At 40.3% G+C, this 281,672-nt stretch overlaps 45 protein-coding genes across 45 annotated transcripts; 21 read left to right on the plus strand and 24 right to left on the minus strand.

Moving 5' to 3' along the window:
* Positions 1-6,842: 6,842 nt before the first annotated feature.
* Positions 6,843-9,285, minus strand: K441DRAFT_723812 (uncharacterized protein; the record flags this gene model as incomplete). Its single annotated transcript, XM_067654100.1, has 8 exons — positions 9,004-9,285; positions 8,882-8,942; positions 8,407-8,830; positions 8,213-8,355; positions 8,068-8,158; positions 7,932-8,015; positions 7,646-7,876; positions 6,843-7,282 (listed from the first exon to the last, which is right to left on the minus strand). Exons 1-8 carry the CDS (start codon positions 9,207-9,209, stop codon positions 6,843-6,845), a joined length of 1,680 nt encoding a protein of 559 aa, XP_067502612.1. The 5' UTR covers positions 9,210-9,285.
* Positions 9,286-10,458: 1,173 nt separating this feature from the next.
* K441DRAFT_613289 (uncharacterized protein) lies at positions 10,459-13,217 on the plus strand. The gene is made up of 8 exons (XM_067645636.1): positions 10,459-11,027; positions 11,128-11,215; positions 11,272-11,489; positions 11,543-11,844; positions 11,899-12,219; positions 12,274-12,468; positions 12,518-12,714; positions 12,811-13,217. The coding sequence occupies exons 1-8, from the start codon at positions 10,841-10,843 to the stop codon at positions 12,824-12,826; spliced, it is 1,524 nt and encodes a 507-aa protein (XP_067502613.1). The 5' UTR covers positions 10,459-10,840; the 3' UTR covers positions 12,827-13,217.
* On the minus strand, positions 13,148-16,706 carry K441DRAFT_661875 (kinase-like protein). The gene is made up of 9 exons (XM_067648951.1): positions 16,502-16,706; positions 15,695-16,400; positions 14,735-15,645; positions 14,537-14,673; positions 14,340-14,483; positions 14,241-14,289; positions 13,977-14,179; positions 13,747-13,920; positions 13,148-13,639 (listed from the first exon to the last, which is right to left on the minus strand). The coding sequence occupies exons 2-9, from the start codon at positions 16,322-16,324 to the stop codon at positions 13,545-13,547; spliced, it is 2,343 nt and encodes a 780-aa protein (XP_067502614.1). The 5' UTR covers positions 16,325-16,400; positions 16,502-16,706; the 3' UTR covers positions 13,148-13,544.
* A 2,203-nt stretch (positions 16,707-18,909) lies between these two features.
* K441DRAFT_661877 (uncharacterized protein) lies at positions 18,910-19,565 on the plus strand. The gene is made up of 3 exons (XM_067648952.1): positions 18,910-18,963; positions 19,032-19,140; positions 19,205-19,565. The coding sequence occupies exons 2-3, from the start codon at positions 19,059-19,061 to the stop codon at positions 19,360-19,362; spliced, it is 240 nt and encodes a 79-aa protein (XP_067502615.1). The 5' UTR covers positions 18,910-18,963; positions 19,032-19,058; the 3' UTR covers positions 19,363-19,565.
* Positions 19,566-20,092: 527 nt separating this feature from the next.
* Positions 20,093-21,133, minus strand: K441DRAFT_697302 (thioredoxin-like protein; the record flags this gene model as incomplete). Its single annotated transcript, XM_067652963.1, has 3 exons — positions 20,450-21,133; positions 20,166-20,395; positions 20,093-20,111 (listed from the first exon to the last, which is right to left on the minus strand). Exons 1-3 carry the CDS (start codon positions 21,005-21,007, stop codon positions 20,093-20,095), a joined length of 807 nt encoding a protein of 268 aa, XP_067502616.1. The 5' UTR covers positions 21,008-21,133.
* Positions 21,134-22,573: 1,440 nt separating this feature from the next.
* Positions 22,574-23,898, minus strand: K441DRAFT_678371 (guanine nucleotide-binding protein-like protein subunit beta 1; the record flags this gene model as incomplete). The annotated part of the gene is made up of 5 exons (XM_067651148.1): positions 22,574-22,591; positions 22,642-22,761; positions 22,816-22,905; positions 22,981-23,693; positions 23,784-23,898. The coding sequence occupies 5 exons, from the start codon at positions 23,896-23,898 to the stop codon at positions 22,574-22,576; spliced, it is 1,056 nt and encodes a 351-aa protein (XP_067502617.1).
* Positions 23,899-24,341: 443 nt separating this feature from the next.
* On the plus strand, positions 24,342-25,964 carry K441DRAFT_566726 (Metallo-dependent hydrolase; the record flags this gene model as incomplete). The annotated part of the gene is made up of 5 exons (XM_067643761.1): positions 24,342-24,398; positions 24,504-24,646; positions 24,980-25,039; positions 25,101-25,707; positions 25,767-25,964. The coding sequence occupies 5 exons, from the start codon at positions 24,342-24,344 to the stop codon at positions 25,962-25,964; spliced, it is 1,065 nt and encodes a 354-aa protein (XP_067502618.1).
* A 316-nt stretch (positions 25,965-26,280) lies between these two features.
* K441DRAFT_678373 (uncharacterized protein) lies at positions 26,281-27,455 on the minus strand (the record flags this gene model as incomplete). Its single annotated transcript, XM_067651149.1, has 5 exons — positions 26,281-26,421; positions 26,481-26,895; positions 26,956-27,197; positions 27,262-27,382; positions 27,427-27,455. The coding sequence occupies 5 exons, from the start codon at positions 27,453-27,455 to the stop codon at positions 26,281-26,283; spliced, it is 948 nt and encodes a 315-aa protein (XP_067502619.1).
* A 1,747-nt stretch (positions 27,456-29,202) lies between these two features.
* On the plus strand, positions 29,203-32,396 carry K441DRAFT_661884 (uncharacterized protein). Its single transcript, XM_067648953.1, has 3 exons — positions 29,203-31,506; positions 31,675-31,927; positions 31,979-32,396. The coding sequence occupies exons 1-3, from the start codon at positions 29,462-29,464 to the stop codon at positions 32,003-32,005; spliced, it is 2,325 nt and encodes a 774-aa protein (XP_067502620.1). The 5' UTR covers positions 29,203-29,461; the 3' UTR covers positions 32,006-32,396.
* A 565-nt stretch (positions 32,397-32,961) lies between these two features.
* On the minus strand, positions 32,962-33,355 carry K441DRAFT_678375 (Apc13p-domain-containing protein; the record flags this gene model as incomplete). Its single annotated transcript, XM_067651150.1, has 2 exons — positions 32,962-33,291; positions 33,353-33,355. The coding sequence occupies 2 exons, from the start codon at positions 33,353-33,355 to the stop codon at positions 32,962-32,964; spliced, it is 333 nt and encodes a 110-aa protein (XP_067502621.1).
* Positions 33,356-33,701: 346 nt separating this feature from the next.
* Positions 33,702-34,052, plus strand: K441DRAFT_567174 (40S ribosomal protein uS14; the record flags this gene model as incomplete). The annotated part of the gene is made up of 2 exons (XM_067643784.1): positions 33,702-33,763; positions 33,893-34,052. The coding sequence occupies 2 exons, from the start codon at positions 33,702-33,704 to the stop codon at positions 34,050-34,052; spliced, it is 222 nt and encodes a 73-aa protein (XP_067502622.1).
* A 624-nt stretch (positions 34,053-34,676) lies between these two features.
* On the minus strand, positions 34,677-36,909 carry K441DRAFT_566837 (DNA polymerase alpha 70 kDa subunit; the record flags this gene model as incomplete). Its single annotated transcript, XM_067643770.1, has 4 exons — positions 34,677-34,865; positions 34,921-36,289; positions 36,344-36,523; positions 36,578-36,909. 4 exons carry the CDS (start codon positions 36,907-36,909, stop codon positions 34,677-34,679), a joined length of 2,070 nt encoding a protein of 689 aa, XP_067502623.1.
* Positions 36,910-37,083: 174 nt separating this feature from the next.
* Positions 37,084-38,627, plus strand: K441DRAFT_638624 (CRAL/TRIO domain protein). The gene is made up of 2 exons (XM_067646546.1): positions 37,084-37,976; positions 38,095-38,627. Exons 1-2 carry the CDS (start codon positions 37,190-37,192, stop codon positions 38,424-38,426), a joined length of 1,119 nt encoding a protein of 372 aa, XP_067502624.1. The 5' UTR covers positions 37,084-37,189; the 3' UTR covers positions 38,427-38,627.
* A 570-nt stretch (positions 38,628-39,197) lies between these two features.
* Positions 39,198-40,676, plus strand: K441DRAFT_661889 (ras-related protein rab-like protein-7a). Its single transcript, XM_067648954.1, has 7 exons — positions 39,198-39,474; positions 39,532-39,585; positions 39,677-39,772; positions 39,821-40,000; positions 40,056-40,100; positions 40,153-40,255; positions 40,305-40,676. The coding sequence occupies exons 1-7, from the start codon at positions 39,445-39,447 to the stop codon at positions 40,412-40,414; spliced, it is 618 nt and encodes a 205-aa protein (XP_067502625.1). The 5' UTR covers positions 39,198-39,444; the 3' UTR covers positions 40,415-40,676.
* A 1,917-nt stretch (positions 40,677-42,593) lies between these two features.
* K441DRAFT_613317 (uncharacterized protein) lies at positions 42,594-44,490 on the plus strand (the record flags this gene model as incomplete). Its single annotated transcript, XM_067645637.1, has 6 exons — positions 42,594-42,975; positions 43,093-43,476; positions 43,526-43,531; positions 43,583-43,655; positions 43,704-44,104; positions 44,242-44,490. Exons 1-6 carry the CDS (start codon positions 42,811-42,813, stop codon positions 44,488-44,490), a joined length of 1,278 nt encoding a protein of 425 aa, XP_067502626.1. The 5' UTR covers positions 42,594-42,810.
* A 354-nt stretch (positions 44,491-44,844) lies between these two features.
* Positions 44,845-46,242, minus strand: K441DRAFT_678380 (pseudouridine synthase; the record flags this gene model as incomplete). Its single annotated transcript, XM_067651151.1, has 2 exons — positions 44,845-46,145; positions 46,197-46,242. The coding sequence occupies 2 exons, from the start codon at positions 46,240-46,242 to the stop codon at positions 44,845-44,847; spliced, it is 1,347 nt and encodes a 448-aa protein (XP_067502627.1).
* A 1,301-nt stretch (positions 46,243-47,543) lies between these two features.
* Positions 47,544-48,718, minus strand: K441DRAFT_613323 (putative extracellular guanyl-specific ribonuclease T1). Its single transcript, XM_067645638.1, has 2 exons — positions 48,000-48,718; positions 47,544-47,908 (listed from the first exon to the last, which is right to left on the minus strand). Exons 1-2 carry the CDS (start codon positions 48,292-48,294, stop codon positions 47,796-47,798), a joined length of 408 nt encoding a protein of 135 aa, XP_067502628.1. The 5' UTR covers positions 48,295-48,718; the 3' UTR covers positions 47,544-47,795.
* A 41,469-nt stretch (positions 48,719-90,187) lies between these two features.
* K441DRAFT_678382 (uncharacterized protein) lies at positions 90,188-92,413 on the plus strand (the record flags this gene model as incomplete). The annotated part of the gene is made up of 1 exon (XM_067651152.1): positions 90,188-92,413. One exon carries the CDS (start codon positions 90,188-90,190, stop codon positions 92,411-92,413), a length of 2,226 nt encoding a protein of 741 aa, XP_067502629.1.
* Positions 92,414-93,197: 784 nt separating this feature from the next.
* On the minus strand, positions 93,198-94,001 carry K441DRAFT_661894 (uncharacterized protein). Its single transcript, XM_067648955.1, has 2 exons — positions 93,426-94,001; positions 93,198-93,248 (listed from the first exon to the last, which is right to left on the minus strand). The coding sequence occupies exons 1-2, from the start codon at positions 93,651-93,653 to the stop codon at positions 93,231-93,233; spliced, it is 246 nt and encodes an 81-aa protein (XP_067502630.1). The 5' UTR covers positions 93,654-94,001; the 3' UTR covers positions 93,198-93,230.
* A 22,903-nt stretch (positions 94,002-116,904) lies between these two features.
* On the minus strand, positions 116,905-117,645 carry K441DRAFT_723837 (uncharacterized protein). Its single transcript, XM_067654101.1, has one exon. It carries the CDS (start codon positions 117,450-117,452, stop codon positions 117,234-117,236), a length of 219 nt encoding a protein of 72 aa, XP_067502631.1. The 5' UTR covers positions 117,453-117,645; the 3' UTR covers positions 116,905-117,233.
* Positions 117,646-118,873: 1,228 nt separating this feature from the next.
* Positions 118,874-120,626, minus strand: K441DRAFT_661897 (uncharacterized protein). The gene has a single exon (XM_067648956.1). It carries the CDS (start codon positions 120,417-120,419, stop codon positions 119,004-119,006), a length of 1,416 nt encoding a protein of 471 aa, XP_067502632.1. The 5' UTR covers positions 120,420-120,626; the 3' UTR covers positions 118,874-119,003.
* A 755-nt stretch (positions 120,627-121,381) lies between these two features.
* K441DRAFT_706283 (uncharacterized protein) lies at positions 121,382-123,732 on the minus strand. Its single transcript, XM_067653648.1, has 2 exons — positions 123,396-123,732; positions 121,382-123,332 (listed from the first exon to the last, which is right to left on the minus strand). Exons 1-2 carry the CDS (start codon positions 123,519-123,521, stop codon positions 121,704-121,706), a joined length of 1,755 nt encoding a protein of 584 aa, XP_067502633.1. The 5' UTR covers positions 123,522-123,732; the 3' UTR covers positions 121,382-121,703.
* Positions 123,733-124,587: 855 nt separating this feature from the next.
* K441DRAFT_567346 (uncharacterized protein) lies at positions 124,588-126,158 on the plus strand (the record flags this gene model as incomplete). The annotated part of the gene is made up of 3 exons (XM_067643795.1): positions 124,588-125,162; positions 125,211-125,316; positions 125,373-126,158. 3 exons carry the CDS (start codon positions 124,588-124,590, stop codon positions 126,156-126,158), a joined length of 1,467 nt encoding a protein of 488 aa, XP_067502634.1.
* Positions 126,159-126,466: 308 nt separating this feature from the next.
* K441DRAFT_638647 (UPF0187-domain-containing protein) lies at positions 126,467-128,085 on the minus strand. Its single transcript, XM_067646547.1, has 2 exons — positions 127,040-128,085; positions 126,467-126,983 (listed from the first exon to the last, which is right to left on the minus strand). The coding sequence occupies exons 1-2, from the start codon at positions 127,804-127,806 to the stop codon at positions 126,701-126,703; spliced, it is 1,050 nt and encodes a 349-aa protein (XP_067502635.1). The 5' UTR covers positions 127,807-128,085; the 3' UTR covers positions 126,467-126,700.
* Positions 128,086-132,722: 4,637 nt separating this feature from the next.
* K441DRAFT_661902 (uncharacterized protein) lies at positions 132,723-134,987 on the plus strand. The gene has a single exon (XM_067648957.1). The coding sequence runs from the start codon at positions 132,953-132,955 to the stop codon at positions 134,660-134,662; it is 1,710 nt and encodes a 569-aa protein (XP_067502636.1). The 5' UTR covers positions 132,723-132,952; the 3' UTR covers positions 134,663-134,987.
* Positions 134,988-135,444: 457 nt separating this feature from the next.
* On the plus strand, positions 135,445-136,349 carry K441DRAFT_687914 (uncharacterized protein; the record flags this gene model as incomplete). The annotated part of the gene is made up of 7 exons (XM_067652135.1): positions 135,445-135,504; positions 135,587-135,659; positions 135,785-135,851; positions 135,898-136,012; positions 136,049-136,081; positions 136,116-136,272; positions 136,324-136,349. 7 exons carry the CDS (start codon positions 135,445-135,447, stop codon positions 136,347-136,349), a joined length of 531 nt encoding a protein of 176 aa, XP_067502637.1.
* A 234-nt stretch (positions 136,350-136,583) lies between these two features.
* On the minus strand, positions 136,584-137,395 carry K441DRAFT_687915 (uncharacterized protein; the record flags this gene model as incomplete). Its single annotated transcript, XM_067652136.1, has 2 exons — positions 136,584-136,769; positions 136,844-137,395. 2 exons carry the CDS (start codon positions 137,393-137,395, stop codon positions 136,584-136,586), a joined length of 738 nt encoding a protein of 245 aa, XP_067502638.1.
* Positions 137,396-138,462: 1,067 nt separating this feature from the next.
* K441DRAFT_661904 (translation initiation factor eIF4e) lies at positions 138,463-139,679 on the plus strand (the record flags this gene model as incomplete). The annotated part of the gene is made up of 2 exons (XM_067648958.1): positions 138,463-138,959; positions 139,097-139,679. Coding segments are annotated over 2 exons (754 nt in total), but the record flags the coding sequence as incomplete, so codon positions are not given.
* Positions 139,680-140,098: 419 nt separating this feature from the next.
* Positions 140,099-141,283, minus strand: K441DRAFT_687917 (uncharacterized protein; the record flags this gene model as incomplete). The annotated part of the gene is made up of 3 exons (XM_067652137.1): positions 140,099-140,507; positions 140,601-140,800; positions 141,281-141,283. The coding sequence occupies 3 exons, from the start codon at positions 141,281-141,283 to the stop codon at positions 140,099-140,101; spliced, it is 612 nt and encodes a 203-aa protein (XP_067502640.1).
* An 828-nt stretch (positions 141,284-142,111) lies between these two features.
* On the minus strand, positions 142,112-144,305 carry K441DRAFT_706289 (guanosine-diphosphatase). The gene is made up of 4 exons (XM_067653649.1): positions 144,242-144,305; positions 143,833-144,186; positions 142,393-143,764; positions 142,112-142,334 (listed from the first exon to the last, which is right to left on the minus strand). Exons 2-4 carry the CDS (start codon positions 144,128-144,130, stop codon positions 142,274-142,276), a joined length of 1,731 nt encoding a protein of 576 aa, XP_067502641.1. The 5' UTR covers positions 144,131-144,186; positions 144,242-144,305; the 3' UTR covers positions 142,112-142,273.
* Positions 144,306-145,721: 1,416 nt separating this feature from the next.
* K441DRAFT_661906 (DUF862-domain-containing protein) lies at positions 145,722-148,108 on the plus strand. Its single transcript, XM_067648959.1, has 6 exons — positions 145,722-145,876; positions 145,934-145,948; positions 146,001-146,031; positions 146,085-146,275; positions 146,331-146,365; positions 146,416-148,108. The coding sequence occupies exons 1-6, from the start codon at positions 145,841-145,843 to the stop codon at positions 147,902-147,904; spliced, it is 1,797 nt and encodes a 598-aa protein (XP_067502642.1). The 5' UTR covers positions 145,722-145,840; the 3' UTR covers positions 147,905-148,108.
* A 245-nt stretch (positions 148,109-148,353) lies between these two features.
* K441DRAFT_426863 (uncharacterized protein) lies at positions 148,354-150,466 on the minus strand (the record flags this gene model as incomplete). The annotated part of the gene is made up of 4 exons (XM_067641588.1): positions 148,354-148,793; positions 148,879-148,974; positions 149,079-149,714; positions 150,052-150,466. Coding segments are annotated over 4 exons (1,587 nt in total), but the record flags the coding sequence as incomplete, so codon positions are not given.
* A 1,308-nt stretch (positions 150,467-151,774) lies between these two features.
* Positions 151,775-153,610, plus strand: K441DRAFT_566945 (MYND-type zinc finger protein MUB1; the record flags this gene model as incomplete). The annotated part of the gene is made up of 1 exon (XM_067643773.1): positions 151,775-153,610. One exon carries the CDS (start codon positions 151,775-151,777, stop codon positions 153,608-153,610), a length of 1,836 nt encoding a protein of 611 aa, XP_067502644.1.
* A 969-nt stretch (positions 153,611-154,579) lies between these two features.
* K441DRAFT_661909 (phospholipid-translocating P-type ATPase) lies at positions 154,580-160,521 on the plus strand. The gene is made up of 7 exons (XM_067648960.1): positions 154,580-154,723; positions 154,803-156,947; positions 156,997-159,025; positions 159,076-159,168; positions 159,220-159,506; positions 159,587-160,147; positions 160,205-160,521. The coding sequence occupies exons 2-6, from the start codon at positions 154,834-154,836 to the stop codon at positions 160,119-160,121; spliced, it is 5,058 nt and encodes a 1,685-aa protein (XP_067502645.1). The 5' UTR covers positions 154,580-154,723; positions 154,803-154,833; the 3' UTR covers positions 160,122-160,147; positions 160,205-160,521.
* K441DRAFT_148096 (uncharacterized protein) lies at positions 160,184-160,651 on the minus strand. Its single transcript, XM_067640172.1, has one exon. The coding sequence runs from the start codon at positions 160,594-160,596 to the stop codon at positions 160,246-160,248; it is 351 nt and encodes a 116-aa protein (XP_067502646.1). The 5' UTR covers positions 160,597-160,651; the 3' UTR covers positions 160,184-160,245.
* Positions 160,652-160,939: 288 nt separating this feature from the next.
* K441DRAFT_687923 (GMC oxidoreductase) lies at positions 160,940-162,885 on the minus strand (the record flags this gene model as incomplete). The annotated part of the gene is made up of 6 exons (XM_067652138.1): positions 160,940-161,179; positions 161,218-161,789; positions 161,930-162,011; positions 162,085-162,276; positions 162,316-162,426; positions 162,490-162,885. The coding sequence occupies 6 exons, from the start codon at positions 162,883-162,885 to the stop codon at positions 160,940-160,942; spliced, it is 1,593 nt and encodes a 530-aa protein (XP_067502647.1).
* Positions 162,886-163,332: 447 nt separating this feature from the next.
* Positions 163,333-165,829, plus strand: K441DRAFT_661911 (uncharacterized protein). The gene is made up of 6 exons (XM_067648961.1): positions 163,333-163,845; positions 163,897-163,969; positions 164,215-164,423; positions 164,484-164,626; positions 164,686-164,849; positions 164,971-165,829. Exons 1-6 carry the CDS (start codon positions 163,766-163,768, stop codon positions 165,496-165,498), a joined length of 1,197 nt encoding a protein of 398 aa, XP_067502648.1. The 5' UTR covers positions 163,333-163,765; the 3' UTR covers positions 165,499-165,829.
* Positions 165,830-165,879: 50 nt separating this feature from the next.
* On the minus strand, positions 165,880-175,451 carry K441DRAFT_638677 (uncharacterized protein). Its single transcript, XM_067646548.1, has 9 exons — positions 175,264-175,451; positions 175,094-175,212; positions 173,691-175,039; positions 173,294-173,634; positions 168,716-173,240; positions 168,278-168,668; positions 167,171-168,232; positions 166,134-167,121; positions 165,880-166,081 (listed from the first exon to the last, which is right to left on the minus strand). The coding sequence occupies exons 1-9, from the start codon at positions 175,292-175,294 to the stop codon at positions 166,062-166,064; spliced, it is 8,826 nt and encodes a 2,941-aa protein (XP_067502649.1). The 5' UTR covers positions 175,295-175,451; the 3' UTR covers positions 165,880-166,061.
* Positions 175,452-175,631: 180 nt separating this feature from the next.
* On the plus strand, positions 175,632-180,851 carry K441DRAFT_678399 (uncharacterized protein; the record flags this gene model as incomplete). The annotated part of the gene is made up of 5 exons (XM_067651153.1): positions 175,632-175,815; positions 175,876-180,195; positions 180,247-180,402; positions 180,484-180,749; positions 180,801-180,851. The coding sequence occupies 5 exons, from the start codon at positions 175,632-175,634 to the stop codon at positions 180,849-180,851; spliced, it is 4,977 nt and encodes a 1,658-aa protein (XP_067502650.1).
* Positions 180,852-181,224: 373 nt separating this feature from the next.
* K441DRAFT_638682 (mitochondrial 37S ribosomal protein bS6m) lies at positions 181,225-181,960 on the minus strand (the record flags this gene model as incomplete). Its single annotated transcript, XM_067646549.1, has 3 exons — positions 181,225-181,736; positions 181,845-181,876; positions 181,937-181,960. The coding sequence occupies 3 exons, from the start codon at positions 181,958-181,960 to the stop codon at positions 181,454-181,456; spliced, it is 339 nt and encodes a 112-aa protein (XP_067502651.1). The 3' UTR covers positions 181,225-181,453.
* Positions 181,961-182,095: 135 nt separating this feature from the next.
* Positions 182,096-183,062, plus strand: K441DRAFT_661914 (glycine cleavage system H protein-like protein). Its single transcript, XM_067648962.1, has 3 exons — positions 182,096-182,261; positions 182,346-182,408; positions 182,473-183,062. The coding sequence occupies exons 1-3, from the start codon at positions 182,114-182,116 to the stop codon at positions 182,781-182,783; spliced, it is 522 nt and encodes a 173-aa protein (XP_067502652.1). The 5' UTR covers positions 182,096-182,113; the 3' UTR covers positions 182,784-183,062.
* On the minus strand, positions 182,921-184,630 carry K441DRAFT_661916 (putative NAD binding Rossmann fold oxidoreductase). The gene is made up of 3 exons (XM_067648963.1): positions 183,719-184,630; positions 183,554-183,650; positions 182,921-183,365 (listed from the first exon to the last, which is right to left on the minus strand). Exons 1-3 carry the CDS (start codon positions 184,496-184,498, stop codon positions 183,154-183,156), a joined length of 1,089 nt encoding a protein of 362 aa, XP_067502653.1. The 5' UTR covers positions 184,499-184,630; the 3' UTR covers positions 182,921-183,153.
* A 10,244-nt stretch (positions 184,631-194,874) lies between these two features.
* On the minus strand, positions 194,875-199,598 carry K441DRAFT_697330 (uncharacterized protein; the record flags this gene model as incomplete). Its single annotated transcript, XM_067652964.1, has 7 exons — positions 194,875-194,955; positions 195,002-197,946; positions 198,010-198,042; positions 198,090-198,333; positions 198,390-198,677; positions 198,731-199,043; positions 199,090-199,598. 7 exons carry the CDS (start codon positions 199,596-199,598, stop codon positions 194,875-194,877), a joined length of 4,413 nt encoding a protein of 1,470 aa, XP_067502654.1.
* A 44,918-nt stretch (positions 199,599-244,516) lies between these two features.
* On the plus strand, positions 244,517-244,768 carry K441DRAFT_417519 (uncharacterized protein; the record flags this gene model as incomplete). Its single annotated transcript, XM_067641528.1, has 2 exons — positions 244,517-244,612; positions 244,655-244,768. Coding segments are annotated over 2 exons (210 nt in total), but the record flags the coding sequence as incomplete, so codon positions are not given.
* A 34,210-nt stretch (positions 244,769-278,978) lies between these two features.
* K441DRAFT_148344 (uncharacterized protein) lies at positions 278,979-279,750 on the plus strand. The gene is made up of 3 exons (XM_067640173.1): positions 278,979-279,078; positions 279,158-279,195; positions 279,594-279,750. Exons 1-3 carry the CDS (start codon positions 279,042-279,044, stop codon positions 279,687-279,689), a joined length of 171 nt encoding a protein of 56 aa, XP_067502656.1. The 5' UTR covers positions 278,979-279,041; the 3' UTR covers positions 279,690-279,750.
* Positions 279,751-281,672: the final 1,922 nt, after the last annotated feature.

The raw sequence follows: 281,672 nt of genomic DNA on the forward strand, positions 1-281,672 counted from the left end.
ATATTAATTAAAAGTGTTTTCCTTTTTAAAAAAATTATAAGAAGTTTAATTGAGTAATTAAGGGTAGATATTATCCCTATAATAAATACCTATTTATAATTATTTAGTAACTATATAAAGGCTTTCTCTTTAAAGGTATCTTTGGTAGTAATTTAGTTTATATATACACTTAATATAACTTTAAATTCATTTATATATTAGGTGTTTTCTACTTATATATTAACCTTCCTTTATACTTTTTTATAAAGGTTATATCATTTTTAAATTTACTTTAGTTGTGACCTATTAACTTATATACTTTCTATTAACTAGGGGGGAAATTTTATATAAAATTTTTATTTAAAATACCTAATTACCTATATTTTACTTAGGGGCTTTATATCGCTATTTTAATTAAACATTTAGACTACTATTCTTTTATAATTATATATATAAGGGAATAAATATTTACAAATTATATTTAAGTACCCAATTAATAAGCAAGGCCACCTATATAGAAGTTAATTACTATTTATATTAGTGTATAAATTGCCCTAGTAGCATATCACTTAATTAATCGCTTAAAACCAACAAAGGGACACTGTATGCAAGTATAGCTTTTCGCGCATACTTATAAACACCAGATTTAAAATCTACAATAGCTATTTATAAGTTCTACTTATTTTGGTCCATATTGATTAATTCGTTGTGGAGAAAATAAGTTAACAAATTGGTGGTTTGATTTTGGTTCGGTGGCCGACTTCTAAAGGTGGCCGAGTTCTAGGGGTCCGAGCTTAGTAGATATTACCGTAATTAGCGCTATAGCGTTTTACTTTAATATATACTAAAAGGATAATAAGGTCTTTACAATAAGCCTATATAAGATTAACCAAATTATTAATAATAGAGAGGAAAAGCTAGCTAAGGAAACCGATAAGGAACTAGTTAAACGCTTCCTTTTTACTATTTATATAGATTATAAAAAATACATTCTTAAAAGTAGCCTTAGATAAGTTACCCCCTTATTAAACGTATAATTATAAGATTTAGTTAGAAGCTAATAACTTACTAGGTTATAGCCCCCTCTACTAATAATTAATGGATAAGCTAAAAGTAATAAAGTAGTACTTAATTAATAACCTAGATAAAGGGTTTATTAAGCTAAGTTAAGCTCCTTTTACTTCCCCTATCCTATTTATAAAAAAGCCTAATAGAGGCCTTTATTTTTGTATTAACTATTAAAAGCTAAACGCTATTACTTAAAAGGACTAGTATCCTATTTCTTTAATTAATAAGACCCTTATATATTTAAGCTAGGTAAAGATTTTTACTAAACTTAATATCCGCTAAGCTTTCTACTAAATTAGGATAGACCTTATATCTAAAGATTTAATAATATTTTATACCCGTTATAGTTTCTATAAATATAAAGTTTTTTTTAAACTAATAAACAGACTGGCTACGTACTAAAGGTATATAAATAACGTTCTTTTTAATTACCTTAATAAATTCTGTACGGCATACCTAGATAATATTCTTATATACTTAGATAACGAACTTAAGTATTAAGTTTATATTAAGAAGGTCCTAGAAAGACTATAAAACGCGGGCTTATAAGTTAATATTAAGAAATACAAGTTTAGGGTAAAATGTATAAAATATTTTAGGATTATCGTAACTATAAAAGAAATTAAGGTTAACCCTAAAAAGGTAGAGGTAATCTATAACTAGAAGCCCCTTTATATAGTAAAAGGAATCTAATCCTTTCTTAATTTTTATAACTTCTACTACTAGTTTATCCGTAACTATAGAATTATAGTAAAACCCCTTATATGACTAACTAGGAAGGATACGCCTTTTATCTTTAATAATAACTATATAGAATCCTTTAAAGAGATAAAGGATTAGCTTATCTCTTCCTTAATTCTTTATTACTATAACCCGGACCTTAAATTAATGCTAGAAATAGACGCTTCTAATAGGGTTATAGTAGGAATCCTATTACAGTTACATCTAAATAGTAAATAGTACCCTATTACCTTCTTCTTAAAAATAATAAACCTAGCTAAGTATAACTATAAAGTACATAATAAAGAAATACTAGCTATTATTTAATTACTCTTCTAATAGCGCGTAGAGCTTAAAGGTATAAACTCTTAGATTAAGATATATACAGATTATAAAGCCCTAAAGTACTTTATAACTATAAAGCAGCTTACTAAATAATAAGCCTAGTAGGCTAAAATACTTTTCTAATTCTTTTTTATAATTATATATTGTTCTAGTAAGTAAAACTTTAAGGCTAATATCTTAACCTAAAGAGAATAAGATATAGGACCCTAGGATAAGCTAAAGTCCTAATATCGGACTCGCGCCCTCCTCTATTTAGAATAGCTTAACCTATAGATTCTTAAGGAGCTAGACTCCTAGTAAAACAAGCTAGCACTAATAGAGGAGTCCTTAAATAAGCTAATAGGGCTAGTTAACCGCCTCCTAACTATAAACCGCACGGCTGACGCCCTAAGGGCCCTCCGTAATTAAGCCGCGAAAAAAAAACCCTAATTTTAAAATGGAGGAAGAATTGCTTCTATACTAGGAGCGGCTTATAGTCCCTAATATTAATAATCTATAGATGGAACTAATCTATAAAGCTTATTACTAAGGCTCTATAGTATACCCCGGTAAGAATAAAACCCATAAAATTATTAACTGCCGCTACTACTAGCTAAGAATAGTTGTGGATATTAATTAATATATATAGAACTGCGAGGACTACTAAAGAGCTATAACCCTACGAGATAAAACCCTAGGACTACTTAAGCCACTTCTAATACTAGAGCGCCCTTAGTAGTATATCTTTATAGACTTTTATAAACTACCTATAGACCGTAACAGATATAATATAGTTATAGTTATAGTTAACCGCTTTAGCAAACGCCCGTTTTTAATTCCCTATTACAAAAACATTAATACTAAAAATGTAGCCTAGCTATACGTTTATTACGTCTACTAAATTTACGGACTACTAAATACTATTATATCTAATTATAGGCCATAGTTTATATTAGCCTTTTAGAATAAGTTTACCTAAATCCTAGGCATTAAGCTAAAGCTTTTTATAGCTTACTACCCCTAAATAGGCGGTTAGACGGAGATTATAAATTAGTACCTAGACTAGAGGCTTAGGCCCTTTATTAACTACTTCTAAAATAACTGGTCTAAACTACTACCCTTAATAGACTACGCCTAAGTAACCCTACCCTATAACTCTATAGGGTTTGCCCTAATTTAGCTAAAAATAGGATACTTACCCCGTATAAGCTTTAACTAAAAAAGGTTAGAAGAACCCTAGATTATATAAGAAAAGCTATCCTATAGCGAGGCCTAATAGTACGCTAAACGCTTAGAGGAAGTTTAGATAGTAGCCTATAAGAACCTAGGAAAAGCCTAGAGATTAATAGAATAGTAGGTAAATAAACACTGTTAAAAGCCTAACTTTGCCCCTAGTAATATAATCTAGGTTATAATAAGGAATTGGAAGACTAAATAACCTAGCTATAAGCTAGACTACTAAATAGTAGGGCCGTATAAGGTCCTTAAGAAGATAGGCAACTTATACAAGGTAAAGCTCCCGGATTTAATTAAGGTGCATCCTATCTTCTCGCTAGATAATCTACGGAAAGCTATAAACAACCTATTACCTAGATAAAAGAATAAGCCTCTCCTACTAATTTAAGTAAATGGTAATAATAAATAGAAAGTTATTAAAATATTAGCCTATAAAATAGTATAGGGAATATTAAAATACTATATTTAATAAAAGGGCTATAACCTAAACCTAACCTAGTACCTTATATAGAACTTTATAGGCTACCCCTAGAAGCTTAAAGAGTTTTATAACTAATACCCTAATATACCTAGACCCCTAAAGTACCTAAATAAGTAAATAAAATACTAGTATAATAAAGATAATAAGTTACTAGAGGAGTATAGGAATAAGAACGCCCTAAAGCCCTAATATAGCTGTCTACCAAATTCTGCTATATTCTGCCGTTTTCTGCTAGTACCGTAAAGTTTTAAATATCTAGTAACTTTGACCGCCGGTTAAAGTTATCTAATTAGTTAGATCTATACTAAAACTTTTAGCGGCTACTCTTTCTAACCTAGTACTTTTACTTAACCTATAATTGCCTTTTATACTTAGTCCGGACGCACTTATATCCCCTTTTTCTCCTTATCTTATATTTTATAATCTTATATTTTATAAGCCTAGTGCTATCCTATTTCTAACTAAGCCTAAGGGCAGGCTTTCTTTTAAAGAGGGGGGTAATATAATGGCGCTATTGCACATTACCTGCCAAATTCTACTATATTCTACTAACCTACGATTAGCTTGCCCAAAGCTAGCGCCTTAGCGGCTTACCCTATATATTTGTTTATATCGGTCCTAGCGACCCCTTTTCCTTCTCCTTAGCTTAGTATCTTTGTAATACAGCATTCTACAAGCTTTAGTTTAGAGGCATTTGTATAAGCCGTAACACTATCTACGTTTAAAGCCATTATTAGCCATATATATATAAGTAGTAGAGGTATATACGGTAATACTAGGGAAAACTGTCTTGGAATTGACAGCGTAAAAGTCGTATATAAAATTATATAGAAACGTCTTATACCTAGCTATAAAAATTTTTTATATAAGATTGGCTAGAGACTTGAAATAGGATAGGGAAGGGAGCCTAAGAGGCGCTGCTATTCTTATTGTTGGGGTAGCGTTAGCTATTATTAGGATTGTATTAATTCTTTAAAACCTTAAAGTAGCACCCTTTTTATTAGCGGTCTGTTTATATATAGGCATTTTGTTATAAAAAGTAAGTCTTAAACACCCTGGTACTAGTATATTCTAATTCCAAATTTAAACAGTATTTCTTAGGATAGACTACTTATATTCTTATATATATATTAACATTTAATAGTTAAAGACTAAGCTATTATAGAATAACGTATAAGTTATATTAAAAGAGCCTTAATTATAACTTTAAGGGATTTAAAGAAATAACTAGCATATCTTAGTTCTAGTAAATAACTTTATAACGTTTAGATTACCAAGGATAAAGGTTTAAACTTAAGGAAAAAGATAGACCTTAAGTTAATCTAAAGTACCTGGCGTATTATATATTATTATATATTATATAACGTAGGTAATAGGGTTATAACAGTCGGCATAGTTATGACGGTCGGCTACTACCGCCTTCCTAATTAGGTTTACTGTGAGAATGGTTTGGAATATCAAAATACTGCCCCCCTTTTGAGATAACGGGTAGCTCCTTTTCAATGACCATCTTACCTGTATTTTTACACCCACATACTTGCTATCAGTGATGTCACTGGTTAGGTTACTTTATTGGATCGGTTCGGTTATACCAAAATTCAAAGCCTAACCGGTTAGACAATTTTATTGGCTTAATCTGGATCGGTTCTGAAGCTTTAGCGATAACCAGGTAACCAGGAACCAGTAAGGCCTTAGTGGTAAGGATTTGGGTAAGGGCGAACGTCACCTAAGGGAGCCAAGCCTCGTCTATTGGCTTAAAATTGCCGTGTAGCAACGCCCGAGTTAATCCGTTTGAGGCTTTGTAGATAATCAGATCAATTAGATATAGTTAATTTAATGGAGTTAATAAAGTTAAGGTAGTTATTCCTAACCGCGTTATCCCTATCGCGTCGCCTATATCACGTCGCCCATAACGCGTCACCTTTATTATTACTACCCTTACTACTACCCTTATCGCGTTACCCTTATTACTGCCCATATACTGCCCTCATTGTTTTATAATTAATGACTAATCGTTGTTTAACACCGTGCCAAGACTCGCGATAGTAAGTACGACGTTCTAATTTGCTTATTGATCGCTAATATCACTGCTGACGTCCTGCAAGCTTTATAGGATCTCTATATACTATTTCATTACTTTATACAACTCCTCCGTACCTTCCTTAAGCACCTTTACCGCTTTATACACTATATTACTCCAAAATCTATATATTTTATCCGGTTGATCTGGTTTAACCGGTTACATAACCGGTTAGTAGCCTAAATCCGAATTTTGGATCGGTTTTGGCCTCATTTTTGTAACCTAACCTAACCGCTGACATCACTGCTTGCTATGCCTTCCTTACGACATACACGGTGAGCAATTAGGAAGCAAATGAGACAGTAGATGGATGAGAGAATTAAGTAGTAAATGCGACTCTTAGAACCTGTCTCAAGCTAAGATCGATCTAGGAAATTGTTGAAATAGACGATTAAGGGGAGTCAAAAATAGGAGCAAACTTAATGCTTGATAGAGTAAGAAGCATATATATATATACAAATAATCAGGTGGCTAGTAAAAGCCACCCTATATTAGGCCCAGCCACCCGATTTTCAACAGAAATCAGTACATTACTAGAATAATCAATGCAATCAATCAGAATTAGATGGTGCGATTTCAAAATGCGCACAACACTGGAGAGCAATAACTGTCGCCCGACATGTGAGAAATGTAGGACGCGATTTTGTCGTTGTTTTGACTAACTTGGTGGGAGAAGTCTAACCTCTTAATTGAATGCGAGTTCCACGTCGCGGTTAATGTCTCATGTTGGGCCCGCTATATGCTACACATATTAGGAATTACGCTGCCCTCTGGTTCTCCCCACCGTCAGTGAAGTCTGTCTTAAGTTTCAGTCTACCCCAAAGAGTCCTCCAACTCTGCTGGTTAAGCAAACCAGGAAACTCTCTCCGATTTGCACACCGGACCAGATCCGGCAAGAGTTCTTGTGCTGGTGGCGCGGCTTCCGGATCATTGGTAGTCGGCTTCTAGGACAAGTCAGCCACGCCTATTAGAAGCGGAAATGAAAAATACCATTGGATACTTAAATTTCCATCCTTGTCGGTGCTTTGTAACGCGCCCTTCTAAGTTGTTGGGGTTTATGGGGTTTTCAAAGTGGAAGTCCCAGCTAACCAGAAGTATGTATATCCCATATAGAAGGCCTAAGCTGCATACTAATAATACTATGATTGGGAGAAATTCGATTCGAGTTCTTCGAGGCGTGCCATCTGGAGTTTTGGTGCAGAAGCACAGCATTATGACGATGAATAAGTGGGAGCTAGTGAATAACACCACTGCGAACCAAGTCCACAAGAGCCGTAGGAAGTTCCATGGGGATATTTGAGGCTGGACACAAGGCCGGATGCTGGCATGTCCCGAGAATTCACAGATTAACGGCTGCTCCTCAGAATTACCAGGCCTCGGGAGGCCGCTAGATTCTCCATTTTCTCTAGAGTCTTCGTGTGTTGAATGCCCACTCAATTCTGCAAATTGTTGAGTTTCCGTGGCTTCGGTGGCTCCTGTTGGTCCTTCAGGTTGATCTGGCTCTGCTGGCTGTCTAGAATTCGATGGAGCTTCAGTCACTCTTTGCTCATCCAACTCCAGGTTCCTAGTAGTTCGAGCTTCTACAATGCCTTGGCCGTCGGCGTTGCCAATGAATTGATGCGTTGTAGCTATTGACTGATTTGCGTGTTCGGACTTGGGGATGGACCAAAATGTAATTCCGAGAAGGACTGTTCCAAGGTTAATCAAACCGAGACGCTGCTTTGTATAGTGTGTTGCACGGCCCAGCTAAAACTTACTGCATAGCATGGAATGGCCAAAGAAGAATAGACATGTTGTGAAGAAAAGACCCTCCGGAAAGCCAGGGCGGATAGGGGTGAGTAATATCGCTACACAAGTTAAAGCTCCGTGGAGAAAGAGCGCCCCGCTTGGTGTCCCGTTTCCGTCCCATGCTGAGATACCGTACTCTGAACTCCCTTGAAAAATATCGTACTTAGGGAGTAATTTTTCCTTGGCAATTTGTCTTATGACTTCAACACGTTAGTTCAATTGATATGAATTACTAGTCTGCTTAGTCTCAATTACCTCTACTGTTAGTGAAGGTAACGCCGATGACGCTACCCATTGCAGATAATGCGATAAATATGGATATTGCGAACGAGACCCAACCTGGTATATCCACGCCAAAGCACTAAAAAATGTGTCAGTATAGTGCTCGGACTGCAGGTCGGCGGAAGGAGCCCTGTTGGCAGAGACTTTACCGCCATGAGGCGTTCTTTATCAGAAATCGACTCAATTTCCAATATTGCTAGCTTCAATCCACCTCGTTAGACTATCCCAACCCCATCAAAGCAACAGTACTTTACCATGAAGAGATTGAGGCAACAATAGGCCAGAGAAACCACACTGACTCCCAACAAAGCCCCCTTCCTCAGATTCCTTATGCGAAGCTCGGAAAATTCATTCGTGTGAGTATCGCGGCCCCCATATATCTCCGAAGCCACATAGTCTACCTGTTTTTAGTGGATACATCATCCAAGGCAGTCTTAATGTAGCTTACTTGCATTCTCCCACCCCGAGTAACAGTAAAGCACAAGTAAGATTGCTAGGGCGATGTCTAGAGTAGAACCTTCCTTCTCGAACGTTTTGGGTAACTCCGGGAACTCAGGTACTACATATCTCTGAAATGTGTATCCTACAGCACCTACAAATACCAAGAGCACTATAAGTAAAACCTTTGCTGTGCCTAAGATTCTATTTGCCCATATGATAAAAGCAGGGCACCGATAAGAAATGAAACTGATCACCACAATTAGAAGAGTGGCAATATACCTCACGAACCATGGATCTGGATGCTCGGCTTTCGCGGGAACAATAAATTGTGCAAAAGCCAATGAAGTACCAGCAGGTGGTGAGAAGGCAACGAAAAACCAGGCAAACAAGCACATAGAGATGATTGGTGGACGCGTTAGTGTCCTTGCAACCTTTAGAAAATGTTAGTTGGGGAAAGGATAGCCTAACTTTCAGAAACTGACGTAAATAAGTTCACCACCATTGAATGGCCAAACATCGCCATATCCAAGGTAGATGTAAATACTGGCACCTAGTCAGCCGGCTGGGAATAAGTGTGTTTAGGCGTATTTTAGAGAAAGTCTACCTGCAAAATGGGTATAAACTGCCAAAAATCCAGATCATCATGGCCACCATTTTATTTCCGACGAGTCGTGCCACGAGAGGCGGGAAAATGAATATACCACAACCTATCATCTTATTGATGATAAGGCAGGTAACGTCCCACGTGTTGATCGTTGAATTGTCAAGTGCGAGGCCCTGTTGCCCTGTTGGTTGACGTCTTCGGCACATTTTTCACGAGGCCGTACGGAAAGCTGCACAATCGTGGAATTCGAAGCGGCAAAGGGCACCACTATCTACAAAATCCAAACGTTAAGCGGACGAAAGACTAAGAAAACCGAGAGCTAACAGCGAGAGAGGGTAGAAAATATCCAGCTTAACACACTAAGATGGGGTGGGCTGAGGCTCTTCGAAAAAGACATGGCAGGACCAGCCCTTCCACACCATGGCTGTTGACGGCGGGGCAACAGCTGGAATCTGCTATCATGCAGCTCAAAGCCGCAGCTTTGGTCACATGGGTATAATCATGGCAGTGCATAAAGTCTTCAAGTCTCGCAGAGCGATGATGGAGAATAATAGAACGGGAAGTGTGCCTTGCCTCCCTTGTCTTGATACTCACCGAAGGCCTCACACAGGCATATCGAGGCGATCATTCATCTCTAAAATACCAAAGCAATATTCGATACATTGGATAATCGGAAACAGATACATTACGACTTCCCAACCACTTCTCATATTACGGGATGGCACGGGTAGTTCAAACAATATCCAGCCGATACATAACCGATAGGAAAATACTATTCGACTGTCTTAAAGAATTGTTTCCGAACAATTTTGAAATCAAAGTTCGTTCATCATCATCTGTGCTCCGTTTACAATACTAATTAAAAAGGAATGCAAGGACGATGAAGGATGGAGAGTTTCGGTGCCGCGAAAGTTATACAAAGTAAGGCTATGGTCTCGGGCCATTCTGCGTCGAAGGCTGACAAAAAACGTATTAAAACGAAGGATGAAATTGCGGAAATACAGGTTCGCTGCGAAAATGCACTCGGGGAACCAGGCTGAGCTGAGCTCGGAGGTGTGGATTAGTTTGAATGGTTTTGGCGAGCTTCTGCGGGCGCTTCTTCATATGGGCGGTTTGAGCGATGCAATGCAGAGAGAGGATGCTTTTTCAGTGATCTTGCCATCCCATATTTTGTTTCGGCACAGCGTAAAGGTGGGGGGCCAGACGGCCTCATTTGTCAGGTGAAACGCTCACCGTTCAGAATAGACTGGGATGTCATAGATATCACACGGACGGAAGCTCGGGTAGATTCAAGAGAAGGGTAGTATGAACAGCATGCACAGTGTGAACAGTATTGCCAGTGGGTTGAGGTCGCGTTTGGGTTGTAGCTTGAGTCTGGGCCGAAAGTTGAGCTTGGCTTTGCTAACCTATCCCAAAGAGGGCTGCACTTCAATAAGATAAAACGAAAACAGTGAGCATGAAACGAACATGCAACAAGGGCTGCGATATGGAATCCGAAAACAACCCACCTGCCCAATCATTCCTGAAATAAAGCGCTAGGTGCCCTGCGGACACGCCGCAAGGACTCCGTTACGGCTGAGCCAGGTCATCGTCGGGCGCCCTCTACGCCGCCAACGAGAACTCCATCCTGGGGCAATCACTTAGTGAAAGACAGCTCATCGGCCTCCTCTCTTTACGCCTAACTTCGCCCTGCTACGTCTTTACCGGTGTGTTGATTCTGCCTCAGACTCACAACATTTGCCTTTATGTTTTTGCCCGTCGCCTTGAAGGCAGGTATAAGCATAACCGTCCGCTCGTAGACCATCCTGGTAATACAGGGCATTCACATTACGCGAGTATGGGAAAACTAGATCCAGAGGCGATTGACGACTTAGCAAAATACCCATTTAACTTAAACCTTCCTTCTTTTTACGTTGATGCCAATCGGTGCGGCGCCCGGCTGTCTGCTGATGCAGAGCGACTGTTTGCTCCAAAGAAGGATAGCCAGTTATGGGCTCTCAAATTTGACCCTATCATAGGAAAAGGTCCTCTTATCTCTTCATCGTTCTCCTCACGGCTTACTAATTTCCGCTCTACTTCATATATTTGTGTGCCAAAATAACCGACAAGCTCATATTGCAATAGGCGAACCGCAAAACGTGCAGCTCATTAGGCTGAAGGGGTCCACTCAGCTTACCACTTTCCTAAACACAATTGGCCCAACAGCTGTTTTGTATGAAGATACCTAAAATGCGTCTTTTATTAGAGGTACTGACCAGCAGTGTTCAGTTCTATTCGCCAAAGTTTTTCTTGGAGTCGTCTTCAAATTTCTGAAGAAGACCTTCGACAGCTGTTTGCAAATCAGGAGGTTCATCCAAACTTTCTTGATATTGTTCACATATTTGGGGAGAAAACAGAGCCAATAGATGAGAGCTTTTCCACGTTCTTCTGTCATCCTATCTCTCGAACAGTAAATTTAGATAGCTTTTCTGCCAATGATGGCTATGGTATGCTGCTTCCGGTATTGTCGTGGCTTTTCACGCAGCTTAATATCCTTCAGAAATTGGCTACAATATCAAATACGTGGCAGGGCATGGCAGAGCATTCCTCAAAGATCCTTATTCAATCAGAGATACCGGGGTTTACCATAAGTACCGCCGTGACAGCACGACAGGGGAGTGTTGCAGCTGGATTCTCATTCATGCATCAGACGCTCTAGAGGAACGATTCAGAAATTCCTTTCAGATCTCAAAAGAGACGAGGTGCGTGCTCCAGTTCCAGATTCATGCCATGGTGCTTCTGAGTGTCTCCGAGAATTGGAGAGGTTACATCAATTATCTAGAAGAGTCCTTTAGAAAACTTGTAAGTTGATTTTCTTCCATCCGACTTACTTCTCTGACTGATGGCTCCGACAAGCGCGAACGAGGGTTCCTCACAAACATTAAGGGTCCGACAGGTGAAGGGGATATTGAAACAGACTTCTCCGATATCCGAAATCTGCAAATGCTCGCTGACAAGCTTCACCAACTCTGTCACATATTAGGACTTAATGTTCAAGTAGGAGTCCACCTGAAGGAATGTATACATCGTATAAGGCAGAGGACCAAGCCCGATTCTTCATTGGCCACGTCTTTCGACATGTTTGATTCTCAAGTTGAGCTGTTCCTGTTCCAACAACGGACTCACTCGGCGAGAATCACATGCTTAATTTCAAGAGCACATGGCGTCTCATCTTTAGTAAATGCTGCTGTTCACCCAATTTGTGCCCCATCTGGTAACAGACCACACCAGGTTCAGAATATTCACGAGGTGCGACAAGCTGATAATAGCAATCGATTAAACCACGCCGTCCGCGACATAACAGAACAGAGCATCCAAGAAAATAAACTTATCAAACAGCTCACGCATCAGTCAACTCTTGACACCAGATCAACAATGGTGATAGCTTTGATATCCGCAATCTTTCTCCCAGCAACTTTCGCTGCAGTATGCGCTCTCCAATAGTAATAAGTTATCCTAATCCTAACATAATCAGACGCTTTTCGGTTCGAATTTCTTCGGATTCGTATCGAGAGGCGACCATTACATGTTGCTAGTAGCTGAAAATATATGGATCTATCTTGTGACGGCTGTTGGGCTTTCGAGTCTGACAATATTTTCTTGGTTCTGGTGGTGGAAAAGCACTCGATTTGCGAACAAGGGCTTGAGAGAGTTTGATAGCGAAGTATTACTGTGAGGCTCTCCATGCACAGGGGAGATGTAGGCTGGGAATTTGTCCTGGTACTCGTCTCGCCGAATTTTATACCTGTTTTGGCTAACATTTTATAGGTATAAACAAGAATGAGTGAGCCAGTTGAGTACAGTGATCTTTTTGGACTGGGTTAAAGTTGGTGTGGAGTGGACTGCTAGCCTTAATAGGCAAGCGTTAGTCCCGTTTAGGAATAAGCTAAACTGCAAGTAATTTGGACTTGAGCTCAAATCCACTCTACTCCAGTCCAAAAAGATCACTGGTTGAGTAAAGTCCCGGGCCTCGTGCAATAGTTTAGTTTAGCGACAGATCTCCCATAAGAAATCGGCAATAAAGCAAGATGTTAGGACATGGGACTATTTTAAATCATTTCATTGACCGTCAATGTTTCTTTCACTCGCCATAATACCTTCTAACCGTGGAATTTTCTCTATATTTTGACTGTATTGGTGGCACGGTAGTTAACAGTCAGCTAGCTATATAATCCCTAACGCTTCGGCAGTATACTCTTATACTTTGCGAATGCAGGGTTAAATTTTATGTACAATGACAATTTGGAAACAAGTAGCCCCAGAATCCGATCTGCCGTATCAGTTAGGAAATCTAAACCATAACTTTGGATTCTCATTCTCCTACCTAAATTAAAACATTAATCTAATGATGATATCCTAGACTAGGTGCGGAAATGCCATTGACCTTGTCAACATTAAGGAGCTGCAGAGGGTGCACCAGCTGTGGCTCGGAGTCTCGATAGAGGTGCTTCTCATCACTTAAGAGTCTTCGTGAAATAAGGAAACTTCCTCTCAGCCTCAGCTCAATCGTCGCCACGATTCCAGCGTTGCGCCTCACGTTTTAGCTCGATCAGTTTATTGTCGAGTATTTTCAGCTCGTTCAAGACATTATTTCGCCCTGTAACCCGTTAGTCATTTCATGTGTCGAGTTAAAGTTCTAGTCAGTTTAGAACGGGTTTCCATGAGAGCACATATCACCAGTTGATAAAGAGATACGAAACTCACCATTAGCATCGGGAAAGTGGATAGAAATATCGTGGTCCATTTCATTGAGATCCGAAATAATATTATGCGACATGCCCTTTTCGAAATCCCTTTCAAGAACCGAAGCTTCTAAGGACAGCTCTGTAGGGCTTGGTCCTTCCACGCTCAGTTTGTATGTTTTTGTGTTACCGGGGACTTGAGTCCGTTAGCACTCATCTACATTGACTTAATGGGGCCGAAAACTTGTCTACCTGCGAGGAGGAATACTGAAGTAGTGATAATGGCTATCTTCATATTGAATGAGGATTGAATTTGCGAAATTTCTTCACTAGTCCAAAGCTGAATTTGGCCTTCGTGTGTTTTGGGTTCATAGTGGCTACGAATAAATAGGCTGAATATCCAGTTTCCCAGCGTAGGCTTTCTCTTGAACTTAAATGATGCTTGATATGAGAGACTTCAGATAACGTAGTCAGACAACAACAAATTAGAATACTTTAGCGCCTAAGCTGACTGACCTCTCATGAACATGGTAGTGGGTAAACTTTCTCTGAAACCGGAATGCGTCTATAACACCATGAGTACATAATAAACGTATCAAACAACAGTCCGTTCACCTTCGTTAGATCTGAACTGATAACTTTCAGTGGAGTTGTCATGGTACAAGAGCTTGATCAGCTTAGGGTCAGTACTACATGGTATAATTCCCATGATCTGTCGTGTAGGTTGACTAGTGTCCACACGGGGGGCTTTGCCGCAAACTATGTTTGTTATCGGTCTTGCAAACGCTGTTAAATTTACTATCAACACTCACATAGGGCTGAATGACTGTCTGGAATGCTCGTGTTGCCTTCTAGATAATAACAGAATGTAATCCGAAGGGCCTGATGGGTACCTCTCTGGTAGATGAAGATTCTGCATCTGACACGCTTTTCACGGTAAGAGGCACACCTAAAAGCATGATCAGTGAAAAAAATATTTATGACATTAGTACGAAAGATGTTCTACTTACAGATCGAGATGTGGGTCTCCTGAGGCTATCAACTGGTCTCTATTTTCATACCATATGTTCTTGTTCAACTTTGGTTGGGAGCTTGATGCCTGTTCGTCAGGATGACCCGATGCTTGGTGTATGAATTTTTCCAGCGTCTGGTGAACTTTCTTTGCTGAAGGCCTTTCTTCCGACTTTCCTGCGAGCATGTTTTCTATGAGGTTGAAAAGGTCTCTTGTGTAAAATCCGCGTTGCCAAAGACTTAATTCGTCAGGCAGCGCTAGAAGCTTTACATGCCTGTCCCTAACTGCAGTCTTCAATTCTCCGGATTTGTGGAGATAGAAGCACTTAGACTTTGGAATAAGCGACTCGTCGTCCTCCGACGATCGAGTATTCCGATAATCAATCAGACCGTCACGTCCCTGGATATCGGCAGCGGCAAGTTCGGAGAGCATGGCTCCCAAAGAGTAAACATCGTAGGCAGACTCTCCTTCATGTTTTCGAGGTGAATATATCCGTGCAGCAAGCAAAATCCTGGCTTCTTCAACATTCTCCGTCTCCTCGGTGTCTTGAGCTGATCCAAAGTCCGAAATTTTTATTTGTCCGTCTTGAATGAGGAGATTCTGAGGCTTCAGGTCGGAGTGGTATATCTTTGCCTCATGCAGGCAGGCAAGCGCCTTCGTGACCTCAGTCATTTGCTCCCATCTTGCTCTTGAAGTGAGCTCTGGCTCGTCGCTCTTAAGAAGTGTTTCAAACGTACTATCAGCACGCAAAAAAATAATAGAGAAACATTCACCATGAGAGAATGCACTTAGTGCTTGCATGAGATGAGAATTGCATACGGGATTGACAACGCGGACATAAATATCCCATTCAGCCTTCCCTGCATCGACCTTCTTGCCAGAGAATATTTTACGGACGAACCGGGGCCGCTTAATAATGTCAGATAAGAGATGCTGGAGTAGGTAGGGTAGAGCTTACAATCCCCTTTTTAAACTCCTTAAAACCGGTACCCTCGTAATCCCTGTGCGGGAACTCAAACCCTATCACCGTGCCAAACTGTCCCTTGCCCTCGATGGTATCATTGTCATGAATGGGAACAATTTCCTTCTTATCATACTCTAAGATTTCGGTTGAGACATTCAATTCTCTGATCTGGAACTTGAACTGATCCTGGAGAATCTTGCGTTGGAGGAAATCGGCTTCATTGGGTATGACGCCTTTCAGTTTATGCAAGAAACATAGATGCTCAGCGTCTAAAAACCCAGATCCATCTAACTTGACATTTCGGTTAATAAACTCGGTGATTAGCCCTGGTTTCGTATGAAGTATGAGCAGAGCAAATATCAACAGGAATTCCCCCAGAAGCTTCGTCTCAATCTCTTCAATGCAACTGGCTCGGTTGTCCGGCTTGTCCTCATTACCAGAAAGTCGTTTACATCTTTCGCAGTCGCATAGATAGATCTTTCTGGCCGATAACATTAACTCCTCGACGACCTTTTCTCTCGGAAAAAAATCCGTCGGACATTCCTGAGGCCGGTTTTGGTAACATTGAGTTACCATTTTCGTCTCGAGCTTTAACGCCGCCTCTTCACAGACTGATGGCGCCATGAGAAGAGACTGGAGATTGACCTAGCAGAAACAGCATGCTTTGGGTTTCAGAAAGGCTTTACTGGAGTAACGTTTACTAAATGAGTTATTATGAATTAGTGGGGGTGATTCTAGATGTTGGACGGTGGAGTTGGCTGTTTTGCCCTAGAAATGAGTATCGTGAACACAAAAATTTACCTCTTTGTAATCAAGGCTGTGGTTGTGTAGTATGATTGGATAAGCGCCTGTAAGCTTGATCGACCGAGGTCCTCTGCCTGTGGTCGCGAGGTCTGCGCCTTTCACCACAAAAGCGGTTGCGTCTACGCAGCAGGGAGATTTGCTGGGGAAAAGGTCGGAGAGATGCTACTTCCTTCACTTGCCCTTGAGGACTCCCCGAGAGCGGCTAGCCGCTCGGGAATCAGCCAACAAAGTGCGTTTTGATTAACGGGATATCATTTTAGACCCCTGCTCGGGAGGAGAATAGAGAACAAAGATACCCTTTTTATTGCAGAGATTCTCGGTATTTTCCCCCTTAGATATGTGCTTTGCGATTCGTGCGGGGGCCTTGACTGGCAAGGTCTCCGCTTATCAAGTAAAAATGTGCAACGTGGTAACCAAAGCACTGAGTTTGGGCGCCTGCATTAGCCGTACGTTGTTGGATTCATAACTCACGAAGCTTGCGTGTCATCCAAAAACCTTTTTTTTGGGAGGGAATACACTAAATCTTGGTAAATGTGTCGGACCAGCATTGCTGTGCCTGAGGATGTTCGTCGGGAGCATGCCATATGCTTAAGGCCCGACGGGTCGGGAAGCCTCCCAACTGGCGGCATATTTTACATTTGACCCATAAAAGACGGGAAGTACTGAGGGAAAGAGCATCAATAGTCGTGTTGCCGTTGGGCAGCTGTCGATGCTTTTCCGAGGCTACTGTCATGATTTCTTGGCACGCCACAATCCTCTGCTGTGGAACTCATACCTGTCACGTCTTACATTTCACATATCGCCATCGATTTTGTTCAAGACTGAGGGAGGCGATTGCGGAAATTTCCTACCTGGCAGTGTATATAAGCTGCGCATTACACACACTGCTTTGATAGAATACCTAGCTTTTAAATGTAAAGACTACGTGCTTGCCGATGTAGAACGCCCAAGTGCGGCCGACTAGTCTCCTGCATCTCTACAAAGTTCATGCTGAAGGACGAAGGATCGAAAACCTGGTATCGTCAAACCAATCACTAGGACGGGAGGCTTCTCGAGCATAACGCTTAACCTAGGTAAGCTTGGTGGCGTTCCGGTGAAGACTCAAAGTTGCCATCCTACCAAACGTTGAACCGACTGGCACATACCCCAAAGGGTTGTAGATGGTCAGACCAGGTACATCATCAGCTCATCTAAGATTTTCTGCTTTGAATCTGCATAACTGTACTTCCTAGACCATTTGCAAACCTATCTCTCTTCCTCACATCCCGCCCCTCGTCTCTATTATCTGAGATCTCGGATCTATATCGGAACGTTTTAGTTAACGCCACCGCGGGAAGGCTGGGATTCGTCTCTGAAATTATCTCTAGGGGACGCACCTTGATGGTCTCCGCTAATCTATTCATACCGTGTATACCTCTAGCAGTTTTCTTTCTGAAACACACCTCCCACACTGCACTTATCCTCCAACCGTCACAGCTGCATATCTGAGAGCGTCAGTAATACAAGGGGATCCAGAACGTACTAACAGGCCTATACTTTCCGTACACAAAACGAACCACAGCTCCCCATTCTGAAACCTCCATTCCACTCGCGGGCTAATGTACGCCAATCGACTGCGGACAAGAGCCGGGAGTCTTCACTGTTGATAGTTTGGATATTAGGTACTACATCCTATGCTCTGCTTGCATATTGCATTGTGCATCGAACCCACAATATGGTTTTACCAGCCTTGTTTATGGTCCCGGCGTATATCATACGTAAAGAAGTACCTTTCCTTTGAAGATTATAGATAGCTTGATATATAGTATATCTCTACTCTATATTTACACATGGCTCCTAGAACATTGATGATGCTAAAACTGAATAAGACGATTGAGAAACCTCATTAAATATAAGACATCAGCTTACCTAGCCGGTAGTGAGCGTATGGTTCTTCTATTTGATCGTTGCCTTGTGATATGGGTTAAAGCTCATCAATGTGTGGATCGGATTATGATCCTGAGTGTGAAAACTTCAGTTAGGCTTACTTCAGTTGTGTATGTATACCCTAATTTCCTTGTCTCTGTGCCAATCTTTCAAATTAGCCCTTTTGGATATTGAATTAAGCCCAAAATACATGGGGGCGAAGTTCCTGCACTAGCTCAAAATCGTGGGACATTTCGATTTTCCGTAATGCACGGGCCCAAGAAGATCAATACCGGAAATGCGCAAGGCGGTATTCCCATGGGTTTTCAAGCCGCTCCGCAATACGTCATCAGCTGCCTTCCCCACCCAAAATCCCGCCGCTTCCCCAATCCTAGCATGGGTTTTCAAGCCGCTCCGCAATACGTCATCAGCTGCCTTCCCCACCCAAAATCCCGCCGCTTCCCCAATCCTTGAAGACGAGCTACTGTCATTGTGAAAGACTGCTTTCACTACTGTCTAAGTCGAAGCTGTCAAAGCAATCCAATCTTACCGAAGTACGCCTAGATTCGCTCCGCATTTACAGACCTTTTAGATATATGAAGCACTAACGTTTCCCAACTAGGCATTTGGTTCGTTCAACGTCGTCAGAATGTCCAGCCAACAGCCCAAGAAACCATACGTTCCACCTCCCTCCGTAGGCCATGAAATAGGTGTTATATTTGGCTTTATCAGTACTTCCCCAATTGCCTTCAAGGCCTCCCTGAATTCCGGAAATTTTATGCTGACTATTGGTAGCATTTATGCTGCTCTGCATGATCGCCTACGGCTTCATCTGGCAAATTGGGAATAAGCGCAGCCAGAATAAGGAGGCAGAGCGCATCGAGGCGCTGCGCGCAAGCGGATTATTGGGGAAAAATGGCGTTGGGGAGTCGGGGCGAAGGGAGAAAGCATAAGGGTTAGGTGAAGGTAATTGATGTTGGCAGATGTGAGGGTTGGAGAGAAGCCGGAGGGAGCGGATGAAATACTGAGTTGACATACGATGGGAAATCCAAGAGAAGAACGAAGGATATCCTGTTTCATAGAATTGTATCCTTAGCTCTAAGTTTTGTAGGATAATAAGTTATAGTCTATTTCCCATGCAATGCCATCTTTTGCCTGATGATGATTTATTGAGTGTATTTACCATGTTTGAAAATATTTGCGCAGAAATGATATGAATATCCCACGTAAGTAAAAGTTTAAGTCAGTACGTGCCACAGCGAAAGCACATAAAATTGATTGGCCACCAAAGCTGGCCTCTGCATGGGAAAAATGAGTAAAAATGACAAAAGGGGTATGAAACTAGAGAAGATACTCGATTCAGACCCGTAATCTATATTCAACGCCGACCCAATCTATGAAGGAAACTTCTGAGCTATTCCAAACGGCCGTAAAAGTGATACGACAGTTATGTTATGCCATCTTAGCCTGGTCGGGGACCGGCATAAAGCCCGAGATAAAGCAATGAGCCAAGGAACAGGTGTCCTGAACGAGTGTGTATGGATGTCATGTACGCTAAAGATATTCGCCAGGTTTTAGCGGGACGGATCAACGTCTGGAGGCTAAATGAATCGCGGAGGTGATCCTCTTTAAGCGTTCGTGTGAAAAGGATTCAGGAAAAGGATGTGTTTGAGGCAGCTGCGATTAGAAGAGCACTTGGTATCTGTAAGAATCGATTAGTGAATGCCTGCATTCGGAGCTATTTTTAACAACTTACCTCTTCAGCGCAACCCCTAAGGTTGACGGGCTCAGTTCAGCATCGTCAGGAATCTCATCCATTACGGGTACCAGCCCAGCAAACTTGTCTCCTCCCTTGTAGGCTAGTATCGCTGGGACACCAGCAGCCTCCATCTCAGCGTCTTCATAATGGAGCTTGACGAACCGTGTTGCAGGATGTTGTTTTGCGAGTTTCTTCACACAATCCTCTACCATGCCGCTAATATCCGACTATCGCGACGTTAGCCGGGGTCATGAGAGGTAGATAGTTTCGCAAGAACATACCATGTCGTCGTATATGAAAACGACAACTACCGTTTCAGCTGGTACCTTCTCAATGGCGTCTAGGTAGCCATCACCATCCACCGTGATCAAGCTGCCGTAAAGCCTCTTGTTAGGGCTCAAAGTCCTAGACCTGATCCGTCGCCCTGTCCTTTGCAGCTCCTTTAGTCGAGACTGCCTCCACCGCTGCAAGAAACTCTCTTCGCCCTCCTCTTCTGAACTCTTTTCATCATTGTAAGAAGTAGCTCTGTAGTTGCTGGGGGCTGCATCCTTTGATCGCATGGTGAACCTCTGATCCCGCTTAGCCTGCTCGAAAGCATGTGCATCCGCAATAACACCTTTGGGGCCGGTATTTGCCTGTGACCGTATCGATGGAAGATAGTAATTTGACCGCATGTTGTCCACGCAAAGCTCGTCGTCCTCAGAGTCTTTCTCGGGGTAGGTGTCGGCAGGAGGTTCGGGTTCTGAGTCTTCAGACAGGGTAGTAGCGTCTTCAGGATGTCGGGATACTCTATATTTGTCTCGGAAAAGGTTGTCGTATTCGTCTTGAGCGGCGGACATTATGCAGAAGGGAAGCTTTCTTAGAAGGGAGGTCTGCGTGGTTATTTGTACACTGCCTGGCAACGGTCCGAACCAAACGATGATTGACAGCTGCAGGCGCTTCAGCCAGGTGGAATGGCAGGGATTGAGGTTTCAGGGCCTGATTGGGTGCCGCGCTGGTGGAAGGCTTACAAAAAGGAATACAATTGTGATGAGAGTGTGCTAATTCGCGGAAGTGGGATAATGTTTTGGATGAGCCAGGGACCAACAGGGAACTCCACCTGCAAATCCCCTGGAATAGCGCTAATTATTTTCTTCTAGGGCTGAGGTGAGGGTGCGTTCGACGAGGGGCCTGAAGGATATCCAAGGGTAGATAGGCGAACAGTCAGATGAGGTGAAACGAGAGTGCAAACAGGAGCATGGCATCGTGGTCGACGGGATGCGGCAAGATGCTGTCTTCACGCGTCCATGCTTTCACCGTCATAATTCTCTCCATCGTGATTCGTTTTAGATTGCGGTGGCCAAAACGACGGCACTTTCCTGCGCTGATCGCGGTGATCCCCCATGTTCGCTGCTGCGCTGGAAGGCCGAGTGAGCCTTGCATCCAGCACTGCCTTCGACTGAAACAAATCCGCAACACTTGGGACGCACGAGAGCCAACCTCGACTGAGCCGCCAAGCTCTCCATCCCATCATCATGCGGCGCCATCACGGCTCGCCCGCGTGCTCGAGTTCTCAATGTCACAATCACGGCAAGTTTGCTGCAAAGGTACAGTAAAAATTACTACATGGACACCTGCATAACCCCCACCATGCGTTATGGAATTCACGTGCAAGATCACTCGCATCCTTACACTCTCCACCGTGATGACTAACAAACTGCATGCGATGGCCACGACGTGTTAAAATGAGCTTTATTACGGTCTAGCCAACAATACGACCGTCACGTCGAAACACCGCATGAGCTTAAGAACTACGCAAATAATGAAGAAGCGAGTCTCTCCGTCGCCCATCCAGCGAGCGAAGTCGTACACCAAAAAAAAAGCCATCGAATAAAGGCTCGAAGGGAAGAGCTGTCGAAGCTCGAAGGATCCATAAATGCATGATAGAGGAAAACCAGGTATCGAGCCATCCTCACAAACGCTTTCCGGGTTTGGGAAAAGATACAGGAAAGGGCGCCGTGCGGAGGACGCAAAATTTGCAGCTTTTTAATCGAAGAATTTGGGGTTAAGTGCACACTACGGGGAATTGCAACCACAACACATATACGCAGAACAGCCGGCCCAGACATAGCAAGACATATGGGAAGAAAAGTAGAGGAATTAGAATAGGAATTTGAGTAATCCGAGCGCCCTGCAAAAGCTGTATGATGGCGCCGCCCCATCCGTTCCAATAGTCGTTGCTTGCTATATGTGACAATCGGAATGAGACATGACGCTTCGACGAAGGCCAGATATTTTTGGCGTCGATAGGTAGGGTATGAAGGAAAAGCATACACGGGGGATATTCTTCGTATTTTGGCCAGAGATTAGGGGGTGTGCCGGCACAAAGTCATCCTTGGTCTTGCAACATCACAGAACAACAGCTATCATGCCCAGATGCGTAACTAGTTCTTTGCGTTAGTAGAGCCATTTTGCTAGGAATGCCAATACAAACCATAGAGTCCCATGATCCAGTGCAGAGACTCATTGCGTCCATGCTAACGCCGAGACAGCTGACTCGGTTGTCATGACCCTGAAGCGTGCCAACGCGTTCGCCACGGAGAACGTCCCAAACCTGTGCACATGCTTAATATCAACTAGCTAGATTTCCAGGGGTTGGAAAACTCACTTTGCACTCAAAGTCATCGTAGCCTGCGAAAAGAAGTCTGCCAGAGACTGAGAAAGCGACAGAAGTTATGCCACAGACAGGCTCGCCAATCTAGACAGTAACAAAAATTAGCATTGAAGCGATATACTCAACATGGACCCAGTAGATAAGGAAGATCTGACTTACGGTGTAACTCTGGAGCTCACGGTCTGCTCGGATATCGAAGAGGCGGCAAGATGCATCATCGGAACCAGTACCAAAGGCATTGCCGTTAGGGAAGAATTGAATGGCGTTAATGTCCGAATCATGTGCAGCAAAAGTCTGCACACATTTCTGCTGTCGAATATCCCAGAGCTTTGCAAACGCATCACAAGCGCCAGACACGAACTGATTGGCATCAAGCGGGTTTATGCTCAAACTCATGACATCTCCTAGATGGTCGGCAAATTCGTGTACCTTGGATCCTGTCTCAAGATCCCAGAGGACGCAAGTCATGTCGCCCGAGGAAGTTAAAATACGCCGGTCACTGATAAATCTGCAGCAGCTGAGATACCCGGAGTGACCTGAAAGCTCCCTGGCGACGCGGGTTGGTCCTTCTCGCGCAGAAAGATTGTAAATTGAGCAGATGTTGTCAAGGCCACCGCAAGCTACATAATTGCCGCTCGGCGAATAAGCGCAGGTCATGACCCATGATGATCGCAACGGAATCGCGTGAACTTTGTTTGTTGTATATGCGTCCCAGATAATTAGCTTGCCATCCTGGGATGCTGAGACCAGATGTCGTCGATCGGTTGACCAATGCATCGCATAAATTTTCGCAAGATGTCCCTTCAACGTCCGCTTGGTTTTCATGGTCAGTCGCGGCAAGGCATCGACCCGTTGTCGTGCAACATCACGGACTATGCTCAAGAAATCAGCCAGAGAGGCTCTTGTAAATTTGAAAGAACCAAGTGAAAGGGAAAGGTTATGGGCAAGTCAGCGGCACTTACGGGTTGTGTCAGCCAACTCATCCTTCTTGCGTTTTATCCTGTCCTTGAGCGCCTCCGCATCGCGTCTCGCAATCTGAATCTTCTGCTGGATTGATTCGGCACTCATATCTGCCATCCTAATTGATCGGTGTTGAGAATGGATGTAGAGATTCGTCGCGCAGGAGGTCCGGACAAGGCGAGGCTAAATAGATCCAGGGGTGTGCCTCACACAAATGCGGAGAGACCGGACAAAAAAGGCTCGCGAGGCCGAGTCAGTCGCACAGAGAGTGAGGCAATCGCGACGATGCGCGGATCGAGGACAATTGCTGGGTTGGATGGGTGAGCTTTGCCGGAGTTGAAGGCCAGAGGAAGGGTGGGTGTTGTGAGAGGTTAGGACGAAGCTTAAATGGGGTCTTAGTAATCAGGATCCTCTCCTGAAAAAGTATCTCCCCGCGAATTCAAACATTCGAGAAGCTTTAGAAGCGAGTTGCAGGCCCGTCCACAACGCCATGACAGAACCGTGAGAGCCGACAGAGCTGCGCAATCGAAGAGCTCCGTACTACGAAGCAATTGGCCACCATGGCGACTCGTGGAGCTATTAACGCCGAATTTACAAGGAAGCTGCCCAAGATTGAGGTATAATTAATTCCGAGCACGCCTGACTCCGGCTGAGGACGAGAACTGTCAAGGGAAAACTCTCCCTAGTGACTTTCTCGGTTGCTAATCTGATGGCTCTGACAGCTTCATGCTCACCTCAGCGGTAGCATCAGTCGAAAATGTCTCCATGAGATTTGGGAGCAGAAGAAGGCAACAACCCCGAGCCTCGAGTTGGAGGATCCTTTTTCTGCTATCCCACCGGGCAAGGTGGACTATGACCTAAAAACGTATGCCTAATCTCTATGTGAGGTCCTTTGGTTAAATTGAATCCCTTAGTTTTTTTGCTTAAAACTTGGTGCCCTTTACGTCTGTCTATGCACATGAGGCGGTGACATTCCTGTGGTGCTATTGATGAATAATAAAAGTTCTCTCCATAACCATATACAATTTTGGTGTTATCCTTTCCTAGAGTTGCTGTTTCGAGCTAGATGCTTGCAACTTGTTTCACAAGCAGGGTCCACTGTTTTACGTCATGAAGCTGTCAGGCTCGGTGTTTCTTGGCTTAACGCTGAATGCCCTGGCAAGACATCTGTACGCACAGTACGCTGACCCTGATACAGATTCTTCCCACTCTTTTCGTCCTACATCTACAAGCTCTGCAGTGACCTCTCTAGTATCAGGTATGCCCTCGATCTGCTTCTAGGGAGGAACTTAAAGCAAATGCTGACACGTCTATGCTAGATACTCGACGAATTCCGTTCTGAATGACTTTCAGTCAGATGGAGTAGCCTACCTAGAACTGCGCACTACGCCGCGAACATATCCTGAGCATAATATATCTAAAGATATCTACATCAGGACGGTTCTTTCTTCTATTACATCCCATAATGAAAATTTGAACAACCAAATGCACACAAATCTTATTCTCTCTATTGACCGTTGCAATACCCTTCCCGAAGCGGAGGAAGTTGTCGATTTGGCAGTGAAATATCAATCTAAAGGCGTAGTCGGAGTCGATTTGTGCGGGAATCCTTTCAAGGGTGAAATTCGCATTTTCGGTCCAGCCTTCGCGCGAGCCAAAGAGTCAGGCCTGAAATTAACCCTTCACTTTGCAGAAATACCACTATCTGCGACAGACGACGAGTTGGATACCATGCTGAACTGGAAGCCAGATAGACTTGGGCATGTAATTCATGTTAACCAGGAGATTAGAGAAAGGGTCACTAGGCAGAAAATTGGCGTTGAGCTATGCTTGAGTTGCAATGTCCACGCTAAAATGATCACTGGAAGCTATCAGAATCACCATTTTGGATGGTGGATGCATAGCGGAGTCGGTGTTGTTCTTGGGGTAAGCTGAAATGCTTTATCGATCAAAGAGTTCGTCGCTAATTGCTACTCTCACAAAAGACAGATGATGTAGGCGTCTTCTGCAGTCCTCTATCCCAGGAGTACTATCTTGCCGCAACACATTTCAACCTCACCCTGTCACAGCTTAAAAAGCTGTGTGAAGAAGCCGTTGAGATTATCTTCGGGGGGCTAGAAGAGAAAGAGAGGCTAAGGGCACTCTATCGTCAGTGGGATGGTTGGGTGGTCAGAGAAATTTAGGGATTAATTTCAGGTATTCATTCCTCCAATTCGGGGTCTCCAACATAAGAGGATCAGCAGATAAGAAGAGCTGAACTTATATCCTTTTAGTTCAATTATCATCTCGATTAAGAGTGGAAAGGCCGCATCTCTGTACAAGATGCCAAGATGCATTTCTGACGGCTAGCTATTGATGTGAAGCACTTTGACGGATACTCAACCTGCTAGAATAACAAGACTGTGGCCTGCCTTCTAGCAGGTCGTGGGAGTGTGTGCATTTGGTGCCTGAGTGAAGATCTTGAGGTTCCCCGATGCGACGGAGCTAAAAGTTGTGTTCTTAGGGATCCTGGAAAATCCGCTTGAAGTTAGGCCAGTACTCGGTCAATATCCACTTCGCCAATGTTTCAACTACCCGGTGTAGGATGAAAGCTTGGAAGATACCTTTGGGGCCCCCGCTGTCATAAGGCCCAAGTATCGTCTATGAGCGACGTAATGTTAGTCCCCAATGCACAAATACAATAAGCAAGGTGTACTAACCACACCACCACCCTCCTCATTATATGCGAAGTGCAATTTCCAATCCGTCCCCACCGCTGCAAAACCAAACAGAAGAGTGTCTCCGGAATTACCAATCGATCCCGACTGAGACTGCAATTCCTCTAGTTTCTTCAGGCCAGCATAGCACCACACTCCAAGTTGAAGCGCGGCTTCGAGGTATGATTTTCCTGGCTCACCCACTTCCACACATCCGGGCAGCGTAAGACGAGAGACGCTGGTCTCGCTCATTTGACTCAACTGGATTGTGGGTTCTTTGGTGCGGATCTTGTGGTAGAGAGCCCGAACGTCCTGGTTAGTATTGGAAAGAGCGATGGCGAGATCTGCCTTTTTCGCGGGAATGGCGGTGTCGTTTACTTGAGGCAGTAATCTTTTGGAATTGATGTCGGAGTGTTGCCTAAGAGGGAGCATTTAGAGAATGGTCGTGGGTTGGATGCTATATGGAGAAAATACTCACACGTCTTTTACGCTTAGCATTCCTTTAAGCGCCGGCTGTGCGAAAACATGCTCAAGGACGTTGGTGTCAAGAGCAACCCAAGGAGCTTCAGGCTCATTCTCACGGAAGTGTTCCCGAGCCTTCTCTACTCGTGATATAATAAGATTAAATATTTCCTCGTCGGAGTCTGTAACGTCCGTTGCGGTTGCGTCAAAAGCGTGTTCCGGCACGTTCTCCAAAGGATATTTCGATTGGATGCGTTGCTATTAGAATTGCACAACAGTCAGTGATCGAGATGATAATTCAAAGCAGATATGGTATAGATACCTTAAGCCCAACAGGAATTACGCTGACGCCATTCAGTGGTAGGCTTTTGATCAAGTCCAGAACAAACTTTGGCGTGGTGTCATCGGGTGACGGACTGAACTTGAGCGGTGGAGTCGCGAACCTGTAGATTTCTCGAAGCTCACGGGAAGGACTGCCTGCACGCACTTTGGCCGGCAGATAGGGTGTTCAGACATCACTTAACTGCGAGGTTGAGCCGACATCGCTAAATGCTGACGTTTTCGAGGAGAATGCGACCCCGTGTGTTCAGCGCTGTCGAGAGAAGGGTTTAGAGCGGCTCGTTTATGCGTTTCAAATTGGGCTTTGCGCAAACTTGGTGGCTGCTGTTCACAGACTGATGGGGGAGAAAGCAGGTTCGGAGTGTCGGGGGTAAACGGTAACAAGCTTGAAATATTTTGCCCTGGGGAAACCTCAGAAGCTTGCCCATGGTTTGAAGAGGTCAACGACGAGGCAGGGAGACGTTGTAACCAAAGCTCTGTATAGAATGAATTCCCTGGCATAGAACGGACGTGTAGAATTTTATGGGGAAGATAGCCTCATGAAACCACGTTGTGTCTGGAAACAATCGAGATATACTATGTGAGGACTAGGACGTTGCTTGGTCAACTGATAACGCTAAATCAACACCAAACAACCCCACATTCGAATATCTAACCAGGCTCAGGCGCATCACGCGGAATGGGGGGACTCTACGCACGGAAACTAGACGCCCACATCCACGCGACGCGACGTGTCGCGAATATATTGATTAACGTTAGCTTGCGCCCGGGGCGAACAAAAATTTATCTCTAAATTAGACCCTTCACGGGCACGGACAAACTGCTCCTTATTAACCAACGAATTTTCCACGAAGGGTCAAGGAGCTTATGGTGGCGATTTTGGGGTAATTAACCACTAGATTCTTACCACCTTCTTCTCGTCTGATTACTTTAAAAACAATATAAGGTAAAGCTCTCTATTTTCTCTTTCTACTCTATTATAGCTAAATTATATAAAAAGTTAGATATAGGCAATTTATTATAAAATTATAAAGATATATATATATATATAATTGTAAGGTGCAAGCTCTACGTCATTTGGCTTGACTTTTAATCCTACGGTTATCGATAAGAGCCAGCCAATAGAATCAATGTATTCCGGTGTTCGCGCACGGTCCAACTCTCGTAGGACCGAAGGGATATTAAAAAGGTAAGCGAGTATCTAGCATACTTGCTAGATACGCTGCGTAGAACAATACATAAGGCTAATACAGGTCACCAGCAGGTTATAGACCCTGGTTATAGACCTGTTATATACTATAACCTATCTCTTAATAATACTTTTATATGTAAAGAGGCCAGTAAGGCTTCCGACTGGAACGTATGGATATCTGATCGGCAGCACCGAATGAGTCATAGGTGGTTCGAATGCAGGGCGCACGTTGCGTGTTCAAAGGACAATTGCTTTCGAACCTCTTCTATTCAGAGACTAATCGGTGGTTCTTCTCTAGAGGAGAACCAGCTTCTTTTATGATCCTTCCGAGACACTAATAAAACCCCTCGCCCCTTATCCGCCTGACCATGTCCCCTCTAGGATATCCATCTGCCTAACCGTGCCTCAGCTGATGTACCTTTTAGGGAGAGCCCGTTACATTATAGAGCTATAATATATATATAGAGGATAATAATCACTTAAAGAACCTAATATATTTATTATGGTTAGGCAGTAATTTATAAAAAGGATTATTTTTTAAAAAAAACTTTTAGTTACTACCATAAGCTCTTAGACGCTCCGTTATAAAGTTTAAGGTGTAGGGGGCAGGCATGAGCGTATCCTGCCCCGTAACCGGGCGCGTGCTGGTCTAACTGGGTTCGGCTATGAGGTAAACTGCTTCCGCGACGAATATTTTCGTGCCGACGACGCCATCTACAATCTTATTAACCTATCTGAGTATCACAGCATTGCGTTTTCTCTATCTACATTCTTCATTACAATTGCTGAGTCTACTGCAGCTGATTATTGATGTATGACAGCCTTGGAAATTGAAAGACTATTCACCTAATTGCGAGCTTGATACGTCGGTTAGCTCTTGCTCCTAGGCAACTTTGCTATGATCCTGACGTGGATACCCTCCGATGCTTTCGCTTACAAGTCACCTTAGTTGCTAATAAAAATATTTGCGCAAACGGGGTTGTGCTCTATCATGAGATCCACAGCTCCATCGTCGCGTCGAAAGCGCCAAACACGACTAAATTTCACTCCCCTCCCATCGTCATCTCCCGCTGTAACGCACCATTCCCCACAATATCGAGATCACGCTGCTGCAAATACATATGACGGACATCCTAGCCCTTTGAAAAGACAGAGATTAAGAGAAACGAACACCCAGGACCCTATACCTGATATTGATAATGACACGGCGCTGGGGAAAGGTAGTTCACTAACAGACTTGGCGGATATATTCAGTGACAGGAGCAATAAAGTTGACGGCGCATTAGGCGATCTTCAAGCGCTGCCAACACCAGAACCCTCCTCCCAACTCAATACAACCGAGCTCGCTCGTAGCTTTGGATCAGGACGTACAGCACAGAGAGCCTTAGATTTTGTTGACAATGACGAGGACAAATTTGCCCAAGGAAAGACTGGATTGAACGATGCTCCTCCTATCCGGCCAAAGACTCGCCAGAGGTCCCCTATGTTTGGGAGCTCTGATCCTGAAATGGTTGAGTTTTCTAGTAGTTCCAGTAGTTCAGAGGATCTCCCTTCCCGCGCGCCAGTTCGCCGATCATCGAGGATGATACGAAATTCTATGGTTAAGGCTGGTGTGATTGACCAGACACTAGGAGACATCTCAGAGGCAGAAACTCAAACACGAATCAGCTCACGTCTACGATCTGCCCGAACGGTCACAGATATTGAACTAACGGCCGGAAATAACCAGAACTTTGCTGAGTCTTCTATTGCAGCAAGCTCAAAGAGAAAGGTTACACGTAGGCATCCTATCGCAATATCAAGCGACGAAACCCCTATTTCCGAGGACAGCGACGTGCAGGCAGAAGAGGAATATTCCCGGTTAACAAATAGCTTCCCCAACTCCAAGAAAAGCGAATCTGAAACGAGCAGTGACGAAATGCCAACTTCATCCCCAACGAAAAGGCGGCGTCGATATCCGACCAAGATCATTCGCAAGCATTCAAATTCTTTTGAAGGAGGTGATGATGAGGTCGAAGACACGGAAGAAGACGACTTCGTAAGCCCTCGCAAAATGATTAAACGCCCACTGAGGGAAAAGCCTCCAAATTTTGAGGATGAGGATGAGGATGAGATTGTGACTACGCAACGAAGACGAAGGCCCCAAGTACCAGATCGGCGTCTTAGCTGTCAGGAGAAGGAAGATCTGGATAAAGACCTCCAGTTCTTAGGGTCACCCGAACGCTTACCAACGAAAACACGTGGCAAGTCGGGGACACCAAAACAGAACGCCAGACAAAAGGCGCTCGAAGTTCTTAAGCGGCGTCGTGCCGGAGAGAAGGCAGAGCTTCCTGTTCCTGATGATCAAAGTAGAAAAGCACCTACGCGTGGCCTTTATGATACCGAGTCTAATACTGACGAAGACGACGAAACGGAAGTTGAAGAAGATAATGGCGATGATTACGATCGACCTCGTGTGTCAATTCGTAGTGCTGATGCGCTGGATATGTTCCAAGAAGATGATGAGGACGAAGGTTTTGTCGTTGAAGAGGGAGAGGAGGAAGAGGATACTTTAGGCGCGCCAGTCCAACTTCCTCTTCAGTTCAGCAATGTCAGTCGAATGAAAGGCCAAGATCTATTCAAATACGCTATTGAGTGGATGGTCCAGAAGAAAATTAATCCCGCTTTCGCCATTAACGATGAAATATATGACCTTGCGTTCCGCAAGCTAGATGACGAAGTGAAAGGTTTGGCTGGCTCTAAATTTACGTCCTCCATTTGGACTTCTAGCTTCACAAAAGCCTTGAAAGCTAGACCGAATATTGTTCTTCTGGAACTCTCAAAGGAATTTAGGGCTGTCGTGAGTCCACACTGCGAAGCCTGTAACCGTCGCACGCATCCTGCTACTTGGAGCATTCAATTCACAGGGAAACCATATCACCATTCAAATTTGGAAGAACTCTCTGATGATGAAGATGACGAGGAAGGTAATGAAGTGGCATACGATAGCGATGGGCGCTCGCTACCCGACGAAGATGTTACGTATGCCGTTGGACAGTAAGTATTCCCCTAGTTTTAGTCTTCGAAATGTTGGCCTGCGAAAATTCCTAGTCTATTGATAAGCAATTGTAGAGTAAACTCGATGCCGAAACCGTTTGATCTACTTGAGCGCAATAGAATTCACAACCAGATTGTCGTTGGAACAACCTCGCTAATTGTTAACAGGTTCTGTATGCGTAATGCACAAATGGCACACACCCTCAATCATTGGCGCTATCACCTTAACGAGCGTGTGGTGGACCACCTTGCCTTAGAAGGTTACTGTGCTCCCCACAAAATTGTCGAGAGGGATAATTGGAGTATTAGGAAGAGAAGAGATTATGCAAACAAGGTGGTTGATGAGATGGAGGAGAGGGGCGAGATCCGAAGATTGCACCGTGACTACCGTACTCAAATTGACTACGCTTTAGAGGCTAAGGTAGAGCTTGCCTTTGATTGATGTGCTCAATTTGCTGACATTGAGCCACAGGGACAGAAATTTAGGGGTCGTCGATAGGTTGATTGGGTACAATTTTTTGATGCGGTCAAAAGTTCTCCTAAGTAACGGAATCTGCCGCCTACTTTATCATGACTTACAGGAATAAATATGCTTTCTTGGCAGGCTCATTTTCTTAACTCCTCGGAACCTAGAAGAGGTATCGTGGTTCAGAGGTTTTAGGACTCGGCTGTATCAGTACTGGTCGCCTAATGGGTTGGGCCGGTATTTCTACAGTTGGGTATTTTGGCAACTTTTCATTAGGGATGGGCATTCTTGCACTTAGCTTTCTAAACGAAAGTGACTAATTGGGTGAATGGATAACGAAACTCCAAGTCTGGATGAGTGAATCAATGAATTCTCAGCGTTTTCAGATCTCTACAGTTTTAATAGAGGATGTTTGATCGTCAACCCAATATTCTTACGTTATGCGTTTGTGGCTAAAGCTGATCTATGGTCTAACCAAAAGCTGAGTGTGAACTCTATTCACCTTCTTTCCATGGCGAATCTAAGCTCAAATAACACCAATTATATTCGATCAAAAGATCTACTCAGAGTTGATCAATAGTAGCAACAGTTCTGCCTTGCCTCAACTCGATTCGTCTAATGCTGCATAATGCGTACATACTATTCCTACAGAACGGATTATCTGGTCCTGTGTGCTCGAAAGCTGATGCTTTACAACTTCAGTTGTAGGGGTTGCGATTCCCCTGTTGTGTTTTGCAAAAGTCAGCGCAAAAATAGATCCGATGGGTAAGAGCAGTCCTTTCAGACATGGAATTTGATGTGCAGGTGAGGACGCTTCCTGATGACGTTATTATCGAAAGCTCCAGGCTGGCCTCCAGACTTGGCTATTTAGCCCTTTCCTGAGCACTGGCAATATGAACCGCCCCATGGTTACCGCCGTGATGTTTCCCACGGTTGTCATAATTTCCACGATTGCTCTCCTGTTAATTTGAAAACCTGGTTCTCCCAAATCATCTGGGCAACCGGCCAACTCCACTCACTCCAACACCCCCTTTCAGCCTCAGCGCTATCTTCACTGGCTCTGTCGGCCCCTTTCGCATCAGCTCGTCGAGGCCCAAGTCTCGCCAGGCCGGCTCGCGCTGCTTCTGAGTGGCACGTTGGATGCCAAATGCCGCATGCTGGTCCGGTACGACATCATCTTCATCTTCGGGATTTAAAGGCTGGTGGTGCAGTGGCACGTAGATTTCTTCTGGGGAAAGGTGGGATCGGTTGAATTCTTCGAAAAGGTCGGCAATACGTGGGGAAGGAAGATGGAGGTAAGTGCGAGAGGAGTCGCGGGACTGGGAGAGCAGTAAGCTTAGGTTTTCTGGGGAAGAATAGAAGCCTCATTAGTAGATTTACCATTCTGGTCACCGTGCTTTAGAATTTTTTATTGCTCTTTGACGTTAACTAGGCTAATGTTGTTTACTTTACAACTACCTCGCGTGTCTTGTTCACCGTCGCGCCAAGAAATACCCTCGCTAAGCTCTGTTCCGACGATCTTCCGAGCCACACCGAAATTTGTCACCTCCACGATTTTCCTGGCGACGACGTTCAATAATCGCGCCAGCCTTCGCCTCAAGATATCGTCCGCCTGAAACGAGCACACTCTCCAAAGTCAGTGGCTTCCTTGGGTTCTAAAATTTTGCGTATCAAAGAACTGACAATAGGCATGAAGCAGCTCTATCTTCAAGCTTAACAACTCGCAACCATGTCTCACGAATCCGTGTGGTACTCGCGTCCCAGAACCTACGGAAAGGGCTCTAGGCAATGGTGCGTTCTAGACATCAATTAAGTCAAAGCCTACAAGTTCGAAAGATTTGGGAGAGACATGAGATTGAGACTTTGTTGACGAGGAATGGAAAGGAGGACAATGGACGGTTACTGACATTTTGGCTACAGTCGAGTCTGCACCCACAAAGCCGGTCTCATCCGGAAGTATGGTTTGAACATCTGCCGTCAGTGCTTCAGGGAGAAGAGTGCGGATATTGGTTTCGTTAAGGTGAGACTGGCTCATACCTACAGATCCTTCGTCTATCTACTAGGGGCACTGCTTGTATAAGGAGGAGCATCATGGAATTGAATTCTTCTAGTGGCGAAATTTACTGACACGTATGATATAGCACCGATAAATGGCATCTGTTCCGGGGATGTATGATTTGCGGTTGAAACTAAGGGTTACTCTTTGCATGCATAGGAAAGGTTCTCAAGACCGATTGAACAATAAAGAGTGGCCATTTGCGAGGCGGTGCTAGGTTCATTTCTTACTCGGGACTCTACTGGCGATGGAACAATTCAGGGCATGCTAGGTTAACGAATTTATCCTGAATGCTCAGATCTACACAACCACTCCCTAAAGCCTTGGGAATAACATTGAAATGCTGACCTTAGCCTACGGTCGCTCACCTTCGACCAACTTTATCATTCGTTAAGTTTCTATCCTGTAATATTATACACATGTTAAATCTTCAACCGCGCAGCCCCTATCGAATGCTGCGATTTAAGGCTATAACGCGCTGTCCACGTAGGCTAACCTCTAAATATGACATTTCGATCGCCGCTTAAATTCAATTTCATTCAAAACGCATGCCATTTATTCAAGGCTTATATAAAGTACAATGCCAGGCTCATCGCGAAAGAGCAATATTGAATCCCATGAATTCCACCCTCATGGTCACATCGTTATTCATATCTTTACAATATCTACCCTGGTCCTCTCAAATATCTTGTGTGTAATCAGATCCTTGTTCTTCTTAAAGGCTTCTCTACCTTCATCTGTAACGCTTGCTGGTAATATTGTCATGCGTGCAAACGTACCTGCCGCTTTGCGTTTCGACAATGTGCCTGGATTAATGACAAGGACGGACTCCACCACCTGTGTAGCAACTTATTAGCAAACCCATAATATAAACTGGCTTCAGAAGACTGACTTTAGCAAACGGATTCAAAATGGACGGCGAGATTAATACATCAGGCCGCACATTCAACCACTCTCCCAGTTTTAAGTAACTCGTATCAACCATTGTTCCGAGCGGCAAAAAGGAGCTCGGCGCCACGTTTTCTCCCCCATCACTTCCGTTTATATAATTCCCACCATCATTGGCCGCGCCAACGGCCGGTAAGCTTTCTCGGGCTGTTGGCGGAAATAGAGGTAAGAAACTTCTTTGCTCAATCACTGCCCTAGCACCTCGCTCGAGAAGGTTCTGCGTTTTTGCTTTGCCGCCGACACACTCTTCACGGCGCAGCATGTCCAAAATGTCGAGACTGCTCATACCTATTACGAACTCGTTCATCGTGAGCGTCATCGGGTTTGTCACAACAGAGACTTGACGGAGTCCGAGCTCTTTCTTCGGCAGCTTATCTTGGGGGAAGGCAGCGTGCCGTGATATAGCATCACGAAGCGAGGGGACAAGTATGATGGAGCAGGTGGGTAGGTGTGCAGTGAGGCTCTGGAGAGAGTTACTGATATAGTGCCGGAATACATCTGTGAGTGTGGCTTGGTCGGGTTTTGTGGCGCTCGGCGGCAGGTCGAAGTCGCCGGTGCGAATAAGGGGATGTTCGGCATCTAGGAAAGGACCAATGAGTATGAGGGCATCAGCAACACTAGAGACGGCAGTGTCAAGGAGGGCGTGTAATGGGGAGAAGTCGAGGCTGTTATCGGTTGTATACGGGCCGGAGGCGATAAGTATCGTGAGTGGACGGGGAGAGGATGGGTCAGAAGACGGCGTGTCGAGCAGACGGGCGTTGCACGCATCAAGTTCTGAGGGCTGAGATGCAGGTTGCGAAAGTAGAGGAATTGGCAGGACTTCCTTAACAGTAAAAAAGTCCCCGGAAGCATTAGTACCGCGTACAGCAACCATTTGGCCCGGGAAGAAAGAATAGGATTGTAAAGAGTCGATGCCGAGGGGAACGCGGAGCCCAGCGCCTGTGCGTCTTGATGTCTCAAGGACAAGGGAGGCAGTATTGAGACGACCTTCGTTAGAGTCCAAGGCGATACGGCCTACGACCATGATCTCACTTGTGCTTTGGCTCGCTGGGTTGCCAAACGCACCGTTTTCGATATTATAGTAGGCCTGTACTAGCTCTAGGAATTCATCTATGCGATCGTCGAGGACTTCTGAGGCCTCTGATAGTTTCATAGCCATTGTCTTATAAGAGAACTTGGCCATATCTGTGTTTGCTTTTAATTTGATCCTAGGCTCCGCCGGAGGTTCGTCGGGTGCTTCAGAGAGCTCAATGTGCCCATTTAATTGCTCGGCAATATCTCCTGCGTTTTCGCGGTTCGCGAAGACGAATGCCCTGAAGAAAGAAATGATCAGAATGTGTGCGTGAAAGCTGGTTTGACATACGTACTTTGTACTAGCCGCCTCCTCGTTTGAAAATGGTGTTTGAGAGCCGCTTGGAGAGCTCATTGCATGATTCTTGCTTGCTTTCGCAGCTGGAGTCTCAAAGTCCGATCTCCTCTTCGTGCTACTGCCATTTACCCCGTTCAGGATACTCGTTCTAGGAGTGCTCGGAACCATGCCATCAAGCCTTCAATAAATTCAGCATTCAATAGTAGAATTCGCATAAATAACATGATCTTACATGCCAAAGACATCAGCATTCTTCACTCCAGCACGGGGTGTTGGAGCAACAGGTCTCTTTTCGTTGCGGGCATAGGCCTTGCCTCTACTCTCTCGTTTCAATACATCTTGTATATCTTTCCTAAAGTCTCTTGTAGTCTTAAGATCGAGCTTCACTTCATCCCCACCTATCTTCATGCTGTAAGCCTCCCATTTAAAAAAAAGCTCTTCTGGAGACACAGAGCAAATGCGGAGGATCGATTGAAGCTCTCCAAGAATCTCAGGTCGCAATCCTGAGGATGAAGCAGCGTAGCGTTCGAAGCGCTTGTTGAGCTCAATCTCGATATCGTCCATTGTCGTGGGTGTTGTAGGTGATATAGAAGCTGTTCGCCTGATAGTTGCAGATGAAAGATTTACGCGACTGCCAGGAAACGCGACGCGCTTCTAGTGTAAAGCGGCCGGCAGATACTCGGGTAAACCTTGACAAGGACCAGGAACACGGAAACTGACATCTTAGCTAAGCTCGGAGTCCGATTGTAAATGTTTATAAGTACCAGATCAAGCGATTGAGAAGAGTTTTGCTAGTTTCTAGATTTTTGAAATACAATTCTATCTATTTCATATATTTCGAATCATGTCTACGGAAGTTGCAGAACCTGCTCCAGCACCGGTCGACAACCGGGAGCAAATCCTCAACGAAAAATCTTCCGTGGCAGAGACTACAGCTCCAGAAAATACAATCGATTCAAAGACAGCAGGAGGAGAAGACGGTATTCCCGCGCTAGACGAATCTACTGGACCTGTTAAGAAACCTCTTGCCCGGTCCGCGCCGAACTGCAAGCCGGCTCCTCGAGCAGAGCTCACGGCAGAGCAGCAAACCAAATACAACGAACTCCTTTCCGCTGTTAGCTCCTGGACGGATATTCCAGACACATCCGCACGCAATGCCCCGACCTCTCCCATCATAGACCGGGAACGCCTCTGGCTCACCCGTGAATGCCTCCTCCGCTACCTTCGTGCCACTAAATGGAATACGCCTGCAGCTGTCAAACGTCTCCTTGAAACTGCGGTCTGGCGGCGGGAGTATGGCGTTTACGGCTTGACAGCCGACTACATAGCACCAGAAAACGGAACGGGCAAACAGGTAATCTTTGGTTTCGATAACGAAGGACGTCCCTGTCTATATCTCAATCCAAACAAGCAAAACACGAAGCAAAGCGAGCGCCAAGTCCAGCATTTAGTGTTCATGCTAGAGCGGGTGATTGACCTCATGGCACCAGGTCAGGAGACCTTGGCGTTGTTAATCAACTTCAAAGATAGCAGCGCTTCAAGTAATCCAAGTGTGGGAACTGGGAAGCAAGTCTTGAATATTTTGCAGAATCATTATCCAGAAAGGCTAGGGAGGGCGCTCATATCGCACCGTAAGTTTACAAGTCTTTGTCCGCCCCTGTCGTGGTCTCTTTGAATTTCGTCGATTCTCAGCTGCAGCCGGACTCTTGGATCAATTTGTTTTCAACCCTTTGCTAACTCTGACCGCAGTCCCTTGGTATGTAACTACATTCTTCAAACTCATTTCGCCTTTTATCGACCCTATTACAAAGTCTAAAATGAAATTCAACGAACCCCTTACCGACCACGTTCCCGCGTCCCAACTCCTCAAGACCTCTGGTGGCGATATCGACTTTATTTACGATCACGATGTCTACTGGCCAGCTCTTAACGCCCTCTGCGAACAAAAGCAGAAAGAGTATCGCGAGCGATGGGAGAGAGCGGGCAAGAAAATCGGAGAGAGCGAAATCTACTTAAAAGGAGGTGATGAGGGCAGTGTTGAGACTGGTGGGAATGATGGGGATGCAGCAGTTCAGAAGTAGATGAGGAGAGGAGAAGGGAAGGTTTTCCGACATTTGGCTGAGGAGCATCGGCGTTGAGATTATGTTCAAAGAGTCTGTCTTAGAGCACAACGTTAAATCCATAGCATCATTGTAATACCAAACGCTTCAACGCTAACAGCGTCATATCCAATTGGGATATTTTATTTAGAAAATAATCCATTGAATCTAACGCTCAATCCGAAGCTCCTAAACCTCTCTTGCAAAAACCAAGGGATGAATATGCTCATGTGTATATGGGTACTAAATATCTCGTATTTACATTTCAGCTTACTTATACTAAACACTCTCCCCACCTTGAAATGAATCCACGAGCTAGGTGCATGTTTATCAACAACCCAAGTAACCTCATGCAGTTGACACAGATCGAGTTTGTGTTTTGCCATTCAGTCATTTTCAGGACTGCAACACATCTGCACAGGACTGTGGCTAGCGGACTCACACAATTACATTAGGTTTCTTTGCCTTTGAGCTTGAGAGGAATACGATACACGGTATTTGCACGAGCGCGATATCGGAGTTCCTCTCAATAATTAAATGGCATCCCGTATTTCCCATGGGAGAGCTAACAAGGGATGCAGACACGCAGAGTGCACACAATCGAATGCTCAAAGTAATACCTCAATTTAGATAGTTTAGGAGTTTAGTGATTAAAGGAAGAGTACAGTGTGAAAACCTGCCTTAAGGATTTCTAGTTCAGATCTCGATCTTGGCGTCGCTAAAGCTTAAGCTCTCTATCAAGACCTCATCATACTGCATTTCAACCTTCATAAACCGTGCCGTCGATACTACCACGCTGTACCCTTTCTCCCGACATACCACCTATAACCCTACCGCTTGAGTAGGTCGTGTCATATTGTCTTCCTACAGACACTATTTTTCACTCGTTGCCTATCATCGCGGTTGGAGCCTTCTTAGCATAGCTCACGAGGACAAACAGCTTAGGTATAATCAACCGTGCCGACCCTCACCCTTGTTTAGAACAATAAACGTTGGAGTCATGTCTTCTAGGAAGAAAGTTCTTCTAAAGGTACGCTACCCGATCTCTAAGACGAATGCTTTGCTCTGGTCTAACAACCTGCTCAAGGTTATCATATTGGGTGACAGCGGAGTAGGGAAAACGAGCTTAATGAATCAATATGTACGCAATCGCCATTCTTCGCAACTTCCTACGGGATCCGAAATCGTCTAGACTCCAACTAGATTATAAAAGCTTATCCAGCCATACACAGGTCAACAAGAAATTTAGCGCAAGCTACAAGGCAACTATAGGCGCGGACTTTTTGACAAAAGAAGTCTTGGTAGATGACAGGCTGGTGACAATGCAGGTGGGTATAGATATGTTACAAGTGGGATAAATTGCTAAGATTTGCCAGCTTTGGGATACCGCAGGACAAGAGCGCTTCCAGTCATTAGGCGTCGCATTCTATCGAGGTGCTGATTGCTGCGTGTTGGTCTACGATGTGAATAATTCTAAGAGTTTCGACACTCTCGATAGCTGGCGGGATGAATTCTTAGTCCAAGCTAGCCCAATGGATCCGGAGAGCTTTCCATTCGTACGTAGGATTTATTTGGGTGTACCTGAGTGCCTAGTTTACTCATGAATTTTAGGTCGTCATCGGAAATAAGATTGACGTGGAGGAGAGTAAGCGCATGGTATGAAATATCCTACCAACGTATGGATGTTCCTCACTCATCAGTGTAACAGATATCTTCGAAGCGGGCTATGACATTCTGCCAGTCGAAAGGCGGGATCCCGTATTTTGAGACCAGTGCAAAAGAAGCGATAAACGTCGAAGGAGCATTTGAGGGTAAGAGCAGGAATCGTCGAATATATCATTAACATCTAATCAATTTTAGTAATTGCACGGCAAGCGTTAGCCCAAGAAGAAGCGGGTGATTTCAATTCGGACTTCCCAGAAACCATCCCCATCGATTTGAAGAGTGATCAAGAAGGCTGCGCTTGTTAATTCGGCTAGGATACCCGCAATTTTTTGCTCTAGCATTGCAGTTCCTTTCATGAAGATGGATGGTACATATCAGTGCCTGCTAACATGGATCTGGAGTTTGGAGGTTTAAGGTTTCCGATTGCTGTTTTGCTCTCATTGTCTTTCCCCAGCGCCTAAATCATTTACTTTTCATGCTTCTCTTATGTTGGAGACTTTGATGGCAATGTAGATAAGGCCTACAATTTAAGCACACGAGATATCAAGAATCTTCTGAGAATGCGCGCTATAAAGGATATTCCGAGAGGGTGTTCTCTGCCCCGGCGGTGCTTCGAGCCCAACCCACCTGAGACCCCCGGTGGACCGTTGGTACGTGCGGGAATACTGCTCCTTATCACCAACGAAATCTCCCCGAGGGTCTGAGAGCTTATGGACGCAGCTTTGGTGGCAATGGAGCATCAAAATATACCAAGAATCCCCTTTTTCACTGCCGTATCTCGACACTTTTATAACGTTTAGTTATTATAAAAATACTACAAGATGGGGGCTCTTTAGCTTCTCTATCTATGGCATTAAATATCGAAGTCGTGGCTATATTATATAAAATATTAGATATAGGCAGTCGGTCGCATTTTGTCCAAAACTCGTCGATTAGTTTTAGTCTAGTTTATCACAAATTTTTGTCGCAATCTTGCCTCACTACTATACCTCATATACTTCTCTACGTCTAATTATCTCTAAAATACTATAAGCTAAAAGCCCTTTATCTTCTCTATCGCTGTAAGGGGTATTTTACCCCTTAGTCGGGTGCATCGCCCGAGGGCTGCTTAGGGGTAGCCAGGGCCTAGCCGAAGGCTAGGCTTGGCACCTCCTTATCCTTAACACGATGATTCGGGTCCTCAGGTTATTCGATAAGAACCAACCAATTAAATTAGCTAAATTCGATGTCCGTACTCAGGAATCTGGGCAACGGCCAGGGCTTAAGGCGGGGTTTTTTTGCACTTTAATTCGGCCTAACGTTATACTAAGTAGGCTGAACAAGGTCTATATCGATTCTGGTACGACTGGAAGGCATAGTAGTGGTGTAATCGCGTTATTGTGATTCTGGTGTTCGCACACGGACCACCTACTCCGAGGACCCAATCGTGTCAAGGGATAAGCAGCCCTCCTGCTCTCCCTATCGGTTTATCTCTCTCTCTCTGTACGAGGCTATTGCCATACTCTTTACCATATCGTCCTCTCTTCCATCGACTCTCCTGTGACTCATGCTCGGCTTGCCTGCTCTCTACCGTACACCTGGGCAATATGCCTTACAATCGCTTCTACGTTATCCCCGTCAAATTTTGTACTACGTTATCGATAAGAATCTGGCCAATCACGTAGCTTAGATATTTGGTCGTGCTGAGATATTTAAAGCCATTGATATTTGATCCTCTTTTAGCAGAAGCTCTATATAGGTCTAATCCTTGGTATTAAGTTAATTAAGATGAGGCTGCTAGCACATCATCTTTGCGCAGAACGGAATCCTGTAAATGTTGCAACCGTAAAGAGCCTTTGCCGCCCTCGCCCTGAGCACGATGCTTTGTTGTTCTATGCACGGATCATATTCTTATCGATAACGTAGGACGCTGACGGGTTAAGGGATAGCGATATCGTAGCTCTATTCTATAAGAAGTTAGATATAGGTAGTCGGTCGGTTTTAGTTCAAAATCTACAAAGATGCGTTTTAAAATCTAACTTACATTCTATAATAATATATCTCGCCCCTTAGTATTCTAGATATAGGGCTATCCCTTAACCCACTGACGTCCCATGGAGTAAGTGGTCCGTGCAGAACGCCCGAATCCAAACAATGCGTACGGTTGATTACGTTGATCTAATTGGCTAATTCTTATCGATAACGAATTGACGTATTTCAGCGGGTTAAGGGATAATATATATTTATAAAGATACAATTACCTAAAGAATTTAATACATTAATAAAATATATAATAATTCTCGTGGTCAGGACGTCGCTCGTAGAAATATACAAAATTCGATTTTTAAAACATTCAGTTTGTACCCATAGCTCTCAGACTCTCTGGGGAGAATTCGTTGGTTAATAAGGAGCAGTATGCCCGCCCGTAGTGCACGTACCAACGGTCCCAGGGGGTGATTTATCAGATAACCTGAGACAGCCGTCTGACAAACAGAGAATAATAATAGACACCAAATCACAATTCCATAACACTCACAACAATCACCAGAACCGCCACTTCCGCCGCCATGCTCGCGAGAGCATCTTTGCTCTTTATTCGCTCTCTAATGCCCTAAGTCCTTTCCCCGTGTGACAACCGGTATCAACTCTTTCAGTCACGGAAGGATCTTCAAACCGCCTGAACACCTCTCCTATACTACACCGCGAGAATAGCATCGAGGCTATGTCTTCAAGAGATCCGGGCTCGCCGGTAATGTCCCCAGCAAGTATAGTGAGCCTTTGGTCAGAGGGCAAGAAATCGCAACATAGCAAGTGGAGGCATACTCTGGGAATTATTCTCTTACTAGCGACAGTAGTGCTATGGACAGCGTCAAATTTCCTTTCAAGCGTGAGTCGCCTGAATACTCTCTTCATGGCTGCACCGAGGTTCTAGATAGACCGTAAAAGTGCTGGAGAGACTATCACCGAAGTGAATTGTGCCGCAAATATCCTAACAGCGTTCTAGACTATTTTCGCAGACAACGAATACTCCAAACCGTACTTCGTCACTTATATAGACACTTCTTTCTTTATGATACCACTTGTTCCCATGCTTTTGAAGCATCTATACGACGATCGGTCGAAGTTAAACAATCTACGAGGCCTTTTACAGAGAATGGTGGGGAAATACAAACTACTTCGTGATCAGGAGGAGGAAGAGGATGATGATCTGCCAGAGCCGGATAATACTAGTCAACATTCCTCACGGAGCAGATCCCCCGCTGCGCAGATGCTATTGGAAGATAATATGGGCAGTTCTCAGCGGCTAAGTGTCAGCGCGAGTAGGGGTCACGACGGATTAACCCTGGTAGAGACGGCAAGGCTAAGCTTCGAGTTTTGCATATTATGGGTGAGTTCTCCTAATTGTAAATTATATGTCTTACTAACAAAAAACCCAGTTTCTGGTGCGCTGGAGCAGTCCTATCTTTTGATCAGTCTCCTAAAGTAGAATACAGGCCAATTACTTTGCTGTCGCATGCCTTGAATATACCACAGTAGCTAGTTCAACAATCCTAGCGTCAACAAGTAGTAAGCAGCTCGAAAGGCCCCTGGTGTTCATGATCTGACGCAAACAAGGCATTTGGACTCTTCTCAGTGGTTCAGTAATCGGTGTAGAACGCTTTACGCTTAGAAAGCTCTTCGGTGTTCTTGCCTCTCTTGCTGGGGTTGTCTTGATTTCTACCGTTGACATATCTGGCGAGAATGACGAGAACCGCGGATCATTTCCTCACAAGACTCCACGAGAGCTTGCCACGGGCGACTCGATGGCTTTTTTGAGTGCAATCTTGTACGGATTTTACGCCGTGTTAATGAAGAAAAGAATAGGAGACGAAAGCAAGGTTAGCATGCCTTTGTTCTTCGGACTGGTAGGTTTGTTCAATGTGATTTTGTTGTGGCCGGGACTTGTTATTCTACATCTCACGGGCGTGGAAACATTTCAACTCCCACCAACAAAGCGGATTCTTACTATTGTTTTAGTAAGTCTAATCTCATACCTCCAATAATATCTGATGTGGTATTTAGAGCTTTCGTTCACGAATCCGAAGCTTGGCCGTAAATGAAGGGGGAGCTAACCAAACTTTCACCCGGTCCCCGACAAACTAACCGCGAACAGGTCAACGCCGCATTCTCTCTAATTTCAGACTTCTGCTGGGCCTATGCCATGCTTCTCACCTCCCCTCTCATTGTTACTGTGGGACTCAGCTTGACAATCCCACTCTCCCTTATCGGCCAGATGATCATCGATGCCCAGTACTCTAGCGCTGTGTACTGGGTCGGTGCGGTTATCATGTTTGTCTCCTTTATCTTCGTTAATCATGAAGAGAGCAAAGACGAGGATAGCCTAGTGCTAGCAAGTTTATGATAGCATTAGATAAGGATCCTAGAATTTCTAGTATTTCGGCAAGCTTTACGTTTTAAATCAATGTGTCAATAAGATGTAAGCTACTATGATCAGTACGCTTTTGACGCGAATTCTTGATGGTGGATTGATTGAGCGTTTGTAGGGCGTTCTGGAGTATAGTGGGGACAATATTTTGAGGGAGTCTTTAATTATGTCCAACTATCAGCTAGATCAAGGAAGGACTTTGAGGTTTAGTTAACTTCAGTTTTCCATTTTGGAATATAGTGTGCCGCGAGGGTAGCTTGGGCAAGATCTGTCCAAACTTAATGGTGCGGATAGTGTCCGAAGCAATTGATTTCCTGAGCAAAACTCTTTCTAAATTTCCGCTGCCTTATCCCCTTTTCGGTCATGTTTCCTCTCACAATGCTCATTATCCCTTCTTCGATTCTTATTCCAGTTCTTGACACGCGCTTGACCACGGCCCTCCAGCTCTAGTTCTTCATCTTCAGCCGAGGCATTTTCAGCTTCCCATCCCTCACTTGTCATAAAATCTTCTAGCGCACCCTTGACTTTCGGCCCCCAGACATTCTCACCTTTCTCTAAGTCCTCGTACTCAAGCACATTTCTTCCTAGCTCGTAGTCTCCTTGACGGTATCGTATTAGGGAACTCATTAGTCCAAGAGAGTCGACTGCAAGGCCGAGGTCATGGCACAGACTCCGGACATAGAAACCGGATGTTACGGTCATGCGGAGACAGGCTGCAGGCGGCTTGGCTTGGCTTTGAAGAAGGTGTGAGTCTGAGGATGCCGGGACGTTTCCTTTTATTGGGAGAGACTTTTCTGCTTGGGTAGTCCGTGGGTTTATTGGATCTTCCTGTAGGGCATTCGACTTTATCAAAGCTTCTTCAAGGGGTAATGCACCAGACATGACCGGCTCCGGTTCCATCTTCGGCCTTTTTAACTCAGAAGCCGTTTCAGAAACACACTCATCCATACCCTCTCTCCTCCTTTTTACCCCCTTTCCCCCCTTGGTGTTTCCATCCTTCACATCCCGTATGCCAACATCATTTTCTTCTCCTACTTCTTCCACACATCCCACTTCCTCTTTAGGCCACTGGAAGCCATGGCAACCGCCCTCCATCCAGTCCACCATTTCCAATTCCTTAACCTCAACCTCCCTCGCCTTGATTTCTGGCATCTTCACACCCGCTCTAGCTAACTCATACGACCTCTTACCACCAACCCTCAGCGCGCTAAAAACCGGGGGTTTCTGCATGATCTTGCCCCTAAATTTTTCCAATGCTTCCTCAACCTTTCCCCGCGTGATATGCGCATACTCGGCTCGTGAAACTACTTTGCCTACAGCATCGCAAGTGTCTGTGGCAGCGCCAAAGAGCACGACACATTCATATGTTTTCGTGCACTCAAGGAAGCGCTTCAGGCATTTTGTACCGCGGCCGACACCCACAATAAGCACACCGGTAGCTAGAGGGTCAAGTGTACCTCCATGTCCCAATTTCACTTGCAGTTGGTTGATCTTGTGACGCGAGGCACTGGCACCTTTGAGGCGCGCACGCTCGGAACGTAACCATGGGGAGAATATTACAGAAGGATTGAAGTGGGTTTGCAGGTTACGGAGGACATCGGCGGAGGTTAGGGTGGGAGGCTTATGAATTGCTATAGTATGTCAGTGGACATCAAAAAGCGCCGTTAGGAAATAAAGAATACCGAAGATGCCCTCAACAATCTTTTGTGGTTCTTTCCTTGTCATCATGATGTACGAACCACGGTTAGTGGGGCAGACACTAGAGCTGTCATGGACGGTCGAAGAAACTACGGAACAAGATGGGCCGGGTTTACCTCACGTGATGTCGTTGGTGCGGATTTTCAATCGGTCCGCAAGCTGACTAACTACATTTGTGCTGCAATGCCGGAATCATGTCAAAGATACTTTTCTAAGGGCGTGTTCGGTTGCAATCTGGAGCTTTTTCAATCTGACGTTGATCCATGCTTTCACCGGCGCCAATTAGGAGATAATTAGTGGCGCTTAATCTGGTGGTCGTACTCAATCTGAAATAAAGCCAACTCTTCGGTTGATTGTTCTAATAAAAAAGGCCTCGGATGGGGCTCCGGGATTAGCGACGTCTTCTACCTAGTCGGATCTGAACGGCGACAGTAATAATTAATTAAGAAGAGGACATCGCATAGGTCCTGCAGCTGCAGTAGTAATACTGTCGTCGGTAAGGGTGGTGGCGGTGGGGGCCTAGTGGGCAAACGCACGAGCAGAGCTCCAGATTTGACTTGACGATTGATATGGAGAAAAAAGCTCCAGATTGATCTGACGCCAAGAGCTCAAGTTCAACTACTATATACGGTAAAGCGTGCGAATTTGACGCGGTTGCCGATCTGGAGGAGCTCCAGATCAGAAAGTCGCCAGATTGACCGAACAGACACCTCCAGATCAGATTGAGGCTCCAGATCAACTCGGTTCTGAAGCCTCCAGATTCAATCTGGAGCTGCAACCGAACACCCCCTTTAGGCTGCGTTCGGTTGTAAAACCGTCAGATTGAATCTGAACTGAAAGTCCGGCAGAAAGGGCGTGTTCCTTCCTAATTTGTCACGCGCTCGTGGCTTTACGAATTGTACGGGCGTTTGCAATCTGAAGGCTTCAGATTGAATCTGGAGTTTCAAGCAGATTAAACTAACGCCAACGGAGGAAGAATGCTTTGCCTTAGCGCAATGGGCGAAAGTTTAATTGAAACGGGTAACAACCCGCAGCTTTTTGTTGGCGCCAACACCTAACCAAATTCATGGAGACAAACGCCAATATGAGGATTCGAAAGCAATATGTATGGGAGACGCAAGCAGTGATTTAGGATATGCTCCTGATTATATCAAAACAAATATTGTAATCCATTGGAGAATACGGCTCTATTCGCAGCAAACAAGGCCCGCCAAATGTAAGGGACTACTCGGTTGCAAGTTTTTGTTTCAGATTAGGTTGATTCTAATTCTGACGCGATCAATTGGTTAAACTCCTTAGAATTGGAACTTAGGCACAAAAATTTTAATGTCCCTTTTACTGCCAAAAAAACATGCTATAACTTCGCACCCTTAACTATATTAGGTAGTTAAAATAGAGCTTAAAGCTCCGTATTTAAATTCCATTTTAATCTAAAGCCTCCATATTGCATACGGCCGTGCCATAGGCGCGTGCCAAATTAGGAAGGAACGCGTTCTTTCTGCTGGACTTAAGTTTGGATTCAATCTGACGCCTTTGCAACCGAATGAGCCCTGAGCCTGTTGAGCCTCTTATGAAACGCTCGTCTAACTCGTTCCCGAACAGCCAACAAAATCATTACCACTGGCTCCCGTATGCGTAATCTCACCCGCTAGTTCACAATTTGTATTGAAAACAATACGATCTGCGCCTGGCGAGCCTATCGCACAAAAAATGCATTAGAATTTTCTTGCTTCCCATTATATTTCTCCCTCCCCCAAATATTTTTAAAAGGAAATAAAAGAGCTTACCTCCGCTATACACTCCACTCTCCAGAATCGGGAACTCCAAATATGGTCCACTAACACCGCCAAAGGAAAAACCTTCGTAGTCATTATAGTTTTCTGGATACTTTGAGTCACCCGCCGTCGTGCCATCTTGGTAGTACGAGCAACCCGCGTCTAAGGCCGCGCTGACTTGGTCGCTAGAATAGCAGTTGGAGCCGCAGGTTGTAGTGCAATCGCGAGCCTCGAGCATGGTAGGAAGAGAGAGTACTGGTGTGGCGAGGAGAAGGAAGATACCTGTAAGTGGCTTGAGCGAAGGCATTGCGACAGTCCGGACACAAAATTGAGACGAAGAGATTGATGTGCTGAGACGGTGAACGAGCGTATCTGTGGCGTTGCTGCTCTGGAAATGGTACCATTGAGGCGGACAGCTGAAGGAATTTATACTTTCTCCTCCAGTTATTTCCACTCTCCAGAAGAGGATGCAACACCCGGCGCAATAGCATCGTAGTCCAAGTTATCTCTTCGCCTGGATGTCTGACTTAGTCATTCAGTGTAACATGAAGCTCAGCAGCTGCAACTACTAAGCTCTTTCATTGGTCTCCTCCAACTGACGCTGATAGTACTTCGGCATGGAAATGGAAGGTCCCCAGTGATCGACATGGGCTTCGCTGGAGACTTGAGTGAGCTTATTAGAAAGGGAAGGTAAATTAGGCTTGTCGCAGCTACAGAACCGATCGATTTTGTTTCGTGTTCATAGGCTGGGGTATAAGAAGCGCTGCTTCAATAATCGAATGGGGTCGACAGAGTTACCATTGGTGGATGGTGATCACGGATCTGGCGTTAATTAAGTTAAGGGTCTTCATGTGTGGGGGAAGGGATATTTGCCAGGTAAGAGGGCGGTGGCTATGCCGGATTCGGCAGGTCAGTGTTTGTGGGTGGGGTCCAGTGCTTTTGGACGGTGATCTTGTTGGAGCGGGGTCTATTTGGAGCTCCGGGTGGATTGGGGCTTGATGTAGATTTGGAGTCGGGCTTCTGATTGGTGGATTGGAGTGGATCTAAGGTTGATTTGGCTCTTGGAGCTCTAGATCTATACCTAATTTAGAGTAAGGCTAAGGAGGAATAGAGCGCTAAGGAGTTAGTGCACGATATAAAGCTAATCGGCAGCTCTGACGGGTTTCCCGTTGACTTACAGTTGGGTGTCATAAGTGTCCGTGCTAAGCGAATTTTCAAGACAACCCACCCTATTAAATTATATATAACAACCATATAATTAATTTTAAAGCTTTAAAAAATAGCTGAAGTTTATATTATATATTAAATCTAGCTATTACAGCTTTTTTTTTTAGTTTAAAACCTATAACTCTTTTAGAAATCCTATTAGTTCCCTAATAAGATCTATAATATTTAATATATATTTTCTACTACTAGATATTAANTTTTTTTNNAANNNNTTTAATATCGCATAAAGATTTATATTTATTATAACTTAGTATATTTAGAATATTATTTTAAAAGTATAAAAGTTTATTATAACGTTATAAAGTTGAAAATTTTTAATTTGTATGGGGAATTTCATTTTTTTCTAATTTTTTGACTTTATAACCCTACAATAATTTTATATATATTTTAAACAAAATTTTAAATATAAAGAGTCTTAGTAAAAGCAAATCTCTATAAAATATTAAAATTTTAAGAAATATTTTTAATCCCTAGTAGTAGAAAATATATGCTAAATATAGTAAGTTTAGTAAAAAATTATTAAAACATCGAGACTTTTAATAAAGGACTGTAAAATATAAGACTTTTAATAAAGGACTGTAAAATATAAGACTTTTAATAAAGGACTGTAAAATATAAGACTTTTAAAAAAGTTATAATAGCTAGATTTTATATAGTAATAGGCCTTATAACTATTTTAAAGCTCTAGAATTAATTTTGTGGCTGCTATATAGTAATTTAGCAAAAAAAATTACATTTAGTGTGGTCTGGGCACGGACACTTATAACACCCCACTGTATTGTCTGGTAAGTAGTGTTTTAGCTATCCATTACATAGAATCTAGGACCCCTGCTTACTCTCCTTCTGCTACTATCGCTTTTACTATTATTTATCTATATCTATACTTACTATTATAGTGTTATATTTATACTCTAATAATAAGAGAAAGTTAAAAGGGCTTTTTAGAGTTTATATTTTAGGGCGCTTTTATATATAATAGGAAAGGCCCCTACTATTTAGGACCTAGAAACGAAAAAGGAGTACACTATTACCACTATAAAACCTATTAAATTTAACGCTAAGATAGAGGCTACCGCGAAGGAAGAGTAGGAGCTTATTATAGCTATAAGACGCATAGGATTTAAAAACCTTAGAGGAGTTAAACCTATATAGAAATAGGATAAAAAGCACAGTAAGCTTATAAGAGGTAATAGTAAAGGAATTAATTAGTATCGATATATAACCTTCGTTCTTAAGCTAAAGCTTATGCCCCTTACTTTAGCTTATAAAAAGATAAGACTTTGCCGTACGTCTCTCTTTATTATAACCTTTTTATAAATCTCTTAAACATTTAACAGCTCCTTTAATGCCCTAATTCGCCTAATATAAACATAATAGAGCTAATATAGCTTTACCTTATAAGAGCTACTACTAAGAAGGGCGCCCTTATAAATTTAGCGGTAGATTAAGAGGATCCCTTAGTATATTTAAGAGATAATAAGGCTTAAAGGAGCTAAAAAGTATTTTAAGGGCTTATTGCATATACCTTGGCGCGCAGGGCCTTTAGAACACTATATTTCGCAGAATAATTAGGAGGATATATTAGATAAAAATAAGGAGAATTTATAGCTAAAGCTAAAGCCAAAGGCTAAGCTAAGAAATAAGGTAGTAAAAAGCGCTACTAAAGCTGCTCTAGTTGCTATTTTTACTATATAAGAAGCTTAAGAAACGCCTTAAGATCTACCTTAAGCACCACGACAAAATTTACAACGTTGCCTTCTAAATAAGGTCCTTAGTAAGACGTTTATTAAGTCTAAGGAGCTATAGCAGCAGAAGCCGCAGTAGGCTAAGTTATTAAAGAGGCTATAGCGATGGGGTAGTAGGCGGAAGTAGTAACACCTTAATATCTAATATAACGTTATCTATCTACACTTCTCGTTGTAGAGAGCTAAAATCTATCTTCTACTCTAGCCTCCTTCCTAATTTGGAACGCTAAGAGCTAATAACGTGGCGTTCTGGTGGCTTTTTGGTGGCGTAGATATGGCCCGTCACTTTTAAACGCTGCCTCCGTACAGTAACGTAGTTTATAAGCAAGCGGGCCACCTAAGCATGTGGGCCACCTCACCAAAACACGACGCGTCACCTAACTACTACCCCAATGGCCATACCACAACAACGAGAAGCCCTCTATTAAGAGGGTAGAATTAATCTAGCTATTAATGCGCATAAGTAAGGCTAAATTATAAGCTTTTAAGCCGCTATTAATATATATAACGTGCCTAGAAGTATAGCCTAGCGACGCGTAAAAGGCATTAAACTAAAACGCAATTCTATCGCACTAAATCGCCATTTTACGCTAGTATAAGAAGAGAGCATTAAGCTGTGGATTCTATTATTAGATCGACGCGGTATACTACTACAAATTAAGACCGTATAGTAGATAGCTAGTATTCTAGCTACCTAGCGCGCTAGATCTGCTACTATATATATTACGGCGCTAGTAGGAGCTGGTAGAAACTAGTGGATTATAGCTAGTAAATATTAGTAGATTGTAGTGGACAATCGCAGACAATCGCAGATAGTTTTAGATAATTGCCGTTATATAACTAGAGGATTGTATATAACGTTAAGCGGCGCCACCCTTTATCTCCTTTCCTTTCTCTAGCTTTAGATTCTTGTTTATAGACTAACAATTATATAACCAACTACCGGTACTATGCCAAAACACCTGCGTATCACCTGCGTATCGACTACGTATCGCCTATATATCACTTACGTATCACGCTGTTTTAGTTACGTAGTAGTCTCCCCTTTCATCTTATTACCTGTGCCTTCCTCATGTATATAGAGAGGCTCTAGAGCTACATCTTACAATTAAGTCGCTTGTTTAATTCCTATACACTACAAAAGCTTACAGTTATAAGCTTAGATCGCACTACCTACTAACTAATTAATCAGATTAATCTACCTGTTGCACAATCTATTAAGCAGTCAATTTGCTACCTTATTTAAAAAGTTACTACTTCTACTACCTTTATAAGTGTCTTAAGCTTCTTTATCTACTAAACAAACGGACGATTAACCTCAAATAATAACCGTACCTAACTAACGAACGAACTAACGAATCAAATTAAAAGTTTGGAACGTTAAAATAAGGGTTTTGCTAAGACACCAATTAGACCCTACCTAACCCTATAAATTCTAAAATAACAACCATAAACGAATTAAAAGTCAACCTTATCCTTAACTAGCCATCTAACTAGATTTAATGGTTCTTTATTATCTAAGATATAGCCAAAACTAATAAGGTATGGGAGAATATTAACCTATTTAAGAAGAAAGATAAACTTCCAAATCTAGAACCACCGCATTAACCTATACTAGCGGACGTACTTCTTAATGCTATATTAATAGCTTAGCTAGACCAAATTAAGCTTATAGCCTATAATTAGCTCTACGCCGAATACAAAGATAACTTACGCGTATATTAAAAGCGAGAATAGGCTATAGACGATATTAGCAACTCTATCGTTTGCTTAATATCGGTAGCCTACCTCCCTCTTATTAACGGCCTAGATATGGTATACAAACGGCTATAGGCACTAAAGACTGTTCTTACCCCTACTACCTTAGGTTAAAAGCATAACGTCTTTAATTAATATACGGCTTTAAAAGACTATAATAAAAAGCAGAGTATTAATAAATAGTTAAATGGCTGGCGGAACGTCTATAAACTTATAGAATAATTAGAGCTACCAGATGTATAGGGATTTAGACTACACTACGATTTCGTTTAAGCTATTAAGCCTATCTCTTCTAGCTTTGTAGGAGCCCTAAAAGTAGACCTTATTTATAAGGAACGGAAGGGCGAAGATATACCATCTATTATTGAACCAATTGAGGATTTTAAGGAGCACTACCGTATACAGCAAGTAGCATCCTCTGCTACCACTGCTAATAGCTTTGCATTTGCAACCCTATAAGGCAATTCTAATTCTAATTCTAAGTGGAATAAGACATGCGTATACGGCCTCGTATATCGATTTAGCGACTATTACTACATTGCTAAGTATAAGCGCCCTTAAGGATAGAAACCAAACCTAGATATTTAAAAGGAAGTAGATAAAAAGATCTTATTTACACTTTAGATTAAACGCATTGTTAAACAGATTAAAAAATAAGGGGTGAAGAAGGATAATTAAAAGAGTATAGAATCTACAATTGATTTTAATTCTAAAACCTTACCTTCTAAAATACTAACTAGCTATACTGCCGTGTTTAGTACTGGTTAAATTTTATTTAAACTCTAGAATACCTAGATACTTAACCCTAGCGCAGATATATATGTCTACAATAATAAAGAAGACTTTACCTTCTTATACCTAGTAGCAGAAGATAACTACCTAATTGCTAGTGGAAATTTTGAAAAGATTTAAGCTTATAGAATAGTAACTATTACTATTAATACACCTACTAGGAGCTTAAAGATAAAGCTATCCTATATAGCATTAGTACCCACTATATTTATAAATATTATAGCACTCTTAAGAGCTACTAATAACGATATCCATTTCGACTTAGGATGAAACTTACTATACCGTCCAGTAACTAGCGAAATAGTATACTATGCGAAACGACTAGGGGGCCACTGGGCGCTAATATATAGAGATCCTACGCCTACGGATACCCTAGATTTAATAACTTAATTAACCTTCTTAATAAGAAGACATTAACTAAGTAGAATGGCCCGTAAACTAGTTAGAGCTATAGCTATAAAATGGCACAAAATACTTGGCTATATAGGACCTAATGCTATTAAGTAGCTTCCTAAGTATATTAATGGCGCAAAGCTTAAAGAGCTAATTAACGAACAAGTACCGCTTAAAGTCGAATATAAAGTTTGCTTATTAGCAAAGCACACGTAGTAGATCTCTTAAAGACGAGAATACGAATTTCCAGCCACTTAACTATTTAAACGGCTCGCATTTAATATTATTAGCCTTGGAGAACTAGGCTATAACAGCAATAGATATATTATATATTTCTACTACACGTATTCCAAATTAAATTTTATATATACCGCTAAGAATAAGGATAAAGCTACTGTCCTACCTACTATTCGTAAAACATATCGATTAATTAAATTACGATTTTACTAAGACGTCGTCTTCTTCTAGAGCGATAATAAACGAGCTTTTAGATAGATAGGAGATACTATCGGAATGTTAATCACGTGACGTGGTTATGAGACCACGAAGCGAGACTAGCTAATCTGACCTTGGAGCAACCCCTTACTTCTAGACATTAACAATCAATCAACTACCAACTTCAACACCGTATACGTATTATACAGTGATATTCGTGCCCGTTAATAAAGTGAGTATACCAACACTAATTAGTAGACGTATAGATTAGGAAATATGTAATAAGCTAGAGCTTAAGAACCGTACTGGTAACAGTACACGGATCACCTGGCCTTATCTATTTTAGTTATAGGAGAAAGCTATATTACCCTTAAAGCTCGAGACCACATATTAGCTTAACTGCTAACGCGTCAGATCGCCTAGAGAATTGTATCTTTACTTAGAGAAGATTACGACCTCCCTTAAGCTTAAGAGAATTTATACTGGCCTTATAGCTAATATAACAGATCGCTAAGAGAATAGCAATCTTACTAAGAATACTTTATAGGCCCAACGGCTATAGAGGACGTATATACTAAAGAGAGCTATACTACCCTTAAAGCTCAAGATAAACGTATCAGCTTAACTACTAACGCGTTAAATCGCCTAGAGGATTATATCTTTGCTAAGAATTATCTTTAGTCTTTAAAAATTGTAGATTTGTTAAGGGGACACGCACACACCCTTATATTCTTACCTTAACACCCTCACCTTAACACCCTTAACCTCGACCTTAACCACGACCTTAACCTTAACCCTAACCTTAACCTTAACCTTGACCTTACCCTTAACCTCTGTTTAAGCCTTAACCTTTAAACTCTTAGACTAAGGACACTCTATAGGCCCTAGGGCTGCAAAGAATACCTTAAACCTTAAACTTGAACCTCTAGAACCTCCACTTAACCTTAAACTATAACACACAAATATACCTTTTTTACGGCTTTCTACAGCCGTGGAGAACACACACATACACACAAAGACACGACAATATGGAAATTAATTGGAAGGAGAGAATTGCTAAGTATGGCTATGGAATTAATGTAGATGAGGCTACAAAGGACAAACTAGTAGAGTTCGTAGAAACGATGATATATAAGACACAAGACTTTACGGACAACGACTTATGGGCTATCTTTTAAAAGCTGTTTGAGGGGTTTATAGTTAAGAGCTTTAAGAAGATACGCATAGATATTAGATCCCAGCTACGAAGACATCTCCTTAAAAGAGGTGTTTATATAGGCAGACATAATAGCAGAGTTACTATATCTGAGCTGCTATTTAAAGTTGTATAATAAGAAGAGCTGCATTAGTAGACAGATAGGGAGATCGTAGCAACTATTAAGGAGTTAGCAGAACCACTGGCTACGAGAGCACTACGAGACAGGTTAAACTACACTCGTGACGGTCTATCAGGTCAGCCTATAGCTATAGCTGTAATACTACCTAGGTCCGCTGCCCCCGCTGCCCCTACTACCCCACCTAGTACTCCTTCTGCCCAGCATCTTCACCCTAGTACTGCCAATACCGACCCTACTATGCACCTGCCTATGTATAGTAAAGAGGCAGCGACTATTGCGAAGATCTATATAGATAACTAGAAGGCTTGTTAGGGAGTTCCTGCCTGCAGAACTGCCGTCTTAAACCCTAGAGAAGACTTGTCTCGGCAGCAGTATAACCCTCAGCAACCTACCTAACAGCAGTATACTGTACCGCAATCTACCGTACCGCAACCTACCCTATTACTAGCTGCTCCAGCCCTATCACCAGCTGCTCCGCCAACCCTACTACTAGCTACTCCGCTAATTCTACCACCAGCTACTCCGCCAATTCCACCAGCTATTCTAACTACTGCACTACTAGTTATCCCAATCGCTGCTCCGCCAGCTACCTCAATCGCTACCCCCGCTGCTCCCGCTAGTACTCCTACCCTACCTAGTGCTCCTCTTGCCTAGTATCTTTACCCTAGTACTGCCAATACCAACCTAGCTATAACACCGCCTGGAACGCAGATACCTACCCCTATAACACCTTAACTACCTATTACATTTATACCCTAGTAATCTGCCCAGCAATAGTATAACCCTTAGCAACCTGGCCAATAGCAATATCCCCTACCGCAGCCTACCCTACCGCAACCTACCCTATAGCAGTAATTAGACCTAGGGGTAGAAGGAACAGCTTTATACAATAAGGAAGCTATTACTATAGCAAAAATATATACAGACAGCCAGGGAGTTCCTGCCCGTAGAATTACCGTCTTAAACCCTAGTTAAGGAGCGTATACTACCTTTATAGACCGTAACTACTACAACCTAAATAAGGCAGAGGTCGCCTACGCAAATACCCTAAACCTACGGCCATAGCGGACACAGTAGATATTTCAGCATACCTGCAAGAGGACGTTCCCTTGCCTTAATTAGGCCGTAGGAGTGGGTTAAATAAATAAACTATTAGGTATTGCCTGGGTGTATAATAGGGGGTAGGCATTACCTAGGTGTATAGTAGGGAGTAGGCAATACCCTTATATAGGAGAAAGAGAGAGATAAACTAATAGGGGAGGAAGGAGACTATAAGCCTAAAGAGCTTATAGGGGGTGGCTAAGGCCTAGCTAAAGGCTACCCTTAGCAGCCCTAAGAGCTCCTAGGATATAGCTAAGATGGTATTATAGGACTACCCTATAACACCTTATATATACCTACCTATTTGTGACGATAGTGCTAGAAGAGTCCTCCACGTTCGTTGCCTGCTTATATAAGCAGATTCCCTTTGGTTCCTTTTTGGACGACGTCCGTAAGCAACCACTTATAACTCCGTAGGTATAGGCCTATATAAAGGCCTATATTCGTCGTAGATAGATTTAATAGATTTATTTATTCTTTTATCCTTAGATTTAGTTTATTAGGTTATGAGCGCCGGGTCGCTACTAAGCGCCACGGTTTAGCTGTTTAGAAGATTAACGCCTTACTATAGGTTGCATAAAGGGTTACCACACCCGTGCTAAGTTATTTCTTACTGTTCTGCATTAAAGGTTGCATTAAGGGTTACCACACCCGTGCAAAATCCTTTTTTTATTATTTTTTTATCAAATTTATTTATCCACGCACTACTATAGTATTCGCTACGCAGGCTATTGGGCTAGCTGCTATAGCTTTAGAAACAAATATTAAGGACTCCTGGATAGCCGATATATGCTCGAATATTTATATATGCAACGACATTAGGGACTTCGTGTAGTATAAGGAAATTAAACCTCTCCAGATCTATACGGGAGGTAACCTAATAAAGGCCATTGGTGTTGGATTAGTTAAGCTTATAGTTACCCGAACTAATTACTTGGCCTATATAATTATATTTACCGAAGTATATTACTGCCCTGGCTTCCTTACGAATATTATCTTGCTTAGAGTTCTATGGGGGAAGGGCGCCTTCTTTAACGATATCCGCAATATAATTAACTTCATCAAAAATTAGGCAGAAGTAGCCTATGTTCTATACATTAACGGTCTTAATTTATTTATCCTATTAGACGAACCCGCACGACCGCGCCTTATTAAGGAACTTCCTACTAAGGACACTGTACTAGAGGTCTCTCGGGCCCTGCAAGAAGACGAGGTCTCTTAGGCCTCGCAGTTGGGGGGTGCCTCTAGCGATCACGATATTGTATAGTAGCCCGATCGACCTTTACTTACTAACAACAAACTAAGTAGCGAGCCAGTTATAGACATCATTAAAAGATCGCAGGAGATAGAAGAGGTCTCTTGGTTACTATAGGAAGGATATAAGGCTTCTTGGTTACTGTAGGAAGAATATAAGGCTTCTTAGGCCTTGTAGGAAGAAGACAAGATCTCTTAGGCCTCGCAGTCAGGGGGTAACTCTTAGTCGGGGGGTGTTGCAAGCGATTACGATATCGCACCGCAGCCTAATTAACCTCCCCTTACCGACAACAAACTGAGCTATAAGCCAGTTGTAGACAATATTAAAAGATTTTAAGAGGCAGATGAGGTCTCTAGGGCCTTACTGTCGGGGGGTAACTCTTAGTTGGGGGGTGCTTTAGGCGATTATGATATCGCACCGCAGCCTAATTAACCTCCTCTCCCTGATGAAGAACAGGTAGGCCTTAACTAGCAAGAGCTACCTAATCTAGGAGACTATGTCTATTAGGAAGGGACTCCCCTAAGGGATATTTATTAAAAGGATTTGGAACAGATTTTAGCTAAGGAAGAGCCTAAGCCTAAACTAACCTAAACCTCTCGCGATATAAGCAGAAGAGTTAATATACGTGATATGGCGAACACGCGTACGCGATTAAAGCCACGGCTTAATTATACCATACTCTATAGGATAAGAAGGAAAAAGCTAGCCGCAAAAGCTATTTACCTTACCCCTACGTTCGACCACGTATTCGTAAATACTTTATTACAGTATTAGTAGATAAGAATAATTAAGGGACTACCTCCGGAGCTATGTGGATAAGAACAATGTAGAGCTTAAGACGGGTAATTAATTATAGCTTAGGGAGAGGTCAAATAGGACCTATAATATACTCAGAGGATTACAAGGTGTTTCTTTTATATATTATTAAGTTCAATACTAATTTAGGAAGGATCTGCTTCTGTTTTAGTAAAGTACTAGGGGGTGTAACAATGGTGCTAGAAGAGTCCTCTACGTTTGTTGCCTGCTTATATAAGCAGATTCCCTTTAGTTCCTTTTTAGACGACGTCCATAAGCAACTACTTATAACTCCGTAGGTATAGGCCTATATAAAGGCCTATATTCGTTATAGATAGATTTAATAGATTTATTTATTCTTTTATCCTTAGATCTAGTTTATTAATTTGCACCGCCAAGACACCAGTGTCTAATATCCATAATATCCGACATTCGCAATATCCGCAATATCCGTAATATTCGCAATATTCGACATCCGCAAGATCTGCAATATTCATAATATCCGCAATTCTCTACCAAGTCAGCTAAATTCTGCCATACTCTGCGGACCCTAAATTCAACCAGCTAATTAGGATTTTCCATCCCTAGGATGGAAAATCACTATTGACTTGCTTACCACTAGCGCCTTAGCGGCCCTCGCGACATATCGACCTACTACCCCTAACAATTCTTCTTCTTCTTCTTTTTCTCTTTCCTTTTCCTCTTTTTCCTAGCTTATTTTTAGCTTATTTTTACTAGATAGCAATTTATAAGCTATTGCGTATTATAGATAGAAGAGCTAGCTATTGCGTATATACTACAAATAGTCTAGAAGTAGACTTAACTTTGGAGTGTAGATTAGCCTTCCTTTTAGAGTTGCTCTAGTGTCGGAATGTTAATCACGTAACGTAGTTATAAGACCATGAAGCGAGACTAGCTAATCTAACCTTAGAGTAACCCCTTACTTCTAGACATTAACAATTAATTAACTACTAACTTTAACACCGCATACGTATTATATAGTGATATTCGTGCCTGTTAATAAAGTGAGTATACTAACAGATACCTTATAAACGTAGTGTGCAGATAAAGGTATTACCTTTAAATACTAAGCACTATATACTAAGGAATAAAATAGTAGAGCTAAATAATCTGGACGAACCCTTATAGAACAATTAAGGGCTATATAGCTGGAAGTATTCTTACCCCTATTTTTAGGACCAGAAGCCTTCCTTACTACTAGCTACGCACTTAATTAAACCCCAAATAAGCAACTAGGGTGGAAAACTCCGTACGAGATTGCCTATAGTAAGCCGCTATTACTTACCTATATACTAAACAAACGAGTTAAAAGGGGAGATAAGCTAGCTCCTTGTCACGGCACTGACCTAACGCATACTGTTTTATACTGTCTCGTACTATTCCCTACTGTTAGCTAGCCCACCACTAGCGACTTGGCGGCCGGCCCTACTATTTATATACAATACCCCCTTTCCACCTTCTTCCCCTCTTTATACCACAACGTAGTTATTCAGTCTACTTTATTGCAGCACTATGACAGTTTGTGGTATCTTCAATTTGCGCCCTATCGCGATCACTAATTCCCTATACCCTAGCCAATTAACCTCTGCCCTAGAGCAATCGCGACCTGTACGCGCCTCTGCTGAAACTGATATGTCCCTAGCATAGTCCTAAAATAATCCTTAGTTTTTACCTAGCGCCTAGATGGGCGACACTAATGATGCCGAAATGGCCGAAACCTAGAACCCCCGCGACGTTTTCGTAGACCTATTTATAGAGATATACCCTAATATTGCGTGGATAATCCGCCGCTCCCTACCGTACCCTAAGACCTTTGAGCCCAGTAAAGCTTACCTTACCCTTATTAACTATACTAATGAGTTCCTTAATAATATTAAAGTAGGACTACAGTGTATATATAACATAAATACCGCTAATAAAAAAGCTAATGAAAACCTTAGTACCCTTATCGCTTCCTAGACAGGAACTATTAACTCCTAGGTAGAGACTATTACCGTTCTAAAATAATTAACCCCTATAATAATAGTAGTAACCTAGCAGAAAAAACGGAGATCTAAAGACCCGCTAATATTTAGCGGAAAAGGTACCCCGCTAAAATAATAAGCTAATTTTAAGACCTAGCATATTAAGATTAAGGGAGTCTTCGACCGGGACTGGGATTACTTTAATACAGTTTAGTCCTAGATCCTTTATATCTCGGATATGCTAGAGGATAAGGCCTATAAGTTTATTAAGTAGGGCCTAGAGCTTATACACGAGAACCCAAATAACACATCTACGTGGAAATGGCCTACTAAGGAAGATATGCTTAAAGACCTTACTGCCCACTATGAGGTCCTTAATATAACCTAGGTCGCAAAGAATAAGCTTAACTATTTCCCCCAAGGCGAGCGTAATTACTGGTCCTAGAAGGGAGAGCTTAATAAGCTAATGGTCCGCGCTAAGAAGATAGACGAACAGAAGGTGGACCTACTCTGAAAGTTTATCTCTTTAAAGATAGAAGAGCTGGTACTTAGACTGGCCTATGAAATTAATAACAGCGATTATACAGGTTGGAGCAAGTAGATGGATGTGTTTACTAAGAACCTCGCGAACTATGCATACTAAGCCAACCTTAAGAAGAACGCTAACCACCGCCTACCTGCTTAAGCCTCTACCCCTATGTTAACCCTAACCCTAGCAGTAACTGGAGAACCTATGGACCTTAATGGAATCTTAGACACGGAGCGTAAGCGCTGCGTTAATAATAGACTGTGCCTTGCCTATAGCCTGCCTGGCCACTGGAAGGATGCCTATAACCCCGCTAAGACAGCAAACCTAGTCCTAATGCCACCCCGTTAAATGACGCGAATAAATAACCGCGGACGCGGTGACTGTGGAGTCTATTATAGACGCGGCGACCGCGGAGCCTATTATGGCCGCGGTAGACAACCCCCCCCCTTTAACCCTACGGCTTAGTTACTCTAAACCATGCCCTATATAGGAGCCTAACCCGTTAATAACGCCTAGTATTGGCGACTTTGCGCTAGCGAATACGAATACGGCCACGTTGTTAGTGAGGTATTGTTTTTCTATACCCTAACCGAAATAGAAATAGACACTGCTAGCTAGACGGATACTAGACTGCCCTGCTAAGATAGCTCCGTACCCCAGTTGTTAAAAGGTAGACCCTTAGACTAAGTCGCGCCTAAGGGTCTAAACTATATAAGGAGGAAGACGAGAAGATTAGGTCCCTGTTACTAGATTAATTAGTCCTTTCTATTANTAAACTNCNACTTAATCTTANATTAGCAAATAGTNATAAGAAATTAATNCTTATTTAAACCNAACTCTCCTTATTNTNTAACCTATACCCCTAAGTTTATATTAATATAGTAAGCCTAGTGGACTCCGGTAGTACTATAATGGCATTTACTAACGTAGAGTCTATTATAAGAAAGTATAACGTTATAACTAAGAAGCTGCTGGTACCTAGGCCACTGCGCCTTATAGATAGTATTCTAACTTCGCTTGTTATGGACTACTTTACTGCCTAAATGTTAATTGGCCTCTATACTAAAGCTATGCTCTTTTTTGTTACTAAACTCTCGCCTACTACCCTAATTATCTTAGGTATGCCCTGGCTTTAGAAGTATGAGCCCCGTCCTAGCTTTAGGAAACTTAAGATCCGCTTTAACTTAGACTACTGCTTTAGGTACTGCCTCCCGTAGGGGATAGCCGACGTTAGTAGGGACGCCCTATATGGATACTTAGCACTATTAAGCCTAGTGCCTAGGACTATATATAAAGCCTTAATAGTAAAAGACGTTCCTGATAAAGGGGAGCTTATATAGCTGTAAAGAAACAAGATAGTAAAAGACTGGACTAACCTAGTACTTAAGACTAAAATAACGGGCTAGCTAGCCCTACCGAGACCAAGGAAGAAGGTCTGCTTTGTGCTGCCACTATTAAGAAACCAACCCCAACCTAGGCACTATTTAAACCCTGGCTGCCTAGCCTAACACCCGGAACTAAGCTATATGCCATATACGTATACTATAGCTCGCGTTATAGTAAGGACTAGCTATAGAACTATTAAGACCCGGATAATAGAAACCGCGCTACTGTAACGCCTAACCTTATACCTGTCTCCCGCGCGTACCGTATAGGGCTGCCGCCTCGTTTCCGCCCCCCTAGGCCGACTGAGCTGTGCTAGCCCAGCCGTAGCACTAGAGAGCCAGATACGCCCTAACCTGGACGATATTAAATGCACCTATACTATTAATTTTACCCAGTTCTGTAAGCAAAAAGACATAAAGGTAATAAGGATCTATATGGTGGAGCTGGTAGAACTAGTTAAATAAGATAAGTACTAATAGCTACTTAAAGAGCTGCCTATAGGCCTAATAGAAGTACTAAACCTATTAGAAAGGTCTTTCCGCCGGCTGGTAGAAGGCGACTATATGATAAAGGAAGCCCGTAAAGCGCTCCCCCCCTATTTCTACGACTTCCTTAAGATAAATCTAAAAACTAAACCCAAGCTTTTACATTGGAAGATAGTTGACACCAATATTAAAAAATTCCTAAAAGGCAAACCAGGATTAACCCGTAAAGACATTCTATAACGCCTACTAAAGGAGTTTAGTAAATATATTGAGTACTTTCTCCCTAAGAACGTAGATAAGCTGCCCCCTTACCGACCATGGGACTATAAAATTGAGATCACCCCCGGAAACTAGGCCCCGTACTATAAAAATAGACTACTTTTACCTGCTGAACTTAGGTGTATAAAGAAGTGGATTAATAAGATGCTAGATAAGGGTTTTATCCGCGAATCGACCTCACTAGCTGTTGCACTACTCCTCCTTACTGCTAAGCCTGGCGGCGGTGTACGAATCTGCTATGACTACTAAGGCCTAAATATAGTTACTATTAAGAATTGATACCTACTGCCACTAATCCGCGAGATACTTAACGCACTTTGTAGCGCTAAGTACTTTACTAAACTTAATATAATTACTGCGTTTAACCGGATCCGGATTACGGAGGGCTATAAGTGGCTTATAGCATTTATTACCCGGTTCGGACTCTATAAGATACTAGTTATACTATTTGGCCTCTGTAACGCACCCGCTATGTTCTAGAACTATATTAACTATATTCTATATAATACCCTTAACGACTACTATACTGCCTACCTTAATAATGTCCTTGTCTTTTCTAAAACACGTGCTGAGTATACTAAGTATATAAATGAAGTCATCTAAAGACTCGGCAATGCTGGACTTTAGATTGATATTAATAAGTCTAAGTTCTACTCTACTAAAATAAAATACCTTGGCTTAATTATCTTAACTAATAGTATGACTATAGACCCTAAGAAGATATAGGCCTTATAGGAATAAAAGGACCTAATATTAATTAAAGAACTATAACAATTTCTCGGCTTCGCGAACTTCTACNNANNATTTATCTAAGGCTACTCTGCNATNGCTANACCTATAATAAAACTTCTAAAGAAGGATATTGGATGGCTATGGGGACTAGAACAAGCTAAATTATTTAAGGCCCTTAAGGGAGCCTTTACTTTAGCACTAGTACTAGCATACTATAACTATATAAAGAAAACAGTGGTAGAGACAGACGTATTAAATTGGGCTTCCGGCGGAGTCCTTTCCCAGTATAATAACGACGGAAAATTAAGACTGGTCGCATTCTTCTTTATAAAGTACTCCGCGTTGGAATATAACTATAAGATCTATAATAAAGAACTCCTAGCTATTGTTAAGGCTTTAGAGGAATAGCGTCCTAAGCTGTAAGGGACTGAGAAGCTATTTAAAATTATTACCGACTATAAGAACCTATAGACGTTTATAACTACTAAGTAGCTAAACTAGCGCTAAGTCTAGTGGGTAGAGTTCCTTTTATAGTTTAACTTTGTAATTATATACAGACCTAACAGCAAAGCTACGCTCCCTGACGCCCTAAGCCGGCTACTAGGAATAAGGCCTAAGGACGCTAATAATAAACGCCTCCGCTACCGAGCCTAAGTTATTATACCGCCCTAGAAAGTTGACCCTATAATCTTAGAAGAATTACTATATAAGTCCCGTAACTCTAATGACGTAGAGTTTATAGCCGCTCTAGACCCCGAAATAGCCGAAAAGTTACTAGATAAGTTAATCCAGCTAGGATACCAGGAGAACGAACTCGCAAGAGATATAGTGGCAGCCCTACGTGATTAGAAAGCTCGCCATTAGCTAAAGAAAATTAGGAAATTACTCCGTTGCGATAAGTTAGAATGTAGTATTATTAATGGACAGATCTACTTCTGCCAACGTCTCTTTATCCCTAACGCCCTAGACCTCTGCCTAGAAGTTACCTATTGCTCTTATAGTAGCGGCCCTGCTAGTTACCCCGGCTAGGTTAAGACTCTTAACCTCTTAAACCGAATATACTGGTAGCTAGAAATCTCCTAGTTTATGGCTACCTTTGTTAAAGACTATACCCTATGCTTTCGCACTAAGACCCCCTATTCTGCCCCGCCTGGTTTCTTAAAGCTACTAGAATTACCCACCCGCCCGTGGACCGATATCTTGATCGACTATATTACAACGCTGCTAGTATGCTAACGCTATGGTAAGGTATACGAATATATCCTTGTTATTGTGGACCGCCTAACTAAAATATAATACCTCGTTCTAGTAATAGGACTCTTAATAGAGGAGTTAGTTGATGGCTTTGTTAACAACGTATATAAGCTCTACGGTGCACTAAGTACGATTATCTCCGATTGCGGCATATAATTTGTTAGCGACTTCTGGCGACGACTAAGTAAACGCCTTAAGACAATCTTGTAACCAAGCTTAGCCTAGTACCTAGAAACGGACGGCTAAACTAAAATTATTAACGCCGCCGTAAATAAATACCTTTATGCTTTTGTTAGCTTTATATAGGACGACTAGGTTAACTACCTGCTGCTCGCTAAGTTTGCTACGAATAACCAAGTTAACGAGAGCATAGGCATCTCCCCGTTTTTTATAAACTATAGCTTTAACCCTCGCCTTAGAATTGAGCCTGCTAGCCCCCGCCTATTGACACTATTAGTATAAGCAAAGAAGGAGTTCTTTCGCGTAGACTCTGTGGCCAACTGCTTTAAGCGGATATTAACACAGCTTAAGGCCCTAGCCTGGATTTTATAGTAACGCTATAAAGACAATGCTAATACCCGTAGGGATAAGAGCGCGTTATTCTACGAAGGTGATATGGTTATGGTTAGCTTAGAAAATATAAAGATAAATAGACCTAAGAAGAAATGGGATAACAAATGGGACGGCCCGTACCCCGTACTCGCAGTATACTAAGGGGTAGTTATAATAGACCTCCTAGACTATATCTGAGTAAACAAATCCTTTTATATATCTAAGGTCCGCCTCTAGGCTGCTAAAGAGATCCCTAGCTAAGTAAATATTAATACCGTAGAGCGCCGTAATATATAAGGACGAGTGGTAAAGAGAGATGATGACGGCAATATAGAAGACAAATAGGAGTTTAAGAAAATCCTTAATATACACGATGAAGACCCCTAGGGCCTAACTTATGAGATTAAATGGAAATATTATAAGGATACAACCTGGCAGCTAGAGGAAGACCTAAAGGGTTACGAATAAGCTGTATAGCGCTTCTATAAGCAACACCCTAAGAAGCCAGGACCCCTAAACTGGGTATAAGATAAGGAAAAGTCATGCTAAGGTCGCGGCCGACTACCGCATTAAAATTTGTGGTGGTTGAGATGTTATGGAACTTTGACCGGCAGTTGAAGTTGTCTAATTGGCTAAATTCTTGCTAAGAAACGCCATACGGACTGATTTGGGTGGCGGTATGGAGTTCTACCGACCTTACTTACTAAACTAACTAATTAGGATTTTCTATGCCCGGTATAGAAAATCGCCATTAGCTTGGTTAAGGGCGGTAAGCGGAACTGATATCTTTGCGGTAGAAAATAGGCAACCCCGTATACTGCCTATTTTTAAGTTATCTATTTGGTTTGGGGACTAAACCGTCTAGGGGAGAGGAGTATTATTACGGCACTGACCTGACGCATACTGTTTCATACTGTCTTGTACTGTTCCCTACTATTGGCTAGCCTACTACTAGCGACTTAGCGGCTGGCCCTACTATTTGTATACAATACCCCCTTTCCACCTTCTTCCCCTCTTTATACTATAACGTAGTTATTCAGTCTACTTTATTACAGCACTGTGACACTCCTTATGCATTAATTGGATACCTAGTCGGCTATAATTTGACTAATATCTACTAAATATAGATTCTAAGCCTCTATAGGGTTATTTAAACTAAAGACCTTATATTTAATAAGACCTTATTCTATAACCCTAAGGGTTAAAATATTAACTACTTGCTAAGGGAAGTATTAAAGGATATACTATAGACAATTAGTCTACTAGAGCCTCTTGACAACGAATTTAAAGACGAATTTACCCTATATATAGTTAATTAAAGATCTACCTTAAATATAGATTAAACGACTATACTAAAATTAAATAATTCGGCAGAGCCTCCTGTAAAGAATACTAAGTAGTTACTAATTCCTAGCAGAACGGTATCTTTAGATTTGCTAGAAATAAACACTATACTAGGAGGACTTTAAGACGATATCTTGGATATAATTAAAATAGGTCCTACCTAGTTAAGAAGTTTAATAAAACCGTTAAATATAGCTTTACGAGCTAATAAAGTCTCGGCTAAACCTTCTGCCAACCTTATCCTACCAGAAGAATTAAAAAGAATTTAACGTTAAGTGTATGTAGCATTACTAGCCAATCTATCTACCCTATTTGGTTACTACGCTGGATTTACTATAGGACTAGTAAAGGATATTAGCCAAACTAGATCCTTATCCTTATCTTTATATTAGGATAATCTTCCTCCTAAACTAAAGAACCTTAAGGAGCTAAGAAAACATCTATTAACTACTAGCTTCTAAAAGGCTATGGGAAAAGAATATAATGACCTAAAACGCCGAGGGACATTTAAAATTGTACTAAAAGAAGAAGCAAGCAACGAGCAGATTCTACTACTAAAATAGGTCTTTAAATATAAGCTTAACAGCGACGGTTATCTTTAAAAGCTAAAAGCTTAACTGTGTGTCTGTGGAGACTTATAGATTACTAAAAAAGAGACCTATGCAGTAACCTTAGCTGCTTAAATATTCCGTGCTCTTATAGCTATAGCAGCCGCATTTAATTTGGAAATTCGACAGTATAATGCCGTAAACGTATTTATAAACGCTAAGCTTAGTAAACTAGTCTACTGCTACTGCCTAGAAGGATTTAGTCAATATAGACATGTCTTAAAGCTACTTATAGCGCTATACGGATTAAAAATATTACCGCTACTATGGTATAAAGAGCTTACTAGTACACTAGCTAAATTTAAATTAAAGCCTATCCTAGGTACTAACTGCCTATACACTAATAAACAACTTATTGTCTTCTTCTATATAGACAATATTGCCGCTTTATTTACTAAAAAGGACCTTTTAAGACTTAAAGAATTTAAAGCTAAGCTTTTATAACAATACGAGATCCGTGTACTAGGAGACCTATAGTAGTTCCTAGGAATTCGAATTAAACAAGATTAACTAAGTTGAAAGCTCTGGCTCTGCCAAGATTTCTATATTAAAAGGATAGCTAATCGATTTAATATTTAACCGCTAGAAAGATTTCCTAAGTTACTACTTTCTGCTAAAGAACTGATTCCGTCTAACCAGTAGACGAACCCCTAAAGAACACTAGCCTATTAGTAACGGGTTAGTTCTCTTATATACTTTGCCGTATTTAAAAGACCTAATATTACTAAGACGCATTTTAAGCTGGCTAAATTCCTTACTAATCTAAATTAAAAGCACCTTGATGTAGTAAACTAAGTAATTACCTACTGCCTTGGAATAAAATTTATAGCTATTAAATACTCTAGTAAAGTATTTGGAGCATATATATACTTTAGAACCCTTAAAGAAAAAGATGTTACCTTTTACGGGGTATTTAACGCGGTATTTATGGACTATAAGGAGACTAGACGGAGCTCTTAATAATATCTATTTATGCTATTTAGAGGTCTAATCGATTAGAAAGCAACCCTACAGCGATTTATTACTCGCTTGACTACTAAAGTAGAGCTTCTCTCCCTATCTACTACCGCAGTCGAAATTATTTAGTGGCAACGATTCTTTAAGGCAATTGGCTTCAACTTAGAACGCGAATTTACCGTGCTTTGCGACAATATATAGACCGTACGACTCCTAAGACAGAATACACCAAAGCTTAACACTAAGCCTCAATATATTAACGTCTATTAGCACTAGCTAAGATAGGAAGTCTAAGACAAAAAGATCGATGTATAATGGGTTTCTATAAATAAAATGCCTGCTAACGGCCTTACTAAAATCTTACCTCGTCAAAAGCACGAAGCATAGATACAGCAGTTAAATTTAGTAGATATTCGACGCCAGATTAATTGATTCTATCTTGCAATATCCGTCACAGTTACCCTATTCTTTTACTACTCCCAAATTGTATCTAAATTTCCTATTTTAGTACAGTTTTAACCTTCATTTTTCTATAGCTTTAACTGCACTGTTAAATCTAGGGGGGTGTATAACTGACTACCGGTACTATGCCAAAACACCTACGTATTACCTGCGTATTAACTACGTATCGCCTATATATTACTTACATATCACGCTGTTTTAGTTATATAGTAGTCTCCCCTTTTATCTTATTACCTATGTCTTCCTCATGTATATAGAGAGGCTCTAGAGCTACATCTTACAATTAAGTCGTTTGTTTAATTCCCATATACTGCAAAAGCTTACAAATTATATATGCTTGCGCGTTCCTCTTGCCGTGCTTATGCCTTAATTAACTAAGTTACTAATATTATCTAAAGCTTATCTACTCTTCTTCCTAAGAAGGAACTTAAATATATTTATAGGACTATAAATAAGAATAGAACACAGAAGTAGACCTAAAGACTATTACTAAAACTTAAAGAATAAAAAAGAATAATAAGGCCTATAAAATACATATAGATTAGAACCCCTATAGAATCCTATTAAAAGTTACCCTAATAACTATACTACCATACTAAGAAATATAGCGGCCGGTAAAGCAGCTGTAGGACCCTTAAATACCTCTAATAGTAAAACAGCAACTAAGTTAAACTCTTAGGTAGAGCTTATAGTAGCTAATACTAAAATTAAATAACTTTAAGAGCTGCTTAAAGCTAGAGAACCCCCTATACCTAGTAAAGAGTTATTAGATACCTAGAGACTTGCTATAGTCCTTAAGACCCTAGCCTAACATATAATATTAGTATTATTACGGTTTATAAAGGCCGTGGACCCCCTATTACTTATAAACGGAACTAACCCTATATTTAATAATTAGAAGCTTTAATTATAGGATAAGCTTAAAGTTAATACGGACTACTTCCCTACTACTTAGGCTAAAATGGCCTACGTCTTTAGCTATACTAGTAGGGATATATAGACGTACCTACGTCCGCGATATATATAGGACTTACTAAATCCCTTTCTCTCTAGAGGAGAGATAATTATTTACCTATCTTTTATCTATAAGGACCCCTTTAAAGTATAAAACGCTTAACTTAATTATAAAAGCCTAAATATAAAAATAATAGAGACCTTCTTAGCTTTTTAGACCCGCTTTCTATACCTAGCTAGCTAGGCTTAAATTCTATAGGAAGATCTAATACTAGACCTATTTAATAAGCTTACCCTAGACCTACAGTAAGCTGTACTATTAGTTTTTACTATTATATAGACGCTAAAGGAACTTATAGATTAGTGCTTAGTTATTAACTAAGGCCTTTACTAAATTAAGGTATATGCCAAATGGTATAAAGCTAGAAACCCTTTAAATCAAACTATAAGTAATATAAGAACGGCTCGTAATGCCCTAGTACGATTAATAACCCCTATAGCACTACCTATATAGCCTACCGCTAATTTAGCAGCTAACTATATAGCTAGTCCTACTATAGATCTAGTAAATACTTGGCCTATATATAGCAACCCCCGTATATAGGCCCTTAGTAATTAAAGAGCTTACTTTTCTTATAGTTAGAAAGGCTACTATATAAAGGATTGCTTAATAAACGTAAAAGTAGATAAGGCTTTATTAATCTAGGAGGATAGCATAAAGTTAGAAAAAGAGGAACCCTAGAAAAAGACTTCTCTTTAGGGTTAAAAGGGATTAATATGTTACATATTAATCTAGGTTGGCTAGTTAGTAAAAGAAGCTGCACTATCCCTTATACTTTATTCTATAATAGATATTAAGTTTTAACCTCTGCTTTAGCTAACTCTAAAGTAAATACCTTTACCTTAATAAATACCTAGTATGCCGTAAAGCTAGCTAGCTTTTTTAATATACTTATTAAAGAACTGCCTAAACTAATTCCTATTTATAGGTATAATAGGCGGATAGGGCTACCTATTATAACTATCTTGTGGATTTACCTCCGTATTAACAGACGAAGGTAGTATAATATCCCTTCCCTATTACGGACCTAGGAAGCTATAATATAATCTTAAAAAGAAAATAGCTAGCCTATTTAGGCTTATAGCTTAATATATAGAGTAGGCGGCTTATCTGACCTAAAACCCTACCCCTAATCCCTTCTTTTATAAAAGAAATTAGTATTATAATAGAAAACCTTATACGGCCATAGATTAATACTATTTACTAGGTAGATACTATATATAGAGACTAGGCCTTTAAGAAGGATATATAGCTTAACCCGCAATAGATCCGTATACTACGCCGCCCCTAGACTATATATACTACACCACCCGTACTAGAGACCTAAGAAGTTAATAATAGTAACTAAATTAAGCCCCCTATAGAGAACCTAAGATCTATATAGCTGCAAAGAAAAGCTAGAAATATTAGGCGCTATACTAAACTAATAAATAGAAAGAATAACTTATAGAAAATAGAACGTAAGCTAAGGAAGACTATAAACCCTATACCGTAAAATACGGCCTAATAAATGTCCGTAAAGAAACCTACGGACCTCCCCCTAGTTAATACCTACTGTATTAGTGCTGTAGAATTCTACTAAAACCTAGTTTAGCCTAATACCATTGCCTTTACGACTGGCTTATATAAAATTAATTAAATAATTAAGGAAAAGAAAAGTAAGCTTAGCGGGTAGAAAAGCGAGCTTATAGATAAGGAACTAGTAGAATAAAAACTACCCTATTAATACTAGAAATTTAAGGATATATTCTTTAAGGTAGCGTCTAATATACTTCCGCCTTACTAACTATATAACTATAAGATTAAGATTAAGTAGGGTAAGGAAGACACCCTTAGCTTTAGCCCCCTATAAGGGGATCTTGTAAACAGGGGGCTATAAGGACACGATTGGAACAAGATAGATTGGTAAGAAAGACGAATCCTTAAGGAGGTAAGGCCTCTAGGATCGTGGAGACTATATACTACGGGCACGTGCCTCTGGTATGTAACCGGCGACCATTTAAGGGGCGTCCGGGGGTTGTCTTAAGGGCAACCCGAGGTATCCGCAATAATATCCCTTATATTACCCCCCCCCTTCTTACAGTTAGCCCCCGATCGCCATTACCTTGCAATAGGGAGATTATAAGGGTTTATCCCGGAAGAGGTTCGGAGAGATATTGGAGAGGTATTGGCATGCCGCTATATATTATCTATCTATCTAACCTCTGCTTTAAACTCCTAAAAAACCTTAATAAGGGAAAAACGTAACTGGAGAAAAGACGCAAGGATTATTAGGAAACCTATTAGAAGTCTACTAGAAGCATGCCGGTGACTACCTAGGCTAACATAGGGATTTTTATATAACTCTACTTCTAAGCCTTTATGCCAGTCTATAATTAATTACGAGTGTTATAAGCAATTTAGTGTTCCAATATAGTTCTGTAAAACCTTTTAGTATAGGATTTAACATATAAAGCCTTAGCTTGCCGTTGTCTTTAACTGCTAAGATATAGTCTATAATTCTTTCTTATAATCCTTTTCTTATAATTCTCTGCGTTACTAACACATTACTCCCATATTTACCCTTAGGCTATTAGATGCGGTTAAGGTATTAATTAGTTAGTTAAAGAGACTTATCTCTTAAGATTTAGTATATGTGGTTTTAAATCTGGTGGTCCTATACCGTATATTTAGCGTAGCTCTACTGCTTAGCAAACAGGGACATTTCGCAATGGCAATTATAGCTATTATACAATTGTTAAGAACGTCTATAATGTTATTCTTTAATACTATAGTATCGTTTTAGGTCTAATTTAACCTATATACGTCTTTAATTTAACGTCTTAATTACCTTCCCCTGGCCGCGTAGTTAGTTTTTATAAAAAAGTAATAGTCAAATAACTTATACGCGTGTTTCCTTCCTTTTAAATAGCGCTATTATAACGGAGTTATATCGGCAAGGTTGCGGCTATTTACTAGAAGGGTATTAGATGGTAAAGTATAAGGATACCTTTGCTTATTAAGCAGCTCCTTTTCCTTAACACCTCACTTTCCCATTATTAACCTTCGTCTAATTTTAGACGTATCTTCAATATATTATTAAGATTTTCTTCTTTTCCATTAATAATTTAATATACCTCTTTATTTTCTTACTAACTGCTCTTCTAAGCAGATTCCACAGCGTATCCTAGCCCTACCTTTATACATAAAACCCCAACCTCCACTAACTCGTAACTGGTGCTAGTCTTACCTAAATAATTTTACCTATACGTCTTTAAAAGACCAGAAATCTAATAATAGGATTCTAGAGGCTTATAATAAGACGCACTACATTAGATCCAATACCTTTAGTCCTTATAATCGATACATGCGTATTAAGAGCGGTAGTTATATTAAGGTAAGCTTTTCTATTCTTAATAGATTTCCATTACTAACTTTAAGCTTTAATAGCCTAGGCCTAAGTAGCGACGTTCCTTTAATATCCTTAACTACTATATCGCCCGGGCTCTCTCTTATTCTAGTATAAATGCTAAACAACTTAGCTAAATTCGAGACTATGCCACGGCCATCTACACTGCCTATAATTCCCAGTAAGCCAGCTAGTAACGCCTAATGCGAGAGTAAGGTTAGTATACTAAGGATAGGGTAAGGGATGGGGGTAATAAGAAGAAGGTTGCTGTCTACTATAGGAAGGAGTTTGCGCATGCGCGTTAAGTTTTAAAAGAGCATAATATAATACGTTATTAGGTAAGTTACCCTTCGGATACCTACCGGATAGGTAACTAACAGTTGCCGTAGTAAGGTCTTGGTGGTTCTGGACTATACTAGCCAGCTAACGTCTCTGTTTATTCTAGGCTTAAGCGTATCTTTATTAACTATAAGCTTACGCCGCAAGAGCTTCGTTAGTATTGGTTTGGACCTAATATTAGTGTTAAGCGTTTAAGAGTCTTTACTCCAGCTACACCTCATTATCCTACCCCTGTTTTCATGCCTACTTATACGCCTACTAAGGTATCTGGATCCTATTCTCATCAGCCATTACTTAGTAGCCTAATAGATACTAATCCTACTCCTAATAATAAGGCGTAGTGGCTTTTTAGATTAGGTATTTATGGTTTAGACTTTTAGGATTCGTTCTTGTACATAGTAGTAATTAAGGACCTTAATTAGGTGCTTAGGAAGGCCTTATAAGGCTTTTAGAAAGGGCTTAGAAGCCCTAGAAACAATATTCCTAGTATAAATTAATAAATAGGAATATAATTCTAGCAAAATACCCTATTAACTCTATGCTATATATATAAAAAGGCTAAGGACCTGTCTTGCCTTAGGCCGTAGCCCTATCCCTATAGTTTCCAGAGCCTATTTATTCCATATCCGATTTAACCTATTTACTCTTTTTATAAGCTTTCTTCATAGGTCGCAATAACACTATAGTATTAGAGCGCTTTCTGCGACTTATAGATTATAGACCTTGGTCCTAATATTCTTTTAGAATATCTTTACAATAATTAAGGTAATCCTCTAGTTTTTATATAGAGTCCTTAGCGGGCTAGCCTAGCTATTTAACTTCAAATTAAAGCTTGTTCTTAATAGACTTATAGCGTAGTATAGCTTTAACCTTATACCGCTCGCCTACTACTTTAGGGTGTTTAATTGGACCTAGACGGAAGTTTTTTTCTAGCGGTAGTCTATACTATAGCTCTAGTAGGTTTATATAAAACACTAGATACACACGGGCTATAGATAGGGGTAGCTAGAGACAATAGGCTAGCTTACTAATTCATTCCTTAACTTAAAAGGGACCTAGGTATCTTATATCAAGTTTCTTTAATAGTCGACGGGTTTTAATATTTGTTAAACGTAATAGAACCTCATCGCCTACTCTAAAATGCTTGTCTTAGTGCTTATAGTTATACTAAAGTCTCTGCTGCTTTTAGGCATCTTATAGGCTCTACTTTACATACTTTTATTACTCCTCCCATTTCTAAAGGTATCCCCATACTCTTTAGTAGATGTCCTTAGACTTCCCGGTAGGATCCTATAACTAATTATGCGGCCTTAGCTAGTAATCATTAGGTATACTATTAAACCTAAATAGTCGAACGCTATAGGTAATCTGGATTAGTGCATACTTATACAATATATATTACTTTAAATTGTAAGCGTACTCCGCGTACAGAAGTAGCTCGTATTAATTATCTTACTAGTAGTTTAAATATATCTATAGGTAAGACTCCAGTTCCTAGTTCTAGCGTTCCGTTTGCCCATCCGTCTATAGGTAAAAAGCTATACTATACTAGTGGTCTATCTTTAAATAGAAGCATAGATCCGACTAGTACTAACTTATAAAGACGCTGCCCCTATTAGTAATAATAGAGTGCGGCTAATCTACTTTAAGAAAGCATTTCTCCTTAATTAGGTTAGCGAGCTCTTATATATTAATCGTCTTATTAACGGGAAGGTATTAGACGTACTTTAAAAACCTATTAATAAGTATAAAGACCGAATCGTATATTTATCCTTAGCCATCTTTAGATAGCGGGAGATTTATAATAAAGTCTATAGCGTAATATTGTTATAGCTTACTAGCGGGGGGAACTAATTTAAGTAGACCCCATAGCTTATGCCTATAGATCTTATATACTTAATACTTCTTACAATGGCTAATATACTCCTTTACTTCCTAATTAAGCCTTAGCCAATAGTATTTACGCTAAAGTAATTCCACTATTTTTACTTAACCATAGTAGCCGCCCAGAGGATTATCGTAATTCTTTATAAGAATCTTCTATTGTAGATTTGCTTCTTATAGCACCCAAACCTTACCACCTCTATATAGTAGGCCTATCGGGTCCAGTTCCTAATAGTGGCGCCTAGCAGCTTCCTTTCCATTACATTTCCGGTCTACTTCCGTATTAAAAATGGTATAGAAAGCGTCCCTCCGTTATACCTTACGGATAAAATCCGTTAACCCTTCGGATGGTTCCTGGGTAAAAGCTATTTCGTCCCATACTGCTCTAAGTATAAGACTAGATAGTACTATAGATCTTACAACTCTTTAATACGCGTACGTTAGGAAAACCGCTATAAGGTTAAAGTCCTTTAGTTATTATAGGGCTCCAAGTTCCGATTGCTCTATAGCTTTGCTATTTATTTAAGGGGATAGCTTAGCAATTAGAGATAGTATATTATTAGGTTCTAAGAATGTATTAGGGACGTCCTGTCTAGGTATATTCGGACCCTTATTAGTAACGGACCGGGTACTAACCAGAACGTTAGTAGAAACCAATAGGGCTTATACCGCCTAAAACTCGGTATATAGAGCTATAGGTACTTAAGCATCCTACACCTAGAGCTTGTTCTGTAATATAGGGAGTAAAATATCTATTATCTGTTTTCCTTCTCCCGTTTTAAAGCCTTTAGTATAGTCTGGCCGTCGTGACAGTCTATTAGTAGGGTTATTTTCCCCTAGCTTATATTTAATCTTAAAATTAAATCGCGCAAGCTCCTCTGCCTATCTGGCTTATTAAGGTATAAGCTCCTTTATAGTTATAAAGTAGCGTAAATTATAGTAATCTGAGAGTATATAAGTGGTATAGCTCGCGTACTTAAGGTAGTGTCGCCACTGTTTAAAGCAGTCGACTATAGCCAGTAGTTCCTTATTGTGGGTATAATACCTAACTTTAGGTCCCTAGAATTTTCTACTATAAAATGCTATTAGTCTTTAATGGAGCTAGGTAGCGTTTGGATGCCTATTAGGTTGTAATAGGATACTAATAAAAGCAAAATTCGATACATTAGTAATTATTATTAATGGCTAATCTAGGTTAAAATGCCGTAGTAATAGAGCTTCTATAAACTTTATGCGAAGTTCCCAGAAGGCCTTTTAAACCTTTTTGGGCCATAACCATGGCTTATACTATTTAGTTGGTCCCTTTTTAGTTTTCTTCCTTACCGCCTTTAAGCTTTTTGCTCCTTAGGTTAGGTCTTAGAAAACTTCCGCAATATAGTCGGATAGGTATTAGGCAACGTCTAAGTAGTTATAGATAAAGCGCCTATAGAAATTGGCAAAGCCTAGGAATACTTAAACATCCCAGTAGCTCTTTAGCTCCGGCCACTCCTAGATCATCTACACCTGTACTAGGTCCATAACTATACCTATAGGCGTTATAATATAACCCAGGAACTCAACCTACTTAGTATTAAAGATGTACTTTAACGCCTTAGTATAGAGGCCTTAATTATCTAAACGTTCTAGCACTTCGCGGACGTGTTATTTATATTAATCCTTATCTTCTAAGTAAATCAAGATGTTATCTAAATAGATAACGTATATACGGTTAACTAGTCCCCCTAAGGCTCTATAAATATACAATTGGAATATTATAGGCGTATTAGCTAGCCCAAAAGGCATCACCAGATACTTAAAGTGGCCGTATTAGGTTTTAAAAGCGGTCTTTTACTCATCCCCTTCTTTAATATAGAGCCTATAGTAGGCGTCTTATAGATCTAGCTTCGTAAAGATCTTCGCCCTAAATAGTTAATTTAGCATTTTACTAATCAGTAGTAGTGGGTAATGGTTCTTAATTATAATCTTATTAAGACCGCGATAGTTTATATATAGCCTTATAGTTCCATCTAGTTTTAAAATAAAGAGGATTAGTACGCCTAACGGCGACTTACTAGGCCAGATCTACCCCTTTTCTAGTAACCTATTAAGGTACTTCTATAGGATCTTAAGCTCTTTACGCAAGAGGTTATAGATAAAAAGGTTTAGTAGTTATTTACCTTCTTCTAGATTAATTACATAATCGTACTCCAAGTTCTATAGTAGGACTTTTACTTTCCTACCCAAAAATACCCTTAGTAAGTCCCTTAGGCCTACTAGGATATTTAACAAATCAGGGTCGCGTTTATCCTCCGCGTTATTGTCAGGTAGGTCCTAGAGCTCCCTTAGGATGCTCATAGGCAGCGTTATACGATATAGTAGTTACTTATATATAGTTGCCACCGTATATTAAACCATTTTATATAGTAGCTAGTAGAGGGTAAGGAACTCCTTAACGCAGCATTTAAAGTGCCGTAGTATGCTCTCTATATATTACTTAAGCTAGAGTAATCCATGGCGGTTAAAGTATCTTATAAGATCCTTAAGATCGCCGCCTTCCTACAATGTCTCTATAACCTATCCGGCAGTTCCCTATAGGGTCTCCATTATAGAGGGGTTATCACCTATACTAAACTCTATACCTATCTTATTACCAAACAGGAGTTAGATCTAATACTCCTTTAGGTATAAAGCATACACTATTTTACCTAGGGCTATATTCTCTAGAATATCCTTTAGGCTTATTAGTAATATACACCCTTCCAAATCTTTATTATTCCACTATTTAAAGGCTCCAGTCTTAAAGCGTATCTTAGGATCTACTTCCGCTAGCCAAGGGTATCTAAGGATAAAGTCGTAACCTACGAAGTCAGCCGCCTAGAAGGGTTGCGGGCCAACCACCTTAGTGCAGTTATATATGTCGGCTACTAATACTATAAGCTTATGGGCACTATATAGTTTAATCTAATACTTATCTAGGAAGCCTATAATAGGTTTCCGCCACCTTTATAATAGGATAAGTTTATACTCTTTTACTAAATTATATCATATAAGATTAATTTCGGCGCCACTATTATATAGTGCTTAGAACTGTTATACCTTACTTATAGGGAGTATTATTTCTAGCTTAATAGTAATACGGAGAGTCTTTCCTTCTATATCTTACCCTAATTACAGCTAGGAGAGGTCCGCGACTAGGGCTTTTCTTTTTTTAGATTATTAGTACGGTTGTCGCCCTATTTGTTTTTCCAATAAAATCTACCTCTAGAGTTTTCTCTTAACTTCTTAGAGTATTCCTATAAAGGTGCCAGACGGGTATTAAGTTGGCCCTAGAAGTCTTTCCCATTATTTAAGGTTCCTAACTTTAACCCTTCTAAAGTTCTCTTTAAGAACGGCTTCTTTAAAGGTTAGGTCTGCCCTATATTACTACTAAAGTGCCCACGCTTCTAGTAACCCCCCAGCTTCCTACTAAAAGAGGTCTAGTTCCTTACCATATCCTTAGCGTTTAGAACCGCTTATTTAAAATCCGTATATACGGTAATCCGCGGTAGGGCTCCTACACGCTTTATTTCGTCACGAATTACTAGCTTAATTCTAGCCTAGATAAATCCGATCTTCTCCTTCTTATAAACACTACCGTCCTTATTTTTAAAGGGCTCTAAATCCATCTATTAAGTATAAGTTTTTACAAAGTTTATAAACTAGCAGAAGTCTTAACGGTCCAGCTACATACCATTCCAGAATTATTCTGTATTATCGTATTATACAACATATAAATCTTAGGTCTAACCCTTTAGAAAGGTCTATAGCTATAGCCATATTATAATTTACTCTTTATTAAGTTAATTAAGCGCGATCTAGTTTAGCAATTAGTCTTTAATCTTACTAATAATCCAGCATATACGCTCTTTAGTATTATCTCATATCATCAGCATCTTAAAGAAGTTATCTACCTCGCGAACCCAATCATCCAGCTATTAGGCGTTGGGTCTATAACGAAGTTCTAGACTATTAAAGGCCTTAGCCAGTTAATCTATATCCTTTTTCCATTCATTACATAAATGCCTCTCTAAGTCTTCCACACCTCCTCAGGTAGGTACTAAGTAGCCCTTAGGAAGCCCTTAGCCTTAACCAGGTTATAAAAGAATTTATCTAGCTTAGATTAGACCCTACCAGATCTAGATTTACCCTTAGAGGGTTCTAATATATTTATTAATAGCTTCCTCCCGCATAGCTTTTAAGAGCCTTATAACAGCTTCCCAATATCTATCTTAAAGGAGATCGGTATAGGGCTCTTAACCTTCTAAACTCGGGCCTAAAGAGGCTCCTACTATAGAGGTAGTATTAGTACTAGTAGCTAGTATAGGCTTCCCAACAGGGCTCGGGTTTTAAGTTAGTAATTAGCTTAAATTACCTAAAGGGGTAGGCCCGCTTGGCTTGTAAGCAGTCTATACACCACTACTATACCAATTATAGGCTAGTGGTCTTCCGGGAGGGTTCCGGTTGGTTCCCTAGTTATATATATTAGTATATTCCTCTAGCATTTCTAGCTTAGGGGAAGATCTTAAAGTTGCCTCTAGCGCTTAATCTTTTAATTAGCCTAGGTGGGGCTAAAGGGGTTCTGGCTACTTTCTAGTAGTGTTACAACCGTTATAAAGGGTATTTATATTTTCCTTAACGTTGCCGGTGACTATAGGTATGCGAGAGTCTTTAAGCTTCTAGAGCATCTAGGTATTAGGGCTTATTCAACCGTCTTACCTAGAGGGTTATATTATCGTAATCTCTCGCTATCAGAGGGACCTTCTTGCCTTTACGCGACGGCTTTCTATAAGGTATCCGTGGCGATTCCGTTTAGGTTGTCGCGAGATTTTAAGGGAGAATAGTGGTTGTAAATAAATAATATAAACAAACAATCTAGTTTTTAAAGCCGACTACCCTTCCAAAAAAGAGTAGGAAGGATTTAAATATAAAGGGATCTTATAGATAGGGGGCTATAAGGACACGATTAGAACAAGATAGATTGGTAAGAGAGATAAATCCTTAAGGAGGTAAGGCCTTTAGGATTATAGAGACTATATACTACGGGCACGTGCCTTTAGCACGTGACCGGCGACTATCCGAGGGGCGTCCGGGGGTTATCCTAAGGGCAACCCAAGGTGTCCGCAATAATATCCCTTATACCCCCTTTACTAGCAGTCTATTGCTAAATTATAGGCTATAAAGTAGTACCTTATTAATAACCTAAATAAGGGCTTTATTGAGCCTAGCTAAGCCCCTTTTACCTCGCCTATTCTCTTTATTAAAAAGCTAAATAGAGGACTCCGCTTTTATATTAACTACTATAAGCTAAATAATATAACCTATAAGGACCGCTATCCGCTACCCCTACTTAATAAGACTCTAGCCTATATAAGTAGAGCTAAGATCTTACTAAGCTTAATATCCGCTAGGCCTTTTACTAAATTAGGATATACCTTAGGTCTAAGGATTTTATTATATTTTAGAACTATTACGGAACGTATAAATATAAGGTACTTCCTTTTAGACTAACCAACGGACTAGCTATATATTAGCGGTATATAAATAATATACTCTTTAACTACCTTAACGACTTATATACGGCCTACCTAGATAATATTATAATCTACTTTAAGAATAAGCTGGAATACGAAGAGTATATCTATAAGGTCCTATAATAGCTCTATAAGGCTAGCCTCTAGGCTAATATTAAGAAGTTAGAATTTAGTATTAAGTGTACTAAGTACCTAGGGTTTATTATTAGTACGGATGGAATTAAAACCAACCTAAAGAAAACGGCTATAATTAACTAGTAGATACCCCTATAGACCGTAAAGGGGGTATAGTTATTTTTAGGTTTCTATAACTTCTACTAACGCTTTATTAAGAACTATAGTAGAATAGCCCGGCCTCTTAACCGTCTTATTAGAAAAGACTAGCCCTTTTACTTTAACGCTATATATAGGCAGGCCTTTAATAAGCTTAAAGAACGGCTAGTATTGGCTCCCCTACTTACCCACTTTAACCTAAAACGGCCCTCTATACTAGAAACTAATGCCTTAAATAGTATAATAGCTAGTGTTTATTCCTAAAAGTAACCTAATAGAGAATAGCACCCTATTATATACTATTTAAAGACTATAGTAAACGCTAAGCTAAACTACTATATCTATAATAAAGAAATGCTAGCTATTATCTCTAGCTTTTAGCACTAGTATATATAGCTAAAAGGGACCCTAAAACCTATCTAGGTAGTGTTAGATTATAAGGCCCTTATAGCCTAGCAGGCACGCTAGGTAGATATTCTATCTTAGTTTAACTTTCTAATTATATATAGGTTAGGTACTATAAACCGTACAGATACTCTTATAAGGCGTAAATAGGACCTAAATAACTAGATAGCTATAAAGATCTTATTACGGACCTAAACACTACTATAACTAAAGCATTTTAACTCCTAAATATAGGCACAACTAAATATAGACTCTTTAGGATAACTAAGCGTAAGCAGCTAGTTAAACGTTAAATATCCGCAACTCTTTGTTATAAAGACGCTAAAATTTAGCCTAGGCACACTCCTACTTAGCGTATAATAACTAAAGGTTACTATAGGTAGTAGAGAGTTGGTTTTTTTAACTTTTTAGCAGCGGATTAAATCTAAGACCCTATAATAAATTAGATAAGGTATTAGACGCCTATAGAGAATTTAAAATATATATACTTAGCGTTAGAAACGGATTAAATATTATAGAACGATTGTATATTTACTTATATATACTTAGTATAAGAAAAAGGTTAGCAATTAAATAGAGCCGTAATTATAATATATACTAACTTTTTCTCCTTATAATAAGAACAGAACGGTATAACTTTACTAAGTAATAATAATAATAATAATAATAATTTATTGCTTAACGCCCGATTCGGATCCCTATTAGGCCCACNNGGACTACTCCTTATTTATATATGGGGAGAAAACTCTATTTAAGAAAAATAAGAAAACCCCGTAATCCATCTCCCCGCCTTTTAGGACTNGCCTACTTAGCNCCTNNNAGTCGCCTATAGTNCTCTANTACCTTACTATTTAACCTNCTTAGGAACNACTGCTGCCGTAATAAGCCTATGGACGCGCTAGTATTATAAACTATTACTCTACTACTGTAGAGTTACTAGGGGGCACCTGCTGCTTGCCCCCTTGCCTTTTATTACTATTTCCCTTATAACCCGGAACTAATTTAGCATATTTTAACTAATAAGCCACTAGGTAACCGCCTTAAGGCCTTTTTATATTAAGAGCAGTATATTATAGTTCTTTATACTAGCTGCTAAGAGTATTATTTCTTAATTAGTGCATAGGGGGTATAGCAGTATTATATGTTTTGGTGTTTGTTTTAGCTAGCTATATTTATATCTTAGGCTACCTACTAGGATACCCACCTAGTAAAGCCAATCTTTTAGTCCTATTATTCCTGTTCTTAAGAGTGTTGCTATTATATTTTCTGCCTTTATTAGGCCTTCTCAGAGCCCTTAGGTATTTACCCCCTATGGCGTTAACTATACTATAGCTTAGGTTCGTCTTACCTAAGTTAGCCTCTATACCTTTAACTCCCATTTACCTTTTTAGCGTTAGTCCAACCAGTATTATATTACGGTAGATAGTTTCCTGGCGTTCTTATATATTCTACTTTAGCTCCTTTCTCTATCTTACTATTATCTTTGCTAACCTCTTATGCGTCTTCCTTCCTCCTCTATATAGGCCTAGGCCCTAAAGCGGCACTATTCTTCTTCTACTTTCTTTACCTATTTCTCTAATATCTCTTCCCTACTTTGGGGTTATTAGTTTATTCTCCTATAGGGCACCCTAAGGTCCCTCCATAGTTTACTTAGGCGTATCTTAATGTACTTTATAATATTAGAGTTGCGTTTATTTTACGTCCTTTGCATTATAGCGGCTTTAATATATAATTATAGGGGGGGAATATTGGATTCCTTTTTAAGTAGTGCTGTAGCCGTTCGCTTGTACCCGCCTATAATACTTTAAAGGTAGGCTGTTTAGACCTTTTAAAGTGGTTTAAGGAGTAATTTAGGGGGGCCCTTCTTAGTTTCTCCAATGGCCCAAATACTAGATCTATATATTATGGTTAGCCAAACAACTACTATATATAGTAGGCGTAACCTCTAAAAGCATAGACCCTATATGGAATTAATAATCCTAGATAAAGCGATAAACTGTGCTTAGCCTTTACGGGCCGCTTGTGCCGTATATACGCTCTACTAGAGCTTGCTGTCTACCTATACTCCTAATACCCTTAGGCCCTAAACTGGTTAACCCCTAAAGCCTTAGATGCGAATTGTATGCTAGAGATCTACAGATTAGTTGCGTTTTCTTATAAAATGGATTAGCTAGTATTTCTCTGGTAAGAATTGGACTTTATAACGTTTTGCCTATTTTATATAAGTATTATAGGCTTTCTCTAGTGTTCTGCAATTCTTTGCGGCTGTTGGCCCGTATATAATTAGGTTTATATTATTAACGAAGCCTATCCCCTAGGTTGCCCCTTCCTTAAAGGAGTTAAGTAGGTTGCTTATAAAGAAAAGGAAGAGTATAGGCAAGAGGGGTAATCCTTATAGTATTTCTATTGTAACTGTAATAGGGGGGCTCTAATATCCGCTAAAGACTAGTAATATTTCTTTCTGGCCTATAAACCCTTAAATAAATTATATAATCCATTCTAAAAAGCCCTTTACCCTAAGGATATATAGGAGACACTTATGGGGTATATTATTGTAGACACTACTAATATCTAGGCTAAGCATTAATACTACAAAGTCCTTTTGCATCGCCTATATAGATTTAATAGTAGTAGCGAGTAGTGTAAGTGCTGATAGTGTTAAGCGGTTCTTTCTTGCCCCTATTTGGCTTTATGGTAGTAGGGCGTATTCCTCTACTATATCTGCCATGCGTTTCGCTATTACCCTTTCTAAGATCTTACTAAGGGTGTTTTCTAAGGCAATAGGGCGGTAGCTTCCTAGGATTAAGTAATCTGCTTTGCCTTTTTTTTATAGGACAACTGTCGTTATAGATCTTCTAAGTCGCGGGTAGTAGCCTATAGTAAAGCATACTCTAGCTATATCTACAAGCTAAAGTGCTATAAGTGGCCTATAGGTTTTTAGGGCCTTATTTAGAATCCTATCTGGTCCTAGTACTATATTATTTAAAAGGCGGCTAATAGTTCTAGCCATTTCCTCTATTATTATATCGCTGTCAACCCGTAGGCGAGTCGCTAGTATTTCGCCTGTAATATTACTAAGGTCTACTAGAGCTAGTTAGGGGAAGAACCTTTCTATAAGGATCTTTACCTTCTTATCGTTATTATTTATGGCCTATAATTTTCCTGCTCTTTATAGGGGTAGTAGGTATAGGTCTTCTGCTAAGTAACCTACCTTTTTTTTTACCTATTTTGCTATAGCCCAAAGGCCCTTGTTATGGGGGAGGCTTAGGTTAAAAGTATACTTATTTATAAACCGTCTCCAGTTATTCCTTGCTTCTTTTTTTAGGGTATTCTTTAGCTAGTTTCTTATATCTTTATATCGTCTCTCGTCTTTAGGGTTATGGCTACTTATATATTTCCTTTTTACTCGTTATTAGCTGGCAACTAGAACTGCGCATTGTGTGGACTATACGTGTCGCGTATAGGGGCCCAGTTTTAAGATCGGGCAGTGCTCTTCTAGCCCATTTTTAATTACTGCCTAGATCCTTTCTAGTCTTTGGTTAATTTCCTTAGGGGTGGCCAATAAGCCTTACTTATTTAGTATTAGGTGGATTTCTTCTAGGTCTTAGAGTTATTATTTAACTATATTAAGGAAACTATCTATCTTAAGCTTCCTTATTACGTATCTTTTTCTATTTAGTTACGCTTTAGTATCTAGGTCTAGTTATATCTAGATAGGGATATAGTCTAGGGTAAGTGCCTATTCTTCTTTGGGGTTATACCTTTTAAGTCTCTAGTATAGGCCTTCATCTATAAATGTAAGGTTAATTATACTTCTAGCGGTGCCTTATTGCCATATAATTGCTCCTAGGGGGGTAGCTAGCTTAAGGCCCTAGATATCTATAGCTCTTAGTAGGCACTCTAACTGTTAATCTGCAGCAATATAGATGCCCCCCTACCGCGGGTGGTAGAGGTTTATATCTCCTAGTAGGATAGACTCTATACCTTTAGTTTCCAGTAAGCTTATTACCAATATAATATTCTCTGTTTGTGGGACCCCTTTAACCCTAGGGTTATATACATTAATAATTTGTACCGGTCCCCTATATGTTTGGATTGTTATAACTACAATATCTGGGTTAACTGCCTGCTATAACTATAAGAATAGGCTGATAGCCTTGCTGATTATAAAGCACACGCGTATGGCTGCTTTTGGTTCGTATAGGAGCTGGAATCCTCGGGGGCAGTATGTCGATTGTGTGAAGGTATTATAATACGGTTCTTGTATAGCAAGGATATAGTGTTTCTCTGGGTCTAGACTATCTAGTAGGGAACTAAGTAATAATATAGTAGTTATTAGCTGGTTATAATAATTAGACATAAAAGATTTAATAAAAGGTATTAAAAATAATAAAGGTTATTAAATTAAAAATAGAAACACTAACGTAAGTGATAGGGTTATAAAGGTTTTGAACATCAAAACAAGCGCATAGACAAAATTTGGTTGTAAAACCTGCAATCCTTCATAACTAGGGACACCTTTATAACCCTATTACTTACGTTATACCTTTAATAAATAACTTAGAGATAGGAAATATCTTTAAGGATAAAGATAAAAAGGAAGGGGATAGTATTACGGACCTTATATTAGTAGTAACGCAACTACTAAGAAGAGATATAAATAGGTTAGTTAAGATAGTATAAAAGGCGCTAGAATTGATTAAGCTATAAAATAAGGGGTAACTAAGCTATATAGTTAGTTATATTATAAATTCGGAATATAGGAATATAGGAATATAAAAACGTAGAATATACTAACGTACTAACGTACATTTCTTAGGCATAGTATTATGTATTTAAAGGACCACAGTCCCTACCTAGATAGTTCTCTTTTTTTGTAGTAAATCTTAAAATATAATTGGAGTTAATCCATTAGGCAACCCACTCTATTAGTTATATTTATATTATTAACTATTCTATACTTATATACCTAGCCCATTAATAAGTCTACCGTAGTATTTTTTATAAGGCTTTATTATACTAACCAACTTAGTATAATTAAATTAACTATATATATAAAGTCTTTTACTAAACAATTACTATTTACCTTAGATAGATCTAGCTCCTTATACTTAGTATATACATTCTCCTACTTCTATAATTAGACCTTAAAGTTCTAGTTCTAAGGCGCTTTCTTAAGCTTTATATACTAGGTAATAACTTAAAGCTTTTAGGGACTATTAGTTGGAGTAATTCTCTGCTTTAATAATACTAAAATATTGTAGGTAGTGTTGCATTTAAATATATAAATAACTGTTACAGTACGTGCCAACTGTTAAGGTACGAGGTATGAGGTGACTGTATATTATTGACAAACGATGTCCTGTGAGGATCTATATAGGAGGTGAGGCGGTATATATACGTGTCGCTTAGGGGTTAGGTCCGTGCTCATGCATACGCGTACACGAGCCATAACAACGCGTCAGGTCAGTGCCGTGACAATAAGGTAGGTATATAAGATTAAGCTTTAAATATAACTGCGTAATATATTAAGAGCTAATACCTATTTTCTATATAGCTTTATAATATCCCTATAGTCTAATTAGAGTATATAGAGCTCCTTCTTCTTATCCTTATCTAGCTCTAAAAGTTTTGTCTTTTTGCTATTAATATCCTTCAGTAAGGCTTAAATGGGTTCTTTAAGTATTAGTAAATCGGTCTTAGGTATTAATAGGTTAATATACTTCTGGAGACGATTATTATTAGCTTTTAACTTAATAACCTTAATCTATTTGTCCTAATTATTTAGAATTGCTAGAATAATAGATAATATAATAATAGGCGTAGTCTCTTATTAAGAGGTTATTATAAATATCTATAATGGAAATAATAATGGAAATTAATAGGAATAAAGGCTTTAAATTAAAGATAATATAGTAAACGGCCTAGGCTTATAACTATTAAACGGACGATTAGAAATAAGAGCTCTGTCTTATTATAAGAGGCTCTAGAGCCTTACTATATATACTAGATAGGTGGCAAATATAATAACGACAACGTTGTTATTTGGTTGGTAATATAATAGAAATAGGTAATAAGATATTTAATAAGATATACAAAATTAAGAAAGATGGTAATTAGTTATAAGTTAAGAGACAATTAAGACAAAGTACGTTAATACAATCTGGGTCGACAGACAGTAGTATAATGGCGGTAAGGAAATCCTATTTAAGTCGACAATTATCTAATTAATTATTGTCCTCTTAAACGTGCAGATTATCATACCTATTGTCTAAAAGCGGTGATCTTATTAGATTGGAGAAAAGTAGATTTAACCCCTAAATCTACTTTATATATTAAAAAGCTAGTAAAGCTCTAGGACTTTAATATAGCTCTAAATTAAATATATACTATAAATAGTAAGTCTTAGTATTAGGTAGGTATTTAGGTATAAAAGGAAGATTTAATTAAACTTATTAAATAGAGCCTAAACTACTTAGTCTAATATAAAACCTCCCTTCTCTTCTACCCTAATTGCCTTAATATTATTAATATCCTTAAAGGCAGCGTGGGTGTTATTATCGCTATTATTCCTATTATCCAAGTTTAGCTTAATTAGCTTACTTAGCTCCGCTAAAGTGTCCTCTGCTTCTACTATTGCCTTTATAGTATCCTCTATAGCCTTCTTATATATAGCAACTTATGCCTTTAAGGCCTTCTTTAGTAATATTAATAGTAGTAAGCTAACGTAGTAGATCTTCTAGTTAATATAATAGGAATCTTCTAAACTTCTTTAACTTCTTATAAAGGTAATAATAGTAGTATATCGTTAAGCCGTCGCTTTTCTTTTGCTATAGATCCTTACCCTAAAGCTATATTAGTAACGTACGTTTCTTTATTAAGGCGATATAATAAATATAATTTCGGCCCTATAGCTTACGCTTAAGCACCTCCTTTATATTATTGACGTTTAAATTAATTGATTTAGGGGTAAGAATACGCTCTTTTAGAGTCCTCTAAATGCGGTAGCCTCTAAGGTAATAGCTAAAAATAACTGACGTCTTAGTCTAGATAACATTCTTTTAATCTTTTAGCTTTTAATCCTTATAGTAAAGGCAGAATTTAAGTCTATTTTTCTTTATCTACGCTATAAGGCCGGGCTTATATATTAGCTTTGTCTTTTACATATTTAATAAGCGGAGAATTTACTATACTATTAAGGCTCTAATTCCGCTAGCGTTAAGGGAGAGTTAGAGGGTGGTTTTTTCTTTACTATATTAATTATAATAAATAAGGTTAAGAACCTATTAAATTTTAGCAGATATACGCTTTTTTAGACTTCCTAATCGGTCTCTATCTTTAAGGTAGATATTAAGAATTCTGTAGTCTTTAGTCTTATTAAAGCCTCGCTCTTTAGCTATTTTAATAAGGTTCTTAATATAGGTTTCGCTTATACCGGCTTTAATATTAGTATTTATGGCCCTAGAAATCTTTATGCAAAGGACCTAAGCCCTAGTAGTAATATTATATAAAGTATGTATAATAAATAGTAAGATATAATATAGATTTAGTGTATTTTAGAAGCCTCTAGAGTATAGTATTAAGGGGAGAGTTGTATACGTGGCAACCCTGCTATGTGCGCTAAGACTCGGTTAAATCTAAACTAGCCTAATATGCGCCAAATTAAGCCGCTAATGGCTAGCGCGTGCCACACCGACTGGGGGGGGGGGTCCGTCACTTTTGAACGCTGCCTCCGTAGCTCTTTAGCCTGGCAAAAGAATGCCGCCTGTGAATGAGGAATTGACAGACGAGCGGGGAATCCCTGACCCCCACAACCAAGGCTATCTTAGCGCGCTGGTGCCTACTTCCATCAGCTTCTCCACCCAGCTCGTCACTCTCATTCCATTATTTACCATCCCGCTTCAACTTCATAAAGTGACCAGGCTACAGTCCCAAAATGCCATTGCAAGTGCAGTGGGACCTTACCAAGAGCTCTTTTAGCACGGTAAACGAACTTCGCGAGCTCATTGGGATTGCTTCGCAGCCTAATGTCCAACCACAAGCCGTACTTGCGGCAGAAAATTTGGGCTACGGCCTTGTCGTATCCCCGAGAAGGATTGAAGATGCCATCGGGGCTCTCAGCACCAACGATTCGATGCGGCTTGAGTCCATCGAAGGACGTATTGGTCTTCGATCCAAGGATCTCCAAAGGATCATTCGGCAATCAACCTCGCTGCTTCAGTTCTTCGTCACTATAACCGCATGCAAGCCATGCTTCACCGACTCTGAATTAGGCGATCTTGCCTTTTTCATGATGACCAGAACCAACGTCCTAAAACGGTATCCAGTGTCGTCTACACAGCTGACGCAGTTCATTCATACACTTTCCGGACACTTGGAGATGATCGTTCCAATCGCTCAATTACATGAAATAGCGGTTGCGGTGGATAACGAGAACCCTACCTGTGGGGACCTTTACGAAAGAATAGACCCGGAGGAGTTAGCCGAGTTGCTGGTCCGCACTTTCGAGGAACTCGTGGATGAGTCGGTAGTGGAATTGAAACTGAAAGGACACACTCAAGCGATATGGCTAGCAACGCTATTTTCGTGGCTGCTTCCAGAGACAACCCATGTCACCGTGGGAGAAAAGACTATCCAGGGAGACCCCGGCATGAAATTGACAGTGGAAATCATGCCCGACGGAGGCGAATCGTGGGAACTGGAGGTTTTTAAACGGGATATGGATATTACGAAGTACGTCTTTCCTAGTGTTCTAGACGAAATACGCAGCCTTCATCGACTTCCACTGTGTCAAGCCAAATGCTACTTTAACGACTATTACGGTTCAGCCGTAGAGGATCCTCAAAAGAGACAAATCGCAATCCAGGCCATGGGTGAGCTGGCTCAGATTTTGACAATATTTTTCTGCGAGCACGGCCGACTCTTCATTTCGAAGGATTGCTGCAAAAACAAGTCTCCCAAGTGTATGACGGCGGCTATAATCCAAGTAATGGGTGAAACAGCCCTCTTTTCCTATTCTAATGCCATTGTGAAATATGGATGGGATACTGGGTCTCGGGAAGAGATCTGTGCTGAATCGGGTGAGCTCAAAACACGCCTCGAAGAGCGCGTCTCGCAACTCCATAAGAAAGAGTCACCACAAGAGGTCGTGACGCTCCTCCACGATACCTGTTCTGCATGGGTTACCAAGGTCATCGACTCTGCCTGCGACGCAAGTTACATAGTCGATCCGGCCACGTACTTAGCCTTCAACGCTACTGTTACGTCTACCATCAAAATGGCCACGGGAACCCGGTATTTTAGCCCACTGACCGCTTTAGATCTCGATAGGACTGATGAAATGGTTGGCAAGCTGCTCTCTCGAGATGGGCTAGAGCTTCAGTCGTTCAGGGAGCTTGCCTTCACACACCTACTTCCTGGACTACCCAGCTTCCTTCCACAAGATCTTGTCGTAAGCTATGGAGGTTTTACTGTTGGCATGGACGTTCTATGGACAATATCCACGGAGCAACGCGCGGCGCTTGGCATCCGGTATGCGCCGGGACATATTGACAAGGACGAAATACCGCTTTCTCGAGTTCGCGAGGCAGACTTTAACAGCTATATCGCATCACCAGCATCTGCGCCTACAAGCCTTTTCGAAAAGGGAGTGTATAAACCTCTCATAGCGCAGCCATCAACTGCATCATTCGAAACGCGTACCTCCATCCAGGGTGATCAGCTAATTGTAAAGCACTACATTGAAACAGTTCCACGGTCGCAAATTTCCACAGCTCTTGCTGTCAAGGGAAAATTGGGTAGGAACAAGGAAAAGGCATCGTGGATTACAGCAATCAACTCCATTGCAATGGCTACGCATATCGGCCGTGGGCACGATTTGACTGTCACTCAAGAACGGGAAATGGCTCAACGTCTCCACCAAAAGGGTCTCGAGATGGTTTGGCACAACAGGATACCTTTATATAACATGGAATCGGGTTCTAAAGTTCTTCTCAGGACAAGCGGAGTTGAAAAACTGAGATTTTTCTCCGCGAGCTCAGGTTATGATAAATATGTTAACTCACGCGACTGCTTCGCTGTGGTCGTTCGACACAATGCCCCTCTGTTATCAAGCATTTGGGCTGCCGAGGAGAAGCGGGACACGTGGGTGGTAATCCCCTAGGTAGGAGGATGGGATTAGTAGTTACCAAGAAGTTCGGATAGAATGCTTCACTTCACGATGCTTTTTAGCTTACGTCCGCCTTACCCGGAGGACCACCCACCGAACTTGGCATCGAGCCACTGGATATTTATTCTTAAATCCTCCCACTTAGGCTCTCATCTTCTTCTTACCTTGTGGCTAGTAATTATCGTGGAACTCGGTCGACAGTGTTAAGCTAGGTACCACTTCGCGGAAGCCCTTGAAAGTACTCGGGCTCAGCATCTACCAATTCAAACGCTTTGTTCTTACGGCTGCCTCGGTCTCGGTCCATGCCATACCTAGCTGGATATTTTAATGCAACCCCACTGTCAAATCATACTATATGCATTGGATCCATCAACGAGGCATTGATATACGTGCACCTCTGTTGGATGCTGCCTGGAAATGGTCCAAACTCAAACCCTTCCGCTATTATGTTTGCAGTTGTACTATTCGCCGGGAGTTGTGCTCACTCTGACAATAGTGTTGCATATGGAGTGGCACGGTTTACTGGGAAGTCATTCTAGAACATGTACTAGAGCAAGTAGTCGCTATAATGCGACAACGATGAGAAAATAATAAGAAATTTGGATGAAGCCTACAAGAGAGCTGGATATTTCTTGATTGAGGCTCCATATCCGTACTGGGTCCGGAGTTCGGAACCGGACAAAGCAAACTTTGACTTTGAGTTGCAAGTCCTATCTGCTGCCTAAAGACTAGTGTAACCGGATCGAATGATTAGGTCTGCTAGCGTATGAAAAATTGGCTTGCGTAATTCCTAGTACTTTAGGCTTAAGCCTTAAGCTCTGGCATACAGGTAAGATCCCAATATTTTTATAGATACCCTTCAACACTCATATAGGCGCACCGAAAACGCTGCTTCCTTCCTGCCAAGTACCACTTAACGGACCTTGTTAATACAACATTGCTATAAGTCTCCTTCCCTATCCGTCTACTGATCGACGGCACCAACCCTTCTATAACACCACTATAGTATATCCCCAATATCGCTAAGCCGAAGCCACGGTAAATTAACGATTCCGTCGAAAAGCGCTTGCTGGAGCCTTACTGATGTGGGGAAAAGCTTCGCATATCCGGAGAATTGGGGACAGCAGTTGCTAAGCTGAGCTACCCGTTTTGACAACTGGTCGAAATACTCAGCGAAATTTGATGAAACCTTGCAAACGAAGAAATGTAAGCTAGAATAGGCTAGCAGTAACATGGAGTACAAACCAAGAGAACGAGCTTAATACTGCCCTAAACCAGCGCCGCTATCTGGTTGGGCCCTGCGCACGTGTCGATGATCGAACAATACTGCTGGACGGAATCTAGGAGTCCTTGGAGTCTAGAAGCAAACAGACAGCTTTTCCAACTTGCGTTTGCTTGTATGACTTGCCTATTAGCCGGACAACGTTATCTGCTGTAGGCGCATGGTTCGAGAATGAACGGAGTTAAGCGGTTTAATCTGGTGAGAGAACCTGCTGAAATTCACACAACGCTGTCGTTAGTCCGCTGTGAGCCCTTTTTTAGTGTCAACCCCAGTGTGGTTTTCGATCATGCGATAAGCGAGCATAAAATATCCTTTATCCAATAGAAAATGCATAAAATATCGCAATCGATAAGGATAAAGTGCCCTGTGCGGAGCTTTTCTACCCTAACCAGGCGGACGGTTATTAGTAAAGTTCGGTAGATATTACGGATATTGCAGATACTGCGGATACTGCAGATATTGCGGATATTGCAGATATTGCGGATATTGCGGATATTACAGTAGGAATAGGTAGGCATATAAGGTGTCATAGGGTCTCCCCCCTAACTATATAATAGCTAAATACTTAAAGAAAAATCCCCTATCTCTCTTATAATTCTTCTCTAATGCCAATTCTTTAAATACTCTGTTTTCTTAAGAGTTTCGGGATCTATCTGCATTCTGTCCCATAATACCGTACAACGTCCTCCTAAAAAGACTCTCTCCGGGTTATCGCTCATCGCCGGAATTAAGAGAATTTTAATTGCCATAAGCGAGAGCCATAGCTAGCGCTTTCGTTGCTGTTCTTAAGACCACCACTAAAGCGCAGTTATTGAAATTTTATATAGTGTCTTAGAGATAAAGTCCTTATACTTATCCTAACTTTTTAGTCGAAATATTATACTATTAAGATCCTCGGCGATCTTATTAAACTCATTAAGGTCTTAAGCTAAAGCTAGCTTTTCGTACGACGACATACTTTTAGGCGTAAAACTCCTATTCCGATATTTCTCCTAAAGCTCTTTAACGCTATTAAGTATAGGCTTACGCCACACCTTTTTCTAAACCTGCTTAATATATCTTGTATAACGGGTTAGATAAAGAATAAGCGCAGCAGCGTAAAGGGGTAAGTTATCTGTTTTATAGTAATACCTATTAAAGGTATTCTAGGCATTTTTAATGCGTTTAGAGAACTCCTTATTAGATATATACTCCTTCTATTATATATTAGCTAGGAAATAGAGAGGTAAGATAGACTAACCTAGGATTATTAAGGTGCTTAATTATAACGTCTATTGTAAAGAGCATATTCTTAAGCGTTGCTTCGTATCTTTGGTATTTTAGGGTTACCTAGTAGAATATCTAAAGAAAATTTTTTTTGTATAAAGAGCCTCCCAGTCTTTTAGACTAAGATAGTCCTTTTTAAGTGTATTAAGGTTACGCTTAGTATATATATTAAGGGTAGACTCTTTCTAAATTGCTACGCTAAGCATAAGATACTAGCTATTCTATCTTATATAATTATTAAGCGGAATTCTTCTCCTTATAAGACTTTTAAACTTACTTGTATAACTAGCTAAGCTACGGGTATATATAGTAATGTTATAAAGCTTTCTAAGTACGCTAAGTTTCTAAAATATATTACTCTTCTTTTTCTTCTCTTCTAAATCTAACTCCTTTTCTTTTACCTTATCTTCTTTATACAACTTAATATCATTAAGACTGATTAAGTTTTTGAAAAGAAAAGCCTATATAGTAAGGTTTAGAATATAACCCTAATAGCGGATCCGTTGGTAGATAGGATTCCATTTAATTCCCTTTTCCTAAAAAAGCTAGTCGCTTATCGTATAATAGAGCTTATTATTTACGGTATGGTTATTAGATATAACGGCACCTAGCTTTTACGTAATCCCGTAGTCCTTAAGCACTAAAAGGAGAGTATTCTATTACTTATCCCTGCTATAAAAGGCTACTATATAAAGGCTAAGGAGAGCGTTTATAAGCTTCTCCTAGCTATTAATAAAATGGCCACAAATTGCGAGGAGAAGGTAATTATTTAGAGAGGTCTAGATATTAATAGAGAGATAAATACTTATTAGTGTAGACTACAGCCTCTTTTATACGATATCCTTTTGCAATAGTTATAAGTTATAGATCTTTTTCCTAACTTTTAAATAGGCTATAGTTATATAGCCGTCTACTTTAGGATTAATTGACTATAGAAGGACATAGAACTCTAGCTACTTAACTATCCAAAATGGTAAGTTTTATATAACAATTAATGTAATAAGGGCCTTATTGATAACTTCCTTATTTAGGACTACTTGGAGTACTTCTAAATCTAGCTCTTCTGTCTCGTTTTAAGACGACGCTTTAAGGTAAAGATCTTTTAATTAATCCCGTATTACTTCTTTTATATAACTAGTTTTAGGCTTAATTATAATGCTATGCTTTAACGCTAAGTGGTTTTGGAAGTTGGAAGTTAACTATATAGCGTACGGCTCTGTGCAGTGTTTATAATAGAATAAAAGACGGGCTTTTTTATTTTGTATGGGCTTATTATTACTAGGTGGACGGGTATACTCCCATATCGAAAGAGCTAAGCGACCTCTTGTATTTTTTAATTTAGAGGTATTAATAGAGTCGAGAGTTTCTGATTCTACTTCTGAAGTTATATTTTATACGATAATAATAAAGAAGAAGGTAGCTGAAAATTTATTTAGGGTATGCCAAGACTTATCGCGATAAGGCTTATCCAAAACCACACTGGTCAACCCCTTTAAAGAGTGTCGGGTCGTTGTCTTAGCATGCTCAGACCACACAGGGAGACGCTAAACCAGTTTAGGCCATCTGTCCCTGTATGGTCTGAGCCACTTTGGCAGACGTTTGTAACGCATATTACGAACGCTTTAAGTACGATGTTACGACTACTTGGAGAAGAGTCGGAAGAAGCTAGTTAGTTAATACAAGCACGGTCCAGGATGGAACCCGTGGAACCATATAACGAGGAATAGTAAGCAGAGTCACGTGATGTGATCTATATGATCTGTATAATCTATATAATCTATAATAGAGCGAATAGAGTAGACAGAGCAGATAGAGTAACGACTTTCTTAGGAGTACGGTTGTGTATTTAAGGACCCTTAGTCCCTACCTAGATAGTTCCTTCCTCGTAGTAATTCTTAGAATACAATTAAAGTTAATCTGTTAGGCAACCACTCTACCAGTTATTATTACGTTGTTAACTTAATTTGCTTTACCTATATACCTAGCCTAATAATAAGCCTATTGTAGTTCCTGCTATAAGGTTCCGTTATATAATTACTACCTAGTTATAGTAATAAATATAGAAGTCGAATAACATGCCACTAAAAGCAGCCACCACAATACTATTAACGGTGGCAACTACTTTAAGGTTAGGGGGTAACACTAGTATAGCGGACACTAACTTACAATAACCTGTAACAGTAGGATAATTATAAGAAATAGTGGATCGATTAATAGAAAATAATATAATACTTAAAAATAGACTTAATAGAATTGGAGCAGCAAAGGTTAAGTTACTATTAATTAAACGATTCTTAGAAAAGAGATTAAAGCTTAAAGGATTCCTAACGTAAATATATTTTAAAGTCATATAAGAAGGGGCCAAGTTAGCTATAATAATAGATTAGATAGCCTACGCAGGACTATTCCTAATAGGTTGGGCACTTAAATAGTTTAAACCCTACTTAATAGAGATACAGACTAACGGAATAACTACTACCAATTAAGAGGTACGATTTGTGTTTTTTAGCTAGGTAGGATTCGCGGAATAATTAATATAGATATTTGGGGACCCGGAAGCAATAACTATAGCAAAAAGGAAGCTTTAGGACCTAATATAGCGAACTTTAGCAATTAAGTATATAATATAGTTTTAAATACTTACAATATAGGTTAAATGGAATAATAAGGCGCTTATAGCACAGTATAAATAAGGACTTAAGGCTAAAGTCTAGGACGTAATTATTCTAATAGAAGATGCGGATACCCTAAGGGAATTAATAGATTAAGCAATTAAAATTAATAATAGGATCTTCTAAAGGGAACAGGCTAAGAGAGGCTAGGATAGAGTTCTATAGTTATATAAGGCGCAGAGTACGTAACAACTAAAGCTAAGTTAGAAACTATAGTATAGCGCAGAGCTAATAGACCTAAGTAGTACTAAAGAAGCCTATAAAAGATAGAGTAAGAAACTATAAAAACCTAGAGGTTAAAGATCTAGTAATTATAGAACTAGAGAGCAGAGGCTAAACTAGGGATCTTATTAGCAGAAGATGTTTAGGCGGACTCTATAATAGAGTCAGTGGTTTAGAGATAGAGCTTATATAAATTATGGGAAATAAGGTTACTTTATAAGGGATTGTAAAGATGGTTAGAGTTACTATATAATAAAGGGAACTAGACTAATAGTATATAACATATACATATAGAGGAATAATAGTATACTGCGAGAAATAAAAGAATATTTAATTAGAAGTTTTGTATTTTATTATAATAACGTATACTAAATTTATAAAGACGCTAAGTACGGTATAAGCTATTAGCCACAAGAACCAGAGTTAAAAGGACTTAAAGGGACTTAAGAGTTAGATAAAGAACAAGATTAACTCTATAAGCTAAATTAAGATATTATAGCAACGTATGGACAATAATTAGTAACAATAATAATAGAGTTAGAGTACTTATTAATTAATAGTAATAAGGATAGTAAAGGAACTAATTGGGGGTATCTAAACCTTAATAATGCAATAGAAGCAGAGACTGAGACCGCTATAGAGTATAGTTTAGTAACGGGTATTATAACACCGTTAGATACGGTATCCATCGCTTTATAAGACGGAAGGAGTAATATCTAGAGATAATTAAGCAAGTAGATAACTGCTAGTGCTAGCTTACTACTTAATAAAGGCAAAAAGCTAAAGGCTTAAGATTTTTAAGACGAGATAAGAGATAACTAAGATTCTTAAAATAAGATAAGGTAAGCTTAAAGACCTATAACAGACAGAAACCGATAGAGTAGAGCAGTAGCTTAGTTTAAAGATATATAAATAAGCTCGGGACAAGAATTCCTAACGGCATAAGATTCTTAAGACGAGATAAATAAGATCTAGGACTCTTAAAATAAGATAAGGACACTAATAAAGCCTAGTTAGACTAAGGCTAGAGCTAAACTTAAGTTAGAAGCAAGCTTAGGATTAAAGAATCTAAGGGATTAAGAATTCAGAGTATAAATTAGGACACCTATAAGTAAGAGGCAAGGAGCTTCTTTATAGATTAGAGAATCTATAGCGCAAATAGCGATTAGACTAGGAGACAAATATATAGACCTAGAAGACTTACTAGGGAAATATAGCGTTTAGCCTAAAGATCGAAAAGTTAATACTAAGATTAAGAAGTATAAAGACTTTAAGGATCTACTTATAAGACGCGACGTAAAGGAAACCATAGAGGAATTTAGGGCAAGAATTACCTTATGGCAAGAACAGAAACTAGATAAAAGATCTAGTATATTGGGACGTATAAGGGACAGAGCGCTAGTATAAAGAGTTACTAATAGGTCTAGAACAGGCACACTAAGAGCTAAGTGGCTTACCGAACTGAAATAAGAAGAGGATTTAGGGATTCCTATTAGGTTCGAAGAACAACATACTAAAGGCTGTTACAACGTAGTAATAAAGAGATATTTCCTTACGGACGAGCTATATATACTTAAGTAGCTGTACTAAAAGTAGTATAGACAACGATATAATAATAAGTAGGAAGAATTCTATATATGGTTAAACGAAAAAGTTATCTAAGACCACCCAATTACAGAGAAGGCTATAACTTATATTAAGGGGGCCTTAATTATAATATTAAAGGATCTAGAGGAGTAATTAGAGGACTAGAGAAGCGAAAGGTAAATCTTAGTACCTGCGAACGAAGTTGTAACGCTTAGATTAACACGAGAAAGGTTTAAACTTAAAGATAAAGACGAGCTAAGAGTTAACCTAAGATACCAAGTATATTATACACTATTGTAAATAGTATGCGTGGATAATGCGTATAATATATATAGAACACTAAAGGATAAAAATTAAAAGTATCTAATAAGGATATATTAGATGACGGATAAGGCAAAGTATTAAAACGCTAAGTATATATATGGTTGGCACCTAGTAGAAGTTTAAAAATAAGGGGACTTAACACTTTAATTAGGAAGATTCCTTACGGAAGAATGCCTAGATAGATAATAATGGTGGGAATGTCTAGAGAATACCTATCTATAGTATATTAAAGATAAAAAGCAAACTAAGTATTAGCTTAAGTTGGACTAAGTATAAACAGAATCTAGTAGCCAGCAGTTAGGAAAAGTAGAGGCCTACGGAACTAGAGGGAACTAGTAGTATAGCCTTAGACCCTTAAGGGAATTTAAGAATAATACCTAAACTTATAAATTAAGTGGTAAGATTAATAGTTTAAGGCACTAATAGATAGTGGAGTAATAAGAAACCACATTTTGCTAGCAGCAGTAAAAAGAATAGGGTTACTATATAGGTAAAAGGAATGTCCTTACCTACTAGTAATAATTTTAGGAGATCTAATAGCCTACAGAGGAGGTATTATTAATCTTAAAATAGGACCTATTTAGCTAACCATTAAAGGGAGACAGATTAAAATATCTTTTAATATATTACCATTAGGGAATAATAAGGCAGTATTAGGAATGCCTTAGTTATAGGAATATAATCCAAAGATTAATTAGGTTATAGGTTAGGTTGATATTAGAGATATATAATACCGTAAGATATAACAATAAACTAAGATAGTATGGTACTAAGTTGGAGCGACATATAAAGAGACCAATTAAGGATTAAGTTATATACTAAAGAGATACTATAAATATGGCAAAAAGTTATAGTTACTAGAGAGTAAAAAGCTGTTAGAGTATATAGTATAGGACTATAAGATAGAATTAGAACTAGGAATAAGTTTAAGGTTCTTTCTAATCTATAAGCTTACTAAAGAAGAAGGTAGAGCACTAAAAGAGTTTGTCTAAAAAAACCTATAAAAGAAATATATTAGACTATTGCAGTTATTAGCAGAATATCCAGTACTATTTATACTAAAGAAAAATGGCAAACTAAGGCTATATATTGACTATAGATAGTTAAATAGCATTACCAGGAAGGATAGGTATCCTTTACCCTTAATTAGCGAAATCTAAGACAGGATAAGTAATGCGTAAATCTTTACGAAGATAGATCTAAGATAGGCGTACTATTAGATTAGGATTAAGGAAGGCGATAAATAGAAGGTAGCCTTTAGGTTAAAGGAAGGACTATATAAACTATTAGTTATATAATTCGGGCTTATAAACGTACTAGCAACGTTCTAGAAGCATATTAATAATATATTAGGAGAATATTTGGATAAATTTGTTATAGTATACCTTAACGATATTATTATCTATTATTAATTCTATTTATCGCCCGATTCGGTCCCCTTTTTTTTTTAGGTCTATATAGGCTTCTACCTTCTATATATAGGAAAAACCCCCTAGGGGGGAAAACCTAGGTATATCCTTTTAGCTAGTCTTACGCGCTCCGCCTTCGCCTAGCCTGTATACCTTTATATAATGTCTACCTTACGTACTATGCTTCTAAGGTGTCTTGGAAGATCTAGGGGGTAGTGGGAGGGTTTAGTAATTCGCCGGCGTGCCACCTTTGACTAGGTAGGGGGTGTCCAGTCTTTAAGGGACTGGAAGGGGGCGTATCCTTTAGTGTCCTCCTACTGGATCTTATTTGCTGTCTAGAACTGCTAAAGGACTCCTTGGCTTATAAGCTATTGTGCTGCTTTATATAGACCCCTGCTTATGGAGAGTATTTAGGTAATATTATTTGTGCCTACTCTAGCGAATAACTGGTCTCTTATAGTGCGTTAGTTGCAGAATAGTAGTATATGGCGTACTAACTGTGTAGGCCATCCGCACGTATAGTGTGGCGTAATATTTGGGATATAGATGCTTACTAGCCATGCATTTAGCCCTAGGACCTCTATCCTTAGTAGGAAGGCGGCTATAGATTCTGCCTTCGTCTGTCCTTTGTATAGGGGGAGAGTTAGTATTGTCTATGGGGTGATCCATATGGCTGCCCTCTGTGTTTTTGCCGCCTTCTTTTATTGTTGGTTCCACTTAATATCTGCCTATCTTGCGATGTATATAGTGGATCTCTACTTATGCTGGTGGCCTCCTATCCTCTATTGCCGTGGTGGCGCTCCGCCGGCGTAGCGCTAGGTCTCCGCTTAGTATTGTAGTAGCTCCCGTATTTCCTATTCTTTCTCTACCGCACGTAGGCGGAGGGCTTTCTGGCTTATAAGCTTGGGCGCGTTGCCCCTTTAGGGGGCCCTTACTCCTCGTATACGATTAAGTGTTTAGTGTATATCCTTCTTTACTGGGTAGTCTTGTACTATAGCTGCTCTCTATATAGCAATTATATCTGTGTATATATCTAGTAGAGGTACTACTGCTTTGCGTTTTAGTGCGGTACGTGGTGTCCTCTTATAGGCCCCTGTAATTCTACGTAGGTATTAGTTTTATAGTTTAACTAGTGGCTCTAGGGAGCTTTTTGCTAGTGGCTTGCCTTTTAGGTCTACGCCCTAGATCTAGGCGCCGTATAGCATTGTTGGCCTTACTATAGCTATATATAGTAGTTGTATGCGTCTAAATAAAGGTCCCTAGGTCGAGGCTGTAATACATAATATCACTGCAAATGCTGCTGCTCCCCTATAAGTCGCCTATATAATATACGCATTCTAGTTTAGTCTAGCGTCTACCTATACCCCTAGGACCTTAAGGGTGGCTTCTAGTTTTGCTTCGCAGCCCTAGATGCTTACTATTAACGCTAGGTTGTTATTCGCCCTCCTTTTCCTTATAAAATAGATAAGCTAGTATTTATCTGGTGCAAATTTAGCGCTATACCGTTTTGCCTATATGACGCACCTGTTATACGCCTAGTTTAGTCTAGTGCAGTTTTCTACTACTATGTTTCCCTATATAATTAGGTTTATATTATTTATAAATCCTAAGGCTACTGTTTCCTGGTTGCTCTTAAATATCTCTAGTAGCTTAGATATAAAAAATAAGAACAGGATTGGTGATAGGGGCGACCCCTATAGGATGCCTGTAGGTGTTGGTATTAATTCGCTTTTATAGCCCTTAAATACTATCTTAGTAGTACACCCTATTAGAAAGGCTTATATAAACTTAACTATCTATTTTAGTAAACCCTTCTTTCTTAGGATCTATAGGAGTCTCTTATATAATACGTTATTAAAGGCTCTACTTAGGTCTAAGCTAAGTATAGATACTACGTATTCTAGGCGGGCTTGCCACACCGCCTAGACGCTGGAGGTAATTAGGGAGAGGGCTAAGAGGGTTAATCGCTTCTTTCTTGCGCCTATTTATGTTTATAGTAGTAGTCCTTACTCCTCTACGGCGTCTTATATGCGCTCTATAACTATCTTTTTTAGAAGCTTTTCTAGCGTATTTTTAAGGGTAATTAGTCGGTAGCTTCCTGGGAGAGAGTAGTCCTTTTTATTTAGCTTTCTTAAGACGACTATAGTTGTTACTTTACAGCAGTTTGGTAGATTGCCTTTGTATAGGTAGGTAAATGTAGCGTTTGCTAGTGGTATTGCTAGGGCTTCTAACGCAGCCTTAATTGCCTTGTTTGGGATCCTGTCTAGTTCTACCGCTTTACCTATAAGGAGCTTCCGAATAGCTTCTTTTATATCCTTTATTAAGACTATCTGGCTTATCTCTAGGGGTAGGGGGTAGTCTTAGTTGCTAGTGTTTTGTAAGTCTGCTTAGCCTATGCCTAGGAAGAACCTCTTTACTAGTATTCTTGTTTTTTCCCCGTTGTTATTTGTGTACTAATTGTATGCTGTCTAACATAGTGCGGGTAGGTGGGGGTCCCCTAGCGTTTCCCCTGCGGCTTACCTACTCCACTTTGACATTTGCTAGAGTCCCTAGTTATATAGCTTAGTAGGGTCTAAAGTAATTTCCTTAAGGAACCGGCGCCAGCTGTTTCTACTCTCCTTCCGTATTGTCTTCTTAAGCCTATTCTTTAAGGCTTTATAACTCTGTTAGTGGTAGACCTCGCCCGTCTCACTATACTGTCGCCTCGCCCTCTTTAAGCTTATAAGTATTTACGCTGCCTTTAGTGACCATTCGCGCCAGGCGTGTTTACTAGGCTAGGCTATTAGGTAGTACTTATCTAGGTAGTTGCTTATAGTCTTTTAAATATCCTCTAGCGTTACCTAAGGTATTATTGCTAGCCTGTTAGTGATTTCCTGGGTATATTTTTCCTAATTGAGTTTCTGGATGGCGTATCTCTGGCGGGTTCGTTACGCTAGTGTGTTAACGTTAAGGGTTATCCGTATAGGTATATAGTCTGCAGTTATTACCTATATATTCTCTAGCCCGTAGAAAGCTAGCCAGTTTATTAGTGCTTCGTGTATAAATATAAGGTCGATTGTGCTCTCTTGGGTTTCTCTTTTCCAGGTAGGTTTGCCTATTAGGGTGGTTAGGGCGAGGCCTTGCGTTTCTAGTTCGTTAAGTAGGTAAGTTACCTATACTTCTACTGTGGCCTGCTGTCCTCTTTATGCTGTATAGTGTGTATTAAAGTCCCCTAGGACTATTATCTCGCCTTCTGCTGTGTTAATTGTTTATTAAAGTAGCCCCTACGTGGTTATCTGGGGCCTATTATCGCTTAGGTTGTAGACATTAATTATACTAATTTAGCCCCTATTTGTAGCTATTTATAGTTTAGCTATATTAGGGCTAATAGTGTAATAGCTCTAGGCCTATATATTAATGCGTTAGCTAATTAGGAAGCATATGTAGGTAGACGGGTTTAGTTTGTATAGGAGGTAGTATCCTTTTAGTTAGTACGTTTTATGGGTTTATTTATTATACGTTAGCTCCTATAGGGCTATTATTTGGTATTCTTCTAGGTCTAGGCTGTTGAATAGAGGGCGTGTTGCTCTATAGTTTGAGTGTCTATAGTTATATTATATTATTGTTAATCCTTTTATAGTTCGTCTGGTGACTTATAGGCGTCTTCTATTTATATTTGGGGCGTTTTACTTAGGGCCGCTATAATTGGGATTCTTTGTTAGGATAAGTCTCTGGCGGCGTTAGTGCTACCTCACGAGCGTCCTACGGCTCGTTTTGCTACTAGTTAGGCAAAGGCTGCTTTTATTAGGGTAGGTATCCTAGTTCTCTTTCGCTGTTTAATTATCTAGCCACTGTTATTTACCCTGCTTATCTTCTTCTCCTTATATACGTTTCCTTGGAGCGTGGCTATAATCTAATGCAGTTGGGCTTATCTTATCCTAGTAGCTTCTAGGTACACCTAGTAGGTTCTACATTCCGCCTTCTGCCTTACTTTATATTCTTTTCCGTAATTTATATATCTAACTCCCTTGTCCTTAGGGCAGTCCCTAGTATTATAGTTATTGGCGCACTCTTTATACCTTACTTGCTTCCCACATACGTTCTAGGTGTATCCCTATTATTAGTATTTAAAGCATTATTAGACTTGGACTCCGTAGTGGTATAGCCGGGCTTTATACTAAAGGCTGTCTATAACTACTTCTTTACGGGCTACTGTTGCCTGCATCTCTTAGGTTAGTAGGTTAATTATTAGGGTGCCGCGCGTTTTAACCTTTTGGAACCCTAGTGATTTTCCTATATACGTTATACGTTCTTTATGGAGCTATATAACTCTAATTATAGTAATTCCGGGGGCTAGTTTTTTAATAGCCTCTATAATCCTCTAGATAAGCTGTGTATTTATAGCGCCTTATCTACTTTCTACTTATATACTAAGTGGTACTCCTATTACTTTGACTAGGTAGTCCTAGCGGAGGATCTTATACTTAAGGGTGTCTCCCTAGGTAATAGTCTGGTCCTTTACCTGCTGGTTAGGGAGCGTAACCTCTACGTCGCCGCTGCGTAGGACCCTTACTGCTACTACCTTTAGTATATATATTTTAATCGATATAAGAATCTGTTTTAAGTCCGCCCCTAATACCTTTAGTGTTTAGACCCTAACCGTGGCTCTAACTGGTGCTACGCTGGGTATACGCTGGGGAGTTGCCGGTTGGGCGCTTGCGGCGATATTAGCCTATATTAGCTTTACTGCTTGTGCTGTTAGTGTTTTTTATGATTTTATAGCATCCTTGATGCGCCCGAGCCTATCCTCTACTGCATTCTGGTTCCTGTTGTGCTTTATCCAAAGCTCTCATGCGATAAGGCCTGCTTATTATGCCACACGCGCTACCCCTACGCGTGGGCGTTTGTCCTCTCCCTTCCCTAGATCGTCCTTAATGTTCTTTAGGAGGTCTATGAGTTTCTACCAATTCTGGTCGTTATCCTTTGGTTGTTGTGGTTGAGTCGCCCCCTGTTAGGTTTGTTGTGGTGTCGCGATTTTCTATACGGCGCCCACCCTTTAAGTCTGCTACGACCCTCCTGTGTCGCGCAGGCTTTCCGGCTGTGCTGTATGCATTGGTTCTAGGGCATAAAATGCCGTAGATTTGATTGGAGGTGGTTATTTCTCTATTAGGTGATTGGTGGGCGTGTTCTGCTGCTATAGCGGCTCNATATTATTATCTACTTAATAAATAAGGAAGAATATAAAGAATACGTTAAATAGGTCTTAAAGAGACTATAGGAAGAACAGATACTAGTAGTAATTAAGAAATATAAGTTCTTTACCAGAAAGACCGATTTTGTTAGATTTATTATTAAACTAGGCTAACTTAGTATAGACCTAAAGAAGATTAAGGCTATAGTAAATTGGCAAGAACTAAAGAATATTACGCAGTTAAGATCGTTTTTAGGGTTTTGCAACTACTGCAGAAGGTTTATAGCGCAATGGTTAAAAAATATTGAACTATTTACGCGATTAATGAAGAAAGAAGAACTATAGGCATAGAGAGAGGAATAGTAAGAACTCTTTAAAAAAGTTAAAGAGTTGTTTACCCAGGAGCTAGTTCTTAAGATTTATTAACTAGGACTAGAAACGGTTATAGAAATAGATGTATTAGACTTTATACTAGGAGTATATTTTATATAAAAGTATCTAAATAGATGGCATCTAGCGGCATATTATAGTTAGAAGATAACACTACTAGAACTAAACTATAACATCTATAACAAGAAGTTATTAGGTATAGTTATAGCACTAAAGAAATAGAGAGTATTCTTATAAGGTATAGAGAAACCATTTATAGTTAAGACGGATTATAAAAACCTAATAGGATTCCTAACGATAAAGGAACTTAACTAAAGATAGGTTAGATGGGCAGAGATGCTTATAGAATACTATTTTGAGATTTAGTATACTAAGGGTATAGATAACACGCGAGCCAATGTGTTAAGTTAAAAGGCTAAACTACAAAATAATAATAAGCTATTAGGGGCTTTACTACAAAAGGATACAGATAGATTAACCAGGCATAATTATCTAAAAATCGCAGCAACTTAAGAGAATAAGTTAGGAAAGGTCTATAAGACACTAAAAAGCTTTTAGGTATAAAGAATTCTAGAAGCATAACTAGAAGACCTATAGTTAGATATATATAAAAACTAAGAAATAAAGTACATCCTAAGAAGTATAGCAGAGCAGTTTATAAAGAAATTTTATAAGGGGCTAACTTAAGGACATAATAAAGTAATAGGCTTAGTGTTAAGACTCTAGGAGGAGTATATTATTAATAGAATCTAGAGGATAGCTAGGAAGGTTACTAAGGAGTGTTTAGATTACTAAAGAAATAAACTAATAAGGCATAAGCTATATAGAGGGCTATAACCTATTAAAATACTAGAGAGACTATAGGAGGTTATATTATAGGACTTTATTATTAAGTTACTAAAATTAAGAGACCCTATTACCAGACAAAATTATAACGCAATTTTAGTAATAATAGACAAGCTTATAAAGTAGGGATACTTTATAGCCTATACGGAAGAAATCTTAGCAGAAGATGTCGCTAGAATCTATATTAGAGAAGTGTTCGCAAGATATAGAGCACTAAGTAAAATTATATTGGATAGAGATTTAAGATTTATAGTAGTATTCTGGGAGGTATTCTTAGCGGAATAAGGAGTTTGAGCAGTAACTTCCACCGCATATTAATAATAATTTATTGCTTAACGTCCGATTTGGATCCCTATTGGGCCTATGTGGACTACTCCTTATTTACATATGGGGAGAAAACTCTATTTAAGAAAAATAAGAAAACCCCGTGATTCATCTCCCCGCCTTTTAGGACTCGCCTACTTAGCGCCTATAAGTTGCCTATGGTGCTCTACTACCTTACTATTTAACCTTCTTAGGAACCACTGCTGCCGTAATAAGCCTATGGACGCGCTAGTATTATAAACTATTACTCTACTACTATAGAGTTACTAGGGGGCACCTACTGCTTGCCCCCTTACCTTTTATTACTATTTCCCTTATAACCTAGAACTAATTTAGCACATTTTAACTAATAAGCCACTAGGTGACCGCCTTGAGGCCTTTTTATGTTAAGAGTAGTGTATTATAGTTCTCTATGCCAGCTGCTAAGAGTATTATTTCTTAATTAGTGCGTAGGGGGTATAGCAGTATTACGTGTTTTGGTGTTTATTTTGGCTAGTTATATTTACATCTTAGGCTACTTACTAGGACACCTACCTAGTAAAGCCAATCTTTTAGTCCTATTATTCCTGTTCTTAAGAGTATTGCTATTATATTTTCTGCCTTTATTAGGCCTTCTCGGAGCCCTTAAGTATTTACCCCCTATAGTATTAACTATACTATAGCTTAGGTTTATCTTGCCTAAGTTAGCCTCTATACCTTTAACTCCTATTTACCTCTTTAGCGTTAGTCCAACCAGTATTATATTGCAGTAGATGGTTTCCTAGCGTTCTTGCGTGTTCTACTTTAGCTCTTTTCTCTATCTTGCTATCTTTACTAACCTTTTATACGTCTCCCTTCCTCCTCTATATAGGCCTGGGCCCTAAAGCAGCACTATTTTTCTTTTGCTTTCTTTACCTGTTTCTCTAATATCTTTTCCCTACTTTAGGGTTATTAGTTTATTCTCCTACGGGGTACCCTAGGGTCCCTCTATAGTTTACTTAGGCGTGTCTTAATATACTTTATAATATTAGAGTTATATTTATTTTGCGTCCTTTATATTATAGCGGCTTTAATATATAACTATAGGGGGGGAATATTAGATTCCTTCTTAAGCAGTGCTATGGCCGTTTGCTTATACCCGCCTATAATACTTTAGAGGTAGGCTGTTTAGACCTTTTGAAGTGGTTTAAGGAGTAATTTAGGGGGGCCCTTTTTAGTTTCTCTAATGGCCCAAATACTAGATCTATATATTATGGTTGGCCGGACGACTGCTGTATATAGTAGGCGTGACCTCTAGAAGCATGGACCCTATATGGAATTAATAATCCTGGATAAAGCGATAAACTATACTTAGCCTTTATAGGCTGCTTACGCCGTATATACGCTCTATTAGAGCTTACTATCTACCTATACTTCTAATACCCTTAGGCCCTAAACTAGTTAACCCCTAAAGCCTTAGATATAAATTATATGCTAGAGATCTGCAGATTAGTTGCGTTTTCTTATAAAATAGATTAGCTGGTATTTCTTTAGTAAGAATTGGACTTTATAACGTTTTGCCTATTCTATATAAGTATTATAGGCTTTCTCTAGTGTTCTGCAATTCTTTACGGCTGTTGGCCTATATATAATTAGGTTTGTGTTATTAATAAAGCCTATCCCCTAAGTCGCCCCTTTCTTAAAGGAGTTAAGCAGGTTGCTTATAAAGAAAAGGAAGAGTATAGGCAAGAGGGGTGATTTTTGTGGTATTCTTGTTATAACTGCAATAGGGGGGCTCTAGTATCTGCTAAAGACTAGTAATATTTCTTTCTGGCCTGTAAACCCTTAAACAAATTATATAATCTATTTTAGGAAGCCCTTTGCCTTAAGGATATATAGAAGATGCTCGTAGGGTATATTGTTATAGGCACCACTAATATCTAGGCTAAGTATTAATACTACGAAGTTCTTTTATATCGCCTATATAGATTTAATAGTGGTAGCGAGTAGCGTAAGTGCTAATAGTATTAAGCGGTTCTTTCTTGCCCCTATTTAGCTTTATGGTAGTAAGGTGTATTTCTCTGCTATATCTGCTATACGTTCCGCTATTACCCTTTTTAAGATCTTACTAAGGGTATTTTCTAAGGTAATAGGGCAGTAGCTTTCTGGGATTAAGTAATCTACTTTACCTTCTTTTTATAGGACAACCGTTATTATAGATCTTTTAAGTTGCGGGTAGTAGCTTATAGTAAAGTATACTTTAGCTATATCTATAAGCTAAGGTGCTATAAGTGGCCTATAGGTTTTTAGGGCCTTATTTAGAATCCTATTTAGTCCTAGTGCTATATTATTTAAAAGGCGGCTAATAGTTCTAGCTATTTCCTCTATTGTTATATCGCTGTTAACCCACAGGCGAGTTACCGGTGTTTCGCCCGTAATATTACTAAGGTCTACTAGAGCTAGTTAAGGGAAGAACCTTTCTATAAGGATCTTTACCTTCTTATCGTTGTCATTTATAGCCTATAATTCTCCTACTCTTTATAGGGGTAGTAGGTATAGGTTTTCTACTAAGCGCCCTGCCTTTTTCTTTACCTATTTTGCTATAGCCTAAAGGCCCTTATTATAGGGGAGGCTTAGGTTAGAAGTATACTTATTTATAAACCGTCTCCAGTTATTTCTTACTTTTTTTTTAGGGTATTCTTTAGCTGGTTTCTTATGTCTTTATATTATCTCTTATCTTTAAGGTTGTAGCTACTTATATATTTCCTTCTTACTTATTATTAGCTAGTAACTAGAACTGCGCATTATATAGACCATATATATTGCGCATAGGGGCCCGGTTTTAAGATTGGGCAGTACTCTTTTAGCCTATTTTTAATCGCTGCCTAGATCCTTTTTAGTCTTCGGTTAATTTCCTTAAGGGTAGCTAATAAGCCTCGCTCGTTTGGTATTAGGTGGATTTCTTTTAGGTTTTAGAGTTATTATTTAACTATATTAAGGAAACTATTTATCTTAAGCTTCCTTATTATATATCTTTTTCTATTTAGTTGCGCTTTAGTATCTAGGTCTAGCTGTATTTAAATAGGGATATAGTTTAGGGTAAGTGCCTATTCTTTTTTAGGGTTATACCTTTTAAGTCTTTGGTATAGGCCTTTGTCTATAAATATAAGGTTAATTGTACTTTTGGCGGTGCCTTATTGCTATATAATTGCTCCTAGGGGGGTGGCTAGCTTAAGGCCCTAGATATCTATAGCTCTTAGTAGGCACTTTAACTGTTAATCTATAGTAATATAGATACCCCCCTACCGTAGGTAGTGGAGGTTTATATCTCCTAGTAGAATAGACTCTGTACCTTTAGTTTCTAGTAAGCTTATTACTAATATAATATTCTCTATTTATGGGACCCCTTTAACCCTAGGGTTATATACATTAATAATTTATACCGGTCCCCTATATATTTAAATTATTATAACTATAATATCTAGGTTAACTGCCTACTATAACTATAAGAACAGGCTGATAGCCTTACTAATTATAAAGCACACGCGTATAGCTGCTTTTGGTTTATATAGGAGCTGGAATTCTTAGGGGCAGTATATTAATTATATAAAGGTATTATAATACAGTTCTTGTATAGTAAGGATATAGTGTTTCTCTAGGTTTAGACTGTCTAGTAGGGGCCTTATAAGGTAGTAGTTTATATTACCGCAGTTATACTATATAATGGATAGGTGGCGGACCCCCGGTAAGGGTCCTTTGACTTTCCTTTATTTCTCACTTCTTCTATTTTTACTTTCTCTAAAATATTTGGAGCCTCTGTCTCTTATATCTATACCCTAGTTACTACTTATTTTATATAGAGCTTTCTATTCCTATATCTTATATTCCTGTTAGTGCTTCTATATCTAAATCTATTATTATTACTAGTTCTTCCCCTATTCTTACTAGTCGGCTATATACCCTTTATAAGTCGGCTGCGAATATTATATTTGCCGTATTAAGTCTAATTCTTAATTATCCTGGTTTTAAGCCTACTGTTACTATCTATAGGGGTCTTCCTATGGGGCGTCCTCTCCCTTATATCCCCTATAACCCTTATATCCCTAATTAGTCTAGTGATATCGCACGGCGTCGCTTCTGGCCCGTTAAGGCTTAGGATAGCTAGCCTAGCCCTCTAGTATTAAAGGTAGGAAACGCTAGGAAGGCGCCTACGTCCCCCTAGCTTATTGCCTATTATTTCTATTTATATAACTTAGTATATAGTTATTCCCGTAGCTGTTAAGCCCTTACCTTTTATCTCCTGTATTTAATATAGTTTTCTCTCTCCCACGCCTTATATATGCTTTAGTAGCAGTTTATACATTTTATTTAGTCTTAATTTAAGTAATGTCTTATATTATAGGGGCCTATATAGTGGCCGTAGCACACCTGTGCTGCGTATATAGATTAGGTATATCCCTATTATATATAGCGATAGTATTATTTTAGGCGTAGTTTGTAATTATAGAGCCTTATGTTATATATAAGGCCATTTATAATTATTCCTTTTTAGATAAGGAGTTTTTACATTTCTAGTGTATGTGTGCTAATAATAAGGGAGCTATACGTTTATCTAGCGTCTCCCTAGTGAGTCTCCGGCAACCCTTATATCCTCTTATTATTTTTATTATATGCTTAGTTTACATTTTCCTATTAAAGCTATTAGATTTGGGTAATTTCAAGTCCTAGTATAAGGCGTTCCGTTTATCTTACTATCTCCTATATAATTACTATGTTATCTACCTAGCGTCCCTTTTCTACCCTAAGGCTTATAGGAACTGCTAGGACTTTAACTAGGTAATCCTTGCGGAGTACTTTTATGCTAATATGTTTTCCTAGCCTATCCCCTGCCCTTATAGCTTATTTCTTTACCTATTAGTCCTTTAGGGTAACTCTAATATCTCCGCTCTTAAGGTATTGGACTATAATAGCGTTATAGACCTCTTTACGTATCTCTATAAGGACTTTTATTTTTAATTATCCCCTAAGCCCCTCTACTTATTCTATATTTAGTTATATTATAATTATATACCCAGTTATTAACTTAAGGGGGGTAGGTTTTTTATGCTATAAAAGCGCAGCTATAGCGGCCCAGGTGCGGTTTGCCGGTAAGGGGGGGTTATACTTATTTTTAATTTTGCTTAGCCATTAGAGGATTTAATTAAGGGTTTACTAAAGGGGCGCCTAAGGTTCGCTAAACTAGCGGAGCTATTCTACTAGCTATATTAGTTTATTATAGCTAACGGTTACTCCCCCGTAATTTTGGATACTAAACGCGTTTAATAGGCTTTATATTTTATTAGATGCCTTCTTAATAGAGGTATTTCCGCTTTATAGTGTGGTATTCGCCTGTCTTTATTATAGAGGGCTATTACTAGGCGTAGTTCTAGCGGTCGCGCGCGAGTACGAGCCACCGTTGTTTGACGTGTGCCTCCCCTGCGATGCATGCATCTTAGGGGGATTCTCTGGGTGTTTTTTAGGGTTCTTTTGGTTGGTTTTGGTCTTTTTGGGCCGGGTGTAGCAAGAGCTCCTTTTTCGCGTTTTCCACCGCATATTATCTGTAGACAGATGGTTAAATAGAAAGATTAAATTAGACACTAGAGCAGTATCTAAGGCACTATATTAATTACGCACAGAATAATTAGGTATCGCTATTACTAGTTATATAGTTTGTATATAATGTAATACTATAAGAAGGAATAGGTACGTTACTATTTAAGGCGAATTATAGATATAAGCTAAGAATATTATTATTGCTATATTAAGTAAAGAAAATGAGTAGTAAAGCTAAGTAAAGAATAGAGACTTTAATAAATCTTTATACAAACCTTACGGAAATAGCTAAGGTGGTATAGTAAAGGATAAAAAGGTACTATAACGCTAAGAGATCTAAGGGACCAGATCTTAAGGAGGGGGATAAAGTATAGCTACTATATAAAAATTTTAAGAGTTAACGACTAAGTAAGAAGTTAGACTATATTAGATTAGGACCTTTTAAAATTATATAAAGGATTTCACCGGTTATATTTAAGTTAAACCTACTAGCTAAAATAAAGATCTACCCTATATAGTATATTATAATGCTAGATCCAGCATATAGAAATGTTAAGCCACTAGTTTATAAAGCAGACACGTATAGAGGATAGGAAGAAGATAAATAGCAAGTTTTAAGGATTATTAGTTACGAGGATATTGATAATAAAATATAGTACGAAGTAAAGTGAATAGGCTACACTAAGACTACCTAGGAGCTACTAGAGAATTTAAAGAATGTTATAGAAAAGGTATAGGAGTATTAGAAGAAAATAGGTTAGGCAACATTAATAAAGAGGAATTATTAAAGAATGAGTTACCTAAGGGGGACCTAGGAAGAGCGACTGCTAAACTACTTAGAGTTGTTTCCTGCACTATAGAAGGAAAATTAGTTCTCTTATTACCCAGTTTTTAAAGACCTTATTCTATAAGTTTCTACTTCTTAAAATAAACCTTCTTATAGACCTTCTTAAGACGGATTAACTAAGTGGACGCAGCAAGATAAGAATTAAGAGCCCGTTATTAAGCATTAGCAGCCTCTTTTTTAGCGTCGCGTAAATAATAAAGCTCTGCTAAGGTAACGGATAACTTATTATTAAGCTTTGCAGCAGTAGATTAAATATAAGACCCTATAACAAATTACTTAGGGAACTTAAAGACTACTAAGAGTTATAGGACGCGTATACTTAGCATTAGAAATTAAGCAAACATCGTAAGACGATTAAATATTTACTTTAGTACACTCTAAGTAAGAAGAGGGTTGCTAAGACAAAGGACTCGCTAACGTAATATAAACTAACCCCTTTTTTACACAATAAGAACACGGAGATGATATTACTTTACCTAGCGACAGTATAGAGGAAACTATACGCGTATAACGAAGAGTCGAGGAAGAAGAAGAAGCTTTAGGCATAATAAGTAATAATATTAACCAAATTAATTAGACAGATATTACACCTCTAGTGAACGACTTAGAGATATTTAGAATCTTTAAGGACGAAGATAGAGAGAAGGGAGATAGTATTACGAACGCTTTAAGTACAATATTACAACTACTTAGAGAAGAGTTAAAAGAAGCTAGTTAGTTAATATAAGCACAATCCAGAATGGAACCCGTGGAACCATATAACAAGAAATAGTAAGCAGAGTTACGTGATGTGATTTATATAATCTGTATAATCTATATAATCTATAATAGAGCGAATAGAGTAGATAGAGTAAACAGAGTAACAACTTTCTTAGGAGTACGGTTGTGTATTTAAGGACCCTTAGTCCCTACCTAGATAGTTCCTTCCTTATAGTAATTCTTAGAATATAATTAGAGTTAATTTATTAGGCAACCACTCCACCAGTTATTATTACGTTGTTAACTTAATTTACTTCACCTACATACCTAGCCCAATAACGAGCCCATCGTAGTTCCTGCTATAAGGTTCCGTTACAACGCACGTCGGCATATTCGCATAGCTGATATTACAGATATTCACTTCTTATTCTTACAACGAGTTTGGGCAGCTTAAAAAATCCATCGATTATATATCAAGCTCTGGCGAATTAAATGGTCTATATAAGAAGTCTCCCCGCCTTCCCGTTCCTGACATTAATTTCAAAATAGCCGTGACGCGGTTTGCCAAAGTGAATAATCAGCAATATCTGTACTAATAACGCGTTAACCCTAACCACCCTATTAGCTTTAGCTGATTTTAAAGATAATTATCTTCTTTAATTCTAAGGAGTAGATAGCTGCCTACTGTAATACTATTTGTAGCTAGTTAATCTATCGCAGCTACAATACTGCTGTTACTAGAGAAGAATTTTCTGTTGAGGGTCTAGGAGCTTACGGTCGCAAAATCAACTCCATATAACGCTTGCGGATATTAACAAAGACCGCTTATACGCCAAATATGCGCGCCTAACATCTCAAATTCAAATTCTAGTTGTATTAGATGCACTAGCACACAGTGCAAATATCCTAGATACCTACCGTTCGATCGAAAGCTTAAGACTAGCTCCTGCTAGACGAAATAAAGGGGTTTCTTTAACGCCTTTTGGATACACCCATGGCTGGCAGTTGGTTCTGGAAAATCCATCGATTAGAGAGCTGATTAAGGCGATTCTAATGTAGGTATTGACAGGATAATAGACGTGGTGGTTACTTACATTAATTTTGCTAAAGTTAATGGTTTGCCTTATATAAACAGAGCAGCTCTGCTTCCAAAAGCTTACAGTAAAAACTCTTTATAACGATACGGTTTTTTTCGCCGTCCGTATCGTTATACCAAAGGTATCGTTGTATTCAGACTTTGTACGTAAAACACACCAAACGTCAAAATTATATAATGATATTGCATATCTATGAGCCCGAAGTCAAAATTAAGCGATCAGCTCCACCAAAAAACGATTTAATCGTCATCTGCTTGGTGTTTTAGAGTCATCGTCCTTGGATTTAACGCTCGTGCCTTAATAGAGTTATAATAACCTCTCTCTCACCATCCTCCTGTTGCTCCTTATATAGACGAAGCTTTTATAAGGCCTCTATTGCCTCATTAAGTTTAATTTAAGGTTGTTAGGAGTCCTCCTTATCTGTTTCTACATCGCGATCTGGCCTAGCGTAGAGCTCCGCTACGTGCTTAATAAGATCTTTAGTAGAGTCTACTACATCTTCACCCGGAAGATGAATAAAATTCTGAATATTTATAGGCTCATGGATCCTTCCAGCAGCACGTAGTTATTCAGCCATCTCTTGTACCTCATTAACAATCGGATCTATATAATTACAAGGACAAGGCGGCGGGCCTTCTCTTAAGCCAAAGAGAGTAGATTTAACGAAGCAACTGTTAATTGCTTTTAGTATAACTTCCTTCTAAGCTACAATTGCCCATCGGATAGCCCAAAGAACATGCATCTGCTTAATTAGATCTTAATTTTAGAGGGAGTGCTCCACCATAAATCTAAGCTAATATCGTTGGTAGTATAACTTAAAGTTTGCAATAATTCCTTAATCGAGTGGCTGGTATACAGAGGTACAATTAGAAGGAAGAAACTTGACCCGTATATTCTTAAGAGTATTATTTTCAGTAAGTATTTAAATAGCTGCTTTGTACGCGCTAAAATTATCAAGTAGAAGGAGGACTCTCCTACCATACATCCTTTTATTAAACTAGGTAAGCCATTCAATTATAATTACTGTCGTCATCTAGGCCTTCTTATTGCTCTTCTATATAATATCAAGCAAAGCAATATTAACGTAAGCTCTTACAAAATATCGTGGCTGAGCTAAGGATCCAATTATCTAGAGAGGAAGCTTATCTAAGCCATCTGCATTAGAGCAATTAGCTAGAGATACTCTTACCTTCTGCTTTTTCGTTCCTAAGAGAGCTTTAGTAGCCAGTGTAGTATCTAGTATAGCCTTCCAAAAGAGCCTAGTCTCATCCATATTATAAACATCCTTTAACAGAAAAAACACGACGATCGCATAAAGCTCTATTATGCGATCTTTAGCACCTTCCATATTAACTAACGCAGCCTCACCATATTGCTTCCTTTTACAAATTCCGTTGCGAGATTTAAAACCCTCCAGCCACCCAATTAACCACCTTAGCTCAGGCGATTAAGCTAGTAGAGGTATCCGTTGCCACAATTAAGATACGGCAGTATGTATAAGATCGCCCGTAATAGGAATGCGTGAGATCTACAGGCGTTAGTGCCACTTAAAGAGAGCTTCCTTAAGGAGAGAATGTTCGCCAGCTCGCTATCACTCTCGCCCGCCATACCCGCGTGGCAATTTAGCTGAATTAAGGTGGTTAAATTTGTCGCTTAGTATTTCTAATATTAAGGATTAATTAATCTTTTAACGGAGGAAGTCGCTTGCCCATAAAGCAACGTGTTTTTATAATAAGTAAGGGTGTTTTATATAGTAGGCGCGTATTTTCTAACGCTTAAAGTCAGAGAACCCATAACGACGTTGCCTTTAAGGGTTTTAAGATCTAGGCATAATAAATAAGATAGAATTAAGTATGGAGAGTAGGATCTAAGTATTATTTTAATAGATTTTAATCGTTATATAATAAAGATTAATGGCTGAACTTACGGTAAGGAAAGGTCAAATCTGACGAATTAAAAACTCCTTATAACGATTTTAGTGGGGCCACCCCTACGATATCATCAAATGTCAGAATATCGTAATATTACACCAAAAAAGGCTTGGTCAAGGGGTGTAGATCGTAATATAGAGTATATCGTTATAACCCCGTTATCGTTATAAGGAGTTTTTACTGTACCAAAGTGGCTCAGACCAAGAAACAGATGGATCCATCGAATAGGTTAGCTTGCGGATATTCGATTATCCGCTTGCGGATATTCATCAGTTTCTTGGTCTGAGCATGCTGAGTCAAGTCGGGTCGTATGGACTAACATATCACCATGGATGCCACAGTCCGTCCACTCTGTGACTAATAAGGCTCAAAAGCGCTAAACCCTGCCTGTAATGTGGCCGTTACGGATCTACGTCAGGTTACCCACTGAAAGCGAGTAATCTGGTCAGGCTGCTCAATGTAGTACTATGGTATCCGGCATATCTTTTGTATGTGGGCCGTCAGCAGCCAGGGTCCCTAGCCAAAGACTCCACAATTCAATACTCCAATCAACTACCCTGTTTATATGTAATCTAAAGTAGATTTTTTCTCTTCCTTTCGTACGCACACCTCCTTTACTAGTAAAATAGGTGCCCGGGTAGTGCCTTGGCTACCCTTACCGCCTGCTAGGCCGCCGCTGATCAAAAGATTCGGGTAGTAAAGTTACTGCCAAGAGTTACTGCCCGGATCCTGTCCGGCTGGGATTGAAGAAAGGGCTTTTAGGGTTAATGGCTTTGCCATTAAAAGTTCCGAGGAGAACCGGTTCTGGCTATACCAATCAGTCTTACATCTTTTTTTATACCCCAATATTCTTCTTATTCTTCTCGCAATTTACAAATCTAAGTCTCTAGATAAGTTACATTTCCCCTTGTGTGTTGGTTTCGAGTACATGGAAAGAGCTCTCAGAATGCTTCCGCTTCGGCCGCTTCCTACCAAACCACGGTGCAAGCGCCCATCGCCCATAGAAGAGCCCACGTTTCCGGTAGGAGAGACTTATTCTCCTGCCAATCGACATTCATTACTGCAACTGACCCCACTGCGGCGATTGGATCAACAATTTTCGATACTAGGTAAAACTTCCAGATGGGCTTCATGAAACCTTTCTGCCCTAGCACAACACATGCTAGGCCACCCGAAAGCATAACAAGGTACACCATTCCCGCGATAACACTCCTCCACCCCCGTGAGCCAAGCTTCTGGGGCTGCTTACGCAGGGTAAGGCCGCATGTGGTGATAGTAAAGAGCTCAACAACAAGAAGAATATAGCGAATGGCGTCTCTCGTGATGCTATATGGTCCGAATTCCAAAGCTCTGCGAAGCGACAACTTGAAGTATTGGACGACCACAAGCAAGGCATATTGCATCCAGTATCCAACAGCGGTCCTCCATGTATCAGAGAGGACTGCACTTGGCTCTATGTAGTACGAGGTTGAACCCTCAGCCCACATTGTACCAACTGGGCACCAGACCTTCTTGCATAAGTGCTGGCCCAACATCTCTTCTCTGGGCAGTACCTGACCGTATGAACTCGCGTAGATTCCAGCAGCGATCCGTTGCGGAAACATGGAACCTAAAGTCAGTCCTAGCCATGCGCCACCAGTCGAGCCCAGAATTACGCCACAGCCAAACGCAATCTCTATCGCCTTGTACGCGAGCTCAACAACCAGTAGATCGAATGGCGCTGCGGCTTGAATTGAAACTGTGGTCACGAACTGCCCTGTCTGTGTATGATCCATAATTGATTCCATGACACTTCCTGTTAATATTGGTGGGCTAGGTTTCTTAGGAACAACCTCTGTAACTATTTCTCGAAGCTTCGACACCGTTAAATTGGCAGGTACTTCGTTCTCGTGTCCATTAAAGTCGACCACTTTCACCAATATATTGAGGGAATTAAGGTCAGATCTGAAAGAGGCTGATTGTAAACTTGGGGGGACTTGTGTATCGGTAGCTAGGGTCTCTGGAGATTCTTCATCGCTGGTTCGTTGCTGAACTTGGCTCTGCTGTCGCAAATGCGAATAAATCAGATGGAATACTGCTATAAGATCTTCAATGCTGTGTTTCGACTTCCGGGTACCGACTTGGCGCATTCTTGTCGTTATCGCCTTGGAAAGGTGGTGACAAATGCTAGCTTGAGTGGTGGTGTCATGGGTTTTGCTCCTCCTTTCTTTACTCTGTAAGAAAGGATCACGCTCAGCTTTTTTCTGAGGAAATATCCGACTCATTTTGACCCATGCAGTATGGCTCCATATCGTTAGTGAAGTAGCCGCTACTGCGTATATCACTCCAGCCATGGTGGCGTACCCAGCAGGTAAAGCGGCAATTGTAGTCGTTTGATCAGCCATCAATATCAGTAAAGCGTGAACATGGGTGTTGCGTTGTCCTAAGCCTCATCCGCGAAGGGAAATCAAATGGAACGGGGGCGGTCACATAATATCGTGGCGTTTGAGACACACCTAGGTGGATGCCTGCTGTGGCTGTGTGATGCAAAAGCAACGCGAAGACGCCTAGCTGAATCCTAAGGTCAATTGATCAGCTCTGTTCAGAGATGTATGAGAGGCGAGCTGGATTGCTGATCGGGGCTGTGACGACCTAATAGTCTGCGGCTGCGCCCCATCCCTTCGCCACCCACCTTTCGGTAGATCTCGATTTTTTGTGGATCATGGATATGAGATAGAAAACTTCACTGCGCTAACTGTATCGCTAGAAATTGTTGCATGTTCTTTACTGTGTTATCATACTACTGCCCAGACGAGGTTCCTCTAAATGCGATCACTTATATAGTAGCACAGAATCGATGATATGCAACAAACCATTCTTTGTAAGGAAATCCGTCTTGGTGACTTTAGTGCAACGCTGGCGTCTAACGAGAGTTAGTCCGTGCGCGAACACCATTTTCAAATATTTGAGATGCGTCTATACAATTTTATAGTAATAATTAACTACCATGCCTTCCAATCGTGCCTGTAGAATTCTATTCTGCAGGAAGGACGAGTGCTAGAGCTTATATATCACACCACTCTCTACCAAAAATCAAGCTCTTATAGCGTTTTATATACATGTCAAAAGCTTCAAATATCTTATCATGGCTCATTGACCCTGGCGATTTGATTGGCTGATCCTTATCGATAACCGTTGGACGCGAAGCAGCGTTGCAAGGGATAACTTATTAAAAAGCTTAGTATTATAATTTTGACTGATAATTTAAGCCGGTATTTCTTATAGTCGCGTATACAATAGAGTAAATCCTTATAAGTCTTCTTATATAGGAGTTAATCGCTATTCGTGCTAGTGAGCAATTCGTCGTGGCTGCTTGTCACGTATGCAATCGTGAAAAGTTGACGGAGGGACACTGTACGCTCGTGTAGCTTGGATACTAGATTTAAATTTGCTAGTGTTAAAATTAGCGATAGCCATTTACAAGTTCTGCTCCTTTTGATCCATATTGAACGATTGGTGTAGAAATAGGTGGGCAAGTCGGAGAGTTGATTTTGGTGTGGTGACCGAGTTCCGGGGGCCCGAGCTTATGAGAGCTAATATAATATAAACACCGCCGTTACCCTGAGCGCTAGCTATAATATAATACATTCCCACTTTCAGCTTGATATCCAGAATTGAGGTTGGTCGCATCACCTCATCCCTAATTTCCACCGCGCAATCCTCTCCTGGATCTCTTGCCAACCGAGTTCTCTCCTCCTAAGACCCTCTTGCTCCCCCTCTTGTAGCACTACTGTAGGTGCTCCACTACCCCTGCCTGGGTTTAAAACACCTCCGCCAAATATGTAGCGGGCCACTCTTCTTAAATCTGCCACTGTAACCTCTTCAATTTTCTTACACATCTCTTTTACCCCAACTTTTCGCCCGTGCACCTGCACTTGCCTGCCGAGATCTTCTAACTCTACCAGCCTGCTTTCAAGATTCATAAGCAAACTACTCTTGAGCTGGTTCTTTGCACGCCGGACCTCGCCCTCTTTCAGCGTGGCATACCCACTCTCTTGTCCCAGCGCATTTAGCTCACGGCATATAACTTCGAGCATCTGCGCAACCTGAGCTGGAGCACAAGACGCAGCAATACCAAAGAGGCCGCTATCCGTGTAGCTGTGGTTGAAGGCGACGCAAGTCTCGACCCATCCGTGCTGATTAAGCACATTGGTATAGAGTCGAGAGTACAAACCTTTACCAGGGCCACCAGCACTGAAGGACCCACCTCCCCCTAGAATGGTTTGTAGGGTTGCAAGGGCATAGATGTCGGGAGAAGAAATAGGAAGCGCTTCAAAGGCGATATGAATGTGAGACAGGCGAGGTACTGCTGGATTTAGTGGTGGAGTAATCGGAGGGAGCGTGAGGAAGCCACCAGTGTAGTGAGACGATGCGGTTAGGTCAAGCGCCGGGAATTGGAGTGACGTGTTTATTGTTGTGTTGACGGATGCGTTGGAAGTTGCTGATGTGGATATATTCTTAAAGAAGGGAATTTTTGAGAGGAGACGAGAGGGGTCTTGTGGTGGAGTGGTGGAAGCTGTATACGGGGTGATCCTCTCAGTTGCGGAGGGCTGATCTAAAGTAACCATTTCAGAAGATATGGCATGGTCCTCACCCAGCCCCACAAGGGTTGGTCCTTCTTCTTTTCGCATGTCACCAAAGTACTGCTGTGCTAGTTTTACTGCTTCGTCGTGGTGAACTCCGGCAAAAGCAACAACCATCCTTTCTGGTTTGTAGAATTCTTTCCTATAAGCCTCAACAACCGCTCTGTTGATATCCCCTAGCCTTTCTTTCGGACAGAGCAATGGATTCCCTAAAGTGTTGTCTTTGTACGCTGCCATGTGCACTAATTCCGGTAGAATCAACTCAGGCTTGGACCATATTTCTCCAATCTCGTAGTCGGCAGTCTCAAGCTGCTGCAGGACTTCTTCGTCGGTAATGAGAGGATCTCTAATGGTTTCTGCGAGGAGAGCTACTGTACTTTGGACAGCGGAGTTGAAGGTTGCGGACTGGTACATCAGCGACTCCCGAGAGGATGCACACTGAATATTTCCTCCCAAGGATTCCAGAGTCTCAATCATTTGATCAACTGTCCTTGATCTAGTGGACTTGAATGCCAGGCGATCTATAATGTGACTGACTCCCCTTAGTGCGTCATTCTCATATCTCGAACCAGCGTCGATGTAAACCCCAATTCCTGAAAAATGACCGGGAAGAGCTTCCGTTGCGACTCGAATGCCATTAGGGAGGGTGGTAATTTGATCAAGTTCTACAGGGTCCTAACAACACCGAGCGTAGGCATTAGCTGGAATACTAAAGAAGATTAATGGAAGGTCTATTACCTTCTCCTCGGCTCGCACTACAGTTGCAAGATGCCTCGTTCCACATACTGCTATTGGTTTTCTGCATAGTGGCGCTATTTGAGGTAGTCTCAACGACAATCCCCGCACGGTTTGAGGCTTCAACATGTCAGGTTCGATGGGTTTATAGTTGCCAATCACCCCCGGAGTGGGTTCTCAAAATTTCTTAGGGGATGAACGGCTGAGTAAGCGCCATTTCAGCCTTGCCCGCTGACCACGGAAAGGCAGACAGGAGGTCTAGTAACTAAGCGCAGGGAGGTTGTTTGCCCTGTGGTAAATATCTTGCCGCTCTTCAAACTACATCTGGCCGAAAGCGTGATATTTCTTCCTCTCTACCTTCGTTCGCCGTGATGCCAACTTCAGCTTATAGCGCCCTAACCTCGGGGCACTAGCAGCAAACCCAAGCGACAAGGGCCTAGAATTCGCCGATAGCATCCAGATGCCACTTATCTGAGTGGCTATTCTTCAAGAACCCTCCTCTATTTCTCATTCTCGGGTGGCAACGAACTCAACTCTCCTCTCAGAGAGTCTTAACGTTTGTTGACTTGCTCTCCTTGGGAGCTTTGTTCATTGTCTCTTCTCCACTCCGTTCGTTAACCGCTCACGCTTGCATCCCGCATCACCACCTTTGGTCCCCGGTCTTGCCTGGCCTTGCCGTGTTGCGATTATCTCCCTAATAGCAAACGCACACGTTCACGTAGGGTTTTAAGAACTGTGAATCCGCCTTACAGGCTGTACCATGTTTACAACTCCCGCACCATCAGCCCCAACACTATCCACTACGACCTCCGCAGCCTCACCCACTTCGCCGTCAAGATCAGGCAGACTGAGAGGCCTCAGCTACCTGAGGAACTACACGCATAGCCACCTGCACTCCCATTCAAGCAACTCGCCTGCATCAGGCAGTAGCAGTCGCCCCAACATAACGAGGATAAGGAGTTCACTGTCACCGAGTACTGGTGACCCCGACAACAGTACTTCGACGTCCACTGTACAGGAATCCGAGCCACCTTTTTCCAGGTCCTATTCCTCTTCAAACTCTACAAGCTCAAATACTAGTGCAACGAGCGGGTGGTTGCCCTCTGTGACTAGTCAAAGCGGTCCATTCCGAATACCAGGCTGTCAACAATCGACTGGCGCCAGTGACAACCCCACAACCTCACGCCCTTCTACAATGACGAGGAATAGGGCAGAAACCGCTGCGCCACAACTCACCGTACGAAACCAGGGGGGCCCAACAGCAACAAATTTGGACGATATGGACGATCACGCGGAAGGCAGCTCTTCCCACAAACAGCTCCCTTCCATACGGTTCATTCCACACCAAGACCCGCGAGCAGCAAGACCTTCCTTAGTCTTTCCGACCATATCACGGACTTTACCCGGTGAGTCCGCTGTCATACGAGTTGGGAGATACTCAGAGAGGGACAATATTCCGGAAATACCCCCAAATGTTCCATCTGCCGCGGCGGTTGGATTCAAGTCCAAAGTTGTGAGCAGAAAACACTGTGAATTTTGGTGTTCTAACTCGCAATGGTACATTAAGGACGTCAAGAGCTCGTCAGGAACATTTCTGAACCATATACGTTTAAGTCAACCAAATGTTGAATCGAAGCCTTTTAAGGTGAAGGATGGAGATGTCGTACAACTTGGCATTGACTTCCGCGGAGGAGAGGAAATGATATTTCGTTGTGTCAAAATTCGCATAGAATGTAATAGAGGCTGGCAACAAAGTCTAAATAATTTCAAGTAAGTCTCCTATCAATCCTGAGGTTACTATCTTAACGCCACCGCCAGCAAACAAACACACCAGAGACTACGCAACCTTGCAAAAGCCAAGAAAGACAGCGACAGCGCATCAACCCATAACTCGGAATGCTCAATCTGTTTAACGTCTATTGCAGTGAGTTACCATATCCAAAATCTTCACTTGCCGTTCCGCTAACCTCAAATTCATAGCCATGCCAATCTCTTTTTGTTGCGCCTTGTTCCCATGTCTGGCATTATAAGTGCATACGGCCTATACTGAACGGCCCCACGTGGCCCAACTTCCTATGTCCGAACTGTCGTGCTGTTGCTGATCTCGAAGCTGACGTCGAGGAGCCTAATGAGTATGAAGAATGGGATGAGGAGCTAGAGAAGACAATCGAAAAATCGAATGCTTCCCTAGCAGCACAAGCCGAGGATGAAGCACCTCAAATTACGCCTCGCGCCTCTCAGCTTCCTATTGCGAATCCACCACCCGCAAGCGGCACTCGAACGCCTAACGGTCACATTAACCTATCAGATCTAGAAGCTGCCGTTTCGGTAATATCTATCCAGGACCCTGTGAACAACATAACTTCACAATCAACACCACTAACCCAGCAGCCTCCTCAACCAAGTCCTCAGACAAGTCCTCAACGCCATCCGCTCTCTTCCACCTTTACATCATCTCCAATAGCACAGCCAGTTCCTATAATGAATAGTGGAGTCAACCCCTCAAATAATTCGGGCCTCTTTCCAGGCCGTTCAACCCCCAGTGATTCGTCTATTCAGTACGCTCTCAGCCCGGATCGCGTAGTAGCTCCAGAGTGTCCTATGACACCTCGAAACGATGCAGGCCCATTTATCTTTGACGGCAGCGCTGGGAGAGGCTCTGGAAGGAGAGGCGCCGAGGAGGCGCCAACGGAAACATCAATGAATGGCGCTACTCCTGTAGCCACTCTTCCACCTCTACATATCACTCATGGATTGATGGGCTAGCTCTGATTATGATGTTTCTTCCATAGCATTCTAAATTGGGCGAGGCGTAAGTGACAACGACTTTTACGGCTCTCTTTCATATGCATTTGGATGGGTGAGATGAAAGGTTTTGTTTTCCTGGTCCATATACAATTTTTCTGTGGTTGTTTACTAGCCGGTGGTGTTGGGAAGGTGATATTCACTGGTGTGGGTGTTTGGGCTGGCTTTTTGCTCGTTTTTTTGGTCTGTACCATGCTTGAACATACGATCATGTGTTCATTCAAATTCCCTCAGCCGGAATTAGGAAGACTCAAATATGTATGAGATTATTTTCATGCCAGTGAGGTTTGAACAGAGCATACATCAATGACTAGGAAGAAACATGGAGCATGTTGATACATCTTTTATAGATTGAATACGGAACGAGCACAACGATGCTAATAGCCAATATGAGTGCGCAGCATACAAGTACATCTTTTCAGGATTGGCATGCTATCACCTCGATTTTGGTATCGAAGTTCATTTTTTCCTGCAATCTTAGAACTCAAATCATTTAAGCTTGGCTAGTCGAACATTCCTCCATGAATCCCATTTCCGCTCCCCGCAGCTTTCCACTCATCTAACAATACCATGACCTCCTGACGTGTATCCTCGATAATGCCGTCCATATTGATGTCATTCTTATCATAGCCAAATGGGTCCTCGAGTTGCACTCCAATCCCTTCTATACCATAGAGAGTAAAGGCTACGATAGCGACTATGGGTACAGCCCACCACCCAAAATCGTCGACTGTGGCAAAGGAAAGAACACAATTGAAGAGGGCGAGAACTTGCTTTTGATGGATTCTAGTGGCAGTTATATCAGCATCTACGTTCAAAGTTAGGGAATTGTGGGAACATACAGGTGCGCCACAGGGAGAGGGGTTGTCCTAATTGTCTCCATTCGCCCATAGGCATCCACCAAATTATTCAGCTGCACCGTCATCTGACTAGCCTGGGGCCCATGAAACCAATTCCTATCAAAGCCCCTCCGAATATACGACTCTACCAGCACCGTCAGTTGCAATGGCAGTCCAAGCCCTTGATCTTCAAATCCCATCAGCCCGTCCGGGAGGAGGGCGTAGTACTCCGCTTTCGCTGTAGTGATCTCGCCTTCCCCTACAATGTCTGAGGCCGGCGGGATGTTGTACTCAGCACGAAGATTATGCTTCACTGCGTAGAGTATCGCTACGAGGATGCGAACGACTCTCTCCGTATCTGCAATTTCCAGGTCCGTAAGCGACGTTGCTTTCGTCCCACCTTTACTCCTCGCCGAGACGAGGAAGCTACGTGTCAGATTTCGTATACAGGTCCCAATCGTAGTTAACGAGTTCCGGCCCGTCCAGAAGCGGTCATAACTTGTCTGGTTGCGGAACACAAGCATTAGACCGACGACTATACTGAGAGAAGGGACGATGGAAGCAGGAAGTCCTAGGTTACCGGTCACATGGCGATCGAGATAGACAATTAAGACAGTAAATAGGGAGTGTAGGATTACGGGGATCAGTATTATGCCGTGGACAGCGCCTTTTGCGAACCTCAGGACTAGGGGCAAACGTCGTGGCTTTTGTCGAATGGCGTGCGCGAGGGGATAGGTTGGGCGGCGAGTATGATGGCGGCCAGGTGTCATTGTGAGGTCAATTGGACAGGAGAGGGGGAGAGACAAAGAAGAATAATATTAACCAGAGAAAATGAGTTTCAGTATGGTATTGTCCACAGGTGGAGGTCACTTGTGCTGTTATCGAGGTCGCCAATATTGGAGGAGGCAGATCGCCCGACCACACTAGGAGTTCGGCTAACTTACAGTCCCTCGTCAAACCCCTTGCGAATCGGCTCAACACTAGAAGAAAGATCTTGTATAATATTTTTGTATGATGGTTTCGGCTTCATGAGAGGGCAAAGATTGATTTAGCATCGTGCAATATGCTGAGGTTTTTTGATTTTAGTGTAATTTGCTATGAAATAAAAAATGGTAGGCATATTCTTGTGTGGCTCGCTTCCTGGTCAGCTACGTTATCCTGCTAAGGGATTAGAAAGGATTTAAATATAAGGTAAGATATAGATAAGGAGTTTAATTAACGTATGTGATGGGGTTATGAAGGTGACCCTAGTTATGACCGATTTACATTACCGCCTTCTCATTTAGGGTAGCTAAATATACTGCCGCTTTGAACATCAACACATCGACTTTTCTCCTTACTTCCTTGCACAGAACTTAAAGCCATGCCTCGCTGGCCGCGTGCTCTAGATACAAAAGATCGTCTATAAGCAGCTTTAACAGCCTAGCGAAAAAAAATCTTTATAAAGGCGCTGAAGCTTATGCAAAAGCCTAGGAAGTTTTAAACTAGCGTACGCGCAAGCACAGGTGCGTATTTTGCGGCCCACGTAACGTATCCTAGAGTCTACCTAGCGTATATTAAGGCATGGAAACAATCAACCGCTCCAAAAGCGGGCGGAAGAGTCCTCCACAGCCGCCGCTACAGCCACAGCTACAGCTTTTATTATGCAACTTTAGGAGACCGATAAGAAGGCAGTAGAAGAAGCTGCTTACCAAAGGATTCGCAGGAAGGATGATGCAATAATTTATAATAGCTTTTACTAATTATTTACCACCAAATTAGCATTTTGGTAAATTTTGATTTTCAAATCGGTCATAACTAGGGTCACCTTCATAACCCCATCACATACGTTAATAGAATAATAGGGTATATTAAGAGATTAAACGAATCCTTGCGGAAAAGGAGGTGTCCCAGTGTGAGGTAGCCTAGACACGTGCAGCACACGTGCCCCGCATGGGGTGGCTCGTTGCCCGGTCAGCGACGTTACCGAACGATCAACTTAATTTAGATTTAAATGAGCCACGGCAGTAGCCGCTACTACAAGGGGGCAACCTGAGCGGGTCACACGCCCTCCCTGCAAGTTTTGATGACATTATAGTAATATCCTGGGAAAATAGTAAGTGCACGGCTATAATGCCACCAGAACTTGCAGGGAGGGCGAGTGGCCCGCTCAGGTTGCCCCCTTGTAATTACAAAATGGACGGCTTCGACGTTCCCCCCTGTGCGCGCGCAACACCACACACCTAATTTCGCTACGTCTGCAGCTAAATTAGTATGTAGAGCTAGCAGGAGGGGGTGTAGTACGTGGTCAGGGCTTGAGCCACGGCCCACCTCGAATTCGGAGCTCTGAGCTCGATTTTGAAGCTATTCTCCTCTACCAAATTATAACATCACCTCTAGATCTTGGTGTTTGCCCCGTTGCCTTCCTTAATATAGCTCCAAATATAGGTAACTAGTAGTACGCCTTTATTAAAATCCTTCTTATAGCCTGCGCCAGTAAGCGTGTATATACCCGCGTTTAGAGCTTATATTAATAAGAAAAAGAAGCTTTACAACACCACGATCTAGAACAGATATCACGAGGAGTTCAGAATGGCTTCAAAATCGAGCTCAGAGCTCCGAATTCGAGGTGGGCCGTGGCTCAAGCCCTGACCACGTACTACACCCTTCCTGCTAGCTCTATATACTAATTTAGCTGCAGACGTAGCGAAATTAGGTGTGTGGTGTTGCGCGCGCACCAGGGGGGGGACAGCGAAGCCCGTACAAGCTGTGAAGGCGCACATATTGAACAGATTATGATATGGAGGCGATTTGCAACCGAACAGCCCCTTAGTTGTATCTATATAGGCTGTTTTACTACCTTTACTGTGCTAAATTAACTGTTGGTAGAGGGGGTACTTGAGCGTCTCTTTGAGCTCGGCAACGTGCACGTAATAGAGCACGTGAAAATGCGCGGACCACCTTGTAGATATCTTCTCGGGCCATCGAGCCCCTTAGATCCTTCCTCATAGAGCATCATATATATATTTTCCGCCAGCCTAGTCCGTAGTGTGACATTAACTGGTAGCAAGGAGGCGAGCTTTCTTTATAGGAATGAATTCCAATTCCTAGCTGTAGGGGTGAAACTGGTCACGCGCAAAGCTGTGGTATGTGATGCATTGAGTCAAGTGTTAATTGTTTGTTTACAGCTCTGTGCACGACCAGCTTCCACCCCCCTTTGGCGAGATTTCAAATTCGCTACGCGCATCCAATCTCGCCTGGTTGCCACCAACTGTACATAGTAATTGTAGCGAAGCCGTATGCTTGGCTGCAAGAACTTCAGCTGTTCGCGATCGGCCTTCCTCCGCAGTGTCGTGATCTTTGTCAAATATCGTAAGGTTTCCACCCGTACGATACTGCCAAATTTCATCGGCAATTGCAGGGACAGCGTTGTATTCGCGTTTTGGCGGAGGCATAGGCAAAAGAGGAAGCGTATGTCGAGGAAGCGTACGTCAGGCAAGTTCTGAGTTGCTTGAATTTTGATTCCCCTGGCCAACCTGGGCGATTCCCCAGGGCAACCAAAAAGGTCCTTGCGTGTAGCCATAGCCGTTCGCTACAATTACTATGTACAGTTGGTGGCAATCAGGCGAGATTGGATGCGCGTAGCGAATTTGAAATCTCGCCAAAGGGGGGNGGAAGCTGGTCGTGCACAGAGCTGTAATGTGGAAGACCTCTGTCTGAATCTTTGAGTAGGTTATGATTCATTTGATTCGAATAAGCCGTTAAGGACTCTTAGAATAAAATAGACACTAGCCCGCTGAAATGTGCGACATAATGACGTTGTAGAACAATGGATAACCAGTGCCACTATGTAAAGCTCTTGGGTTACACACCTGATAAGCTGAAGGATACTAGCATCATGTACTCGTTTGTAGTTGGCTTTTAGAAAAATTTATATACTATTTAGCGTAAAGACTAGATATTTCTGGTATATTATCATGCCGGTGTTCGTAAACATTTAGTGGGAAGCACACCCCACGGCCCCTCTCTTGCAGCTGAAACTTTTAGCTGAATTATTGACAGATAAGGATAGATCGCGGATGTTTTTCAGTACTCTAATCTTAGAAACGCTTGTACGGCCAATAACCAGGAGCCCGACCTAGGTGCAGGCCTTAGTGGTATTTGAAAAGTCTGTAAGCAATGGCTATAAAAGTTCCAAGAGTTCCAAGAGCCGCTCATTTGGAGAGCCGGAAATCACTGACTAACTACTCATAGGGAAGAGCTACAATCTGCATTCAAATCGACCCAATACCCTTGCTGCCAACACGAAACCTGTTCCATATGATATCCGACTTTTATATTATCGTAGGCACGGTGGAGTCAGCTTGGACACCATTTGCTGAGTTGTATGGTTCTAAAAGAGTTGATGCCGCAGTCACAGGAGTGGCCTATAACAGGTAACGCTCACCAGCGGGGCTTCTGCAGAAAACTTGGGGATCCGAACGCCACCATGGAAATTGTAGGCAGGCAGCCTCCTGACGAATAGGAAGGACTCGGTCAAGAAATAGAAGTGACGTCCCTTTCCACACGTAATGCTTAGATTGATGGTATAACTCAATCTTTATCTATATTTAGTCATAGAAAGAAATGGTGCTTGCTCAATAAAGTGCAAGTTTTTAAAGTTACACGCGTTAATACTGCTGAAGCTGGACCTAGCTTTCTCATCAACATTACCTAGATGTATTATATAGAATCTGGACTGTCGTTCGCAACAGAATTAGAATCTAACATTCTGCGGGTCAGAAAGCTGGGCGGTGCCTGTGTCTCGGTGTCAGCCTCACAGCAGAGCACCGTTGCGAGAATGTTCCGAGTGTGGTGCTTCACTGCCTCACACAGGGCGCCTTGGGTGTCTCGGTGAACCTCAAATGACGGACGTAATGAACCCGTAGCCGTAGAATTACGAAGCCAAGTGAAGAAGAGGTTCGCACTCCTTGTAAATCGAAGACGTTGAAGGTATGAGCATGATCTAATGCTGCATTAATTTATGACGAGCTCCGAGAGTTCGAAGACCAGATGAATATGCCGAGGGTGTACTTGAACCGTTCTCTGTTGAGCGGAACGATCCCTGAATCTCTGCTATGCCGTTTGTGAAACTAGTACCTTTCTAATTTGGGAGTCGCGACCGACCGTGGAGGATGCCGGGCGGGCGTTGTGCCGATCGTAGTGCAGGTCGCGGGTTTTAGCGTTTGGCTGACGGTTCGTAACAATATCTTTTGTCTCCGTCTCGTCTCCATCCCGCTGGATAGATCTATGCCAGGGAATTTTGCCGAACCCAAGATACTATCAACGTTTTAATGACCATCGCACAGATCATTTCTTTCGAAGGAAATGATAGCTCTGGCAACTTGTTTCGGGTCGCTCATGAACCGGGGAAAGCCACAATACGACGAGCCGGGACAGTGGATAGCGGAGCTTTTCTTTTAACTGCGGGCTAGGCTCCTTTCTGCGCTGCTGTTGGGCAGTTGTCTTGGCCATGCGCTTAGCCTTCCCGCTCCGCTAATCAGGGCTGGGAATTGTTGCTGATGCTATGGCCGAATACGGTATTTGACATGGTGTTCCGGCTCCCCAAGAGCAGCTCCGGCGGGCTGAGATGATGGCTCTGTGAACGCGCCGGCCAGTGATCTGGCTTAGAGCTTGCCTGGGTTCAGCTTGGTAACCTGGAACAGGCGCAGTTTTCGAAGAGTATGGGTAGGTACATAGTAGATCCACTCGTCGCGCCATCCTAAATCTCGCTGCCGACCTCCCATTCCTCACCTTCTGGCCTCGTTTATACTAACAACATAGGAATATCTAGTGAAATTCCTTACTCACGCTAGTCTACAACCTTTCTTGCTCTTTGATTAATCCCTTTTCTTTTTCTTTTTTTTAATTCTTAGATTGTCGGTCTCTCTGATCGCCATGGACGCACAAACGACGGATTCGAGAGATGCAGCATCTGAAAAGAAGAGCTCGATCTACAAAGCCCGACACATATCTCTCCAATCTAGAGTTGAGTCAATTGCAGCGGAGAGCATGTACGATTACAATGGCTCCATACCAGACCTCCCGGCCACGTACAAGCAACACAAGTCAACCAGCTACATTCTCGACCCAAGCTACCAGCGAAGTTTTGAGCCGTATGAGCCATATGACTCCGAGCGAATGGATATACCGCCATCACCTACCGGGCATGAGCTACCATCCAAGTTAATTGAGATGAGCACGATGCGGGAAATATTATTTGTCGCCGTGTGCGCCGTTTCGCATCTCATGACCCAAGCCGCCTTAGGGCAAGCACTTGCCCCTATCGACATTATCGCGGAAGACTTCCATACTACAAATCCGGGCGAGATGTCATGGTTTATTGCTGGCTACAGCCTCACAGTCGGTACCTTCATTCTGATTTCCGGTCGGCTTGGGGACATTCTCGGCCACAAACGCGTTTTTGAATTTGGCTATGCGTGGTTGGGTGTATGGAGTTGCTTCGCTGGCTTTAGCGTGTATCCAAAACGCCAGATTTTCTTCGACTTTTGCCGTGCCATGCAGGGAATTGGCCCTGCTCTTCTTCTTCCAAACGCACTTGCTCTCTTCGGTCGCGCGTATCCACCTGGAATGAGAAAGAATATCGTTTTCAGCCTTTTTGGTGCGTGTGCTCCAGCAGGCTTCGTCATTGGTGCCGCATTCGGAAGTCTATTTGCCCAACTCGCGTGGTGGCCATGGGCATTCTGGTCCTTTGGAATCGCCTCTCTTGGGCTTTCGGTGCTCAGCGTCTTCGTCATTCCAAAAGGTCTCTCTGATCGTCCGAGCCATAGACCAGGCTTTGACTGGACTGGGTCCGGTCTTGGCGTTGCGGGGCTTGTACTTGTGAATGTGGCCTTCAACAATGGGCCTCTTTACGGCTGGAAAACCCCGCACGTATATTTCGTGCTCATAATTGGACTTTTATGTCTAGCCGCCTTTGGTTGGGTTGAGATGCGGGCAGTTAATCCAATTCTCCCGATGCATGCATTGAATAGCACTGTCGGATTTGTGCTAGCTTGTGTGGGTGTTGGCTGGGGCAGTTTCGGTATCTGGGTCTTCTACAGCTGGCGGTTCCTCGAGAGAATCCGTGGCGATACTCCTCTCTCGGCGTCCGCACAGTTTAGTCCTGCGGTCATATGCGGACTGATTGCCGCCGGACTAACTGGTTTCATGCTTACCCATACGCCAGTCAGCTTTGTGATGATGATCTCAATGGTAGCATTCTGTGTTGGGATTATAATTGCTGCGACACAGCCAGCCCACCAGATTTACTGGGCGCAGATGTTCGTCAGTGTGGTCATCATGCCATTTGGCATGGACATGTCCTTCCCTGCAGCGACGCTTATCCTTTCCAACCACATGCCCCGAGAGCATCAAGGTCTTGCAGCTTCGCTCGTCAACACTGTGGTCAATTATTCGATTTCCATTGCCCTTGGTGTCGCTGGCACAGTTGAGGTCTCCGTCATGAAAGATCCGACCGATGAGCTCTGGGGCTTTCGATGCGCATTTTACACTGCTATTGGCTTGAGCGCTACTGGAGTCATCCTGGGTGCAATGTTCTTCATTAAGAGTATGGTCAGGGAAGGATGGAAGATTATGGACCACTGACGAAACTCAACTGGAATGAATAAATGATTAGAACAGTAAAGTGTATCTTGGTGGAAACCGATTTGATCGAAGAGGTGTTTTGGTTGCTTTCTAGATCTGGATATGATATCCTCATGTGACGGCGTTCTTGGGCAGGAGTTTTTTCGTGTGAGCCTTGTATTGCAATTTATAGCGAAACCTGAGCGCTCGTATATAATGTTATTGTTTATTATTGTCCCGTCTCGTGTCCATATGTTCATCAGACTCGATGCTGAATTTACTTCGACACGGTTGCCGCATGGGTCATTCCGCAGTAATAATGATTACGATTCACATCTCCGTGGCTGAAAATGTGCCTCAAGTTGATTTGCAGGTATAGCATCGTGTAAAAGAATCTACACAGTCCTATACGCCTGGCAATTGAAGAAAGAGGGGGGCGTAAGATGTCGCTGATGCTTTTACAAGTAGCGGCATTCACAGTAATAGAGCCCGCTATACTCGGTGAGGTTATTATTACCTCCATGCGAAATATAAAGCTCGGCCTTCGCGATAAACGTTTGTGTATACGACTTTTCTCGCTTTTGATTTTTAGATTTGGGCTCATAACTATTCTTTAGGAATCGTCTTTATGATATCACCAATTCCCAGCTTCGCGTTATACACGACCACTCGTTTCCGAGTGTAAAATTAAATCGGTCACATTTATCTTCAATCTGTTAGCGAGTCCACTTACACTTTTGAAGTAACATTTTCAACTGTGTTAGCTTCATGGATGAGACTATAAGCAGTGTGTTACGGTCAGTATGAATTCCATGGTCACTACGAACAGCGCCCCCGACGAGCCTCTTTCCACGAAAAGCAAGGTTCTTGAAACCGCGGCTTCTATGGCCTAAGTAATTCTACAAAAATACTATTTCCTCTTTCGTGCCTCCTCGCAAGAAGCAGAATTTCACGCCGGTAAAGCAAATATGCGCTCATCTTAACGCTTTTCACGCCTACGCTAACGAGCCCGGCCGCTGTGTTGAAGCTAACCACTATTGCAGTCACCTGAATGAAGATATCACCCTGCTTCAAATGATCTAGCGCATGCATATTCCTTATATCCATTCTTCGACCCCTAGGTTTAGACGCTGATGATTCTAGACGTCCGCCAATGTATTCTCTACGATTCCCCTACTCAACCTACCCGGTTTATAGTAAGTTCATCGATGTTTTTGGCGCTGAAGGCTTACTTGAAATAAAAAAAAAAGGTGTAGAATACATGATAACCCCACGCCTTTACCCACCCTCGACCATGAAGAGCGCAAGCCCTGGCACGGCCACGTTTTCGAGGTCAAATCTGGTATGCTGATGTTGCCCCAACCGCAGCTTGTCCCAACTAGGGCCTAGGGAACTGCTGAGACGAAGGAGATCGAGGATGTAGTGGAGCTATATGGAAAGGTATCATCTATGGCAGGTAGATGGTGGTGAGAAGCTACCATTGGGTAAGCCTAAGTTGATGACGAGCTTGACGATAGCAAATCAGTTTGAGTTTGAGAAGGTAGTTGGGGAGCGGGATGCTAGCTTCGAGACTGACTGGAAGAGGAAGAGGGGGCTGAGAGAGGGGATTAGAGAGCCGTCGGTACATCCAGGTGAGTGTTTACAGCAATTTTTAGGCAACAAAAAGCTAACTGACGACGTAGATGCGGACTATATATGGAAAAACTGAGCAAAAGAAGGAGCGAATATTGGAAGGCCAAATTGCAGTGAGCCGGGTATTGAAATGTACAGTATGTTAGCTACGATTACGAGGGAAACGGAGTAGAAGAGGATTTACTAGGCAGGTGCGTTAGAATATGAGGAGCAGCTTGTTGGTACATTACATTCTCCGCTCATACTCAATTTTGTAATGTAGTCTCTTTTAGATAGCAAAGAATAGTTTGCAATGCACCCTTGGGTCTTGCTACGCATCCTCTACCTCTTGGATCCCGATCCCGTCCTTCCTCCTAGTCCTCCCCATCAGTTTGCCTAAGATGTCTTTCTCTTCAGTTTCTGATGCAGTAGTGTCTGTGCTATCGTCATAATGGCCCCGGCTACCGCTATCTCGTGAATTCGAACTTGTCTCCTCCAATACGCCCAAGCCAAGATCCTGTTATTTTCGCATGTTAGTGCTGTGTCTCAAGTTCGAGTAAAACGTCGAGAATGGGTTTTCGAATGCCTCACCATTTCGATATACTCCTTTCCTGCCTCTTCATCTACAACCTCCAAATTCCTCTCCTTCAACATTCCCGCTGCACGATATGCCTCTAGCTCCCGATTCGCAGCCGCCAATTGTGGCAGGAACCTTTTCAATCGTGCGCCTAAATCTACTTCCTGCCCCACTACTTCTACGGCTTTTATCGTGGGCTTCTTAGCCTTCTTTGGTAGTGGTAAAGTCACTATTTCCACCTCCGCCTCACTCATACTTTCATCTTCGCTCCCATCTTCACCATTCATGCTCTCATTTTCGCTGTCACTCCCAGAGCTTGTGTCGTCAGAAGACTCAGAGATGGCACTACTTGACGTGGAGTCAAGATCGCTATTTGCAGTCTCATTGCCAGAGGAGTGTTCAGTGGAGAAAAGAGCCGAGTCTTCAGACGCAGAACAGGAATTTGGTGCACTGCTATCAGATGGCTCGAGAGCCGATGGTGAGAGTTCGCGGCGTACGGAGCGGATATGGATGCTGGATGTTGAAGCCTCGCTGTGACTTCGTTTCTTGGGATTTGGAAGCGACATTACGTGGTAAAAAAAAATACTGAAAGGAATATTTGTTTGTATTATTCAACCTTTTGGAGATTGGTGACAGAAGCGGATCTGAGGCAGGGTTAGTTTCGTAGAATTAGAAAGAAAGGTTGTGATGAAATCTCCGAGTCGAAAGTCCAACCGCGCCACAGTAGCGCCATGAGTGCCTGCATGAAACGCAAACCAGCGCTTGGAAGTCGCGTGTCGGGGCATAAAGGCGAGATGATGCGCATCACTCTAAGCCGCACCCTCCCATATTACTGTTTCTCGTTCTTCCAAAAACGCCCCCCGTTGTCTTCTTGCATTATCCTTTCAACTTCGTGAGTTTACTTTTGTTCTTTTGCCTTGGAAGTGACTTTGCGCTCACCTTCGCTGATCGCAAGGCTGTGATTAAGTAGGCATTCTCATCCCCTTTTCAAAGCTCCGTTATATCCTTGTCCTACTCTTTTGCGCTTTAGATAGTAGTTAAGCTAGATATCTCTCAAGTGCGCACATTCTCCATTCCCATGAACTCCGCACAGTTGAAAGTCCCATTCCTAGATCATCTAGCGACATGGTGCTGTCTTGCACCTTCAAATAACTCTCTCTATATTGATTGTCTGAACCATTAGAAAATGCTCCAGAGCCCGGATATTGTCAGGTTTCTTCAGTGGAACTTTCGGTGTCATGATTCACTCAGTTCACCTCGCGTCTTCACTCACGTCGTTGCTCCCACCTCAATTGTCCTATTGCCTAGGGTCATATTGCCTAGTGTAAACTGCGTATTTGAACTGTATCTTCCTCGTCCGCTCAACTTCTGACTTCCAAACCCCGATACAAATACGAACTGTCTTTGTTCTGTCTCTATGTCAAAGTTTTCTACTTTCTAGGCGTTGATCCAATCTAATCATGAACTCAGAACTCAGCCTCCCAGAACCTAACATACCTGAGCTCCCCGTTACAGAATTTTGCCTCTCTGAGCCACCAGTCTTCATTCCTCACACTCCCTACACTGACGCTACCCGTGAGCACAACCTCCGCTCTATTGTTCAGTCCTTCATCCTATTCACAGCAACACAAGACATGGCGTCTCGTATTCCAAAACTCAACACATCTAACCTTCCTGCACTCTCCGAAGAAGCCGCCTCTGTAACTGCTTCGCCCGCCCGCGGCAAGGAAATGCGCGCCAATCTACTCCAAAAGCTACGTCCACCGCCACTCGTTCACGCTTGGGATTTCTGGCATGACCGTCAGGACCGCAACAAGAAAGGCTCTCGCTCCTCTTCTCCTCCCGAAGAGTCTAGCTACGAAGACCGCCTTGTTAAGATGACTGAGATCACCGACGTTCGCGAATTCTGGGAGATGTTCAATAACTTCGATGTCACATCTTTGCCTTTGCGAGATAGCATACACCTGTTCCACAAAGGTGTGAAGCCTGTGTGGGAGGATCCACGGAACATGAAGGGCGGATGCTGGACATTCCGCGTACCGAAGGAGAAGGCGAAGGACTTCTGGAAGGAAGTCTGCATGATGGCCATAGGGGAAAAGTTGCAGGAGGCTGTTGCTAGTAAGCGGATTAGTGAGTTTACCTGTCTATTAAAGTCATGTCTTTCTTTCCTCCACCCTTCGCACGCATTTGCTCCGCGCCAATAAAATCCACCAATCACTATTAAAAATTACAGACCTAGCATAGGATAATACTAATATCACAAGTAGCTTTTATCGACGATATATGCGGAATCTCTCTGTCCGTCCGCTTTACCTCCACTCTGATAACTATTTGGAACCGGGATGCAGACCACTCTTCTGGCGTCCAAAAGATCCTTGAGGTTGTGCTTAATAACTTACCTCCGGAATTACAACTAAAGAATGATTCAGCGTACTACTACAAGAAGCACTCGGAGCATGCCGGCTTCAAGGCGCCTACAACGGAAGCGCAGACGGTGCATATTGCCGCAGCAGACGCACAGTAGACAGATACATCTGGCAATGGGCTGGGCGGTGATTGCTATCATGTGGGACTACGACCTTTGTGCCTGCATACAATGGCATTGGATGGTTAGATGAGGACTTCTGGTGATTTTGGTTGATTGGATCTTCCTTTTTTTACATGGGGTATGATGGGGGAGTTAACTTGCGTTTAACTCTTTCATCATGGCGTGTGCAGTGCTATTAAATAATGAGTGGATAGAATCACATATCGCACCATACACCGCCTCTTTCATCTCACTGTAAGAGCGTGCCAATCTTATTGATCAAATATTGTAAATCTATGCCTTTTAAATCAACACGCACAGCCTCTTTGACGTGTTCCTACCTTTAATTACAGTTCTGTCCAGAAAGGGTACAAATCCACATCGTTTGATCAACACGATCAACGTGCACTTACAAGGAGATGCAAAGAAACGTTGCTGTAACGATTTTCATTCGGATCTGGATAATGGAGATTGCAGAATGAATAAATCGATTGATATCCAAGAACGGTAGTTCGCAGCCATGATGCGGCCCTAAATTCGAGTGCGGCTATCCTGTCCGTAAACGCCAGTGAATGTTCCCGCACACTATTTTAAGTTCCGCTTGTCGGTCTGCCTAAGATGGTTTGACCATCGCTTGTAGAGCAAATTTCTCTCTAAACAACCTCATCCTGCGGATCGCTCTATCTTAAATTACCATTCTGTTAAATTAGGAGTCGAGCGTGACGCTCCAAACCGAGCCACGCTATCCGAACACCCCTGCCCTCCTCATTACTTCCTCAAACTCCTCCAATCCCACTGTCCCCGTATTTCCTGTTCCTTCAATGCCCCCATTGGCTTCTAAAATCATGTCACGCAACACATTGTCTGGCACTTCCTCTCTTAACTCCTTTGCTACCCTTCGAAGATGCGATAAAGTGATTGGTCCAGGGCCGCCATGAGTGAATAGTGTATATGCAGCGCGAACCTCTGTGTCATGGGTATATGTAGTGCGAGGAGAGACGTCATCGTCGGATTCTGATTCTGATTTGGAATGAATGGCGAGCGCGGAGTAGGAGAGGAAAGGAGCCAGAGGAACGAAGCCGCTGGAGAGCGGATCAATTGTAGAAAGAATAGAGGGAAGGGATGAGGGGGCTGGTGGGAGGTCGAGTGCTCTATGAAAACGAGGGAGTGTTAGTATCACTATCTAGTCAATTCTCTCATGTCAACTATCGACTTATATTCTTGATAAATTGAAAGCCGTGTACATTAGGCATCGCCGTACATCTTCTACTTTTAATACTCCTTCTTTTGCATCCGGATAATCTGGGTGCTGTACCGCAAACAGGCCGAATGCTTCCCGGATATTGGCTTCTTGGTCTGCAGTGATGTTGTTTTCTTTAGCAAGCTTGGAAGGGCGTTTAGCGGGGCGAACTGAGCTGGAGGCGACTGCGCGGCGTTTAGGAGGCTGTTGTCAGCATCCTTGTTAGTTAAGAAACTGAGAAGGGAGTGAAGTACACCATGTACCATTTTGAATATTACAAGATGCAGTATATGGGAACACCATAGGTTTCAGTGCAAAAGTAGGTAAATCAGTGGATCAAATGATACTAATATTGCCAAGACTAACTTGCCGAGAGAGGGAAGGCGTGTAAGTGCATTTCTCGCCAATTCCGATGCTTTGTATTTCAACAGATTTTCTCCCACCCCTGGTTCTCTTCACACCCACTACTTCCCTTTTTCTATTACGCATAACCTCTTGTTCTTCTCTTTTCAATGCAATACCACGCCACCGTCTTGCTCGCATTCCTTCCTACTACCTCCAATAACCTCAATGACAAATCAACTTGTCCCTTAATCAGGAGTCTGGAGCTACACGAAGGCCACTCCTGATAGAGAAGTCTTCTCGGACAATCTCAGCGGCGAGAACCTGACGCGACGTCAGCGCCATGTCCAGTACCCGAGCCCCAGAGTCTAAATGTATAGCAAAAGCCCAAGCATGGCACAAACTCAACCACGCACTCAAATTTACTGGTTCAGTTACCGTGACTTAGGATCTCGGGAGAAAGTGTAATCGCTCAACACTAGAGATGACTTTCAGGGCACTTCCGGATGTACAACACTGCAGAGATGAAGAAATTAATATCAAGGACCTCAGAAGTTGGACAGACTTTTGCGGCACATTTTATTATGATGCACATTTGACATATATTTCGCGTAGCGAATATGCCAAAGAGGTCCAACCGAGGAGGCTATGATTGAGTAAAGGGTAATCTCTTGCATTCCGGATGTTTTCTGCCGAAGGGGTCACTGCCAGAGATCCACCACGGAATACCTTGGTTTCTGCTTGCCATGAGCACGGACTCTTACATAAGTTCACCTGCAAACTTCTGCAGACCTAAACACCATATAGTCAAGCCTTTAAAGATATGGGTATATTTTCCTTATCCGCTTCTAATTAAGCTAGAGCCCGCCATCTACATCCCAAGATGAGCGAGTGTGGACAGAGAAGCAAAATCAAAACCTACTCCATTCTTTACCTCATATTTAGATGGGGTACCTCTAGCACTCAACGCCGGGCATCGCTAGTCGAGCTGGGCCTAGTGCTAGAGGATACATTCCATAATGCTGCGGAGTGTCATTCTGAAACACAGCTTGCTTTTAGAGAGCCCAAGAAGAACGCCATCTTCATTATAGGCCTATGATAGCCATTACTAATGAATAGAATTAGATATATCACTCATTATATCACTTCAATTAACGGCGCAAACGTGAGCTTGGCTGAAGTACTCGTTTAGTTTAAGTGTCTTGGTAATCGTGCTACACTATAAAATCTACAAATCTCGGCACAGTCTGAGAGATGCGCGTGGTATTTCCAAAATAGAGTGAATCCGAACGCCGACCCAATGCAATTCGAATCTGCAACTCTAAGATGCCCACACTACTTTGTAACCTCCTTGACTTTGCATTTCCAACCGGATTCCTTATTGAGTAACGGCAAGCTGTAGAAGCATTAGTTCTCGAGCAACTGTAGTGGAAGCCTGCAGTATGAGAGCTTACCTAGCACCTAGACACCACCCTAACTCATTCCCTTTAATCTTCTTCGCAATTTTCACCTCGCGATCAATTGGCATCTCGTAGCCTGTATGCAACAATGCGAGCATAAAATTCAGATCAAGACAATGCTCAGGCCGATCTCTCAACTCATCGAGGGCACCTTCGATGCTGTGGAACACGTCCCACATCTCTTCTCCATGGCAGACGCGGTTTGTCAGTTCTTTCAATTCATTGAGTGTAAAGGACTCGGGCATGCCGAGAGGCTGTGTACGGTCATAGAAGTAGGAAAAGAGATATACGTCCTCTCGAGAAAAGGTTTTCTCTAGGGAGGGTTGATGTACGCCTTTGAATGCGCAAGGATTTAGTTCACATTTCGCGTCCTTCTGTAGTGTTTTTTCAGCCAGAGCACGGCATTGGGCAGGCGAGCCGTTCCGGGGCCCCGTCATATTGACCGTAATAGACTTGCCGAGAGGGTGTGAATCGCCAAGGTGGACTTCAACTTCTTTGCGCATCCCTGGGGCGATGCAAGGGTTGAGGACGTCCTGAGAGAGCCATGCTTTACTAGAGACACCGGTGGTCTTGTTCTCTTCATAGGTAGCGTTGATAACGACAACATGCAGGTTGTTGCGGGCTTCCATGAGGCCATAACCTAGGTATGAGTGTTGATAAAGGGTAAAATCGCGTCCGCCAAAGCTCAACCCATATTTATGATCACCGTCAGCGAGTTTGGCGGGCATCCCGCCATCTGCACTGTCCTTGAATGTAGGCTGGAAAACAATTTGCGTGGACCCACCACCAAGATCCAAGACTGCGGCTGTTGGGGTTTTGTCTGGTCCACCAATCTTCCCGAGAAGGTAATTTGCGGTGATCCACGCATACACACCCTCATCTTTACCATCCATGACCTCAACACCTCCACTCGCTTCAGAGACCACGGGGAAGGGATACTTGGTTTCTAGGCGATGTCGCACGGCTTTCAGGATGTTGTCGCTAAGCTCAGGTCCAAGTTTTCGGAGACCTGCTGTAGCTTTCACGGCAACTGGAGTACAGGCCTTGAGTTCATCGGGAACTTTTTCCATGGCCTCTTCCATGAGAGGATCCAAGCTCTTAGCTGCACCTTCGGCATCTTCTTTGTATGAACTGAGACCGGAACCGCCTTCCTTCTTTTCCGTTTGTTTGAAAACTTCATCTTCTAGCTCTGGCGTAGGACCACAATTATTGAACCGGTAGACATGGATACGAGAGCCGGTGCTCCCTGCATCGATCATGATAGCATATTGAGTTAAGGGTTTGTTGGAAGAAAATGATTTGGTACAACTCGTGGTGCTAACAGAAGGGTCGGAGGCCACATCACCGCTTGGGAAAGGACCTTGATCTGGTGACAGGGCAATTAGTATACAGGAACGGGACAGCCAGCAGGAAAGCATGATGTGATTTGCATACCTCCACCAAGTCGCTCTTTAGGCGCGAGGAAGAAGAAAATCAAGCATATGAAGGCGATAATCCCTCCAGCTTTGAGGTACCGCATCCTCTGCCCCTGATTCATGCCTGCTACTTTGATATCGTTCATGAAGCTAGCCGATCCGCTTGATTTGTGCCCGGAATGTCGATCGAGTTTCTCGAAGAGGTCTTTCGCGTTGTTACGGGGCAATGACACTGATGTTCTTCGCCGTGGACCAGAGGTGAAGCTAAAGTATGACCAAATTCCTGGACGTCGTCGGACGTCGACACCGCTGGACATATGGTGGAATTTAGGTCGATCTGCTCATGGATTAAACGCGTGAATGATGGAGGGAGCTACTCTGCTGTCAACAACGGCCGTAGGACTGGAAAGAATGCGTGCAAATCTTACGCAGAATTGGTTGGAAATAGTGAGTGGGTATTGGATTGTGTAGGATATTGGAAGATTCCTGCTGTTGAGTCTCCACGGCGAAAACTGTTCTTTTCTTGGATAGCCTCTGCTACAACCGGCAAAGCTCCCGCAGAGCCTCCGATCAGCCCCTTCCATCGCTACCAACCCCAACATTTTCGCGTCTTCTTTATTAGACCCTTTTTTTTTGAAGAAATCAGGATCGTTGAACCACCTGCCGCATTAAGGTAGTATATAAAGCTCCTCTACTATTATACTATATTTAACTCGTTCAATATTAAGCCTCTTATCGCGCCTTTTAAATTTAGGGCACTCCTAATCACACACCCCCTAATTACTACATACAGTCTGTACGAGCTTCGGTTTCTCCCCCCCGTGTGCGTGCAACACACACAGCAATTTCGCTTCGTACACACTAGAGAATTTCAAGTTTAACTCTTGTAATTAAGCTTAAAAAATTAAAGGTTCTTGCGGGTGCACAGCTCTTTTGGCAAGCGCACAGTATCTACGCTAGATGGTGCACTTGCTAGTAATTACCGAAATTACTGTGTGTGTTGCGCGCACACGGGGGGGAGAAACCGAAGCTCGTACAGACCCCCAATTACTACGCATACACCCCTAATTACTACGCGCACACCCCTTACCCAAACAAGCTTAGATCCTTCCACTTTGAGCCAGAATATTACGTGTGTTTGACTTGTTTACACCCAGATCACGAGAATAACACCACGTGCCCATACCAAGAGCCTGCAATTGTAGAGCGTTGTCACGGTCGCCCGGTTGGCTTTACGGCTGGCTTTACAGCTGGCTTTATGACTGGCTTTACGACTGGCTTTACGGCTGGCTCTACAAATCGCATTGATAACTCTACTCAGCGGAGCTCTCAGTATTCAAGCGAAGTACTGGCTGCACTGCCTGAGGGCAGACGCGGGCGCGGATGCGAGCGCGGGCGCGGGAGCAGGTATTCCCATAGAGGCAATCTACAGACGTTAAATACAGGCAGAAGCACCTAATCTGGTTCTTACAGCGCCTCGCAGAGCACTCCGCAGTCCTACCAGTTATTAGGTATGGGCGCATGTTGTTTTGCGATTTGGGTGTAAGCAAGTCAAACACGTAATATTCTAACTTAAGGTGGAAGGATTTAAGCTTATTTAGGTAGGGGTGTATGTGTTATTAGGAGTGCCCTATTTTAAAGAGCTTTATAATTCGTAGTAAATATATAGGCGTTAGCAAGCCTTACGCTACTATACCACCTTATAATTCGTCTAATCTTTGAAAGATATTTTCTAAAATAAAGTAAATTATTCCAGGATTAAGACGATAAAGTCGATACACGAATGGTTCCTTTTTAAAGACGATTTGTTCCGGTATGAAGCAAGAATGTTCCGGAACAGATTACAAATAACGTGCCGATCTCGCCTCTTCGGTCAGCCTTGTCCGCCTGCATCATTCATTGCACGGACGAGACGGCGGCTGAGAAACGCGTCCATGTTGGTACCTTCGTAATCGCCTTGTCTACTTTATAAGCCCCGTCCAGCATGCTATAACGCAAGGCATTTACATATTTGCACTGAAAGAAGTATGGAAGTACAGCTCTACGTGTACGATCTCTCCAAGGTACCTTTCAACATTATCAACAACACTTTCTCGTTTGTTAAACTAAAGTACTCTTAGGGCCTAGCTCGGCAGGTAGGCTTTTTGGCACTATCTATATTATGTGTGACTGACAGTATTTTGGCAGCTGTCGACCCAGTTCCTCGGGACACACTTAGGTGCGTCTCTAATATTTCGAATGTCTAAACTTTGGTGCTGATTATATTGCCAGACGCTGTATATCATACCTCCCTCGTCTTCGGTGGAATAGAATACTTTTTTGGGCAGGGTGTACAGACATGCTACCCCGGAACGACACATCATGGAGCTCCAATGGAGATCATACCCATGGGAGAGACATCTTTACCAATAGAAATTATACTAGAGTATCTGGATTCGTTGAAACAGATATATACGCCCGAAGTTAGTATATAAAAACCTCCATGAAGAGAGTTGTTTCTAAATCTACTTGTCATAGTCATACGATTTGTTCTTACACAACTGCAACAACTTGTAGGCACCCGAGTTTGATATCCTTTAGCTACTCTCTAACAGTATAATAGCTCGAACGACTTTGCTATGTTCCTTGTTAGCAAAGGGATACCTGAGCACATTACATCTCTTCCCCAGACCGTTCTCAATACTCCATTTGGCCAGATGCTTAGGCCCCAGATAGACAATGCTATGCGATCAATTACCCAAGCCCCGGTTGCCCAACAGCAGGTCCCTTTAGTACCCGCGTCCGCATCAAACACGACTACAAATGGGATTTCTTATGGGCCTTCATCTGTCTTCGAAGGCAGAGTACGCAATGTCACGTCGCTCTATGATATGGAGAAACTGCTGAATTCGGCGATTGATTCTTGCGCCGTAATATTTTTCACCAGTTCAACTTGCGCACCTTGTAAGCTAGTCTATCCAACCTACGATGATCTTGCCGCCGAATTTGGTACCAAAGCTATGTTTATAAAGGTGGATATCAACACTACATACGACGTAGCTACGAAATATAACGTTCGCGCTACACCAACTTTCCTGACCTATCTCAAAGGTTCGAAACAAGATGAATGGAATGGAGCAGATGAGCGTCAACTCCGCAGCAACGTCAATCTCCTTCTCAATGCTGCGTTCCCTGCACACCCGCATCTCTCACGCAACTTACCCAATCTCCTTCATACCAACCTACGTCCAGTCATATACTCTAAGTTACCTCCGCTCGACAAGTTAATCGCCAAGATGGGTGATGCGGGTCACGACCCCGCTGTCATTTCAATGGTGTCCTTTATACGGGCCCTGGATGGCTCCGGTGCCATTGAAGCACCTCTCCCATCCCTCCCTGCCTTTGCGCAATTCATGCAATCCTCGAGCACCATTCTCCCCATTGGGTTTCTCTTCACAGCTCTCGACCTCCTCAGAAGAGCACTCGCCGACCCCCGCGTCGCTGGATTCTTTGCCGAAGAACACACCACAAGCGCTCAGACAATTAAACATATCCTCGCGCACGTAAGCTCTCTTGGCGCCGATGCGCCGTATAACCTGCGACTCACGACTCTGCATCTTGCATGTAACCTCTTTAGTTCGCCGCTCTTTACACCACATCTTCTATCACCTCCTCTATCCACTGTGCTAGTATCCCTGTTAACTACTGCTCTCCTGGACGAAAAGCACATTGCGCTCCGCGCCTCTGCGACAACACTAGGTCTAAATCTGGTTGGAGCAAATCACAAGCTCCGCATGCGTGCCCACGAACGCCACACCACCTCTTCCTCCAACGTCTCTGAAATTCCCGAATCTGAACAAGTTGAACTCTTGGCTAGCTTTCTTGAAATGCTCAGCATTGAAAAAGAGAGTGCTGTGGTTCGAATGTCTGTGATAGCGATTGGTTGGATAACGTATTGTGCACCAAGTGGAGGTGAGGTGAGCGATTTGTGCAAGGCCATGGATGCAGGTAGAACGGTGGCTGGATTAGAGAAGAGTGGAATAATACAAGGGGGGGAAGGGTTTCAGCTGGTAAGGGAGGTTGGAAGTGAGTTACTTGAGAAAGAGTGGTAGTAAAAGTAGTATTTGTGAGGTTCATGGTCTAGTTGCTTAGCTTGAGAGAAGCACAGACTTTTTGAGGCGTTTAGAAGTACATCTATCGGCATTAGATTTCGATTCATTGTTCCGGAATATATTGTACATGGGACAGTATTCTTGTACTCTCCAGACGTAAATCCGAAATACTGATAATTACATGCATCTTACCGTTAATAAAAGCCTCTAAAGTGCTCCAATGATTCATATCCAAGGAGATATATCTGGGTATCCAGGTGTGTCAAGAAAAAAAAAACCTATTCTAAAGCCAGAAGGGCAAAATTATCAGAGCAAAAGTGACCGCGCGAGAGAGATGTTATATGCTGTAGCAGAAAGACATGCTATGAATTAAGGCTGAATATCTCTCAATCGCCATCTCTATAATCCATTTTTGGTTGGCGTTTACGCTTCCCTTTCCCATCCTTACTCACACCACGCCGCTTCCGCGACCGCGAAATAATAGCGCGTTGATGAATCCGCACAATAGCACGATAAATCATGCTCCTCATCAACACTAGTATTGTCACGCACATGACGGGAACGGCGATGGTCCAGAAAAATCCATCACTGTGCTCTTGCACGCCTGTAAATCGGTCGAAGTTCTGACCAAAATATCCAGTGAGGAAAGTTAGGGGTAGGAAGAATATTGTTACAGCTGTCAGCTGTTTCATTGATTCGTTTTGGTACGAGCCCATAATGTTGAAAATCAGATCGATCATGTTGTCTGCCGCACGTCGCATTTGATCGAGCGACTGGGTTATCATGATGCAGTGATCCTCTACATCACCGAGGTAAGTGTGCGCAAGGGGTGAAACAGTAATAGATGAGACAGAAAGGCGGCCGGGTTTACCGCTTAATCCAGGGGTTGCTGAAGATGAATTAGTTGAACGGTGGTGGATAGTATAGGATTAAGGAAAAAGTATTCATGGATTTCCGGGAGCATGAAGACCTACTTAATGGCTCGCTTTTGTGGTCGCGAAGAGCATTAATTAGACTGACGATCGGTTGTATTGTATTTCGTAGAATGGACAGTTCTGAAGTCAAGATATCTTTAGGCCATTAGTACAGTAAAACTAAGGTTCAAAGAGTAAGGCCCGTCTTTTGCAAGGAGTAGTATAGGAGAGCTTTGGCTGGAATGAAAGAAAGGACGTACACAGAGATTTAGAATGGCCGATGCTGGGGTCAGTCAGAACATCTAGTTCAACTTCACCCATTGCATCTTCATACGCAGCCACCACCGGGATAGCCAAGTCAATAATAGCATCAATAAGTGCCTGAACCAGCATACTTGCATCACAACTTCTTCTGAGGATTGTATCGGCGGAATCAAGACGTGTTAAAATCGGATGCTCGATATCTGCGGCGGAGTGTTCGAAGAATGATATGACGGTGTTGTCGCCGGTGATGAACATCGACACCTGCTCAACGCTAACAGCAAGATTTTTCTTAGACAATGCAGAGTTCCGTTCCATGTAGATGGTCCTTTCGATGTTTGGCCCGCCACGATACCGCTGTAACGTACGAACATGTTCTTCAAAATGCGGATTGGACCGCAAGCCGCGAGCAGCCACTGTACCGCCAATACCGTAAAACTTCTCTTGCTCATTCAAATCCCGCTCAACGCCCTTATGACCAGGAGAAGCCTTGAACAAGTCTGATATCCCCTTTAAGAACGTTTTTCTTGAAACTTTGTCGGACTTTTGGAACCTCTTGGTTTGGTCGTCCTCGTCATCAGAATCGCTGTCAGAATCATCCCCACTACGGACGAGCTTCTGCAAAGTCAATAAAACTTTGACATTGATTAGTAATCGTCTTGCTGGTTTATAACGACCCACAACGTGCTAAGATAAAGAAATCGTAGCCTGAGCACATCTGAGTAGCATCAAACTCCGCTAAATACATTGATCGATTACCGTACATAACATGTGTTTTAACAAAGCCTTTCTCAGGAGACGCCAATCAAATTACGAAGTATTTTTTACCCTTGCCTTTAGATCTATAGGTTGCTCAAGCCTCGACGTAGTGACATGTTAAGTTACAAAGGAGATACCATGGTACATACAAACCGAATCCTGCTTTAACACGAAGGGGGGCGGAACAAACGGAGAATGTTAAATCTTACTTACTAAATGCTTGGTCAGGATACCAATCAACCTTCGTTCTGCTCCGTGTATTCATAAGATCTTCAATGGCCAGACGATGAAGGCGTTTATAATTTCCGAGTAGTCTAATGACATCCCAGCTCAGCCCGTTGACATTAATCCATCTACACACCACCCAATCTTCTTTTGGCGCATTCAGAATCTCTTCTAATGTTCCATTGTCGAGCCGGTGTCGTACCATCTGATTATCAGAAAAGTCCACCAAGGTGATGTCGCAGTGCCGATGTAATAATTTGTAGTGAGCTTCTGCATCCTTGGCGGTGTCGACACCTGGTTCAGCGCCGGGCTCTTCCCAATTTGGCCGTGTCGGCGAGTGGTAATTTCGCACCGTGTTAGAGCGGGTGAAGCGTCTCCTCAAGGTGCTGTCGGCCGAAAAGCGCGGAGAGTGGGCGCCGGTATCGACTCCATCAGCCGTCGGCGGCTGCGCACTGTGTCGTCGTCCGCGCTGGCCTTCAATGCTGTCCTCGCCAGTGTAGGATATATGTGCAGTTGCAGCCCTGGGGCGGCTTTGAAAGTCTCGCACTGTTGGGTCTGCCATGTATGTATGTTTAATATAGTTTACAGAGAGCGTAAGTGAAAAGAAACGAAGGCGAAGGCGAGGAATCAGGGATTTGAGTCCATTGATGCGTTTCTGGTGCTACGAGGAGTAATCCAATAAGGCCAGCATTTTCCATCGGTCGGTATGATATCAGAGCCAGAGTCAAGTAGGCCGGCTGGAGGGTTTGACAGCTTTTGTCGCTCAGCTTTCAGCTCCGTGTGCAAGCGAGAGTCGGGGACGTCAGGGTCAAGGGTGGACGTCCTGGGCCAAGTCGAGGGGTTCGTCGAGTCTTGGTCAGCAACAATGGACGAGCAGATGAAGACCATCAGCGAAAAACAAAGAACAGCGCCCTGCAGCAGCCATCTTGCAGCGCTTCTCAAATAACAGTCGTCGCGCTGCCAGTCTTTGAGCCTTCTTTCGCGCTGTTGGTGGAGGCGGGCTGCAGTCGAGTAATTCTTAACGCATGAAATTGGCTGGAAGTGGCTGGCCAATCGTCTCGAGTAGCTCTCGAGGCAACTTGCAAGCCTCTTCTTCTCCACCCAACGCCAACACCCTCCCCGTCTTCGCCCCAAAGGAGCTTCTTTCTATCCACCTCACTGCAGAAAATACCCGATATCCTACACCCCTCAACTGCATCATCTACTGGCCTCACTCTACCCTCACAACCGAGTCCATCTGTGCTCGCGCTTCACTGTCGGCCTGCGCTCCGACGGCGTCCTTCGCCACGCGCACTTTCCCGACCAGGTCCTCTAAGGAGAGCAAACACCATCCCCATCACGAGCTGCATCAAAACCCTCGATTCTCGCGCTCCCCGCTTGAGGGTAGCCCGTTCGCTGCGAACTACCACTTCTACTTCGCCTCTGCTTCGCCTCCGCTCCGCCTCTCTATCATCGTCGAGCAAACCTACCTCGCCAATATTTGCTCATCCGCATAACGTAGGCCTTCGAAACCATAACACGGACCTATTCGATCCAGTGTCTTTGAGAGAAAGGACTGGATCTTTCTCTCCACGCTACAAGCATCTTTGGGTAGATGATACCAACCAAACATTTTAGCCTTCTCTAATCACTTGCGGCGTTAGTCTGAAGCGGTCACCGTACACCATTCCCTTGCAATCCATCGCAGGACTACTGCGGTCCGGAATCAAACATGAGAGAGGTTAATTTCAGCATCCCGAATGCAAACAAGGCATCAGTCGGGATCACGACGGCTCTCTACGACCGTCGGGCCCTGGACTGCACCTCAACTTTGCCTCTCATCAATTCACTTAATCATCTTGCCTACCTCACCACATCGTCAGCTCGAATTCGGGATATTCTAACTGTTGATGGCGGCGTCGAAAGGCTAGTATGCATACTCAAGGAAGGACGGAGTAAAGACATGATGGATATGTGGAAATGGAATCTCGCCTTCCAGTGCGTCTTTAACATTGGAGTTCGGGGATCAGAGAATGTCAGGACAAGAGTTGTAGAGGCGGACATGGTGCCTGTGATCGCTACAATACTCGATAACTACGTCAAAGTCATCGACAAATGCCGAGAAAAGGCAGAAGCCGAGCTCAAGAGGAATTCAGCACGACTTGGCACCTCTGGGAGGCACTATTCAAGAACCGGGGAACATGTTAGCTCCACTCCGGGACATCGATCAGAAAGATCCCGTCGCCAAGCACCTCCTCCCATTGAAATCCCTCAAGCCTTTACACAACCTCCGCTAGAATCACAACCCGGCGATATCACTCCTACTCCTGCGTTCGCTATGAGCTCTCCCCCAGAACGAACATCTTTTTCTCGACCTCACCACCATCATCACCATCATCACCGTAGCCATGAAGGGAGATCTCAACTATTTGGTACAGTGGGTGGAACAACTCGTAATATCAGTCAGCCGCTTGTCACCGCGCTGCCAACCATGGAGACTTCAGATACCTTCGGCATACGGCCTGTGCGGGACGCTGATCGTCTTCCGTCTATGTTACCGGCTTTACAGGGAGAGATCACCTCGCAACCAGAATCTCCTACTACTCCTAGCGCACCACAGGCTAGGCCGAGTAGCCCCAGGGCAGCAGGTCCCGGTCGATCACGAAGGCGACCCTCTATCCGGCATCAGCTCTCCATGTCTGGTGAATCTGACGACGGACAGAATGATGACATGATGGCCGAGGCATCTGCCACCGCCGGTCCCGCGAGTGAGCCTATTGTCGGAATTCAAAACGAAATCAACATGCAGGACATTGTGGATAACGAAGAAATGCTGGATGCAGGCGCAACACCAGTTGGGCTAGCTGCACCAGCATCAGAAGGTCCAGATGCCGAAACCTTTAATATCACCCACCGATCTGCTCTTGATGGCAGCATCATTAATCCAGCCACTACTCAAACAACAGGCGCAATTGGCTTTTCCCCTGTTCAACCTACCATCAATGTTGTTAATGCGAACCCTCCCGCTCCCTGGTACCCCCGGTACGCCCAAGATCGCAATGCCACTGCCGGTGTACTTGCTGCCATGCCCCGAGATGAAGATGTACTCATGTCTCTTCAACTGCTTGCCTACGTCTCGAAATACTGCAACCTTCGATCATATTTCCAAAAGTCCCACCTTGTACCTAAGTTGAAAATTGGATCCGATCTGCAGCTGCTCGATGGTGAAAGTACCAATCCTCCTCCAGTATCTGACGAAGAAGAAGACGAAGAGTATCTTCTTCCTGATGACTTCAATATATTTCCTCTCGTCGAAAAATTCACGGTTCGACATCACTCCCAGGATATGCAGTACTGGGCTGGCGTGGTGATGCGAAACTTATGTCGGAAAGACGATTCGCGGGGTGGTATTAGACAATGTGCATACTATCAGTGCGGCCGTTGGGAGGAGTATACGCGTCAATTCGCCAAATGCCGCAGATGTCGACGTACAAAATACTGTAGTAAGGAATGCCAGAAGAGCGCATGGGTTTACCACCGGCATTGGTGTGTCGCGGCTCAGCAATAAACAAGATTCATTATAATCGCATCATCCTCATCATCCAATACACCATTTATTTATACCGCATACTGCAAGGCGCGGGGCTATGTTTCGAAAACCAGACTTAATGAATCGCGACGACCGAATCCTTCTTTTATGCGAACCGGCTTTCAGTGGAATCTACTTTGGAGTTGGAGCTTCATGCGTTTCGGAGATCAAAACCCGTCTTTCTCGATTGTGCCTTTTCGCGCCTAGGAAGGGTTTTCTGCAATTTGATTTTAGCGTCCAGCATGGCAATCAACTTTGATTTTTCTTTTTTGGTCAAAAGATGATATTCACAGTAGTATTTGGAGCATTCTCAGTTCGAGCTTTTGGAGCACACTGTTGGTCTCGGGGTTTTTCCCTTCTTGCCCAACAGAGCTTACTGGCGCGGCGGCCGTAGGTCAACCACCATGAATATGATGCTTTTTATTATTCAGTAGTTGGGGAACAAAGTCATGGGTTTGGTGTTTGTCCGGGTTCGGCTGTCTATGTAGGATGCGTCAGTACAGGAAATGATTATGCCTAATTCTTTCACTTTGCTACTACTAGTGTTTGGGCCGGTGTGATTGAGACAAACTTAAGGTGAACTCTCCAGGCGATGTTGCTTCGCGAATCACACAAGACCGCTAGCATCTGAATTACTCCTGAATTAACTAGCGCTTGCAGGAATGGGACTGCGGCGCTCGTCATTAGAAATTCTCCGAAAGTGGTAACAGAGGATGGGCTGAGTTCTCAGCCGAAGGACTCACGAATTATACGTTATGATACACGTGATAGCTGCATAAAAATCAGGGGGAGAAGAGTCCGGTGGGAAGACATGACGGGCTACGAAGCTGGAGTGTGCTTTGTTACGTCAAGGAGGGCTTAAAATAGGCTATGTTGAGCGTTTATGTATGCAGGCATGCAGGGTTGGTGGTTCTGCGTGGCTTGCGGAAACCGCAATACGATTCTAGCCACCATCTTCAGGCTATTCAAACAGCAGCAACAGTCTTATGAGCTGCAATACATTACCGCACCATGGAAATCTAGGCTTTCCCTAGCCCCTTCAGATGGCCACTTTGTAATGTGCCGCTAAGCCAAGCACGGCGCGTAAGACAGGTACGGCACTCTTGGTGGAGAACTTAACCACACCCCAACCCAGAAAAAAGGGTCTACGACACTAACGATAAGATTCCAGCAGTAAGAAAAACTCTTCATGCAATGCAATAATGGCTGGAAGTGATAGCCACCCCGAGTATGGCGGTAATGGGATACGAAGACGACATTCATCCCAATATGACGACGGCGAAGGTCGAAGGCCATCAGTCCAGGATGGAGAATCAACCTCTCCTACAACATATAACATTGAGGATACTGCAAGGTCGGTGCCTGATTCAGACGCAATTGTAGTCTCAACTTCGTCAGCTGTAGACAATAGCGCAAAGACGTCACTCTCAAGGCCGTCAACTGATACTGCCCCACGAGTACGCTTCTCTACCGACTTCGATAGACAGTCGATCCCCCAAATTGCAAGGAGCGGTTCGACAGGGACATCACCAGACAAGGTTGCGCAGGCCAGGAAGAGCTCCTTATCCAAAAAGCGGCCCGGAACACCAGATCTGTCCGTAGACACACAAGAGAGGGCTTCGTCCGTTGGGTCAACAGCACTAACCCAAGGCATCATTCGATCTCCCTCAAATATTACCTCTCAAGCCTTACCAGAGAGTGCTTCGCGGACGTCTCCATTATCTCCCACAACTCGTAACCGAGGATATTCTTTGCGTCAAGCGTTATTTCACCGAACCATCCAGGATCAAGCGACTTCCCCCAGGTCTGTGATTGAGCTACAAGAAGCAGCAGAGTCTTCCGGTCAAACTGCAATCAATCAACATGATAGCCAGCATGATTCAAGTAGACCAACTAAAAAGTCGGGAGATGCGACTGTCACTATATCTCGCGCTGACCTCACATATCCTGAACTGCCGGAGAGAACATTTAAAACCAAAGGAGTGAAAGGAATCTCTGCTTTGCCTAACTATGAGTCTTGGGTACGATCAAAAGGCCGGCGGAAAGGAATATTACACACGCTGCGGACCGCTACAAGCAGTGCATGGAGGTTCGTTTTGCGAATCCAGGAAATTCCCCCCAGCAAGGATGGAAGACATATAGACCTCGACGCTTCCCGAAAAAAGTCTCTCATAGACGAGAGGACAAATAAGCCGTACATGGGCAACACCATTCGTTCTAGCCGTTATACTGCCTGGAACTTCCTCCCTAGGCAGCTGTTTGCTCAGTTCTCAAAACTCGCTAATTTCTACTTTCTATGTGTATCCATTTTACAGATGATACCTAATCTTAGTACTACTGGAACATATACTACTATTGTACCACTACTCTTTTTCGTCAGCATATCCATAGCTAAGGAAGGCTATGATGACTTGCGAAGATATCGGCTCGATAAGGCGGAAAACAACAGAGATGCCAAAGTTCTCCACGCATATCAGCCCACAAGCACAGCACCCTCTGATGCGGAAATAGTACCTTCGCCATCCGTTAGGCCCTTACATTGGTCGACCACGAAATGGAAAGACATTCGTGTCGGGGATGTCATCAAATTGAGTCGTAACGAGGCTGCGCCAGCTGACCTTGTACTTTTACACTCTAGTGGAGATAACGGCATCGCCTACGTAGAGACCATGGCTCTAGATGGAGAAACAAACCTCAAGAGTAAGCAAGCCACCGCTTCTCTAGCCAAAATGTGCAAGACGCCGGATTCTATTGCTTTGTGTAAGGCCCAATTCGTCGTCGAGGACCCTAATCTAGATTTATACACCTTCGAGGGCCGAGTCACTGTCGATGGAGAGACTTCTCCATTAACTAATACCGAGGTCATTAATCGCGGTAGCGTTCTCAGGAACGCCCCTGATGCTATTGGCATGGTCATCTACTCTGGTGAGGAATGTCGTATCCGGATGAACGCGAATAAGAATCCCCGCATCAAAGCCCCTGCGCTCCAAGCTATTGTTAATAGAGTCGTCATCGTCATCGTCATCTTTGTCATCGCACTGGCCATCTTCAATACTGTTGCCTATCAAATCTGGTCTGATTCTACCGAGGATAACTCCTGGTATCTCACTAACGCTGGAGTTGCTTTCTTCCCAATTCTTGCTTCGTTCATCATCATGTTCAATACCATGATCCCATTATCACTCTATGTTAGCTTGGAAATTGTCAAACTTGCGCAAATGTTTTTGCTGAATGACATCGATATGTACGACGAAGTCTCAGACACACCATTTGAAGCTCGGACATCTACGATCAACGAAGAGTTGGGTCAGATCAGGTATGACGCTTTCCGATTCTCTGTTATTCATGATAGTTAACTATAGCAGCTACATATTCTCGGACAAGACTGGCACACTTACAGATAACTCCATGAAATTCCGAAAAATGAGTGTGGCAGGTACAGCATGGCTCCACGATGCAGACCTCCAGAAAAAACCAAACAAAAAGGAACACCTAATGCACAAAAGGAGAAGTAAAGGAAAGAAGCCTGTGAGAAAGAGTCGTGATCTACGTTCTATGGAAGAATCCATGGCGCTCAGGGATAATGTGGATGTGGTCAACGGTAATGATCGGGATTCGAACAAATCTTCAGATGGTGGCGGGGTTGAACGGCATGGATCGAAATGGAAGTCGACTGCAAGGCCGGCAAAATTGCAGCCGGAGCTCCTCACAACGGATATGATTCGGTACATCCAGCGTAAACCGTTCACGCTGTTCGCGAGGAAGGCACGTCTCTTTCTTCTATCGATGGCTCTATGCCACACTTGCCTTCCGGAAACTCAGCCAAACGGAGAGATCGAGTTTTTGGCTTCGTCACCTGATGAACATGCCCTTGTCCAGGCTGCACAAGAGATGGGTTTCCTCGTCATCAACCGTGATGTGGGAACCATTACCTTAAAGATTATGCCGCTCGGAGCCGACACCGAGCCAATACTAGAGATATACGAGGTCCTAGACGTGATTGAGTTTTCTAGCAAAAGAAAACGAATGTCAATTGTCGTGCGATTTCCAGACCAACGAATCTGCATCTTCTGTAAAGGAGCGGACTCTGTCGTCATGCAACGCCTCAAACTCGCAACACTAGCAAATAAAAAGGCTGTCGAAATCGAGCGACGGGCTAGCAAAAGGAAGAGCTTGGAAGCGCAGTATGCGATTGCGCGTAAGAGCGAGCAAGTTGAACGAAAGGGTAGCATTAACCGAACGAGTGGCACTCGTGCCAGCTTTACTCTTGGTAGGGCAAGTACTACGCTCAGCCGTGCTAGCGTCAGCGCCGTCGGCCGGTCCAGTATGAATGCTCAAGCACTTCAGCCTGTCAGAGACGAACTTGACCAGTGGCTGACAGAACGAGAGCGAGATGTTGATATCTCATCTGTGGAAGACAACAGCATCTATTACTCTCCGCGGCCTTCGGCTCAGCTTAGACGCCAATCCCTTGCCGTATCTGAAGCGAGGAGCTCCATGCAAATGGAAGAGATGGACGATATCGTTGATGAAGCTCTGGTGGTCGATGAAGCCTTGGTCACTGAGCGCTGTTTCCAGCATATTAACGACTTCGCTACTGAAGGACTGCGCACGCTTCTATATGGTTATCGATACCTTGACGAGCAAGAATATATGGCCTGGAAGAAAGTATACTTAGGTGCGACAACCAGTTTAGTTGATCGTCAGCATCTGATAGAGCAAGCTGGCGAGCTTATCGAGCAAAACCTCGAACTGGCTGGGGCTACGGCCATCGAAGACAAATTACAACAAGGCGTTCCAGGAGCCATTGACAAGCTCCGCAGAGCGAACATCAAGATGTGGATGTTAACTGGTGACAAGCGAGAGACGGCTATTAATATTGGACATTCGTGCCGTCTGATCAAGGACTATTCGTCTGTCACAGTATTGGACCATGAAACGGGTCAAGTCGAGCAACACATTGCTGCTGCAATCCTTGATATTAATGCTGGCAAGGTAGCCCACTCTGTCATAGTCGTGGACGGACAAACCCTCTCAATGATCAATGAAGATAAGAGCATCCAAACCCTCTTCTTCGACCTTGCCATTCTGGCGGACTCCGTCATATGCTGCCGCGCAAGCCCTTCCCAGAAGGCCGGACTCGTTAAAGCTATTCGAAAACGAGTGAAGAAGACAATTACATTAGCTATTGGCGATGGCGCAAACGACATCGCTATGATCCAGGAAGCGCATGTAGGCATTGGAATCACGGGTAAGGAGGGTCTTCAGGCCGCACGCACGTCAGATTATTCGATTGCGCAGTTTAGGTTTCTTACGAAGCTGTTGCTTGTTCACGGACGGTGGAATTATATTCGGACGTGCAAGTACACAGTTGGGACTTTTTGGAAGGAAATGGTACGCCCTCATTGCAGCGTTGCTAATACCATCACTAACACCCTCCACAGCTCTTCTATCTTACACAAGCGCTCTATCAGCGCTGGGTCGGATATACAGGCACCAGTCTCTACGAGCCATGGAGTCTCAGCATGTTCAACACCGTAAGCCCTCCAACCCTTCCTCACTGATGCAGAAACTTGCTAACTCTTCAGCTTTTCACGTCTCTCCCTGTAATTTTCATAGGTGTGTTTGAAAAAGACCTCGCAGCATCTACCCTGCTTGCTGTACCCGAGCTATACACCAAAGGCCAGTGCAATGGCGGTTTCAACTTTAAAGTGTACCTCGGCTGGATGTTCATGGCTGCCTCGGAGGCAGTGGTCGTGTACTTCTGCATGCTTGGTTTGTATGGTCAGGCAATTTTTACCAACGACAATGGATTATTTGCGATGGGCGACTTGACTTTCACAGCTTGTGTGATCCTAATAAGTAGCAAGATGCAGTAAGACAGCTCCCTCACCCCACTCTCCTAAATCCTGTCCAGCAATAAAGATAAGACTATCGAAGCTAAATCTTAGCCAGGCTCATCGAAATGCATAACAAGTCTGTCGTCGTAGCGATCTCTCTCATCTGCAGCATTGGCGGCTGGTTTCTCTGGAACATTATCCTCTCCGCAACCTATAACCCAGCTAGCCCAATTTACCATGTGCGCGATGCCCTCTTCGCCACATTCGGCCGCAACGCCCTGTGGTGGCTCACTCTTATTCTCATCATCTCCTCTACGGTAGTACTAGAGCTAGGCATTGGGAGTTTGAGAGCGGCCTTCTCCACCACCGACGTGGATATTTTCCAAGAGTTGGAGAAGGATCCGGCGATTAAAAGGAGATTTGAGGAGGCAAGTGCAATGGAGTTACAGGCGGGATGGAATCGCGGGGTTGAAGGGTCATCTGCTGAGATTGAGAGAGACGCAGAGGAGCAGAAACGCGAGGGCGAGGTTCGCGATTTACTAAGGAATCGGCCCGATACATTGGAAGAAGGCAGGAGTGAACCGGTGAGAAGGAGTACAGATACCCATGAGTTATTAAGTAGGAAGTTTGGGAAGGTGAGGGCGGAGTGAAGGAATATGTATCTTACCTGGTAAATGTGCACATGTGCCGTAACTCATTGAATAGGCTAGGTTTTTGTTGACCGAACGATCAGGAATGAGAACTCTATCTTATTAAAGCGAGACTTCAGAGCCTCTATATATACAAGAGGTAGGTGGGCGACAGGCACCCCTGATCCAGACTTGATATAAGAAAGTTATTATTATGATGCATTATAAGGTTTTGTGTAAGGGATGGCCACTCAAAGATTTGAGCGGTCACAGAGCATATTAATGCCTTTCCGAAGGGATCTTTAAAGCATTGTTGACGAAGAATAACATTAGATCTCCTGGGGAACCCCTCTTTATGAGGCAGAGAAGAAAGCCACCTAGTTTGCTCCTCCAAATAACGGATGCAGCGCGTGAAAACAAGATGTGTATATATTAACGACCACAATCGTGTGGAACATCCAAAGCCTAGGACAATGAAAGCGAAGAGATGAAACATTAGGTTACGCCGTCGTCATTGCTGCCGTTTTCGCCCTTGGGGAGCGATGCATCAGTTCCAGCAGCCGAACGCTACGGCGTTTCAAACTTGACTGTTTGTTGCCAAAATTCCCGCCCGGTCAAGATGTGAGACCCAATTTCAGACGCGATCTAATCAGGATGGACCAAACGGCTAGAAATTTCTGTCGGATGAAATCTAGAAGCCACCAGTATTATAGGACGGCATAGAGGCCGGAAGGAGTGCTTATTTCCGAGTATTAAACTACTTTTAAACGCCGAATCATGTTTGAGAAATTTCCAGAAAACAAAGTAAACACTCCCAGGTATCGACCTAGTCGACTAAACTACTTCGCTCGGTCCTCTAAAATCATACTAGCCGTTTTTTCTGCAATCGCGTAGATCGTGGCTTGGGGGTGGCTACAAATATGAAGTGGGATGCTGCTTGCATCAACGACTCTCAGTCCTTTCACTCCATAAACCATCGGTCTCTCATCAACAACTCCGGCTTCTGTCCCTGCTGAACCACTCATGCTACAAGTACCAACAGGGTGCCAGTCTGTAGTTTCGGATAAACCCGATGAAATCTCCCTCCTTAGCGTGAGACTGCTGTGGGTGAAAAGACCCTAGTTTTGATAATGTTAGAGGGGGGTGCAGTGGAGCAAATCCTGTTGGCAAACTTTTGAGCAGCGACCATGATTGTAAAATCCACATCCCCTCCTTGCCCAGCATAATATTGAGGATCAATAATAGACTTGTCCTCGATTCTCGATGGACCTAAAGATGACCTGGGTGGAATGTGGATAGAACCTTTCGTAAAGGGAAGCTGAAGCATTGTGAGCATTGTTCCATACTTTTTCCCAGGCACAGAGTTGAAGTAAGGACTCCAGTTGCCAACATCAAAAAGATATTCAATCTGGCCACGCTTCTTATCCGGAGAGAATTGCTTGACTAACACAGGGTCCCGCTTACTGCCGCTCGTAGTAGACAGTTTCGACAATACATCTGTAATGTCTTGCAATGGCATAATGTGGGACACTGGAACATAGCTCAGCGAGCACGGAAGCATAGCACGGATGCCTGACTGGGATGAAGAATAGGTGAGGTCCGCTAATTCGGCAAGCTTGGGGTCGGCATGTAGACCGTCTGGACCGATAATGGTAGGGCCGATTTCGTATATCATAGCAGTCACTACCTCTGTCAATAGAGCAATGATTCTCTTAAAAACACCCTCAAATGCTTGAAGGGAGCTTACCCATATGCTCTTAAAGGTTTTCGCCTACATTTGGGCTATTGACCTTAAGTAGAATTCCGGGCTTCGATAACGGAAGGATTACCAACTCTAGAGAGCTCAAGAAGTTGCGGGGATTGTACGCTTCCAGCGGAGAGAATCACTTCATGTGAGGCTCCTACTGTAACCTTCTCCGCTGCTTGTGAACACAACCCCTTTTGCAATCCACTCGTTTTGCATCGTATCCTTTTCCAGAACCACTTTATTCACAACCGCCTCTGTTAGAACCACGAGATTATTTCTTGAAGAGTTAGGAAGACAGTATGCTGTTGCTAAGTAGCATCTCGTCCTCAGTTTTGGGTCAACAGAGGTTAGAGTGGTCCATACACCAAGATTTGATCCCGAAAAGTGACTAGAGTTCGTCTCGACGCCAAGGTTATTCAACGTAGTGTGCTAGTACTGGTGTGGCACTGAATACTCTTTTGAATACACACTCGTGATAGGGCCGCTTTTATCATGAAAATCAGCAGTGAAATGGAATCGATGTTGGGCCTGATGTACAGGAGATGGTTCTTGGAAGGACTCGGTCTTCTTAAAAAAGGCCTGCTCGAAGCATGAGTACTGCTTAACGAGAACCAGGAAAGTCTGCAGGTAATTCAAGAGCACTGACAAGACGCTGTCCCATCTCCAGCCTGGGCTTCCCAGCTCTTCCCATGCATCGTAATCTTCTCGATTCCCTCGGTTCCAAGTCATGAAGTTCAAGGCACTGGTTTCGCCCAAGACTTTCCCACGCGGCCAGGACAATTTTCTACCGTTAAGACCGGCTTGGGGGATTGTGTCAAACTGCCAATCGTACTTCGTACTCAGGCTTTCTCCGAATCGGCCAGGCACGTTGATCAATGGATCGTCGAACGATGCAGGCCCTGCCTCCAAGACCCCGACTGTGGTATTGGGGTCCTCGCTCAGACGAGCTGCAACAACGAGACCAGCTGTGCCGCCACCGACGATAAGATAATTGAATTTTCGCTTGTAGAAGTTGGACGCGGTGATGGATGTGGTCATATTGTGATGGTATTAAGCTAATAATTCCTTAAATATTTTTGATTGGTAGCTAAAAGCCTTTTTATCAGAAGTTGCCTGACAGGAAACGGCCCAGAAGCCACAGCAAGTAGTAAGTGTCTCAGGCACGCGCATAATTATGCAGGAACTCGCCGGTCTCCAGTTGGCTGACGCTGGGCTGTCGGTATGGAAAGCGCAGATCCGGGAAAGCGCCGCTCTCCCCACTGAACCCTGGAACAGTGGCACCAGTGGCACCAGTGGCACCAGTGGAAGATTATGCAGCCTCCGCTGGTAGTAAATGATAGAGAAAGAACTAGTAAAAGCCATAGTAATGCTCTCTCCAACCTCACCCCCCCTCCCCCCCAAACGCCGTGTTTGATCCCCAAACGATCGGCTGCAGGAGTTTCTTTCGCTTCTTGGACCAAGCCTCATCTGGCTCACAGATCCGGCGTTCGGAAGGCTCCACCCTGGCAACCCTACGACGGCCAATATCAAATATCTCCTTCTACGAGTCAATTTACTTCCCGCCCCAAAGCCCAGCCCGCACCCGTTCTTAACCACCTCCGAGTCTCAGCTCTTTGCTTATATCCCGCGGATCCTTCGCAGCCACCACGGGAGCGATATCTCGGCAGCACTTTGCTAAAACAGTAAAATGCTTTTTCTCCGAGAACGTCTGATAGAGAAATACAGGCATTGCCATCAATGTATCATGCCTTTGATAGTCGGCGAACCCCTGATATGCAAGCTTAATTATGGGACTATATCCGATATATTCTCGTTTAGCCCTCAGCTCTACCGGCTTTCAGGCTGACTGAAAGTTGTGCGTTGTTTCGTACCATTCCTCTTGGGTTTTCTATTACTCGATATTTGTTTCGTCTTTGCCATGGCTGATTTTGCCCGCTCGTTGGCTGTGGAATCATGGACCTTGTACGCCATTGGCATCTGCTTGATTGCGTTACGAATGTTCGACATCCCGAAAGCCTATAACTATCTAGCCATGCTAACATGGACAAGCCTTTCCCGCCGAATTGTTCTAGGATCCTTCAGAAAACTCCAGCTCGATGATTATCTTATGTTGTTCATAATTGTAAGAATATACCAAGTTCATTATTTCCCTAGGTCCTTGACTGCCCACCGATTGCTCTCTTCGACTTGCTTGTGTGAATAAGATCCAACAAATGCTTCACCGATTTTCGCTGAGCTCTCTAATACAAGCGCTTTATTAATGTCTTTTTTTCTTACTGTATCGGTTTTACTGCATTCACTTAGAGGACAATATTTGCCAACCTGGGTGGCCTACTTTGCCCGTTCCAAAGCTTACCTTGCCTGCAGTTTACTTTCACTGGAGATGTCGTTTCTGTCAACCAAGTCGCTGTCAATGGTAGCAATTACCTACCTCCCGGTGAAGCCGAAAAACTATCTACTGAAGAAGTGAAGGCTGCAGTCTGGGGCAGCAAAATGACGGTTGCCCTGGAAGAATTCCAGCTAACAACAACCTGGTTGGTCAAGGCTTGCTTACTTCTCATGTATAGCCGGTTGACGTAAGATAATTCAACTTATCCCTAGTAAATTTGTGATGCTAACGCACATGGGACACGAAGTATGGGTCTGAAAGAGCATCGCGTCGTCAAAATCGTCGCTGCATACTGTGCATTTGGTTATCTACTAGTTCAGGTTCTTTACTTCGCAGTATGGTGTCACCCAATAGAAGAATATTGGCGGGTTCCGTTTAACCCGAACAAGCGTATGTTACTTCAAAAGGCCCCGAGATGTCCTAGTTATATAACTGACTTTTACCTTCAGCCCAATGCATTTCCTATATAAATCACATGATCACAGCGACAGTCTTCAACGTATCCTCCGACCTGATGATGCTTTGCATTCCAATTCCTCTCGTCATCAGAACTACACTACCACTGAGGCGTAAACTCATTCTCTGTGGCGTCTTCAGCCTCGGGATTTTTGTCGTACGTACTCAGTAGCATTCTGTCACTTTCTTGCAGCATTTCCTCTTCTAGCCCATCGATTCCAAGTCTACGGGGTTTTTGTTCTCTAAAATTCTGCAAGCTAATTGGGTGTTCATTCTAGATTCTTACAGCAGTCCTGAACCGCTACTACAACTTTACCGTGCCATATTCTCCTATATTCCTGGACTGGTATATTGGTGAAGCCGCCACGGCTGTCTACGTCGCCAATGTGCCCCTCCTCTGGCCCCTTCTCAAATCCATCTTCAACCTCGATACATGGTCACGCGCTCAGTCTACCTTCCCTTCTCACTCTCACTCTAATGAGCACTCACATCACTCCCGGTTCTATCGCACCAAGATACGACCGGAGCGTCTGGAAGGTTCATCGGATCGTATTGTAGGTCACGAAGGAACACCAGGGGGCCCGAGCGGGTGGAATGAAGAGCATGAAATGAGGACTGGGAGCGAGGAGCGGATCATAAGCGCTGGGTGCATAGAGGTGCAGACTCTCAAAGCCACAGACGGGTCATTGGAGTTGATGCCATATGGCAGCAGCGGGTACCGAACGCGCGTGGGGACTAGGCTAAACGAAGATGTGGAGAAGGGGGAAATTGTCAGGACTGTTGAGATTGAACAATATAGTTCGTGATTGGTTATTTGTCATGGGGGTTCTTTCGGTTCGGTCCGGTCCGGTTGGGTTAGGATGGCGTCGGCGGACTCCGTTATTTGAGTTTTTGCTTTTTGTAGATTTTATGATTCACAACGAAAGTCTCAGGGGGTTGGAGGGAGTATGTTGATTGGATTTGGGCCTTTGGACGGATGAAGTTTTATCTTGGGCATCTAGGGTTTCGTCTGCTATCCGGTTCTTGGAATAGAGCTGTTCTTGGTGTTGTAGAATCTTGTTGATAACATTTTTACTTGCTAGTCTAAAATTCATGTTAGTGAAGTTATCAAAGAAGCGAAATGGAAATATTGGGAGGGCTGTTCTGATGTAGGATAGCATTATGCGTGTAGGATATAGGTACATGTGAGGTCACAGTCAGCTGTTTGTTGTTCCATGCTGACGAGAGTATGCTGCGAGTTAACGGATACCACCCATCCTTTTGAACGCCTCGACCAAAACTCGCTGAATATAAACCAAGAAATTAAAGAGATACACTAAATGTCTCGGAAAAGCAAGGGAGTTCACTCAAATACCATCCAAAATAATATTTACGCGTACGCAGCCCATCCTAAATATCGTTAGCACCGGATCAATTGTGATACGAGCAAACAGGGACTTACCAGAATATAATACTGCTAAATTACGCTCATCCGTCGCCTGCTGAATCAATTCGTTCACTGTGGCAGTCGTACTTAGTGTCTTAGCTAGCTTTTTCTCCACCACGCTCAGTGCCCTGCCCGCTTCACCAGCCTCGTCTTCCTTTTTCTTGCTACTCTGATCTACAATCTCGTCCAATGCAGGCCCAGCTCCAGCTCCTCTAGTGCCATCCTGCCCCGTTCCTTGCCCTTCTTGCATACGCTTGGCCTTCAACGGGGACAGAGACCAGTTTACAAGAGGGTCGTATCGAAGCACATTGAGGAGTGTCATAATGCTTTCGCGCTCCTCGCGTAGTGTATCCATGGTAAATTCGCAACAGCGACGGAATACGCCTTCGGTACGAGTGTATCCCATAGCATCTACCAAATCCCTGGTTAGCCGGAATGGCACAACCTCCGGAACGGGCAGGACACGCCCTGCCTCGAACGCAACGCCAAGATCGATGTGCACGACCTCTCCACTCTTTTCGTCGAGAAGAATGTTATGACAGTGGCGATCACCCAAGCCTAAGACGTGACCCAAGATAGAGATGGCGGCTGTAGTGCGTGTATATGCAAGCCGTTTCTCAAACCACTCGTTAGGGTCCTCAAATCTCTCGAGGAAAAAATATCGCATCACAGGGGTGAAGTGCTCAGCGACCTGTTTCCATTTCTTTATCCTAACCTCATTCGACTCCGTGCTCACTTGTGAAATCTCCCTGCGGCAAAGCTCCGACTTCCAGTCCTTTGGATAGTATCTCTCGTGCGCAGGCATTAGGTATGAGTGCAAAGGAATTGTATTCGGGACAAATTCCATCAAGCCCGAACGCGCAGATAATGGTAGCACTTTGTAGGTGCGAATGTGCAAATCGCGGAGACGGGTTGCGGTGTGGTTTTTGAGGAGGCGTGAGACTTGTTCAAAGACTTGCTCCATAATGGCGTCTTGGCGGAGGTCGTCGTTGCCGGACTTGAACTGGGAGGAGTGTTAGAATGAGAAGTGCAAGGATTGACAGAATTCCTACGAGTTGCTTATATGGGAGGCCGTCAGATGCCAGAGCCGTAATGATCTTTGGAGCGCTCAACCCATTAGCAATGGTCATCCTTGGCCTGAAACCCGTGATCTTAGGGACGTCGCTGTAATCGCAATCGGCCCGTATATCGATAGTCATAGTAGCAGGTGGTACTTTTAGTCCAGGAACCTTCTGCATGAGCTTCTTCGAAACAGGGTTTTTCTCTAGTAATTGTTCCCTGCCAGTTTTATAATCTTCGCCTTTGGTAAGTGCTAATTCATGGTAGCAGGTGTTCGATTCATGTATCGCATGCCAGTACGGCCGTGCTCGCTGATCGGTTTTCAGCATCTGCGCTATTTGCTTCGCTGCAGTATTTCTAGACTTCGCAGCGTCGTCTTTGACCGCGAGTGGCATTGCGCCAGCGTAAATTTGATGCATGCCATGGTAAGGATGGTCTACGCAGATCCGGAAGACTAACTCAAACAAAAGAGATTGGAAATCGCTTTTCTCAGCTTGCAATCTGGATGAAAGCTGATTCATCAATATTGCAAACTTTCCACTAGGCACTTTGGAAAGGTACAGCCGCACCGCATTGTTCGCAAGGGGTGTTTCTGAAAACTCGAGCCAGAGCGAGAAGACTCGAAGTACGTCACTGTTGTAATCATTGCTTGCCTGCAACGAGAGCAAATAGTTCTCGAGACTTTGACGCAAGAATTCTTCTCTACTACGGCGCAACCTCTGGAACTCTTCGGCATCAAGTTCATACCATTTCTTTGACCTTTTGGAAGCGTTCCTGTAGCCTTCTCGCTCCCGGCTCGATTTGGCCGCTTTGGAGAGTCTCTCGTATTCGTGAGCTTCTTGAGCTTTACGTTCCATGAGTGATTTCATTCTGGCCATATCTTCTATGGCATCGGGGTTCTGGAGTTGCTTGTCACAGAAGGAAGCGAATTCATGAAAGACCTGTCCAGCTTCTCGACCTTGGGTCTGATCTTTCAGTTCTCTAATAGAGGGAATGAGGTAGTCTTTGATAATTTCTTCAGGCTTTTCCAAGCGTGCTTCGGCCATATGATGACCCTGACTTGTAAGCGTTATCTAAAGTAGCAGGACAAATGCACTCACCAATTTGGCCAGTAAGACCGATATGCCAATGCTGCTGGATTGTCCACTGAGGTCTACCTTTTCCATTAGCTCTTGGCGCATTCGTATCGATGTTGATGCCTCTCCTTGCTCCCAGAGTGCACTAGCGACCTCGTATTGAGCAGCAGCGTCAATATTAAGTCCAACTGCCTTGCATTTCTCAACAATCTCGGAGAGATAAGTCGCGCTTGCTAGGGACTCTTGCAATGCACCATGTTTTCTAAAGATCACCGAAGATGAGAGTAGAGCGCCAACCTCCATGTGTCGAATGTCCTTAGTTTTCGTACGCAAGCAGTTTTGTAGCTGAGAATTAGAGCTTAAGATGCTAAATAATGTCTCTCGACAAGACAACAGTAATTGAACGTCTTCGAATCTGTTTTACGTTAAAATTATTCCTCCAAGTATGATGAAGAAACTTACTGGCCCCCTTGCATCCACTGTTGTCGGGACTGCATCTGCGCCCATGCTTCATGTAGCTGATCTGGATCCGACGAAGAGATGATTTCATCCAATTCAGTCAATACCGCTAAGGCGCGTAGTGAAGCTTTCATTGGCTGTGAATATTTTCCCCGTCCTACAAAGCTCCTCATTGTCGCCAGGAATTCTCTATCTAGGTGTTTCCGTGCGCTCAAAGTACTAGGAGAGTAGTGTAGACCTTGAAAGGCTCTGAAGATTGTGCTGGCTTCAGCATTGTTTGACTCGGGGGCTTTGATATCCCACTGCTCAAGCTTTCGCGCTGTGTAGAGAGCGCTGCTCACTATTTCGTTTCCGGCTTCGCGGAAATGATCATTTGATAGCAGCAAATGTGTGACGCTGTTCAGATTGAGCGTTATAAGAGACTTCACTATCCCTCGTGAATCGGCTGGAGAAATTGATTTTGATTGTCGCATTTGACTGTCCATGAGAGCACCTCGAAACAAAAGGCTCTTGGCCCCGTTGGATTCGTAGTCTAGCCTATCCAGAACTGAAGATAAACTGGGTTCTCGTTCGACGCCGTAAAAAGAGTCTGGTTCATCTAAATTCCTGTAAATCTCGAATTGGAGGCTGGTAGGTAGTTTTGGCTTGGTCACAGCCGATGAACGTCTCGGGCTACGTAGTGCTGGCATAGCCGAGTATGTCTCAGCAAATAACAAGGCGATTTGATACATGTTACACTTCGCAGCTGCTTCTGATGCCTTCAGGTAGTTAAGATCAAGCCAACGATCACGATCTACCCGAGTGACTTCCTTTGGAATAGGTTGGGTGCGAAGATAGAGAATTGCACGCATGAGGATTCGAATATATGGCGTAGACATTGAGCCACATTCCTCGAACCATGAGTGGTAGGCTTCCGACATTGCCTCGCGGACAGGACGGGGACCATCAAATTCTTGGTTTAACACTAGATGAAAAATATATGGGAACAACCTTTCTGCAAATCCATCGATACGCAATAGTATTCGAGTAAGGGAGCCGAGGATAGCATCTTGTGATCCAATATGAGCTAGAGAGATAGTGAGGTCCCTTATCCAAGTGGATAAGTGTTTTCGTCTTTCTGGCATCGCTGTGCCCCTTATAGTCTCTTTAGGCTCGGCTTTGAGGCCTCCTGAATCGTCCGGTATTGGTAAAGCTAACGCAGGAACGACATAGTCAGGAAGCATTTGCTCTACTTCTGACAGCTCGCCGTCGGTAGGGCCCTTAGATAACATGAGCCGTGAAAGAATGAGGCGAATGGCTTCTTCGGCAAGCCCCACTTCATCGCGGTTGTCACTAAGGAGTAGATCTGAGAGACTTTGAACGATAGCCGTTTTTGAACCACGCACACCAGAGCCTCTCAGTGTGTAAGCACTGTGGGTCTTTCGACTCAGTTTCCGAAGCATATGCTGTAGCTCCCCACGAGCGCTGAAAGTACGTCCGAGAACTCTTGCAGCCCAAAGCAGATAGCCATCGCTAATACCGTTTCTCCCGCAGGATTGCCAAACTTGAGGTGCGAAGAGGATTGCCTGCTCATCTGAACCAAGTATGTCGTCGTGAGTCGAGGCCGGAGGTTGGAATTGCTGGCATAACAAATTAAATGCCACTTCTCGGGAAGGTGCACTAAGTAACTTCCTTCCACTTCTGTCGTCGTCTAATAACTCTAAGAGAAGCTTGCTTTCTGCCGTACCCCTAACAGCATTCCCTTCAGTGCGTATTTCGGAAGCTGCTGCTACGATAGACTTGAATGCTTTCATGTGAGGGCTGCTGAGGGCTTTGCCGGAAATTGAGCCAGAATAGGTCTCTAGGTAAGTGATGAACCATGAATGGAATGACTGAGCCTTGTTCATTGTTGCCAAGTGTTGGCTCTCCTGGGTCGTGCTCTCTTGTGAAGTGCCAAGAAACACCCTGAGAGATATGAGTATAGATAGGCTAATGCCGGTGGTGAAAGAGAGATGCGATGAGAGAGATGCCTTTCCATGTTCGAAGAGATATTGCATAATTCCAAGTGCATCTTCTGCACATTGGCTGTCCGTAAGAAACGGTCGCAACGATTGAAGAGTCATTTGTAATGGATAGTCTGAGAAAGCAATATTTCCAGCTAAACTGACTAGGATTCTAATCTTTCGGATAATGGAACAAGCATGAAGGGAGCCTAATGCGGGGTGAATGCGATCGAGCAACATCCGCATCACGAAGACGAATATATCAGCAGTCCAGAATTTCACTGGATCGTAACCGATTCGACGGCACAGTCTTTCTATCTGATCTAGTAGATATTTGGCGGTAAAAGAGGGTTCGATGCCCTGAGGAAGAGTGTTGCCTGAATAGCTTATGGCTTTGATTTCTTCCAGTGCCTTGGTGGTCTGTTCAAACGCAGGGCGCTTGGAAGCCGCTTTATCAAAACGTTCTTCGTCAACCATAGTTTGAAGAATGAACCCGACGATGCGTGGAAAATGCGAATGCATGAGCTGGACGTATTGATCACTACCAAGGTAGCTTCGAAGTCGTGCTTCATTGCTTGAAACAGACTTGTTACGTCCACTGCCTTTGCAGGTGTCCCATGAAATGCTATACGCAGCGGCTTTTGCAAAGTTCTTTTTCAAAGCTTCCTTGATTGGCACTTTCAATCGATCCGCGATGAAATCTAGCTCGTCAACATCTCCTAGCATGATGGCCTGCCCAACTGCCTCAGCTTCCACATTCTTGAGCAGTTCCACTAGAGACGAATAATTGAAGGCCGAAAAAGGTATGTCAGTGACCTTCTTGGCACTGTTCAACCAAGTAAAGACTATTTGAGAGGCGAAAATTCTAAAAAGTGCTTGAGGACTTTCCAGATTCATCGCCTTTGAGATATTGGACACGCAGCGTGTTGCGTGGCCCACAGCGTGCGCGACTAAACCTGCAGTTTCGAACACATGGTAGATGCAACGTCGCAGAAGGGTATGCCATGTGGACGCCAGACGTGAAAGGACAAGTAATCGAATTGCGATGCCTTCTATCCAATCAGATTTGTTTGGAAGGCTAGTATGGACATCCTCGAAAATCATGTCATGCCTTGACAATATGAAATCATTGAACATATCTGGTAGATGTTCTGTGATGTGGTATTTAACAGCGATGTCACTATTAGCAAGCAGACCGAAGAGGCTGGTTCGGACGGATGGTAGCGAAATTCCTCCAGCATAATCGGGGCGGACCTTCAACAGGCAGTGAAACAGGTTGGTGATACCTATCTGCAAGTTGATTGAATTTTGTTGCACTGTTTCAACAAACCACTCATACATGTCTGCTGTGGTGTTGTATAGTTTTCTTGCCTCCGGATCCGTTGTGTCCGGGTCTGTCCATAATGGCGCAGAGCCAATCATGACTTCGATGATCATACCATTTGCTACTTCGGATGATTTACACTCTCGGGTTTGAAGAAAATCCCGGATCATACGATCGAGAATGGCCTGACAGGATTCTTTGGTAAGTCGCATTCGACCCAGGATCAATGTGCTGACGAATTGTCGGCAATGAAGCAAGTCAGATGTCGAAATTGAAGTCAAATAATCAACGAAAGCTGGGGGAATAATGCTACCATCTTGTTCTTCGGGTTGAAATTCCGATGTGCAGGAAATGAGATGCATGTAAACGGAACATGATGCTCGTAAAGATGCCACATTGGTTCGTGCAATCAGATCATGTCTAGGTACGTCGATATCCGGGTTGAAGGCTCCATTTGCCATCTGTGAGTTTGCTCCGTTGTCAATCTCCATGAAATCGTCATCTACGGCGTGGAAAGAATCCTTTGATAGCCTTCTATCTTCTAAGGCTTTGGATAACTCTGTAGATAGACGTAAGACTCCTGATTCTTTGAAACTTTGCTGATTGAGAGAATACAGCTGGTGAATATTCATCAGATTGCGAGCGCAGATTTCGAGGACTGCATCCACTTTATATTGCTCGCAATCACGTCGAGACAGGAAACCAGTAAAATTCATGATGATACTGTCCAATACTATTTCCAGCTTATTAAGACGGCGGGAGTTCGTGGCATCTCCAATAGATGCAAGCGCGGAAGAGATGATACATAAGTTGGCAACGATTCGTATCATGTCAGGAGTAATGTTCTGAGGGTATTCCGTGGTCCATTCTTTCCACCTTTGCCTAGTTTTCTCCAGTTCGGATATACAAAAGTCAATGACCTTGGCCTCTGAGCTTATACACCGTCGTCCAGTGCGAGATGAGTCAGAATCAGTAGCTATGTATTCTCCTTCAGGCTCGGCTTGGAATTGCACAGCATCATCTGAAAGGAGCAGATATTGGGAGATTTCCCGATAATAGCGTGTATGTAGCCAAGCTTGGGCGACAGAGCCAAGTACCATGAAAGGCGAACCTTCTAATATTAGTGGAGGCCGGTCAAGACAGGCATAAATCAATCGCAAGACGTCCTGGGCATCGCAATGCTGAGAATTCTGAGAAGTATATGATCTTTCCGGGAAAAGACCTGCATAAGTAATGAGCAAGAACTACTGGTTGATTCGGAGTTAAAGGACTCACTCGGGCTCCACTTGCTAAAAAACCAATGCAAGACCCGATCAGATGTTTGGCCGAAAAAGCTGGGATTCTCTGCATTTCTCAAGCGAATAAGTGTAGTCCATAGAGATGAGGAGGAATCAGCAAGTAGAGCTGGTCCATTAAGCTCTATTGATGATAGCATGCCTTCGGCTGTTTCTGATATGGACTCGTACGGGATTAATTTTAGTTTCAGGATCACATCCATCAAATGACAAGCAGCCCTGCAGGAAGAAGCCGACGTAACGGCGCGGGATGCGCTTTGCCACGCTACTGACCAATAAGCCCCGAGCTCTGGAGTGTTTGATAATCTCTGAAAGGCAGTGCTACCACAATTTCACGTTAGCTAAGCATTGGTATTCTGGTATGAGCCATTACGTACGCCGCAAGACCTATCATTGCCCATGCTGAAACAGTCGTGTTCTCGTCCGAAATACAAGCTGTCAGTTTCTCGAGGACGAGCTGAATATCTTCTTCGTCCATGGGAGTTTCTTGTACCATGAAAGCAACAATTTGGAGTGCTGCTGTTTTGAAGGATAGTGGAGAATCTAAGAAGACTTGACGCAGGTATTCGTGAAGATGTTGACAGATGCGCGGCCTCTTGCTTGGCATTTCATCACCATTTCCCCTGTCATGCCAGTTCATTCGCTTTCTGGCATCAAGTATGGAAGAGAAATGGGACACCAGAGACACAGTCATCCAAAAGCTTTCAGAGTGAACATTTCCAGTACGAAATGAGAATGCAGACGTATTGAGAGGCTGAGACGTATGGCTGGACCTACTCGTGTATCGAAAGCAGAGATCGTCATCTTGAAGTTGTTTCTCCTGTCTTTTAGAGTATGCCGCGTGCATTGACTCAACTAAAAACTCGAGATCAATCTGTGTACTTTCTTCGTTCGAGGATTTGAGCAAGCTAGAAAGATGCTCCTTGGTATGTATCAGAGTTACTAACATCTCGCTCCTGAGAACCGCATCTGACCATAATGATTTTATTATTGGTAGTAGATCTCGAATTGCTTGCTTTGTGAGTTGAGTCGAATCCAAAGCAGTTCTCATAAGCACAGAATTTATTGCGGCAAAAACAGTCGAATGCAACGTCTTCACACTGTTTTTGTGCAAGAGTTCTATCAACATTGAAAGAATTTGCTCCGACTTATCCAGTAAAGGGGCATTGGAAGCGCTCGCTAGGAGGTGCAGACAGAAGACCAATTCCTCTACTGCGTATTTACTAGTATCTGGGAGCGGTCGGTCTCTGCTGGATGGCTCCCGCGTACCTGACTGTGACGTTTTATCCGTTGATATATTCGTTGCGCGCCCAGAAGAATATCCGTTACTCTGAAGGTTGCTTCCTGTATCGGGATCAGATATGACGAACGGAAGAGCTTTAAGACAGAAATCTACAGCATTGTCCCAATCCTGTTTTGAAAGTTGCTCAACATGAGGCTGGTATGCGAGAATGGCCCTCATGGCCTTAAGATAGTCCAGAAGCAAAGGCTCAACGAGTCCTTGTCCTTTTATTCGCAAAGTCTGGGCGATGTGGTCTAAGACGGTATCTACAGTTTTCTTTTTGAGCATGCGGACCCTAGCTTCAATGGTAAGGCGGAGGGCATTCGCACACAACGATAGACGAGAGGGGGCCGTCGGGGCTCTTGAGGTTCTCGAAGATGGTTTGCCGTGAAGATAGAGCGACCGGTCATAGATCGCACATTGGAAAAGCGTTTCGCATAAGGCATGATAAGCATCGTCTTTTATACTATTCAATTTGTTGCTGTTGCGATTATGTTCATGATAAGCATCGTCTTTTATACTATTCAATTTGTTGCTGTTGCGATTATGTTTCAGGATGTGGATTAAGTCGTTCAGCCCGCTGGTCCGATCTTTGACACTTGAGGAAGCGATCTGGACTAGAAGACATCATTATTTTCAATTATTTATACTTCTATATGGGGTCTTACCTAGCGCATCTTGAAGGCTCATCTCTCCCATTCTGTGCGCCGAAGTTCCTCTCTAACTGAGGCACGAGTTGCAAGAGAACGTTCATATCTGAGCTGGAGCAACTGCAGCGGCGGGATATAGCAGCATTTAGAGACTGTACATAGCTCTCCGATCGTAGCTCATAGAATGACAAGTTTGAGGAGTCCCAAAATAGGGGTTCTAGGAATCGGCCTTCCTCTGATGTAGCTCTGGGTTAAGCATGAAAGTCAACGCGAGAAAAGAGCCGAGGTTTTGCCGTCGCATCCGCGTCTCGTTGATATTGATTCTTTGCCTAAACAACATCACACCGCCAGGCGCATAATGCTTAGGTTTGTTCCATTTCTCTGTTATGGCTGAAGAAGATAGCCTTGAGGGCCTGCAAGGCCTGCACCGTGATCTCTTAGCCCTTACAGAGTCTCGACTGCCGACCCTGGAGAGGCTCTGGGCCGAATTGGAAGCCAGGATAGATGAGTTCAAGACTCTGCTCGACAGACCACGGAAGAACGATAAAAGCCGGCAAATACTATCCTCTGGTGTGTTTCATGTAATGCTATTAAAGAATGATTATAAGCTAACCGGAGATTTACTACTAGGAACGATAACTATTGACGGTGATGACTATGCCATCAACGATGACTTCAAGCAACAGACGATACAAATTGCGGATACTCTTGACATCGACGAGCTGCAGTCTGCATCGCTCCTTTATGCTGCTCAGAGAGACTCTCGAGAACTCGACCGACCTCCGCTTGTGACATCCATAATTCGTTTTCACAAACGAAGGCAATTTCTGCTGGAATGCTTACGGCTAGGAATAAAACTGTCCCTTGACTCTGAGGAATTGGATGATGAAATTCGAGGGCGCTTCAAGGTGTTCGTTTGTCTGGTATTGGATACCCCAGAAATTACAATCAGCGAAAATGCGTATAGATATTGGCAAAAATGTCTTTCAAGCATGGCAGACATTGAAAAATGGTTACACCAGCTTTCAGAACGCATGCAAAGCACATACGTTTTGGGACAGGTCCCATCACTAGAATTTGTTGAAACAACCAATCTTCAGCAATCAAGCCTAATAAGGCAACATGAGTCTCTTTCCACAATTTGTTCATATCTGGTCAAACGAGAATATGCGAACGTGGGAAATTTCAGGTCTCTCTTATCTGGAATAAAATTCTTGGACAAGCACGACATTATCCTCGTCCACTATGTTCCTATTCTCACGAGTTTGATATCCTTTCTTGGATCTGCGGAGTCACAATGTAGCCTCAGGGAGGCCAGGTCTCTACATCAGACTATAGCAGCAGGAAGGGACGGTGATCCTTGGGCTTTGAGGAATTTACATGCTGCTACTGTAGTCTTGTGGTTGGCTGAATATAGCGGGAGATACATCGACAATCCCGAAGGCTCACCACTCCAAGGAGTAGATCTGACAGCGGAAGCAGAGGCACGATCTGCGTTGTTTATGGAGGCTCTTAAAGACGGCGCCTTCCATTTTCTGCTTTCAGTCAGTCAAGACATCAGGCCGAATAAATGGTACGATCCTGCGAAAGCTGGTCTGGTTTCCTTTCTGCTTCACGAAGCGCCAGTGTTGCCACTAGACTCAGCCCAACCCTCAGACTTCTTTCAATCGCTCCTCATGGAACAACTTCAGTCGTTCATAGACGCTTTCATCACCAATATGCCTGATACTTTGCGCAAATTAAAGGTTGAGGAGGACGAGCAGAGGAAGCTCCTCCACTCCCGATTTCAGCGTGGACCCGTGGAGTATGAGCTCCATTTAGAAAGATTTCTCGTTATTATAGCTTATGCGTTCGATGGATACCCTGACGCTGCACAAGCATTCTGGGCGGACATTGACGGGAATCTTTTTGGCTTTCTGCAGTGGGCTGCGAAACGCCAACCTACGCCCCGCGTGGCTGCGTTTTGCGAGATGCTTAGATCATTATCATGCGGGGACGAGTGTGCTGACTCTGCGCACAAATTTCTTTTGGAAGAAGGAGCGTCTTCATCTGGAAAGATTCGGAGAACGAGTTCTTTGAGTTACACCCATATTTTCAATGAGCTCTCCGTGTTTGCAAAGAGTATCCAAGACCAAAAAAAACCCCCCCAGGGTGCCCTCTATCCAGCACCTCAAAATCCTGCAGATCAGATAGTGGAGCCAGAGAGCGCTATGATGCTTGAAAGTTACCTTCGTTTGCTTGCGCATCTATGTCGGCAGGGTTCCGTAGCCCGGCAGTGGATTTTGAATCATGATACTTTCAATTTTATAGGTATCCTGTTCTACCTATGCGTTGATAAAGTTGAGAGCCGTCTCAGAGCATCTTGTTTTAGCGCTCTCGCTGCTTCACTCACAGCAAAGAATCAGCATTTGGCCAATATCATCTGGACCGAACTTGATAGTTGGACAGTCTCTGGATTTGTCGTCGGCGCCAAGCAGAGCAACATATCAAGCCCAGCTTCTCGGCATGATATCTGGGAAACTCTTCCTGCAGGCTACGACGAATCGGTCGCCTTTATCGAACTTCTCCGGGCATTGATTGAACCTTACCCTGACGATTCCGGCCTCAACGATACCCTACCATTTCCAGAAAACCTTGGTTCTTCATATCGGATGCCAGGAATTGACAATTTCATTGATTTCGTTTTGGGGCGGGTATTTGCACAAAAGTGTAGGGAGTTACATGACCCTCTACAACTGCGCGTTATGAGGTGGAACTGCCTCAGCTTCATCGTTGCATGCCTATCATCTTTCAACGAAGATCTTGTTATCTTCGCTAATAAGTCCAATATTGCCGTGGATTCGGCGATTGAATCATCCTCCCTAGCCGCTTACGTTCGACTGCACCCTTTTGCTCGAGTAATGGAATGGCTATTTAACGAAAAGGTCTTGAGTGCTCTCTTCGCAGCTGCGCATCAAGATGTTAGTAAAGTTGATGATGCATCGTCAGACTCACCATTAGTCCTTTCGTTGATGCTAAGCATCGAAGTCATGGACCTGCTGATGAAATTTCAATCGACTTATCTCGACATTATACGACCCTTAATCAAACTGCAGTCCTCCCAGCAACGCTCATCAGTAGCGAATTCCACACTTGCGTCCTTCGAGGATGCTGTCCTAAACAACTTACACATAGTAGTTGATCTCGGTCTTTACTGCGGGACTGGCCATCAGGAACTCACTCGTGTTTCGCTAAGACTACTCGAGAAATTATCTTCTTCCCGTAAGCTCGCAGTATCCCCTACAGCAGGATTTGGTCAGCGCTCTAGCCGTAGCAAGATTATTGGCATTATGGAGAAGGAGAATGATTCCGAGCGAATAGCGAGATCATTAATTGGGGAGATGCAGCAGGACCCTAGGGAACTGGAAGTTGGTCCAGATTCTCCGGGTTTTATTATCAAAGTTCACATTCTGAACTTTCTCAATAGCTGCCTTGCAGCAGTACCCAACCGGCCTACTGTTGCGCATCTATTACTCGGTTTCACATGCGAGGGCAGCACTGTAAGTATTGCAGATGACGGACTGTTTGCGGAAAGTGCTTCCTTGTTTCATGCCATTCTCAAGCTTGCTGTTGAGTATCCGGACAATGACGACGGAGTACTTGTATCTTGGCAGTCCACTGTTAAACGTGGCTGTTTGGACATATTAAGAAAGCTCTGGAAATCCCCTCTAACAAGTATCTATGTTATGTCGGAGCTTCGGGTGAACGAGTATATTTTCGCTCAAGCCTCGAGGCAGGCTCCGGCTGATATGAATACTCTTTGGGATGGTAAAACTATTTCCGAACAAGACTTTTTCCTCTCTGACTCCACCATTGCGTACCAGAACTTCCTTCAGCAGAGATCGGCTTTCTACGACTATGCGGCTAGAGAACTACGGATAGCGGTACGCAGTGGGATGCCAACTTTGAAGTCTCGAATTCAGTCAACTTTGCTGGGAACTACAATTTCTCCAGAGGGAGAGCAATTCCAGAACCCTTCTATATTCGATCTATTTGACTTCATGGAACTGGAGATCAGTCAGGAATTTGGAGTTCCGCTGCTCAAGCTGCTTGCAGGTCTCGATTTCGAAATTTGTAAGAAAGAGGAACGAGGGTTGAAGCTGTATGACCTGCCGCTGGCCCAAGAATTAATAACGCTGCGGTGTTCCGAAATGAAGAAGAACGGTTTACTTTCCAATCCGGCGGATGAGCAACAAATGCAGATCGAGGCGCAGACGATCCTCCTGTGCTTTCATGGGGACAATCAACGTCAGAAAACGATGTGCGTCCAGGAAGAAGTACTTAAAGCCTGGGTGCAGCTAGCGACTGTGACTCTAGAAAGCGGTGGTTTCGATATTGGTGCTCGAACCTCTTTCATTCTTCAAGCACTCCAAATAATACTTCCCAAGCTTGAGAAATCATATTCAGAGGATGCCACGACTGCTGTTGAGCTTGCTAGTCTCGCCGGGGCGCTTCTTCAGAATATCGATTTTGACTCTACATCATTCGAAAAGACCAAAACTGGTGATTTTGCAAATGAAAGGTTATCTCAGCTCTTCCGAGCCTCACTAATCGGAATATTTTGTCCTGTAAGCACTGTACAACTTCGGGAGACCTGTTACCAAACCTGCTATCGATATCTGCGAGGGACTTCGAAGAAAGCAACAAAGGGGTCTGCTCTTGGACGACACACTCTTCGAACTGTGAGGAACGCAGGAGATCGTCTGATTGATGTGCTCTGCGATGATGCGTACGCTGGCCAAGGTACTTGCAAGATATCAGCTCTTTTGCTCCTCGATGCGCTAGTTGCAATGGCTATTCGGGAAGACTCCAAATACATGATAGAGGCGTTCATCCGCCTCAATTTTGTGGGTGTGCTAGTAGACAACATTAAGCTTATCTCGACGGAACTAAGGACAGCTCAGGCTGCAGGTAAGCACTGTTTCACCATTAAATGGCTAGAACGGGCTGATAAACGCTTAGATGTACCGCTACTACTTTCATACTACGACGCCAGTCTCGCCCTCCTTATTCGAGCCTGCCAAACTCGCCTCGGTGCAGCTCATGTTCTGAACGCGGGCCTTTTTCAATCCGTTCGCGAGTCTCAAATCTTCTCCACAGATCCTGACATTGGTCTTGGTGAGCCTCTTTCATTTCAAACTTCCCACCTCACTTCTCCGCTAGATCTTCACCAATCCATTGAACCTGACCTCTCAATAGAATTTGAAAATCCGAATGCCCTTCAGAGATATTTCAACTTAATGCTCTCCGTACTTCGCGTTATCAATTCCGCCGTCCTCTCGCGCGGTCCACAAAACGACCAGACTGTCTTCCAAGCAAGAGAATTTCTGAAAGAGAATCGTAACAGCATGGTTTCAATATTCAAAAGGAGCGTAAAGGTTGGAGGCCTCCAAGACATAGGAACGGATCTGGGCGAACTAGTTGATTGTTTCACTCTGTTGGTTAGTGCAACGGGGTTCCTGGAGGTAAGTGTGAACGGCTATTTCATATTAGAAACATGGACTGACGCCTCGCAGTACGAAGAAAAAGCAAATTCCCAGAAGGCAGCGCCTAATGTGTTTTCTTAGGAGGTTTATAGGCTCGTTGCTCTCTGTAAATAGGTAGAACGCGGCGATGTATGCATGGTGGTGAAACATTGGAGTAGTTTCCGGCCGAAAATATTCCTTTGAGAAGATATCCTTATTTCGTCAAATCGGAGAGCTGTCATGGCCTGCTTGCTTCCTAATTCCATCAATCCCGCTATTTTCCTATTAGCATCTGGCAGAAAATATAGCGATGGCGAGTAAGGGATCAGGATGAGACATCCAGTAACTGGAACCTGGAAGAGTATTGCCAAACGCAACAGCAAGTCTATATTTCGAACGCTCCCTGCCAATGTAAATCACTGGTAGAAGCGTTCCTCTTGCAGATATCAACGTCTGTCAAAATTACATGATTAAGACGACTGAGGAATTAATTTTAATTCTTGTGAAGCGTGATGTTGTCGAGCAGTTTAGAAATTTGAATATTATGAAGGCATGCGAGCTAATTTCTCCATGCTTTTATCACCCCCGTAACGCCAGTGGCACTCTACCCATCAACGTGCTAATCCATACATTGTACAGCAATATGATACACCATGTCCCCCCCATTTCTTAATATGACTCTCCTACGTCTCTCAACCTAACTCTCACTTAAACGCCGCCTCCCCAGGCACATCCTTAATTTTCTGTAAGTGTGACCCCAGCCTAACGACCGAATACTTAATCAATCGCGGGTCCAATCCCATCGTCCGTCGAAGCGCGTGCTGTGTCTTTGCAGAGCTATCGAACCGCATGATGAAATGGTGACCAGTATGGTGAACCGACTGTAATTTGCGCGCGGGCTTAGGGAGAAGGAAGACGCCCCAATTCGTGATACCACGTACGACGCCGCCATTATTGAGGATGATGCTGCCGGCAGCTTTGGCAATTCTAGAAAAGGTTAGGATGTGGCGTACTTTGGATTGATCAGGAAGTGGCAGGTTAGGGAATAGAATTGCGAGGATGTATGGGATAGGTACGAGTGAAGGAAAGGCATACTCTTTCACCTCTGAGAGCTTGCCCGGCCGGACCTAATATAGAGTATGTTAGCAAAGCCTTCCGTAACTCCCTTTCAAAACACTTAGACTCACAATCCCAATTAATTCGTACAACATCTTATCCTATCTGTCTTTCCAATCTTTAGCTACAAACTTCAAAGGCGTCGGAAAATTATTTCGTTCACCTCCGGCTTGGCATCCATCGTCATGCAGATGTAGGTAAACCAGAGCTCCCACGTTTCTCAAGGACCCCTCTGAATAACTTTCAACATGGCAGCCAGACTCTCAATCGCGCGGACAGCGCACCAATTTGCCTCTGCTGCGCCTCGCAAACCTTGTCTACAATTCCAATCACACTGCAGAAGATGGCAGAGTGCGCAAGTGCAGCGGACGCGGTTATTTTCAGTATCAGGAGCGGGTCAGCAAACCCGAGACCTTTTTTTCCACCAAAACCGTACAATTTAATGCTGAACAAGGTCATGGTGGCTGATATTGTAGACAGTGCGAGAAAAGAAATATACAGAAGACCATGAATGGATCGAGCTCTCTGAGGACGGCAAGACCTGTATTCCTTTCCACTCCGCCTACTCGAATGACTAAAATATAACCACTAATAACTATACTTTCAGGCACGCTTGGCATCTCAACCTACGCAGCAAATGCCCTTGGTGACGTCGTCTTTATCGAGCTGCCCCAAATCAACATGGAAGTCGGCTCTGGAGACGCAATCGGAGCGGTGGAGTCAGTGAAGTCTGCTTCAGACATCCTGACACCAGTTAGTGGTATAGTCATAGAGGCCAACTGTGTGCTAGAAGATAAGCCAGGCGCCATTAATCAAGACCCAGAGGGCGACGCGTGGATTGCGAAAATTAAGATTAAAAAGGAACCCACGGGGAGACTTATGAGTGCGGAAGAGTATAGGCAGTTTACGGAAGATTAGAGTCATAGTGGAGGTCGGAGCTTTTTCAACTTGATGGAGTACACATCATATGGATGGTTTAGGTGTTTTTGCTCTTTCAACAATTGAGCGCTTTTCAAGAATTGAATGACAATGAGTTGAAATGGTCCAGTGAAACCCCCCCCCCAAACGCACATACAAAAAAACCCTGCGTTCAAAGGACATCTACATTGCAAAGTAGTCATGCAGCCCCTTGTAGTCTCTTGGTCATGATTTCACTTCACTGATTCATGCGCTAGAGACCTCTGAGCGTTTCAAGTTTATACGTACCACGAATTAGCGTCATACAGGGCCTAGTAGATTTCTTTTACAGTTCTACTACCATTATCTCATCACTGATATACTTAAGCTTCTATACTTTCAATGTTTGCCATGTTCTTGAACTCTCCTTCGCCATTTCAATTAACTTAATCACCTTGCTCGCATCCTCTGCGGCGACCGGAACTTCCCCTTTACCCTCTAGAGCTTTGGCAAATACGCGATAATATTCCGTATAAGTTGTAGGTCGAATAGTGGGGAGCCTGGAGCTAGCTAGTGTGCCATTTGTAATTGTTGTCAGCGTGCCTTTTTGAGTCAGCTAGGTATGTTTTTCTTAAAAAAAAAAGTATTGACAGGGGCCAGGGGATTTGGGTTATCTGACAACAAGCCCGACCACATGGATAATCTGAGTATTACCAAACTAGCTGACCGAAGGCACTATCTTTTGGCCTCTCTTGTCCACTCACTAATGATATATGAAAGAGAGCACATACCATAGTGACATTCTGGTTCTACTCCAAACTCGGATCGTGTATCGGAGCCAGGCCTCATCCCAGCTTTCAGCTGATCCTCTTGAACGTCGAGATGGCACTAGAAAAACTTAGATTAACCTTCGTCGATATCATCAAATTTCAGTCTCCTCCAAGAAAAGAAATTACCTTCCTGTAACTTCCCTTATCACCTCTTACCCAAAACCTCAACTGTTCGCTCTCCGGACTGATGCACGCCGCTTTCGCCGTAGCCATCAGCCCATCTCCATAGTGCAGAAGAACCGTGAAGCAGTCCTCACCACCCCTACTCTCTCCCCCAACAATCGTGCTAGTGCGTTGATTCCCAACAAATGCTGTAATCCGCTCCGGCATCCCGAACAGATGTACAACTTGATCTAGCAGGTGCGTTCCCAAATCATAAACCTGGCCCACGCCCGGGAGGGCCTGTTGGCGCCATGTCTGCGGGTTTTCTGGCGTGTGCCGGTCGAAGTGCGTCTCAAACTCCACAATGCGGCCAAGCACGCCGTCCTTGATCAGCTTTTTCAACGTCAAGAAATCAGCATCCCACCGCCGGTTCTGATACACTGTCAACAACTTCCCAGTCTCTTTTGCTATCCTCGCCAACACATCTGCTTCCTGGCTGGCGGGCACGAACGGTTTCTCAACCACAACGTGCTTGCCGGCTTCCAGCGCCGCTTTGGTTAAAGCGAAGTGAGATTCCGGGAGCGTGGTGATGATGACAATGTCGACATTGCTGTCTGCAAGCATTTCCTCAGATAAGCGCCATATCTTGACGCCAGGAAAATCTTTTTGCGGGTCGGCATCTGGCTTGGCCGTCCGTTGCACGATGCCATAGAGCTTAAATGTAGGAGCTTCGAGGAATGGGATATGGAAGATTTTGGCGGAAAGGCCATAGCCGATTAGGGCGACGTTGTAAGAGGGCGACATTGTATTGCTGTAAATGAGCTCGACGTATGTGAGTGGTTGTGAGCACAAAAATATTACTAGGTATGGCAAGAGAAGTTTTCTAGGAGGTCTGCAAAGTAGCTCCACCTGCAACTACACACTGGGAGTGGGTGCAACGGCAGGTGGAGCAATTTAGCAGCTACATCATTCATGGCAAGGCTTCCCGCGCCATGGCCGCTCGAGTCCCCGCCAGGCCCGATCTGCATGTCTTCAACACTCATTGCCTGGCCGACATCCCGGCTTCGTACAATAACCGACTTGGAAGCCCGAGAGACGGCAGTGACGGGTATCGAGGACTTAGCGAGCATGGATTCAGACGCCGATCCCGACGGATGGCCCGTGGGTCCGACAAAGAAACTGGCGGAACCTATGTGCAATGGCCTCTCAACATCATATTCGCCATCCACCATCAAAGACTTACTCCCATCACCTAATAGTATAGCTCAATCGATTCTCTAAATCTCCTGCCAGAGGTATTCTTCGAACCCCAGTTTCTCTTTTGGAAGCGCCTTGAAAGCCTGCTTGGCAATCCGAATGATACCTGACTTGTTCAATGCACCTGCTGGCTGGTGGCCGGAAATCGTCCACGGGCTCCATCCCCCCATGAATAAGCTAGGAGCGCTTCGATGCCTCAGAATGCTTCACCCGTTCGAAGTTTCCGAAGTCAATATCCAATCCGCTGCCAGCTGAGTCTTGGGATTAATATTAACACGGAAAAGAACAATGAAAGACTAGGATGAAGAACAGTAGAGAAACTGTCGATCGGTAGTCCGTGCACCAATTGTGAGAAAAGAATGAGAACTCTGTCTATTGAATGTTGCTCTAGAGCCTCTATATATATATATAAGAAAGGCGTAGGAAATAGGAAAGAGAAGGGGGGTAGGGGGTGGTAATGGAAACAAGGGGTAGGTGACCGAGTCAATGACTAAGTCAATAGGTAGGTAGCTGAGTCAGTAACAAGATAACCTGATTTAGGTCAACACACCCCCCCAGCTGATTAACTGGTAGGTAATTGGCTGGATATACCTAAATAGGAAATATCCATAGTGTTAAACTAAATAGAAACCATCCGAAAATAAGAACTTAATAAGGAAATCGGGTAGATAGGTTAAATAATATAATTAAATCTAACTATAATAGGGTCTTAATATTAATTAGATTTAGTTATTAAATAAAGCTTTTATACTTCTGCCTTAATAGGGCCTTTATAAGACCGTTAGCTGTTATATTAGTAGTAGGAACCCACTTAATTATAATTAATGTCACGGCACTGACCTAACGTATACTGTTTCATACTATCTCGTACTGTTTCCTACTGTTGGCTGGCCCACTACTAGTACCTTAGCGGCCGGCCCTACTATTTATATATAATACCCCCTTTCCACCTTCTTCTCCTCTTTATACTATAATGTAGTTATTTAGTCTACTTTATTATAGCACTATAATAGTTTGTGGTATCTCTAATTGCACTCTGTTGCGATCTTTATTTTTCCTAGTCTACTATCTCCGTTTTCCCAGCATAATCGCGACCCGGCGCGACCAACAATACTATACTACAGTCCTAGACAATCTCAGCATAGTCTTAGTATAGCCTTAGTACAGTTTTAGCAATCTTAGTATTACAGTTAGCCTTATAGATTCTAATTGCCTTACCTAGATCTTCTAGAATGGGCGACTATAATATAGATAACGTCCCGCCAACAAACCTTTGTAAAGCGCTCGCCCGCCTCTTTAACACCTCCTATACTAATATCGCCTAGGCGATTAGGAACGGTTTTAAATACCTAAAGGACCTTAATATAGCAGGAACCTTTTAGCAACTCTTTATATATGCAGCCTTCTTAACTAGTATTAAGAGTGGCCTTTAAGCCGTCTATAGTAAAGGCCAAGCTATAAAGTCCTAACTTAAAAAAGCTTAACATAGAATTAACTCCCTTAAGATACTTAAACTATATATTAAACAATACAAACAGTAAGCCCTTATATATACTAAGACTATATAAAACCTAAGCTTTTAAATTACTATACTTACTAAGACTATTACTAATAAGAACCCTACTACTAGCTCCCCTCTTTTAACTAAGCCCCGTAGAAAAAAGTATAAAGTAAAAAATCTAACCCCATTTAATAGTAAGGGATCACTAATTAAAAAGTAAAAAAAATTTAAAATATAGGAAATAAAAATCTAAGGCGTTTTCTAGAGGGATGTAAAGTGCTTTAAAACCCTAATAGACGAAATCCTCTATATATTAGACATGCTAACGGATAAGGCTTATAACTATATTAAATATAGCCTTAATACGCTATGTATATACCTAAACAACCTAAGTAAATAGACCTTTTCTAACTAAGAGTCTATATTTATATATATAAGAGGATACTATAAGACTATAGATACAACCTAAGCGGCTAAAAATAAGTTAGATACCTTAAACTAAGGTAAGCGTAACTACTAGTCCTAGAAAGTAGAGCTTAATAAGTTAATAATTAAAGTAAATAAAACTAAGGAATAAAAAGTAGATTTGCTTAAGAAGAATATTTCCTATCCCTTGACCCGTCTGCGTCCAACGCCAAGGCTGCACAGACAGGAACGCGTAAGAATCAGGTTGAACAGGAGCTTCTTATTGGCTAGATCCTTATCGATAACGTTGGACGCACGCCGACGGGTTAAGGGATAAGATAAAGGACCTAGCCCTTACCCTTAGCTATAAGATTAGTAATGCTAACTATAAAGGCTAAAGTAAGTAGATAGATATATTCGCTTATAACCTATAAAACTATACCTACTATACTAAGTTAAATACCGCTAAGCTAAGTGCCGCTAGCGGCTATTAACCTATATTACTATAAAATGACCTAATAGACCTAGACGCTGTTAAGTTTAGTAGCGGTAGTAATAGCCTCCCTAACAACATCTAAAGACATTATATAAATAATAGACTTTATATAGCGTGTGGTTAACCTAGCCACTAAAAAGATACTTATAACCCCTAGTAAAACCTAAATCCCCTTCTAATACTACTACGCCAACCCCCCTTTAGCTGCGGCGGATTCTTTAATAGAGGGGATAGTAATTAAGGCGGTAACTATAGATAAGGACGTAGGTTCGGATATAGAAACCTACCCCTATAATTTCCTTCCCTAACGCAGCCCTAACTAATAGTCCTATATACAAACTATAGATAAGTACTCCGTATTACTACTAACCGCAAGACCGGTTATATTATTAGTGAAGTATCCCCTAGTATATATATACCGTTAGAGACCAATATATTAGGATATACTAGCTAAGACTATAGCTATTAGCTAAGCCCTATAACACAGCCATTAAAAGGCTAACCCTTAAACTAAGTTGCCTTTAAGGGTTAAAACCATATAGGGAGAAGGATAAAAAGATTAGATCTATACTACTAAATTAGTTAAACCTTATTCTAAGCTAGCTACTATTTAATCTTAAAATAATAAACAATAATAGAAATTCTATCCTTATTTAGACTTACCTCTCCTTACTATATAACCTACTCCTAAAAGTTCTTATTAAAATAGTAAGCCTTATTAATAGTGGTAGTATAACACCAGCGTTTATAGACGAAGACTTGCTTATAAAAAAGCATAATATTATAATAAAAAGACTCCTAGTTCTAAAACCACTCCGTCTTACTAACGGACTCTAATCCAGCTTTATTACCCATTACTTTATAGTAAAAATAATAATCGGCTACTATATAGAATCTATGCTTTTCTATATTATAAAGTTATTACCTTTAACACTAGTAATTTTTAGAATGCCCTAGCTTAAAAAGTATAACCTAAGTATAAACTTCCCTATTTTAGGGCTTAAGTTTAACTCTAATTACTATACCTATAACTGTCTTTTATAGTATATCCCTAATTATAACCGAGTAGCATTATATAGACGTATTACACGGCTAACGCTTAAATACTATTAGCTAATAGTAGAAGAGGTACCTAATACTAGTAAGCTAATATATATAGTAAACAAAATAGAGATTCTAAAAGACTGGACTACCGCCTTACCCCTAAGAAATACTATCCCGCCCCTAAGAATATAAACACCGCTAGAACTATAAGTCCCCTATATATACCCGCTTAACCTAGGCTAGCTAATAAAATACCTAACTCTAAGTTATTTACTATACGCATATATAACCGCGTGTATAATAGTTAAAGGTATTATAGCTAAGACCAAAACCAGAGTAATTAAGACCTCCCCCCTATAACGCCTAACCTTATATCTATCTCCCGCGCATACTATATAGGGCCACCACTACGTTTCCGCCCCCTAGGGCCAACCGAGCCGCGCTAGCCTAGCTATAGCACTAGAGAACCAAACACGCCCTAAACTGGACGATATTAGATATACTTATACCGTTAATTTTACCTAGTTCTATAAATAAAAAGGCGTAAAGGTAATAAGGATCTATATAGCGGAGCTAGTAGAACTAGTTAAATAAAAAGAATACTAATAGCTACTTAAAAAGCTGCCTATAGGCCTAATAGAAGTACTAAACCTGTTAGAAAAGTCTTTCCGCTAGCTAGTAGAGGGCGACTATATAATAGAAGAAGCCCGTAAAGCGCTACCCCCTTATTTTTATAATTTCCTTAAGATAAACCTAAAAACTAAGCCTAAGTCTCTATGCTAGAAGATAGTTAATACTAATATTAAATTTTTTTAAAAGGCAAACTGGATTAACCTATAAAGATATTTTATAATGCTTACTAAAGAAGTTCCGCGAATATATTAAGTACTTTCTCCCTAAGAACGTAAATAAGCTGCCCCCTTACTAACCATAGGACTATAAAATTAAGATTATCCCTAGAAACTAGGCCCCGTACTATAAAAATAGACTACTTTTACCTACTAAACTTAGGTGTATAAAAAAGTGGATTAATAAGATACTAAATAAGGGTTTTATCCGCGAATTAACCTTATTAGCTACCGTACTACTCCTCCTTACTGCTAAGCCCAGTAGTAGTATATAAATTTACTATAACTACTAAGGCCTAAATACAGTTACTATTAAGAATTAGTACCTACTACTACTAATCCGTAAAATACTTAACGTACTTTATAGTACTAAGTACTTTACTAAACTTAATATAATTTCTGTGTTTAACTAAATCCGGATTACAAAAGGCTATAAGTGGCTTATAGCATTTATTACACAGTTCGGACTCTATAAGATACTAGTTATACTATTTAGCCTCTATAACGCATCCACTACGTTTTAAAACTATATTAATTATATCTTATATAACGCCCTTAACGACTACTATACTACCTACCTTAATAACGTCCTTATCTTTTCTAAAACACGTACTAAGTATACTAAGTATATAAATAAAGTTATCTAAAGACTCGGTAATACTAGACTTTAGATTAATATTAATAAGTTTAAGTTCTACTCTACTAAAACAAAATACCTCGGCTTAATTATTTTAACTAATAGTATAACTATGGACCTTAAGAAAGTATAGGCCTTACAGGAATAAAAGGACCCAATATTAATTAAAGAACTATAATAATTTCTTAGCTTTACAAACTTCTACTAACAATTTATTTAAGGCTACTTTACCGTTGCTATACCTATAATAAAACTCCTAAAGAAGGATATTGGATGGCTATAGGGACTAGAATAAGCCAAATTGTTTAAGGCCCTTAAGGGAGCCTTTACCTTAGCACTAGTACTAGTATACTATAACTATATAAAGAAGACAGTGGTAGAGACAGACGTATTAAATTAGGCTTTTAGCGGAGTCCTTTCCTAGTATAATAATGACGGTAAATTAAAACTGGTTATATTCTTCTCCATAAAGCACTCTATGCTAGAGTATAACTATAAAATCTACGATAAAGAACTTTTAGCTATTATTAAGGCTTTAGAGGAATGGCGTCCTAAGCTATAAGGGACTAAGGAGCCGTTTAAAATTATTACCGACTATAAGAACCTATAGATATTTATAACTACTAAGCAGCTAAATTAACGCTAAGTCTAGTAGACAGAGTTCCTTTTATAGTTTAACTTTATAATTATATACAGATCTAATAGTAAAGCCACGCTCTTTAACGCCCTAAGCTAGCTACTAAAAATAAGGCCTAAGGACGCTAATAATAAACGCCTCCGCTACCGAGCCTAAGTTATTATACTATCCTAGAAAATTAACCCTATAATTTTTAGAAGAATTGCTATATAAGTCCCATAACTCTAATAATACAAAGTTTATAGCCGCTCTAGACCCTAAAATAGCCGAAAAGTTATTAGATAAGTTAATTTAATTAGGATACTAGGAGAATAAACTCGTAAGAGATATAGTAGCGGCCCTACGTAATTAAAAAGCTCGCCATTAGCTAAAGAAGATTAGGAAATTACTTTGTTATAATAAGTTAGAATATAGTATTATTAACGGACAGATCTACTTCTGCTAATATCTCTTTATCCCTAACGCCCTAGACCTCCACTTAGAAGTTATCTATCGCTTTTATAGTAGCGGCCCCGCTAGTTACCCTAGCTAGGTTAAAACCCTTAACCTTTTAAACTAAATATACTAGTAGCTAGGAATCTCCCAATTTATAGCTACCTTTATTAAAAACTATGCCCTATACTTTTGCACTAAAACCCCTTATTCTGCCCTACCTAGTTTCTTAAAGCTATTAGAACTACCTACTTACCCATAGACTAATATTTCGATTAACTATATTATAACGCTGCTGGTATACTAATGCTATAGTAAGGTATATAAATATATCCTTATTATTATAGACCGCCTAACTAAAATATAATACCTTATTTTAGTAATAGGACTCTTAATAAAGGAGCTAGTTAATNGCTTTNTTAATAANNTATATAAGCTCTANNGTNNACTAAGTANAATTNTNTNNAATTANNGTATATAATTTATTAGCAACTTCTAGCAATAACTAAGTAAACGCCTTAGGATAACTTTAAGACTAAGCTTAGCTTAGTGCCTAGAAACAAACAGCTAAACTAAAATTATTAACGCTACTATAAATAAGTACCTTTATGCTTTTATTAGCTTTATATAAGACGACTAGGTTAACTACCTACTACTTACTAAGTTTGCTATAAATAACTAAGTTAATAAGAGTATAGGCATCTCCCCATTTTTTGCAAATTATAGCTTTAACCCTTACCTTAGAATTAAACCTGCTGGCCCTTACCTATTAATACTATTAATATAAGTAAAGAAGGAGTTCTTCCGCGTAGACATTATAGCCAACTGCTTTAAGCGGATATTAATATAGCTTAAGGCTATAGCCCGGATTTTATAGTAACGCTATAAAGATAATACTAATACCTATAGGGATAAGAGCGTGTTATTTTATAAAGGCGATATAGTTATAGTTAGCTTAGAAAATATAAAGATAAATAGACCTAGAAAGAAATGGGATAATAAATAGAACGGCCTGTACCCCGTACTTGCAGTATACTAAGGGGCAGTTATAATAGACCTCCTAAACTATATCTAAGTAAATAAATCCTTTTATATATCTAAGGTCCGCCTCTAGGCTGCTAAAGAAATCCCTAGCTAAGTAAATATTAATACTATAAAGCGCCGCAATATATAAGGATAAGTAGTAGAGAGAGATAATAACGGTAACATAGAAGACAAATAGGAGTTTAAGAAAATCCTTAATATATACAATAAAGACCCCTAAGGCCTAACTTATAAGATTAAATAGAAATATTATAAGAATATAACCTAGTAGCTAGAAGAAGACCTAAAGGGTTATAAATAGGCTGTATAGCGCTTTTATAAGTAATACCCTAAGAAGCTAAGACCCCTAGACTGGGTATAAGATAAGGAAAAGTTATACTAAGGTTATAGCCGATTACCGTGTTAAAATTTATAGTGGTTAAAATGTTATAAAACTTTAACTAGTAGTTAAAGTTGTTTAATTAGCTAGATTTTTTCTAAGAAACGCCACGCGGATTAATTTAGGTAGTAGTATAGAGTTCTACCAACCTTACTTACTAAACTAACTAATTAGGATTTTCTATGCCCGGTATAAAAAATCGCTATTAGCTTAGTTAAGGGTAGTAAGCGAAACTAATATCTTTATAGTAAAAAATAGGCGACTTTAAATACTACCTATTTTAGAGTTATTTATTTAGTTTAGGGACCAAACTATCTAGGGAAGAGAAGTACTGTTACGGCACTGACCTAACGTATACTGTTTTATACTGTCTTGTACTATTTCCTACTATTAACTAGCCCACTACTAGTACCTTAGCGGCTGGCCCTACTATTTATATATAATACCCCCTTTCTACCTTCTTCTTCTCTTTATACTATAACGTAATTATTTAGTCTACTTCATTACAGTACTGTAATAATTAAGCCCTTTTAAACTTCCTAGCGAAGCTAATATTAGTAAATATTTATATAATAAAGCTTTATATTTAATTAAGGTCCATTCTTAGTAAGCAGTTAAATTATCTATTAGTTATTATAGCTAATTATATACTCTTTAGTTATATAAAGTTATATAGCTTAAAAGAAGCGCTACTATTAAATTAATTTAGTAGCTGCGTTTAATAGAGCCTTAAGCTTAGCTTTAGTGCTTTAGAAACTAGTAAACATCTCTATAATAGTACGTTGGAGTATCTTTCTTCTTTAACGTTCTAAACGGTATAGTAGGGGCCTTATCCTTAGGAGCCTTGTCCTTAAAGCCTCATCTTTACAAGATCCGTTAATTAACTCACCCTAGAAGCCTACTATATTAGCACTAAACTAATCTCTTCTCTTCTAAGCTATCTCTATTTATTAATAGTTCTAATATATTTTAACTAGTTAATCTATAAATATTATCTAATTACTAGCCCAGTTATATTTATTAAATTTAACCTTCTATATTAAGGCCTAGTTTAGCAATACTGGCTCTACCACTATTAAAAAATCTCTAATTACTCGGTCGCCGTGTACGTCTAGCAATTTAATCTTTTTACAGTCGTTATATATCTTCTCCCACTGCTATAGCTAGGCCTTAAAGTTCTAGTTCTTTAGGCCCTTTTTAACCTTAGTATATTAAGTGGATAGGTATAGCTTACGTACTATATTAGTTGGGGCAACCCTCTCCTTAAGAGCCACTAGGGTGTTGTATACTAAGTCGGTACCTAGTATATAGGTATTAAGGTTCCTGGCTACTATACCAGTAATATAGCTTTATAGGGAGATTAAAGCTGCCTTCTGCTTCTTATATTCCTTCTTTACTATCTTATACCTCTTACGGAGAATTTAAGGCTTATCCTTCTCGTCCTTAGAGAGAGCTATATATAATATTATTCCTAACTTCACATCTTAAGGCCTAGAAAAGACTGGTTTAAGTAAATAGGGCAACTAATCCTATTTAGTTAAGGGGTCGACGTATTCCCATACGTCTCCTGTTTAAGCTTGAAGCCTAATAAGGTTAATCCATTCGTCCCAATCAGCTTAGTTCAATAATATCACCATCGTGGTAATAGCTTGGGTAGGTTAAGAAGTTATATTAAAAGGTGCTTGCAGAGACAAACAAAGGATTTAATAATAAGCAGCAATTTAATAGGGATAGAATCAATCAAATTAATTAATCAAATTAGTTAAATAGGTGCATTATGGCAAGTCACCCGGGCTCGTAACTGTCGATCGGTAGTCCGTGCACCGATTGTAAGAAAAGAATGAGGACTCTATCTATTGAATGTGGCTCTATAGCCTCTATGTATACATAAGAAAAAGGGACAGTAGACTACGTCGGCGACCGAGTCGTCGACCGAGACAGTAGCAAGACGGTGGTAAGGAAACCCGTTTCAAAACCTGACCTGGATCGACACGATAAAATCGACTTCGAATTGCATTCTCCAACATTGTGCAGGCTGCTTCCATATAAAACTAGCTATGTCACGGTGCATCTGTATTTCAGTGCTCCTCATTGTAGCGGAAGAACCCATTTGCGTCAAGTATTGGTGGCTCGTAGTTATGTGACTCCAGATCAAGAGCTGATGAAAAGGGGTCGAAAACTTCGTCCGCCCTATAAGGACTCGGGCCGTTCGAACTTGCAATATCGATGCCCCCAACTTCGACTATACTCCGAATGTTATTTTCGTTCCAGTCACGCTGACGCAAGTCTTGAATCTTAGCCACAATTTCATATCCTGCGTCTTTCCATTCCAACAAGGCCACAATATTTCCTTTAGCCAACCAATATTTCGCTGCTTCTGCAATTACCCAATCGGTGATTTGAATTTCTGAACCTTTTTCTTGCAGGAGTTGGAGAAAGACTGGTCTATCCCCTGAAAACTTTATAGCAGTCGTGACCACCATATCAGTCATCTCGACTTCTAATGGCCTTTCTTGAAGAAACAATCGGATAATGGCCTGCCTACAGTCACTGTTGCGTATTGATGCGATAAGCACTGGTTCTGAAACGCGTATATCATGACTCCTTTCCCGAAGAATACGACCCACAAGCTCTGTCCCATGGTCAGAATTTCCGGCTGCGGCAACGAATACTGGTTCTGTGATTTGAAACTCTGCTCTGTTCGCTTCAAGGAGAAGAGCAAACATCCTTGGCCCAGTTTTTCGGTTGCTCACTGCTGCGATGAGGACTGGTTCCGTTATCTTGATCTCCGATCGTCTCATCGCGAGAAGAAAAGCCATCACCTCAATACTCGCTCTAGAGCTGCTCGCGGCCTCGACAAGCACTCTTTCCGTAATCTGAATTTTTGTTCCTCTTTCTCTTAGGAGGAGAGCTATTGCTTTCGTATTTTCATGCCCATTACCCGCAGCTGCTACAACAACTCGTTCTGTAATCCGAATGTCCCCCCTATTCTCTTTCAAAATAATGGCTATAAGCTTTGCCCCTACGATAGAGTTGCCCGCCGCCGCGACAAGAATCCGTTCCGTGATTTGAATCTGCGTCCCTCTCGTTTTGAAGAGTAAATCCATCACTGTAAGACAGTCATTCCTTTCAGTGGCATTTTTGGCCACGGCCTCTATCGCACCTTCTGTAATTGTAATTTTGGAGTTTTCTGTCTCAAAGAGAGACAATAAGACTCCGCGTTGCCCTTTGATATGATTATGCAAGGCCGCTTCGATTAGTTTCTCGGTTACCTGAACACTTGGAGCTCTTCTCTGTAGTAGAAGCTTGAAAACTTCTGTTTTTTGCTCCCGTGCTGCTGTCACGATCACATCCTCCCCAATTGTTGCATCTAATGGCATTTCCTGAAGAAGTAATTGTAGCATTGCCGGGTTTATTCTTGCTCCGTAATCGATTAATCCAACCTCATCCCGGTAAATGAGTTCTTTGATCGACTTCCCAGTGATTTTAACGTCTGGCGTCTTCATTCGGAGAATGGTCTCGATATCTCTTAGTTCAACATTCACATTGTTCATTGCGCTCTCAATTGCCTGTCTCGAGATTCTGACTCTAGGATAATGCTTCTGTAACCTCTGTATTGATTCTGATATGTTGCTGGCATACTGCGCTATTGTAAGCACCGCTTCTTCAGACGATTTTGCCCGTAGGCTCATGGCCCGATAGAGAGTGGTCTCCATCTCACCGTTGCCCAAGCTAAATGAAAGAGGTGTGATTGAACCGTGATCGGTAGCGAGAGGATTCACACTGGGAAAGCTGAGGAGTAATTTCGCAACCTTGAGATGTCTACCCACAACAGCCCGGTGCAAGGGTATCCTTCCAAATCCGTCACTAACGTTGAGATTAACCCGACCATCCTCTAGAAATACCGTCGATGTAGATGCTTGAGAATGAGCGGTCAATGAGGCATTTTTACGAAGTATTACTCCGTTATTGGCTTTCGCTTGGGTGATGTCTTTGTCTATGAGAGCCTTGAGTGCGGAGTATATGCCATGTTGTGCCAAGAGGTGTAATAAGTTCCCCAACCCGTCGTCTATAAGACCCTTCGTTGCTGTCATCATCTTTTCAAGAGAATACACGTGTTCTGGAATATCATTGGATGGCCATTGAAATAGGTCTAGAAGATCTTCTTGGAGACCACCTCTTTCTTCCACTCCTTCTAAATGTTTTGCCCATGAGTGAATTGAGTAGAGTAAAAGCGGGAACTGTCGATTAATTGCTGTTGTTTCGAACACAGTCGCGGTCGATATATTGACGGTCAAGGTCCGAATTTCTTTCATGCCAAGATAACGGAGGCAGGACCTCGAAAGCTGGAAATGGCTCTCACGGCCAAAATCGTTGAAGCAGAACAACCACCGATTAAACCCACTTTGTGCCATGAAATCCATTACGGATTGATGAATGAATTGAACTATGCGTTCATTTCCCTGCACACTGATCTCTGCGAGCCCGCGTGATAGGTCTTTGATCTTCAACTCCATTTGTGCTTCGTTTGTTGCGTACTCATCTCCTTCCTGGTATTCGACGATAGAAGTTTCACTCATGTTCGGCTCTAGAACCATCGCTTCTCGAAGCTCGCGGACTTGTAAAGGCCTCTCAGAGAAAGAAATCCATTGAAACAGCTTCAGAGTGTTCTGTGGATCATCCAACCCGTCGAGAAGTGTTTCGTAGATGTCTTTGAGTTCTGAAGGTGTTTCCTTGATCATCTTTAAAACAGTCCTTGGTCCTTTGCCTTTCCATTGGAGCTTTACTGCCTTCTTTACCACCAATTTGACCCATAAGAATACTCCCTGGGCCTTGCCCAGCACTTCGCTCTTGATCTCTTGCACTAGTTCGCTCTGCATATGTTCGCATTTGACCTTTTTCTCCCAGTAGTCTACGATGTCGGCGCTGTTGCGTTTATCTACAGGGACAATCGGAATGTGAGGTAGACCTAGCTCCGGGAATTCTCGGTGAGAAAAACAGATCTTGAGTTTCAGCCGTTGATCGATGCTGGCCCTTCCTAGAGCCCCGACAAAATCATGTGCTAGGTCGTAGGCAACTTCAGAGCCAGCTTCATCGAGCGCGTCAATATAAAGAATTATGGAATGATCGCGACACAAACTCAAGAGAATGTTCTCTAAGAAAACACGTAGTTGGCCTGCCTCCCACCTCACGTTGTCTGCCTGCGTGATGTGTTTAGCTCGGAACTCATCTGTCAGATTTGAGCATTCTCTCGGGAAATACTGGAAAATTTCATGTAGGAGAGATCGGAATAAGCCTTCGGGGGTCTTCTGAAGCACGACGCCGCGTCCGTGAAAGAAGAACGAGGCGACCACGGCACTACCCTTTTTAGCATGGTCAACGGCAAATCTCATCAACGTCGACTTTCCACATCCCGGTTTCCCGGAAATGTAGAGAGTGCCGCATGGTTCGGTTAGCCATTTTGTATATGTAGGGTCTTGCAATAGCCAAGTGCAGGTGTCATCCTCTCGACGTAGCTCATCCATATGGTACCGCGAATTCATTTCTGGGAATGCGAGAGACTTCAAGCAGTCTGAAGGGTGTCACTAACATACGCTCTAATCTTAGAAAATTACGTCTCTACTAGATCACTAACCAGCCTCGTCTTTTGATAGCTCATGAAGGTCCCCTAAACCGATTAGCCGCCAAGCACCTGAAGACTTTATGGGAACTTACTGTTCACTCGACGCCTAGGGAATCTTTTTCCAACAACATATTCTCCATTCTCGACAAATTTATCCAAGCAGACCTTAACTCTCTCATACTCGTTGTCAAGGGATGAGAATTTAACAAGATCTTGGTGAGTACGGTTCATTGACCGAATATAATGTCCGGTGGTTTCCCAAGGTCGACCGTGAGTCGCCGAGGCTACGTCTAAGAGTACTTCGGGTTTACCTGTCAGTTCCCAGGTTCCATCATCCTATGTACGAGATTAGAAGATAGCTGATAACTTATACGTTACCCTATCGAACTTACCCTCTGCTTGGCGGTGGGTGACTGCTTTGTTTCGTAGAAGGAGATAATTTCGGAGTCTTTGAAAGTGAACACTTTGGGGAAGTCCCTACGATGAATGCGTAAAATATCCGATTGCCTTCCTAGTTGCTCAACGAAAAATCTATTAGGCTGATCTCCAACTATCGGAAGTAAATACTGGGTTTCCATTCCAGCATTAGGTACTCCGAAGAAGAGTATTCCACGGATGGATTTTAAGTTGGCTTTGTCTGAATCATCGCCTGATTCTGTTCCACCCATTCGAATAAGTGTCTGCACTCATATTAACAATAAACTTATTGGCCAACAAAAAGATGAAAACATACCGCTCTAACAAGTACACCGCCAAGACTATGGCTGATGAGTATAAGCGGTCTTTGTGGGCTTGTGGTCGGCATGCTAGTTTTCTTGAAACGCGGGTAATTTCTTATAAGCCGGATCGCTTCTTGCAACTCACTGGCAACGTCGTCGAAATTTGCGAAAGATGTGCTCTGAGCTATCCTGCTGTCGTATCCGTACACAAAGATTCTAATGTTGGGCAGATCGTGCGAAAGGGAATCCCGAAGCCACATATGTGACCCTGTCCTCTCTTTGAAAGATCCGAATGCATGGCCCCCTAGGCCTGGCACTGCAATCAGACTGTGATGATTAGCATCGGACGTGGAAGAATGTGAGTAATACTCACTCTATACTACATTCAGAATCTTTCGCCGAGTGTAATGGGGTTAGCCCCCGAAAATGAGTATCCAACACCATTCTTTTACGATTGAGTCGCTGGTTTTCTTCGTTATTCTGGAGCTGCTCGTTGGGAATCAACAAAGCCCATTCATCCTTTCCGTCGCAAGTAATCTGGGGTCTCTTTGTTAATTCCACAGTCGCGATCTTCTCGCTTTCCCGACATGGATCTTCAGCAAGTGACGAAATTGCTACTTCATCACTATTGTCCAGAGACAGAACACTCTTAACGAGTTTCTTCACTTGCTCCAAATCAAATGAGCCTGGTATGCCACGCAGTCTGTATGTTCGGAGCTTGTCCTTGCTACCTAGTGAACGAGGCGGCGTTTCCTTTTGGCGAGTGTCGGGCGTGGTCAATCGATCAGTTGCCGTAACGCGCGTGATGTTCCAAAGTATAACGGCGGCTAAGATGAGTAGGAAGGAGGTTGTAATAGTAGGGATGAGAGGGAGGGCAAACATGTCTAGCATGCCCTGTGCGACTCTATTAATGCTCGGTACAAACATTATCCTCGGAATTCTCGCATTACCGATATGAAGCGACAGGCTTTAACATCTAGAGTCCGCCATAAAATAGCAGTTTTCTTGTGGGACAATATGCGTTATCTTTGATCGGAAGGATAGCTTGGTGGTTGTGAAGAGAAGGCTGGAAGGGATTAAATGGAGGATCTCCCGCTTGAGTGAATCTTTGCGGCTCAGATTCGAGAACATCCAATGAGACTTCAGTATTCATATAAAGCTCATGATTGGACACAGGGAACTGAGAAAAGCTACATTTGCCGCGGGTCCTGCAACGTCGCAGGCGCCACTTCGGCTCCCCGGTCCTAAGTGTGGTCGCACAGGGCGAAGAGCAGTTCGGCAAGAACTGCATCAAGTATCTGAACAGTGAGCACTGGCTACAAACATACCAAGTAAAAGATATTGGCCAAAATTGTGTGGAAGGTCTTGACAGTCGGGAGGGTCACAGCTAGTGGTCTGGGTTGTACATACTGTAGTAGCTCGTGGCGCACGCAAGTAAGTATGCTAGCAGGGAGGATGGCCGACCCGCTCCGGCCACCCTTGTGGAGATGGCGAGAGCGTAACTACTATCCCATTGTGTCTTCAGCTTCATGCACTTTTAGTTCCCGCGCACTATGGCTGAGGTTTAACTCCCCTAGGCGTAGAAGCGCACGTCCCAAACTCGAAGCTGCTAGTCGCTGTGTGCTTTTGCAACCCCTTTGCAAAATATTCGGTTTTCCGATTGGTCACAACTATAAGCTAGAAATAAGTTGGTTAAGTCGGCCCACTGCCCCAGCCGCGAAGAAAAGCCCGGTGTCAACAAAGACACCATGGGATCCCTTCGTCTGGCAAGTTTTCATGGACTTTTCGTATATGCACGCCTCAAAAGCCAATCTAGAGGCTCTATACTATATAGAGCTTGGTGTTGAAGCCTCTGGTCAGTGCGGTAGCAAGGGTGCTGGCGCCTCATTGACGCTTGAATATTGCGGTGAACAGTAGCGACGTGGCCAGGAAGCCTATAATATTTGGTGTAGTTAATCTAAAAGCTTCAATATTGCCGCCGTCTATTTAATTATTTAATTGTCAGTAAAATATCGTTCTTATGCCGCCTAAAAAAAGTTGTACTCCTTCGGCTCTGAAGCCTCTAAAGCCTCTAAAAGTACCTCAAGCCTAGGAGTCCTATTCACAATCCTTTTAAGTGACGCAGTATACACACGATAGCGTGTCGGCAGTAGCTACGCAGTAGGCAGTGGAGGCTTAGCCAAGCAGCCAGATGGAGGATATTAAGGACGAATTAGAAGCCTCTTTTAAGGCCCGCGGCGAGACTGCTGAGGATAAGGCAGATAAGGTAGATAAGACTAAACTACCAGAGCTGTTAGCTGAAGAAGTTATAAGAATAGGCCTTCCTGCTGTTCCTACTTTATAGGAGCCTATAGCTGCTGTTCCTAAACTAGATTTTAAAGTTATTAACCTTCTAAATAAGTTAATATTCGGCGTACTAGTGAGCCTATTAATGGCATTAACGCGGATATTAAATCTAATAACCTTCCTAATTAAAATGAGGATTGTAAGCGCTATACTTATTATACGCTAGCAAATTAAATTAGTATAGTGTCTAGCGGATATAGATCTAGATAGGACCTACCGATTTAAGTATTTCTACTATTCTTTAGTATTAGTATATTTAAGAAGCTCGCGATTAATATAAACCTATATATAGCCTCTTAAAATGCTAGCGGATATTACTAATTAGGATAATATGCAGGTAAACAATTACAGGCGTAGAAGGAGACCTCTGCTAGCGAATTAATAATTTAGGTAGAGCTTATTATCTATATAGGCGTCTTTAAAGGCACTTAGGTGCCAGATCTTTAGACTGTAGATCCTAAATATTCTAAATACTTAATTAGCTTATTTATAGGCCTAAAAAAATAGGAGTAACTTAAGCGCTTCTTTTATGTCTTACTACCTCCACTAGAGGGCGTTAAACGTTAAGTCTTTAAGAAAATTAAGCCGTTAATAACTTCTTTAGGTAGGGCGTTTAGAAAGTATATTATACCTAGATCTATAGTTAGCTTTAATAAAATAATAGTAAGGTTTACTAGACAATTTATAGCTATAATTAAATTGCTTAGTAAGCTAATATTAAAGGGCTTTAAGATAATAAGCCTTTATTAATATGGATATTACTATAGCTTTATATTTACCTTACCTAGCTACTTTTTTAGGCTTCCTTCTTAAATAGATGTAACGGAACCTTGTAGCAAGAACTACGGTAGGCTCGTTATTGGGCTAGGTGTGTAGGAAATGCAAGTACAAAAGTCAACAACGTAATAACAACTGGTGGAGTGGTTGCCCAACAGATTAACTTTAATTATATTCTGAGAATCACTATAAGGAAGGAACTATCTAGGTAGGGACTAAGGGTCCTTAAATACACAACCGTACTCCTATAAAATCCTTCTTGTATATAATATACGTCTTATATATAAGGTACATAAGTTCCTCTTATTCCCCTTATTTAATATATAGCATATTATGTGACCTTAGTTACTATTCCTCGTCACATAGTTCTATTGGCTCCATCCTAGACTGTGCCTAAATTAACTAACTAGCTTCTTCCGTCTCTTCTCTAAGTAGTTATAATATTATACTTAAAGCGTCCGTAATACTATCTCCCTCCTCTTTATCTTCGTTCTTAAAGATTTAAAATATCTCTAAGTCGTTTACTAAAGGTATAATATCCGTTTAATTAATTTAGTTAATATTATTACTTATTATACCTAAAGCAATTTCTTCTTTATACGCCCAACGTCGTGCTCGCACTATTGCTGCAATATTATCTCTTAGTGAGATTATGCCGTCTCCGTGTTCTCGTTATTCGAAAGAGGGGTTGGTTTATATTATGTTGGCGAACCCATCTTCGCAATAACCGTCCTCTTATTTAAAGTATACTAAAGTAAATATTTGTTTATCTTATAACGTTCGCTCTACTTTTAATGCTAAATATGCGCGACCTATTACTCTTAATAGTCGTCTAGTTTCCTAATTAATTTATCTTAGGGTTTTGTGTTTAATCTGCTACTATGCAGCTAGATAGTAAACTATTGCAAGCCCTTACTAAGTTAGAACGTTCCCGTGACGTGGAACAGAAGGCCCTAAATACTTAGATTACGGCGTCTGCTCGTCTGCTTTGTCTTAAAAAGGTTTATAAGAAGGTTTGTTTTAAGGAGTAGAAACTTATAAAATAGGGTTTATAGGAACTAGGTAATAAAAAAACGGATTCTCCCCTAATAGAGAAGGAAATAGATCCGAGTAGTTTGGCAACTACTCTTCTTAGGTCCCCCTTAGGTAACTTATTCTTTAGTAATCCTTTTTTATTAATACTACCTAACCTAATCTCTTCCAATACTTCTATACCTTTCCTATAGCGTTCTTTAAATTCTCTAGTAGCTCCTAGGTAGTCTTAGTGTAGCCTATCCACTTAACCTTATACTATATTTCGTCGTCAATGTCTTTATAATTAACGATCTTTAAAACTTACCATTTGTCTTCTTCTTATCCTCTATATATGTCTACTTTATAAACTAATAGCTTAACATTCCTATATACTAGCTCTAGCATTGCGATGTGCTATATAGGGTAGATCTTTATTTTGGCTAGTAGGTTTAACTTAAACGTAATCGGTAAAATCCTCTATATAATTTTAAAAGGTCCTAGTCTAACATAGTCCAACTTCTTGCTTAGTTGTCGACTTTTAAAATTTTTATATAGTAGCTATACTTTATCTCCCTCCTTAAGATCTGGTCCCTTAGATCTCTTAACATTATAGTACTTTTTTATTCTCTCTTGTACTTTCTTTATTAATTCTATAAGGTCTATATAAAGATTTATTAACGTCTTTATTCTCTTTTTAGCTGTACTACTTATTTTTTTTACTTGCCGTGGTAATAACGATATTCTTAGCTTATATCCATAATTTGCCTTAAATAGTAATATGCCTATTCCTTCTTAAGGTGTTACATTATATATAAACTGTATAACTAGTAACAGTAATACCCAATTATTCTATATATAATTAACATAATGCCTTAGATACTACTCTAGCGTCTAATTTAATCTTTCCATTTAACCGTCTGTCTGTGGATAATATGCGGTAAAAGTTGCTACTTAAACTCCTTGCTCCGCTAAGAACACTTCCTAAAATACTACTATAAATCTTAGATCTCTATCCGATATGATTTTACTTAGTGCTCTATGTTTTGTGAATACTTCTTTAATATAGATTCTAGCGATATCTTCTGCTGAGATTTCTTCTATATATGCTATAAAGTATCCCTATTTTATAAGCTTATCTACTATTACTAAGATTACGTTATAATCTTATCCGGTAATAGGATCTCTTAATTTTAGTAACTTAATAATAAAGTCCCATAATATAACCTCCTATGGTTTCTTTAGTATTTTAATAGGTTATAGCCCTCTATATAGCTTATACCTTATTAGTTTATTCCTTTAGCAATCTAAATATTCCTTTATAACCCTTCTGGCTATCCTTTAGATTTTATTAATAATATACTCCTCCTAGAGTCTTAACACTAAGCCCGTAGCTCTATTATATTCTTAGGTTAGTCCCTTATAGAAGTCCTCTATAAACTACTCTACTATACTTCTTAGAATATACTTTGCTTTTTAATTTTCGTATATATCTATTTATAGATCTTCTAGCTATACTTTTAGAATTCTTTATACCCAAAAGCTTTCTAGTATCTTATAAACTTTCTCTAATTTATTATCTTCTTAAGTTGCTATAATTTTTAGATAATTATATTTAATTAATCCATCTATATCTTTTTATAATAAAGCCCCTAATGGCTTTTCCTTATTTTATAGTTTAGCTTTATGGCTTAGAGCATCTGCCCGCGTATTATCTATACCCTTAGTATACTAAATCTTAAAATGGTATTCCGTAAGCATCTCTACCCATCTAACCTATCTTTAGTTAAGTTCCTTTGTTATTAGGAATCCTGTTAGGTTTTTATAATCCGTCTTAACTATAAATGGTTTCTTTATACCTTATAAGAATGCTCTTTATTTCTTTAATGCTATAACTATACCTAATAACTCCTTATTATAGATGTTATAGTTTAACTTTAGTAGTGTTATCGTCCGACTATAGTATGCTACTAGGTGCCATCTATCTTAATGCCTTTACATAAAGTATACCCCTAGTGTATAGTCTAATGCATTCGTTTCTATAACCGTCTCTAGTCCTAGTTAATAGATCTTAAAAACTAGCTCCTGGGTAAACAGCTTTTTAACTTTCTTAAAGAGTTCTCTTTACTCTTCCCCCTATGCCTATAGTTCTTCTTTCTTTGTTAACCGCGTAAATAGCTTAATGTTCTTTAACCACTACGCTATAAACCTTCTATAGTAATTGCAAAACCCTAGGAATAATCTTAACTATATAATATTCTCTAGTTTCTACTAATTTACTATAGCCTTAATCTTTTTTAGATCTATACTAAGTTAGCCTAGTTTAATAATAAATCTAACAAAATTAGTCTTTCTAGTAAAGAACTCGCATTTCTTAATTACTACTGGTATCTGTTCTTCTTATAGTCTTTTTAAAACCTATTTAACGTGTTCCCTATGTTCTTCCTTAGTTATTAAGTAGATAATAATATTATTAAGATATACTATAACAAATTCATCTAAGTATTCCCCTAATATGTTGTTAATACGCTTTTAGAATATTGCTAGTACGTTTATAAGCCCGAATTGTATAACTAATGGTTTATATAGTCCTTCCTTTAACCTAAAGGCTGCCTTTTATTTATTGCCTTCCTTAATCCTGATTTAATGGTACGCCTATCTTAGATCTATCTTTATAAAGATTTACGCATTGCCTATCCTATCTTAGATTTCGCTAATTAAGGGTAAAGGATACCTATCCTTCCTAGTAATGTTATTTAACTGTCTATAGTTAATACACAGCCTTAGTTTGCCATTTTTCTTTAGTACAAATAGTACTGGATAACCTGCTAATGACTGCGATGGTCTAATATATCCCTTTTATAGATTTTCCTAGATAAACTCTTTTAACGCTCTACCTTCTTCTTTAGTAAGCTTATAGATTAAAAAGAACTTTAGACTTGTTTCTGGTTTCAACTCTATCTTATAGTCCTATACTATATACTTTAATAGCTTCTTACTTTCCGGTAACTATAGTTTTTTGCCATACTTGTGGTATCTCTTTAGTATATAACTGTCACGGATTCCGACCGTAGCACCGCCAAGGGCTCGCCATAGGCGAGCCTTGGCACCCACAGTATATAGAGCCACGGTGCCTTCGCACCTCTTTGCACCTCTTTGCACCTTCGTGCAACATCCTGTCGTGTACCTAGTCAATACTACGACTTCTTAGAGCCTCCTTGACCTCGTCTCGTGACATTATGTTGCACCCCAACGGCTCGCATAGGCTTCCCCTACGCTTATGGAGCGCGCACGACGACTTTGACTCGTACCGACCGTTGGCCGACGAAATTCGATACCCCTCAATCTACCTCTCGATTCCTAGCGCGTCGATGTCTCTATCTCTGTCTACTGTCTCTACGATTCTACTTGCCTGCGCATACGACTACGACGACGCCGATCCAAGACCAGCACCTCTGTTCCTGCTGTGAGCTCCCGCCGAGCAAGACCAGCACCCACTGTCTCGCTGTGAGGATACTACTTCGAACTACGACTACAAACAGTTATCTACGACTCAACGAACTTAGAAGAATAGTCACAAGACACCTTAGATATTGAGTTGTTAATCTACCTATTGAATCGTCACCTCAGTTAACCGTTCGTGCAACACCTGCCAGCGAACACCCCAGCCAATGTGTCGTGCAACGTCTGCTAGCGAACATTTCAAAAAGAAACACTCTACTAGTCGCCAACGAGTACCACAGTACTACGCATAAGGGAGGATCTGCCTCAAGGGACTTCGGCTTTGTATTAGGGGGGGGAAAGTGTCACGGATTCCGACCGTAGCACCGCCAAGGGCTCGCCATAGGCGAGCCTTGGACCCCACAGTATATAGAGCCACGGTGCCTTCGCACCTCTTTGCACCTTCGTGCAACATCCTGTCGTGTACCTAGTCAATACTACGACTTCTTAGAGCCTCCTTGACCTCGTCTCGTGACAATAACTTAGTCCTTTTTCTGTTTCTTTATAGGTTGCTTCTATTTAGTACTATACTAACTTAGCTTATTATCGCATCTTACGGCGTTAAGTATTTTTAATATTAACCTAACCTGTAATCTAATCGATTCTTAGATTATATTCCTATAACTAAGGCATGCCTAATACTGCCTCGTCCTGTCCTAATGGTAGGATATTAAAAGACATCTTAATTTATTTCCCTTTAATAGTTATCTAAATAGGTCCTATTTTAAGATTAATAATCCCTCCTCTATAGGTTATTAGATCTCCTAAAATTATAACTAATAGGTAAGGTTACTCCTTTTATCTATAAGGTAGCCCCATTCTCTTAACTNCTNCTAGTAAGATATAGTTTNGCGTTNCTNNACTATCTATTAGCGCTTTAAACTNCTNATCTTNCTAATTAATCNGTAAATTTAGGTNTTATCCTTAAATTCCTTTAAGGGTCTAAGGCTCTACTACTGGCTCCCTCTAGTCCTATAGGCCTCTACTTTTCCTAACTATTAGCTACTTAATCCTAGTATACTTGGCTCGCTCTTTAGCCAATGCCTAGTTCGCTTTTTATCTTTAATATACTATAGACACATATTTTCTAGGCATTCCTATTACTATTATCCATCTAAGTATTCTTCCGTAAGGAATCTTCCTAATTAAAGTACTAAACTCCCTTCCTCTTGGACCTCTGCTGGATGCCATCTATATATATATTTAGCATTTCTATACTATTGCTCGTCCGTTATCCAGTATATCCTTATAGGGTATTTTTAATTCTTTTCCTTTGGATTCTTATACATTTCGTATATATCGTCTATATACGCAATCCATGATAACGTATAGTGTGCTAGGTGCTTTAGGTTAACTCTTAGCTCGTCTTTATCCTTAAGTTTAAACCTTTATTATGCTAATCTAAACGTTATAACTTTATTTATAGGTACTAAGATGCGTCTCTTACTTCTCTAGTCCTCTAAATATTCATCTAGATCCTTTAACGTTATAATTAAGGCTCCTTTAATATACGTTATAGCCTTCTCTATAATTAGGTAGTCCTAGATAACTTTTTTATCTAACCATATATAGAAATCTTCCCACTTATTATTGTGCCTTTGCCTATACCACTTTTAGTACAGCTACTGGAGTGTATACAGTTTATCCGTAAGGAAGTATCTTTTCATTACTATATTGTAATAGCCCTTTATATATTATTTCTCGAACCTAGTTAGAATCCCTAAATTCTCTTTATCTTCTAGTTCAGTAAGCTACTTAGCTCTCAATATGCCTGCTCTTAGCCTATTAGTAATTCTTTATACTAGTGCTTGGTCCTTTATACGTCCTAATATACTAGATCTTCTATCTAGTTTCTATTCTTACTATAAGGTAATTCTTATCCTAAACTCCTCTATGGTTTCTTTTACGTCGCGTCTTATAAGTGGATCTTTAAAGTCCTTATACTTCTTAATCTTGGTATTAACTTTTTAATCTTTAGGCTAAACATTATACTTCCCTAGTAAGTCTTCTAGGTCTATATATCTGTCTCCCAGTCTAATTACTATTTGTACTATAGATTCTCTAATCTATAAAGAAGCTCCTTGCCTCTTATCTATAGGTGTCCTAATTTATACTCTAAATTCTTAACCTTTTAGATTCTTTAATCCTAAGCTTACTTCTAACTTAAGCTTAGCTCCTGCCTTAGTCTAACTAGGCTTACTTAGTATTCTCATCTCGTCTTAAAAGTCTTAAATCTTACTTATCTTGTCTTAAGAATCTTATGTTTATGGGAACTTCTATCCCAAGCTTATTCGTATAGTTCTAAACTAAGCTACTGCTCTGCTCTATCGGTTATCGTCCATTATAGGTCCTTAAGCTTACCTTATCTCGTCTTAAGAATCTTAGTCATCTCTTATCTTATCTTAAGAATCTTAAGCCTTTAGCCTTTTGCCTTTATTAAGTGCCAAAGTAGTTCGCTGTCCTACTTCTCTTATATCTTGCGAAGCGATAAATATTATATCTAGTAGGGTTTCGATCCCTACTAATGTTCCCTATTTTATAGTGGAATTATCCTCTACCTCTAGTATAACATCTCTAAGGTCTACTCGCTCCTAGTAAGCGGCCTTTATTGCCTTATCGTTACGGAATGTTTTACCTAAGTTGAATTTATCGTCCTTAATATCCGATCTGCGAACTAGTTTATTAGTTCCTCTATATCCTATAGGTACTGGCTCTTATAGCTAATAGCTTACGCCGTACTTAGCGTCCTTATAAATTTGGTATGCGTTATTATAATAAAATATAAAACTTCTAATTAAATATTCTTTTGTTCCTTATAGTATATTATTATCCCTTTATATATATATATCGTCTATTAGTCTCATGCCTTTTACTATATAGTAACTCTACCTACTTCTATAGTCTCTAATATAATAACCCTATTTTCCATAATTTATATAAGCTCCTTCTTTAAACTATTTCTCTTATTATAGAGTCTGCCTAAATATCTTCTGCTATTAAGATCCCTAATTTAGCCTCTACTCTTTAGACCTTTAATTACTTAATCCTTATCCTCTAGGTTTCTATAGTTTGCTCTATCTCTTATAGGCTTNTTTNGTACNACTTAGGTCNATTAGCTCTGCGCTATACNATAGTTTCTAANTTAGCTTTTATNNTTNCGTACTTTGCGCCTTATATAACTATAGAACTCTATCCTAGCCTCTCTTAGCCTGTTCCCTTTAGTAGATCCAATTATTAATCTTAATTACCTAATCTATTAGATCCCTTAGGGTGTCCGTATCTTCTATTAGGATAATTACGTCCTAGACTTTAGCCTTAAGTCCCTATTTATACTATGCTATAAGCGCCCTATTATTCCACTCTACTTATATTGCTAGTATCTGGAACTATATTATATACTTAATTGCTAAAGTTTATTGCATAAAGTTCTGGAGTTTTCTTTTTACTGTAGTTGTTTCTTTTAGGTCTCCAAATATCTGCGTTAGTTATTCTACGAATCCTTCCCAACTTAAGAATATAAATCGCACGTTTTGGTTAGTGGTTATTATTCCGTTTGCCTATATCTCTATAAGGTAAAATTTAAACTACTTAAGTGCTTTCCCTAATAAGAATAGTCCTATATAGGCTATCCAATCCACGGGTATAGGTAACTTTACTCCCTCCTATAAGACCTTAAAATGCATCTACATAAGGAATCCTTTAAGCTTTAACCTCTCTCCAATAAATCTCTTAATTAATAGTAGCTTGATCTTTACTGCTCCTATCCTATTAAGTCTTTCTTCTAACACTATATTATTAGCTATTAGCTAGTTAACTATTTCCTATAGCTGTCCAACCGTTATAGGTTGCTATAAGTCAGTATCTACTATACTAGTATTACCTCCTATCCTTAAAGTAGTTGCTGCCGTTAATGGCGTTATAGTGGCTACTTTTAGTAGCATGTTATTTAACTTTTTATATTAATACTGTAACTAGGTAGTGATTATATAACGGAACCTTGTAGCAAGAACTACGGTGGGCTTATTATTAGGCTAGGTATATAGGAAATGCAAGTATAAAAGTCAACAACGTAATAACAACTGGTGGAGTGGTTGCCTAATAGATTAACTCTAATTATATTCTGAGAATTACTACAAGAAAGGAACTATCTAGGTAGGGACTAAGGGTCCTTAAATACATAACCGTACTCCTATGAAATCCTTCTTGTACGTAATGTACGTCTTATACGTAAGGTACGTAAGTTCCTCTTGTTCCCCTCGTTTAATACGTAGCACATTATGTGACCTTGGTTACCATTCCTCGTCACATGGTTCTATCGGCTCTATCCTAGACCGTGCCTGAATTAACCAACTAGCTTCTTCCGTCTCTTCTCCAAGTAGTCGTAACATCGTACTTAAAGCGTCCGTAACAATAGATTATTAAGATATCGTTCTCTTAAATACCTTTAAGTATATCCTCTACCTTACCTAACAGCTTCCTCTTTAGGCTTATTAATTTTGCCTATTTTTAGATAACTACTTTATAAATATTCCGTTGCTCCGGATGCTTTAATAACTTAGAATTACTATAGCTAGTATAGCTTAATTAAACTTAAAGGACTATCTAGAGGTGTATAAAAGGGCTAATAAAAAAAAGGAAAGGCTACCGTTTAACTTTATTATAGGAGTAGTTATCGGTATAGTTAATTTAGTGCTTTTAATTGTATAGTAGGACAAGAATTTAGTACGGTTTTTAATAATAGTTTATTTATATAGCAATAAGGACGTTAATAAAGTTAGTTAACGTCAGCCGCAGGTATATAATTCCTTCCTTAAGAAACTGGTAGCTAATGTTTAGGGCGATAATTTAATTAAGAAGTTAACGCTACCTAGGCTCTCTATTAACTACAATAACTAAATAGGCGGCGTTAATATTTATAATTAGCTTTAAAGCTATTATACTACCTAGATTACTACTATACGCACCTAGCTACCCTTATCCTTCTAGGCGCTTAATGCGGCTATAATTAACGCCTATATTATTAGTAAGAAGATCTTCTAAATATTAAGGAAGCACCTTTAAACCCACCGCCGTTTCTATATATAATTAGTATAGAACCTTATTATTATAGGTAGTTAAAAGATAGGCCTAAATAAGCATAATACTAAGTGTCTTCTTTGTTAAAGCTTACTAAAATATAGGTAATATTAATCTGGTATTAAGCCTGGTTATAAAAATAAAACAAATTAAAAAACCACCTACGTTATTGCTAAAACCCCACTACCTGTAATTTGACAGTGTAAGACACGAACTTACTATTCTATTAAAAGCTTTATAAGGAAGTAAGGCTATAAGAGCCTACTAAAGTGCTAGATATATAGATGGAAGGAGGTAAAGAAGCTTATAGTAAAGGTTAGGCAAACAGTATATAAATACGAGGCTTATAGGCTTTCTCTATGCCTTTAGTACTTTAACAACTTCTATTTAGTAGGCGACGACTAAGTAACTATTTTAAGCCCTCCACTTCCTTACACCCCTAATATTAAGACCTTAAAGCTAATTAAGCCTTTAGTGCAGCGTCCTGCTTAGCCTCCTTTAAGTCCTTCTCTACCGCCTTTAATCGATCCTCTATACTAAATAACCGCTAATTAAACCGTTTAATAACCTACAGCACTTAATATCTCATTTAACGTATACTACACGTCCTCCCTTATAACCTTAAGCTGGTCCTTTACTAGCTTATCCTTATTAACGTTAAGAACGCGTATAAAGGTCCGTCGCCTCCCCTTTGCTCCTCCGTCCGTCGTCGCAAGGGCGCCGCCGGTTGTATACCCCCTAAAGACACGTCACCACGACGCTAGCTACCACAACCAACGATCCACCACAACCAGGTCTGCCACAGAGCAGACGACCTCCTCTACAAACCAGTTCTGCCACAGAGCAGACGACCTCCTCTACAACCAGTCTGCCGCAGAGCAGACGACCCCCTCTACAACTGTCTGCCGCAGGGCAGACGACCTCCTCTACAACTGTCTGCCGCAGGGCAAGACGACCTCCTCTACAACTGTCTGCCGCAGGGCAGACGACCTCCTCTACAACTGTCTGCCGCAGGGTAGACGACCTCCTCTACAACTGTCTGCCGCAGGGCAGACGACCTCCTCTACAACCAGTCTGCCGCAGGCAGACGACCTCCTCTACAAACCAGTCTGCCGCAGGGTAGACGACCTCCTCTACAACTGTCTGCCGCAGGGCAGACAACCTCCTCTACAACCAGTCTGCCGCAGGGTAGACGACCTCCTCTACAACTGTCTGCCGCAGGGCAGACAACCTCCTCTACAACCAGTCTGCCGCAGGGCAGACGACCTCCTCTATAACCAGTCTGCTGNAGAGCAGACGACCTNCTACAACCAGTCTACAGCCGTTATACTGTAGACGACCTCTACTACAACCGGTCTACGGCTGTCGCGCTATAGGCAATCAAACTATAGAGGACCGCAGGCGTACCGTAGGCGCACCGTAGGCGTACCGCAGACGATGTACTGCTAGGGTAGCTATGGGGATAGGGGAAGGGGGCCGGCCCGTGTTACCATTAGNACGTTAAATATAAGGTGTATAGGCGAATTGGTGTTTATACCCTATACAGACAACCTCGTGAAAATTTTCCTATGGGAGTAGGTTTATGTAACGAGGTTCGCCCTTATAAAATACCATTAATAGCCTACTTTTGGGGAGAGTAGCTATTAATTACTAATTCCCTACCCATTTCTTTAGCAAGGAGAAGAGATAAGGTACAGGATAAAAAGTCGCTTTAGGGGTAATTGGTAGCTGCTTCCAAGCTAGCAAGCTATTNTAACGCCTCTTATTCTTAAGTGCAAAACTATTTAATAAAAATCATTCTTTTAGAGCGCTTTTTCTACTCTAGGAACGGCAGAATACGGCAGAAATAGATAAAAGAGCCAGGATTTCCTTAGTTTTCTTGGTGCGAACTGGACCATAGTAAGCAAAATACNAGAACGAAAAAACACCAGTCGCTAGAGCTCCCCTAGCATTTTAAAAACGGGCCAGAGTGTCCACTTAGCTACTAGTACATGTTAAGCTGCCTAGAAAGGATTCATGTATATAGAACTATAGCGCCATAGCCTAGAGGCTGCATGCGCAGTATTGTATATAGTATAATACAACGGATATAAAAAAAAAATAAAAAAAAAACGCGTATAAAGTGGATAAGTAGCGGTGGTTTGGGGGAGGACTTTAGTAGGGGATTTTCCTATATAGTTAGCAGCTGGTTAATGGAGGAAGGGCGGAAACCTACAGTCATGACGTTATATATCGCGACTTTTTACCCAACTTCCTTAAAAAAAAAATATAAAAATGTCTATTTAAAGCAAAGTCACGCCTTCCCTCTAAACATCAACATTAATATCTATCACAATTAGCCTTTTAGCTTTTTGCTTTAAAATAAGGCTTATTTAATAGAGAATTTGTTATTTATTCGTCTTATAGCTTTAATAATACTATGCCGTACGGCGTTATGTTGTCGTTGCGATAAAACGTCTTACCCCTAGAGGATCGCGAAGTTTCGCGTCGCGTCTTTCCATAGCAGCTATTGATAAGTAGTCTTTCCTAATAATTTTTCCTATAGGGTTTTTTAACAGGTTTTAAATTGACGCTTTCTAGCTTCCTTCTCCTATTGTCGTCGTCGTTAATAGCCTTCGATATTACCTACCCGAATAGTTATTAATAATACTCTATAGGCGCAAAGAGACGATATATATTCCTACTCCTATATTAGTTATTAGGCGCAGGCCTTACACCGCTAGGTTTGTTATTAATAGCCTTTAATATTACCTAGGTTCTAGGTTACCTAAATAGTTTTTTAATAATACCCTACGGGCGTAAAAAAAGACAAGATATATTCCTACTTCTATATTAGTTATAGGGCAGGCCTTATACCGCTAGCTTCTAACGGTACGCGTTGTTTGGGGTAATAAGTGTATAATTATCTACCACTGCTTAAGATAGTAGGGAACCTACTATGCAATACAGCAGGCTGAGATAATTACCCTCTTCTTAGGCCTACACCCCCTAATACAATACACTATTTAGAATATATCTCTATCTCTATAAGTAAGTAAATAGATAAAAATATTTATTTAAAGCAAAGTTACGCCTTCCCTCTAAATAGCAACATTAATATCTATCACAATTAGCCTTTTGGCTTTTCGCTTTCCTACCCTCCACCTTATAAATAGATTTTGTAGCCTCTTAGGCTTACGGTAGGCCCAAGGGGGGCAATAAGTATATAATTATCTACTACTGCTTAAGATAGTAGGGAACCTACTATGCAATACAGCAGGCTAAGATAATCACCCTCTTCTTAGGCCTATACCCCCTAATACAATACACTATTTAGAATATATCTCTATCTCTATAAGCAAGTAAATAGATAAAAATGTCTATTTAAAGCAAAGTTACGCCTTCCCTCTAAATAGCAACATTAATATCTATTATAATTAGCCTTTTGGCTTTTCGCTTTCCTACCCTCCACCCTATAAATAGATTTTGCAGCCTCTTAGGCTTGCGGTAGGCCTAAGGGGGGTAATAAGTGTATAATTATCTACCACTGCTTAAGATAGTAGGGAACCTACTATGCAATACAGCAGGCTAAGATAATTACCCTCTCCTTAGGCCTACACCCCCCAATACAATACACTATTTAGAATATATCTCTATCTCTACGAGCAAGTAAATAGATAGGTGTTTTTAGTAGTGGCCTTCTACAGTATTTTATCGGCATCGCAATATTAACGCGCTTTGGTGAGGCTTGCTAATAAAATCACGCTAGCTAGGGTGCCTGTAGCATGCTAACCCAGGCAGGAGCGCCTAAAGCGCCCAATACGAAAAGTCCGTTTTACTAAATAAAGGGATGGTATCTGGCTAAAGTTTTATACATTGTCGGTGCGTTGCAGGGGTTCCTTGTAGAGCATTTTACACTAATGAGAAAGCCTTTTTGTATAGAAAATATGAACCTTCTTAATTTTCCTCCTTTTTTATTTACTGTAAAAATGTATTAAAAATAAGCCGCAGGCCACCTATACCCCCTGCAACGCACCGACAATGTATAAAACTTTGGCCGGATACCATAGTAAGATATTAGATGAAAGCGTTGTTTTTGCTAGATAGCGCGAGCGATATAGCGGCGATTAAGCCCCAGCCACATGTGGCGAATTTAGCGTTTGTGCACCCCGCCAAATATTACTTTAAAAGTTAAATAACTTTAGGGTAGGGACCTAGAACTTTACCCCCTACTTATATTAGCTTTAAGCAAAAACAGCCTCTAGAACTAATATAATTAGGAAGTAGGGTAAATAATATAGAATAACGATTATAGAATATATAGTAGAAATCCATATTATAACTATAAAGTAGTAAGTTAATAAGACCGGGCTATATAACTAGATCTTATAATTATTTAAAATTCCGTAATAGGTAAACCACTTAGGGGGTTAGAATATACCTATCTCTTCTAGATTATACTTACTTTTAACTATAGCTGCTTTAAAACTATATATATATATTATAACGAAGCCTTATAGGAAATACTACGGTAGACTTATTAATGGGCTAGGTATATAAGTATAGAATAGTTAACAATATAAACACAACTAGTAGAGTAGTTGCCTAATAGATTAACTCTAATTATATTCTAAGATTTACTATAAAGAAGAGAAACTACCTATAGAGACCGTACGTCCTTAAATATATAACTCCTCCCCATAATAAAGGGTTTAGTACATTAGTACGTTAGTATATTAGTACATCGCGTTCCTATATTCCCATATTCTTATATTCCAAACTTATAACATAACTAGCTACGTAACTTAGCTACCTTTTATCCTATAGCTTAATCGGTTCTAGTGCCTCCCATATTATCTTAACTAACTCGTTTATATCTCTCCTTAGTAGTCGCACTACTACTAATATAAGGTCTATAATATATATATATTATAAGGTAAGGATATAAATAAGGAGTCTAATAATAGAATAATAGGGTATATTATATAGATAGACAAATCCTTAAGGAAAAAGAAGGAGTCTATATACAAGGTAAGTGTTACGGAACCCCACCGCAGGGGCCTCCATAGGAGAGCCCCGTGCTCTCGCGTACACCTCGCGTACAGCTTATGTCAGCTACGCGTAGGTATATCACCTCCTTACGCCCTCGACCCTTACGATTGATCGCGCAACGTCTTGTAGACTCCTCGAATACATACGTCTTGTAGCTATTGCCCCCGTCCCATGACATTACGTTGCGCCTTTTTTATTACCGACGCTTAGCCTACGACTAATTCTACGTCTCTGCAATACTGCAGGCGCTGCTAGAAGTAGCGTATCTATAAATTACCTTACTTTAAACTTCTAGGGAACCCATAATAGTAAGACGATATTCCTTACTAGCCACTATATCAAACCTAAAGAACAATCTAATACCTACACTTAACCTACGCCGCTAATTAATCCCAGGAGAATTTAATTTATTAGCCCTAGCCTTAACCCCCAAAGGGAAGCCTAGTGGCCTAAAAGACTATAATAACCTTAACGAGGTAGACACCAACAATGTCTTATCCTTTATTAACTATATAACTACGGATAAGCAAGCGGAAGGGTTACTACTTATTAAGATTAAAATACAAGACGCCGAGACGTTTATAAAAAGAGTAGCACGAGAACCCAATAAATACTACCGCCTTTTATAGAACTATTACCTAAAGCTTACACAAGCTAAGATGCATACTACTTAAGATCGCGATATTATCTAAGACCTATAAGCTTATAAGGCGCTTGCTAATAACGCGCGCTAAGAGACTAAAGATAACCTCCGCGTGTCTAAACGCGACGTCTAACAGTTAAAGAAGGCTAAAATTGTACTTATTGCTACAGTTACTAAAAAAGAGGGCATAATTAAATACCTATAATCTTAGCTTAACGAGCACATTTATAATAACGCTAGACACCTCTCTACTGTATATAACGCCACCTAAGTTTCTATGCCCCCAGCAACCTTACCAACTTAACGCTTAACAGAAGATTAACGCTAAGCAGCTTTACCTAATGGGAACCTCTACTAAAGCGGCAATAATAAAAGCCATAATAATCGAACCTAAGCTACCACCATAGGGTCTAACGCACGTTACCCTAACCCCCTAGTCTTTTAGGGAGACCGTAAGGAATACAGCCACTAGAAGATATAAATCCGCAAGAAACTAACCTAAAGTGCCTGCCTTTTTCCTACGGAAGATATAAAGATTAGCTATATTATTGGGCGAATAAAGGGTATACTATTTAACAGACTCTTCGCCTAATAGGAGACTAATAGCCCCTAGAAGTAGCAGTCCCACTAGGAAGTCCTTAATAATCTTAACCTAATATACCGCGACTATAACCTATTAGCCACTAGCCGAGCTAAACTACACGCCCTAAAAATAAGCCCTACTAAATTATTTAATAAGTTCTATATTAAATTCTAGGAATACACTAAAGCCCTTACCTAAGACGATACTAAAGACTAAAAAAACCTCCTTAAAAAAGTTACTTATCGCCTTAGTTACGTAGCCGCCAGCTATAACTATAACGACGTCTATAATATGGTAGCAGCCCTATAGAAGATTAAACAATAACTAAATTAGATTACTACTACTAATCCTTACCCAAAGACCTCTCTATAGAAGCCCTCCGGGCCTACTAAACCTATATATACTAAGCCACTAACGCCTACTACCTTAAGTACCACGGGAGCCAATATTAATTTTTCTATACTAACCTTTCCGCAAAAACTCCTAGATAGAGAGTGGGAGCTACTTTAAAAACTAGGACGCTGCTATAGATGCCGTTAAAAAGGCTATTATTACGATAACCCAAACTACCTAATAGCTAGGTTTAGTAGCCGCTGTCTAATACCTAACCTAATGCCCCAAACACTAAATACGTTACTACGCGCCACTACCATATAAGACAAAGATATAGTAATAGTAGTAGAATTAGATACGGAAGCGGAAAACGCTAAGTCCCTACCCTAAGTCGCGGGTTAGGACGCCCTAATAATAGAGGGATCTATATATTAGCCTATTTAATAAATAACTTAGTAAAAATAAACGGACGGAAATAGATAGTTTTACCTATAATAGGAACTACTGCTAAAAAATAATATAAAAGCCGTTCTATAATTAACTGTAGAGCTACTAATAAATTTATAGATACCTAATTTATGCGTACTTATAGCCTACCTATCTTACCCCTTACTAAAGCCCGCGCCCTATAACTTGCTAACGGTAGTTCTACTATATAGAAGATTACCTATATAGCATAACTCTACTTAGATATAAACGGGCACCAGAAAGAGCTTTAGGCCTATATTACACCACTTACCAACTACCCTATTATCCTTAGAATAAGCTAGCTTAAATAANATAACCCTACCATTAACTAGGAAAAGAAAGAAGCAACCTTTAACTCTAAATACTATAGAGAGACTTACCTAGGACATGGCCTAGCCGCCTCTATTTACTTACCAGGATATTAACCTAAGAAACCCCTTATTACCCTACCTACGACTAACTACCACTATATAAGTGCCGCGGCCTTCTACTGCATAGCACGTAGGTAAGGCTAGACCGTTGCTGCAGCCTCCCAATTATAACTATATAAGCTTGACAAAGAATAAGACTACGTCCTCTATAGTAACAGAATAGATATAGTTAACCTCCTAGAAGACAACGCCCCTATAGAACTCTACAGACTTTTACCTTTAGACTTTAAGAAGTTTATAAAGCTTAAAAAAGGACTTACTAATAAGGAACTCCATAAGCTCCTCCCTAAGAGGTACCATAATTTTATTAATATATACTCATAAAAGAGCGCAGATATACTCCCCCTACATTAACCCAATAACTATACTATTAATATTAAATAAGGAAAAATGCTACTTTATAAGAGACCCTACCTAATATCTAAAGACGAACTTCTAGTTGTAAAAAAGTATATCAACAAACACCTTAACAAAGGATTTATCCGCCCTAGTATATCCCTAGCAGCCGCCCCTATCCTTCTTACTAAGAAGCCAAAAGAAGGTATCCGATTCTGCGTTAATTATAGAGGACTTAACGCTATTATAATTAAGAACCAATACCCTATACCGCTTATATATAAGACTCTTAAGCGGCTTAGTTAAGCTAAAATCTATACTAAGCTTAATATTATCGCCGCCTTTAACTATTTCTAAATATAGGAAGGTAATAAATGGAAAACCGCATTCGCATTACGCTTCGGCCAATTCAAATATACTATTATGCCCTTTAGCGTATATAACGGCCCAAGCACATTCTAAAGCTATATTAATAACGCCTTATAGGACTACCTTAATGACTTCTGCTCTGCGTACCTAGACAACATACTTATCTATAGTAATAACCCTTTTAAGTATACCGAGCACGTTTAAAAAGTCCTAGAGCGCCTTAGGGACGCAGGACTTTATATTAATTTAAAGAAGTNTAAATTCTNAGTTATAGAAGTAAAATACNTTANACTAATTATTACTANTAANGGTNTNNNTATNGACCTTAANAAGGTACGCATAATTACTAAATAGCAAGCCCCTAACTGCATTAAGGACGTACAAGCCTTCCTTAGTTTTACTAACTTCTATTAAAAATTTATATACAACTTCTTAGGTATAGTAGCACTACTTATAGCAATAATATGAATAAAGGGCCTTTCTGTAAAAGGAAGAAAAACGCACCTACATTTTACCTAGACGCCTAAATATAAGAAGGCGTTCTAAGACCTTAAAAATGCTTTCACTAAAGCACCTATCCTAGCTCACTTCACACTAGGATAATAACTCTACCTTAAAACCGACTCCTTAGACCACGTTAACGCAGGCGTCTTTTCCCAGATAGGCGATAACGGCCTCCTCTACCTAGTCGTATTTTACTCGTCTAAGCTTATACTATAAAAGTATAACTATAAGATCTATAATAAGGAACTTCTCGCAATTATATAAGTGTTTAAGGAATTCCGACTAGAACTCTCCTTAGTAAAACCTAATTAGCTAACTAAAGTCCTTACGGACCATTGTAACCTTAAATACTTTATAACTATAAAGCAGCTAAACTAACGCTAAGCACGCTAGAACGAGTTCCTCTTTAGTTTTAACTTTAAAATTATATATAGACTAGGAGTATAAGGTACTAAGCCTAATAGCCTAATACGCCGCTCGCAAGACCTTCCTTAGTCTAAAAATAACCCCTATAATTAGTTCTAATAATAGACAATCCTAAAAGCACAAAACTTGGCCCTAGGCATACTACCTACAATAGAGCTAACTATACCTTAGCTTTATACTATAGAACTAAAGTTACCTCCTAAAATTAACGAGCTTATTACTACGGCATATAACACCTCTGTTAACCTATTGCTGTATTAACTTATTACCGCAAAGACCGCTAGCGCCTATACGCTGCCTATTAACCTCTAAAGCTTAAGCTAGATTAATATAGCAGCCTTAGAAGTAAAAGAGAACAGGCTCTATTATAGAGGCCGCCTATTTATCCCCAACTTAGAAAATTTATAACGGCAACTAATCTAAATAGCCTATAACCTCTGATTAAGCGGCCACCTAGGCAGAGGAGGAACCTATAAGCTCCTTAGCCAATACTACCTCTGGCTAAAAATAATAGACTTAGTTAAACGCTTTATAGGCGCCTGCTACGGTTATAAGCGTGCTAAGGCCTTTAATATAAAGTACTAAGGACTACTGCACCCTTTACTAGTACCTATATAACAATAGGCAGATATCGCTATAGATTTCGTTATTAACCTACCACCCCATAAACGACACGGCTGTACCTATAAGAACATCCTTATAATAATATGCCGACTTATAAAAGAGCGCCACTACGTCCTAACCGAAGGCGTAGCCGTTAGCGACGTTACCAACGCCTTCCTTTGCAAAGTTTATTAACTACATAGGTTACCTAACTCAATTATATCTAACTAAGGCATATAATTTAACTCTAATATATAGAGACGAATCTGCTAACGCCTTAGCATCTCCGTTAAGATGTCTATATTCTTCTACTATAAAACTATAGGGTAACCGGAAAACGCTAATACCAGTATAAAAGCGTACCTACGATAGGTAGTCGCCTATAGTTAAGATAACTAGGTAGATTACCTCCTACTAGGCAAATTTATAGCAAATAATTACGTCTTAACCACTATAGGACTTACCCCGTTCTTCGCGAATAAGGGTTATTACCCCTAATCTAGCATAGAGCTACCAGAACCTATTAATAAGAAACTGCCATATAGAAAACGCCTTAAGATGCTACTTACCGACCAGCATGCAGACCGTATAAAAAATCTACTTAACTACTATAAGGGAGAAATGGCCTAGGCTTAAGTAAAGTAGGCTTACTTCGCCGACTGTTATAGAACGCCACTACTAGAAATACGTGTTGGCGACTAGGTATAGCTAAATGCACATAATATCTCTACATAGAGGCCTATAAAGTCACTTAATTATAAGAACTTTAGCCCCTATCCGATTAAATAAGTTATTAATAGGGGAGCTGTATATAAGCTAGAACTCCCGCCTGCCCTAGCCACCCGTAAAATATAGCCTATATTTCACCCATGGCTACTACACCTCTATTAGCCTAACCCTTTACTAGGACAGATATAGCCTAAACCCCTACTAGTACTAATCTAAGACGAGAACAAAGATAAGAACTACGAGGAATGGACCGTTAAATAAATTATTAACTCTAAACACTTTAGTAAAGGCAGAGGATAATAGCTCTACTATAGAGCTATATATATAGGATTTAACATAAATTAGCCAGAATGGCAACTATAGAAAGACTTCAAAAATGCAAAGGATCTAATTAGCGACTTTTATTATATAAACCCACAGAAACCGGACCTAAGCAGAGATTTTATACCTAATCCTCTATAGGAGCCCTTATAGAGTTAAACCGTTATATATTACCACGTAAGGGCAAGTTGCCATTAGATTGCCGTTAGATTGCGGTAAAATGCGATTACGTAACCGGAAAATTATTAAGATGTTTAGGAACTTTAACTAGCGGTTAAAGTTATCTAATTAGTCGGATTTTTAGATGCCAAGCCCTATTATATAACGTTATTTTAAGCCTTTAGTAATACCCCCCTTTCTTCTTTTCTATACCTTAAGTGTCCCTTTTATATATATATAGTAACCACAGTATCGCCGGAGCTCCGCCTCTATAGGAGGGGGGGTAGTATTACAGAACCCCACCGCAGGGGCCTCCATAGGAGAGCCCCGTGCTCTTACGTATACCTCGCGTACAGCTTATATCAGCTACGCGTAGGTATATTACCTCCTTACGCCCTCGACCCTTACGATTGATCGCGTAACGTTTTGTAGACTTCTTGAATACATACGTCTTGTAGCCATTGCCCCCGTCCCGTAATAGTAAGGAAGGGTTTTCCCTAAGTATATATAATGCATATATCTTATAAATAAGTTATCCCTAGGTTGCTATAGGGTTACCTATACTTTATAACTATATAAATATCTACTTAGGTTTTACCTAACAATGCCCCCCCTTTAAAAGGATTGTCCCTAATTCTTTATATACTTAGGCCTTAATAAAACCCTATAAAAACCTTAATAAAGAAAAAAATATTAGAGGGAAAAGAGCATCCTAATTTTGCGTAGAGAGAGATAGGTAGTATATATACGCGACGCGAAGATATTAAGGAACTTTAACCCCCGGTTAAAGTTATTTAATTAGTTAGATTTGTTTTGCTAGGACTTCCCATATTTAACTAAGCTAATAGCAATTTTCTATCCCTACTAAGATAGAAATCCTAATTAGTCTATTTAGGGCTTACCTAAATTTAGTAAACTGTAACGGAACTAGCCTAGTTATAGTAAAAATATCTTAGTAAAATACTTAATAAATAAGTTCTGCTAAGTTCTACCAACTTAATTAAATTCTGCCGAATTCTACTAGCTTAATCGACTTCTACTAAGTTCTGTTAGGTTCTACTGAAGTCTATTAAAGATTGCGTATATACGTGCGCATATACGCATATATTAACTACCAAGACCCCTAACTATTTAATTATAAGATTCTCGCGTTATTTCTTTCTCTTCTTTATATAACGTCTTATTCCTAGCAAGAGCTATATACCCTTAGATTTAGATGGAATTTATATTATTCCTTTAAATCTTCCCTAAAGTCTCTTTATACCCCTGTATTACGTTATATTAAAATAATTACTATTAAAATAATTACTATTAAAATAATTACTATTAAAATGGCAAATAAACTTAAATCTCCCGCGTTAACTACGAGCATTATAGCCCTAGTTAGGGAATAATTAACTATAATATAATAGTCCTTTATAAATGCCTTGGCTTAACAATAAGCAATACTAGAAGCCTAGTATTAGCAATTAATTAAAGCAATATGTAAAGAACTCTACGACGCTAAAATACTTATATTAGAAACCCTAGAACTAACACCCTCTATAAATAAGATTAAAATAACTATATCTAAGCCTAACCCATTAAACACGAACTCCAAACTAGTAATATTAGCTTAACCTATGCCTATAATAAATCTAATACTTATTATAAAATCTAAAAAACTCTCTAACCCTTTAATGTTTAATAGAAACTAAAATAATCTACGTCCTTTTATAACTAAGCTTTATCTTAAACTTTTAGTAAACTATAACTAATACCCTATTAAAGCTAGCAAGGTTAGCTATGGAATATCTTATTTAAGTAAAGACGCTATATAAACTAGAAACCTATTCTTTCGTAATAGCACCTTTATTAGTTTTAAAATCTTTATCTCCCTACTAGAATAAATATATAATAACGCTAGCCATAAACACACCGCTATTACTAAACTTAAAAACCTATAATAACGAAACCAAGACTTTACTAGCTTTTTTATATAGAATTTTTAGGCCTTATTAGCGAACTAAATTAGAATAAAGCCGCTAGAGTTACTACTCTTTAATAAGCTATTTTAGATAAAATTAAAGCCTAGTTAGTAGATAGGAAACTATAAGCTTTGCAGTGCGGAAGAATTGCAAGAACGACTTAATTGTAAATCTATAGAAATTAAGTAATATAAATATATAAGGAAGGTGTTGGTAATAAGATAAAAGGGGAGACTACTTTATAACTAAAACAGCGTAATACGTAAGCGATACGCAGTTAATACGCAGTTGATACACAGGTAATACATAGGCGTTTTAGCATAGTACCGGTAGTCAGTTACATACTCCCCCAGATTTAACAGTATAGCTAAAGCTATAGAAAAATAAAGGTTAAAACTATACCAAAATAGGAAATTTGGATACAATTTGGGAGTAGTAAAAGAATAGAGTAACCGTGACGGATATTGCGAATATCGCGGATATTGCGGATATTACGAATAGAATTAATTAATCTAATGTCGAATATCTACCAAATTCAACTGCTATATCCATACTTCGTGCTTTTAACGAGGTAAGATTTTAGTAAGGCCGTTAGTAGGCATTTTATCTGTAGGGACCCACTAAACATTAATCTTTTTATCTTAGACTTCCTGTCTTAGCTAGTGCTAATAAACGTCAATATATCAAAGCTTAATATCAAGCTTTAGTGTATCCTATCTTAGGAGTCGTACGGTCTATATATTGTCGCAAAGCACAGTAAATTCGCGTTCTAAGTTAAAGCCAATTACCTTAAAGAATTGTTGCCACTAGATGATTTTAACTACGGTAATAAATAGGGAGAGAAGCTCTACTTTAGTAGTTAAGCAAGTAACAGATCGCTATAGGGTCGCTTTCCAATTAATTAGACCTCCGAATAGCATAAAAAGATATCCTTAAGAGCTCCGTCTAGTCTCCTTATAGTCCGTAAATACTACGTTAAATACTCCATAAAAGGTAACGTCTTCTCCTTTAGGGTTTCTAAAGTATATATATGCTCTAAATACTTCGCCAGAGTATTTAATAGCTGTAGATTTTGTTCTAAGGCAGTAGGCAATTACTTAGTTTACTGCATCGAGGTGCTTTTAATTTAGATTAGTAAGGAATTCGGCTAGCTTAGAATACGTCTTAGTAATATTAGGTCTTCTAAATACGGCAAGGTGTGTAAAAGAACCAACCCGTTACTAATAGGCTAGTGTTCTTTAAGGGTTCGTCTGCTAGTTGGATAGAATTAGTTCTTTAGCAAGAAGTAGTAACTTAGGAAATCTTCCTAGTGGTTAAATATTAAATTAATTGGCTATCCTTTTAATATAGGAATCTTAGCAGAGCCAGAGCTTTTAACTTAGTCAATCTCGTTTGATTTAAATTCCTAAAAACCACTATAGGTCTCCTAGTACACAGATCTCGTATCGTTATAAAAGCTTAGCTTCAAATTTTTCAAGTCTTAAAAGGTCCTTTTTAGCAAATAGAGCGGCAATATTATCTACGTAGAAGAAGACAATAAGTTATCTATTAGTGTATAGGCAGTTAGTACCTAGGATAGGCTTTAATCCAAATTCGGCCAGTATATTAGTAAGCTCTTTATACCATAGTAGCAGTAATATTTTTAATCTGTATAGCGCCATAAGTAGCTCTAGAATATACCCATCTTAACTAAATCCTTCTAGGCAGTAGTAGTAGACTAGTTTACTAAGCTTGGCGTTTATAAATACGTTTGCAGCGTTATACTATCAAATTTCCAAATTAAATGCAGCTGCTATAGCCATAAGGGCACGGAATATTTAAGCAGCTAGGGTTGCTGCATAGGTCTTTTCTTTAGTAATCTATAGGTCTCCGGGGATATATAGTTAAGCTTTTAGCTTTTAAAGATAACTGTCGCTGTTAAGCTTATATTTAAAGACCTATTTTAGTAATAGGATCTGCTCGTTACTTACTTCTTCTTTTAGTACGATTTCAAATATCCCTCGGCGTTTTAGGTCATTAGATTCTTTTTTTATAGCCTTTTAGAAGCCAGTAGTCAATAGATGTTTTCTTAGCTCCTTAAGGTTCTTTAGTTTAAAAGGAAGATTATCTTAATATAGAGATAAGGATAAGGATCTAGTTTGGCTAATGTCCTTTACTAGTCCTATAGCAAATCCAGCGTAGTAACCAAATAGGGTAGATAGATTGGCTAGTAATACTACATACGCTTAATATTAAATTCTTTTTAATCCTTCTAGTAGGATAAGGTTGGCAAAAGGTTTAGCTAAGACTTCGTTAGCTTATAGAGCTATATTTAACAGTTCTATTAAACTGCTTAGCTAGGTATAACCTATTTTAATTATATTCAAGATATTATCTTAAAGTCCTCCTAGTATAGTATTTGTTTCTAGCAAATCTAAAAATACTATTCTGCTAGGAGTTAGTAACTACTTAATATCCTTTATAGGAGGCTCTATCAAATCATTTAATTTAGGTATAGTCGTTTAATCTGCATTTAAAGTAGGTTTATATAGAATAGATTTATCCTTAGACTTATCTTTATAGAGAGGTTTTAGTAGACTAATTATCTATAGGGTATCCTCTAATGCTTCCCTTAGTAGGTAGTTAATGTTTTAACCCTTAGGGTTATAGAACGAGGTCTTATTAAATATAACGTCTCTAGTTCGAATGACCTTATAGAGGCTTAGAATCCATATATAGTAAATATTAGTTAAATTATAGCCAACTAGGTGTCCAATCAATGCATAAGGAGCTAGCTTATCTCCCTTTTTAACTCATTTGTTGTAACGTTTCCCGCCCTAACGTCGCCATTCGGCCAAAAAGATATGGAGTGCTTGCGAACTTGTTCGCAAGCGCGGCGGGATCTAATATATATACTCTTATATTTGTTTAGTATATAGGTCTTATAACCGTATATATATATATGTGTAAGTAATAGCGGCTTGCCGTAGGCAATCCCGTACGGAGTTTTCCACCCTAGCTGCTTATTTAGTGTTTAATTAAGGGCGTATCTAGCAGTAAGGAACGCCTCTAGTTCTAGAGACGGGGGTAAGGAAGCTTCTAGCTATATAGCCCTAAACCGTTCCATAAAGGTTCGTCCAGATTATTTAGCTCTACTATTTTGTTCTTTTATATATAGGGCTTAGCATTTAAAAGTAATGCCTTTATCTACGCACCATGTTTATAGGGTGTCTCCTATCTATCTAAAAGCACGTTTATTATCGCTCTAAAAAAAGACAACGTCTTAATAGAATTATAATTTAATTAATTAATATATCTTACGAATAGTAGGTAGGATAGTAGCTGTGACGGCGCTGGAGCGCGTCACCTAGTCAGGGGTTCGCGTAAGACTTGGCATGTGTATATAGACGTGGCCTCACCACCTTCTCTTGCTCCTTAGCTTAATATCTTCGTAATACAGCATTCGTTCGCTTGATCTTGCAAGCATTCGTTCAAGTCTCTGTCGAGACGTTTGTTCGATGGTTCGAGCCGTCACATTATATTAAGCTCCCCAGTCATATGCAGGCTGCGGTATCATGTCTCAGGTCACGAAGTCCTGAGGTAGCTGGGTTGCGAGAAGCTTAGTCCCTATACCATGCAGGCACCCTCATGTTTCTTTTTTGTTTTTATTTCAATTCTCTACCTAACGGCCGCCTATGCTATGGGGAAGCACGTGCCGGGCAGTAACCTCTTTCCGACCGTACGAGCTCGTCGACCGACCAAGCAACGCGTATATCCGTCAACCGAACGCGTGTGCCTACCGACCGACCTATCGACCGAATGACGACGACGCGTCTAACGCGTATATCTGTCGACGATCGATCGACCGACCGACCGGACCGAACGACCGTACGTCTACGGACGCTGGCACCGTACTGCTACCTAAATAGTCCTTTTTGACAGCCACTAAGCCACGTATACTGTGAGGAACGAAATCGGTTGATACTGAGACTAGTGCTATGCACTGGCTGCGATGAACGACCCCGACTGATACTGAGCTATACGAGCTCTAAGGAACGAAATCGACTAGGACTACCGACGCTGCATCACTCTGCTATTGACTACCGATCGTGCCGATATGCATACGATCTATATACTAGACAACAGTAGCGCCAATATGCCTGCTACTACGACCTGACCACGATTGTGCCGTTACGCCTGCGATCCACGACTTCCGCTTGCATCGTACTGCTACAACAAACGACTGCTGCCCTGCCAACAGTCGACGAGACAATGATCGTGCCTCTACGCCTACGATCACTCGACCAATTGATAGCCGAGGCTCTACGTTCGACCTGCTATTACAAGACAACCGATAGACGAGCTCTGTGCTCGACCACTATCGTTACCGCCGCTAGTACCGTACTACTACCCGACAGACATCTGCTGCTCTGCCTGCAGCTAAACCTTAATTCGACCACTACTGCTCCCTGCCTGCAGTACCACAATTAACTTCTGCTGCTACGCCCGCAGCACTACGATCGACCCTTGCTGCTCTGCCTGCAGCATTCTAACTGACACTCGCTGCTCTGCCTGCAGCATCTCATCGACTACTGCTGCCCCCACCTGCAGCAAAATAACTACAACTGTATGCAAGGTAGACGAGTACTGGAGAATGACGCCTGAGGGCAGGCTTTTTTCAAAGGGGGGGTGATGTGACGGCCGCTGGAGCGCGGTCACCTAGTCAGGGTTCGCGTAAGACTTTGGCATGTGTATATAGACGTGGCCTCACCACCTTCTCTTGCTCCTTAGCTTAATATCTTCGTAATACAGCATTCGTTCGCTTGATCTTGCAAGCATTCGTTCAAGTCTCTGTCGAGACGTTTGTTCGATGGTTCGAGCCGTCACAGTAGCTTTATCCTTATTCTTAGCGGTATATATAAAATTAAATTTAGAATATATATAATAGAAGTGCATTATATATCTATTACCGTTATACCCTAGTTCTCCAAGGGTAATAATATTAAATGCTAGCCGTTTAAATGGTTAAGTAGCTAGAAATTCATATTCTCGTCTTTAAAAGATCTGCTACGTATACTTTAATAATAAGCAAACTTCGCATTCAACTTTAAGCGGTGCTCGTTCGTCAATTAGCTCTTTAAGCTCTACGCTATTAACGTACTTAGGAAGCTACTTAATAGCATTAGGTCCTGCATAGCCAAGTATTTTATACTATTTTATAGCTATAGCTCCAACTAGTTTACAGGCCATTCTGCTTAGTTAATGTCTTTTTATTAAGAAGGTTAATTAAGTTATTAAATCTAGGGTATCCGTAGGCGTAGAATCTCTATGCATTAGCGCCTAGTGACCCCCTAGTCGATTCGCATAGCATACTATTTTGCTAATTACTAGACGGTATAGCAAGTTTCGTCCTAAGTTAAAATAGATATCGTTATTAGTAGCTCTTAAGAGTGCTATAATATTTATAAATATAGTAGGTACTAGCGCTATATAGGATAGCTTCATTTTTAAGTTCCTAGTAGGTGTATTAATAGTAATAGTTACTATTCCGTAAGCTTAAATCTTTTCAAAATTTCTGCTAGCAATTAGGTAGTCATCTTCTATAGCTAGGTAGAAGAAGGTAAAGTCTTCTTAGTTATTATTAACGTGGGTATCTACACCAGGGTTAAGTATTTAGGTGTTCTAGAGTTTAAATAGATTTTAACCAGTACTAAACACGGCAGTATGGCTAGTTAGGGTTTTAAAAGGTAGGGTTTTAGAATAAAAATTAATTATAAATTCTATACTATTCGTACTAATTTAATAGCACGAGTGAGTTATATCCCGGGGCACGAAATACATATAGTATTGTATGCTCTTTAGGATGGTGGTGACTATTAATTATATAAAGCAAACTACGTAGTCTATATACTAATGCGCCTCCCCCCTAATTAGTTAGTGCTTCAGAAGTGCACCAGACGCGTAAGCGGGTAGTTAGTACACCAAACGCGTAAACGCGTACTCGGCGTACCAAACGCGTAAGCACGCAGTTAGTATGACAGGTGCTATAATTATATACTGGCGGTACTTAGAAAATGAAACCACTTATATATAGCCTTTGTAATTGTCTTAATAGAACTATAAAACACATAAGAAAATACATAGGAAATCCCTCCTAAGGTGCCTTTTGGGTTGCCTTCTAAATAGTACTCTAAGCTGGTCGTAAGTCCTGCTTATGGTCCGTAAAATGAACTATATAGCCTTTTAACGGGCCGTAAATGCACCGTACGGCCTTCCGACGGGCCGTAACTAAACCGTAAATGCTCCGTTAGTCTTGCTCTACCCATTTTATAACCTTTAGGTTAAGCTTATTTATATTAATTAGGGTTTTAAGAGCTTAACACAGCTTTGCCTTAGTCATGGCGTTTACTAGGTTGTTTCTGCTACTAATCCATTTAACCTCTGTAATCTCACGTCGTTTATAGGCCTAATGTAAGCACATTAGGTCGACTATAAGCCTCTTCTCTTATATTATACCTAGTTTAACTAGATAGTCGTAAAGGGACTTTAAATTGGTGTATAAAACTAGGGGTAACTACTCCAGTTATAGAATCTTCTAGACCGTTAATTTAATTGCGGCTGCTATATTAAAGCCATAGGCTAGTGTATATAGTTTAGAAGCTAGTACACTTTAGGTTACTTATTTATACTTAATTAAGGACCAGTGCAGTATATTTACGTCCTAATTATAGTCCGTAAGTATAATTATAAAGCCGATTTGTAATAATAGGTCTTTATTATTAGCAAAAGATATATTTATAAATACTAGTAGGCTAAGGGAATTTAGGTCTAGTGGTATAAAAGTAAGTCCCCTTACTATATTATCGATTTACCACTAGATGCGCTTATTAAGCTACTTAATATTTTCTTCTTATAGGTTTACTACCTACGCCATAAAGGATAGGTCGTAGGCAGATTTAGATTAATAGACTATAGCAATATAGGCGCCTCTTACATGCTATACAGCGTATTAGTCCTTCGTATTTACGGTTTTGCGGGTCTCTCCGCGGGAACTAGTAAGGTTTATAGGCTTTGCTATAACAGGCTTTAGGTTTTATACTTAGCGTTCCTAAGTTAGCTTAATTAGGTTGCCCTTTTATATAATTAAGCCTCTATTAAACTTAATTAGAGTTTACTTAGTTAACTACTCTCACGGCTTTACTAAGAACTTTGCCTTTTATAGTTTAGTTTCTTTAGCGTCCACAAAGGTTTAGTCTGCTAGGAAGAGGGTATTATTAGTTTAGAGTTTAATAATACTAAGGCCGTTTAATGGGGTATATAAGAGGCAAGAGTTGTAGGTCAACTATTCCATTTTAAGTTTACTAACGTAATGCTAGTAGTACGTCTTAAACCAATAGTTTCCGGCTTCTAGTACTCCGTAAAGAGGTTTTATAACCTATAAAATTATTCCTAGTTATAGGTTAAGCTCGGGGGGTAGCCGTAATTTTTTTTTTATCCATTGTATTATACTACGTACAATACTGCGCATGCAGCCTTAGGCTATGGCGCTATAGTTCTATATACATAAATCCTTTCTAGGCAGCTTAATATGTACTAGTAGCTATGTCCTAGTAGTTTATAAACTCCTAAATTAGTAGTTTATAAACTCCTAAATTAGGAGTTTATAGTTTCCTAGTAAAATACTAAGATACTACAACTACTAGGGAATGAGAAAATGGTAAGAAAGACTGTAAGAAATCCTAACCCCTATCCCTGTCCTTTTGCAATTTATTTCTGTCCTTTTGCTCTCTAATATCTTTTTAAGAGCCTAGTAGGAGTTGCCTCCTTCTAGAATCCTATCTGTTTTTATTCTTCCATAGAATCTTCTTCGCGTACTAGTTTAGCAGCTTTAAGAGTCTCGCAGTCTTTACTATTAGCAAAGTGTTTTTCTTTACAATTAATGCAAAGAGGGGTGGTATGCTGGCAAGGCTTGCCTATTGTTATACAGGTAAACAGGAATGGCTTTAGATAAATGTGCAGCCGCACAGTATCTGTAGGCCCTAGTAGAGCACCTGTCTCCTATATGGCCAAATTTTTGGCAGCTCGTACACTGCGTAGTAGGAGAGACTTCGAGGTATTTTTACTACCTTAGTAGCTGTACCTGCAATTGATATCTTCTTTTTGCTTAAGGATTCTTGTCTTTTTTCTTCGCTCTCTATAGTAAAAACTATAAGAGCTAAATCTGGTCTGTGGATCGTGTCTTTTTACACTAGATAAGGATCCATCTAGGTAGTCCTTGTATCCTTATAGGATTAAAGGTCTCAATTTCTTCTTTTAGAGCTTAGAGCCTCCTTCTCCTAGGAAAGGTAGGGTAGAACCCCATGGGCTATAATTTGAACCCATGGTTCCAGTTTTTGTTCTCTTTAAAAGGTAAAGCGCAGTTATGCCAGATTTCCTTATATTTAACTAGGAAATCCGCATTATACTCTTCCGTAGTCGTAAGGAGAATATTTTGTTTTCCTTTAGTTCTAGCTATAGACGCTAGTACTGGCTTTTCTACTTGCAGTTTTGATGCAAATAGTTGGTTGACTTGTTCCGTATAGAGAAGGTATCTATAAAGGTTGGTCCTTTTCCGCTGTAATTAGGACTAGCTTTCTTTCTTATAGCTGCTTTTTCCTACTTCTAGTAGAAGTAAAACTCCTACTAGAAGGGGTAGAAGGTGGTGGTGGTAATGATGATGAGGAGGAGGGTGGGGAGACGAAGAAGTAAGGCCTTTCTTTAGCCTCTCTGCGTAAGTTTCTTTCGTAGGAGCTACCTCCTTTACGGAGAGCTCTTACTTCTTCTACTAGTCCTTGTAGGACATCTTTGCCTTTTCTTTTCCTTGTATAAAGGGGGTTTCTCCTGCTAGGATACTCCGTGTATAGTCTTCTAGCTGTTTAACTTGTTCTTTTTCTTTCTTTTTCTTCTTTCTTCTAGCCCTTTATAGCCTGAGTTAGGCTTTCTAGGAGCTTTTTGTAGGTGTTGTTTTGGAGAAAAGGGAGGGAAAGGTATGCTAGGCATACTATCCGTAGTAGTCGTCGATTTTGTTATCTTTTTTGCAGGTTTTTGGTTTTGGTTTTGGTTTTCATTTCAGGAGAAGACTGAGGATGTCCTCTTTTTTCTCCTGCCCTAAATAGGCTAGAAGAGAAGAAGAGGGGAGAGAGGTGATATATCAGACTGATGATCACTTATTTCTAAAGGATTTTTTTTTTTGGCCTACCAGGCTTTGGCTTCGGCATTTTATAGGGGGTTTTCCTACTATCCTTATACCCTTTCTCCTTACTAATCCTACTAGAAGATTTCTGGGGAGATTAGGCTAAGAGGTAGTAGAGAAACTAGCCCCTATTTTGTAGTTTTGGTATTAGTGGTAGTGGTAGTAGTTTTGGTGTTCCTGTCCGTGCCTCGCTTATAAGCTAGGGCCACCCTTAGAGAAATTTTTCTGTTGGGAAAAGGGGGTAAAACGACAAATAAATCCACCTCTAGCTCGCTAGGCAGTAGGAATTAGGTCTTGAAAGTTAGAAAATCGATTGTTTTTGATGGTAAGATGGGTATGCGTAAGTTTTGGAGTGTGGCGCTACCTTTTGGTAAGGTTGCATGTGTGGTGAAGGTTTGGGTAGCCGTATAAAGATGTCCCTACTTAGGTAGGTATTAGACTGCATATAGGCTTGCGAGATATCCCGTAGGTAAAGGGCTACGGGTTTACTTTGCTGTAGTCTGGGCGTAAGTATAAGTATAATCCGTTAACTGACTCATTAAATTGTGGGCGATTGCGTAAGGACTAAGTCTTTTCCTTAGTCGTTATAGGTTTATATAATAAGCCTTAATTTTTTAAAAGCTTTGTTAGTACTAGGGTGCTTAATTTTGTTAATAAAGCGTAAGTTAAATATACGGGCGCCTTGCGGAATATCTCTTTCTATTATAACCGTAAGGACACCCTTTTTAAGTAGTCCGTTAATTTCTTTATATCATAAGTCCGTAAACGGGGTTTCCTATACTAGAACTGATATATCTACAGGCGGAGATTGCCTTGCGGATATTCCTATAGAGGTTAGGTAATTCTCCGTTATAGGGTTCTTAGTTATAGGGTGCTTTTAGGGGCGTCCTCGACCATGTTTTACGGCAGGTTTAGTAAGTTTAGTAGGTTTACGGGGGACTTCTATAGCAGGTATAGGTACTTCTAGTTTATCTAAAGGCAGGGGTGCTTTTAGTCTATTTAGTTCGGCAGGTGCTTCTAGTTCGTCTAGTTTAACGGGTGTTTCTAGTTCGTCTAGCTTAACGTCATAGTTGTCTTTAGGCTAAAAGTAGGGTTTTACGGACGTGCTTCTAAAGCTAGTTAGCCCGCTAGGGAGTTATACGTAGTATGTCTCGTTTTCTATAGCTAGTAGGCAATAAGGTCCATTTTAATTGCCGCTTTTACGCTATATAAGGACTTTAGAGTTAAGCGGGAGGTCGTATACTGGGGTTGTATTAGGTCTGTTGCGGTAATACAGGGCGTTATTAACAGTTTGTTTGGCCCGTAGCTTAACTATCTTGGCTATTACCTTCCGTATTGCGGCTGCTCGTTCCGTAATAGATGGGGTAAAAAGATCTAGTTTGCTTATCCTTAGGTAGGCTCCATAGACTAAGAGGGTAGGTACTAGTCCGTCCGGGCCAGTAGTGTTATTAACGGCTTTTATAGCTATCTATAGAGCCAGTTCCTTTTAAATATCCTTATATTTGTCTGTAATAATCTAGTAAGCTCTCTATAAGGCTAGGTAAGCTTACTTAATAAGCCCAATAGACCAATATGCCTTAACTAGAACGGCTTTTGTTAATATAGCTATGGCCGTAGCATACTGCTGGAATTCCTTACTAATAAAGTTCCTACCGGTGTTGTGGGTGATATACTACGGGGGTCTGACATATATATCAATCTAGCAGGTCCGTAAAATATCCTAAATATACTTTATAGATATATTTTATAACTAACGGGCGGCTTAATAACGGGTTACCTTATTAATTATATATAGTACTAGGCTGCCGTTAATATACATAATGTCTATATACACTAAGTGGTTAAAGTTAAGATCCTTATAAAGGGTGAACTTAAATCGGCCTAGAGAACGTCCGTATTTCTAGCAGTAGGAGTAGTATTTAGTTAGGTAGTTAATTACCTTCCTATTAACGTCGTCATATCTAGAGCGTTTAAGGACTCTATACAGCTTTTCAGCTAATAGGTGGCCAAAACGGTGGTGTAGGTGGTAGATTTCCGTACTAGTGAGGTAGCACGGGTTATAGTTAAAAGATTCCTAAATGTACGTCCGTAAGGTCTCTCCCTATATAAGGAACGGGTGTCCAAATCGTTGTGTAATTAGTAGGGTAATATACTTACTTCCTAGGGTAGTTGTAGGGCCAATTAGGGTATCCGTAACGTTATTATAGTACACTTGTAACCTATCTATATTTATAAAGTAAAGTAGGAAAGGGGTGTCCGCTTTTACTACGTGGAAGTTAACTAGGCTAATTAGAGTCTTAACTGCTACTAATCCGATTAATGCAGTTAAGCTAATGCCGAACTAGACGGTTACGGCCCTAGTTTACGTAATATTAATATCCATATTGTTATTTATGGTGGTCCTATATGCAAGGTATTGTCCGTAGCCTATGGTAGACTTCTTAGAGGCACCTATATTAATTATAACACCGTAGAATTCCTTAGGGGTATAGCGTTTTATAGTGATATATGCAAATAGGTCCTGCTTATAATCTATAATATCCGTAATAGGGGTGCTTATAGAATAGTTTTTGGGCGTAACTAAGTATATAAAGGAACGGTCGGCTAATATAGTTGTGATATTAAAGGCTTAGCTGTCTGTAAAAGGTCTAAAAGTAGTTAGGAATGTCTCTAAGGTCTCTTATTCCTAAGTATTTAAGTTAAAGTTAATTATAAGGGCTTCTATTGACTTATTAGGGGGCTCTTCTATTTCCTCTCCTTTGTATTCTAAAATGAACTAGCTAATATAGCTATTAAGTCTCTTCCTAGACTTGTTACGTTCTTCCTAGGTATGCCTTATAGACTAATATCCTTCCTTACTGCACATGAAGCACTTCTAGCTAGTCCATCTATAGGGGTATGTTTTTGTACGGGAGTTGCTATAGGGGTTATAGGTAGGACTTAGTCGGTACGAGTGCTGCTGGCGGTAGCAGCGGTCCGTAAAGTAGACGTCTGAGTTTATTTACGGATATTAAATATCTATAGTAAAGGCTTAAGTGCTGCCTGGTGGGTTTAAGACTTTATACGTTATAATAGAGGAGCATAAATTATTAATAAGGCCAGCTAAGGTGTCTATAGGCTTATAATAGGCGTACTTATAGGGCTCTACTTCCTAGTAGGCCGTAATAAGTTTGTTATATAAAAAGTCGTCTATTTAAAGCTTAGCGTTAAGGCCGTACTATAGGTGCTGGAGGTCTTTAATAAGAATTTGCAGGCACTCTATAGTTAATTTTTTAGTGTTCTTATTAATTACGGTCCGTAGCTTAGTCGCATTCCATTAGGTAAAAATATCATGCTTATATTTTGGTCCTTTAAAGTAGTTATAGGTAGCTTTATATAGCTTATTAAAGGGAACACCAAGGGGGTTACTCTTAAGGTTAGTGTAGTAGTAGTTAAGTGCTAGGCCGCGTAGTATAGTAGAGTAGGCTTAGCTGAACTCTTATTTAGGAATATTAGCCTTTTAGCAAAGGTTCGTAAAGATAGTTAGTTTAAAGTTAAAATTGTCGTTTTTACCGCTGTACTTAGATTCGTTGGTATAGAGCTTAGCTAGGTTAGCTAGTTCCTTACTATAGGTCTTCGCTTAGGTACGTTACGGATCTATAACTTGCGGATCTATAGCTTATGGATATATGGCTTGCGGATATATAGTTTACGGATATATAGCTTGCGGATCTATAACTTAGGTAGGTTGCGGATCTATAGCTTTATTAATAGAAGGGTTTTAGTCCGTATTTTGGTTTACGGGGGTATTACAGTCCGTAACTTAGGTACTAGGTATACTTTAGCCCGTAAAATTAATTCTAAAATCGCTTAGGTTTATAGAACGAATTTAGTTAAGTAGGTTAGGTATAAGGCTAGCAATACTATTAAGTTTGGGAGAAGTAGAGAGATTATTTATGGCTTTAACCTAGTCTAGGATTTTCTCTTTAGTCTATTCCGTTTGGTCCTTCTTCTATATTATGTTATATAAGGACCGTATAATAGTAACTCGTTTATCTTTTTTAACCTATATACCTTAGTGACGTAAAAGGGTTCGTAGGTTACGGATAGCAGTAGGGTTATAAGTCTTAAGAATAGCTTCCGTAAAGTCCGTAAAGTCTTCCTTATATTGCTCCTATAGGTCATTATTTAGAAGCTTATAGTGTCCGTATTTAAGGATTTTGAAATTAATATAGTCGTTGACATCGTCCGTAGACGTAAGGTTGACTCCTTAGCTCTACTTCTTTTAACCTTTACTAATTTGCTTACTTATATCTACTATATTGTATAGCGTTATATGTCTATATAAGCTGTGGCGGGTTATAGTAGCTTATAGCGGGTAGAGGAGGTCTTATAATGGTCCATAAAATCAATTAGCGGGTCTATAATAGTTTAAGGGGTCTTATAGTGGTCTATAAAGGCGATTAACGGGTCTATACCGGTTTGTAAAAGGGTAAAGGGTTTCTATAAGGTCTAAAGAGGTTTAGGGTTTAAGGGGGTTAAGGATAAGGGGTTCCGTAAAGGTCTATATTCGCATCTATAACTTCTAGTAAACCGTACTAAGACTTAAATAAGTATACAGAGTTAGTAATAGTCTATAATCCCCGACTTTTGACCTTTTAGTAGGTCGTACTAGGAGTCTAAACGGGTGGTCGCTGTCGTATATATCGCTCGGGGGGAGGTGTCAAGTGATTGCTAATCTGTGCGCGCTCACTGATTAGTGTTCGTACTAATTTAATAGCACAAGTAAGTCATATCCCGGGGCACGAAATACGTATAGTATCGTATGCTCTTTGGGATGGTGGTAACTGTTGATTATATGAAGCAAACTACGTAGTCTATATACTGATGCGCCTCCCCCCTAATTAGTTAGTGCTTCAGAAGTGCACCAGACGCGTAAGCGGGTGGTTGGTGCACTAAACGCGTAAACGCGTACTTGGCGTACCGAACGCGTAAGCACGCGGTTGGTACGACAGGTGCTATAATTATATATATACTTTTTTAATTGTCCTTCTTTACCCCTTATTTTTTAATCTATTTAATAATGCGTTTAATCTAAGGTATAGATAAGATCTTTTTATCTACTTCCTTCTAGACGTCTAGGTTTAGCTTTTATTCTTAAGGGCGCTTATACTTAGCAATGTAGTAGCAGTCGCCAAATTAATATACAAGGCCGCATACGCATATCTTATTCCACTTAGAATTAGAATTAGAATTGCCGTTAAAATTTAAATTAGAATTTAAATTGCCTTATAGGGTTATAAATGCAGAGCTATTAGCAGTGGTAGCAGAGGATACCACTTACTGCATGCGGTAGTGCTCCTTAAATTCCTTAATCAGTTCAATAATAAATAGTGCATCTTTGCCCTTCTGTTCCTTATAAATAAGGTCTACTTCTAGGGCTCCTACAAAGCTAGAAGAGATAGGCTTAATAGCTTAAACGAAATTGTAGTGTGGCCTAAATCCCTATACGTCTAGTAGCTCCAATTATTCCGCAAGTTTGTAGACATTCCGCTAGCTATTTAACCATTTATTAATACTCTGCTTTTTATTATAAGCTTTTAAAGCCGTGTATTAATTAAGGACGTTGTGCTTTTAACCTAAGGTAGTAGGGGCAAGAGTAGTCTTTAGTACCTATAGCCGTTCGTATACCGTATCTAGGCCGTTAATAAGAGGGAGGTAGGCTACCGGTATTAAGCAAACGATATAGTTGCTAATATCGTCTATAGCTTATTCTCGCTTTTAATATACGTGTAGGTTATCTTTATATTTGGCATAGAGCTAATTATAGGCTGTAAGCTTAATTTAGTCTAGTTAAGCTATTAATATAGCATTAGGAAGTACGTCCGCTAGTATAGATTAATATAGTAGTTCTAGCTTTAAAAGCTTATCTTTCTTCTTAAATAGGTTAATATACTCCCATACCTTATTAGTTTTGGCTATATCTTAAATAATAAAGAACTATTAAATTTAGTTAAATGGCTGGTTAAGGATAAGGTTAACTTTTAATTTATTTATAGTTATTATTTTTAGAATTTATGGGGTTAGGTAGGGTCCAATTAGTGTCTTAGCAAAAACCTTATTTTAACGTTCTGAACTTTTAATTTAATTCATTAGTTCGTTCGTCAATTAGGTACGGTCATCATTTAAGGTTAATTATCCGTTCACTTAGTAGATAAAGAAGCTTAAGACACTTACAAAGGTAGTAGAAGTAGTAACTTCTTAAATAAGGTAGCAAATTAACTGCTTAACAGATAGTGTAACAGGTAGATTAATCCGATTAATTAGTTAGCAGGTAGTGCAATCCAGGCTTATAACTATAAGCTTTATAGTGCGGAAGAATTACAAGAACGACTTAATTATAAATCTATAGAAATTAAGTGATATAAATACATAAGGAAGGTGTTGGTAATAAGATGAAAGGGGAGACTACTTCGTAACCAAAACAGCGTGATACGTAAGCGATACGCAGTCAATACGCAGGTAATACACAGGTGATATATAGGCGTTTTGGCATAGTACCGGTAGTCGGTTATAGAAACTATTAAAGGACCTATCTAAATTTGCTATAATATATTAATAAATTAATAAGGACCTTTAATATAATAAACAGACCCATTTTCTAAAGCCAATTATACCTTATACTTAAAACTTTATAAAACTAGTATATACCCTAAAGCATAATCTATCTCTAAAACCTAAAAGCCCTATATATAGCTCTATAGACCTTAATACTATTAGGAACTAATAAATAAAGAATATAAGCCATAAATAGAAAATGCTTTAGATGTAGTAAAAAGGGATATATTTAAAGGAATTATTAAACTTACCCTTTTAAAAAGGTCCGCCATAGTTCCTCCCAGTCTTTAAATCGCACTTATTCCTTAAATTATACTTATTTTATAAATTATACTTAGTTACTATAAAGTATCTTACCTTTAGTTAACTTAGAAAATAAATCGTTCTAGGGCTAAGTTACGCCCTAAGATAAGAAGTATAAGAGTATAAGTATCTAAGCTCTTTTAGCGCTAATATATAATATAACTCCCTTAATATACTTAGCGAAATTTAAATACTTAGAAAATAGAAAGAGGTATAAATCCTAATAGATAGCAGAGCTACTAGTATAGGCTTTATTAATATAAACTACATAAAAACCTAATGCCTAAATTTAAAGAATTTAATAAGCTTTAAGACCTATAAGGCTTTAACGGCAAACTCTCACTATATAGTAAACTAATGTACTACGCTTTTATAAAATTGTAAATAAGTAAATACCTTAAATATATCTTCCTATTTATAACACCCCTAAAGTATTATAAAATAATACTTAGATATAGATAGCTAAAATAATATAACCCTTTAATTAGCTGGGTTAAAGAAATACTAAAGTTCTGTTAGGTGAAATCTAAGTAGATAGTTATATAGGTGCAAGGTATAGGCGACCCTAAGGCGACCTAGGGGTGACTTGCCCGTAAGGTACATACTCTACACATGCCTAGGGAAAACCCTTTCTACCTCGCATACAGACTTCTCCTTTTCCCTTAAGGATTTGTCTCTGTATATACAATATACCCTATTATTCTATTATTAGACTCCCTATCCATATCTTTACCTTATATTTAAATTCTTACCAATCCCCTTAGAAGGATAGCCGGTTTAATTTTTCTATAATGCCTTTAAAAAGAAAACCGACGCCTATACCTAATAGTAATATGCTAGTAATGCGACCATAAAACACCTTAGGATTTAGTATAGACAAAACCGCTAGGGGTATACTAGTAGCATTTAAGCTACCTCCTAAACCTTAAAATAATTAAATATCTATAAACGCTAGAAATTAGTTTAACTTATATACCTAGGCTTAATAGGAGTAGCATTTTACCTAATACTGCCAATATAAAGGAGCTAGATAAGCTGGCTAAAAAAATAGCTAACTTATAAAGTATTATCGATTTAATAAAGCCCTCCTATTACCTCTTTAGTAAAGAGTATAAGTTATATAGCAAACGCATACGCTAAATAAATCTTAACGCCCTAGTTAAGAAATTACTACCTAATATTAGCGGTACTACTTAATAGCATTTTAATTGGTAGATTGCCGCAGTTAAGAACTAATTTAAAATTAATAACGCTAACTATAACTGTAAGCAACGCATACGCTAGGCCATTAAAGGTCTTATAAAAGAAAAGATAATCGCCTAACTAGTTTATTACCGGTTAGGCACTAAGGATAAGAGTCCTTTACTATAGGATAAGATTAATTTTTTTTTTAGGTCCGTTGTATTATACTACGCATAAGACTGCGCATATAGCCTCTAGGCTATGGCGCTATAGCTCTATATATATAAATCCTTTTCAGGCAGCTTAATATATACTAGTAACTATGTCCTAATAGTTTATAGTTCCTTAGTAAAAGACACTAGGTTACTAATAACTATTAGGTAATAAGAAAACGATAGAAGAGATTATAAGAAATAAGAAATCCTAACGCCTATCCCTGTCCTTTTGTAAATTATTTCTGTCCTTTTACTTACTATTATCTATCTACTAGGAGCCTAGTAGGAGTTACCTCCTTCTAGAGATCCTGCTACTATTAGCCACTTTTTAGTAGCTATTTCTGTCCTGTCTAGGAATAGAAAAAGAGCTTCTCTTCCTTTCTTTATGCAAAATAGCTTCTTTAGAGAGAGAGAAGATCCTAGTCGCCTTTGTATTTTCTTTCTCTTATCTTTATATAGGCTGCAGTCTAGTAGTAAGTGCTTAGGGGTTTATATAGCATTATATTCCCTAAAGCATCTACCTTTTTCGTCCTTTCCTATTGTTCTAGAGAAGGATTTGAAGTAGCCTTTTCCTAGCTTTAGCTGGAAGAAAGCTAATTGTAGCTTTTTAGGATATCTATCCTTAGGTGCTTTAAAAGAAAAGGAATAGCTTCCTTTGCAGATCCTAGTATAGTGTTTTCCTTTGTTTTTATTCTATTGTAGGATAAGTTTAAGATTATGGTCTAAGACTAGATTAGAAACCCTATAGTAAGATACTTTAATAACGCTACTATATACTATATGGCTGTTATAAAGAAGAACTAGAGGTTTAACGCCTTCTTAGCCCGTATATATAACTTAAAGGACCTCTTTTTATATACCCCTTTTATCAATCCTAAATAATAGGTAGACTTTTAGTTTTTATATCTCCTAGCCTAGCTATAAGCAGAGCTCTTCTAATAGAACTTTGCCTAATAGGTAAAAACTACTAAGGACCTTTTTAATAAAATCCGTTATATAGAGTAATTGCTTAATACTATAAAGCTCGCGGAAGATCGCGGAAGTAGTAGTAGTAAATTATTGTGTATAAAGCGTGGTCGCAGTATAGGCTCTATAAATTTAAGTTTAGGAAATAGAACCTAAAAAGGGTAACGCTTTAAATAAACTCCTAGGGAGATTACCTAAAAGCTAGATAGCTTAGGGGACCCCTTAGACGCTAATGCTACGTATATAAGTTAAAGAACCGTAGGCGGCTACTATAAGGAATACTATAAGTAGGCTAATAAAGAGAAGTTAGCTCGGCCTTTAAAAACCTAAAGCCCTAGTAATATATCTCTTTTAACTATAACTAGGGCCTAATATAGAGGGAGAGAAGAAACGTATTATGGTATATATTGTAATAGATACGCCCTAGGGCAAAGTCCGCCTATATACTTTATATAATAATAGGTATTAAATTAACCTTATTAATTAAGATATTATCTATAGGTTTAACCTACCTATATACTACGCGCTATATTTATATAAACCTATTATATATTTCCTTAATAGCAACCAGATAACAATCTAGGATGCTTATAATCTAATAGTCACCACTAGCGACTCTTAGGGTACCCCTCGTACTATTAGCCTACAGACCTTTTAGGGCGGCTTATTTAATAGTTATAATATAGTTCTTAGATAGGATTGGCTTGCGGAAGCAGATCTATTAAATAGCTTCTATTTTAGACAGTTTATCTAGGGTATTTTAGACCCTAGACGCCTCTAGATAGTCACCCTTAATACTTTCCTAGTAGATATTAAGGCTGGTAAAATAGTCTATTTACTATAGCTAGAAGACTCCTTTTTACGCTAGTTATAAATATAATAGAGGACCTATTATCACTAGTAGCGAGTACCTGTATAAACCCTTTAGACGTAAAGATACCGGTTATAAATATAGTAGAGGACCTACCGTTACTAGCAGTAAGTACCTATAGAGACCCTCTAGTACTAGCGCAGATTACCTATACGTAAGGGGGAGGTAATTAAAACCCTAAAACTATTAAGTATACTGCAGTAAAGCTATATGCACTCTTAGTGTAAGTATACCTATAAAATATATATTGGCTATACCCTTCTCTCTACTAGCTTCTAGAAGTACACTATTATATAATAGTTACTTTAACCTTTATGGCCCCTAGCCTACTAGATATATATAAAGAGGAAATTAATATCTTCTTTAATAAGCTAGCAAGCATACTATTACAGAACTCTAAGTACAACTATACGGTTAACTTAGAAGAAGGTAAGACGCTACCATAAATACCCCTCTATAACCTCTTATAAAAAGAGTTATAGATCTTATAAGAGTACCTAGATAGTGCTCTTAAGAAGGGCTAGATTAGGCCCAGCAAGTCGCCTGCTAGAGCGCCTATCCTCTTTATACTAAAAGTAGACGGTATAATATGGCTATACGTTAACTATAGACGCCTAAATAAGATTATAATTAAGAATCGGTACCCCCTACCACTAGTTAGCGAACTCTTTAATAGGCTTAGCTATATAAAAATATTTATAAAGCTAGATCTTTATAATACGTACTATAGGATTTATATTAAAAAGGGAGATAAATAGAGACCGTATTTAAAACACGCTATAGTTACTTTAAGTATCTAGTAATGCCCTTTAGTTTTACTAATACCCCTATAATATTCTAGAGCTATATTTATAAAGCTTTAGAAACCCTAGTAGATACTATTTATATAATTTACCTAGATAATATTCTCACTTACTTAAATAATAAGGACAGACACGTTAAGTACATTAAGTAGGTACTATAACAGCTTCGCGCTTAGGGCCTATACGCTAAACTATTAAAATGCATCTTTTATACTAAAAACGTTAAGTTCCTAGGCTTTATTATTACCCCTAGGGGTATTATAATAGACCCTAACCGCGTAAAAGCTATTAAGAAATAGCCTAAGTCTAAGTCCTATAGGGACATCTAGGTCTTCCTTAGCTTCGCTAACTTCTATAGGCGATCTATCTAAAACTATTTAAATACCGTATATCCCCTACACGTATATCTTATATAGGCATATTATAACCTAATATTAGATAGGGAGAAGAAGTAAAAGCGTAAGTTAAAAAGGCCTACTAAATAGTATTAACCTTGGTTCTAGCCTAATGACACTTAATAGGCATTCCGTAAGCTATACGCTGCCTTTACGCAGGCTTTACTACTTTATTACTTTGACCTAAATCTACCCTTAATAGTAATTACTAACGCTTCTAATTATGCCTATAGCGGTATACTTCTACAGCCTTTAAAATAGAGAGACTAACTCTACTAGCACCTAATTATTTATTATAGTTAGATGCTTACTAGCCTAAAAGTATAGTATAATACGCATAATAAAGAACTGCTCGCTATAGTATAATGCTTTAAGACGCGGCGCTATTACTTTAAAGACGTGGCGCATATAACGCGCGTACTCTATAATTATAATAATCTTAAGTATAGTAAAAACTGGTTAGTACGATACGCTTTATACGGCTAAGCGTATTGTTATATTAAGGGTATCGTTATATAGTAAAAACTAGTTAGTATAATATCTAATTATAACGATATACTCTATATTACGATCTACACTCCTTAATTAAAATATTTTTGGTGTAATATTACGATATTCTAACTTTTAATAATATTATTAAGTTCCCTTTACTAAAATTAGTATAGCCAGTATTTTATAGAGCAGATTTAACCTTTCCTTACCGCTAGTTTAGCTATTAAATCCATTACATAACAATTAAATTCTATTAAAATTACCCTTAGATCTTACTCTCTATACTTAATTCTACCTCTTTAATATAGTGCGGCATTAAAATCCTAAAAGGCGTCGTTATTACGGTATTTCTAACTATAAGCATTAGAAGATTTATATTTACTACTATAAATATCCTAACCTTATATAGAGGCAGCTTATAAATTAGGCTACTAACGCCTTTNNCTATAAGTTTAATTAATCNTTAATATCNNAAATACTTAGNNATAAGTTTAACTACNTAGATTTAACTAAAGTCTATTATAGGTAAGGTATATATAAGCATAAAAGAGACGCCAAGCAACCTCTCTTAGAGGAGGCACTCTTTAAGTAGTACTAACGCCTATAGAACTCTNGCATTCCTATTACCGGCGATTTTATTTATACCNCTACCTCTTAATTATAGAGTTATATACNTATATTAGTTAAGTTACTAGAGCCTAAATAGTTAATTAGTTAGTTAAAAGGTTTTAAATCTNNTAATAGAATTTATAAAAGAAAGTAATATAGNNAGGCTACGTTAGTTAATATAGAAGGCGCTAAAAATTATATAATAAAGCTTCGTATAATTATTGCGCCTTACCCTTTAAAGGATATATATAATATAGATAAGATAGGGCTATTTTAAAAGGCTATACTAGATACTATATTAGCTACTAAGTTATAATTAGGAATTAAAAAATAGAAGGTAAAGCTATCTCTTACTAATTACTCTAATATAGATAGCTCCGATAAGATTCCTTTTTAAATTATTAGTGCCTTAATACGGCCATATTACTTTACGTAAGCTCGCATTAATATTAATTTATTAAATATATATTAGAGGTATAATAAGAAGGCTTAAATAATAACTATAATTATACTTAAGTAGCTTACTTAGTTTAATAAAAGAATATAGAATAAAAAGGTTCTTTTACTAATTAACGGCTTTAGCGCTTATAAAGCAGCTATTTAAACGGCTCTTAAAAATAGATCTTTAAAGAATATAAAAGTTAAGTTCCTTCCTTCTAATTACACCTTAGTTTACTAGCCACTTAATTAAGGAATAATTACTAACTTTAAGGCCCTCTACCAACGATATTAGTTATAGTTTATAGTAGAATATACTTTAGAAAACTAAGATCTAATTAAGCAGATGTACGTCCTTTAGGTAATTTAATAGATAATTACTACTTAAAAGAAAGTTATACTACAAATAATTAAGGGCTGCTTTATTAAATCTACCTTATTTAGTTTTAAAGAAGGCCTATAGTATTACCCTTACAACTATCTAAATCCCCCCCTTTTAGATAAGATATAGTAGATAGTAGAATAGTTATATACGGTAAGAAGAATTCGTAACGTTATAAATATTTAGGATTTTATTAAGCTTTTAGGTAAGGAAATAGAGGATTTAGCTAAGAATTTTATTAAGTAAGTAGTAAAGCTCTATATAGGGCCTAATCGCAATATAGAAACGGATAAGGATAGCTCTAAATAACCTTAAATAAAGCTTAATAAGGCCTTATAAGCCTTATAAAAGCTTTATCTCTATAAGGAATAATAAAAAGATAGTAAAAGAGACTTAATTATAGCTTTTATAAGGCATAAACGTTAAATTTAAAGCCAATAAGCTCGTAATACTAAATAAAAGACAATTATAACTTATTTTAGTGTAGCAGATCGCTTAGTTTTAACGTTAAGTATATAAATATAAGATATCATTACCTAATTATAGCTTTTAGTGTATTTGATATACAAATATTAAATATAGTAAAAACTAGTTAGTACGATACGCTTTATACGGCCAAGCGTATCGTTATATTAAGGGTATTATTGTATTTAATATTTATATATTAAATACACCAAATGCTATAATTAGGTAATAATATCTTATATTTATATGCCTAACGTTAAAACTAAGCGATCTACTATACTAAAATAAGTCGTAATTATCTTTTATTTGGTATTACGAGCTTATTAGCTTTAAATTCGACGTTCGTGCCTTATAAGAGCCGTAATTAAGTCTCTCTTACTATCTTTCTATTATTCCTTATAGAGATAAAGCTTTTATAAGGCTTATAAGGCCTTATTAAGCTTTATTTAAGGTTATTTAGAGCTATTTTTATCTATTTCTATATCACGATTGGGCCCTATATAGAGCTCTACTACTTACTTAATAAAATCCTTAGCTAAATCCTCTACTTCCTTACCTAGAAGCTTAATAAAATCCTAAATATTTATAACGTTATAAATTCTTCCTACTATATATAACTGTTTTGCCATCTACTATATCTTATCTAAAAGGGGGGGATCTAAATAGTCGTGAGGGCGATGCTATAGGCCTTCTTTAAAACTAAATAAGGTAGATTTAATAAAGCAGCCCTTAATTATTTATAGTATAACTTTCTTTTAAGTAGTAATTATCTATTAAATTACCTAAAGGACGTATATCTGCTTAATTAGATCTTAGTTTTCTAAAGTATATTCTACTATAAACTATAACTAATATCGTTAGTAGAGGGCCTTAAAGTTAGTAATTATTCCTTAATTAAGTGGTTAGTAAACTAAGGTGTAATTAAGAGGAAGGAACTTAACTTTTATATTCTTTAAAGATCTGTTTTTAAGAGCTGTTTAAATAGCTGCTTTATAAGCGCTAAAGCCGTTAATTAGTAAAAGAACCTTTTTATTCTATATCCTTTTATTAAACTAAGTAAGCTACTTAAGTATAATTATGGTTATTATTTAAGCCTTCTTATTATACCTCTAATATATATTTAATAAATTAATATTAACGCGAGCTTATGTAAAGTAACATGGCCGTATTAAGGCACTAATAATTTAAAAAGGAATCTTATCGGAGCTATCTATATTAGAGTAATTAGTAAAAGATAGCTTTACCTTCTATTTTTTAGTTTCTAATTATAACTTAGTAGCTAATATAGTATCTAGTATAGCCTTTTAAAATAGCCCTATCTTATCTATATTATATATATCCTTTAAAGGGTAAGGCGCAATAATTATACGAAGCTTTATTATATAATTTTTAGCGCCTTCTATATTAACTAACGTAGCCTNNCTATATTACTTTCTTTTATAAATTCTATTANNAGATTTAAAACCTTTTAACTAACTAATTAACTATTTAGGCTCTAGTAACTTAACTAATATANGTATATAACTCTATAATTAAGAGGTAGNGGTATAAATAAAATCGCCGGTAATAGGAATGCNAGAGTTCTATAGGCGTTAGTACTACTTAAAGAGTGCCTCCTCTAAGAGAGGTTGCTTGGCGTCTCTTTTATGCTTATATATACCTTACCTATAATAGACTTTAGTTAAATCTAGGTAGTTAAACTTATCGCTAAGTATTTTAGATATTAAGGATTAATTAAACTTATAGTAAAAGGCGTTAGTAGCCTAATTTATAAGCTACCTCTGTATAAGGTTAGGATATTTATAGTAGTAGATATAAATCTTCTAATGCTTATAGTTAGAAATACCGTAATAACGACGCCTTTTAGGATTTTAATGCCGCGCTATATTAAAGAGGTAGAATTAAGTATAAAGAGTAAGATCTAAGGGTAATTTTAATAGAATTTAATTGTTATGTAATGGATTTAATGGCTAAACTAGTGGTAAGGAAAGGTTAAATCTACTTTATAAAATACTGGCTATACCAATTTTAGTAGAGGGAACTTAATAATATTATTAAAAGTTAGAATATTGTAATATTACACCAAAAATATTTTAATTAAGGGGTATAGATCGTAATATAGAGTATATCGTTATAATTAGATATCGTACTAACCAGTTTTTACTGTACTTTATAACTACTAAGAGCTTATTTACTTACTAGGCCTAATACGCTAAGAAACTAGCTAAGTTTAATTTTAAGATTAAATATAAGCTAGGTAAAGTAAATCCCATTAATATACTATCCTAGCGCCTAGATTATACTAAAGGCTTTAAAAATAGTAGCAATAGGATAATCTTTAATGCTATACTACCTATATTATAGTAAAAGTTGCGGGTTATAGGCCTTGTAGGCGGCCCTAGTACTACTATACTATACTAGTAAATAGCATATATATAGTATATAAGTAACCCTTACAAACTTAGCGCCGGCGGACTAGAGTATCCTACTATTCTCTCTAAAACTACTTTAACTGGCCTAATAGCGCTTAACCCTAAGAAAGACCCCTTAGCTTAGGCTACGGTCCCCTATAATAACCTAATAAGTTACTTACACATTATATATTACTTTATTAGCACTAACTTTACATAAAGTTATATGCCACGGCAAAAGGTAGTAGTAGCTACTTTAGCCAAAACGGCGTTTATAAAACACCCCCCTAAGTCAATAATTAATCTTATTTATAAAGTAAAAAAAAAGGATGCCTTTATACGCTTTATATATAATTAGTTAACCTAAAAATAAGTTCCTACTAATAACAAGAACTACACCTTTAATAATTAAGGACTTTTTATATAAAATAATAAGGTCTAGGTGCTAAATTATATACTACTATAATAGGAGATCCTTAAGCGGAATTATAACAATTCTATAGACGGCCACTACGGTTTTAACTATACTTTTAAGGTAATTATGCGAAAGTATACTTAAAACGGCCTTACCTAGGACCTCCGTAAATACCTAGATAATTATAATACCTACTAATACTTTAAATCGCGCCGCTATAAACCCTATAGTAAGCTATATATAAAGGCGCGAAGAGGCTTTAGGGCAGATTTAAAGGAATAATATAAATTCTATTTAAATCTATAGGTATAGCTCTTGCAAAGAATAAGACGTTATGTAAAGAAGAGAAAGGAATAATACGAGAATCCCGTAACTAAATAGTTAGGGGTCTTAGTAGTTAATACGTATGCATATACGTGCGCATATACGCGGTCTTAATAGACTTTAGTAAAATCTAGCAGAACTTAGCAGAAGTTAATTAAGCTAGTAAAATTTAACAGAATTTGGTTAAGCGTCGATTTTTACTAAATATTTATTTTAGCAGAATTTAGTAGAATTTAATTAAGTTAGTAGAACTTAGTAAAATTTATCTATTAAGTGTTTTACTAAGACATTCTTACTATAACTAGGCTAGTCTTGTTATACTACCCCCCCCTTTAGCTAGGAGCTTAAATAATTTAATATTTTAAGGCTCTTAATTTCACCGTATTATAAGTGTCGTAATTTATTTTAAGTTCTTTTTAATTTTAAGCTCCCTGCTGTCGTTTTTCGTGTATTTATATTAGGTAGCAGTTATTTACCTTTATATCGTGTCTATCTAGCTAAAGTAGGCCGTAAAGGATGGTCTTTATAAAATTCTTTTACTAAGGAAGACGCGTTAGCCTTAATCTGTTTATAGATTTCCTAGGTTTATATTTTATATCCTTCCTATTTAATAAAAAGTTTAAATTATTTAGATCGTATTTTCTATTGTATATTATTAATTAAGTTAATAAAGTAAGAACTATTACCGTTGTTAACAATTATAAGAAGTAGCGGCGGTACTTCGCGAGTTAAAGGTTCTCCCTTTAAAGGATGCAGCAAGCTTATATAAAATATTAGGTATATTTTTATCTTAGTTAGCAGTTTAAGCTTATAGGCGTATAAGTTTAGTTTCTTCTTAATTTAATACGGGCCCGCAAACTTCTAATTAAGTTTCTTTAAGGGCCGTTAAGTCATTATATTTTATATATTTAGGTAAACTATATTACCTTCTTTAAAGTCCTATACGGAAGCTTATCCTTTATTTACATGCCATTCCTATACTATTTAGGCGTACGTTAATTTACTTTATAGTAGTTCCGTTAACTACTTTATTTAGTTAGCGAAGTTATACGCGTTAATTAACTAAATCCTCTTAATTGTGGGTCCTATTATATTAATTTTAGGTCGTAGTCTAAATCTAAAATAAGGGTTTTATCTATAGGTTGCGTAGAACGGCGTTACGCCTATTAATTAATTAATTATATTATTTATAGTAAACTTAGCTAACGGCAGCTACTTTTCTTAGTTGTTTTGCAGGTAGGAGTAGTATATTTATAGATATTATTCTATAATTGTATTTATAATTTTAGTTTAACTATCTATTTCTAGATAAAATATAGTTAAGAGTTGTGTTTATATACTTAATTATTTATATAGGGCTTACTAAAAGTCTAAAACAAACTAGCTTCTATAGTTAGATATTATTAAATTAGGAAGTCTATACAGCTTAAAGATATACTTAATAAAATATTCGGCTACTAAGATAATATTAATTAAATCTATAGGTGTTGGTCACATAGGGTAACTTACTAATAACGACTACTCAAGTAGGTTACAGTGATATTGGTTAATAAAGCTTATTAATTAGAATAAGGAAGGGCGAGGAACTTAAGGCTCCTCGCCACGCTAGTGCCCCGGCGACACGTAATAGCAACTTGCCATTACGTGACGGCAGTTTACCATACGTGACGGCAACTTGCCTTATTCCCGACACTAGCAACTCTTCTTTTATAGTTACTATCTATATATAAATACTGCTTAACTATTATAACAAATATAAATCCTCCTTACTTACTATTGCCATTATAATATAAGTCTCGCTGTCCTAAATTTTGCCTCTTAGCACGTAGCTCTCTTGCTTAGGAGTTATAGGTAGGTATCTTATTTAAAGGGCCGCTAAGGCGCTAGTAGTAAGCGAGCTAATAGCGATTTTCTATCCCGGGGATAGAAAATCCTAATTAGCTAGGTTAAGTTAGGGTTTATAAAATCCCCCTTTCCAAAAAGTCTTAGCAAGAGAATTTAACTAATTAAATAACTTTAACCGCTAGTTAAAGTTCCTAGATATCTTAAGACCTTACGTAACTAAGAAATTTCTAGGGACTCCCTTTTAACCTAACCTTAAACTTATATACGTAGAGTATTTATATTAATAAACGTCTTTAGTACCTTATTTGGGTTTGCCTTTATTATTATATTTACTGGGTTATCTTAGCCATTAATCTATTAAATCTTAAAGAGTTTTTAACGCTTATAGGATTGCTAAAGTGCCATAATATAATTATAAGGCGCTTCTCCTTTGTGGTACTAAGCTTAACTAAATACTTATAAAGGGAATATAAGTCGGTATATATAATTATAGGGATAACAAGAAGTTCAAGTCGATCTATAATTATCTTTAGGGTAGTTCTAATTATAATTACTATATTAACTCCGCTAACCATTCTATATATCTTTAATGCCAAAACACTTCGGGTAACGCGCTTGCTTTTAATTAAGCTCTAATAAATAAGATTACTATAGATTATAAAGTTATTCTCTCCCGTAAATTCGTTTATAATAATAATCTTATATCCTAACTAGGAGTTAAAATCTTTATTATTTATAAATAATCTATTAATAAATATAAAGAGCTTAGTAGTAGGAAGATTAATAGGTATATAGAGTAGTCCCTAATTAAGATAGTTTATTTACTAAAAAAGGCGTTTATTTAGGGTAAGAATATTATCTTTAGTTAGTTCCTAGTATTAGGCGGTAACGGAGAAATTAAATAAAGCTTTAGGTTAATAGATAGAAGTAACATAAGCTCTATAAGCGTATTACTCCACATATCCTTACTTTAGGGAATTAACGTTAATAACGTTAATCTTTTTACCTTAACCCTTTTAGCGTAAAGCAATAGAATCCTTATTTAGGGAGAGAATGTATCTATTAAAAAGTAATGGTGTTATTAAATTAAGCTTTTCCTTTAGCTTTACTATAAGATTGTTACGGAACCCCACCGCAGGGGCCTCCATAGGAGAGCCCCGTGCTCTCGCGTACACCTCGCGTACAGCTTATGTCAGCTACGCGTAGGTATATCACCTCCTTACGCCCTTAACCCTTACGATCGATCGCGCAACGTCTTATAGACTCCTTGAATACATACGTCTTATAGCCACTGCCCCCGTCCCGTAACATTACGTTGCGCCTTTTTACCACTAATACCCAGCCTACAACCAATTCTACGTCTCTATAATACTATAGGCGCTGCCAGAAGCAGCGTGCCTATAAGTTACCTCACTTTATACTTCTAAGGAACCTATAATAGTAAGACAATATTCCTTACTAGCCACTATATTAAACCCAAAGAACAATCTAATACCTATACTTAACCTACGACGCTAATTAATCCCAGGAGAATTTGATTTATTAGCCCTAGCCTTAACCCCTAAGGAGATGGACACTAATAATATCTTATCTTTTATTAACTATATAACTACGGATAAGTAAGCGGAAGGGCTATTACCTATTAAAATTAAAATATAAGACGCCGAGACGTTTGTAAAAATGGTAGCATGAGAACCTAATAAATACTATTGCCTTTTATAGAACTACTACCTAAAGCTTATATAAGCTAAGATGCGTACTACCTAAGATCGCGATATTATCTAAGACCTATAAGCTCGCGAGGCGCTCGCCGATAACACGCGTTAAGAAACTAAAGATGACCTCTATATGTCTAAACGCGACGTCTAACAGTTAAAGAAGGCTGAGATTGCACTTATTACTACGGTTACTAAAAAAGAAGGCATAATTAAATACCTATAATCTTAGCTTAATGAGCATATTTGTAATAACGCTAAACACCTCTCTACTATATATAACGCCACTTAAGTCTTTACGCCCCTAGTAACTTTACCTACTTAACGCTTAATAGAGGGTTAGCGCTAAGCAGCCTTACCTAACGGGAACCCCTACTAAAGTAATAATAAAAGCTATAACGACTAAACCTAAGCTACTACTGTAGGGTCTAATATATGTTACCCTAATTTTTTAGTTTTTTAGGGAGATTGTAAAGAATACAGCCACTAGAAGATATAAATCCGCGAGAAACTAACTTAAAGCGCCTGCCTTTTTCCTATAGAAGATACTAAGATTGGCTATATTATTAGGTGAATAAAGGGTACACTATTTAATAGACTTTTTGCCTAATGGGAGACCAATAGCCCCTAGAAGTAGTAGTCCTACTAAGAAGTCCTTAATAATCTTAACCTAATATACCACGACTATAACCTACTAGCCACCAACTAAGCTAAACTACGTGCCCTAAAGATGAGCCCTACTGAATTATTTAACGAGTTTTATATTAAATTCTAGGAATATACCAGAGCCCTTACCCGAGACGATACTAAAGACTAAAAAGATCTCCTTAAAAAAGTTACTTATCGCCTTAGTTATGCAGCCGCTAGCTATAACTATAATAATATTTATAATATAGTAGTAGCTATATAGAAGATTAAACGACGACTAAATCAGATCGCTACTGTAAACCCCTACCTAAAGACCTCCCTATAGAAGCCCTCCGGACCTACTAAACTACTAACGCCTACTACCCTAAGCAATACTACTGGTCCTAATATCGACCTTTCTATACTAACCTTCCTATAGAAGCTACTAGATGAAAAACGCAAGCTACTCTAAAAGCTAAAGCGTTGCTATAGATATTATTAAGAAGGCTGTTATAGCTATAGCCTAAACTACCTAATGGCTAGGTTTAGCAGCTGCCGCCTAATACCTAACCTAGTACCTTAAACACTAAATACGTTGCTATATGCTACTACCGTATAAAACGAAGACGTAGTAATAGCGGTAGAGTTAGATATGGAAACGGAAAATGCCAAGTCCCAGCCCTAAGTCGTAGGTTGGGACGCCCTAATAATAAGGGGATCTATATATCGGCCTGCTTAATAGATAACTTAGTAAAGATAAATAGACGGAAATAGATAGTTTTACCTGTAATAGGAACTACTGCTAAAAAATAATATAAAAGCCGTTCTATAATTAATTGCGGAGCTACTAATAAATTTATAAATACCTAATTTGTGCGTACTTATAACCTACCTACCTTACCCCTTATTAAAGCCCGCGCCCTATAACTCGCTAATGGTAGTTATACTATGTAGAAGATTACCTATATAGTATAACTCTACCTAGATATAAATAGGCACTAGGAAGAACTCTAGGCCTATATTACACTACTTACTAACTACCCTATTATCCTTAGAATAAACTAGCTTAAATAATATANCCCCGCCATTAACTGNAAAAAGAGAGAAGTAACCTTTAACTCTAAATACTATAGAGAGACCTGCCTAGGACATAGCCTAACCGCCTCTATCTACTTTCTAGGATACTAACCTAAGGAACCCCTTATTACCCTACCTACGACCAACTACTACTATATAAGTACTACGGCCTTCTACCGTATAGCATATAGGAAAGGCTAGACCGTTACTGTAGCCTCCTGATTATAACTATATAAGCTTAATAAAGAATAGGACTATGTCCTCTATAGTAATAGGATAGATATAGTTAACCTTTTAGAAAATGATGCCCCTGTAGAACTCTACGGACTTTTACCTTTAGACTTTAAGAAGTTTATAAAGCTTAAAAAAGGACTTACTAACGAGGAACTCCATAAGCTCCTTCCCGAGAGGTACTATAACTTTATTAATATGTGCTTATAAAAGAGCGCAGATATACTCCCCCTATATTAACCTAATAACTATGCCATTAATATTAAATAAGGAAAAACGCTACCTTATAAGAAACCCTACTTAATGTTAAAAGACAAACTTCTAGTTGTTAAAAAGTATATTGATAAGCACCTTAATAAAGGGTTTATTCGCCCCAGTATATCCCTAGTAGCTGCCCCTATCCTCCTTACTAAGAAGCTAGGAGGAGGTATTTGATTCTGCGTTAACTATAGAGGACTTAACGCTATTACGATTAAGAATTAATACCCCGTACCGCTTATACGTAAGACTCTTAAGCGGCTTAGCTAAGCTAAAATCTATACCAAGCTTGATATTATTGCCGCCTTTAACCGCCTCTAAATACGAGAAGGTAATGAATGGAAAACTGCATTCGCATTGCGCTTTAGCTAATTCGAATATACCGTTATACCCTTTAGCGTATATAACGGCCCAGGCAGCTTTTAAAGCTATATTAATAACGCCTTATAGGACTACCTTGACGACTTCTGCTCTGCGTACCTAGACGATATACTTATTTATAATAATAACCCTTTTAAGCATACCGAGCACGTTTAAAAGGTCCTATAGCGTCTTAAGGACGCAGGACTTTATATTAATTTAAAGAAGTGCGAATTCTTAGTTATAGAAGTAAAATACCTTAGACTAATTATTACTACTAAGGGTGTCCGTATGGACCCTAAGAAGGTACGTATAATTACTGAATAGTAAACCCCTAACTGCATTAAAGACGTATAAGCTTTCCTTAGTTTCGCCAACTTCTATTAAAAATTTATATATAACTTCTTAGGTGTTATAGCACCACTTATAGCAATAATGTGAACAAAGGGCCTTTCTGTAAAAGGAAGAAAAATATATCTACGTTTTATCTAGATGCCTAAATATAAGAAGGCGTTCCAAGACCTTAAAGATACTTTTACTAAAGCACCTATTTTAGCTTACTTTATACCAGGACGACAACTCTATCTTAAGACTAACTCCTTAGACTACGTTAACGTAGGCGTCCTCTCCTAGATAGGTAACGACGGTCTCCTCTACCTAGTTATATTTTATTCATCTAAGCTTACACTATAAGAATATAACTACGAGATCTATAATAAGGAACTTCTCGCGATTATATAAGCGTTTAAAGAATTCTAATTAGAACTCTTTTTAGTAGAACCTAACTAGCCAACTGAAGTCCTTACGGATTATCGTAACCTTAAGTACTTTATAACTATAAAATAGCTAAACTAACGCCAAGTATACTGAAATAAGTTCCTCTCTGGTTTTAACTTTAAAATTATATATAGGCTAGGAGTATAAGGTACTAAGCCTAATAGCCTAATACGCCGCTTATAAGACCTTCCTTAGTCTAAAGATGACCCCTATAATTAGTTCCAACAACAAATAATTCTAAAAGCACGGAATTTGGCCCTAGGTATGCTACCTACGATAGAGCTAACTATACCTTAGCTCCACACTACAGAACTAGAATTACCTCCCGAAATTAATAAGCTTATTACTACGGCATATAACACCTNNNTTAANCTATTACTANATTAACTTATTACCGNAAAGACCGCTAGCGCCNNTACGCTNCNNACTAANCTNTAAAGCTTAGGCTAGATTAATATAGCAGCCTTAGAAGTAAAAGAGAACAGGCTCTATTATAGAGGTTGTCTATTTATCCCTAACTTAAAAAATCTATAATAGCAACTAATCTAAATGGCCTACGACCTCTGATTAAGCGGCTACCTAGGCAGAGGAGGAACCTATAAGCTTCTTAGCCGATACTACTTCTGGCCTAAAATAATAGACTTAGTTAAACGCTTTATAGGCGCCTGCTACGGTTATAAGCGCGCTAAGGCCTTTAATATAAAGTACTAAGGATTACTATACCCTTTACTAGTACCTATATAACGATAGGTAGATATTGCTATAGATTTCGTTATTAACCTACTACCCTATAAGCGACATAGCCGTACCTATAAGAACATCCTTATAATAATATGCTAACTTATAAAAGAGCGCCACTACGTCCCAACTGAAGGCGTAGCCGTTAGCAACGTCACTAACGCCTTTCTCCGCGAAATCTATTGATTATATAGGTTACCTAACTCGATTACGTCCGACTAAGGTATATAGTTTGGCTTTGATGTATAGAGACGAATCTGCTAACGCCTTGGCATCTCTGTTAAGATGTCTATATCCTTTTACTATAAAACTACTAGGTAACCGGAAAACGCTAATGCTAGTATAAAAGCGTACCTACGATAGATAGTCGCCTATAGTTAAGATGACTGGGTAGATTACCTCCTACTAGGTAAATTCGCAGCGAATAATTACGTCTTAACTACTATAGGACTTACCCCGTTCTTTACAAATAAGGAATATTACCCCTAATCCGGTATAGAACTACTAGAACCTATTAATAAGAAACTGCTATATAGAAAACGCCTTAAGATGCTACTTACTGACTAGCATGCAGACCGTATAAAAAATCTACTTAACTACTATAAGGGAGAAATGGCCTGGGCTTAAGTAAAGTAGGCTTATTTCGCTGACCGTTATAAAACGCTACTACCGGAGATGCGTATTAGCGACTAGGTATAGCTAGATATACGTAATATCTTTACGCAGAGGCCTATAAAGTCACTTAATTATAAGAACCTTGGCCCCTACCTAATTAAATAAGTTATTAATAGGGGAGCCGTATACGAGCTAGAGCTCCTACCTACCCTAGCCACCCGCGGGATATAGCCTATATTTTACCTATAGCTACTATACCTTTACTAGCCTAACCCCTTACCGGGGCAGATATAGCCTAAACCCCTACTAGTACTAATCCGAGACGAGAACGAAGATAAGAACTACGAGGAGTGGACTATTAAACGAATTATTAACTCTAAATACTTTAGCAAAGGTAGAGGACGATGGCTTTACTACAGAGCTATATATATAGGATTCGACATAAATTAGCCAGAATGGCAACTATAGAAAGACTTTAAAAATGCAAAGGATCTAATTAGCGACTTTTACTATACGAACCTATAGAAACCGGGTTTAAGCAGAGATTTTATACCTAATTCTCTATAGGAGCCCTTATAGAGTTAAACTGTTATACATTACTATATAGGGGCAAATTGCCGTTAAATTACCGTTAGATTGCGGTAAAGTATAATTATGTGACTAGAATATCGTTAAGATATCCAGGAACTTTAACCGGCGGTTAAAGTTATCTAATTGGTTGGATTCTTAGATGCTAAGCCTTATTATATAATATTATTTTAAGCCTTTAGCAATACCCCCCTTTCTTCTTTTCTATACCCTAAGTATCCCTTCTATATATATATAGTAACCACAGCGTCGCCGGAGCTCCGCCTCTATAGGAGGGGGGGTAGTGTTACGGAACCCCACCGTAGGGGCCTCCATAGGAGAGCCCCGTACTCTTGCGTACACCTTACGTACAGCTTATGTCAGCTACGCGTAGGTATATTACCTCCTTACGCCCTCAACCCTTATGATCGATCGCGTAACGTCTTATAGACTCCTTGAATACATACGTCTTATAGCCACTACCCCCGTCCCGTAACAAAGATTTACCTTTACTAGCTTATCCTCTTTAAGAGCTAAGAATTAGTCGTCTCCTAAAATAATTATATTATTAGTTTATATACTAATAATTCTAAATAGGGTTCCTATGGTTATAATAAGGAAGCAGGAATTAAATATAAAAGTAGTTATTAAAAGCTTCTCTTTATAGTGCTTGCTATAGGTAGCCTACTAGTAAGTTCCTGCCTTTACAATTCTATATAATAGCTTAAGTATAACTATAATTATATCTTTAGGATACTGGTGGCGAATTTGCTCTAGAAGGTATACTAATATTAAGCGCTAAAGGTACGTCTTTAATTAGGTATAGGCTTAAATAATATCTCGTAAATAAACCGCCATTCTATTCTTTATTAAGGAGGGAGCTAATATAATAATAACTTACTAACTAGCTCGTTAAATCATAGGAGATTATATAAAAATTATCTCTTTATTATTATTATTGTAACCTTAGATAATAAGCCTTAATTTCTTAAATAGGGCGTTAGTAGCTTTGCCCTTAATTTTATTAACTATCCTTAACTTAAAGATGCGAACTTTATTAAACTTAGTAGGGTTATACTTTTTAAATTTAAAGACTCCTCTTATAATAAGGCTATCGATCTTTTACTTATTAGATACTTAAAAAGGAGCTCCTAGAGTTATAATACGACCTTCCTTTTAGAGCTGTTTTACGAGTTTAAAGTTAGCCTTCTCCTTAGCTGTTATAAAGGCCATTAATAGCTTAACTCTATTCTTAATAGCGGTAATAAATTGCTCTTTAAAATTAATAAGATATTAGTAATTTTATAATCCCTTTAGGCAACCTCTACCGCGTTATAGTTACGGCGTATCTACTATAATTGTATTAGAATCGTGGTCGCCTTCTAAAGTATATTAATTATAGCTCTCCTCTAGGGCATCTTCTATAGCATCCTATAAAGGCTTAGAACTATTATCTTTATAGTAAGGCTTAATAACAGTTAAATAGAATTAAGTAAGTCTGTAAGGCATCTAAATAGTATAAGTTTAACTATTAATTATAATAAGTTAATGTAGGCCTAACTACCCTCCCTTTTTACGCTATACGCGTACCTTAGACTAAAGTGGCAGATTAAGCGTAGTTAAGGTATTTGGGCCATTTCTTATTCCTAGTATATTGTTAACCTAGCGTATAGCATAGAGACGTTATACCTCCTTTATTGCCTTATAAATAGCCTTAGCTTATTATATAATGGAGGGAGATAGTAAAGAATTATTAGTTATTTAAGGGTAGGCGCTAAAGACTAGTAATGTAGGTATAAGTCTATCTGGGCTAGCGGAATTATTAATAGCTTTAACAGCCATTTATAAGGTAAGTTCTTCGCTAGTATTCTCTAGTTCTAAAAAGATAATCTTATATACGCGGCGTAATAGTGTGTAATATCGCTCTACTTTTCTAATACTATTATATGCCTTAATAGGGACTTCCTTAACCTTAATTGCCATTACCTTTATCTATTATTAAAACTCTATAGATAAGAAGTTCTTTCCTATATTATAGATGATTTAATTAGGGGGTCCTAGGTAGACATTAATTTAATATAATTAAAGGGTATCCTATACGTTCCTAGCTAATATATCCTTTAAGAAACGTACGGCTTAGAAAAAGGTTAAGAAGTTAACAACTTAGAGTACTAGCTTGCCGCTAAGATATATAACGTTAACAATAATATAGAAGTTAAAGTTGTAGTTATCTTTAAGGCTGAACTTAAATCTGTAACGGAACCTTGTAGCAAGAACTACGGTGGGCTTATTATTAGGCTAGGTGTATAGGAAATGCAAGTATAAAAGTCAACAACGTAATAATAACTGGTGGAGTAGTTGCCCAACAGATTAACTCTAATTGTATTCTAAGAATTACTATAAGGAAGGAACTATCTAGGTAGGGACTAAGGGTCCTTAAATACACAACCGTACTCCTATAAAATCCTTTTTATATGTAATATACGTCTTATCTGTATTAAACGTGACGTCCCTTACGTTTAATACAGCCAATACGTTTAACCATTATATGACTTGCTTATTATTCCTTATTATATGGTTCTACGGGTTCCATTTTGGTCCGTGCCTATATTAACTAACTAGCTTCTTTTAACTTCTTTCTAAGTAATCGTAATATTATACTTAAAGCGTCCGTAATACTATCTCCCTCCTCTTTATCTTTGTCCTTAAAGATACCTAGCATCTCTAGGTTGTTTACTAGAGGTATAATATCCGTCTAATTAATTTAGTTGATATTGTTACTTATAATGCCTAAAGTAATTTCTTCTCTCTCTTGGGTTAAGCGTCGCCTTCGTACCGTCTCCTTAATACTATTACTAGGTAAAGTAATGGCGATCCCTTGTTCTTGTTGTGTAAAAGAGGGGTTAAGTTATATTGCGATCGCAAGTCCTTTCGGTTGCTAACCCTCCTCTTATTCTAAATACACTTGCGCTAATATGCGTTTATCGTGTGACGTTTATTCTACGTCCGATACTAAATATACGTATTCTATTACTCTTAATAGTCTTTAAGTTCCCTAAGTAATTTGTTATAGGGTCTTATATTTAATCTGCTGCTGCAAAGCTTAATAGTAAGCTAGCCTTTATACTGCTTGAGGTTTAGCGTGCCTTAAAAGAGTCCGCACGTGTCCTTAAAGCTTAGCGTCTAGCTTATACTCATCTTTAGCGTTTAGAACGTGTCCGTAAGAAAGTTTGTTTAAAGGAGTAAAAACTGGTTTAATAAGGTCTTTAGGAACTAGGTAATAAAAGAACGGATTCTCCTTTAATAGAGAAGGAAATAGATCTAAGTAGTTCGGCAACTGCTCTTCTTAGGTCCCCCTTAGGTGACTTATTCTTTAGTAATCCTTCTTTGTTAATGCTGCCTGACCTAATCTCTTCTGATACTTCTATACCTTTCCTATAGCGTTCTTTAAATTCTCTAGTAGCTCCTAGGTAGTCTTAGTATAGCCTATCCACTTAACCTCGTACCATATTTCGTTGTTAATGTCTTTATAATTAACAATCTTCGAAACTTACTATTCATCTTCTTCTTATCCTTTGTATGTGTCTGCTTTATAGACTGGTGGCTTAATATTCCTATATGCTAGCTTTAGCATTGCGATGTGCTGTATAGGGTAGATCTTTATTTTGGCTGGTAGGTTTAACTTAAACGTAACTGGTGAAATTCTTTACGTAATTTCGAAAGGTCCTAGTCTGACGTAGTCTAACTTCTTGCTTAGTTATCGACTTTTGAAATTTTTGTGTAGTAGCTATACTTTATCTCCCTCCTTAAGATCTGGTCCCTTAGATCTCTTAGCATTATAGTACTTTTTTATTTTCTTTTATACTTTCTTTGCTGATTCTATAAGGTCTATATAAAGATTTATTAATGTCTTTATTCTCTCTTTAGCTGTACTACTTATTTTCTTTACTTACCGTGGTAACAATAATGTTTTTAGCTTATATCCGTAATTTGCCTTAAATAGTAATATGCCTATTCCTTCTTAAGGTGTTATATTGTATGTAAACTATATAACTGGTAATAGTAATACCTAATTGTTCTATGCATAATTAATATAATACCTTAGGTACTGCTCTAGCGTCTAATTTAATCTTTCCGTTTAACCGTCTGTCTATAAATAATATGCGGTAGAAGTTGCTGCTTAAACTTCTTGCTCCGCTAAGAACACTTCTTAGAATACTGCTATAAATCTTAGATCTCTATCCAATATAATTTTGCTTAGTGCTTTATATCTTACGAATACTTCTTTAATATAGATTCTAGCGATATCTTCCGCTAAGATTTCTTCTGTATATGCTATAAAGTATCCCTACTTTATAAGCTTATCTACTATTACTAAAATCGCGTCATAATCTTGTCCGGTAATAGGATCTTTTAATTTTAGTAACTTAATAATAAAGTTCTATAATATAACCTCCTATAGTCTCTCTAGTATTTCGATGGGTTATAGCCCTCTATATAGCTTATGCCTCGTCGGTTTATTCCTTTAGTAATTTAGATATTCCTTTATAACCTTTCTAGCTATCCTCTAGATTCTATTAATAATATACTCCTCCTAAAGTCTTAATACTAAGCCCGTAGTTCTATTATGTCCTTAGGTTAGTCCCTTATAGAAGTCTTTTATAAACTGCTCTGCTATACTTTTTAGGATGTACTTTGCTTCTTAATTTTCATATATATCCGTCTATAGATCTTCTAGCTGTGCTTCTAGAATTCTTTATACCTAAAAGCTTTCTAGTATCTCGTAGACTTTCTCTAGTTNNTNNTCTTCTTAAGTTNCTNNNATTTTTAGATNATTNTACCTNATTAATCCGNCTNTNTNTTTTNGNAATAAAGCCCCTAATGGCTTTTCCTTATTTTATAGTTTAGCTTTACGGCTTAGAGCATCTGCCCGCATATTGTCTGTACCTTTGGTATATTAAATCTTAAAATAATATTCCGCAAGCATCTCTACCCATTTAACCTGTTTTTAGTTAAGTTCCTTTATTATTAGGAATCCTATTAGGTTTTTATAATCCGTCTTAACTATAAATAGTTTCTCTATACCTTATAAGAATGCTCTCTATTTCTTTAATGCTGCAACTATACCTAATAACTCCTTATTGTAGATGTTATAGTTTAACTTTAGTGGTGTTATCTTCCGACTATAGTATGCTACTAGGTGCCATCTATTTTAATGCCTTTATATAAAGTATGCCCTTAGTATATAGTCTAATGCATTTATTTTTACAACCGTCTTTAGTCCTAGTTAATAGATCTTAAGAACTAGCTTCTGGGTAAATAACTCTTTAACTTTCTTAAAGAGTTCTCTTTGCTCCTTTCCCTATGCCTATAGTTCTTCTTTCTTTATTAACCGCGTAAATGGCTTAATGTTCTTTAACTACTGCGCTATAAACCTTCTATAGTAATTATAAAACCCTAGGAACAATCTTAACTATATAACGTTCTCTAGTTCCTACTAATTTACTATAGCCTCAATCTTTTTTGGATCTATGCTAAGTTGGCCTAGTTTAATAATAAATTTAACGAAATCGGTCTTCCTAGTGAAGAACTCGCATTTTTTAATTGCTACTAGCATCTGTTCTTCTTATAGTCTCTTTAAAACCTATTTAACGTGTTCCCCATATTCTTCCTTAGTTATTAAGTAGATAATAATATTATTAAGATATACCATAATAAATTCATCTAAGTATTCCCCTAACACGTTGTTAATACGCTTTTAGAATGTTACTAATATGTTTATAAGCCTAAATTGCATAACTAATAGTTTGTATAGTCCTTCCTTTGACCTAAAGGCTGCCTTTTATTCGTCGCCTTCCTTAATCCTAATCTAATAGTACGCCTATCTTAGATCTATCTTTGTAAAGATTTGCGCATTGCCTATCCTATCTTAGATTTTGCTAATTAAGGGTAAAGGATACCTATCCTTTCTAGTAATGCTGTTTAACTGTCTATAGTTAATACATAGCCTTAGTTTACCATTTTTCTTTAGTACGAATAGTACTGAATAACCTGCTAATGACTGCGATGGTCTAATATATCCCTTTTATAGATTTTCCTAAATAAACTCTTTTAACGCTCTACCTTCTTCTTTAGTAAGCTTATAGATTAGAAAGAACTTTAGACTTGTTCCTAATTCTAACTCTATCTTATAGTCCTATACTATATATTCTAACAGCTTCTTACTTTCCAGTGACTATAGTTTTTTGCCGTACTTATAGTATCTCTTTAGTATATGGCTTAGTCCTTTTTCTGTTTCTTTATAGGTTACTCCTACTTAGTACTATACCAACTTAGCTTATTATTACATCTTGCGGTGTTAAGTATCTCTAATATTAACCTAACCTGTAATTTAATTAATTCTTAGATTATATTCCTATAACTAAGGCATATCTAATACTGCCTTATCCCGTCCTAATAGTAGGATATTAAAAGACATCTTAATTTGTCTCCCTTTAATAGTTATCTAAATAGGTCCTATTTTAAGATTAATAATCCCTCCTCTATAGGTTATTAGATCTCCTAAAATCGTAACTAATAGGTAAGGTTGCTCCTTTTATCTATAAGGTAGCCCTATTCTCTTAACTGCTACTAATAAGATATGGTTTCGCGTTACTCTACTATCTATTAGCGCTTTAAACTACTAATCTTACCAATTAATCTGTAAATTTAGGTGTTATTTTTAAATTCCTTTAAGGGTCTAAGGCTCTACTACTAGCTCCCTCTAGTCCTATGGGTCTCTACTTTTCCTAACTATTAGCTGCTTAATCCTAGTGCACTTAGCTTATTCTTTAGCCAATACCTAGTTTGCTTTTTATCTTTAATATACTATAGACACGTATTTTCTAGGCATTCCCACCACTATTATCCGTCTAAGCATTCTTCTATAAGGAATTTTCCTGGTTAAAGTACTAAACTCCCTTCCTTTTAGACCTCTGCTAGATGCCATCTATATATATATTTAGCATTTCTATACTGTTGCTTATCCGTTATCTAGTATATCCTTATAGGGTATTTCTAATTCTTTTTCTTTAGATTCTTATATATTTTATATATATTGTCTATACACACAATCCATAATAACGTGTAGTGTGCTAGGTGCTTTAGGTTAACTCTTGGCTTATCTTTATCCTTAAGTTTAAACCTTTATCGTGCTGATCTAAACGTTGCGACTTTATTTATAGGTACTAAGATATGTCTCTTACTTCTCTAGTCCTCTAAACGTTCCTTTAGATCCTTTAATATTATAATTAAGGCTTCTTTAATATGCGTTATGGCCTTCTCTATAATTAGGTGGTCTTAGATAACTTTTTTATCTAACTATATATAGAAATCTTCCTACTTATTATTATGCCGTTGCCTATACTACTTTTAGTATAGCTACTGGAGTGTATACGGTTTATCCATAAGGAAGTATCTTCTTATTACTACATTATAACAGCCTTTTATATGTCGTTCCTTAAACCTAGTTGGAATCCCTAAATCCTCTTTATCTTCTAGTTTAGTAAGCCACTTAGCTCTTAGTGTGCCTACTCTCGGCCTATTAGTGATTCTTTATACTAGTGCTCTGTCCTTTATATGTCCTAATATGCTAGATCTTCTATCTAGTTTCTACTCTTACCATAAGGTAATTCTTGCCCTAAACTCCTCTATAGTTTCTTTTACGTTACGTCTTACGAGTAGATCCTTAAAGTCTTTATGCTTCTTAATCTTAGTATTAACTTTTTAATCTTTAGGCTAAACATTATACTCCCCTGGTAAGTCTTCTAGGTCTATATATCTGTCTCCTAGTCTAATCGCTGTTTATACTGCAGATTCTCTAATCTATAAAGAAGCTCCTTACCTCTTATCTATAGGTGTCCTAATTCGTACTCTAAATTCTTAACCTCTTAGATTCTTTAATCCTGAGCTTGCTTCTAACTTAAGCTTGGCTTTTACCTTAGTCCAACTAGGCTTACTTAGTATTCTTATCTTATTTTAAGAGTCTTAAATCTCACTTATCTCGTCTTAAGAATCTTATACCTATAGGAACTTCTATCCCGAGCTTATTCGTATAGTTCTAAACTAAGCTACTACTCTACTCTATCGGTTATCGTCTATTATAGGTCCTTAAGCTTACCTTATCTTGTCTTAAAAATCTTGGTTATCTCTTATCTTATCTTAAGAATCTTAAGCCTTTGGCCTTTTGCCTTTATTAAGTGCTAAAGTAGTTTGCTATTCTACTTCTCTTACGTCTCGCGAAGCGATAGATATTATGTCTAGTGGGGTTTTAATCCCTACTAATGTTCCCTATTCTATAGTAGAATCATTCTCTACCTCTAGTATAATATCTCCAAGGTCTGCTCGCTCCTAATAAGCGGCCCTTATTACCTTATTGTCACGGAATATTTCACCTAAGTTAAATTTATCGTCCTTAATATCCAATCTGCGAACTAGTTTGTTAGTTCCTCTATATCCTATAGGTGCTGGCTCTTATAGCTAATAGCTTACGCCATACTTAGCGTCCTTATAAATTTGGTATGCGTTATTATAATAAAACGTAAAACTTTTAATTAAACATTCTTTTGTTCCTTATAGCATATTGTTATCCCTCTATACGTATATATCGTCTGCTAGTCTTATGCCTTTTACTATATAGTAACTCTACCTACTTCTATAGTCTCTAACGTAATAACCCTATTTTCCGTAATTTATGCAAGCTCCTTTTTTAAACTATTTCTCTTATTATAGAGTCCACCTAAATATCTTCTACTGTTAAGATCCCTAATTCGGCCTCTGCTCCTTAGACCTTTAATTACTTAATCCTTGTCCTCTAGGTTTCCATAGTTTACTCTATCTCTTATAGGCTTCTTTAGTACTACTTAGGTCCATTAGCTCTGCGCTATACTATAGTTTCTAACTTAGCTTTTGTTGTTGCGTACTCTGCGCCTTATATAACTATGGAACTCTATCCTAGCCTCTCTTAGCCTGTTCCCTTTAGTAGATCTAATTATTAATCTTAATCGCCTAATCTATTAGATCCCTTAGGGTATCCGCATCTTTTATTAGGATAATTACGTCCTAGACTTTAGCCTTAAGTCCCTGTTTATACTATGCTATAAGCGCCCTATTATTCCACTCTACTTATATTACTAGTGTCTGGAACTATATTATATACTTAATTACTAAAGTTTATTATACAAGGTTCTAGAGTTTTCTTTCCGCTATAGTTGTTTCTTCTAGGTCTCCAAATATCTACGTTAGTTGTTCTATAAATTCTTCCTAGCTTAAGAACATAAATCGCACGTCTTAGTTAGTAGTCATTATTCCGTTTGCCTGTATCTCCGTAAGGTAAGGTTTAAACTACTTAAGTGCTTTCCCTAATAAGAATAGTCCTATATAGGCTATCCGATCTATAGGTGTAGGTAACTTTGCTTCCTTCTATAAGACCTTAAAATGCATCTGCGTAAGGAATCCTTTAAGCTTTAACCTCTCTCCGGTAAATCTCTTAATTGATAGTAGCTTAATCTTTGCTGCTCCTATCCCGTTAAGTCTTTCTTCTAATACTGTATTGTTAGCTGTTAGCTAGTTAACTATTTCCTATAGCTGTCCGACCGTCACAGGTTGCTATAAGTTAGTATTTGCTATACTAGTATCACCTCCTGTCCTTAAAGTAGTTGCTGCCGTTAATGGCGTCGTGGTGGCTGCTTTTGGTGGCATATTGTTTAACTTCTTATATTAATACCGTAACTAGGTAGTGATTGTGTAACGGAACCTTATAGTAAGAACTACGGTAGGCTTATTATTAGGCTAGGTGTATAGGAAATGCAAGTATAAAAGTCAACAATGTAATAATAACTGGTGGAGTGGTTGCCTAATAGATTAACTCTAATTGTATTCTAAAAATCACTATAAGGAAGGAACTATCTAGGTAGGGACTGAGGGTCCTTAAATACATAACCGTACTCCTATGAAATCCTTCTTATACGTGATATATGTCTTATCTGTATTAAACGTGACGTCCCTTACGTTTAATATAGCTAATACGTTCAACCATTATGTGACTCGCTTACTATTTCTCATTATATGGTTCCACGGGTTCCATTCTGGTCCGTGCCTGTATTAACCAACTAGCTTTTTCCAACTCCTCTCTAAGTAGTCGTAATATCGTACTTAAAGCGTCCGTAATAAAATCGGCTAGGGGACTTCTGGTTTATTTAATAGTAATAATAGTACTTTATAAAATACTTAATTACCTTAACCTTAACTTTATGGCCTACTTACTAAAGAATCCTAAGTAATTAATAAATGGATAAGTGGCTAAAATAATGGTATAGTTAACGTAACTCTAACTTAGTTAGGTAGCTTTAAGTAATACTCTTTTCTAGTTAATAAAGGAGTAACTAAGGGTAACCCTACTTGCGTATAACGGGCACCCGATTATCTCCCTAAATAAGTATATCTTTAAGGTTATTAAGCTTAACGCCTAATTTATTTATATCTTTAATATAAAATAGAAACGGGGTGTTTATAGGAACGACGTAAAAGGTAATATACCCTAAGGGGGTTTGGACCCTAATTGTGCCAAAAAAGATTATAGTACCCTTACTAAAACAAATTGTATATTAGCCTGCCGTTAAATAGTTAATCTAAATAGAGCTATTAAGCTGCTAAAGGGCTTAAACTTAAGGTTCTCTTACTATAGATACTCCTACGGCTCTAATATCTAGTATAATACTATAAAAGACGTTCACTAAGTATCTATTATCAAAGGAGAACGCGGAACTCTCCCTTAGCTTATTAAAGATATCTAACTTCGTAGTAAAATAGAGCGTAGATTAGTTATTAAGAATAGTAACGGTTTATATGCTATCTACCTTACTATACTTAGTAAAGTATTAGTTGGGTAAGTACTCCTTAATTTCCATATCTATAAGGAGCTGTTTAGCCTTATTAACCTTACCCTTAAGATCTTTTACGCCTTTATATTAAACCAGGAAGCTTTAAAAGTAGGCTATAGTAACCTTATAATTTCCAACGTTTCTTATACTCTAGCGAAACTTATTATATACTTCCTTTTGCTTATTAAGAGAATGCCTAGTTAACTAGCAATTTGGTTTCTTATAAATATAACACTTCTTCTAGCAATTACTTCGAAATAAACCTCTATAAGGACCTCCACCTTTACCTTATAGTTGTTAATTATACCCTCTACTATATTACCTACCCTAGCTACTATATATTCGATTAGTCTAGTTATAATCATATTAGTTAGGCGGGTTAATTAAAGTAGGTTAAAGTTAGGTGTTAAATTACTATACTTCTTAAGAGCGTAGAGTGGTGCCTAATAAAAGATCTTAATTAAGTATATACTCCTTTATAAGTATTTACAGAATTAAAGAGAATAAGGTTATATTCTTTAACACCTTAATATACGCTAATAACTTAATTATATAGGCTAAAGTCCTCTTAATATAATTCGGATAAACCACGCTAAATTATCTAAAGTTAATTAAAGAGCTTTTAAAGATAATTAAGCCGAGAGACACCTAGGTTTATAGCAATGATCCTTAGAAAGGTAGTCTCTCTCTATTCTAACATATACTACTACTTATTCTCTTCTATTTTAAAGTAGTATCTTAACTTATATATTATGCGGTTAAAATTATATCCTTTTCCTGCCAAATAATTATAATAAAAGGTACTAGCTTAGCCCTTAAGCATAACAGAATAGGCATTGTGATATTAATCAGACTCTATTTCTACCTTTTAGTAATAGTTATAGAAGATATATAGTCTCGAATTAAGAATATTATATAATTCCCCGCTAAACTTCTTCTTCTAATCTAAATAGAGCTTCGTAAGCTCTATAAGCAATTTTAAACTACCTCTAATTTAAGATTAAGATAAAGGAGGTGGGGGTTATATTATAGGCTGCAGTAGGGACGTAGGTCTGGTCGGTGGAGTCTAAAAGTCATTAAATTGCGAAGTAATAGGATCCTATGCCTGCTTTTATTAGGGTATAGTATCTAACGTTAAGGTTATGGGTTAAATTAGATATAGAGGAGTTAAAGGCGAAGGTAGGTTTGTCTCTAGAGGTATATTACTTAAGTTCTATTATAAGTTAAGCTTCCTTATAGTGCGTAGTTGGTGCTTAATCTTTTATAGAGTCTATTTATACTCTTCTTTTACGTTAATAACCTACTCCTAAATATTGTCTCTAATAGTACCCCCATCCTTAGGGACAAATACTCTATTCTCCTAAAGGAAGTTACGGAAGTCCTATACGATATCCTTGTTTATAGGGGCCTATATTTCCTTTATCTATCTAATAAAGTCCTCCTTTATATATTCCTATAGCGCGGTATTATTATATTTACTNTCCTTATAATATACTATANNGTNTAATAAAAATNNATTTAAGTCTTNTTNATTAGCGTTTATAAGGTTAATTATAGCTTTATTCTATATCTTTAGGTTAATATCTTCCTTATACTTCTTTAGGTAGGTTAACGCTATAGTAGGTATAGAATTGACGAGGTGTTATACGTCGAAGGTAGGTAGGATTTTCGGTTTTATAGGATCTTATAGGTTTGCTATTAAGAGGTAGGCAATTTAAGATGTTGTTTAACGCGTTTTAGACGTTAACTTAGGACCCTAGGTTTAGTAATACTTCTAACCTAAAGTACTTGACTAAATCTTTGTAAACGCGGTTGTTCTACGTAATAGACGTAACTTAGTATCTCCTAGTACTTAGTAACACTTCTATTACTAGTTTTCCGCAAGTCTAAGGTAGTATAGTATTGCCGGGATCTATTCTATATAAGCGCATATAGCACCCCTATATAAGACTATCTCTTCTATTTAAAAACCTAGCTGCTCTATAGTTAACTATATATTTAACNACTAATTAGTNTTNGTTATATAGNGTNACTTACNAATAACAACTACTNGAGTAGGTTATAGTNATGTTNGTTAATAAAGCTTATTAATTGGAATAAGGAAGGGCGAGGAACTTAAGGCTCCTCGCCACGCTAGTGCCGCGGCGACACGTGATGGCAACTTGCCATCACGTGACGGCAGTTTGCCGTACGTGACGGCAACTTGCCTTATTCCCGACAATAGGAATTATATATCGCATTTTTAGAAGGCGGTTAACTACTACTATAATATTCGTAAATCTATTGCTATTAGGCAAGTCTACTATAAAGTTAATTAAGATATTACGCCATCTTTGCATTAAGATGGGCAATAGTTAAAGTACTCCTTATTTCTTTACATAAGAAGTCTTTCTACGCATATACGTTCTATATACTCGGATATATTTCCATATATAGTTATATATTATAGGCTAATAATATACTTATTAAACTATCTTATATATCTTTATATAGCTAGGATATTCTATTATAGGAGAGTTATATATAAATTCGAGTATCTTAAATTATAAGGGTTTGGAATTTGGGATTACTATTTTCTATTAATAGTATAACCAATTATTATAGATTTCGCATTTGGTAAGTATAATATTATTATATTACTATTTCCTTATTTAAATTACTTTTATTATATCTACTATCTAGGGGTTATTCTTATATTTAAGCTTAGAACTTAAAGAAGCTCTTACTGCACCCGGCCCAAAAAGACTAAAACCAACTTAAAAAACCCTAAAAAATACCTAGAGAATCCCCCTAAGATGTATGCATTGCAGGGGAGGCATACGTCGAACGACGGTAGTTTATACTCGCGCGTATCCACCAGAACCACGCCTAGCAATAGCCCTCTATAATAAGAACGGGCAAATACTACACTATAAAGTGGAAAGACCTTTATTAAGAAGGCATTTAATAAAATATAAAGCCTATTAGACGCGTTTAGTATCCATAGTTACGGGGAAATAACCATTAGCTATAACGAACTAATATAGCTAGCAGAATAGCTCCGCTAGTTTAGTAAACCTTAGGCACCCCTTTAACAAACCCTTAATTAAATCCTCTAATAGCTAAGTAAAATTAAAAATAAATAAAATCCCTCCTTACCGGCAAACCGCACCTAGGCCGCTATAGCTACGCGTCTATAGTATAGGGAACCTACCCCCCTAAAGATAATATCTAGGTATATAATTATAATATAACTAAATATAGAAAAAGCAAAGGGGCTTAGAAAATAATTAGAAACAGAAGTCCTTACGGAGATTCGTAAAGAGGTCTATAACGCTATTATAGTCTAACACCTTAGGAGCAGAGACATTAAAGTTACCTTAAGGGACTAATAGGTAAAGGAACAAGCCGCTAGGGTAGGGGATAGGCTAGGAGAACGTATTAGCATAAAAGTACTTTATAAAGATTACCTAGTCGAAGTCCTAGCGGTTCCCCTAAGCCTTAGGGTAGAAAAAAGACGCTAGGCGGACAATATAGCAACTATATATAAGATAGTAAAACAAACGGAACGCCTTATACTAGGACTTAAGATTACCTAAATTTAATAGCTTTAATAGGAAAATATAAACTAAGTATATAATAAAAATAATAAAAGAATATAAGGGTCGCTAGAGACTTGCTAGGGAAACGCTAGTCAAATATATAGCTCCCTTATTATTAGTATATATATACTAGGAATACAAAAACTCCTTATTTAAAAAGGTATTATTGTAAATAGCCTTATATACAACGTAAGGCTCTATAACTATAGACTCTGCCTAAAATAATGTTATTACTATATATAATAGGGGCATACCTAATCCATATACGTAGTATAGGTATGCTACGGCCACTATATAGGCCCCTATAATATAAGACACTACTTAAATTAAAACTAAATAAAATGCGTAAACTGCCACTAAAGCATATATAAGGCGTAGGAGAGAGAAGACTGCATTAAATATAGGAGATAAAAGGTAAGGGCTTAACAGCTATAGGAATAACTATATACTAGGTTATATAAATAGAAACAATAGACGATAAGCTAGGGGGGCATAGGTGCCTTTCTAGCGTTTCCTACCTTTAATACTAGGGGGCTAGGCTAGCTATCCTAAGCCTTAACGGGCTAGAAGCGACGCCGCGCAATATTACTAGACTATATAGGGATATAAGGGTTATAGGGGATATAAGGGAAAGGACGCCCTATAGGAAGACCCTTATGGACAGCTATAGTAAGCTTAAGACTAAAATAATTAAGAATTAGACTTAATGCGGTAAATATAACATTTATAGCCAACTTTTAAAGGGCATATAGCTAACTAGTAAGAATAGGGGAAGAACTAGAGATAATAACAGATTTAAATATAAAAGCGCTAGTAGGAATATAAGACATGGGAATAAAAAGCTCTATATAAAATAAGTAGTAACTAGGGTATANATATAAGAGATAAAAGTTTTAAATATTCTAAAAAAAGTAGAAATAGAAGAAGTAAGGAATAATAGAGAGGCGAAGGACCCTTACTAGGGGTCCGCTACCTATCTATTATATAGTATAACTATGGTAATATAAACCACCGTCTTATAAGGCCCTTACTAGATAGTCTATATTATGGCTTAAACAAATGCCTCTAAACCGAAGCTTGAACGAATGCTATATTACCAAGATACTAAGCTAAAGAGAAGGAAAAGGGGTCGCTAGGACCGATGTAAACAAATATATAGGGTAAGCCGCTAAGGCGCTAGCTTTAGGCGGGCCAATCACAAGTCGGCAGAATATGGCAGAATTTGGCAGGTAACGTGCGATAGCGCCGTTANATCNCCCCCCTNTTTAAAAGAAAGCCTGCCCTTAGGCTTAGTTAGAAAAAATAGGGTAGCACTAGGCTTATAAACGTAGGATTATAAAAATATAAGATAAGGAGATAAAAGGGGATATAAGTCCGTCCTGACTAAGTATAAAGGGCGATTATAGGCTAAGTGGAAGCACTAGGCTAGAAAGAGTAGCCGCTAAAAGTCTTAGCACAGATCTAACTAATTAGACAACTTTAACCGGCGGTTAAAGTTCCTAAATATCTGAAATTTTATAGTACTGGCANAAAACGGCAGAATATAGCAGAATTTGGCAGATAGCTGTATTAGGGCTTTAGGGCGTTTTTATCCCTATATTCTTCTAGTAACTTATTATCTTTATTATACTAGCATTTTATCCATTTATCTAGGTACTTTAGGGGTCTAGGCGTATTAGGGTATTAGTTATAAAATTCTTTAAGCTTTTAAGGGCAGCCTATAAAGTTCCATGTAGGGTACTAGGTTAGATTAGGATTATAGCCCTTCCATTAAATATAGTATTTTAGCGCTCCCCATACTATCTTATAGGCTAATATTTTATTAACCTCCCATTTATTATCACCGTTTACTTAAACTAGTAGGGGAGGCTCGTTCTTTTATCTAGGCAATAGGTCGTTTATAGCTTTCTGTAACTTATCTAGCGAGAAAATAGGGTAAACCCTAATTAAGTCTAGGAGCTTTATCTTATACAAGTTACCTATCTTCTTAAGAACCTTATACGGTCCTGCCATCTAGTAGTCTAGCTTACGGCTAGGTCGTTTAGTCCTCTAATTCCTTATTATAACCTAGACTATATTGCTAGGGGCAAAATTGGGCTCTTAACGGTGTTTGTTCGCCTGCTGTTCTATTAACCTCTAAGCTTTTTCCAAGTTCTCGCGGGCTACTATCTAGGCCTCCTCCAATTATTTAGCGTACTATTAGGCCTTAGTATAGGATAGCTTCTCTTATATAGTCTAGGGTTCTTCTAGCCTTTTCCAGTTAAAGCTTATATAGGGTAAGTATCCTATTTTTAGCTGAATTGGGGCAAACCCTATGGAGTTATAGGGTAGGGTTGCTTGCGCGTAGTCTATTAAGGGTAGTAGTTTAGACTAGTTATTCTGGAAATAGTTAATAAAGGGCCTAAGCCTTTAGTCCAGGTACTAATTTATAATTTCTATCTAACCGTCTATTTGGGGGTGATAAGCTATAGAAAGCTTTAGCTTAATGCCTAGGATCCGGGTAAACTTATTCCAAAAGGCTGATATAAACTATAGCCTATAATTAGATATAATAGTATCTAGTAGTCCGTAGATTTAGTAGATATAATAGACATATAGCCGGGCTACCTCTTTAGCATTAATGTTCTTATAATATAGAATTAAGAACGGGCGTTTACCAAAGCAGTTAACTATAACTATAACTATATTATATCCGTTACGGTCCCTAGGTAGTTTATAAAAGTCTATAAAGATATACTACTAAGGGTGCTCTAGTATTAGGAGTGGCTTAAGTAGTCCTAGGGTCTTATTCTATGGGATTATAGCTCTCCGGTAGTCTTCGCAGTTCTATATATATTAATTAATATCCGCAACTATTCTTGGCCAGTAGTAGTGGCAGTTAATGATTTTATAGGTCTTGTTCTTACTAGTATGTGCCGTAGAGACTTAGTAATAAGCTTTGTAGATTAGTTTAGTCCGTAGATTATTAACATTAAGGACTATAAGCCGCTCCTAGTATAGGAGCAATTCTTCCTCCGTCTTAAAATTGGGGTCTTCTTTTACGGCTTATTTATGGAGGGCCCTTAGGGCGTCAGCTATACGGTTTATAGTTAGGAGGCGGTTAATTAGCCCTATTAGCTTATCTAAGGACTCCTCTATTAGTGCTAGCTCGTTTTACTAGGAGTCTAGCTCCTTAAAAATCTGTAGGTTAAGCTATTCTGGATAGAGGAGGGCGCGCGTCCAATATTGGGTCTTTAGCTTATCCTAGGGTCCTATATCTTATTCTCTTTAGGTTAAGGTATTAGCCTTAGAGTTTTGCTTACTAGAACGATATATAATTATAAAGAAGAATTAGGAGAGTATTTTGGCCTACTAGGCTTATTGCTTTATAAGCTGCTTTATAGTTATAAAGTACTCTAGGGCTTTATAATCTATATATATCTTAATCCGGGAGTTTATACCTTTAAGCTCTACGCGCTATTAGGAGAGTAATTAAATAATAGCTAGCATTTCTTTATCGTGTACTTTATAGTTATACTTAGCCAGGTCTATTATCTTTAAGAAGAAAGCTATAGGGTACTATTCGCCGTCTAGATGTAACTGTAATAGGATTCCCGCTACGACCCTATTAGAGGCGTCTGTTTCTAGCATTAATTTAAGATCTAGGTTATAGTAATAAAGGATTAGGGAAGAGATAAGCCGATCCTTTACCTCTTTAAAGGCCTCTATATAGCTATTATTAAAGACAAAAGGCGTGTCCTTCCTAGTTAGTTATATAAGAGGTTTTGCCACAATTCCGTAGTTATAGATAAACTAGTAGTAGAAATTATAAAAACTAAGGAAGGACTAGATTCCTTTTACTATATAAGGGGGCTTCTAGTTACGGATTGCCTCTACCTTCTTAGGGTTGACCTTAATTCCTTTTATAGTTATAATAAACCTGAGGTATTTTATACATTTTACCCTAAACTTATATTTCTTAATATCGACTTATAAGCCCGCGTTCCGTAGTCTTTCTAGGACCTTCTTAACATAAACTTAATGCTTAAGTTCATTATCTGAGTATATAAAAATATCGTCTAGGTATACCGTGCAGAATTCGTCAAGGTAATTAAAAAGAACGTTATTTATATACCTTTAGTACGTAGCCGGTCCGTTTATTAGTCTAAAAGGAAGAACTTTATATTTATAGGAACTATAGCGGGTACGGAACGTTATTAAATCTTTAGATGCAGGGTCTATCCTAATTCGGTAGAAAGCTTGGCGGATATTAAGTTTAGTAAAGATCTTTACCTAGCTTAGACGTGTAAGGGTCTCGTCAATTAAAGGAATAAAATACCGGTCCTTTTAAGTAATAGCGTTTAGCTTTTAATAGTCAATACAAAAACAAAGGCCTCTATTAGGCTTTTTTACGAACAGGATAGGGGAAGTAAAAGGGGCTTAACTTGGCTTAATAAACCCTTTATCTAGGTTATCAATTAAGTACTACTTTATTGCTTTTAGCTTATCCATTAATTAATAGTAGAGGGGGCTATAGCCTAGCGAGTTATAGGCCTCTAATTGAATTTTATAATTATACGTCTGGTAGGGGGGTAACTTGTCTAAGGCCGCCTTTAAGAATGTATCCTTATAGCCTATATTTTTTTTTATTTTTTTTTTATCCGTTGTATTATACTACGTATAATACTGCACATGCAGCCTCTAGGCTATGGCGCTATAGTTCTATATATATGAATCCTTCCTAGGCAGCTTAACATGTACTAGTAGCTAAGTGGACACTCTGGCCCGTTTTAAATACTAGGGGGAGCTCCTAGCCTATTAGTGTTTTGTCCTGATATCTTGCTTACTATGGTCTAGTTTATGCTAAGAAAATCGCACTAAGGAAATCCTGGCTCTTTTATCTATTTCTGCCGTATTCTGCCGTTCCTAGAGTAGAAAAAGCGCTCTAAAAGAAAGATTTTTATTAAATAGTTTTGCACTTAAGAATAAGAGGCGTTACAATAGCTTGCTAGCTTAGAAGCAGCTACCAATTACCCTAAAGCGACTTTTTATTCTGTACCCTATCTCTTCTCCTTGCTAAAGAAATGGGTAGGGAATTAGTAATTTAATAGGTACTCTCCCTAAAAATAACCTACTAATGGTATTTTATAAGGGCGAACCTCGTTACGTAAAACCTACTCCCATAGGAAAATTTCACGAAGTTGTCTTGTATAGGTATAAAACTAATTCGCCTATACACTTAGATTTAACGTGGCTAAAGTAACACGGGCCGGCCCCCTTCCCTCCCCTACTATAGCCACCCCTATCTGCGCATCTGCGGTACGGCCTATAGTGCGGTATTGTATGGTATGTTGTGGCGGTGGTGGCGGTTGTGGTAGAGGTCGTCTGCAGGCGGGATGGCTGTAGATAGGTTGTGGAGGTCGTCTGCAGCGCGATGGCTATGACAGCGGTTGTTGGAGGTCGTCTGCAGCGCGATGGCTGTAGACAGGTTGTGGAGGTCGTCTGCAGCGCGATGGCTGTAGGCAGGTTGTGGATAGGTCGTCTGCAGCGTGATGGCTGTAGACAGGTTGTGGAGGTCGTCTGCAGCGCGGATGGCTGTAGACAGGTTGTTGAGGAGGTCGTCTGCAGCGTGATGGCCTGTAACAGGTTGTGGAGGTCGTCTGCAGCGTGATGGCTGTAGACAGGTTGTGGAGGTCGTCTGCAGCGCGATGGCTGTAGACAGATGTTGTGGAGGAGGTCGTCTGCAGCGTGATGGGCCGTTGACAGGTTGTGGAGGTCGTCTGCAGCGCGACGGCTGTAGACAGGTTGTTGGAGAGGTCGTCTGCAGCGTAATGGCCGTAGACAGGTGTGGAGGTCGTCTGCAGCGCGCGATGGCTGTAGACAGGTTGTGGAGAGGTCGTCTGCAGCGTAATGGCCGTAGACAGGTTGTGGAGAGGTCGTCTGCAGCGCGATGGCCGTAGACAGGTTGGAGAGGGGTCGTCTGCAGCGTGATGGCTGTAGACTAGTTGTGGTGGAGGTCGTCTGCAGCGTGATGGCTGCAGACTGGTTTGGGTTAGAGGTTGCGTCCGGTGACGTGTCCTCAGGGCTATATAGCCTGCGGCGCCATAGCGACGACGACGGAGGAGCGAAGGGGGAGACGACGACGGAGGAGCGAAGGGGGAGACGACGACGGAGGAGCGAAGGGGGAGACGACGACGGAGGAGCGAAGGGGGAGACGACGACGGAGGAGCGAAGGGGGAGACGACGACGGAGGAGCGAAGGGGGAGACGACGACGGAGGAGCGAAGGGGGAGACGACGACGGAGGAGCGAAGGGGGAGACTTATAGCCTATATAAATAGTAGGAAGAAGGCGTTTAACTAGTTCCTTGTCGGTTTCCTTATCTAGCCTTTCCTCTCTATTATTAATAATTCGGTTAATTTTATANAGGCTTGTTATAAAGACCTTATTGTCCTTCCGGTATATATTAAAGTAGAACGCTACAGCGCTAATTGCGGCAATATCTACGGTAGGGGGGTTAACTAACAATAGGGGCGTATATGACTTTAGGGACTTCCGGGGTACTAGCATTATTATTTCTCCTTTTAGCTCCTATTATATCTTTTAGAGGTTATCCCTTATATCCTATTAATACGTTCTTTTCTATAACGGTTAAATCTATACAATTTAAACGTTATCTATATTATTATCTGTCCCGCTTCCGTATATAGAGTCCTCTTTAAACGTAGCGCTTTAGGAGAGTATCTTTGTTGGTATGGAGTTCTTTCTAGCTTTATAGCAGGCGTCCTCTTAGGCAAAGGCTAGGTCACGGGCCTAGACATCCTACTAGTAGGTAGGGTCAGCCCTTACGGCTAGTGTCTTATAGTCGGTTTAGATCTCCCTAATAAAGGAGGGTAACTTTAGTCTATCCTCCGGCCAGACAAACCGTCTTTTTTATATATTTAACTAAATATCAAAATAGGACATCTATTTTTGTCTAAGGATTATATTATAGGACCCTAGGTCTAGAATGCAAAAGGGGATACTATATTAGCGTTGTCCGTTAAAAGCNATATATAACTTTAAGACGTGGGTAACGGGCCAACCGGCTTAGCCGTTATAGCCCTTTACCTAGATAGGCTTCTCTAGTTAGATAGCTTCTATATTTAGAAACTTAGCAACATTATTTATATAGGCAGTATTTATAAAGGCGAAGCTATTTACTCTAGTATTAATAAGGGTAGTTATATTAACTCTATATCTATTTTAAGATACTATATATAAAACTATAAAATGCTTTCCACCTATTAACTAACTAAGATTAATCTCTTTAAGATTAATAGGGTACCCTAGGGGGGAGTCTTTCCCTAGGGTTCTTCTTTTCCTAACTTATTAGACGTTTCTCCTTCCTCTATCTCCTTAATATTGCTTATATCCTTTAGCTCCAGGCAGGATAAGGTAAAGTAACCTTACTTATTATAGTTAAAGCACATAGCCAAGATAGGGTTAATTAAAGTATTATAGCAAATACTAGTTAATGGCGTGGTACGTAGCTAGTTAGGTAAGGCTCGCCGGTGCGTAGTTATAACCGCCTTTAGTATAAGAGTAGTTATAACTTATCTTCCTACTCTAGCTTCTATAGGTATAGCTAGCGAGTTCTAATTGTTATAGAGTCACTTCTGCTAATTAGGGCGGGCGTTAATCTACTTTAGTTCTAAGTCTAATANTAGGNAATAAGCTGCNAGTCTTTNNTAGNTTAGTAGGTTATNTAAGGTTATAGTNATCTTTTCTTATAGCTGGATTATTAGCTTATTATATAGGTCTAATTAGTAGTTCTTAAGGGGAACCTAGCCTTCTCCTATAAGGTATAGGAATTAAGTTTAGAATTTGGCAAAGGGTTAGTTTGGTTTTATTATTAGGTAATTATAGTTATAACGGGCATTCTATACTTTATTTAGGTTAATATAGATAGCCGCTAGGTGCTATATTATCTCGTT

The sequence above is a fragment of the Cenococcum geophilum genome (genome assembly GCF_001692895.1).
Source record: "Cenococcum geophilum 1.58 unplaced genomic scaffold K441scaffold_28, whole genome shotgun sequence".
In the NCBI taxonomy this organism is placed as follows: Eukaryota; Fungi; Ascomycota; class Dothideomycetes; order Gloniales; family Gloniaceae; genus Cenococcum; species Cenococcum geophilum.

Coding starts and splice junctions, on each gene's coding strand:
- K441DRAFT_661906 (XM_067648959.1), top strand. CDS start 145,841: ATGGAAGTACAGCTCTACGTGTACGATCTCTCCAAG. Junction 146,276..146,330: donor AACAGATATATACGCCCGAA/GTTAGTATATAA, acceptor TACTTGTCATAG/TCATACGATTTGTTCTTACA. Junction 146,366..146,415: donor TTACACAACTGCAACAACTT/GTAGGCACCCGA, acceptor ACAGTATAATAG/CTCGAACGACTTTGCTATGT.
- K441DRAFT_661877 (XM_067648952.1), top strand. CDS start 19,059: ATGTCCAGCCAACAGCCCAAGAAACCATACGTTCCACCTCCCTCCGTA. Junction 19,141..19,204: donor TGTTATATTTGGCTTTATCA/GTACTTCCCCAA, acceptor GACTATTGGTAG/CATTTATGCTGCTCTGCATG.
- K441DRAFT_661894 (XM_067648955.1), bottom strand. CDS start 93,653: ATGTTACTGCTAGCCTATTCTAGCTTACATTTCTTCGTTTGCAAGGTT.
- K441DRAFT_661884 (XM_067648953.1), top strand. CDS start 29,462: ATGAGATCCACAGCTCCATCGTCGCGTCGAAAGCGCCAAACACGACTA. Junction 31,507..31,674: donor GTTACGTATGCCGTTGGACA/GTAAGTATTCCC, acceptor AATTGTTAACAG/GTTCTGTATGCGTAATGCAC. Junction 31,928..31,978: donor ACTACGCTTTAGAGGCTAAG/GTAGAGCTTGCC, acceptor ATTGAGCCACAG/GGACAGAAATTTAGGGGTCG.
- K441DRAFT_661911 (XM_067648961.1), top strand. CDS start 163,766: ATGGCTGATTTTGCCCGCTCGTTGGCTGTGGAATCATGGACCTTGTAC. Junction 164,424..164,483: donor CTCATGTATAGCCGGTTGAC/GTAAGATAATTC, acceptor TGGGACACGAAG/TATGGGTCTGAAAGAGCATC. Junction 164,850..164,970: donor TCAGCCTCGGGATTTTTGTC/GTACGTACTCAG, acceptor TGTTCATTCTAG/ATTCTTACAGCAGTCCTGAA.
- K441DRAFT_661902 (XM_067648957.1), top strand. CDS start 132,953: ATGGACGCACAAACGACGGATTCGAGAGATGCAGCATCTGAAAAGAAG.
- K441DRAFT_638624 (XM_067646546.1), top strand. CDS start 37,190: ATGTCTACGGAAGTTGCAGAACCTGCTCCAGCACCGGTCGACAACCGG. Junction 37,977..38,094: donor GAGGGCGCTCATATCGCACC/GTAAGTTTACAA, acceptor CTCTGACCGCAG/TCCCTTGGTATGTAACTACA.
- K441DRAFT_661909 (XM_067648960.1), top strand. CDS start 154,834: ATGGCTGGAAGTGATAGCCACCCCGAGTATGGCGGTAATGGGATACGA. Junction 156,948..156,996: donor GAAGAGTTGGGTCAGATCAG/GTATGACGCTTT, acceptor TAACTATAGCAG/CTACATATTCTCGGACAAGA. Junction 159,169..159,219: donor GTCTCAGCATGTTCAACACC/GTAAGCCCTCCA, acceptor CTAACTCTTCAG/CTTTTCACGTCTCTCCCTGT.
- K441DRAFT_638647 (XM_067646547.1), bottom strand. CDS start 127,806: ATGACACCTGGCCGCCATCATACTCGCCGCCCAACCTATCCCCTCGCG. Junction 126,984..127,039: donor CCTCTCCCTGTGGCGCACCT/GTATGTTCCCAC, acceptor AACTGCCACTAG/AATCCATCAAAAGCAAGTTC.
- K441DRAFT_148096 (XM_067640172.1), bottom strand. CDS start 160,596: ATGTTTCATCTCTTCGCTTTCATTGTCCTAGGCTTTGGATGTTCCACA.
- K441DRAFT_661897 (XM_067648956.1), bottom strand. CDS start 120,419: ATGGCTGATCAAACGACTACAATTGCCGCTTTACCTGCTGGGTACGCC.
- K441DRAFT_613323 (XM_067645638.1), bottom strand. CDS start 48,294: ATGCCTTCGCTCAAGCCACTTACAGGTATCTTCCTTCTCCTCGCCACA. Junction 47,909..47,999: donor GAGTGGAGTGTATAGCGGAG/GTAAGCTCTTTT, acceptor TTTGTGCGATAG/GCTCGCCAGGCGCAGATCGT.
- K441DRAFT_613289 (XM_067645636.1), top strand. CDS start 10,841: ATGGGAAAACTAGATCCAGAGGCGATTGACGACTTAGCAAAATACCCA. Junction 11,216..11,271: donor ATTGGCCCAACAGCTGTTTT/GTATGAAGATAC, acceptor AGCAGTGTTCAG/TTCTATTCGCCAAAGTTTTT. Junction 12,469..12,517: donor TCCCAGCAACTTTCGCTGCA/GTATGCGCTCTC, acceptor TAACATAATCAG/ACGCTTTTCGGTTCGAATTT.
- K441DRAFT_661875 (XM_067648951.1), bottom strand. CDS start 16,324: ATGGCGCCATCAGTCTGTGAAGAGGCGGCGTTAAAGCTCGAGACGAAA. Junction 13,921..13,976: donor TTCAGTATTCCTCCTCGCAG/GTAGACAAGTTT, acceptor AACGGACTCAAG/TCCCCGGTAACACAAAAACA. Junction 13,640..13,746: donor CCACTTTCCCGATGCTAATG/GTGAGTTTCGTA, acceptor AACGGGTTACAG/GGCGAAATAATGTCTTGAAC.
- K441DRAFT_148344 (XM_067640173.1), top strand. CDS start 279,042: ATGGTATGTTGTGGCGGTGGTGGCGGTTGTGGTAGAG. Junction 279,079..279,157: donor TGGTGGCGGTTGTGGTAGAG/GTCGTCTGCAGG, acceptor CGGTTGTTGGAG/GTCGTCTGCAGCGCGATGGC. Junction 279,196..279,593: donor GCTGTAGACAGGTTGTGGAG/GTCGTCTGCAGC, acceptor GGTTGTGGAGAG/GTCGTCTGCAGCGTAATGGC.
- K441DRAFT_723837 (XM_067654101.1), bottom strand. CDS start 117,452: ATGGAAGGTGCTAAAGATCGCATAATAGAGCTTTATGCGATCGTCGTG.
- K441DRAFT_706289 (XM_067653649.1), bottom strand. CDS start 144,130: ATGTCCAGCGGTGTCGACGTCCGACGACGTCCAGGAATTTGGTCATAC. Junction 143,765..143,832: donor TAAAGAGCGACTTGGTGGAG/GTATGCAAATCA, acceptor CCCTGTCACCAG/ATCAAGGTCCTTTCCCAAGC. Junction 142,335..142,392: donor GGGTGGTGTCTAGGTGCTAG/GTAAGCTCTCAT, acceptor ATGCTTCTACAG/CTTGCCGTTACTCAATAAGG.
- K441DRAFT_706283 (XM_067653648.1), bottom strand. CDS start 123,521: ATGTTGAAGCCTCAAACCGTGCGGGGATTGTCGTTGAGACTACCTCAA. Junction 123,333..123,395: donor TAGTGCGAGCCGAGGAGAAG/GTAATAGACCTT, acceptor CGGTGTTGTTAG/GACCCTGTAGAACTTGATCA.
- K441DRAFT_661914 (XM_067648962.1), top strand. CDS start 182,114: ATGGCAGCCAGACTCTCAATCGCGCGGACAGCGCACCAATTTGCCTCT. Junction 182,262..182,345: donor ATTTTCAGTATCAGGAGCGG/GTCAGCAAACCC, acceptor TATTGTAGACAG/TGCGAGAAAAGAAATATACA. Junction 182,409..182,472: donor CTCTGAGGACGGCAAGACCT/GTATTCCTTTCC, acceptor CTATACTTTCAG/GCACGCTTGGCATCTCAACC.
- K441DRAFT_661889 (XM_067648954.1), top strand. CDS start 39,445: ATGTCTTCTAGGAAGAAAGTTCTTCTAAAG. Junction 40,001..40,055: donor ATCCGGAGAGCTTTCCATTC/GTACGTAGGATT, acceptor CATGAATTTTAG/GTCGTCATCGGAAATAAGAT. Junction 40,101..40,152: donor TGGAGGAGAGTAAGCGCATG/GTATGAAATATC, acceptor TCAGTGTAACAG/ATATCTTCGAAGCGGGCTAT.
- K441DRAFT_638677 (XM_067646548.1), bottom strand. CDS start 175,294: ATGGGAGAGATGAGCCTTCAAGATGCGCTAG. Junction 173,635..173,690: donor GCAATGATAGGTCTTGCGGC/GTACGTAATGGC, acceptor AAATTGTGGTAG/CACTGCCTTTCAGAGATTAT. Junction 166,082..166,133: donor TTTAGCAGTATTATATTCTG/GTAAGTCCCTGT, acceptor AACGATATTTAG/GATGGGCTGCGTACGCGTAA.
- K441DRAFT_661916 (XM_067648963.1), bottom strand. CDS start 184,498: ATGTCGCCCTCTTACAACGTCGCCCTAATCGGCTATGGCCTTTCCGCC. Junction 183,651..183,718: donor ATAAGGGAAGTTACAGGAAG/GTAATTTCTTTT, acceptor AAGTTTTTCTAG/TGCCATCTCGACGTTCAAGA. Junction 183,366..183,553: donor AGAACCAGAATGTCACTATG/GTATGTGCTCTC, acceptor TGACTCAAAAAG/GCACGCTGACAACAATTACA.